Raw genomic sequence first — 288,358 nt, 5'->3', positions numbered from 1 at the left:
ATCATAAGAAGTATCCTGCTGATTACTGAAACCATGTGAAAGCATATCATATGCTTAAGGTAAAGGTTCTCCTTGTACATACGTGCTCATCATTCCCAACTCTAGGGGGTAGTGCTCATCTGCGTTTCAAAGCCGAAGAGCCAGCACTGTCTGAAGACATCTCTGGTCATGTGGCCAGCATGACTAAACGCCGAAGGTTCACGGAGCACTGTTGCCTTCCACCAGGGCACTCCCTATTTTTCTATTTGCATTTTTACATGATTTCGAACTGCTAGGTTAGCAGAAGCTGGGATAAGTAACGGGAGCTCACTCCATTACGTGGCACTAGGGATTCAAACCGCCGAACTGCTGACCTTTCTGAGCAACAAGCTCAACGTCTTAGCCACTGAACCAGCGCTTCCCTTCTCATATTCTTACTTGGTACCTAAATAAGACTGGAGTTAAATATAGGTAACTGTGGTTCGAAGATTCTAGGACCAATTTCAAACTCAAAAGTGGGATCATAATGGCCATATTAATAATCATAGTATACATTGAAGTGGGCTGTTCAAATGTATTGAAAACATGAATTCATGCCTACAGATTTGTGTTAAGAGAAAAATAATTCTATGCCAATTGTTCCTTTCAGATTTGTTTGATGTTCCAGTAATAAGAATAGTTCATTATTTATATTGCAATTGGAGGAATCGCATAAAAGGAATATAAGAGAAGGAATTGTAACATACATTCTGAACTTTAAATTTGTTGACGGCTTTACACATAATGGTATGCATTAATCTTAGGAAAAAATAGAGAACTGCACTGAATTGAATTCATTTACAATTGCAGAGTGGTTGCCAAAATTCATTGTAAAGGCATACTGAAATTAAAAGGAAAAAGAAATTGCAAACAACTACTAATGGGCAATTAAATAAATGTTTGTTTGAATAATAAACACGAATAGTGAACTAATGGTTTATTTTACCTAATGGAAAAATCTCTACTTAACTTATATTTGTAAATAAACTCATATAATAAAAATGTTATAATTCTCTATTGAACTATTTTGCCAAATAGAACCAAATGTAGAAAATCCTAATTCTCTGGGACACCTGTCACTGCCTGGAGAAACGAACAGGCAAAATTATTCAATTTACCCATTGTTATAATTAAAAGAGAAATTCCAACAGGCTTTATGAATCAATAGTTAGATGTTACAATGTATGTAACACACACACACACAAATACTACCCCGCCAGTGTTGTTGTGGACTATGTTTTTTTTCCTTGATACTTCTTTCATTATGGTATTGTTTTCTGCTTGATTGTTTGCCTAGTGTTAATCCCTGCTTATCTGAATGTTGCATGCTGGAGATGTTGTATTCTGGTCTTGTATGTTTCCCTTTTAGCTTTTTTAGTGTGTCTTTTGAATAGTGTGTAACTAAGGTTTATTACTATGCGTCTATTGATCGCTGATTTGTCTGAATGGGACAATAAAGAATAAAATAACACACTACCCTTCCTGAATATGGAATTCACTACCTGACACTGTGGTTTCTCCAAACCACCAAAACTTTAACCTTAGACTGTCTACCTCACCCCATTCCTAACAGGTCTTTAAGGGGCATGCATAAGCGCACCAGCATGCCCATTGTCCTTGTCCTAATATTCCCCTGTATTCGTATTCATTTCATGTATTCAGAATCATGTCTATACTTATATCTGTTATCTAATTTATTCTTGACAAAATAAAATAAATAAATAAAAAATAAATCAACTAAGGACTATGCGGCAAATTAGAAATGCAAGCCTGTTGAAAAACAAATTGCAATAACCAAGAGTTCCAATACCAAACCTCCCACAAAAGGTGTTGTTTAAAAGCAATGTTCAGATGAGCACTGCAGCAACTCAGGATACCAAAAGAAAAAAGAATAAAAACCGACTGTTTATACAACACTGTCTAACAAAATGGATAGCAACACAACTTTGTCAAAAAAATGCTTGACTCTCTCATCCTACTATAGCACAACCAATACAGCTATGAAAAGAATAACACTGCTCTTTATCAGAAACATCTCAGGAGCAACAAACAGCCTATTTCAACCACACAGCATCACATAACACACAAACCAACCAATGCACCTTCAAAACATTCTACGTAAACCAAAAGACACAGTAGCCTAAGAAGGAGTTATATACAACTTAAAGTGAGGAATGTAACCTCTACTATGTAGGGCAGAAAGGCAGAAAACTAGCAGAACACATCCAAGGACACCAACTAGCAGTCAGAAGACATGATAAAAGTGATTTAATCTCACCACACATAGCCAGAGTCAACTATAGATTCAACTATTGGGCAATCTAGAAGAAGCTGAACTCCAAAGTGCTAGGGAATTGGTAGAAGGTTGGTATTCTGCCACATCAGCCATTAATGGACACATAAAAATAAACCATATTTACAGACCATTCAGAACACATCCACTTCAACACCCAATAAGCAGAGATTAACACCAGGCAAACAAACAAGGAGAAAACAATACCCTATTCAATGAACTTCCCAAAAAAAATCACTGCATTACCAACACTGAGACACAAACAATGTAAATAGGCAGCAAACCATTCACTAGTACTGAGGATATTACCTAGTCCTAGTCAGATAATGAAACATCTACAAGAAAACAACCCAGCTTAGAGAGCACCAAGGACTCCACATGATGTAAATCCTATACAAACTGTCGAGAATAAGTGCTGCCAATGCTATGAGACTGTACACATGAGATTATATTGTTTGGTGTTTTTCTTCCCAATTCTTTGCAATTATTGATAGAAATTATCTAGCCACAAGATGGCATAGTTCTCCTTGCTCTGCTTCAGTGCCTGATTCCAAGTATCTTAATATAATAGCAGTTACATTATCTGATCTTCATTAAATATACACAATCCAGTTGCTTTCATGCTATACAGACTCTTTTTATTAATATGATTACATTTTGCTTAAAAACTACATAATATATCCAAGCATTGTGATGTAATTGTCCTAACTCAACAGAAAATTAGTTCTGCAGCACTTTAATTGATTATACATTTATCATGCATGCTGCACAAAATTTAGGCAAAAACTGCCAGAGGCTTAAGGAAAATAACCACTAATTAAAAACTTGAGTAGGGCAGAAGCAGAGTGTTTAGTACATTTATATCCATCAAGCATTTCTATGTGTAATTTTAAATAAGCGATATTATTTAAAGTGTACATGCTTTTAAAGATGTATAAAATATACTGTGTATTAATAAATATGCAATGACTATATAAGACCTAGCTCAAATATTGCTGACTGCAGTGAGCACACTCCTACACTACACTGCGCCACCATGCGTATTTCTTATTGTTCTTGTTTTACAGTAGATTCTGTGTATGTCTGGGACAGTAAAATTCCCCTACTTGTTCCCTGCTAATTATCATCATCATCACGATTATTATTATCCCCAGTAAATCAACTTCAGTGTGTTAAGTGTGGGACATGTACTGAAAAGCCTGCTTTCAACTCTACTTCTTTTCTAGAATCTTGTCCCATCCCCAAATTCTCCATCAGCTTCAGGCAGAGTTCTGTCTCCCATTAGTTTTACATATGTCCACCCCTTACCCAAACTACACCACACACACCCCTCAAAGCTAGTATTAACAGGCAATTTGGTATGAGAAATTGTGGGAAAGTTAAAATGCTTGTCTTAGAATAAGCAATTCAGTCCAACTATGGAGAGAGACTCCAATTCCTCAGAGACTTCATTGTACAGTAATTAACTCACTGAGGCTGAAACTCTTGCAGTTTTCAGAATTCTGCATTAACCCCACATTATTTATTAGCAGTAAAGATACCTAACCTAAATCCATATTGCCAGCTTCCCTAGTTTTGCCAGCTACATGGATATGTAAATTAAATTATTGAAGTGAGAAGTATGTACAGTATCTAATGATTCTTATGATTGCATGTGCCTGGCTAGCCCTTCTCATAAATCAAATATTCTAAGTTGCCTTTCCTGCATTGGTAGTCCAAAATAAGTTCCACTTCTGCACATTATCCTGCACAACAGAGGGGTGGATGCAGAGGTGGGTTGCTGCCAGTGTTACTGCCGGTTCGCAAACCACGCGCAACATGCAAGTGGCGCTCTTCAATGTAAATTGTTCTGCACAGTCACCAAAATCCAAAATGGTGGTGGCCAAGCAGCAGTGAGGGAACGGGTTCAGGGGTATAGAGGGCCTGGGTCACTGCTGGTTCTGCCACCCAGGCCTGAATTCCACTACCAGTTTGGCTGAACCGGGCCAAATCGGCAGCAATCCACCTCTGGGTGGGTGATATATGTATGATGAAAATGTGGGCTTAGAAGTGAATGCTTGTTGCAGTAAAAGGCCTTTATAACCTAATCTGGTAAAGATACATGCCTTCTGCATCCATTTCAGATCTTGGAGGAGTTTTTTTTATCTATGAGCCAACCTTTTCTGATACAATTCAAAATCTGCATATTGTACTTTTAAAGTAATATACTCTACTTTTTATCATGCACTTCCTTCAACTTTTCTTATATATCCTTCACATTTCTTTTATACTGTAAATGAGAAAAAATATAATTGCTTACCTGGCGGTAAAGCATTTCAGATGGGTTTTTTTTAATCAGCTGTATTTCAAATCTTGATTTTTCCTAATTCTATGGTTTCTGAGTTATTAATATTAGTTTTATATTCTGCATTTTTGAGGGAGGGAGAGAGGGAGAAAGGAAAGAAGAAAGAAGGAAAGAAGGAAGGAAAGACTCTGTTCTTCTGGAAATAAAACAAATTGTATAGAATGAAATGAGACAACGCATCCCAGCCAACGCACCACATATAGTCCTCCAGTCAAAGAAACTCAAAGCAGAAACAAAGAGGGGAGCGAAGAGGCCCTCCTTCCTTTAAATTGTTCCTCCTAAACTCTTAGCAGTCAATAAGACAAAGGGTGCAAAAAAAAAAATCAATGCTGCTGGAGTCCCATCTCCAAAACCTGCACATCAAGAAAATGGATGTAACTGTATTCTGTGTATAGAGTGTCACACAAATGTTGCTATATTTTTTTCCTCTTTCTGACCAAAAGCATCTAGCATAGATAAAACTTCTTTTATTTGGCTGTTGCAAAACCAGCTAACTGTGTTTGGACTTGATCATTTACCCTTCTTTATCATCTTTATAGTCCTTGTGGGATGATGACATACAGAACTGATTACAAATCTGCTGTAAATGAGAAACATGAAACATTTCTTAATCGTTGACATTCTTTACTTTTATGCTAAGGAAACAGGTTTATAGGAGAAAATGAAGCAAGAAAGTAATTCATGAATGTTAAATGATGTAGCATAAAGCCTCCAAAAGCTATAATTTAAAATGACAGAAACATTAGTTTTGAAATAAGTAACATTTATCAACCCAAGTATGTGGATGCCTACTTTTATAGGTTGTTTTCTTTGATAGAATTTACACTTTGATCTCCCGAGACACAACCAATCATTTTTGTCTACCTTGTGCCAGGATCCTGTCAGAATATGTAAAAATAAACAGCAGTGTGAAGGAAGATACATTTTACTGCAACACGAAAGATTGGGCTGCTTTAGTTTCTGTGTATACATTGATGGTATTTTATGGACAAATTTTAGGGATATTCCTTTGATATAAACAAAGTATATTTCTTTCAAAAGTTGTGTTTCTACTCCACTTTGCACATTACAGAATTTTTTAAAAACTACCAGGGAGAAGAGTTATAAATACATATCAGCTACTTTCTTGAGATTTCTACTATCCTAGTAGAAACTATCCTGGGTTTTTTACCAAATGTCAGGCTTCTGCCAAGCTCCATTGTCCATATTCCAAACCATAATGTGCTTGATTTAGTTTTGCTTTACGATGATATGTAAACCTGACCACATCTGCAAATCTTGGTTTATAATTAACTGTATTGTGCAAACACTGATAATTGGTTTACCCAATAGTGGTTGTGGTTTAGCAATGTTTTAACAAGTCAGGTTTGTCAGGTTGTAAACCTAGCCACAGTTATGTCTTGCCTCGTAACAACAGCCTCTTACACCTACCATTTTAATAAACACTGAGGTTGCAACCCTTATGGGAATAATTTCATTCTGAAGAAAGAGAATGAAAAATAGCTTTGGAGCAGTTATAGAAGTCTCTTATATTCTTATGCTTGAATAATTTCCTAATATGATTTGAATGCTTATTTGTACCCTATGACTCATTAAGTGTTGTACCTTATGATTCTTGATAAATTTATCTTTTCTTTTATGTACACTGAGAGCATATGGGCCAAGACAAATTCCTTGTGTGTCCAATCACACTTGGCCAATAAAGAATTCTATTCTATTCTACTCTACTCTATTCTATTCTATTCAATGGGTGGAGAGTGTGCAGCTGCCACTTCTAAAGACTTTTAAGAACTTACCATTGGCCCCTGACTTTGCATGTCTATAAATTATCTCTACAAGAAACTAAGAGAAATGCATGGTTAGCCTTTAATATAAGAGCTTGAAAAGGATTTCTTGATCTCAGAGTATGCAGATATATGTAGCATCTTTTAATCTATTGTTAGGCTATTGTTAATAAAAAGGATCAACACTGTTCTTGAATAACATCTTTTAGAGCTTACTAGAAAAAACTGCCAACCATTTCTGGATGAATTGGGATTCGCCTGTGCTTTAGATTGGATATAGCCACAATATCACTGTGGATGTCTAATCAAGAAAAAGAACATTTTAACACAAAGCTGCCTTACTTGCAGCATCTTTTTCATAGCCAAATAAAAGTACTATCCATTAGTCCTTGAGCTAGGAAGAACAGTTCCAGAATAAAATTTATTTTCCCCAGTGGTGACCTCTATTCAACCATAAGGTACAATGCCACAAAAAGCTGCTATCATGCACTTTAAGGGCAGCAATTATCTTCAATAGCCAGCAGGGAAACATCCACTAATAATTCTCAACAGGGACTGAGCCTGAGGCAGAAATTACGTTCTGAGTTCGGGAATGCCTCAGAGAAGTGATGGGTAGAGGAGAAGAGTTTTAAAGTTTCGGGGTTTTTTGCTGACCAAAGTGGAATGGTCATGGAAGTGTCATGGTGTGTCTTAAAATGGCCAGTAGAAACTGGGCTGATGTTATTCTACAGAGATCACCTAACAAATGAAACATGTCAGACTATACCACAGTGGCTTATTTACTTAAATGGCAAACATTGCTATAAAACCTTAAGATTAACTTAAGACTGGTTTGAGGATGAGATAAAGGTAATTTCATGAGGACGCAGCTCACGTTTGTGCCATGAGCAAGTAAGGAAAAGCTCTTTTTCCACTTCCACTGATATAGTTTATATACAGAAGCAGCAATTTGGTACGCTTTCAATTTCAGTCTTTCTCAATCTGGGAGAAGTGAATCATATAGTAACAATAGCACTAAGACTTATATACCGCTTCACAGTGCTTTTACAGCCCTCTCTAAGCGGTTTACAGAGTCAGCATGTTGCCCCCAACAATTTGAGTCTCTCGGGAATAGGGTGGCATACAAATTAAATAAACCTTAATAAACCATTTGGGTCCTCATTTCACCCAAATCAGAAGAATGGAAAGAATGGAAAGCTGAGCCAGCCTTGAGGCTGATGAGATTCGATCTGCCAAATTACAGGGAGCCGTCAGTCAGCAGAAGTAGCCTGAAGTACTGCAGTCTTACCTCTGCGCCACTGCGGCTCATAAAGCAAATACTTATTCAGTTAACTGCATTTCTCTTTAGTGCACTTTATTGTAAATACAAAGAAAAAATGAAGATTAATACACAACTTCATCCTGAAATTATATTATATTTCTACCAGTTCCTTTTCTAATGAGCCAAGGTGGCGCAATGGCTAGAGTGCAGTACTGCAGGCCACTTCAGCTGACTGCTATCTGCAGTTCAGCGGTTCAAATCTCACCGGCTCAGGGTTGACTCAGCCTTCCATCCTTCCGAGGTGGGTAAAATAAGGACCCAGATTGTGGGGGCGATATGCTAACTCTGTAAACCGCTTAGAGAGGGCTGAAAGCCCTATGAAGCGGTATATAAGTCTAACTGCTATTGCTATTGCTATTGCTAAAGCTTACCAACAGCACATTGGCTTTGCTACCTGTGTTTCAATGATAAATGTTTGATGGTCAAGGTTCTGTTTTTGGTAAGGACAATCTATAAATATTCTAACCAGTAAGATGTTATCAAGGTACATGGACTTTTCTATTTTTGCAAATACCTTTTTCCAAGTGTGAAGATTCCACTGTATTATATTAAATACCATTTTTCTTAATCCCATCAGTAGAATTTCACTTTGTAATGACACCATATTTCATTGCCATTTTCAACTACCCCATTCCAGTGGATCAATCAGATCTAGTTAAACTTTTCTAGGTTAAAGAGCAAAAGCAGTGAAGCAGAGTGCAGTTTGTCACTCAACTTAATCTTAATCTCTCTTTAATCACAGCAGATCTCCAGACTGTGAGTACATTGCAAGAATGGATGGAAATAAAGATTAGTGTTATCACGAAAACCAAACAGACTTACAATAGGAATGGTCAGAATGCAATGATGTTACAAAGTTCAATAAGACAAAATTGTAGGCTGACTGAATGAACCATAATCAAGGTCTTTTAGTTTTATATTAAAATTTTAACCTACTTTTCAAGGTAAAAATAGATCCCAAAGTCAGTTGCCAATATTCATGATCTTTAATATCCCTAAAAATAAGTGGATAGGATAAATACTATATTGATTATAGTATTTGTAATTAACTAATAGTATGCTAATAGATGATGATTGCAAAATTAATGCTAAGTAATGTTGGGAGAGAGTGAAATCGAAGCAATCAATTTCTACAGTGTTTGTTTTAAGAATGAAACTTTGTTTTAAGGGAGTTTGGTACAGTGGTGCATATGTTGTCATTAGTTTGTTTATTATATATAAACTTAGAAGATGAATTCAAGTAGTAGAAACTCTTATTTTTTGTTTCCCTTTCTTACTGATATGCCTTTAATGGAGTTGTATGTTGAAATATTTGTAGACTAAACATTGCATACAAAAACATGGCTATACGATAAATAGGATGAAATATACTAACACAAGCAAAGGGGGGAGGGAGGATTAGATCATACAACATATTCATACAGCCCCCTCCCCCCCTCCCCCACACACTATCAAGATAAAGGCATCATTAATCTTGGTCCTTGCTGCTGGTTGGAAGGCCTTTAAAGCTTTTCAGACTTTTCTAGGGAAGAATTTAACCAAAAGCTCACAATGTTTTTGGTCTGCAAAGTCAGGTATTAGCAGAGATCTACTGATATTAAGTTTGCCTTCTTCCAGGACAAGGCTGGTCATTACTGAAAGACTCACCTTTCTAGTTTTTCTCTAGATAATTCTATAGCCTCTATTCAGTTACATTGAGCATCTTCAATTGAAATATGTCAGATTCAGAAGTTGAGTGGGCATTTTGATTCATCTTCTGCGTTTGGTTGATTGGGGAAAAAAACCCAATATAATCAAACATTATACTTTTGATTCTTTTTAATCCAAAAGAATGTTGGAAGTAAATTAGGTAAAAAGCAGACCTGGGTATTTACGGGTCTGCGGTCCACATCCAGTCCACAGGCCTGTTTCTGTCTGGCCCATAGTGTTGATCTTGGCAGGGGGAGAGTGTTGAACAAACATATGTATTCTTGTATTTGTATGTTACCTTTGCTAGGAAATCTCAAAATAGTATATATAAGAAACTCCCCTAATTTTATCCCAGAGCTACAATCCTGTGACATATATTGACTGATACTGACTAGTCTGGAGTCATTCACTGAATTTTTGGATTGTGTATGAATGTGAACTTGGGTCTCTCCTGTCCCATTATATCTTAAGCATTATAGTACATTAGTTTTCATGGACCACTGAAAGACATTTCTTACCATAGACCAGTGGTTCCCAACGTGAGACCCATGCCCCACAGGGGGGGCAATTTGATTTTTAATGGGGGCAATTTGAACCTTGTTTAAACCACATTAATAACCTTTTAGGCTTCCTCCGTGTGAGTAGAGTTTACTTTTTGAGTAACGTAAGAATTATATGTCACAGGGTATGGGGCAAAAAAAGATTGGGAACCACTGCTATAGACACACCATTTTATTTAGATCCGATGGCTTTGCTGTTACCCTCCATGTTTCAGAAGTATCTCATTACTGCACTTTACAGAAGAGGAACGTGTTCATATTTTAACACTGTCTTCTCTTTCTCTTTAATGTCTGAAATCTGAAGAGTTATTAAATAATTCCTATTATTTGTATGAGGACAACTTACTATATTTGTTGGATTTTTAAAAAAATTAACCAATAATTGGGTATAAATTCTTATGAAACATAGAACCAAATTATAATTCTAAACTCAAATTCTAAATGGCTTTAGTTCAGGCTATCTAAAAGTTTTTGTGCAAGCTGTCAAATGTACACCCATGCTACAAATTACCCCATAAATTCAGTGCTGATACAACATTAATGACTCCACTGTAAAAACATACATTAAGAATCAAGTATTTGGAAATGCTAAATAAATGCATGATGTTTTACAGCATTCCCAGTAGGTATCCCTTCTATGTCTTCAAAAAGTGCCCCAAGATGAATGTAAGGACAGCAGGTATCAGCCAAAACAAAATGCAAGTTATTTACTGAATATAAATAGCCGCCACTCTATTTTTCATTTTCCAATTTTTATTCATGAGGCAGAACTACCAGAACAAATGTTTCAAGTTACATATATTATTCTAAATTACTTATTATATAACTGATATAAATTAATCTCTTTTAGAAAAATGTTCCATATTGATTAAAAATCTATTTTTCCATTACATTCATAAATACAAATTACCTGTTGTGCATATAAAGTAATACTTTCACAGAGTAGAAAATGTGCTGCATAAAAATGACTTGCTTTCCCTCTGAAGGGTTTCCAGTGTTGATGAATGCAAACAGGTTCCCAGCCTTTTTACCTTGCCATCATTTATATCTATTTGTTATGTAGAAAGCCTGAGGGCAATCAAGGAAATCTATTGCTACAAATTCATGTACTGCTTGCAGGAACCTCAGAATTATCTGTTTGGCCTCAGGTTTGAATTATCCTCAGAATTATCTGTTTGGCCTCAGCAAGAGGGAAGTTATGGATGACACTAAGAAAGATTATGTAGCTCCAGACTCCCCCCCCCCCCCAACACACTTCTCCCCACACATTTGCTATTGAATTTTAGTTTCATGTTGCTTTGAGACAGAAATAAAATGGAATCTGTATTGTGGTCCTAGCATATTTATACTTTTTAAAATACCATCTTCCCAAAAGATCGATAAATGAATGGAAAATAAAAAAGGAAAAAGATACAGAGAAAGAAATTCCTCAAATACTATCAGTCCCCAGAAAATACATCAAAATAGATCCGTTATGAAATTTTGATATTGTTTCTTTTTCTTTTTTGAGCACAGATAGGTGGGGAGAGGCCATTTTGGGAAGGATTTCTTTGTAGCATCTTTTTAACATAGAATATACTTTGCCACTTCAGTCAGCAACTTCAGTCAGTATTCCATATAATAGCCTGGGGGTGTATCCAAAGTGCATTTAATCCACTTAAAACAGTGTTTTTCAAACTTGGCAGCTTCAAAAATATGTGATCTTCAACTCCCAGAATTCTTCAAATAGCAGGGGAGTTGAAAGCCACACATCTTAAAGTTGTCAAGTTTGAAAAATTGATAAGAGTTGTGGTGGTGCAGTGGTTAGAATGCAGTACTGCAGGCTAACTCACTGCTCATTCCAGGAGTTTGAATCTAAACAGCTCAAGGTTGAGTCAGCCTTCCATCCTCCCTGGGTAAAATGAGGAACCAGATTGTTGGGGGCAATATGTTGACTCTCTAAACCACTTAGAGAGGGCTATAAAGCATTGTGAAGTGGTATATAAGTCTAAGTGCTATTGTTATTGCTATTTAGAGGTACCTGGGAACAATAATAGTCCTGTTAAATGTGCTAGGGTGCATCTTTGTATAAAAGTAAATATGATTGCATTAATACTTTTATAAGAATGCAAAATAAGGGTAAGAAAAATTTAAAAGTTAGGAGAATGTGGTACAGAAATTAATTTACAGAGTACAAACTCAACAGCTGCTCTTATCATTTATTTCCTAATTTGATTAGGGGCCATACTAAATTTTGAGTCTTAGCAGGTACTTAACCTCCCTTGCCTCAGTATGGGAGTACTATGCCAGCTGTTAGAAATTTTTGGCTGTGGTGCAAGTATGATCTGCCAAGTCAACATGGGCAGTAGATAAGGATGAAAAATGACAGTTATGTGAAAGACAAAATGACAACCATATGGTGCCAATATTATGTTAACATTTTGTGTCTGAAACATTATTTGGTTAGGTTTAATTTGACTGTTCCACATTTACAGACAATTTAATTATTGTGTAATTTTATACCCAATTAAGTTTGATCTTCCATATTGTAGCAATTGTGGACTATTTAGCAGGAATGACTATCTGAACAAAGCTGGATTGATATGCAAAGAAAAAAATACAGATGTAGGACTGATCTTTGCTACTAGAGACCTCTGTGTGTAATTTGTTTTACATTAACTATTTTTAATATGGGCATTTACTGTACTTTGGGGTTCATACAATAGTATTTTAAAAGTACTTTTTCAGACATTGGAGATGTCTATTCTCTACTTTGAATAGGGGTAATATGAACAATAGTTTTGGTTTCATGTTAAAAGTGTAAGAGGGAGAGTAAGCATTGATAACCAACACTGCATACAGAAGCACCAAGGAGAATAACTAGAACAAGAACAGCTTCCAATTTACAAGCCTAAGACATTTAACAACTCAGTCTTAAGAATGGACACCATTTGGATGCAAGCAAGCAATAGTAGATTGCTAGCAATAGTAGATAGTAGGAGGACTGAATGAATCAAGCAGTGAACAGCTCTAAAACTTTCTTCAGGTAACTGCATGAAACTGTGAGTTTTTTAATGTATGTTGCATGGTTCCTTCAGCAAATCCATGTAGAAGGCACTTTTAAAGATCTTTGCCCACTAAGCCTATTGTGCTGCAGAAGATTTATAAATATGACCAATATGCTTTTAATCATTGATAGAATTAGGAATCCTGGGAACATAGGGATATTAGGTGGGCATGTTTAGATGACTTACATCAAATGCTTTTTGGAATCTTTGTACAGGTAGTCCTCAACTTACAACAGTTCACTTAGTGACAGTTCAAAGTTACAACAGCACTGAAAAAATGAATTATGACCATTTTTCACACTTATGACCGTTGCAGCATCGCCATGGACATATGATCGAAATTCAGATGGTTGATTGTCATTTATGACAGTTTCAATGTCCCTGGGTCATGTCCCTTTTGCAACCTTTTGATAAGCAAAGTCAACGCGGAAACCAGATTCACTTTACAGCTGTGTTTCTAATTTAACAACTGAAATGATTCACTTAACAAATGTGGCAAGAAAATGGGGCAAAACTCATTTAACAAATTTCCACGTAGAAAAAATTATGTTGGGCTCAATTGTGGTCATAAGTTGAGGACTACCTGTACAGTCATTAATAACGGTGTTTAATGGCATAAATGCAGGTGTAGCTTTTATCAGACTCACAACATGGCTACAGAAATGACATTTCTGAGAATTTGGGGGTCTATACTATTTTCTGACTCATCACAAAGATTTGTCTTTAGTGTTACTTCGCATATTTCTCTTCCCAAAAATGCTATTAGGTTCTTATCTCTGAAGCGCTTAAGGATGAGATCATTTCCAGGAGCTTAACTGTCTCGCCAACCAATGCATACTTTCCTGCGATGTATCTGTAAATGTTCACCCTTCCTCACTGCCTCCTTAGTTACAGCACCTTCCACTATGATTGTAGCATTACATATCTTTCAGGGTGGATTTGATTTAAATCAAGTCAATTTAAATCATGATTTAAATTACTAGTAAAAAGGCTTGATTTAAATCAACTCGATTTAAATCATAATTTTTAAAGAGCAACTGTCATCTCTATCCTGAAGCGGCTCCTCCTCTGACCTACTGTCACCGACAGTCCCAATACTGCAGAATATACAGCCTCATGCTACATAACTAAGCTCCATTTCATGCTGAATAAACTAAATTATTAATGTATCTTAAATAGAAAACTTTTTAAAGATATATTTTTACTCCAAAAGCATTTTATTAAAATACATTTGATTAAAAAAAAAAATCCAATTTAAATTTAAAAAATTATTTTTGCAGTCATACATGACCCCCCCCGTGCTCCCCTGCCCCCTGCGCATGTGTGCAACCACCCCCACACTCCCCCTGTGCATGCATGTGACCCTGTGTGACCCATTTTGGGCCTAACAGGCCTCCCTGAAGCCGCCTGGGACCAAAAATGGAGCGCAGAGGGTGCAGGGGGGCGCCACCCCCCACTCATGCACGCATGACTCCCTGCTTCCGCATCTGCTCATACAACTGCCCCCCACGCATGTGCACACATCTCTAGCTTACAGAATTTACTTAACGTCTAAAACAGCTGTTCCTAGATTTGTATTTTAAAAAAATATAAACTACTATTTGCCTAGGAACACTTCTATGGACCATTACATCATAAGGCAGGGGTTAATAAAATAGAACTCAGCAGCACTGTGATTCATGTTTTGGGGAAATAGCTTTTTAATTTATTTTTACCTTTTTTTTAAAAAATTGCAATAACCAACAAATGTCATGAAATTTGGGGCAAGAACTTACATTTTTTGTGAATTAAAGAGATTCAGGCCATTTAATATTTCTTTTATTGATGTTTTATTTGATCTTACTTTACTTTTTTGTTGTCCACACCATGGATCACCTGCAGTATCTTTGTGAGTGTTAGTGTGTCAGGTTTCCTTCCTCTGAGGTTAGGCTAAAGTTGAATAATTCCAAAGGACACAATTTCTGGTAATTTACTATAGAAAAAAACCCAAATCATTATGAAAGAATGCAATAACAGATGTGTATCCAAATCATTGTATATACATAGTGAAATCAAAGTTCATCTTTTTATGGCTTTTTCTCCCCACTCCAATCCTCAGCTATGCAATGAGATGGATAGTCCTCTCTTTTGGGAATCCTATTTGTCCCAACCAAATAGGGCTTGCATTTCATATTTTAAGTTCCATTAAATGTTAAGTTCCATTAAACACACTGAATATCCTTAACTCTACTTCTCTTTATTGCCAAAATGAAAACAGCCATGCTAGGAACCAGCTCTGACAGAAGTTATAAAATTAGTCATCTTTTTCACTAGTTTTATCTGAATTTTCTTCCATGGTGTGATGTTCTAAGGATATTGCTATTACGATTTAATTTATATTTCTCTATAGTTTCCATTGTCATTTAACAAATTGATTCCCTACCCTTTTTTTCTAGCCCTTCCAGATTATTGTAGATCTAAATGATAATGCTTTGACCATTTTTTTCCAGGTCCATACTCTATCATCCACCTGATTTTCTGTTCTTTTGAAGAATTTGCTTTAAAAAAAAATCAATTGTTGATCGCATCCTAAAACTAATTCCAGAGAGAAGACAGATTTTATTTTGTTGAATGACAAAGCCATACACAGCAATTGTTTTTGTGAACATTTATAAACCGTAGTCATTTCAGAACTATTAGTTTTAATGACATAGGCAAAAACCAAATGTTTACAATAGAAAAAGGATTGATCCTGATTAGGAACCTGAATTTGCATTTTAAATTTAATTGTCTTGCCAATCTACTGCTGTGTGGTTGTTATACTCAAGGTAATTTTCATTAAATTTCAAAACAAAATTAGTAAAATCATGCTTTGATGTAGTCTGCATCAGCACGTTTTAACTCACTCATTCCCTGTAATTGCCAATCAGAACAAGTATTGTGAATGCTGCTGGGCTGAATGCTGAATGCAGTGTTATTTATGAACAGTTAAGTGCAGAAAAGTGCATGCAATCCAATACAAACTGATATGAACTATCAGAAATAATATGAAGTAGCTTTGTTACTTTTTCAGGCTTGGGTTAAACAAAGGAAATAAGGAAGTACCAAATTTAGGAGCAAGGACATTGTTCCATTCCTATGTACAAAGATTTGTGTTTCACACATGCTCAAATAGTACACATTATGTAGTTTAAAATTTGCCAAAACAAACAAGTTCCACAGTTCTGGATTAATACCCAGGGAAAAGCCAGGTTTTTAAGGCCTTGCATAAATCCAACAAGGTCAGTGTCAGGCCTGCAGCCATGTTCCTTTTGGATCTTTGGCCTGTCACACTTCTATTATTCTACTATACTGTTTCTATAGTGGGGAATTGGGAGTGGGGATAGTATAGAATAGAATGTTATGTAGCCAAAATAAAATTCCTTTCTAGATTGCCAAGGTCATCCTTTGTTTTGGCACCTTGGCACCTGATTGGAACTGGATGGGTGGAAATGCCAGCATGGCAGTGGAAGATTGGACCATGTAATGGAATTGTGGGTGCGGGGCAGTGGTGGAACGGGCCCGGTGTCGCCCACATGGATGTGCGTGGTGCATGGGCACTCGCACGGCATGTGCGTTGTAACTGCCAGTGATACTTCTGCAAGCCTCCCCAACACTCCAGCTGCTTGTCAGAGCGTTGCACAGATGTTGTACATGCCATGCGCATGCACAAAAGCGCCAAAGGCTTTAAAGGACAGATAAGGAGTTCAGGCGGGTGGTTGGGCCCTCTGGAGCACCCTACCGGAACGGTACCCAGTGCTCTGGGCAGGCTCCAGTATGCCCATACAGGGGCGTACCACCTGCAACCCACCACTGATGTGGGGGCAAGATCTTGAACTTTAACATGGGTGGGGAAAACTGAGAAGCTTCAGATTCATGCTTTCCCAGATATGCCAGCATGGCTCTCTTAATAAATTATAACTTTGAGCTTATCCTTATCTCAGGATAAGCTATTCCAGAGGGCAAGCACCATTTTACAATTCTAAAGTGTAAATATAATATAAAGTGTAATATAAAGAAGATATTAATTTTCTTCAAGAATTTGATTACTGCTAAATTTACTAGATCACATCACATGAACAAAAATGTTCTTACCATTTAAATGTTAAAAGATTATTTATGCTTTTGTTCTGTATTCTTTAGCTGTGGTAAGCCTATTTCTATTTTGTTGCTCATTATGTTTTTGAAATAATTGACTTTATTCCTGACTTGTAATTATCCTGACAATTTCTTATGTAGGTCAGTCTAAAATTAATACTAATAAATAGACATGATCTATATTACCTTCAGTGAGCATGAAAAAGACAGTTGCATTCATCTCAAAAGCCTTTTCACTTATGCTATGTCGATATCTAACACGTTATATGTTTGAAATAAAGCACTTTATTAATTTCCCAAGCCTGACATTTTCAGGAAGAATATTTAAGAAATCATCTTAATGTTCAGAGAACACAAACCATATTGTAAATATCACTAGCAGAAGCATCAATATTTAATACAATCTGAGCTGCATATAATGAATATTTTTTTTCTCAGGACATGTTAGGCTAAGAACAAGAGCTTTGCAGCTAGAAACTGATCCAAAACATGAAATATATTATCTTACTGTTTGTGTAAGTCTTATTTTGTTTTCTAGACAGAAAGGGATGTGGTGGCTCAGTGGCTAAGACGCTTAGCTTGTTGATTAGAAAGGTCGGCAGTTTGGAGGTTCGAATCCCTAGCACCGCGTAACGGAGTGAGCTCCCATTACCTGTCCCAGCTTCTGCCAACCTAGCAGTTTGGAAGCATGTAAAAATGCAAGTAGAAAAATAGAAACCACTTTGGTGGGAAGGTAACAGCACATTTAGTGATGCCGGCCACATGACCATGGAGATGACTTCAGACAGCGCTGGTTCTTCAGCTTTAAAACAGGGATGAGCACCATCCCTAGAGTCGGGAATGAGTAGCACATATGTGTGAGGGTAATCTTTACCTTTACCATTTGGACAGAAATTATAATCTGAACCTATAAGAATTGACTAGGGGAATATAAGTGATATATATAGTTTGGTTGTAGCCTTGACATGAGGTCTATGATGACCGAGGTGGCGCAGTGGTTAGGGTGCAGTACTGCAGGCCACTTCAGCTGACTGTTATCTGCAGTTCAGCAGTTCTAATCTCACCGGCTCAAGGTTGACTCAGCCTTCCATCCTTCCGAGGTGGGTGAAATGAGGACCCAGACTGTGGGGGCAATATGCTGACTCTGTAAACCGTTTAGAGAGGGCTGAAAGCCCTATGAAGCAGTATATAAGTCTAACTGCTATTGCTATTGCTAACTCACTGCTGCCACCTGGATGTGGGACACCTCACACTGGGCAATTTGCTAGGGGGACAACTCACCACCAGACAGACATACACATCATTCTGAGCTTGGGGAATTTTATCTGCATCCGTGCTGGCACAGCTGCCAATCGCAGCCGGGCTTGGGGAGAAGGACGTGTGTCTTGTGTCGAGGTGGCAGCATCCAGGTGGCTACAGCGAATTGTCCATATTTCATCAACACGTGTTTAATGTGTGGATGAAGACAAGAGACAAGACTAAATTTACCATATGATCACTATGAACAGAATGGAGAATGAAATAGTCTGCATGTACATACTATGTCTTTATGGCCCTTAGGTATATTTGCAGTGTGTATAACTATGCTGTTTCCCTGATAATAAGACCTCCCCAGATAATAAGCCCAATTGGGCTTTTGAGCGCATGTGCTAAAATAAGCCCTCCCCCCAAAATAAATCTTCCCTGAAAATATTGCCACACAGCAGCAGCCATGAGTTGACCACACTCACTTCCTCCTGCACCTCAAAAATAATAAGACCTCCCCGAAAATAAGGCCAGCTGCTTATTTTGGGGGTCAAAAGAAAATAAGACTTTCCCCCCCAAAATAAGACTCTTTTGGGGAAAACACAATATACAGATTGTTTTTTTAAAAATTCCAATATCTTCCAAAGAATACATCAGGTCTGGTTCTGCCAATCTGTTTTTATCACCATCACCGCCACCCAATTCAGTAAACATGTTTAAAAGATAAAAAGAAGTCTATATAGTCCAGCTATAGTGTCCCTGGTGGATAACTGATTTTATAACCCAGAAATTCCAGCTCTTTGTTATAACATAATTCTAATATTAATTTAGAGGTCAATGATAAATTGATGGGCCATACAGAGAAGATATATATTATATATATAGAAATTAAGGAAAATATAATATTTGACAGGTATTAGAAGTTGTTGAGCCTTTAGTACTTGCTTAGCTCCTAAGCAAGTACCGTATATACTCAAGTATAGGCCGACCCGAATACAAGCCGAGGCACCTAATTTTACCACAAAAAACTGGAAAAGTTATTGACTCGAGTATAAGCCTAGGGTGGGAAATGCAGCAGCTACCGGTAAATTTCAAAAATAAAAATAGATACCAATAATGTTTTTGAATATTTATTTCAAAGAAAAACAGTAAACTAGCGGTGTATTCAATGAAATACTTCACTCAGCTCATGATGCTGATGTCCCGCTGTGATGATGATGTCCCGTGCAGCCGCGGGAGCGATGTCCCGCCTCCTATGACACACAGCACAGTGATTCCTATCATTGGATCACTGTACCAGAGGAGGTGGGACATCGCTATGTGGCTGCTTGCCATAACAAGGAGGAGGTGGGACATCATTGCAGAGCGGCAGGAGGGGGAGGAAGGGGAATCGTAAGACAGCCCTGCATTACATTAGAACGTGAGGAGGGGGGATGGTGCGGTGCGCGCTGCGCGGCAAACTGACACAGAGGGAGGGGAAACTCACAGGGGCACCGGGCCATTCACGAGTGTCACCCAGCGGCATGGCCCCGCCCCTTTTTCTCCTCCATTTCGGGCAAATTTTTCACTGACTCGAGTATAAGCCGAGGCGGCTTTTTTCAGCCCAAAAAGTGGGCTGAAAAACTAGGCTTATACTTGAGTATATACAGTACTAAATGTACACCTTTGTATAGGCACAAAAGAAGCTATGTGCCTATCCAGGAGAATAGGCTGAATATGTATTCATATCAAATTGAGAAACCTGGCTTTGCTGTTGATTTAAGAGAATGGAACTGTATCTAAATTCTTATCACTTGTCAGGATGGGAAATTAACATGAAAGTAATCATTCTCAAATTTCAAAGAAAAATATTACTAAAACTGCTGAATGTCCCATCAGTGCTGGAGTAACTTCTGGCAGTTCTATAGTTCTGATGAATTGTTATATCCTTTCTGCAAATACAGCAGACAGAGAAACTGTATCAACAGGATGAAAGGACAATTCTCATCTTTAATATTTATAATACCTTAAAATATTCCACTCAAACTAAACATGTTTTAGGGTGAACCTTTGGAATAAGCAAGTATTCTACCAAATAGTCCTTTACTGATATTACAAAATATATTTAATGCAAGTCCATTTCATTCTGAGCAGGTCTGCGTCATCCAGAACAGTTTCTTTAATAAGGACTGAAATGCTGAAGTATCTTATAAAAAGGACTCATTTCTTGTACATAACAATGTACAGGGACCAATCAAGTTATGTTCAAAATGAACCAATCTGCAATCTAGACAAAGGGAAAACTTTGAGAAAAATACAAACAAACGTAAGAAAGAAAAACAAACCTGAACAGCCTAGTATTTAACTTGGCAAGATTTTAAGAGTATCCAAAGCTAGGAAATAAATAGAAGCCTAGAGGATGCAAAAGTATTGCTCTGCATAGAATTTACTTACAGCCTTGCATTATATTCCTTGCCTTCAGTGTCAAAGTAGCTCATAGATCTGTGTATGATAGAAAAGGAACCATGCCAGCAATAGCAATAGCACTTAAGACATGTACTGCTTCACAGCCCTCTTTAAGCGTTTTACAGTATCAGCATATTGCCTCCAACAATCTGGGTCTTCATTTTATTGATATTGAAAGGATGGAAGGCTGAGTCAACCTTGAGCTGGTGATAATCGAACTGATGAACTGCTGGCAATCAGCAGACAGCAGAAGAAACCTGCAGTACTGTATTCTAACCACTGCACCACTATGGTTCTCTTACCCCACATACCTCACACAATCATTTAGGACCATTATTTATTGCAGCAGAATGTTCAAATGTGCACACTTATTGAAAATACCTTCATAGTAGTATAACAAGTTAAGAATAAATTATCAATGAAAAAGAATCTAGTTCCTGCACCAGTTTCATTGGGTAAAGGGAAGGCTGGGTCACTGGCTGCGCTGTAAATTTGTGAACAGCTTTCTGAGAAGATAAGACAACTGTTCTTCTATATATTCTTGTCTCTGCAGATTTGGAAAGGGCAAGGGACAATGAACAAGATTATTGTAGGTCTTGGCTGGTGCCCAGGAAAGCCGCCTCTGACAAGAATCAGTTTAGCATCAGTTGAATGAAAATTGAGAAAAATCTTCACAGGGAATAATAAATCGTTTTTCTGTACCTCTTGAATGGCATTATAATGATTCAACAATTTTATCCATATTTTACTTGCTCGGTGCTTAATGTTATATGTGTATAATTTGAAGGTGCTTCTGACACGAATAAAGAGAGAACATATTTTATTTAAAAAGCAAACCAGAATTTTAAGGTATTTCCTGAGCTTTTATGGCATAAAAGGATTTTTTAAGAAACTGTGTAAGTAGTAGGGAAGAAATGTAGTAGCACATTGCAATGTCAGAAGCAAAATGGAAAACCACACAAGACAATTTTTGTGGTTAAAAAAACCCCAAACCATTCCATTCCTTCTAAAATCAATGAATAAAGCCTATAAATGACACAGTATATACTAAACTTTCACTAGCAAGTCTTTTGAATTAAATATATGTGGTACAGAATTATTGGATGTACGTCCTACTTCTTCTGCAAGAGCTTACACACTAACACTCCTTTCAATTTTACCCGTAACAAACTCCTTGTGGGGTAGATTTAACTGAGAGCTAATGCCTGGCCTAACATATCCTAGTGTACCTCAGTTTGTATTTAAATGTTTTGAGTTACCACTCTGTCTAAAGATATATATATATATATATATATATATATATATATATATATATATATATATATATATATATATATATATATATATATATATATATATATATATATATATATATATATATTGCAATGTACACTTCAATGTCCCTTCCTAATTGTAAGCCCATGCAGCAGAATGTGCATAAGCAATTCTCTAAGGGAGTTTTTCCATTACCTAGACAGAAATACCAAGACCATATTGAAACAGATGCTACGTAACTCTTATTTTATGTCTTCTGATACGATTTATAAAACTTGCTAAATTGTAAAGAAAGTTTGAACATGACTTTTCATTCAGTCTACTCATATTTGACTTCAGAATTAAACAGAGAGGATATAAGAGCCTCGTGTGGTATGAAGTGTTATATTTTAGAAGCCATTCTTCCTCTGAAGCATACTGTATATACTCGAGTATAAGCCTAGTTTTTCAGCCCACTTTTTGGGCTGAAAAAAGCCGCCTCGGCTTATACTCGAGTCAGTGAAAAATTTGCCCGAAATGGAGGAGAAAAAGGGGCGGGGCCATGCCGCTGGGTGACACTCGTGAATGGCCCAGTGCCCCTGTGAGTTTCCCCTCCCTCTGTGTCAGTTTGCCGCGCAGCGCGCACCGCACCATCCCCCCTCCTCACGTTCTAATGTAATGCAGGGCTGTCTTACGATTCCCCTTCCTCCCCCTCCTGCCGCTCTGCAACGATGTCCCACCTCCTCCTTGTTATGGCAAGCAGCCACATAGCGATGTCCCACCTCCTCTGGTACAGTGATCCAATGATAGGAATCACTGTGCCGTGTGTCATAGGAGGCGGGACATCGCTCCCGCGGCTGCACGGGACATCATCATCACAGCGGGACATCAGCATCATGAGGTGAGTGAAGTATTTCATTGAATACACCGCTAGTTTACTGTTTTTCTTTGAAATAAATATTCAAAAACATTATTGGTATCTATTTTTATTTTTGAAATTTACCGGTAGCTGCTGCATTTCCCGCCCTAGGCTTATACTCGAGTCAATAACTTTTCCAGTTTTTTGTGGTAAAATTAGGTGCCTCGGCTTATATTCGGGTCGGCCTATACTCGAGTATATACGGTATTTGTTCCTTTCCTTCTGCCTTTTTTCTGATAATAATTTGGCCAGTACTTGCAGAAGGCTGTTCTAGCCTGAGGGATTCTCACACACTCTTCTGTTGACAGAGTTCCTGTGGAACAAGCATGAACCTTTGTTAAAGATCTACTCATCTCCCATTCTGTTCTGCCCCAGCATTACGAAGATATTCTACTGGCTGAGTTCCTGCTATTATATTCATGGAAAAATTGCAGAACAGAGCAGGTAAAACTATGCACAATAAATACATTTCTATATTCTTCTTATTTTTTCTATATATTTTATTTGGTTTACAATAACATGTTGTAAGTCATTATACTATTAAAGTAACTAGAAAATGTGAATGAAAACATAATCATGACCTTTTTATTAAAAACAGTATAGTGATTCTTCTGTATATTGTTTTTAAGGTTTTTCAGTTCAAACATGATTAATAAATTTAACAATGACTTCAAATTAAAATAATGTTCTATCATTAAAACATTTTTAAAATACAGTAAATACTGTATATTTACAACATCATTTACAAAAATAGGAGGGTGGGAATAAAACTAATTGGCCGGTCTTTGGAAAAAGTAGAAAAATAAACATTACTAGTTTTTTGAAATATACTCTTATGAAATATTCTAGTGTCTTCAGGTATCATGCAGCATTTTATAGTCTATAGTTGAAATTTGGAAAATGTAACAAGCTAGGATTGGACATTAATGTAATAAGTACCCATGATTAGGCGGTCCTGCAGCTGTCTGTGTCTATTTTGTAAATTGTGCAAATATAACTTATAACTGTGTCTTTTATATCTACATTTGTAATACTCTACTTTCTATGCAGTATCCAACTCACAATTAAATAATTCACTAACATAGTAAGATAATTGTTTTATTTTTATTTTGAACTATTTTTATATAGTTAGTATAAACCAGTGCATTTTTTTATCTTTATTGAGGTGCACTGCAAACTTTTCTGGGATCCTTTAAACTATTTCAATTGCTTTAGAAGCATTCACATTTCAAAACTCAGGACAAAGTTTTAGTTAATTAAACATCAGACTTCCTGTATTTTTCCATAGGATAATCAGACAATTGAACACACATTACCAATATGTATGTTTTCTGTAGCATATAGTAAATAATTGCCTGAACATTGGGAAGTCAGTCTATTTTACAGTTCCCATATGTCACTATGGTGATTCCAGAAAATGAAGTTCAAAATACCCAGAAGGTAACATGCTTCCTACTCCTGCAGGCACCCACACAATTTACATATTGCATGAAAATGTGGTTTGATTTTAAATAAACCACCACAGTGATGTTAAAAACTAAACACATAGTTCAAATAGTATGAACCTAGTCACTCTGAAAAACAGCCGTAGAACTTTTTCAGAAATGCTTGAGGAAGCCAAATGTGTATTACAAATTGTATTCTGTTCTCAGGAAAGGTTTAAAGCATCTACTGTGTTTCCCCAAAAATAAGACAGGGTCTTATTCCCCCCCCCTTAATAAAAACTTGGACTTATTTTAGGGGGTCTTATTTTTGAGGTGCAGGAGGGGGCAAGCGTGGTCAACTCATGGCTGCTGCTGTGTTGCAATATTTTTGGGGAGGGCTTATTTTCAGGGAAGGACTTATTTTAGCACATGCGCTCAAAAGCCTGGTTGGGCTTATTATAAACCTCCGGGGAGGTTTATTTTCAGGGACAGAGTATGTAATTTAATCTTTTTGGTAAAAAATAGATTCCAAGATCTAGCTTGACTTTCCAACTTATTAACTAAAATAGAAATTTTCACTAAAAAGTATAAACACAAGTTTTTTTACACTATTTTTACACTGTTTTTTTAATTTCAGGAATAACAAGTGTTGGATACTTCTCATAATTCCAAATATATAAAAGGAGATTCTACTACATAAGAAATTATTATTCCCATGACATTTAAAGAAGTAAAATGTAAAATGGATTAGTCTTATAAGAATGGAAGCTCAACAATTTAATCAGATAGAAAGACTGTCATTTATTTATTTTTCTTGCTGAAACTGACAAACTCCTTGAATCTTTTGATAAGATAAAGGACAAACAACTGTGGAAATTCAGGTCATTTTTTAAAAATGTGTTCAAGTCGTTCACGTATATTTCATTTCACACATGGTGAGATGGCCTTGGCATTTGCTAGAGTTACTGACCAATTGTATGATGAACAGCCTGAAGCAAAACGACAAGATGGTGGATTATTATTTTTTGCAGATTATAAGAACACAGAAAACACAGCACCCAGTATTTCTCATATTCATCCTAATCCAAGATCAGATGAGCAAAAAGATAGAATGTGTGAAATTACTACATTAAAAGGGGCTACCGTTTCTTCAGATTTAAGAGCTAGGATTAACTCTGAATTTCAAATTGATAAGATGACAAGGCCAGAAATTTCTTCATCAGAAGATCATGAGGACAAGGCATATGAAGATGTTTTCACAGAATTACCAAGGAGTGAGGTAGTTTTAGAAACTCAGCATAAAATGTACATTTCTCAAAGAAAGCAGGTTAATTATGGCTGCAACATTAGTATAGATAACTTCTCAATCTTTTGTAACGAAGATTCCAGTAAGAAGAAACTGAAAGAAAAGCATCTTCAGGTAAGATGAAATGAGCCATAATGTCATGTCATTTTAATTACTGTGCATGTTTTAGATTTTTTAATCTATACAATCACTGATAAAGCAATAAGATGCAATTGCAGTGTTAAATTTTATTTCTGCTAGAAATATTAAAATTATATAAATATTATATTGTGCACAGTCCGCCAACCCTCTTGCTCAATTGTGAAGACCATCTGCATTATAAAATATGGGCCAAACATAAAGAATATTGAAAGCATACTTGCACATTGTACACATTAGATATAGGTAGTTTTTGACTTATGACCACAATTGAGATCAAATTTTCTGTTGCTAAGGGGGACATTTGTTAAGTGAGTTTTGCTCCATTTTACCACCTTTCTTGCCACAATTGTTAAGTGAATCACTGCAGTTAAGTTAGTAATAAGGTTGTTAAGGTTGTTAAGTGAATCTGACTTCCATATTGACTTTGCCTGTCAGAAGGTCACAAAAGGTGATCACATGATCTTGGGATACTGCAATTGTCATACATGTGAAACAGTTGCCAAGCACCCAAATTTTAATCATATGACCATGGAGATGCTGCAAACAGTTGTGTGATAATGGTCAGAAGTCACTTTTTTTGATGCTGTTGTAATTTCGAATGCTCATTAAATGAATGATTGTAAGTCGAGAACTACCTATATATCAGTAAAGCAGATGTATCATTCTTTTCCTTCTAGGACTAACCGGATAGTCCTAGATAGCAAGAGTTAGATTCTATTATAGGCAGAGATGGATTGCTACTCAGTAGTATGAGCTATCTACTTCAAACAACTGATCCAGAAGAGAAGCAAATCATTCATTTCCCACTGCCTCCAGCCATCTATAATACTGCTTGTTCACCTCTGACCCCGCGCACTTTCAACTTGGAATTGCCACTGATAGCTACAGTTATAAGAAATATATAAACAATGACTCTTCCTGAAAGGAAGGTGAGATGGTCCAAAGGAATGCCTGTTTAAAATTCAAAAATGTATCCTGTTAAATGTTTCAATAGTATCTGTCATCCACAGCATAGGTCTGTGGAACCAGTTTGTCTAACTGTTGTAAACTAAGACCCCAGATTTTTCAGAATGACATCAAATGAAGATAAATGATTCAGGTGCCAAGCAGCGTCTTCAATGTTCCAGTTAACATAATTACAAAAACCTAATCCTGTTTATAAAGATTCCTTTAAGATGAAGAAACATCTGGGGAGAACTGTAGGTCATTGTTAGAGGTCACACCTGGCATATTAAAAAAAAACCCCTCAGATGTCAACCCTTGGTGCTGTATCATTTAATAACAGTAGATGATCACTCATTTCCCAAATGACTGGCTAATAAGGGTTAAAAGGTAAAACCTCTGAAAAAGCAAAAAAATAATGATAATGAAATAATGAAACATAATACTATAAACCAAATCTTGCCAAGATACAGATCCATGACTTGTATCATTTGACTTTCATGCACAGCTCCTTGCAGAGGTAGAAAGTCTCATTTCTCCAGGGCCTGTTTAAACGCCAACAGGGATGAGCCAAGCAAATTTGGGAGGGGGCAGATTTTTCCACTGGCCAGGCATTGGAACAGAGAAAGTGACACTTGGTCCCATAAGGTGGCATTGTTTAATTGATGGAACTGGATGGAGCATACCAACCCTGTCAAATTGTACATAGAGGAGCAATAATCAGAGATAAATTGTCCTCCAATAGTCAAGTTTTTGTTACCTGTTAAAATGATTTCAAAAAACCAAGAACTAAAACTATTTCAGTGTTATTACCATGGGGTAGATAGCTATGTGATGTAACCACAATAAGGAAGATATATATATATATATATATATATATATATATAGATAGATAGATAGATAGATAGATAGATAGATAGATAGATAGATAGATTAGAGATAGAGATAGATAGAGATAGATATAGATAGATAGATATAGATATAGAGAGATATAGATATATAGATATAGATATAGATATATAGATATATAGATATATAGATATATAGATATATAGATATATAGATAGATAGATAGATAGATAGATAGATAGATAGATAGATAGATAGATAGATAGATAGATAGATAGATAGATAGATAGATAGAGTCAGTCAGTCAGTCAGTCAGTCAGTCAGTCAGTCAGTCAGTCACAACCCCTGGTAAGCCCCAATTATGGGAGGAAGCTAACTGCTTCCATCATCTGTCAATCGGCTCGTCACAAGAGTCCATCACGACAGAAACCCAATATTTTTACTGTTGCCTTTGTTATATTTGTGTTTAAAACACAAATATAACAAATATATATACATATAATACAAATACACAAACACATACAAATATATATATACATATACGCACATACAATATATATCACAAGTCAAATAGTTTATGATATCCACACTAAATATGAAGCCTAGTGGGCAAGTTCATGGCATCTGGAATCATACTGAAGAAGACATCCAAATATAGAGAAAAAACATTATGTATGTATTTCTGTCCATCCATCCATCCATCCATCCATCTCACAAAATAGCCATGCAGTGCCAGGAAAATGTTTAGTTTTTCACTTAAGGAAGCATTAATGATCAGTGATTTCTTTGTGTACTTCAAGTTAACTTTATATTTTCCTGGGCTTGTGTGGTTTCTTTAAGGTGCTAGCAAAAGGTAGATAGGAAAAGTACTACAACTTCCAATGCACATTTTCCACAGATCTGAATAACCACACATTATCCATGGTTATCACAACTCTTATCCAAACATGTTCATGCTTGTAATCCAAAAGCTGTTTTCGTTATTGAATAATCTACCATTTTTAGAAGAACAAAATTGATCAAATTTTGTTATTTAGAAATAAGAAAGCTTGTTTTCTCGCAATGAGAATATGAAATCAAATTAAACTATACTAAGGAATCATATTACATTTAAATGAGATTTTGTGTTAAAATCCATATCTTGTTACTTTTAAAAAATTCTGAGTATTAAAATGAAAAAAATACCTTCTGAATATTAAAGTGAAAAAATACCTTGATACTACTGTACTTTACCTTTCTAATCACAAAATAGTAAAAAGATAGGTTTACCAAACTTCTTGTGATTTCTATAGTCTAGGATGGTTACTGTCTTTTAACTATTTTTATTTTCTAACTAAAAAAAAAAACCACTTCAAAGGGCCAATAAAACCCTAGCCAAACTTTTGCATTACTTGATTACAGGTAGGGATATTTTAATCCACCCCAGCTTTGTTTAAATGTCAGCAATATAACATTATGGTTACTTTTAATTCAAAAGTAGAAAACATTTAAAACTAGAAAACGAGACTGAGCATATTAAACATGTAATGTGAATACAGGCTGTATCTTACAAAGGGAAAAATATCCCCAGGATTAAAATTACATAGGCTGTGTATGTATGGGAATAAAGGAAATATGACCTGAAGGGCAGAGGTAACTTTAGGTACTGGAATGTAAAGTATTGTTCAATTTAAATTCAATTATGTATTAGTGACAGTGAACTTAACCTAACAAAATCCAGGAATGAAAATTCATATTATACACATACTGATTTTCTAGTTAAAATCAGACAACTGAACACTGAATTACTTCCTGTTAATTTGTGAGAATTCCCTCAACATCTGCCCAGATTTTCAGATGTGTCAATTAGCAAAAAAGCTTGCTTAACCTTGTTTGACACCATAAACTCAAACAAATAGGAAACACGGCTTCAATCCTTTTTCTCCCAACATATTTAAAAAATAAATATAAAATACTTTGACTGTTATACAATGTACCAGATGACTAAACTGTTCCCCTAGTTAGTTATCAAAGTTAAAAGCTTCTCTAAAATGAAGAACCTTTGACACTATTTTTCCTACGTATAAATCAAGGTGCTATTTGTATTGTTTATCTTTCCCCTCATTTAGCATGAAGCGAGGCCAATCTCACTTTTTTTTATTTAACTCAGGTTCAGTCTTCTTGTTCAGAGTAAATTATGATTTTTCCCCTTTATACACATACAGATCCTTATTACATTTGCTGCTGCACTACATTCTCTTCCTCATAAGTAAACTAAAATCCATACAAGAAGTGTCAATGTCAATTAATTTTAAGTTGCTGTATTTTGTAAAGAAATATATAATGGTATTTAGAATATAATTTAATGTTCCCTCATCAATAATTTTATTTATTAAATCTATACGCCGCCCATTCCCCTGATGTGACTGGTGTGCTGCAGTAACCAACTGAAATACTGAAGATATTTCTTAGTTTCAAATATCAAAGAAGATATTTGCTATCTCTTTTTCCTCTGATGGGAGGAAAGATAGCTAAAAGCTGCATAACTGCTTTGAAGAATAAACTGCTTATTTACGAGAACATATTTGCTCAGTTATCAGTGACATACCAATCATAAATGAATTTAGGGGAAACAGGATGTCCCATGATTCAAGATGAATAAATAAGCAGGGTTCAACATTAATAGCAATTGCCTGAGCTTTCATATTTGCACTCCAAAACCAGTGAGAAAGGATATCTAATAATAGTTAATAATAATAGTTTTTCCAGTAACTAATAATAGTTTTTCCAGTAACTAAACTGCATTAGAGTTCAAGGAATTTTTCCTATTATTTTTCAAGCATGCAAAAGCATGTAAGAGAAGTTTGTGGTGAACAGTTGTTAAGTACTCATCTTCATAATGAAATTTGAAAGAAAGTACACTTTCTGAAGGAGTTGTGAATAGCTATATATATTACAATTAGCTGTATTTCTTATGGCATAACTGTTCTTTTACAATGTATACACACTTTTGGAATGACTGATTCTGTAGAAATACTTTATGATAAGCTTTTAGTTCTACATTGAAGTTATTCACTCAGTTCTGTAAATTATATTAATATTTCATTATTATACATCAGACATGGGCCTCTGCCCCACTTTCAGCTTTTTAGCAGAGCCTCTCCAGCCTGCATGAGGGATAGGTAGGTAGGTAGGTTGACAGACAGACAATATATCTATGAACAGCAACCAGTTTAGGAGAATCAATTTAATCCAGCAAGATTTAAATGGGGTGTTCTGGCATTCTTTCATTATCAGGATTTAATATCTTTTTCACCATTTACATGTGGGGAATAGATTTCAAGAGAATAGATTTCAGGGGTGCCACCTACTGGATAGGAAATTCATGATTTCAGTAAGTTTCAAATTCCCTGGAAATCAATTCCTTCTCAGACTCTTAATCATACTGGAAAGTTCTGGTCCAAAGTGATTAGAATTTAATCATAATAAAATTTATTTTGAGAATATTTCAAAAGACATCTGAAGTATTATCCATACTTCATATAACATTAAAAAACTCTTTCTATGACCCTGTAGTTCATATTCGGGGTAGAATTTAGGTAACTAGATGGAGCTGAGCATTTACTGGCCAATTGCCCATCCTGATATCAATGTGGAGTTTGCAGATATATTTTTTTTGAGCCCAAGGACAGAAACATCTGCTGTTACCTAGGAATGAACTCTTAACCTTATGAGTATGCAAGCATCTTCACCACTAGGGCATCATGCTGCCCTGTTATCCCTAACAGTAGAGGGATGAAATGTTTTTATTTAGGAAACTGCATTTTTCTTTATGCTTCTAATGTTACCTAATAGCTAGCATGGTATTTGTATTGTTTATTATACCTAACATAAACAACACAAAATACAGTACCAGCTGTTAGGCAACATTAAAAGCACAAAGAAAAATGCAGTTTTCTAAGTAAAGATATTTCATCTGTTGAAATGACCTAACAATAAAAATCACAAAAATCTGATACCATTTTATCATACATTTTAATTTCACATAAACACTTTTCCCTGTTTACTATTACCATTACCACTATTAAAGTTCTGATTTCCAGGATTTTTACCCTACATCCATTCACGAATAATCAAAGTATCTTCAGATTCAGGGCAGAAAGAGAAATTGGATTTTAAATAAGTCACTTCACATAACTCTATGGATGTCTATGGAATAGATTATGACCATAAGTCTAAAGGTTACAATATACACAGAGAATAGCTCTATTAATGACTATAAGACATATTAGGACCTTTATATTTCAAGGCACAATACCACTGAGTACCACCTGCAGGGCAACAGTTGAACCATTTGTCTTATATTTTGCAGTATTGTTCATTGCACTCCCACAATAATCACATCTTTATATCTTTATGATTACTGATTTACTTTAAGAGAAGTGTTAGCATTTTTATGATCACTGATTTACTTTAAGAGAAGTGTTAGCATTTTATACTAATTCATACTAAGTATTATTCAGAAAAGTATAAATATCTTGACTGTGAATGTTGGCACCAACAATTCCAGTGCATCTGAGCAGCAGTTATTTGGAAAAGGCAAAATATGGGATCGCAGCCCAAAATCCAGTTGTGTTACCTTCCGTTTTCCTACCAAGGAGTACTCTAACTCCCCTACGTAAACGTGACGTGAGCTTACGTAGGGCTCCACAGGAGGCGCGCGTCCCCCATCCGCAGGAAGTACGCATGCGCTGGAATTCGTAACAGAGAAGCCGGTCGCCAGATGGCACTGTAGCCTCAATAAGCCACAAACGGGGCGCCGCGTGCTCCCTCGCATCAATTGATATCGGCGCATGCGTACGAGCACGCTTGAATCCGTTCTTGCGGAGGGAGGGGACGGAAAAGGAGGCGCGGCACTCGGCGAAAAAGAAGTAGGAGGTGTGCGCATGCGTAGTCAGGCGACTCTCTGTTCTTGGTTTATAGGGCGGTTCCCTCGGAGCGAACGCGAGGTGGGTTGGAAGCGGCATTTGGCACGCGCTATTATTGATTTTATTGTTGCCTTAGCAGAAAATGCGAAGGACACACATACACATATACACATACACAGAAGGAGAGAGAGACTGGAATGGGTTAGTGGATTCCTAATGTACTGATTCATGTAAAATGTTATATATTACCTACTTCCATAGATAAGTACATTAGAACAAAACAATATGCAAAATAAGAGTATAACAGCATAATTTTTAAAAAATCAACACAGCTCAAAATATCTGTTTCCACCCAGTGATGGGTGGAAACAATAAACTATTGCGGTTTGTATGTTTCATCAGGATATATACGTTTTTGTTGGTTGCCGTTGGGAAAAAAAGAATATATTTGTGCTCTAGATGTAAACAATGTGTTTAGGGGAAATGGAAGCTATGGCTTAAACGATTTAGGGAGTTTTAAACATTTTTTTCACTGTTCATTTTTGCAGTATTTTTGTTCCAAAACTGCATATTTACATGTAAAGTGTGAAAAATGTGTGATAGATGCATTACATTTGGAACATATTAATGCTCAAAAAGACATAACATAACTAAACAGGCAAAGCAACATTCAAGACTTACCCAATGTTTTACTTTAATTTTAAGTTTCTAGCTTTTGGCAACTTCAACAATGTGCAACAGACATAACATCGATATCCTCCCAAGATTACTTGTGCTTCATTTTCTTGCTTGATACATGAATACGCTCATTTCATGCAGTTGGAGACATAAGAGTGTCTTGCAGTTGTTTACTCAAACCACAGATCCAGCCCAAAGCCAAAAATGACAACCAATTATTATTATGAAAATATAAATTCATTCATTATATCTACACACAATTAAATCCAAGGCAAGGGAGGTGGGAAAGCTGCAAAGTTTTGTTTAAACATTTTAATTTTAAAAACTTTTAATTTTTTTAAAAAAAAATCATTTGCAAAACGCAAAATTATATTGGATTTGTTTCCCGAAGAGCTATCTTCATGCCAACAGGAACATCCTTCTCTACTGTTGGAAGAAATGTCCATCTGGGTTCAGTTCCAACTGGGGAAAAAGACACTGGATTCATGGAAGTTGCTTGGAAAGAAGGTTTATTGATGGTGGACAGGACCATATAGTTTGAGGTTCTGGGGAAAAAAAGGGAAGAGATGCTAAGAGTGCCCTGGTTTTATGCCCTCTCTGTATTTTGAATTTGAGCTTGTATTCTGATTGGTGGTCAGACTTCCATGGGTCCATGCAGGGGCAACTTTAGGCTGTCCTGAGTCCCAGGTTTGAGCCTTGCTGGATGATGTAATCTTTCCAGGTGCCATGTGGTGAGATGGGTAGAGGGCTAATCCTATCATGTCCTGAGGGCCATGTCTTAATCCCATCACTCTGGACCTGAAAAGTGGGGGGGGGCTGCTTTGTCTTTAAAAACAGGTTTCTCCTTTTCTCAACCAGGAAAATATAATATTCTGCCTTTTTAATATTTCCCAGAATATTTCATTTTTCTAGGAGAGGGGTGGTGCTAACTTCCTACATTACTTTTGTTTCTTCTGTAGCTAAATTGAATCAGGGCGATTGTTTTGTATAAAGTAGTCTAAATAATTCATACTATAGATAATTGAAGTTTTTTTCATACATAGTGATAATAAAACAAGCTAATTTTAATGTTGTATTTGATACATATATACAATTTTTGCAACTGAGGAGCTTATTACAGTATATCTTCAGTAGATTCTCGATCAGCCTATTTAGAAACCTGAAGATTTACTCGTACATTCAACTTTATCAATAAAGTAACAGGCCCTCTTCAATTTTCAATCTATTGTATTATGGACAGAATCTTGAGTTTGTAAATATTTCTCAGTGTTATCAAATCTTAAAAAACCCAAAAATCAAATCTCTAGCCGTTCCGTATTAATTCAGCAGGGACATATCAATAAATGAGAGATAATGTGGTTGCAGTAGAGCATTATGGACTGTTTCTAAAGAGAAATTGTCTGCATTGATTCATTTTTAGAGAAGGCTATTTTTCCTAGAAGATTTTGTATAATTATGAAGTTGGTCTTCTCAAATACTTGGAATTCAAACATAATCATGATATTTTCTCCTAAAGAAAAGTGAAGGCAAGCGTAGAAGGGAGTACATGACTATTTAGTGTTCATGTGTGCAGGGGAATCAAAGTAGCCTATATTTCATATTGGAAATCTACCAAAGAGGCAGAAACTTTGAAAAATGTAGCAAATACTATAACAATTTTTTAAGGGATCCACGTTTTTCTCAGGTACTCCATAGCAAAATTAGTCAAACCAAGTGCAAGTGTAAATTTGGGATGCCCACAGTAACAAAGACATTGAAGGTGAATATAACTAAATTCAGCATGATTTCTTCCAAATAAATTTGCATTGGATTGTGTTAGAATGGAATATAGTAATAAAATGTTGACTACCCTAAATATAGTTGCACCTTTTTTTTTATAATAACAGTTATTTTTATTCCTCTTGTTATCTCTGAGTTATATCTCTCGGTAGGATAAGTTCAGATATTTTAATCATTTCAGTTTTGCTGATGGCAGGTCAATTGAAGTCTATAGGGACATGATTTGATTAGATTCAAAATGAAATGCATTAACAATAGAAAAGGTAAAAATGGGAAACCCTAAACAACTCATTCTCTGTCAAGTCAGGGCTTTTTTTTAATTGTTTGGTTGACATCTTTGTAACATCTGTCAACACTAGTGTCTTTGAAGACAACCTGATAATGAAATTCATTGTTGCCTGTCAAAATCTGTGTTAAAGAAATGGCACTTTGCTGCAGGCTGTGGAAACCGAAAGAAAAGAACTAAATGCATTAAAATTCAAACTTTGCAATATTTTATATAAGTAGAACTATTGAGCAATAGCTGTCAGATTTAGATGATGTTTGGATGTCACAATATTAAACTGACAATAATCCCATAGAAAATCAAGTTAGCCATGCCTATAGTGGATAACTACCTCCCTGCATATCATGGCCATGTATTGCAGCAACTTTGCATTTGCTGGCATGCTGTTTTACTACTATTCGTTTTAAGAAATGAGGAACATTTCTTTTTCAGCCTTGTAGAGTGAAAAACACAAAAAGAGCAACAAAGATACTATTAGAAGTGATGTTCCATATTGTGGTTGACCCATACACCATGTAATTTTTTTAGCGTAATAATGGTTGATTAATCATAAAAATTATTCCATAATTGGCTGATTTACCAGACCATAGTTAAAGTAATCTAATTTTCAGGCTCTAGTTAAATAAAATGGTTTAGTATGCTTGTCAATGCTTTATAATTCAGGGGTGTCAAACTGGCTGCCTGTGCAGGCCACACCCACCCCAGCTCTGCAAAGGGGGGAAAATGTGATACGTCATGTGACAGCAACACGATGCCGCGAGTTTAACACCCGTGCTTTATATGAAGGCAGTGTTTGGAGTGTTGCATTCATATAAAACTAAACCATTCAAGCTAACAGCAATTGTGATTTCATTGCTTTTCTGATATCTGTTTTATTTCTAATCGTTACTGCATCTTAACCGTTGCCCTCCTGCTCAAATGTGCTGTTGTTATGAAGCAGATGTGCAAGAGTAAGGTGCAGACTTCCTAACATTGTCAAAAATTTAAGAAAGTACTGGTATTTATCAGCAGCTCTATAGATAAAGACTGAAATAGAGAGGCAAGTTGCTGATGGTAATACTAGTTAAGTACTATAGTCATTTCACAGTTAACAGAAAACTGCATTTTCATCTTCTTAGTCTAATACTCTGCCCACTACACCTCATTGGCTCCAATTAACACTATTGCCAATTTGTGAGAGATGCTGTGTAAGTTATCACCATAATAACCCTATTCAAGGAGAGGGAATACTTACTGAAAACAAAGTCTTCATATAAGCAAATTGAGCCTCTTAATTTATCTTAAGGTAGAACTTGTTGTTACTTGTTGATCTTAAAGAGAGAAAACTGCAGCAGTTGCCCTTTCCAATTTACCACCAAGGATTGCATGTTTGTACTTGAAGTTGCCAATTTTGATTTCAGAATGGTGTTAAAGGAATGACAGTGCTCCCAGAAGGGACCAACATGTCTATGGACACTTCTTTTTGCCAATTCTCGGCTCCACTTGAGTATTCAATCAATGCCTGTCTGTCCCCCCAGAAAAGGTGATGCCTTCTGCCTTATCATATAGGAACAGCAATATTCCTGATAAGTACTAAATAGAAGGGGAAAAGATCCGGAAAAACTCTCTTTCCCCTTATATGTTTGAGGGAGCGCTGTTTTAATGATTGGGAAATCTGCATATTTTTTTCATGGCTTTTCACAGTCTCTGCTATCTTTTTCAAATCTCTAATCCAGACAGTTTCTTAAAGCAAAATTTTTAACCCATTCCTTCAGTCTCATTCACGTCATAGAACAAAGCAAAGAGTTAGGGCTTAGATTACCTGGCAAGCATAGAATTCTTCCTGCTTCAAAATAACATTGATCCCTTTAGCAATGGGCAAAGTAAAAATCTCATGACTGACTGGCTTATGCTTCAGCAATTGTAGTTAGCAGAGTCATTTGGCCCAAAAACAATGAGAACACTAATAAGAAGAGAGGATGCTATAGCTATTCTGCCTTCTGCTTCTGTATTTATAGCTGATAGCACAATGCTTTTTAATTACAAAAGATGATGTGGGTAGCCTCTAAAACCAATTATTCGACAAATGCTCACCCATTCTTGCCACATTCCTGCAATTCATGTTTAAATTTATGGCCAGCTTTCATACTTCCTGCAGCATGCTACACATTACAAACACAGGTTTTGTGCAGAATAAGGTCCATGCAGCAAAAATGATAAGGCTTCAGAATGATTTCTATTAAAAGGGGAATAATAGTTCATTTAATAAATTACTTTGGATTTGTACAACTTGCTAGCCCTATATACCAAGGTTTCCAAGGGCTTGGTTCAGAAACAGTTCGGGGAACTTCCATGTTTTGCAACTGTTGTCCACAGAAAAACCCTACCTGGAACAATTCCAGCTCTCTAACTAAACCAAAAAAGCTTTCTTTCAACCGTTTTCTTTGAACAGCTTGCTTCGAACACTGTTTTTCTTTGAATAACTATTTCTCTTCTAAATGAGCTTTCTTTGAACACTATTGCTCCACTGACCTTGAAATCTTTTCCAGAATTGAGCTGCAAAATATTCTCTCTCCTGCTGTAAACATATGAAATAACCATAGAGAATTATTTGTACACTTCGATTTGTTGGACTGTATGGAAAATAACTGTTTAGGGGCTTGAAAGACAGTACAAGCCTGTGGGGAGGAATAAAATTGCTATACAAGACACATTATTGCAAGGTAAACTGAAGTAACAATATTCCTATTTCTAATACTGAAAAATTTGTCTAGCTACCTGAATATGTTAATAAACTAATAAGAGCCTTGTTAGATTTCAGAAGTGACATAAACATATTTTGCAATGCATAATTGTGCATGGTGTCTAGAAGCAAGAGTAACAAAGTGTGCAAAGGTTAAATGTAAGCATGAAAATATTGGGATGAACTTAGCTGTTTGATTTGTAGTCTACCCTTAAATGTTTCTTTCTATTGTATACATTGCTGACAGAACAGATTCTTTCATTATAATCATTCTATAAATACATGGCCAGTAGTAACCCAAGACTACTTTTTATCAATTTTCTAGTACAAGGAAAAAAGAACAGTGAAGCCCATATTTTGGAATGGAGGGAGAGGGAAGGAAAAAAAGCATTAAACAAGTGGAACTATAGAGGAAATTCTCATTTATCAGCCAGAAGTGAGACCAGCAGTTCTGTCATTAGGAAATGTTTGCTGAGTGGGAAATCTTGTGACCATGGCTCTGCTTTCCTTTTCTCCATGTTTTGGAATACTCATCCTGGTGCTTGGATTATGAGCAATAACAGAATTATTATTTTTTTCCGTACCCCGGCTTTCATTTTATTAATTAGTGAGCACACACATATTCCTATGACTGAAAAATTGCACTAGAAATGAGGGGGGGGGGCTTCTGAGAGCGAGAAAAATCCTATGCACGAGTTCATTCCCCCCCAAAAGAAAGCAGCCGCGGCATCTGAAAAGGCATTCCAGGCATCACCTAAAACCCTGGAAAGCTGGGGACCCTTCCCCTCCATTTGTATTCCTGGGATGGGCTGACCTGAGAAGTGAGGAAGTGGGGGCCATGGGCTGGAAGGAAGGGCACAAGCCTCCATTTAAGGGGCACAGCTTTATATATATATAGCATCGGGGATATATATATATATATATATATATATATATATATATATATATATATATATATATATATATATATATATATATATATATATATATATATATATCCCCGATGCTATATATACGCACACCGTATTTTTCGGGAGTATAAGACGCTCCGGAGTATAAAACGCACCTTAGTTTTGGGGGAGGAAAACAGAAAAAAACAAAAATTCTGCCTCTGCCTACCAGCATCCATCGGTATTCATCTGGCTAGCATCCTTGCAGCAAATAGCAAACAGCCAGGTCAGCTTCAGCACATTGTTGCAGCAATAACAGAATTAATATTACAGGAATTACAAAAGAGTTTGCTGGCACACAATTTAATGAATATTTATAGAAAAAAATGTGGTGGTGCTAGCAACCCTGGGAGCACTCAGGGATGGAAGCGGCAACAACATTACAACAACATTACAAAATAAAATGGTGACCAATCTAGATTCAAGATATTAGTGTAAGTAAATCCTTAATTTGGGACTAAATTAAAGAATGTGCCCAGTTCCATCAGCATTCCAGGCCTTATAATCTCCAGGAAAGGTCCTGCTTTCTCTGCTGGAGTTTGTGAATTGTGACTTGGTAGTGATATGATGCTTTCTTCATTCTGTGCCTATGGAAAACTGGATTTCAGCCATCTTGTAAAATACTGCTTTTTTATGTTAGCCTTTCTCAGCTATTGATTCCTTCTAAAATTTTCAATTTGTCAAATACAGGTAGTCCTTAATGTACAACAGTTCATTTAGGGACAGTTCGAAGTTACAACAGAAAAAAGTGACTTATGATTGTTTATCACACAACTATTGGAGCATCCCCATGTTGAAGTGATCAAAAATTCAGACACTTGAAAACTCACATTCATAATGGTTGCAGTGTCCTGGGAACATGAGATTTTACAATCTTCTGACAAGCAAAGTCAATGTGAAAACCAGATTCACTTAACAACCGTGTTACCAATTTAATAACTGCCGTGATTCTTAACAACTGTGTCAAGAAAGGTCATCAAATGGGGCAAAATTCACTTAACAAATATGGCGCTTAGCAACAAAAATGCTGGGCTCAATTGCGCTTGTAAGTTCAGGACTGCTTGTTTTTATCCTGATTTATGTTTAAAATATTTTAAGGAGCTTTGTTTTATTTATAGTGAAAAGCAATATAAAAATAATTTAATAAAAAATAATTAATATTCTCTTTCCAAATACTATCTGGATTCTTTCAAGAAGCTTATAAACAGTTCTTTCTTGTATTTTGTTCCTAACATTTTAAATTCAAACTTGGACTCTCAGTACAGAATATCCATTATATTATCATAGCTCATCTTGACAAGTACAAATATATCATGCAAAAATTATTTAAAGACATGTTAAAAGAGTAACTAATGCTAAATATGTTAATTATAATTTTATCCCAATTTTAGAAAAATATTGTCTGCCAAAGAAGTTCAGATTAATAAAAAAAGTAGAGGTTTTTTCAATTTCTACAGTTAAAATTAGTTTTGGCAGCTGGAACAGAGTATTCTTTCTGACAGGGAAGAATATAGCAAGTTCCCTGCAGCTGTTTTGAGACAATTGATCCCTATCTTGTCATGTTGTTTTCTAGGAAGCAAAAAATGAAATCTCACAGCAGATTTTGGTTTTCTGACTGTACACAAAAAGAGATGTATCCAAATGTTATTTCAAATGTGTATTTGACATTGAATCAAATGCTTGATTTCATTTAATAGTTCTAACCTTTACCTTCTGAACATAGCCACAAGGGAGAGGAAGAGGCGTAAGGAGAAATTCAAATGTCTCTTGTCCTCATAGCAGCACAAGTTAAAATTGCAGTTCACATATTTACATATAATATGTAATTACCTCTGGGAAGTGTTTACTTTCAAAACAAGCTTCTGTTTAGGCCTCTGTCTTTCCTTTGCAAAATAAACATGAAATAACAGTGCAAAACATTTACATATGACATTGACACAGAGACGTGTTGCTTCTTCATAAGTAAAACTATGCCTTTATTATCTTGTTTATAATTGAGTAAAATCACCATAACCAAATCATGCTGCATTGAAATGAATCTTGGTCTATAACAGTGATTCCCAACCTTTTCTTCACCAGGAAGCCCCTTTAAATACCTTTTGTGGCCAAGATTTAACTCAGGATTTAAATCATAACATTTCAATCCTTCACAGACACACCCAGGAGTCCACAGACCAAAGGCTGGAAACCACTGATCTATAAACTACATGGCCTGGTTCAGGCTAAATTCAATATATCTTGAGATTAAAATGTAAAACTGATTTAGGTAGAAGAGATTGTTAAGGTCTATGGTTCATTACATTTCTAGCTATTATAAAATTATTCTGTGTTTTTTTACATCTGTAATCATCATCATCATCATGTAGGTAAGCATATCTTCTATATTAGATATGTTTATTATATAATATTTAAATTTTAAACATTTAAATATTAGAAATTTTTTAAATATTTTACAAAAATTAACCTTAAAGGAGAATATAACCACTGTATAAAATAGGTAATTCAAAAAGAAAATAAAGTATTTCATTCAGTCATTCATTCAGTCATCCATCATATGGGGTGGATAGATACCCTCAAGAAGAGGTTGTCTCACAAATAATCTTGTCCTGTGCCATTTAGAGCTGTAAAGAGGATAATAAGCATCTTGAATTGCATCTCATGCAGTTTGTGTAGCAACAGTGTAATATGGTCAAACTGTGGAGTACCCAGAAGAGTATATATTGCTACATTTTGCCCAGTTGTACTTTCTGGTTGGTCTTCAAGGACAACGCCATGTACAGCATAGTACAGTAGTGTCACTGGGAAGTAACCAGGGTATGAGTAACTGTGAGCAAGGCCTCCTGGTCCAGGAATGGCATAGTTGATACCCAAAGAAGATCTATGCAAAGGACCCTTAACCATGGCTGCTACCCTCTCCTTGAGCAGGAGCCACAAGTCCAGGAGGACCCTAAGTTGTGCATCAGCTATGTCTAATGACATAGACAAGAATCAAAGTTGATCTGACCAGGCTCATATGCCAAACAACCAGAGGAAATATAGGTAGCCATTATGCCTTCTTAAAATACAAAGCTCAGGTTTAAAAATCTAGTATCCTGACATCAAAGATTTTTCTGAACATAATGATTCAGAAGCAATCAATGATAACAGGGTAAAAGAAAACAGTTTTCTTCATGCTAGTGTCCTTCAGATAAGTTGAATCTATAGTAGGGGTCACCAACCTTTCAGACCTTGGACCACAAAATTCATAATTTTAAATCCCACGGACCACTAATATCTGCCTAATGATTGACTGGGTGGACGTAGTAAGGTGGTCATGTGACTGGATGGGCATGGCCAACTCGATGTCACTCAAGTCTAGGGGTGCCTTGCCAACCTCTACTCACCATTCCTTGTTTGCCTGCCTGGCCTCCTTAGGGCCCCAACAGGAAGCAGTTGCTGGAGCTAAGCAGTCACCATGAGAAAGAGTTGGCAAAACAGTTGGCTCAGTTCAAATTGGATCTGACCGAGAAGGAGGCTCAGCAGAAGCACCTCACTGAGGACTACGAGCATAGGCTTTCCAAGCAGAGGGAAGACCTGCAGGAGTGCAAGGCCAGGTGCCAGCGCCTGGAGGCTTAGCAGGCTGAGATGGTCAGCCAGTTCCAGACCACGATGCAGTCCCACTGGAACAAGGCCTCTGGCTCTTCACCACAAGCAACACTTCCCTCCAGCCTTCACCCAAAGCCCCGCACCAGGAGGCTGAAGCAGACCTCAAGTCAGAATTTCTGCCTCCCTCCAACCCACATAAAAAGACCCAGAAGGGGAAGACTGCAGTAACAAAAACATTCATTAGATGCATCCGGACCAGGGGCCATAGTTTGAGGATCCCTCATTTAGTGCAATGTAAAAAATGCAAAGAATTTTTTTCTGGACCACCAAAATTTTCTCATGGACCATCAGTGGTCCACAGACCACCAGTTGGTGACTGCTGATCTATAGCCTCCAAAACATGGAGGACAACATGTTGGGGAAAGCTTCCTTTACTCTTCATCAGGCTCAGGAATAGAACCTCTAGCATCTGCCAAACTCAATTAATTGACTACTTACATATATCAAAAAAAGGAGGCACGATGGCTTAGCAGTTAAAGACACCAAGCTTGTCAGCTGGAAAGCTGACAGCCTGGGTTCAAGACCCAAGTGACCCACGATGAGGTGAGTTCCCATTACTTGCCCCAGCTCCTGCCCACCTAGCAGTTCAAAAGCATGCAAATAGACAAATTGGTCCTATTATAATTATACAATTATAATCAGGATTAATAACTATGAAGAAAACTTCAGAAGTAGGAAGTTGACTGACAAAAAGAATCGAGGGATAAATAGATCTATTAAACAGATCTGCATTTTTCTTCCACTGGAATCACCAAAATGGAGTCTAATGTTAGCAATATCAACATTTCTTTTTACAAAAGTGTTGATAAGCCTATGAAAACTGATGGAGGGAGATAGCTGAGAAGTGCAGAAGCAGGGACAGCTTTAAAAAAAAAAAAACAGAACTTAAAAATAGAACTAAAATGAAGCCAAAAACTTAGGGATAGAGTAGAGAAAAGTATTTATTTTACTTATGAAGATACTTAGTAAATTTAGAGCGTTGAAGAATTGGTCAAAGGACAAGTATATGAGTGTATTATGGCGTTTCTTCCTTTCTTCTCTCATACTAGCAGCCATCCTCCCTGGTTGAGGAGGGATCAGCCCAGATGGAACCTCTAAGTTGTGTGTGTGTGTTTGTGTGTGTGTTTGTGTGTGTGTGTGTGTGTGTGTCAACATAGCCAAAGTGTTAGCTCATGTTTATCAGTGAACAAAGTGACCTTAGATCAGAACAGTTATTATTAAAACAGAAGTATGAATATTTCATGAATCTGGGAAGGAAAAATCCTCAAGTGCAAATCTTCATGTTTCTGCATATTTATTTTATTTTATTGCACACTTTTAGACCCAATCCATAAAGCAGTGTGAATGCTTCTGTGTCGATTAAAAGGCTGGAAGAACTGAATTTTGAAATTCAAGAGGCCCCTCTTCTCCTGGAATTCCTTTTAATAAAAGGCATAAACAGATGGCCAGGGAATGGTGCACGTCAGTGGTTGGGGGAGATACTTTGTCAAACAATGCTAATTTGATTAACTTGCTTTTAGCTTCTGCAAGAGCCCTCTTTATCCTGAGCTGCTCAAAAACGCGCCCCAGAGCTCACATTTTTGGAAAGCTACGGGAGTTACAGCCAAATCTCAAGTAAATTTATTATTTGAAATTTTATAAAAGAATAAGATAGCTACCCAGGGTGAATATTTAATTAATTGGCCACCAACAGCTAGCTTATTGTATAATTCCGTGTCTTGCATAACGCATTGTAGGTCTTTCATTACTGGTGGGAAACTCTTCTTATACCCAAGCAAATAGTAAGGTGTTTTTGTTGTTTCAGCAGTTGTCTACAGTATAATACACATTACAAACAGACTTCAGAAGAAGGCTCGGTGCCCTTATGCCATACTCACCACACCTTCTTTTTCTGGCTTCACTGCTTAAAGCAGACATACAAATAAAAATTTGATGAGATATCTACAGAGGGAGCTCAGTGGGTATTGTTTCCATTGGGATGGGACATTCCACAACTCATTTAATGCTCTCCACCCAAGTAGAAAACAAAGTTGGGTATACATTGCAAGTTCTTTTCTAAATTAGATAGCCTGCATATTGTAGTTATGAAATACATGTGATCCTGGACTGTGGGTATTTTTTTTTCTTGGCAAGATATTAAATAAAAACAAGAAATTCCAGGTTGCTGTAAAGGATCACCTGGGGCCAGGAACTTTTTAATTGACCTGGGATGAGAAGGATTTGTTGTTATTCTGTTTTGTTGCTTGCTAAAAATAATCTTTCCCCAGCTGATTTCTTTTTTGCATGAAAAAACCGGGATGGTTTTAGGAAACCTGTTAAAGAAAATGAATTATATATTTTTTCTTTCCAGTCCACCCAGTGTTCTAGTTCACATCCTAGATTGCAATTTTTAATATGTTTAATGGAGAAAAAGCAGTCGCAGAAACAGAAATGGAATTTGCTATAGTTGAAGCTGATTGGCTGTACTACTATGATCCAAAATTCTTTAGCCTTGGTTCATTTTGGCTAATCCACCCAGGATCAATACTAACCTGAATAAAACATTTTAGTACTGAGACACTGGTTGATTATGAATGTGGGAGTGGAACTAAGCCCTGAACTTCATGCTATATATGCTATATGACTTAATGACCTGCATTAGTCCTATTCTCCAAGCTCCTTTACTTATAGAACTATAACTGCATGCATTATTGTACTTGTTTGTATATGGATTTTTGCTTTTTAAATCATTTAGTCTGTTGACCACACTGAAATGTTTGCATTGGCATATCTCCTTCTCAACTCAGCATATCTTTGTAACACTGATATGCTTCCATGATTTGCATTATTTGTTCAACTCTTGACAATTTTATCCCAACCTTTCTTAGACTGCTCAGAGTAATTGCAAGTATTTGCAAAGAACAAAAATAGCCCTGTCTTTGTTTTATAGACAAATCAGCTATGCAATATGCCTATCTGGCCTATGCAAAACAAATTTAAGTGGCTGTTGTAAAGAGAGAACTGCAAAGGAGTCAAACCATATTTCCATTTTAAAGACCTTGAAAGAATATTACAGTAACTGAAGCCACCTATGAGCAAGTGAGAAAGCCAACCATTTACAAGCACAACTTCATAGTTACAAATAGAAAAATCTAATTTTCTCTCTCTCTCATATATATTATATAGAATGTATCTGGCTCAGTAATTCAGTATAGACAATTTTAAGGGTAAAAAAAGATCCAGGATTGATTTTAAAACTGTAACAAGATCCCATAAGGAAATCCGAGATTTTGGTCAGTTGTGCTGTCCTCAATTAGTGATTACATTTAGTCATGTAATTTATACAACAGAGTGACTAGAAATGGCAATAAAGGCCAATTTGCCGAAGCAAAGATATCAAACACTTATTAAATGAATTTATGAATACAATTCTAAATATTTTCAATGAAAGGTGCTTAAGTCCAGGTCATTGCAAGTTTAAAACAGAGATAGCTCTATTTGCACCAATCTATGAAAAAGTGATATCAGAACGGACAAAGATTTGAAAATATTACAAAATGGTTATCAAAAGCATTTGTTAATAGTAGCAATGATTATATGATAGTTCATTTAAAGTATTTTCTATAAACTACTAAAATTCTCATTGTGCGTCAAGCTCCCAGGTAAATCAGACAGAAACATGACATGGTGAACGAATTCTACTTTATTGCTACACTATACCAATTTTACAAGTTTGAAAATACAAACTTTGCACCATCACTTCGAACTGTTTAATTCATTAAGGTAGGTACTTCATAAGTTTCTTTCTCTGTCCATTAAGTCAATAGGGCCCCATGCATGTATTGTCTGACTGTTTCTTAAGCAGCATCTTTCTCCCCAAGATACACACATTCCATTATATTTATTTGTCTGTTGGCATCCTGAAGTTAGGCCAAATGATGCATTATACCACAGCAATTATTGTGTCTCCCACTATTACAGTGGAACTGAAATTTCCAGGATGATCAAGTGAGTTTTATTCGCAAAGTTGTGAATGTTGCAGCATCCTAGAGTTAGTTATGTGATCATTATTTCTGATCTCCCCAATTTAATGTTTATTCTGGTCACGCATTCAAAGGATGACCCAACACATCACAAGTTTGTTTAGTTGCAAATAGAAATGTATGGTCTCACACACACACAAGCAGTGACTAGGTTTACATATTGTAGCATCTTGTTAAGTCTTACTATAGCTTAGTCCCTTAATGAGTCAAGCTCTTGGGATTTGAAAAATATAGTTATTTTATACTGTGTGACCCTAACCAAGTTTTATTTTAGTCTCTTATGAGAATCTATTTGTTTATTACACTCTCTCAATTTCTGTCAATTTCTTGTCCATAACTTTGATTATATACCAAGTGGATAAAAAGTTAGAAAGTCTTTCCCAATCATTCAGTGCACATACTAGCTGAGATTACTGAAATAGTGAGCTCAACAGAAGATTATTAGATCCGGAAAGCCTAAGACAGAGATGCATATTCTATCCAAAATAATCTGAACTACATCAGAGGATAGAATAGAAATTTGGTTAGAAAAGCGGTACAGAGGTATAACTAAGTAGTATGATTCTATCACACAGTTTTTGTTAAAATTGGTCTTGAATAGAGAATGTCAATCATTTTATAAAAGTTGCTGTTAACAAACTGTTCTCTTTTATTTTTCCATCTTGTGCTTTTTATTTCTTCAGCTATTGTTGGTTATTTCATTCTCCATTCAGGATAATACTTCTTATCCCAAAAGGAAAAACATGCATGTCTCAGCTATAATAAGGCTACAAACATCTAAACCAAGGGTCCTCAAACTTTTTAAACAAGAGGCCAATTCATGGTCCCTCAAGCAGTTGGGGGGGAGAATGGCTGGGTGTGTGTGGCTAGGTGGTCATATGACTGGGTGGGTGTGGCTAGGTGGTCATGTGACTGGGTGAGCGTGGCCAATTTAATAGTCCATTAAACAATACAGACATTTTTGGCCTCCTCGGCCTCCAGAACCACTCTGCCACCCCAAAACACATCCATTTTTGGCCTCCTGAGGCCTTCACAGGTCCTATTTTTGGCTTGTTTCAAGCTATTACTATTTGCTTGTAGCCCCAAACATATTGATTCTGAGAGAATGCAGCATTGAGGGGAGGTTACTGACTTCTTTAACTGAGTTTAATGCAGTGTTGGAAAAGATCATGCTTTCTATTTCTCTCAGAAATGCTTTGGTAAAGACCTGGCAGGGTGATACAGATCTGTAAAGCCAGTTCCCACTGAAGTTAACATCCAGGTTTATAATTCCTTGAAATGTCCTTTGTTTAATACTTCGCTCTCTGAAGCAAGACATTGTACTGCCTATTTAGATGATTCATCAAAAATAATGTTTCTTTTTATATCCCATTTCCCTGATATCCTCTCAAGAAGGCAAGCATTCTAAAATAAATCACAACGGGTGCTTCTGGGACTTGGTTATACTGATTACCCATCTGTTGAGAATTCAGGACATTCCCCCTTCATTATATATTTACTGTGGGGATATGTCTTCTATCAATTACTATCTGGTTGTTTCCCCATGTGGTTTCAGTCATTTCATAAAAATGCTAAATCTATTGTCTTGGACATAGATATTTCCAAGGTTTGAACAGAAGCAATGTGTAAAATTAAATTTTGTTTCTCATGACCACATCAGCAGATGTGTAATGTCTAGGGAAGCAAGAAATCATTATCTATCTATGTAAGTTCCCAATAAGTGCAGTTCTTTCCAAAATCTAGAGATGTTGGGGGATTTTGCCTGTGTGCACATATTAGAGGCAAGGAGAAGAAAAGAGAAGTACAGTATATGCAGTGCTAACGAAGAAGACAAAGAGGGTTGAAAAGCACTGTGAAGCAGTATATAAGTTTAAGTGCTATTGCTATTTTGATAAGGAATAATTATTACCTCTAAAGAACAGAATTCTTAACCTTTGGTACATGGAAGATTGTAGTGCTACCCTACCAGTGTTAGGTGCCCATGATACTGGAAAGGACATGGTAGTAATTCAGCTCTAAATGTTGGTCAATAATGTTTTGTTCATCATGTAGTCTTTATGGCTCTCAAAAGTCTTGCTGATTTTCAGTTCCCAATATCTTCAAAACGATGGGTGGTTTGCTATGATTCAATTACATCTGAAAGGCTACACTTCCTTCCTAGGCTATTGGTAATCTGGACTTCCTTTACACTACAGAAGTTTTACCTTCGATGTGGGTGGCAACCCATACTGGGCTTGCCTAACATGGAATCACAGAAGCCTTGCTGCCAAAAAGAATGTTTATTTCTTTCCAAGTCATGGGATGAGAAATTGCAGATGTTATAACCAGAAGCTGAAAAATTCAGAGAAGGAATGGATGCAACTTGTGCAATCAATTCTTTCCCAACAGTTACAGTACAGATCATAGATTATACAGGCATGTTAAACCAAACTACAGGTTTAACCAGAAATGTATCTTTGTCAAGCACATGCCTGCTCAGACTAGACTAGATGCAGCAGTGAGAGATCATTTTAAAGAAGTTTGGATGAGAAAGGTTCATCAGTCTTTCCTACTTTCCTACCCTCAGTTATCTTCAGCAAATCTTTCCTTGAATAACGTTAGAAGAATATCGTGCGTTTAGGCATCTTCGTAAATATGCAATTTATGCCGCCATCTTTGTGTGGCAAATATGCTGAGTTTTAAAACTATAAATTGGGAATCATCATAATTAGGGGTTATACTTAGCTCCCAAAGTGCATGTTTAAGAATGTCAGAATGAACACAAAGCCAAGTCAGAACATTACAAGTCAATATCTGCCAGCAATTTACCTTTCTTATTGGTGTTATTTTTTGAAAGCTCAACCTACTAGCTACAATACAATGGTTCTATTCATCTTGGAATTGTCCTTTTATATTAAGGAGTATCTAGCAGATCCAGTTCCGGGTATGAAATATTAGGTCACACCTCACAATGTAAACTGGATATCCCAGCCAGGAATTTAGTATGCAGATTTTCTTGTATCATAGCTGTCTGGAGACCACCAAGGTGCAGAAGACAAAAACAAATTAAAAAATGGTGATATGTAAGTTACATAACCAATGGTCAGAGTGTATTATCTTTCCTATAAACAAAAAGGTTGCTGTGACTATTAATGTAGTGAAATTAAGTATAACATTTATACATTGTGTTAAGGCATATTAGGATTTATTTGTTTTTGGCTCAGTATCTTCTATGAATCCTGCCTTTGTAGTTTACAATGTAATGCTTTATATAAGCCCAGCCAAATATGTACAGTATTTGAAGGCACTGGCTTGTTCCAATTTGAAAATGAAAGCTTTACATTTCCAATCTTGATGTGGGAAAAAGAAGAAAACAGGAATGGGAAGCATATAAGGCTGAGGGTCACCATGACATATTCTGGAAGACCTCACATTAAAATCCCTATGTAGAATAACAGTCTTATGCTGATTACAGCATTCTACTGTTGATGTCAGATCAAATATATTTGCACTGTCTTTGAATGAAGACATCCCGAGCATTTGATGATGCTGAAATGTTTCATCTTTTTTTACTTTTCTTTGTCCTGAGCTCTTGCATTTCTGCACTGTGGTGAGATTTATAACCACCATAAAAGGCTCTGATGTAAGTCTCACTTATGTTGTCACAGGACATCAGAATGTTGCCAGAATTCTGCAGTCATCACTTGACTGTTCTACCCAGACCATCTGCTTTCATACAGCCTACTGATGAACAATGATAGCTGTCATGTTGCTCTATTGTCTCCCAGTTGCTCCCTTGTCTCCTTTGCCTTTGGAAGAATAGCCACCACCAACTCTGCTCATTTTCTGTCACCACTGCTGTCTGGAGTTTGATTCCACCAAATTCCATAGATGGACCTATGTCCAGTCCATTGCACCACTTTTCCACCATTGCTAGTCTCCCTCCTACCAGCATCTCTTCCCTAATTACCTATTCCTTTCATTTCATACCTCGTATAACACCCAATACCTTCTTAAACCTTATTCTTCTTAAAAGACAAACAGCTTCCTTCCTTCCTAACAAAACATCAGCTACAGATGCTTGGAGAAAACAAATATCTGGATATCTCTCATTAGGATTCTTGCCCCATTCTTGGGACAAAAACAGCAACGGTTGCACTGATGGATGACTTTTTCAAGAGCCAGAGGTAAGGACTTTTGATATTTAGCAAATACCCCAATCAAGAAACTGCCAAAGAGCCATAAGCAAACAGCCCAAATAATCTCTAAAACTATCCCCACCGACACAGAGAAGCAAGTCACCAAAATATAAACGGACAGCAAGCAGCACTTTTTATTAGCATTGATTACCTAGTTTGAGTTCTGCAAGAAAATAAGCAAGCTCAAAGAGCACCAAGGACCCCTCATTTCAACCCTGAGCTACAAATATTCTCCTTTATTGGTACTTTTGGTATTTACCTTATCAACTTTTTGCATGCCTGAAGAATTGAGAGTTGGGAGTATTGTTATGGAATAATTTCACTTCCACCTAAGTGATGGTCCTATCTGGTACTCATTGGGGAAAAGTGGCCCATCTTGCCTCAGTGTGGAGCAGTGTACCACAAGATTTAGTTTTCTTTCCCATGTTATATAAAATTGTGAGAAGTCATACATTGGTTTAGAATCCTCTTGTTCAGAACTCTTAAGTATACCATTCCCACCCCAGTCTGGGTCCATGATGTAGATATTTATTGCAGAAATTTACAGTAGATATCGTAAGGGACTGCATTGGAGAAATAAATTCAACTCAACCAAGGTAAAGATGTCATTCACCCATGAACATTGGTCTTGGTAGTTGCTTTAGGTGGATTCACATTCCAATGAAGGGGTCGGTTAGTGACTGGAGAAATTTTTCAAATTGAAACTCCTGTTTGACAGCAGATGGAGGCCATGGCTGGGGAGGCCTTTGCCAGCTTCTACTGCTGCACCAATTATAGCCTTCCTAGACAGGGTTTGGCAAAAATAAACCATGATGTGATCAGTACAAGATTGGTGATGGTGAGGGTATCTGAAGAGAAGGTGTAACTGGTGAAGAATGAACAGACAAATTCCTATCCCAGAAATTTGTTTTAGTAAAGTCATCCTTGTTTTATATTAGTAGTAGGCTTCTGGTGGTAGGATTCTGAGCTCAATTTAAGGTGCTGGTTAAAACCAAAATCAATGTGGTGCCAGGTTACTTAAAGGAGCACTTCACCAAAATTGACTCTGCTTATCTGGTCCAGCCATCAAGTAAAATCTTATTGAATTTCCACCTTCTCTACCATGAAATAAAAATGGTGTTGATCAGAAGAAAAATCAGACTTATTGTGGAATATGGTTTCCTCAGAAATGTATATGAACCGTATTTTTCCAACACTTTGGAAGTTACTTAAAACTAGTCTTTCAAAAGGATAAAACCTCTCTAAGTACCAGTTTGGTTTTCCTTCTGTTTATTTTTGTTTTTAACTGATTACTACTTTTAAAGTGTCTACGGTCTCTGAATTCGAGTGGTTTATAAATGCTGCCAAAAAAATAACAAAGCAATCACATGTTATCATTAAATGTTGTTGCTGCCTTAGAGGTTAGGCACCACAGTCTGTTCCATCAGCCAAAGATGCATGACATCACTACTAACTAAGCTAAACTCTGACCTAGGTTAGAGAGCCAAAGGAAGTATGGTCAGGAAGTGAAGCGTTTGTGAGTCATGTCATGGGAATATGTGTAGCGAGCCATTCCTGATAAAGTTCAGCCAAACCACATTGTTGATGTTGGACGATTTGCCATGGGAACTATAAGTACAATCCTGACCCTTAGCATTTTATTTTTATTTATACGTATGGTAATATATTTTTTCTTAGATGATCCTCTTTTTTTTTCATTTCCTCAGACTTTATTTAATGGCATATGTACCAGGATAATCAACATTTTCCAGAGATGATCTCCTGTTTTCTATTACTGTAAATATACCATATTTTTTGCCAGAAAGCCTAGTTTTGTGATAATTGCTTCTTGGTGAGCTCAAATCTTCATGTTGACCTTTGTCAACCTTTGCAATTAAATACACATGGCTCTGTTTTGAACTATTGGCATTGATTTTAAATATCCAAATTCAATTAGGATTTTTTTTTGTATTTGCTATTTTGGTTTACTATATTTCTCCAACTTCATTAACTCTACAAATTAATTAAACTTTCTACTGTCTTATCCAATACTGTTCAGATTGCAGCATTATCAAAAAGTAAATGTAATTAGTTTTTATTTATTTGACAAATTTGTATTTCATCTTTCCTCTACGAATTGAAAGTGGCATGCATATTATTCTCTCCTCAATTTTCCTTTCTCACAAGAACAGCCTGGAAACTAAGCTGGGCTGAGAGATAACAGTTACCGCAAAGTCTCCCCTTGTGAATTTCTATGGCTGAGAGTGGTTTTGAACCTAGATTTCCTCAGTCTTCGTTCCAAATGGGGCAGACATAAATGTTACTATCATTTCACATTGAATATTACTGTTTTATTACTAAAACACTGTATTCTTCAAAGATCATTGTTATTCAGTTACATCATACAGGACTGCATATTTATATAGGCTTTATTGGCATTTTTGGAAATAAAAATCACCCTAGAAAAGGTGGAAAGTATCAGCCTCATATAATAAGTGAATAATTTACCATGGATGTTTTGTGAATAGTCAATTCCATCAATATGCCAGCTATTTTGTAAGAATATCCATACCTGTTCTCACCATTTCAGCTGTGCTTCTTTGATGACTCTTCTACCTAAATTCCCAGTTGCCGTTCCATTTTCATTTCTCTGCATATATAGGCATTCATTTTTCCCCAATATGTGCTTTGATGGGGTCTTCATGAACTCAACTGAATACTTGCATGAAATATGAGGCTTTCATGAACTCTATTTGAGACAGTAATAGAGAGGGAAATGCCTTCCTCATTTAAAACTTATTGGGGCAGCCAGTTCAAGGAGGGGAGAGAAAACCAAGCCCTTTCTTGAAAAATTCTCCTCCATTCATCGAAGAAAGCCAATGAAAAAGAGTATAGTTCACAGCAGCTCAGATTGGAAGGCATTAACCTCGTCTAACCACAGAAAGGAGAAGAGGAAGGCCAATGCACCCACAAGACCAACAAGTGAAGAGTTCTCAAGAAAATGATGGCATTTCGTAGAAACTATTGAAAATCAGAAATAATGTCATGGGAATATAGGGACAAACTGTTCAATGGTCAACTTTTGCTGATTCACACGTCACACTGAAGAAACTATTGATTGAATTAATATATTGTCCTAAGGCTAAGCTAATATGTAGGTTGTTTTTGACTTTTCATTTTATGGAACGGTCATTAAGGTTTGAAAAGGACACATTTGTTTTTACATGTATATAAATACATCTAATATCTAGCAGATAAAGTCTGAAGTTTGATACCTCTGTACAGTCTAATAAGGTCAGATTAACTTCATCTATTAGGGGGTGGGGCACATACAGCCTTTTAGCTTTTTGCTCCAAACATCGTATATGCTTAAGAGTTCAAAAACTGTGCTGTTGAATTTTAATTTGATAGAGGGTGCATGTGGAATGAGTTTATATTAAAATGATTATACATGTGTTGCATAGGCAATAACATTATTCAATGATTGGGGTAAATGTTGTGAATGAATTTATTAAAACAAGTGTTAGAAAAATAACGTAAGTTCAGGGTCAAAGAATCAAAAATGTCAGGTTGGTAGCTCAACTATACAATTGTCATACAATTAAGACTACAAAATTTGGGGTCACCAAATCCAAATGACAATAACATGGCAGCCATTTTTGTATCTTGTGTGGTCATCTAAAGCAGTTCACATAAGGGTAGCTTTATCAAACATATTTATGCAGTGAATTTTTGGGGTGGAGAGTCAAATCAAAGTCTCTTTAATTCAGTGGGATTTACTTCCTGCCAAGCATTTGTAGTTGATAATCCTGATTACTTACAGCATAAAGTCAGACTCAGACTTTGAGTCTTATTATTTTGCTCAAAGCAATATGTTGTTAAAATTCTGATTTTAACAAGGATCACTTAATGAATCAGTTATTTTGATATCATCCCTCTTCATTTTTCAATTGGATGTATAATGCTAATTTATAACTGTTATGTTTGTTTCCAGTTTGACATGATGGGTGAACTCAAGCATGATTTATAGTAGTAGTAGTAGTAGTAGTAGTAGTAGTAGTAGTAGTAGTAGTAGTAGTATAGTAGTAATGTTTGAATTGTTTGTAGCATATTTCTCAAAAGGAATATGATCATGAATTTAAGATACTCCTCCTATAAAAAGAAGAATTTGTGTTGGTGGGGAGTGCACGCACTCATAAATATGTATGGTAACCACAATGAGGAAGGAGTGGCAAAATGTGTGTAATAATGACACCCTTCCATTCTTGTGTCCTGATACATGTATGTTGTTCCTTTAAGCTAATGATATTCAAAGATAGCTGCAGGTTGTGTATAACTTGTTGTTACTGTGCTACTCGTTACATCAGAGGCACAGTCATCTGATCAGGAGTGAATGGAATCAGAGAGGTGCTTACTGGCCATTTCAGGCAGATGCAGGCACAGCTCCCCTTTCACCATTCTTATTCAGCTGTTGTCCTCCTAATTAGCTGGCCATAATAGCACAATAAACCCAAAGAAAACTACATTCAAGGCTTGAAATAGCATAGTAGTGAAATGTTGGAGAAGTGAAAGAGCATTCAGGTGAAATGGTCTATGTGGCATGATGCAGCAATGAAGTCGGGTGGGATTCAACTGGTTTGGAGCAGTTTGGGTGAATTGGATGCTAATTTTACATCTGGTTCGCCAAACCGGTAGTTGCAAGGGCTGGCTGGCTCCCGCCCACCCCACCCCTCCTAGGAATCTCCACCCGGCCTGTTTTGGATGCCAGGTAAGTGCAGGGTCCATGCAGAGGCTCTGGGAGGGCGAAAAATGGGCCTTCTGGAGCCCAGGGGAGGCCATTTTCACCCTCCCAGAAGCTCAAGAAAAGCCTCCAGAGCCTGGGGAGGGTGAAAATGCCCTCCCCTCGCCGTGGTGCAGGAGGCCAAGTAGGCCACATCCACCATGGCCATGCCCACCCAGCAACCAAGCAGAGAATCGGTTGCTAAATTTTTGAATCCCACCCCTAAGTGGAATATTTGAAATAAATATTCTGCTTGTAGCTCTGTAGATCCTATTCCCATTGATGCTGTGGTAATAATGATACTGTACAGTGATGTGTGGTGGCCTTCATGGCCGGTGAGGCAAGCGTGAAAGCCCCGCCGAAGCATCCGCCATAGAGCGGGTCCCAGTCCCGCTCTATGGTGGACGTAGCACCAGGACTTTAAAGCTCTGCTGCCGGGGCCCTCTCCCGGCTGGGCTCTTCCTTCTCGCTCTTCATCTTGATGATGTTGACAAGCTGCCGGGCGCAGAAGGACAGAGGTAGCCAGAGCAGCGCCGAAGCGGTCTGGGTGGGCGAAACAGCGAGTGAGCAAGCGATGGGGGATCAGGCAGCCTGATCCCCACTCGCTTGCTCTCTGGGAGGCGCAGAGAAGAGGGCAAAGTCCAGCAAACGCAGGAATGCAAAAATGAATGCAAGGGGAGTGAAGGAAACCGCCTGGGTCTCCGCTCCCTGCCTCACCTGTCTGGAGCCGCCAAAAGCTTTAGATTCTGGTGGCAGTGCTGGTTTCCCACCACTTTGGTGTCCCTGAAAGGCAACTCCGCATTCTCCCTTTCCTTCGCCCCTCCTCTCTTCAAAAGCCCCCCCCTGCAGCAGCCATATTCATGGCCGGCCCGGAAGGCATGCCGGCACTTTAAAGTGCATGCCGCCTCGGCCCGCCATAGAGTGAAACATGTCCTGGTTTGTGGCCGGGCGGCATGCACTTTAAAGTGCCAGCATGCCTCCTGGCTACAAACCAGGACATGTTTCACTCTATGGCGGACTGAGGCGGCATGGCTTTAAAAAATAAAAAATGTGCCGGCCCACACGCCAGCAGAGGCGGGTAAAAACACACACACACACACAACACACACACACACACACACACACACAATAAAAGCAAATTACAATTACTTACATTACAAATAATTTTGAATCCCTCCCTACATCTGATCCACATACCTTTTCCAGCTGTGGATTTCAACTCTCCTCTTGTCCGCCTGCCATGATGAAAGTGTAAAAAATTAAATAAAAAAGCAACTTACTTAGGCAAGGCTGCCAAGGCATGATTTGCTGCTCCCAGATCAGGAGGCGGGAGAATCACGTGCCTCCTTTGCATACGGAATTTTTCGTCTTTTAACCCTTGCTTAACTCTTAAAAGGCAAAAAATTCCTTATGCAGAGGAGGCCCATAGTTCTCTCGCCTCCCCCTACAGTTAGCACTAAGCAGACTCAGAGTCACTGTGACTTGGAGTCTGGCAACAACTACCTTAGCCTTTTTAATTATTTTAAAAATTCTTTTCTTTTCCTCATAAGACTGGTGAGGCCTCGCCTCCCCTGCCTCCCCTGACTGCACGTCCCTGATACTGTAGCACTTGTTAGGATTAAATAAACTCATTCCTTATATTTAATCGTATAAATACTTCCATGATATGGTTATTTTATTCAATGACTGATTGATTGATTGATTTATATTAAATTAATATACCACCCATATTGTTTAGAGGTGACTCTAAGCAGCTAGATTTATTCCACAAAAAATGTAGATATGGTTGAAAAAGATGGATCATGTGGCTCCCTCACATCCTAGTCCAATATGTTACCAATTGCACTATATAGCTTCTCTTGATAACAGCATATAAATTGTTTGTCACTGCTTTTTTTCCAGGATGTTCTTAGATCTCCTGGTATAAACTGAGATGACCTAGTGGTCTTCCATCCAAATACCAATCAAATACCACCCACTTTATCTTTCTCAAAACCAGCCAAAGTTGTTTAACATACTCATACCTTGTGAGTTCTATATACCTATTTATCTGTCAGACCAGGCATCAAACAAATATGGCTAGTATTGATCTGATAATGTTAATTCGTATGAGCTGAGGATGAAAGAAGCTTATCCAAAAGCCAGTTGTTAAACCCACAAATATTCTGCATGCCTTCTGCAGTATATCCATTTTTTAAAAGTGCTTTAAATCTCTCATCTTGCCAAGTCTTGCTCTGCTAAATCTATCTAGGAAAAAAATGGATGGTTTGTTTAATTTGCATAAGATAGACTTCATTTTTTAAAGCCGAGGAGAAAATACAGTGTTTTCTTAGAAATGATTTTTAAATTGCCTCTGTCATTTTTCAGATACACATCTTTGTTAAAATGAACTAGCTCAGTACCTTTTGCTCCCTCAGGAAGCAGCTGAGTGACTGAATAATTTTATAGCACTCTGCAATGCAGATAACGGTCCTTTCTTTCCAACGATGTTTTTTTTAAGTGCAGCCAAACAACCTTGCTGAGAAGCATTCAAGAGCCCTTCTAGCAGTAGTGGGATTCAAAAAAATTTACTACCGGTTCTGTGGGCATGGCTTTGTGGGCGTGGCAGAGGAAGGATACTGCAAAATCTCCATTCCCTCCCCACTCCTGGGGGAAGATAATTGCAAAATCCCCATTCCTTTCCCATCCCACTAACCTGCTTTGTAGCTCTGTTCTCCTATTCAGGGCAACAAAAATTTCAGCCGGGAGACAGTGGGGGTGGGGCCAGCTTCTTTGCCAGTTCTTCGAAAATTTCTGCTACCGGTTCTCCAGAACCTTTCAGAACTGGCCTGAATACCACTTCTGCCTTCTAAGTATTCATCTGTGTTTCCATTCTAGATAGGCATATGACAACTCTGATTTGTTTTATGAGATTTCATGGATTAAGCAATTGATATTGTGGAAATGAAAATAGACTAGAAGTTTCCAGAATCTCTATGGATAGCCTTTTTGCAAGGCTACTGTTCTTATGCAGGTTGAATATTTTGAATGCAATAACATGAAAAGAATGCAATAAGGAACTTACATTTTGTATCTCCAGGACTTTAAGTCACTCATTGCTGTTTTAATCTAATTCATCTAAATATAAAACATTATTTATTGTTATGTTACATAGTCAGTTAGGTGTTTAGATTGGATTGGGCACTTCTGTCCACCTGTCAATTTCTTCCTAAGGACCTGGGATAGGGAAATTATTTCTGTATTAAAGATCAAGAAATCATTAAATGAAGAGGCACACCCTTGATGATATAAATGCATATTGACTGCATTTGTATATTACATTAAGGCAGGATTTTAACCATGATTATTAAATAAATCACACACAATGCTAAGTCACCCTGAGTGGATTGTTCGCATAAAGCAAATAAATTATGGCTTAGTATGATATTTGAACTTCGCTAATCTTATTTCTACCTGTGATCCAGTACTTGTAATCAGTTGCAGCTTTCATCATCTCATTTCGTCTATCACCATTAAGGCAATGGCATAGCATTATATCATCCTGCACTGTTTTTTTAAATACATTTCAAAACTTGTGGTTTTTCCCCCTATATTTTGTATTTACAATGTTGGAAGCCTTTGTCTCAAGAATAATATTAATAGAGAAATCACTTTATCATCCCAACACATACCTGCAAGTGACATTTAGCTCTTTTAATCCCATACTAATTCCCCCCAATTTAAATATTGTCTTCCTACTGGCTCTCAAGATTTTGGCAAAATTGACCATCCAAAACAAATGAATTCAAAGTGGAAGGCAGCTATTGTTGTTGCTCTTCTGTTATTTCAACAAATCAGGGGGTGGCAAATGGGCTCAGTATTTTAACGCATGGCCTTCTGCTGCTTATTTATCTGCAATTACAATTACAATCTACAATTAAGAATAGCATTAAATCCTATGCCTTATCTTTAAATAGAAGTTGAGGCTCTGAACTAGAAAATAAATATAGCTGCATAGTTGTATGTGTGTACTGCTCAAAACTGCAGGTGTCCTGTCATCATTTTCCCTTCTCATCTGACTAAGACCTGTATAGATATACCCAGCTGGATAGCAGAACCTAGCTGACCTCAGCCAGGGCTGAATCTGGTTAGTTCTTTAGAGGGAATTATTAATCACTTAAAAACTTTAATACATTATTATTCTAGACTAGAGACATCCCTAGTGTCACGTAATGGAGTGAACTCCCATTACTTGTCCCAGCTTCTGCCAACCTTGCAGTTCAAAAGTACGTAAAAAATGCAAGTAGAAAAATAGGGACCACTTTGGTGGAAACGTAACAGCGTTCGGTGCGCCTTCGGTGTTTAGTCATGCTAGCCACATGACCACAGAGATGTCTTTGGGCAATCCTGGCTCTTCAGCTTTGAAACAGAGATGAGCACAGCCCCCTAGAATTGGGAACGACTAGCACATATGTGTGAGGGAATCTTTAACTTTACCTAGAGACATTGAGAAGTTGACAGCAAAGGCAAACTATAATACATAATTGCCAAGAGAATTATGTGATATGTTAAGTTACCAAAGTCAACCTTAGTTTTTTTAAAAAGGTCTTTATTTTAGACATGTATATTTATTGTGGTTAGATTAAATACTTAAAGGCTAGATGAAATGGTAGCACTCCATGCATGTTTGTTATGATATTGTATACTTTAATAATACACATATTATTTCTATGTATAAAACAAGCATTCTGATAATCTTTTTAAAAAAATCAATCATTTTTAACCTCTAGGATTTGTGAACCTATCTAAGGTGCTTCTCTTTATATCTTTTGCACTAAAATCCAAACATTCTCAATTATTATTTCATTTATAGTATTTGTATGGCTGGCCAACAACTAGTGACCTTAAGCGCAAAATTAGAAACCAGCAAAAAAAAAAAAAACATATCCCACAACATACCCTCCAGTACCCAAGGATGAATTGTTAATTATTAACCTTCAATAGTAGCAAAACGTATCTTCCCCTGACCTAAATGCCTTGAAGAACAGCCAAGCCTTCAGTGCCTTATGAAATGTTAACAGGTTTGAATTCATCTGAACCTCCATGGGGAAGCTGTTTCACAGGGCAGGTGCTGCCACTGAGAAGGCATGACTCCAGGATCCAACAAGATGATGCTGTGTAATAGAAGGGGTCTGGAGCATACACTCTACTACCTTGATGGGCCAGGGAGAAAAAATAGGAAAAAGGCAATCCTGCGAGCAGTCTGTTTCTAAGCCATTGACGGCATTAAAGGCTGTTCAGACTCAAAATCTGCTATCATCTGGAATGAGAGCTATAAATTTTCTTAGAGTCAATCTGGCACAGTGAATTATGCTATGGAGTAGCCTCATATTGGCAACGCTGCAATACACTTTATGTGGGGCTGCCCGCTGCCATTTTGAGATCAGTAGTTTGACAGAGCAGGATATTCAAATTCTTTGGTCTTTCATTTTGAAGAGATGCTTTTTGATGCCATGATCTCTTCATATGAACTTGACAGTGATGTAAAGGAAGGCGCTGTTTTGTGTCCAGTATGTAGTTTGATATAGCCACTGGACGTTTAGCTTGAAATGTTTTCATTTACAGACTGTCTTCTTTTTTAGGCATTAGTTTAGGTAAATTTAGTTTACTTTAAGCAAAACTAAATGGTTTGTTAACTTAGAACTCTACTACTTCTTTTTTTAAACAGATGCTGCCTCAGGTGTTGGACAGGGGAAAAGCAGGTAAGAAGCACTGATGCAGTGAAGGTATCCTTTGTTGAGCAGTTCTTAGGAAAATTGACAGCTTATTTTAACAAACCGGAAAATCCTCTGAAAATTAACGTACAAGGGATATGAGAGGTAATTTGGAGCATTGGTTTTGAAATAACCGATGGAGTTTATCAAAGCAACTCTTGTTATTTTGATAATGAGAAATTTGACTATGTTTTGCCAGAGATTAATGAAGTAAAACACATTTTGAGTTACTGCTTTCATATTCCTTACAAGAAGACTTGGTTCAGTTCATCCAGGTACTGTAATTATTTATTTTTGAAATATATACACTAATCATGTGATTGGCTTGATTTTTGCACACTGGGTGAACCCAGCCAATTATAGTTTATTAAGTCAAATCACAAACTTTGGTAGCCAATTTTTAGAAAAAGTAAATATCTCTCCTTCCAAGGATTCACAGATATTTCTTCTTCCAGTTTCATCTATTAATCATGTCAAAAAAGTAGGGATAGTAAATATTTGACAGTAAAGAATAATTTGCCAATATCCTTGTGAGTTTCGGGGAAAAACCTATCCAGTATATCATGGTATAAAGTTCCAGGAATAAATAACCTTAAAACAAAATCCAGCCGTAGCAACAAAAAAAAAATGATGAATTTTTAGTTTCTAAAAAGCTACTTGTAATTCATGGGCTGTTGTTCAAAGACCATAGATTGATAGCATCTAAAAGTGACAAGAAACATATATCAGAAAATAAATGTGAGAGGCACTATGGACCTGAAAAATATGAAAACTTCTGTTTTTCCTGAATAGAATTAAATAGCAAACAATATATGTCAAAGTAACGTAGGGAACAGAAAGCACCCACTTGGTTAACTAGTCAAATAGTGATGGTACAACTAACAAAGATTTAAATGTTACCTGATTATTGCCACTAATCTGCAAAAGCCATGTTAAGAATTCATACTCAAATCATATCATATTTTTAAAAATTATTGTTTTTCAAGGTATGGCATGCTGCATATGTCAAAAAATGGCTTCAAATTCACTGAAAGCAAATTATAACTATCATTTTAATGACTGCATTTTCTCATAATGTTAAATCAAGATTTACATTTTTTTAAAAAGATATGCTAGAATGATTATTTCAGGCAAGCAAACTTTTATCTAGCAAATTCTAGAACTCATTTCCTTCCACTAGTGTTTCTGACAGTATTCGTTAGATATATATAATATTTCTAGTGGCAGTAAAATTGAATTTGTAGGAATGCCTTTTTTCCTTTATGCACAAAGTGAGCTTTTTTTCATTCTTTTTGTGTGTAGGACTGCAAGTTCCTATATTTATGGTGAGCCTTTTTGTGTTGTGCATTTCTGTAATTTTTTTTTTAGACCCTGTCAATATTTTGCTTTACTTTCATGAAGAGTGGTGTTTATGCACTGTTTTAGGAATGGGATTTTCTTAAGATTTCTTAGGGTGGTTTTCCCCTACATGATTGTGATGGTTTAGAAGTTGTTGTAAGCATATGTTTGGGTTTATGTGTTTAATTAAACATAGTTTGTGGAGTTTTGGTGAATTAGGAGAGATTTCTGTATTTTGCTTCAATACATTTTTCTTATCACTAGTTCCCTTTTGTTGGGCAGTGTGAGAGAAATGGCCATTTGGCATTTTGAGTTCAGATCCCATTCTCTGCCTTGTGCATGGAACCAGCTGCATATAGAAACAATATTGCCATCAGAGAAAAGCAATGTGGAATTCAGGAAATACAGACAAGTGGAATTTAACTTAAGTATTGATCCCCTTTTTGGCTTTTTCTGATCTATTGAGTTAAGGATCTGAAAGCTAATTTATCAGGCAACGTGAAACCATTCCAAGTTTTGTTTATTATTCAGGATAACTTTTATTGTGGAAAAGATATTGAAAAGGATTTGATTCATAGTACAGTATAGTAGAAATGTAAATCCTCTCAATCTAAAAATATGTCAGTTGCCTCAGAAATAGATTACCAATGCTAAAACAGCAACAATTGAAGGGTAAAAAGCATTTGTAGTTTAGCTAGTACAGATGCTGATTCCTGTTGATCCCATTTCAGAAAGATAGAATTTCTAATCCATCAGATCACAAAGGAATGATTTATTTGGATCAGGTTTCACCCATGCTTGGGCTAATTACCAGAGGACTTTAGTGCTTAAGTGAGTGGCTGAACTAATTCATATGATTAGGACAGCCTATGCTGAGCAAGATTAAATGAAAAGGTCTGACGTAACATGGAAACAAACTGGCTTTGGGGATAGAATATGTTGCCTTGCATCTCTGTGAACTGGTGAGGCACTTGATTGGGTTGAAAAATAGTACAAGACTCTTAAAGTACACTAAGAGTGGATTTTTAGACTACTTTGTAATGTCAACAAACTAGTTTAAACACAACATTAGACATAACAAACTAGTTTAAAAAATCAGATTTAAGGAACTAATCTCAAATCATAGCTTTAAATTTGTATTTTTTGCCCAAATTGAGCTTAGTTTGCTGTCGGAACCAGTTTCAGGTATTTACACCAATCAGAGCTGGCCTAATCATAGTTTAGTACTAATATGTCATATCAATGCCACATTAAATAGAAATAGCTTTGTAGTAAACTAAGGGTTAACCCTACCTACCATTTGTTGTTGTTGTTAGTTGCGTCGCAACTAACAACATGTCCGACCCATCACGATCCCATGGACAATATTCCTCCAGGTCTTCCTGTTCTCTACCATCCTCTGGAGTCCATTCAAACTCACACTTACTACTTTGGTGACTCCATACAGCCACCTCATTCTCTGGTCCCCTTCTTCTTTTGCCCTCAATCTTTCCCAGCATTAAGATTAGGATTTATTTCATTTATATGCTGCCCTTTTCCCCGAAGGGGACTCAGGGAGGCTCACAATTCGGTCAGGGAAGGGGGTACAAACAGGGGATAAAAAGACGAACATAACAATACACAATTTAAAACACACAACAACCATACCATTCGAGGAGGGGGGCAAAAGCTCTTTAGCCCCAGGCCTGTTGGAACAGCCAGGTTTTAAGGGCTTTGCGGAAGGCCTGGAGGGTGGTGAAGGTTCGAATCTCCACGGGGAGCTCGTTCCAGAGGGTCGGAGCAGCCACAGAGAAGGCTCTCCTCCGGGTAGTCGCCAGTCGGCATTGGCCGGCAGATGGAATTCGGAGGAGGCCTAATCTGTGAGATCTGATCGGTCTATTGGAGGCAATTGGCAGCAGGCGGTCTCTCAAGTACCCAGGTCCACTACCATGAAGGGCTTTATAAGTGATGACTAGCGCCTTGAAGCGTATCCGAAGACCAATAGGCAGCCAGTGCAGCTCGCGGAGGATAGGTGTTACGTGGGTGAACCGAGGCGCACCCACGATCGCTCGCGCGGCTGCATTCTGGACAAGCTGAAGTCTCTGAATGCTCTTCAAGGGCTGCCCCATGTAGGCTCTTCTGCAGTGAGTCCTTCCTTCTCATTAGGTGGCCAAATATTTGAGTTACATCTTCAGTATAAATCCAGAACTACATATAGTCCTCCAGTTCAAAACTGCTGAGAACTTTTATCTAATACCAATTTATCCAATTCATCTAATATGTGAGACAATTAATCAGGTAATACTTTATTTTAAAAGTTATTTAATTTTTAAAATTAGAAAATCTTAGAAAAGGTATTGTATTTTTATAGTTACAATATAGGGAAGGGATTACTACTTCTCAGAAAATGGCTATTACAATCTATATTGTAGAGCCATGGTGACGCAGTGACTAAAATGCAGTACTGCAGGCTACTTTTGCTGATTGCCAACTGCCTGAAATTTGGCAGTTCAATTCTCACCAGAATAAGGTTGACTCAGCCTTCCATCCTTCCGAGGTGGGTAAAATGAGGACACAGATTGTTGGGGGAAATACTGTATGTTGACTCTGTAAACCGCTTAGAGAGGGCTGTAAAAGTACTGTGAAGCGATATATAGTCTAAATGCTATTGCTATGCTACTGCTATATGCACTACAGTATTTGCACAAAGAAAGGTTTTTAAAACTATTACATGGCTATTGTTGTAGTCCTCTGCTAATTCATGCAGTTTAATCTGTTAATTAAAACAAATTGATTAAATGTGTTTAGTTAGGTATTACTTTTAAATTTATTATTAATAGATTTAATAATTGTGAAAGCATTCACTATTAACAGTGAAAGTCATATAGTGAAAGTAAAATATAGGGTTAAGAAGAAATGAAGGATCCTCATGGGATAAATATATTTTCTTGAGCTGCAGCAGCTAGTTTCAATTTGCAAACTATTTACATAGCTAAAGTCATGTCTCACCAGAGTGAGAAGTCTGAGGATTAAGACCAGAATCCCTTCTGTGTTTTCTATATAAAACCACTCCCATGTAGTTAGAACAAAAGGTTTGCTAAGTTAGTTCAGTATCTTCTTCTCATTTTGTCTAAAGGGAAATGTGCCTGTCTTCGTAGAGCATCCTGCCTTGTTTATATTTCATTAAGCTTTTAAAAATAAGCCAGCATGCTTAGTATGCCATTTATTGGACAGTCCAAAAGATCTTCCAATATATTTATCAGAATCCTTTGAACGATTTCTAAGAAAGCTGCAGCTGCACATACTATACAGCCATTTCCATTCCTCAGGGAAATCTTTTATAGTATACTTAGAATTAATGGAAAGGTGGCTTCACACTTGAAATTGATTTTATTTCAAAACAGAATTCCATTAATGCAATAATGGAACATCAAATCAATTAGTTAAAAGTGTGCATGTGTACTAAGTAATTATTTGACCTATGCTTCTTAACAATTGCATAAATTATGTCTATATTCTGCATTTCGTCCAAGAGCTCAAGGCAGTTTACAAGCAGACCTCTTATAATTTTGTTCTCATAGCATCTTTAAGGTAGGTTGGGCTGCAAGAAAGTGACTATTCCATGGCTAAAACTATACTTCAAGCTGGGTTTCCCTGGTCTGGTCAAAAGTTTAAGTTACCTAACCCTAATTAATTAAGTGTGTTAGTCATAGTGCTTCTCAAAGTTTGACAAATATATGGATATAATAGATTATATCAGACTTCCGTTTTCAATCATGAATGCTAATGGGTGATATATTGCTTCCACTGATATAGCTTGTATTCTAAAAACGTTGTAGGACAATATATGACTGACTACATTTGAACATCCTAGTGACTCAATGTATTATGTGCAACAGAATATCCACATTTACTTGAAAAAGAATCCTTCAATTTCTTAATATTTGCTCATTGCATTTACATCCAACATATTCTCTGAGAACTCAGCATATGGTACACAATGGCCTATTTAATCTTATTCCCACAATAACATCCTTGTTGGTTTCTGCTTTTTTATTGAAATAATAAATTGTCCAGTTATACATTGGAGATTAGTGTAGTGTGTTTATTTTTTCATTTTTTAATTTAAACTAACAGATTTTTAGAACGTTAAAGACACAACTACAGAATTAAAAACACAACTAAGAAAAAAAATTATAGAAATTCTTTTTAGTAATACTTTTTCCCTTTCCTTTCCATTTGTTTCCCAATTGCTCATCCAAATATTTGTTTTATGTTGAACATTGAAGGTTATTACTAATAACTGTTGTGCTCATTTCATAATTAGTGATCGTATAACTCCTTTCTTAGAAACCATATTCCAAATGTATAATTGCGCCTGATGTGATGTGTAGTATATAAAGGAGCCATTCCTGTTTACATTTGATAAGGCTCCTATTACAGAGATATATATTCTGGGAGTTGAAATCCACACATCTTAAATTTGCTGAGGTTAGAAGCACTGACATAGACTGTTCTGTTCCCAAGGAGAGACAAATAGTGAAAAGATCCAGCATGCATACATCTTAGAATACATACAATGTGTCTCGGGAATGTTATTAAAAATAAAACACAAAAGGCCATTCAGTAAAATGTATTGCTGTTTTAGTTTCTAATACGGCATTCAAACATTTTCTGTAGATTGACTTCCTCTCTAAGGTATTCCTTCAGCAGCAAAGGAAATATGCTCAACCCTAAGGCATTTACTTGAAAGGCTTTGGATTTTATTTATATATTTCACACATTTTGATCTTAAAATTGCAGGGAGAATAATGTTTTCTTTTACATCTACCTGAAGGTTTATTTTCCTTGCTCTCCATAGAACTAACACTAAAATTCACCCTGATTTGCAAGAGGTACAATCTGTCTATTCTACTACCCAGATTTCTACCGCATGGGTGTTCCAAGAACTCAAAACCCATTGAAATTACTTGGTTTGTATAAAATGAATATGATGTTGCTGAAAAACAGCTCCTGTCTTTTTGGCAGAAAAATAAGCATCTACTCGTAGATACCGTACCTCTCTCACACTTTTCCTGAAAAATAATACTCCCATTAAAATAAAATAAAAATACTTGAGAAGAAACATGTTTGGATCAGGAACTGAAGTTAAATACCATGCTATCTATTTTCATTGCTGCTTTGGAAATGTGGGAGGAGAGGAAGGAGAGAGAAGGAACAGCTACTGTTAAGATTTCCAGATCTGTTTTTCCATTATGGGCTACTTGAACGCTAGTGTGAGTTTTGCTTCTCTGTTTTTCCCACAGTCAGTAAGACTTATCTGACAATGGAGTTAGTGTCAGCTGTCCAAAACGGACTGGGAGATACATTCCTTTCACCACTGCTATTGCTTATCATCAACACTCTCATTTTTTAAACTCCAGTTAATTTACAGGCATAGAAGGTCTGACTTTTTTTTTTTTTTTTTGCTATTCCTGTGGCTGGTTTTTGCCTTTATTATAACTCCACAAAGTTTTATGGAATTGCAGAGCACTTGGATTAGGTTCAAGAAGTCTACTGTAAGAAGTGAACAGTAATATACTACAAATGTAGTAATACACATTTAGGATCTGAAATATACTACATAAACAATACATAAACAATACATAAACAAAACAATTGAGCCCAAAATTTCCCATTGCTAAACAAGACTGCAGTGAAGTGAGTTGTGACTCATTTTAAAACTTTTTTGCCATAGTTGTTAAGCAAATCATTGTGGTTCTTAAATGAATTGTGTGGTTGTTAAGCGAATCGGGCTTCCCCCATTGACTTTGCTTGTTGGAAGCCAGCTGGGAAAGTTGCAAATGGCAATCACATGACCCCAGGATTCTGCAACCATCGTAAATTCATCCCAGTTGCCAAGTGGCCAAATTTTGATCAGATGACCATGGGGATGCTCATAAGTCACTGTTTCACTGCAGTTATAACTTCAGACGTCACCTAGTGAATAGTTGGTAGTATAGGTAGTCCTCTACCTATAATACATTTATTAAATGTATTATAGGTAGAGGACTACCTATAATACATTTAATAAACAAATGTTTATGAGTCTCTATGGTTGTTCAAACTGTATGACAACAGAACGTTAAGAGGTTCTGCTGGATTTATATGTCAGACATTTGCATGAAGCTACAGTACATTGTCAAAAGGAAGATAGAACTTTCTTTTGTTTAGGATCCTTAGCATGACCCACAATCTTGTGGTACCGATACACTGTCTTATCAGAATAGCGATACAGTGTTCTGACTCTCACTGCTGTTTTAATGGAGAGCAGTCCTTATTGGTGGATGGGGGTATTATTTTGAAACTAAATTGCATGGCTTGTTATTCCTAAGGTACAGGCAATTTCCTCATGATTGTACAAGTGACTGATCAAAATTGGGGTGATCTTAGCAATACATATTTTGGAAGGTTGAGAGGACTGTTTTGCTGTTGGAAATTCTGGAAGGAAGTCACTGCAACACATCTGAAGGGCAGCATGTTGGAAAAAATGGAATGGAATTTCTTCTGTTTGCCACTTCTGTTTTATTTCTAATAAATTATTAATTGATTAGCCCCATTCCAGAACTAAGAAAGAACAGTACATTCAGTGATAAAAGGAAAGAGTCCCAGTTGAAGAAACATGGAAACATGTCAACCTGCAAAGAAGAATTATTCATTGGTAAGGTGGGAGGTCAATAAATTTGATAAGCAAGCAAACTACTGCCAGGAGAAACTTCCTTCACTGGATTTTTAAGATGTATCACTCACATTTTATTTGTAGACCTGGTATATCTGTTCAAGAAATAGCTTTCCTTCGATCTTTCCAGAATTCTCTTTCCGTCATTTGTAGCAAGGCAACTAACGTGCTCAAGTCTTAATTGGAACAGGCCATTAAGCATGTAACTGAAGCACAATACAGAGTTCTCAGCTAAGCCTTAAAACACTGAGATTACATTTCTTTTTGCCGACGTGTAAATATAAGAGATGCATTGATAGTTCCTGCTGACTATAAACAATGAAATGCTTTTAAAGCTAATGGAATACATATGTTGGAGTCTACTAAAAGTGTTAGCGGAAAAGACTTTTAGAGAGAGAAAAAAAACGTTTTGATCCTTCCATGGTGCATTTTGAGTAATTTGACTTGGTTTTCTTTTTAGGAAGACCTAGATTTCTTGTTTATTTCTGTGTGTGTGTGTGTGTGCGTGCGTGTGTGCGTGCATTTATATATAAACATAGAGTTCAAATTGCATGGATAATTTTTCTTCAGTCCTAATTCCAAATTAAATTTATAGGGTGTGTGTGTTTCCCTCCAACATACAGTATTTGGATTGCGCCAAATTACAATAAAGCACTAGGTTTAAATTTTTCACAGTAGGTATACATGTGGATATTTGCCAGTATGGTGTCATCTGTTGCACTTCAGATTCACCTGCCACATTCTCCCGCTTGTTGTCCTAGATTAGAACGTCCAATATCAGTCACTGGGTATATTGTGACATCACCTGTGTGCTCCAGGCAACAATGGAGCTTGCCAGGCAACAATGCTTTTGTCATTCTGATAAATGGATCAAGATTTTGAGGATACTGCTGAACCCAGCATCTCTTTTTATACTAGGTTTGGAAGGCAAGTGAGTTTCTATGTGCTTCCAATAATGTGAGTTTCAAAAATTCTGTTTAATGTCATAATGGGATTAATTAGAAGGCTCCATCAAGAGGCAGACAGGTAGGTATGGGAAATTGATTTGTCAGCTTGCATGAATTTCGGAAAAGAGAAAAGTTTCAGGTCATTGAAAGCTGGGGTATCCTATACGGACAACAAAGTTTCAATTCCTATGCAGTTTTTTCAGAGATGTAGCTTACCTGGAATTTTGAGATATTTGAATCGCCCTACCCTTTCTTGGAAGCTGGGCTGCATAGAAGTCTTAGGCTGCCCTGCTGAAATACAGGTAGTCTTCAACTTACAACCACAATTGGGACAAGAATTACCCTTGCTAAACAAGGCAGTTGTTAAGTAAGTCACATCCAAGTTGTGACCTTTTCTATCACAGTGGTTAAGTGAATCATGCAGTCTCTAAAGCTTCCTCCACTGACATTGCTTCTTGGAAGTTGACTGGGAAGGTCAAAATGGTGATCACATGATCCTGGGACACTGCAACTATTGTGAATATATGTCTGTTGTCAAGTGCCCATATTTAGAACACATGATTTTGGGGATGCTGCAAAGGTCACAAGTTGTTGTTGGGGGCAATATGCTGACTCTGTAAAACTGCTTAGAGAGGGCTGAAAGCCCTATGAAGCGGTATATAAGTCTAACTGCTATTGCTATTGCTATTGCGAATATTTTTTTAAAAAGTGCAATTATAATTTTGAAGAGTCACTAAACAAATGGTTGCAAGTGAAGGACCATCTGCATCAAAGGACAAAATATCAGCAACAATGTTTGTTCTACTGTTTCACCAGGCAGGAGGTGCTGGTGAACCCAGCATTAGATTGTTCTTTGGGGACTGGAATGGGGTGAAGAGGTCATCTTAGCAGCTCTGCTAAAATGCCTTGCTTTCAGTCCGTTTCCTGCAAGGACTGGTTGGCAATAAAACATGAGTCTTTTTTTCTTTTGTTTTTGTAAACTGACAAATAAATGTGTATCAAATGTTCAGGAAAGAAGAACATTTTGCCCATGTTTGCAGACAGAAAATTGGACTATAAAATAAGTAACTTTTACAGCAAACATCCTGCAGTAGCAATCATGTTGTCACCAAAATATATGAGCATCTATCACCTCCTACTTGCCCTTTTATAAACTCTGTGTTTCAGGTTCATAAAGTGATATTGTGTTCTACTGTTTGTCATATATCAGGGATGCTGTTCCTTTTGCAAAATTATAGTTGTGTGCCCTTAGACACTAAAGAGATCCCAGTGTAGAGACTGACTTGCGATGCATTCCTGATTTATTGTTCAGGGCCAGTATTTTAGCTAATGATCCATAATAACTTTGATAGTATTTATGACGCAATGGCTCAGTGGCTAAGATGCTGAGCTTGTCGATCAGAAAGGTCGGCAGTTCGGCAGTTCAAATCCCTAGTGCTGCATAATGGAGTGAGCTCCCGTTACTTGTCCCAGCTTCTGCCAACCTATCAGTTCGAAAGCATGTAAAAATGCAAGTAGAGAAATAGGGACCACTTTGGTGGGAAGGTAATAGTGTTCTGTGCACCATCGGCATTTAGTCATGCCGGCCACATGACCACGGAGATGTCTTTGGACAGCGCTGGCTCTTCGGCTTTGAAATGGAGATGAGCACCACTAAGAAAGTGAGTCCATCTGATGATGTATTTTTTCTATTTTGCTAAAGACTGCCCAAAGAAATGTTTCTTTAAAGCCAAATTAGATCGTTAAACAAAAGAACTGAGCAGTGAAAATAATCCTAATGGGATCGCTGTGGAAAGTTTTTTTCCTTTGTCATTGTAACTATTTTTTGTGGATTGAAATGCTCATAACGTTCTTCATCTCTCCTCTTCAAGTGAACGGATAGATTTTTTTTCTTCTGCTTCTTGTTGCTTTATTTTTTGGCTTCTGGATTAAAACTTCCTTTTTATTTTAACAATTCTTCCTACTACTTGTTATTAAATCACACTAAAAGCAATCTAAAGAACTTTGTTTCCTATAGAAGGTGAACATTAATTGCCAGTCTGAGTTTTTTTGAAACAACATATCTATTTCTTTATTTGACTTCACTAACTTTGCACCTGAAGGGTTTGCAACTTGTTTACAGAAACTGATAAAAAAACCAAGGGCACGAACTGTTTTCACAGGTGCCTCTGAGAATTATTTTGGCAGGGAAAGGGAAGGAAGGAAGGAAGGAAGGAAGGAAGGAAGGGGTGGAACAGAACTCTTCCCCTTTGAAAAGCATAAAAGAACTTATGTTTAAGTCAATTTAAAATAAAAGTAAGAGAGGCCTGGAAGACTAGACTGGCAGTCATTATTAGTTTTTTTCTTTTTCTTTATCTCTTCTGTTTTGGAAACATGGGTCAATACTTAGATGAGAAAACCTTGAAATCCCAAAATATCTTGGCTGGAATTCAAAATCTATTGGAACGATATGGAAGAATTGAGAAGAAGCTGGGAAGACTAGTCTTCCTCACAGCAAAAGATGATGGGGTTGGAGCACCCAAAATTAAAGGGGAGAATGAAGATATAAAAGATAAAGATAAGACAATAGATGAATTTATTAATGGAGTAAATGTGGGTGAAAATGGAAAGGGAATGTGGAAAAGGGAATTCGACGAATTGGAGCTCTACCCCAAATTCCAGGACACAGAAGAGAAAAAAATACTAATGATGATAGACATAAGAAGATAATTTTTTTCAGAAGCAAGATTGACAAAGACAAGTTAACTTTAGTAGCAACTGGTGGGCAAGGAGATTATCTGAGAGACTCTTCAAGCAACAAAGTGCGGAGAGAAGCCTATAAAAACCTTATAAAGGAGATAAAAATAAGACTGACTCCATAATTGGCAACAGAGATAAGACTGTTTTGTTACTGGAAAGATACAGGTTGACAATGAAAGTTGGTAATAAAAAAATAGTTTTTTAAATTGGTGATTAATAAGTAGGAATTCTGTAATTCCTAGATTGTTTTAGATTGTTATTAAATGTTTACTTGCTAACAATTAATTAACCATAAAAATAATAATGAAATGATAATGGATACAGCGTAATGATATATACATGTATTGGCAATTTAGTAAAAGAAATTTGGATATAAATTGTAAATTGTGACTTGGGAAAAAGACCTATAAATTTTATTAACAAATTTTCATTTAGATTTTGTTATAAAAGTGTAAGGTTTTTTGGGGGGAGTGGAGGCCCTGATGAGAGGAGATGGGGCATAAATAGTAAATGATTTTTAGCCAATTATAATAACAACAAGGAAATGTTAATGGACATTGTTTAACAATATATATACATGCTATGGTATTGGCTAAAGTAACTTGGATATAAATTTTAGTCAGTGAGTTGGAAAAAAAGGGGGAAAGGCTAAGAAACTTTATTAATTGACTTTTACTTAAAAGATGCTACAAAGGTGTAATGTTATTGGAGGATTTTTTGAAATAGCTAATGAATGCCATTATGTGGTTGTGTCTTTAAGTATGAATGATTTGAGGTAAAAGCATGTTCAAATATTTGTAGTCAAATGAGAATTGTGGTACATTGATAGTAAGATATACAAAGATTTTTGACTTAAAGTATATAATCTAATATGAACTATAAGTGGAAGAAATGCATGAAAGTTATCTGTAACCAATCATGCTTTCTACAAGATGTAATGAAGGATGATTCTTTTTTGTGTTTTTGTTCAATTTAAAAAAAAAAGAATCTTAGTTTCCCAGGAAGACATATATACTAAATTGTGGTCTCTAAAACTTGTGTGGTCCTAATGTTTCTAATGTAGTGGTTTAAAAGTAGTTTTCTGATCTATGCCTGGACAAAGGCCTAGCAAATTCCATAATAAAACATGACATTTTTTCCTACCATTCAGTTAGCAGTTTCAGGGGTAGCCTCATGTAGAACAAATCATGGTGGTCATGCTTCTGGATTATATAGATTACAAACAGATCAGTAACATTTAGTCTGCTACATTAATTGATTAAAGATGTTGACCAATTACAAAGTTTCTCCTTTTACATCATCACCATCACTGAAACTTTTAAGGAAACTATAGCTGTGAAAAGAAAATTTATGTATTTGCAAATAAATTAAGGGCACAAAAATATAACAAGAATTTGTTTATCATGAGTCCCATCATATATACATAAATGCAAGTAGTCCTAATTTAATAACAGTAATTGCGACTGGAATTTCTAATTTCTTAGAGATATTGCTGCTAAAGAACCTAGTCAGAAAGCACAAGATCACATGACTGCATTGCTTAGGAATGGCAATCCCAGAAGTTCCTGTCGTTAAGTGAAAATTGTGAGTTGTTAAGTGAAGACATGGCAATTTCCTGCCAGCCTCCCTCAAGCAAAGTCGAGTCAGAGGGCACTATGAGTTTTCCACTTTCTGGCACTCTAGAAAAGATGACTAAAAAGGTTTTGAGAATTGCATGACTTTACCACTGTTTTAGAATTCAATCCTCCACTATCAAGGCTTGGGCAGAGCACTAAATTAGGCTCAAAACAAGGCTTCTGAACACATGCTTGGAAGTTGGCAAGGAGACTCTTCCCCCCCCCCATTCCATGCTTAATAAACCAGGATATTCCCCCTATACAAGTTTAACATCTCATTCCTGTATCACTGTCCTGATAAGTAGATGTTTTCCTGCATATTAAAAATGTCAGGGAGGAAGGGAAATTCTGAAGATTTAACCAATCGTTTTCCTTAACATGCCTTTTACACCCCAAATCAGGATATTTGATCGAGAGCGAGTTTGATTTAGTGATTTAAGACACCAGGCTAGAAAGCAGGAAACCATGAGTTCTAGTCCTGTTTTAGCCATGAAAACCACCTGGGTGACTTGGGCCTGTCATTCTCCCATGTTATTGTTTGGGAGAAAATAGGAGGAGGATGTGTGGGATATGTTTGCTGCCTTGAATTATTTGTAACAAATAATAATGGCTGGAAACAAAAAAAAGAATCACCATCTGATAGCAAGCCAAAAGTGAAACAACAGATGCAGGGAATGGATCATCAATGTGGGCAACTAATTCTATGCTGGCATGGTTATCTATATACTCAAGGATAGCGGATAATACTGTTGGAAGAAATGTCCATCTGGATTCAGTTCCAAGTGGGGAAAAAGACATTGAAAACATGAAAGCTGCTTGGACAGATGATTTTAATGGTGAACAGGACCACTTGGCTTGAGGTCCTGGGGGAAAAGGTGACCACATGCTTCAAGATGTTGGGTGAAGAACAAAAAGAAGGTGATGCTGAAAGTTCCTGGCTTTATACTTTCTGTTTGGCCCCACCTCTCTGTTTTCTGTTTCCTGTTCCTGTGTAAGAAATGTATTCTGATTGGTTGTCAGACTCCCATGGGGCCATGCAGGGGCAACTCTCTAAGCTGTGTTTTGAGTCCAAGTTTGGTTGAGCATTGCTTCTTCCCAGATGAGGTGGTGAGTTTCTGTGGAAGGCTAATCCTATCCTTGTTATATAGAGCAGACTAGCTCAGGGCCCCTAATAGCCCATTGTGAAAAGTGGAGGCTATTAAGAGCAAGTCTGTTTCCTGCCCAAAAACATGTTTCCCCATCTCTTATCCAGGGAAACATAATATTCTGCCTTTTCAATATTTCCTAGGTCCTAGGATATTTCATTCTTATAGGAGAAGGGTGGGTGCTAACTTCCTACAATACTTTAACATGCCAATAAGATAAGGGCCATAGTATAATTTCTTGACTGGTATCCTAAGATTGAATTTTAAGAATTAACTTGACTTTTAAAAAAGAATGGACCAAATCACCAGAAATTAATTTCACGGGATCTTTCTGCTTTCACATGACATTTCCTGAATTTCTAGTTATTTTTGGTTGGTTGTTGCTTCCAGAATATTTATAATTGGGCCCTTGAACGTATGGCGAGAAAGGGCTGTTGACCCCTCACTAAATATAGGCCCAGACCTGCCCTCTCTGATCTCTGGGCGATTTGTATTGTGAATCTTGAGTTTGGGGAACCGAAGAAGCTTCTTGGATGAGAAGCTAAACAGTCTTCAAGGAAAACAACAACAACAAAGTCCAGTTGCCTTTTGAAAAAGCACCTTTGGGAGTTTGGGGACATTTCTAACCAAGAAAGAAGGCTAACAATTCTAAGATTGGGTCCCACGCTCCAGCGCAGCTTTCTGCCCGGTAGGAGGAGAGAATTTCGGACAGGGACTGGCGCGAGGCCCTTGCTTAAAGGAAAGGACGACGGCCACTATGGCAGCGACCCCTTCGGGGGCGGTTTCCTCAAGAGGCGCTGGAAGGAGGCGACCGGAGAGCGCAGCCGAGAGAGGAGAAGCGGAGAGGTACTGAGGAACCCAGCCGCGCCGAACAACTACCCGGCGCCGTGGCGGGACTCCAGAGCCCGGGCCAGCCGCCAACCAGCCGCGAAGGAAGCTTGCCGCGAAATCTGGGCGGCCGCCGTTGGCTGGAGTGAGGCGTCGGGGATCTGCTTGAGCGGCTGAGCGTCTCCGGGACTCGACAGCGGAACCGGCGCGTCGGACATGCGAGGCGGAGGCTGCTAGGATGAGCTGGAGGAGGCGAGCTGCTAAAGCTCAGCTCAGGAGGACTTTCAGCGAGCAGCTCCGGGACTCCACGTCCAAAGCTTGGGATTTACTTTGGAAAAGCCTGGGCGAGAGGCGGCTGACAGGTCAGTCGGGGTCAGTCCGCTGCTCCTTACCTGCGCAACGGGGCAGCAGCCCAGGTGCCTGCTAAGCCTCAGGCGGAGCCGCGGTGCGCCGCGAGGTCGCGTTACCTGTTTCCTTCCAGCCTCCGCTGTGTTGGGCGGCGGGAGAGTTGCGGGGCAAGGACCCCCGCGGGGTTTGGCTTTTGCCTTACCTGCCGTGGCGATTTCCTTGAGGAAATCTTGCTTGCTATCTTGAAAACGTTCAGAAACCCGGGGAGCGAGCCAACCCTGGCCAGTCGAATAGTAGTAGCACTTCGACTTAGATACCGCTTTTTACACAGCCCTCTCTAAGCGGTTTACACTGAGTCGGCACATCGCAGCCTTTTCACCTAGGTGCGGGGAGGGAGGGGAGTCAGGTCGAATTTGTAAGTCTCGGCCGAGGCGTTGTAGAGGGCTACCCGCTACGCTGTCGCTGCGTGGTTTACAAAGCGGAGATGACTCTGCGCTGCTCTGGCATGGAGGAGTAGAAATCTAGCAGCGGGTTTTAGGACACCCTGGATCTTTGGGCAGGAATAGTAAGGTAAATCTTTGGTTAGTCGGCTTATTATTACAACATTTTCCTCAATTCAAAGGGTATATTTACTACCTGCGAACACTAAAATGTATGTTATATATGTGTGTGAGGAATCTGCTACTTTCCTCTGGTCTTGTCTTGAACATTCAGAGTCTGGCAGCACTCCCCCCCCCCCCATTAGAAATGTTCATTAAAAGGCATAAAGCTGCAGCTCACAAAAAGGGTGCAACCAGACTCCCGGTTTTTGTTGTTGTTACCATAGTTTTTCTCCAATAATCTAGGCTGGGCTCTGTATGACTCTGGCTACCCATCTCCTTTTGGGGGAAATTCAGAGAAAACCTGAATTAAATCACCTGTCCCAGAATTTGAGTATTGAGGAGGTGCAGTCCCTACATAAGGATGGTCACATTCTGAAATTATTTGTTGAGGAGTAATTTCTGTGTGGCCAGGACAGTTAAGAATGAAGTTGGATAAGTCTCTATATATCCATAAATGGATGGTAGAGGACAGGAAGGCCTGGAGGAAAGTTGTCCATGGGGTCGCAATGGGTCGGACACGACTTCGCAACTAACAACACTATCCATGAAACATGAAGTTGGACTTTTGATACATTTGCCTGTTATTTTGAAATTATTTGCTTCAGTTGACAATCTTGAATTCCTGTCCTTCTGTCACCCCACATGTGGGTTATGCACTTGTGTAATGCCCTGTTCTAAACCTTCTATAGCTTTGGATTGTTTGGTGGGAACCCCACCCGTGTATATCACTGACTAGGAAGAGCTGCTGAACCAACTTCAATTTGTTTTTGAAACCTCACAGATCAACACATTTATCTTTGAGCTTCTTGTTCTATAACATTCTTGTCCTTTTTTCTCTTAGCTACACTAGTTATTCCTCTTGCCTGATCCAATTTTATTTGCCTTTTTTAAAAATTCAATTTTCTGCTTCCAAATCAAAGTTTGTCTTTCTTTTCAGCCTGTAGTGTTTAGATAGTTGCAGACACACACGTGACAAAATAATCTGTTTCTTGTTTTGCAAGTTTGCATAAACTAGAAGCAGGCAAAATATCATAATGTAAAATATAAAAAGATGCGTTGATAAATCAAAATATATTAAATAGCTTCCTATTAAAGGAAATTTTCCACTCAAGACAACAAAAAGAATCTTGTCAATGTTTTAAAAATAGTCCCTACTCTGGATCATGATGAGATGAATGGGAACAAAGAAGGAAGGGGCCTAGAATAGAGTAGTTCACATTGGTCACACACACACACACACACCCCACACCCCACACACATACGCAAACACCACACAAACTCATTTGGGTCATTTTCAAACGAGCTTTCTTTTGCTGGCTTTGGCTCCATTTTGTTCAGTTTCAGCACAAACAGGGGTGGTGGAAGGGGGATTGGTCAGAGAGACAGACCAGCACAATCCTGACCCTTTTTATATCAAGTTTCTATTGGATTAAAACACATAAGATTCGCCTGATAAGACTTGGTCAGAGTACCACTGACCAATAGTAATTACCAAAATTGTTGTTTATACTGTAAGTATTTTTATCCTACTCCAGCTCAAACAACTCTTGCAGTTTACAATACAATAAAAGCATAATGAACACTTCCTTAAAAAAAAAACCTTAAAGATAAACATGGATGCCTAGTTATTACAGCAACCCACCTCCAAATGACCATTCAAATAAAATAGAACTGCCTTAGAGAAAAGGAATGGAGGCAAGTTATGTCCCCAACATACAAGGACTCTGCCCTTAGATCCATTTTCTCTTGACTTCTCATAGGGACTGGACCTTCAGCATTCCTTCATTGCAAGTGTGTACATGCTGGACAGATTCTTCTGGAGAAGACAGTCCCCAAGGTATCCTGGAGCCAAGCCTGATATGTTCAAATCTGTGTTTATCTTCGTATTTTTCCAATGTTAATACATGTGCTACTTAGGTTTACAAATAAACCTCTGTATGATCTGCTTTAGATTATTTCCCAAGATCATCTTCAGACTGATTGATCAAGTAGTTTTTTGTATTCTCCTTTTATCCTCTTTTGCTGTCCAGCCATTTGGTACTTCACCACTTTTGTATATATGTGTGTGTGTGTGTGTGTAGTGTGTGTGTATATGCGCGTGCGCAGTATGTATATGTACTGCATTTTTCTATCTATCAGACACCCCCATGTATAGGAACACCCCCACTTTTCTTACCCCAAATTCAGAAATCAGTATTTTAAGCAATTGGAAGTTTAGCTAGTGTTGCTAGTTTGCAGAGATAAGGTATCGGCAATTTCACAACTGCGGTTCTCCTCTTGGACCCCCGTGTATAAGACGCCTCTCCATTTTTAGGTAAAGTTTTAAAGAAAAAGTATACTCTTATACACAGAAAAATACAGTACGTATCTTCACAACACTTTTTATTGAGATGAACTGGTTTCTTTTGATACCTTCTTTTAGTTGTTTTTTTCCCCTTCATTAGAACTATATGTAGCTATCTCTTTTTTAGAAAGTCCTGACCAATTTCCTTTCAAAATTGCTTCTCCTTCTCCCTGAGTGGAATGCATACTACTTTCAAGCTAAATTTATTCTGCAAAGAGGACGTTCTTTTCCTTGGTTTCACACATTACACTTTCATTGTAGTACTGAATTTTAATTTCATAGTTCATCACTCCAGTCATGTTATATTTAAACATGAATCAACTATTGTTAAATGTAATTTGAGCCCTTAACCTAATTGTCAGAAACTCTACATATACACAAATAGATATTTAGGATATATTGAAATAATTCCTGTGAAAATATCCTTAGGACATACGTACATTTCATGGTAAGTTAACAAAATACTCTTTTATTTAACTTAAAAAGATTTAAAAAATAAAAAACCTTAACTTTTATATGAAAATTATCTATTATGGTATTACATGCATTGAGATGATATCAGAATCACAATGTGAAGGAAGAATATCAAAAGAATCCTTCCCACAAGAAATACTTAATGCCACTCATGTTTCAGATATTCTGCACATTGTGAATGAGTGTGCATGTGCATATTTTGTGCCTAATGTGGGACTAGAACTCATGGTCTTTTAGCCAGTTTTTAGTTTGATGTCTTACTTTCTACACTAAAATTGTTTTTTACATGATTTTTTTTGATGTGCAAAGTATAATAGTGAGCCACATAATGCACTAAGACTCCTTTGGAAGGAGTTACAAGTCCCAATAGATTTTCATTTGCATTTCTAGCCATATCAGTAGACATGGATGACTCATAATTTTTAAAAAGATTTAATAAGAGTACAGAATATATGTAAATTACAAAGGAATTAATAAATGTGCAATCCATTCATATTTGTCTCTAATGTTACTTATTTACTAATCAAATTTACTCATCACACAAAAAGCTATTCTGGGCAGCATACAACAATCCAGTAAAACAACAAATATATAAAACAACCATATAAAATACAAAAATCCATATTAAAAGGTAAATATCAAAAAATGTATACTTTTAATACCTCCTTGATTAACTGCCTGTATCTTATTGACATTGATTTGTTTTCTTTCTGTTCATATTTTATATGTTCTTTGACTTTTTAATAAATGCAAACAGAACAGGTAAAACCATTCTTTTCAGCCATTTAGCTGCTCACATAAAAAATGAAAAACTATTTCATAGTGGACACCATTTTCAACAGGGAACGTGGGAGCTGTGTACTTAAAACATGTTATTCATCATCGTGAACTCTGTGTACATACCCTCCTACATACCATACTCAATTATATCCATATGTTTTCAGGAAGCCAACCATGAATATTTTGTTCTGTTTTCTGCTTGATACACTGGGGACTTGGAAAGCTACTAACTCTGGTTAACTTCAATTGGAATTTAGTGTGTGAATTCCTTGTCACATCAGTGGGAAAAATAGACGCCCTTTGTCCAAGAGAGATCTTCTGAAAGAGTCTCATTATATAATCTTGGGTGCTTCTGGGAAGAAAAAGATTACTTATGATTAAGTGCTTTCATGCAAACAGCTAGAGAATGTATGTGGGAGGTTCAATCCTATCAGAATTGTCCTGATCACCAAAAGGTCAGTGATTAATAACATGCCACAGATATTCACAGATATGACATAATAATAACTTTTTAAACAATTCAACAAAAGAAAAAGCTCCACTTTCTATAATCATATTTCAAGAAAGTTACTGAGTAATGAAGAAGTGTTTAGGGGATAGCAAAGAAGAGCTTAAAGGACTGAAAGGAGGAACGGTGGTGCTAGGAGAACTGGAAAATGAACAGGACAGGTAAGACATACAAACAATACTATTCTAATGCCTATGTAGTAGTTCATCTTTTCTGGCTCAGATATAACCTGGGTCACTGATGTCTCGTTAGTTTAACTTATTTATTTAAGGCTGCAAACACTGGGATGCGGAGACCCCCAAAATTCAGGACGCAACAAAACATCATTAGTAATTCATGCTAAATGAAAGCCAAACTGTGCTCTCCCCACGTAGGGGAAGCCACTGTTTATACCTGTGATAGATTAAAGTTAAATAATGAATTGTTTGTGTATACTACCTAAAAGCAGATTTAGTATAACAGAAATGAAAGACTTTTTGAACAAGGGTTAAATCAATTACATGTTCAGTATTTCATGGTTTTGTTTTGGATGCAAAATAAAATGGACAGAACACTCATCAGACAAACGGTGTTCTAATCCCCTTTTACTACCTACTAAAAAGCATTAATGGGGTATCTGGAATGGCTTAGGAAGTGATGCAAAAGACCGGGCTGGAAGGGGAAATCAGCAAATGTATGTGAGCATCAATTTAGCCTTAGCAAATTATCTTTTTGTCCTCTTTTCTAAAAAAAGGAAAGCTTATGATTTAGCAGAGTAATGACGCTGAGCCTTTCCAAATGTTGCCACTAAGTTATCATTTGTAATGTGATGAAGGGGAAATTATTAGATTGCATTAATTACATTTAATTTTAGTCCTGGCCCTGCCCAGTTCTGTCTTGGCTGTACTTGTATCAAGGAGGAGTGCAATCCCTGGCATGCCTCCCAAGCTGATGCCCTCAAGCTAAAAATGCCGTGTGCCCCTGCTAGAATACTTAACACTTATTGCAGCATGCATCAGCCTGGAGATAATATACAGTATTACATTCAGGTTAGTTAAAATATGTAAATATATCTGACCTCACAGAATAGAAGGAAGAATAATGACTGAGCCCAAACCTTTATCACTAAAGCCCAAACCTTAATCAATAAAATATACATATGTGTGGCTAATTAAGAGCCAGTTTGGGCTAAATGGTAAGGCACCAAGCATCAGGAGACTGTGAGTTCTGGTCCTGCCTTAGGCATGTAAGCCAGCTGGGTGACTTTAGCCAATCACTGTCTCTTAGCACATGATATAAGGTTCAGGTGACAAGCTAGTCAGTCAATTCCTGACACATCAATAGATCAACACTCAATTGCTCTGAAAGAAGCAGACTGTACTGGTGGGGAAATGCCAAGAAGGGGAGAAAATGTATGTGCAGTTAATATACAAAAATGTACTTGGCAAGGAATCTAAATGGAACAAGTGGAGGAATTTTGTGTTTTCAATTTATGGTAAAATTATTATATTGAAGCACAAAAAGCACAATTTCCTTCGTCTGAAGTGCAATACAGTAAACAATGCGACATTTTCATCCGCTTGTGTTCTGCCTGCAGAAAACATAATATTTTGAGTGTATCACTATTTGTACTACTTGGAAGATATAGGTTGGAAGAAAGGGTCATATGTCATCATTAGACATCTGAGGACTGAAGAGAAAATATGAGCTGATGTTACTGATGACCTGATGTTACCAAAGGAGGAAAAAGTAGAGTTTTTCATGTTGATTTTGCTTTTTTGAAAAAGTACTGGAAAGTGAGATTAAACATAATGTAGGTGAATTCAGCCTAACAGAAGCTTAATTAGGACTGTCAGGTGGCAGATGCTAGATGACAAGAAAGGGTTAAAGATCTCTCAGTCTCTTTTCTGCTAGTCTTGCTATTCGGAACTGATAGTTCATTTAAGGCTCTCATTTTCCTGCAGTGGAATTGGCTATTCAGATACGAATACTTTTGACCTATTCAGTGCCGTGGTAGAACTAGAATGGATTCTGATATCAGTTTGTTCTTTGTTTGTCAAATTTGGAGATTGCTCATTTTACAGGGTGACTCAGTTCAATCTCATGTTTAGGGCTATTTCAACCACAGTGTATTGCTTTTGCTTTTCCTTCAACTTTTTTTTAAAATTTACTTTTCCACTTCCTTTCATTTTAAAAATCTCTGTGCCATCAACTGATAGCTAAAGTATAGAAAGGTACTTTAGAATAATTTTCTGATGGCTAAAATGAGTGAGTGATTTGACAGAATAAAAGAGCCTGGGTTGCCTATCAGATGTGAGCCACACAGTTGTACACTGCATCCTGATGGTAAAAGCATTGGGATATTTACTGAAAAAGGTCCCCCTTGGGTATATGGGAATTATTGAATTTTTATGATTGAGAGCATGATATCAGGTAATAGCTCTATCTATCTAGGTTGGAAGTTCAAAATGAGGAAAGTATATACCACTTACAGATAATCCATATTCATATTGCTCCTGCTACAAGCATTTTGCTAAGCTTATAGAGATGGGTGCATTGTATAATGCAGTGTTTTTCAACCTTTTTTGTGCAAAGGCACATTTTTTCATGAAAAAAATCACGAGGCACACCACCATTAGAAAATGTTAAAAAAATTTAACTCTGTGCCTATATTGACTATATATAAGGTGTTTTTCCCACTGCACACCTTACACTATGTTACGGCACACTAGTGTGCCGCGGCACAGTGGTTGAAAAACACTGGTATAATGTACAAATGCCCAAAGTTTAGTTCCTGGTAGATGGCAGGTTGAATCACATAAGATCAAATACTGAATTCCAATAAGGATGCACCTGTTATACTTCCCAATGATCAATAATGTGTTGACCTCATATGTTGTTTGGGGCTAATGAAGAAGAAGAAGGGAAAAATGTTTTGACAGCAAATTTCTATGTGTGATTTTGGGAAGTTTAGGGCTATTAAAATAGGAGATTGGTTGTGGGGGAGATCTGCTTCTATTTTAAACCAAATCTAAGATATGTGGATGGATGGATGGATGGATGGATGGATGGATGGATGGATGGAGAGATAGAGATAGTATATGCCTTCTATTAAATATAGCTTTAGATAAAAGGGGATATAGATTCTTCCATTTCCTCTTTCAATGTTTTAAGTTGCCTTGCCCCTATTTTCCATTGAGGCACTTAAGCACTGCATAGTGAATTGGTGGTTTATACATGCTGCACTTATCCTGGAAAAGGTCTATCTGTGTGGTTGTTCAGAATCAAAGCTGACTGATGGCACATAATCAATCCATCAGTATATTGCATTGTATACCTAAACCTTTTCACTTGAAAGCTTCATTGATTCTAATAGTAATTATTTCCAAGCAATTATTCTTGAGCGAAACAAGGAGTCATGGAGATAGTGAAAGGAATTAAAAATAAATACATTAGAATGATTTAGAATGAAATGGAAATGAGGGAATGATGGGAAAAATATTTTAGATATTTGCAGAGGATTGGTGGTGACACTTCAGAGTGGTATTGAAACAAACATTACATACACATTAATTCATTGGATTTATTACCCACTGCAAGGTTCAGCAGATCATTGAAAAATGTTTATATTGTATTGATATAGAGAAAACATATGATAAAATGAATAGATTGAATTATGGAAAGTTTTACACAAATATGGCATTGATGATTGGTTGCTAAATGTGACAAGAGAAGTATAGATTGCTGACATGACAAAGAAAATTGAATAAGCAATTGAAAATGTACATAAATAGCAAAAAAAGTAAAGCAAGTAAATGCATATGGGTACCATAGTAGAATATTTACTAATAGGCAGATAAATTGGAAGAAGATAAGTGCTCGTAGACAGCAAGTGGTAAATATGATTAGTTATGAAGAATAAATGTTTGTTGAAATAAGTGAAAATAGCTGTGTATGAGAGTGTCCTTTTGCCTGCTTTATTATATGAAAATGAGAGTCAGGTATATCAGCTGAAACATAAAAGTTGAGTGCACTAGAGATGAACAACCTAAAAAGTAGGTGTGTTAAGACAAGAGGATATTGTATGAAGAATAGAAGAGCACTAAATGAGTGTGAATGTGTGTTCAAAAGTAAGTAGCTACTGTGAAAGAATATAAATAGTCCTCAAATTAGGACCACAATTGAGCCCAAAATTTAGGTTGCTAAGTGAGAAATTTGTTAAATGAGTTTTGTCCCATTTTATGACTTCTCTGCCACATTTGTTAAGTGAATCACTGCTGTTGTTAGTAACATGGTTGTTAAGTGAATCTGATTTCCCCATTAACTTTGCTTGTCAGAAGTTGCAAAGGTGACCCCAGGACCCTGCAACCGTCATAAATGTGACTCAATTGTCAAAGCATCTGAATATAAATCACATGATCATAAGGATGCTGCAACAGTCATAAGTGGGGAAAATGGTTATAAGTCACTTTTTTCAGTGTTGTTGTGCTTTCAAATGGTCACTGTAAACTGTCATAAGTCGTAACTGTACAGGTAGTCCTCTTTTAACAAATGCCTCATTTAGTGAATTTTCATGATTATGACCATAATGAAAAAGTAACTTTACTTGTATTCCTGAAATATAAAGGAGTTGTGCATTGCCACTTGTTCAAGAGTCATTTATGTATTGTATTCCAATTTAAGGCACTCATAAGGTAAAGCTAAAGGTATGTGCTAGTTGTTCCCAACTCTAGGGGGCGGTGCTCATCTCTGTTTCAAAGCTGAAGAGCCAACGCTGTCTGAAGATGTCTCTGTGGTCATGTGGCTGGCATGACTAAACACCAAAGGTGGACAGAATGCTGTTACCTTCCCACCAAAGTGGTTCCTATTTTTCTACTTGCATTTTTTATGTGCTTTCGAACTGCTAGGTTGGCAGAAGCTGGGACAAGTAACAGGGGCTCACTTTCTTATGCGACGCTAGGAATTCAAACCACTGAACTGCCTACTTTTCTGATTGACAAGCTCAGCATCTTAGCCACTGAGCCACTGCATCCCTCTAAGGCACTCATACTCCATTCTAAAACAGGCACTATTTCTCTAATCAGATATAGGCTTGAATGGCTTCCCTGACTGGCCGGCAGGTCTGCAGGGATTCATGCTGGAATAATTCTCATTGTCTGGGTCTATAAAACATAAAAACTGAAGACTGTAAATGATAAAAAAAATTCTTGTCCTATATATTCTGTCCAGAACTTTTCCCAAAACTGGATTTCTATTAGCATCTCAAGATAATTGATTATACCTCATTTTTATTTAGCCTCATTTTGAGAGCCATTTTAAAGCAGATTTTTATCTTTCCCTATAAGAAAATCAATTGCAGATTCGTAACTAACAGTCACTCTTTCCAACAAAAAACAAGGGGTAACTCTGAAGTTAGTCTAGTGTATTCAATCAAATGGACTCTAGCATGGCTTTGAATTTACCTCCACCTCTATTAACAAATAACTCTACCGTCTAGCTGACCATGCTTCCTCAAGATAGACATTTGGCATAGCCTACATCCAAAGGAAAGATTAGAGAATGTAAATTTAAGCAAGCATGTCTTGAAATGATAGAGGTGTTCATTCAGGCAAAAGAAGGAAATGCCCCAAATGCCTGGTAATTAGTTTTACTTTGTACAACCAACATTCTTTGATCAGAACAAAACAGCAGCAGAGAAAATTGGATGGAATGAAATGAGTTTTCTTCAGCAGCTGTTTTCTCTCCTTTCTCCCTTTGGCGTCTAAAATAACCTCCATGTAGAAAACATTATCCAAATGACAAAGAGACAACATGCCCTCAAAATAACTTCCTTTGTCTATGCATGGCTGTTGGAATAAAACAAATAGAAGGTGTTAAGAGAGTTTCTGAGAATGGCATTAACAAGCAGTGACAAGAAGATGCCTTTCTCACGGGCAAATTCATGTGTTCAATCATCTTATTTTTTTTATTTTCTCTTCTTACAGGAAAAAACAGCACAAAAATTTCATTCTCTTCCAGTATATTTATATGTTTCCTATACTAGCATTTAGCAATTTATTTTTATTCTTTGTTCTTCTACTTACATTTCCATATGGCTACTTTTATAACACAGCATTTACTTGCCTTTTTTCATGAGGTACTACATATTTTATAAAGAAGCTGAGATACAGAAGACTAAGGCAGTAGCAGTTGTAGTTCTCTTACTCGGTGTAATCAGGGGTGGGATTCAGCCTGTTCGGACCGGTTTGGGAGAATCAGATGGTAATTTTCCATCTGGTTCGCCGAACTGGTAGTTGGAAGAACTCGGTAGCCCCGCCCACCCCATGCCTTTCCTCCCAGGAGTCTTCACACAGCCCATTCCTAATGCCAGGTAAGAGCTGGTCCCACACACAGGCTCTGGGAGCGCAAAAAATGAGCCTCCCAGAAGTTCCTGAAGTCCAGAAATGGGCCTGTTTCCAGCCTCCGGAGGGCCTTTGGAGCACTGGGGAGGCCATTTTCACCCTTCTGGACGCTCGAGGAAAGCCTCTGGAGCCTGGGGAGGGTGAAAACACCCCCATACCTTGGTGCAAGATGCTTAGTAGGACACCCCCCCCCATGAACACCCCCTCCCAGCAACTGGACAGAGAACCGGTTGCTAAAACTTTTCAAACCCATCCCTGATGTGTAATGTATAAATTTACAGTATGAGATAGAATACATATGGATTGCATTGCTAAATTAGACTATATACAGTAGTTGTATTTCTTTAGTCAACAAGGGCCAGCCCTAAATGGCTTAGGAAAACTTCGGAGACGAAATGCATTTGCGAACCCAAGCAGAAATATAGGCTTGACAAAATTTTCACAGCAAAAAAGGACCTTTCCCCCTCATTTTCTTCCTTCTAAAACTTTCCTCCCCTTTATATTAAGAGTCCTCCCTATTTTGAAGATATATTAGAAAATTTTAAAAGATTTAGAAGCTTAGAAGGTTTTGACCACAGCAATTAGTTGGAATAGAGAGAGATTAATATATTCAAGCGGAAAATGGATAGTTATCTGTTGGGTCTGGATAAAATTTAAGTTTGTGATATAGTACTTGAACTAAATGGGCTAGATTTCCAGTTTCTGCACAGAATACCTTAATGAGAATGGAAGTAGAAAAGTTTGACTCTCTCATAAAATATCTCTGCTGAGTACTCAAAAAATGTACAGCAAGTATAATGCTCCTCTTGATTCCCATTTCTAATATTTAAACTCCCAATCCATCTTGGATTCTGCCTTTTATCCAAAGATACTTTTTTGTATCTTTCTTAACTGAAAAAAAAAAAAAACATTCTTCATCTAATCTCAGAGAATGAATGCACTGTAACTCTCCAAAGATGGAGAATGTGACTGCTCCTGTCTGTTACAGTGGGCCGTTCTATGCCAAGGGACACAATTTAATGCAATTCTTTATGCATAGAGAAATACAGTGTGATTTTACAATGGAAGAAGATATCACTCTACATGGGGCTAGCTTTGAAAAGTACCCAGAAGCTTCATTTGGTGCAGAATGCAGCCACATGAGCAATTCTGGATGCCCAAAGAAGATGCAAATTGGCATTTAATGCAATTTGCTTTCAGGTTCAATTCAAGGTATTGGTTATGACCTGTAAATAGAGGTAGGTTGCTCCTGGTTTGGCCCAGATTAGCCAAAATGGTAGTAGCGGCAGCAGGAGGCTTCGCCCGCCAACCCAGATGCTTCTGCGCATGTGCAGAAGCATTGGGGGCATGCACGATCACACTCAAATCTGTAGTAAAAAAAATTGGCAACCCACCTCTGCCTATAAAGCTGTATCTAGCATGGCACCTGACTATCTCTAGAACAGTCTTCATCCCATTACCTTGGCCCATCCCACCTAGTCAGGGAGGGAATGTATTTTACAGACCCTGTCGGTTAAACAATTTCAATTTGCAGGGTCTAAGTTGTCATCCCCCCCCCCCCCGGAGTCTGAATCTGCAGGGGAAGATGAGCTGGAACTGACATCGATTGAGAGGGCAGCTCTGTTGGCCATGGAGGAAACTGCGGAAGGGTAAAGTCCATCCAGGCAAGACTTTTTGGAATTAGTAAGACTGCAGGCAGGGAGGAACAGGGGCAGGATAAACACAAGAGACAGAGCTCAGACAAGGAGCAAGGACCACCCCCTCCTGATCCAAGGGTTGGAGAGTGCAGAAAAGGCGTAGTCAGCCCTGACTGAGCAGGCTACTCAGGAGGAGAGTTCCCTGGCTGTTTTCACCAGACACACCTGGGGAATGAGACTTGAAACACTGTGGGGAGGGTCATTTGTTGGAAACAAACACTGTTTTCCTGAAGTGTGACGTGCCAACGTTTGAACTTGTCAAGAGTCTTTGCATTCCTTTTGATGTTCTCGATTAATTACTTGGATCTTTTGCTCCCTGAACCCCTTGGTTTGCCAAATACATTTGGATTTATTGCTGTGCAGCCTTGGTACAGACAGCGCTGGGCTGGACTAATTGCAGTAGAGGCTGCTTGAGGTTTGGGTGGGGTTTTGTTATCACTCTGCTTTGGGACTTGGGAGCATTTGGAGAGATTTGGCGCAATAAAGGGGAGGTTTGAACTGCCAGCTCTCTCCTGGGGGCCTTTTGAAAAGGAATTAAAACATGGCTCCATGGGTTCATGTGATGAGCCCAGAGCAACATGTAACCATGGGGTCAGATCAGAGGTGTGTTGCTCCCCGCTTAGCTGAACTGGTAGTGGAATTAAGGCCTGGGTCACAAAACTGGCCGCGACCCAGGCCTGCCATGCCTCCGAATCGGTTCCCTCACCGCCGCTGCGCAGTTCACCGTAAATCGTTCTGCGTCTGGCACACATGGGGTTTGCGAATTGGTAGTAAGACCAGCAGCAACCCACCCCTGGGCTGGTTAGTGCCCTGATAGCCCTCTCTTTGCCTTTTTAACTAATTTTTAATAGGGTTTAATTGTCCTTGCCTCCTTTTAAATTCTAAATTTTTGATTTTTACGTGCTATTTCTATATTTTAACATTTTATTCTACACTGCCCAGAGTCGGTCTCTGAGGAAAAGGGATAGTTCAAAAATATGAAAATAAATAAACATTCAGTGGCCAGAACTTTGACTCTAGGAGATGATTTTGGGGAGAAGATTAGCTGTTTCCTGTGTAATATGTGCAGTACCTAATCTGGCCCTTGGGTTGATGACACACTCTCATGCTATTTTTAATTATGTTAGTGGTTAGCATTATATGTCCATCCATATAATCTTAATTTTCACTAGAAAAGAAAATTTTACTTGTATCAATCTCTGTTGACTGTGTGCAATATTGTCTGTTTCAAATGAATATTTATTATATACTGTAATTGTATAACTGTATTAAAGCTAGCCAGCCTACTAAATAGACTATTTTTTTCTTTATTTCATTTTCATTTGCCCTCCGCTTACTACCTTCACATTTTATAGCTCCATTGCATTGTCATTCATGTTGGCTCAGTTCTGAAAATTCATCGCTTCTTATTTGACCTATGGTTTCTGTAATAGAAAAAGAAATAGTTTAATTGAAAAAAATGTACTTTTTAATCTAAAAGGTTTCAAAATATTGTGTGATTTTACTTTCAAACTGATCACTCCTACTTGATATTTATTATATGGACTTATTATCAGTAGATTGACAGAACAGTAATTCAAACATGTTTAAAAATGATAAGATATTATTGTTTGTCCTCAAAATAAAGCTCTAAAGTGTAAATGTCTCTATTGGTACATTATGTGTTACCCAACCTTTAACCTTACTATTTGCATTCCTCCTTTCTCTTATGTATATTTGTATTAACAGTCAATAAAGAACACATTTCATGGTGACAGGGGCTATGTGCACAAAATCCGATACCAAAGTTTTGGTATTTGTTTTGATATAGTTATGGAGACAGATTGTTGTATTATCTGTATTAGGATCATAATTCTATGTTTACTTCCAAGAAAAGTTGGCAGGGGTTTGCTCTGTATGTCTGTTTTTCTTTGCTGCAACCATGTCATATAGTTATTTCCAGTGGTAGGATTCCAAATATTTTCCTACCAGTTCTATGAGAGAGCGCTTTGCGCGCAAACGCAACACTCAACGACTACCCTCGGTGTCAGCGCTGGTGAGCTGAGCTGTTTTTTAGCTCAGCTGAGGAACGACAAATCTGCTTTGTTGTGCAAATATAGGACAGTGAACAACAGGGGTGGGAGGGCGGGGCTAACCAGAGGTGGTATTAGCCAGTTCTCCAAACTACTCAAAATTTCCGCTACCAGTTCGCCCAATCTGGTCCGAACCAGCTGAATACCATCTCTGGTTACCTCAGTGAAATAAATATATTCACAGCACCTCATCTCAATGACATTATGTGGAGCAGGCTTGTTTCTTTTTTTAGGCAAGTGGTCTATTAGCTGTAGTCTGTGAATTTGTCCAATTTTGTGGCCATCACTACATATTGTAATTATTTTCACAGTTTATGCAGCTTTCATGCTCCACAACATTAGGAACATGAATCTAAAATGCGGCACAGTATTTTCAGAATGGTCACTTCATAGATTTGTGATTAGCATCAGCATTTTTCCTAACGATCTCTGAATAGAATTCAGTTTGGGTTTTTTTTACACACAGATTGTGCTGGGAATTACATATCACAACTCTAAAATTGCTTTTCGGATCTGTCAATGCCCCATGGTGTTTATCTAAACGTAGTTTTTTTTTTTTAATTTCACTGTTTATCACTTTGTACTTCAGCAGTCACCATGCTTTAAAATTTTACTGTTTGGAGCCACTATTTATGAAACGCTGGATGTTATCAGATTAAATTTCCCATTTTATTGGGCCTTTGGGACTAAAATTGGAAGGCATCCTGTTAGGTGACCTATGCGGATTTGAATTTCTTTATTTAAATAGTCATGTATTTTCTTACTGCTGTTTTGTTTTTTAACTCCCATTGAATTTGGAAAATGCACTTGGGGGATGTATGTCAATAGAAAGCAAATTAAATACAGGATCTGTAGTTGGTTAATACTTAAATCTTTGTGTTATACAGGTACATAAAACCAATTACTCAAGAGCTCTAGAATATTATAGTAGCTGATAGAATAAATGTTATAAAGTTGGGAAAATATACAGTAATCTCACAATTGGTCATTTCATAATAGTCAAAACATTCAGAAGGGTTCTTAAATTTTACATGATGGATTTTAAATGTACATTTAGATTCCAAGCTCTCCTTCAAATGCAATTCATGTTTCTGTCTACTTAGCAGATGCTTTTAAAGATACAGAGTGTCCTTCCAGCTCCCATAATTCTGAGCCAACATGGCCAATATATCTGGAGAGATATATTTTCTGTACAGAAAGCTGTCAAAGTACTGCTTTCTTTTGGCAGAAAAAAATATTTTAAGAGAGCAGTGTCTTAAGTGCTCTAACAGCATTGACCTAAGTCGATATGTCAGCATGTTTTTTATTTAAACTTTAAAAAATAGTTCCTGTATATGCCTATCATATGTTCACATAATTTCCATATCAATTCGCTTTACATAAATTATATAGCATGCTTATTGAATCATACAGTGTAGTACTTTGATCTATTTTTATTACACATTTTTAATGTAAGGATGAAAGCTGTATAGGAATAGACCACTGGTGTTATGGAATATCTGGGACTGTGGGGGGACTTTGCCTCTTATATACTATGTGCATCTGCAACATGATCATGACAGTAGCCATTGGTAGCCTTGTAACGAAGAGAAATTACATCTACTGTAATTTCTTTGGAAGCTGCCCAAATGGGTAGATTATTGCATCTTGTGCAAACAGATGTCAGATTTTCCTGAAACTTTGTTTGAAGAATGACTTTCTTTGGTTATTTTGAATCTTCAACTATTTAACTTCACTGCAGGTTTTGTGGTTTGCAGAGAAGGATAAAAAATATTTTGTATGTAAGGTAGAGTTATATACATTTTTATCATACCATATTTATTTTGGGTAAATGTTCTATATAAATTCTGAAAATAATCCTACATATTGAAATCAAAATCCATTTCCATATTGAGCTTACTTTTCTAATAGTAACAATCTCCCAGAAAAGTAGAACATAATTCTGAATAAAAATGCTTACCATATTATCTTGTAAATTAATCTTGCCCTCATTTTAAGGTAACTTTCTTCTAAAAACTTTGAAAATTTCCCATAGCAATATAGAGGTGTATTACAGGAATCTTTGTTCTGATGTGTTATTGAATCTTTGGCTGTGTTATAGGAAGCCATCGCTGTTCTTCCGGAACCCAATTGCCAAACTCAAATGTTAGAATAAATCCTAAAGAGACAACTGCACTACATTTTATTATACAGGCAATCCTCAACTTATGACCACAATTGAACCCAAGATTTCTGTTGTTAAGTGAGACATTTGTTAAATGAGTCTTGCCCATTTTACAATCTTTTTTGCCACAGTTGTTAAATGAATCACTGCAGTTGATAAATTAGTAACCTGGTTGTTGTTAAGTGAATCTGGCCTTCCCATTGACTTTACTTGTCAGAAGGTTGCAAAAGGTTATCATATGACCCTGGGACACAGCAATGGTCATAAATATGAACCAGTGGCCAAGCATCTGAATTTTGGTCACATGATCATGGGAATACTGCAAAGGTCATAAGTATTAAAAATGGTCATAAGTCACATTTTTTCAGTGCCATTCTAACTAAATGGTCGCTAAATGAACTGTTATAAGTTGAGGACTACCTGTGTCATTATTTATTAAATTTTGATCAGATCATCATGTTTTCAATATAAATAGAAATATGTTGCCTACTCAGATAATGTAAGGATGTTTAAAGAAGAAAGAAATCCGGGCATTTCATTTGAAGGCTGCTGTACTAAATTATACTAAGGATCTGGGATTGGCGATTTCAGAATTTATGAGTAAAAATTTCCTTGAATAGATGCATTATTTTTATAACATCTTTGTCAAGACAGTTTACATAGAGCAGCTGCATTTCATCTGCAGCTCCCTGGCTTTCAAAGTTCTGTTGTATTTTAAGAACTTTATTCTGCCATTTATTTCCATGTCACCATTGTTTTGAAGTCCATTGCAATGCTTCTTATTCATTATAAAAACAGAGTCTAAAAATAGCAAAGAAAGAAAGAAGGGTAAGTTTAAAAAAAAAACACATTCAGATTTAAGTTGCTTTTTTCTATAAGTCATCCTGCTACTGTTTTACTGTAAGCCAGACAATGCATACTATGGTAGTACAGTACCTGTCATCCATGTAGAGTTGAGTACCAACAATAATAAGCTACAGTATTTAGTATTTAGTTTTTACTGGAACCAGTATCTAGTGGTTAAGATACTAATCTAAAAAGGAGGATACTGTGATTTTGCGTCCCACCTTAGGCATGAAAGCAAACTGGGTGATTTTCGTCTAATCATTCTGTCCCAGCCCAACTCGCCTTGCAGAGTTCTTGTAGGGGGGGAAATAGGAAGAGAAAAATGAGTTGAATATGATTGCTGCCTTGAATTATTTGTAAAGATAATAAAATCAGGATACAAATAAAATAAAGTAAATATGCTAAAATTATATTATATTAGATCTAGATTCAATGGCTCAGTGGCTAAGACGCTGAGCTTGTTGATCAGAAAAGTTGGCAGTTCAGCAGTTCAAATCCCTAGTGTCGCATAACAGAGTGAGCTCTCCCAGCTTCTGCCAACAGAGCAGTTCAAAAGCATGTAAAAATGCAAGTAGAAAAATAGGAACTACCTTTGGTGGGAAGGTAACAGCGTTCCATGCGCCTTCAGCGTTTAGTCATGCCAGTCACATGACCACAGAGACACCTTCGAACAGCGCTGGCTTTTCAGCTTTGAAATGGAGGTGAGCATCGTCCCCTTGAGTCAGCAACACCTAGCACATATGTGCTAGGGGAACCTTTACCTTCGATCTAGATCTCTAAGTGTAATTGGTTAGAATAGCTGCTTTTCCAAGTAGGTCTTTGTTCTTCAGAGTAAAGAAGCTATTTGGATGAGCAGGAAAAGAACCAACTGGAGAAGAAGTCTAGTTGGCATGACTCAACTTCCAGACTTGATTTGCAGTGCATTTACCCACTAATTTATGATAAAACCAGGAAATGTGGATGGTCCTCCTGGCTAAACCAACTTTTTTTTGGCTTCGTTTTTCATTTTATAAAAGGTTAAACTCTATTGACTTTGGCGTAGAATAATTATTCTCATAAGAAATAAAGGTAAAGTGATTGTTAATGAAGCTTCAGTTACAAATGCTTTTAATTTAATGTGTTAAATTAGGATTTCTGTAAGCTACGTTGCTCTCATATAACATTTATTTGTACACATAGTCAAATATATAACTGTATAGTAAAAAGATATAAGAATAAAAAAATATGGATCTCAGTAAACCTTCTGATTTATGTCATCCAGTTTATTGTTAGTGTTCTTGACCTCTTCAGTATTAATTGCTTTGTAATTTAATGTTATTCCCTTTAGGGGTATTGTTAACTAAGAACAGACTATTAGTTCTGTTATTTCTCTCTGCATAATTGTTGTTATATGATAAAAGTCATCAGATTTAACTGATTTTTACATTTAGATTTATCTGTGCACTTTATGTGGGCGTAAGGTATATAGAACAGAGGTTGAATTTATCTTCAAGCAGATTTGTATGGAACTGAATCTTTAAACATCTTTCTGTGCCATTGCAATCTTGCATAATGGATGAACAGCATATGCCTCTAGAGATGTGAAGGTCTGGAGATTCTGGGGGATAGGAGGAGTGTGGAAGGGGAGAGAAGCTTTTCTTTTTCTGGGCCTTCTGATTATAACTATCCCCTCACCACATGCATAAGGGTAATCTGTCATGCAGGAGCTTGGCCACTGATATCTATCACTATATCACTATAACTGTCACTGTTCTCAAAAATGGCAGTAAAAGAGAAGGTTAATTCACTGATGCATGTTTCTACAGTGCTTATCAGGGGTGGGTTGCTGCCGGCATTAAGCCGGTTCGGCGCGCAGAAAAATTTGCTCCCCGCATGTGCGCTTTTGCATCTAAAAAGGTCTGTCCATGCGCAAAACATTAAAAAAGGGGGAAAATACATTTCTGCAATGAAAATTATTCTGCGCATGTGCAGAATTGAAAATCAAGATGGCACCACCGTTGGGGAACCGGTTGGGGTGTGTGGCAGGCCTGGATCCCTGCCAGTTCCCGTGACGCAGACCGCCAAATTACTACCGCTTCGGCCAAAGTGGTCTGAGCCGGTAGGAACCCACCTCTGGTGCTTATATACCCAACATGAAACCATAAGTAATAATATGCCCAGCATCATTTTGTACTGCTTGTCAGGATTAATGATGGCTTACTGTAGTCTAAGTACAGTATATCTTATGTATCAAAGAAAAGGTTAAAGAGCAGAAGGTGGCATAAAACAATTCCTTCTATTTAACTGTTGTTTTGTCACTGGCTATGTCCTCTGTGGCAAGAGTAGTCTTTAAGGAGACTCACTCATGGATTATTCTCAAATGTCTAAATACGCCCACCGGGAATCACTGCTGGGCTAATATGTATTATTAGGATAATTCATTCTGCCATACTTCTGATGAGACAACTCACCATATGCAACCATGTCATCGTCCAGAGAACAAGGACAGAGAATAACAAAGATCTGGTGATACACTTAAATTCAAGGACATAAAAGGAAGTAAACAGTAAACATAACCTTCGCTCAGCTTTGGTTCTGAGTAAATCCACATCGTACCAGTGTCACTTCAAACCAACCAATGTGTCAACTAGCAGGCTTGTTTCCCAGTCCTAAATATGTGATGTATCTATTAAAAACAACTTAGTGAGAACTCAGCAGGTTGCAACAGTCATAACTACTGTAAAATGCAAACTGGGAAAAGCCTTGTGTAAATGTTTGGGGTGCTTGTATGTTAATGATTATTTCTGAAGATATGTATAAAGAAGCTTTAAAAGGAACTCCTGAATAAGGGGAATTTTTACTGCCATCTGACAAAATAATGCTACATGTAAACTTCTGGACAAAGTTCTCTTAAGATTGTGCCAGAATGAATACCCCTCCTTTGTTCCCTCAAATTCTCCTATTAAAACTCCCCAGTGCCAAAGCATGCCATTTGTGTTTGCTTTTCAGTGTGATATGTGGCTACAAGTGCCTGCACAGCCTTCACTTTCCTCTGCAAGGCACGCTGTGTACTTTCACATTCTTGACTTTGACTGATTGGCCCTTTCCGATCATGTGATGGAGTTGGAATCCTGAATTGTAGCTTTTTGGCACTCCTCTTTTTCTCTCTTTTAAATTGCTTGCTCTTTTCAGCTCCTTGGGCTTCCTTCTTCTTTCCTCTCAGTACTTCAGTTAGATTGAGGAATTCTCACCCAGGGAAACTGCAGCAGCATTTTGTTTTTGTGTTTTAAACGGGGGCACAGATGTTTAGGCAGATGGCCAGTACGTCAGGCTCAGGCTGCCTCTGTGTGAATGCTATGTCAACAGAAGGCCAAGAGATGTACTTGCTATTTGATCAAACTGCAAGACGTTCTCCATACAGGAAAAGTAGGATTCTAGCACGCCAACAGCTTCTGACTAAAATTCAACAGGGTGAGTCACTTGCCTTGAGTTTTTAACTGAAACAAATGTTTGGGTTATTCTTTTTTTAAACTCATCTGGTCATATTGTGCTATTTATCTAGTTTAGTTATTTTGGTTCTTAGAAGCAGTCAGAATGAGATATTTCAATTTCAACCTAAAATATACATGTGCATGTGCTATGTATGAATAAGTGGATTGTATTTCTGCGGTATTGTCCTTCTGCCTAAATCTGCACATTCTCTCCCCCGCCCCAATCAATTGTCTGTTTTTAATTGCTCTTAGTGACCCTTGTGCAATAAATATGTGGAGTGGCAAAACCATACATGACAGATTGTCTCCCATACAGATGTGAAAGAACTGCTGAGATCTTTTTTTAAAAAAAATCCATTTATTGATTACTATTGCTCTGTGTACTTATTTCAATCATTTAGAAAAGGTAAGAAGAATAGTCTTCTCGTATCTTCAGAGGACTTGCAAGGCATGTTCTAAAGCACATAACATTTTGTGGAAATCTTAAGACCACTCAAGCACCCTCATTAGGCATATCAACTTTCTTCTTCCAATCTATATAATTGTGATGCTAACGGAATGGGCCATTTGCCAAACTGCATATAATCAAAGTGAACTTTGGAACCTTGGCGCAAAAAGCTGATGAAGTACACACACACACACACAATCTGAACAAATGTTTCAGAAGTTAAATGAAATATCTAAAGAGAGGATCTCAAGTACCCCGAATTCCCATTTATATGTAAGAAACGGGAAGCCAAGGGACCTGTAATACTGCCTAGAATAAATCAACTAAATACCAGTAGCACATATTAAATCATGAAAAGCAGCCAGAGTAAAAAAGTTCTGTGTGATTTCTTATTTACCTAGTTGGGTGCATGATGTATGTTTACTCAGTTGTAAATCTCATTGAATTTAATAGGGAGTTGAAGTGAGAGCTGTGACCTTTGGAATGCAGATCTAAATTGTTATTACTGATCAGTTGAGGTGAAGGAAAATCCTATTACATTTATTAAGGAACCATGCATATTTCAGCAATAAGCTGCTGATGAAGGAGATTATTCCCTTGGCAATGGAACAAACCGTTGTTTTCAGTACAGTGTCAGGAACTGGAGATTTTTGGAGGATGCTGCTCCTTGCTGTGGCTCTGCTTTCAGGAAGGATATTATGTCATGCATAATTGTGACTGAAAACAATTTTTCCTTTTGGGCTTATGTGAATATTCCAAGCTGTGCAAATTTAGTTTGCGTTTACAAGTGACGTTTCCAGGAAAAAAAGAAGAAAGACTTCAAAACCTTCAAGATCATATCTGTAATGTAGTGCAGCCATATGATGATAGGTATTTTTAGTATTATTCTATGCCTCCGATTGTATTTTTCCCATTAAAACTTTAAAAAAAGGCTTAATTCATCAAGAATATGTAAACTTTTAAAATAAGGATATAAGTCCTATCATTTTAGAAAAATTCATTGTGATCCTTGAATAGAGTATTGTTTTCTGCTTGAATGTTTGTCTGGTGTTAGTCCATGCTGAGATGAGTGTTGGCTGCTGGAAAGGACGTATTCTGGTCTTTTTATTTTTCTTACCTTTTTATTCTCTCTTTTGAATGGCATGTAAATGTGGTTTATTTCTATGTGTCTATTGATGACTGGTTTATCTGAATGCCAAGCTTCCAAGAATCTGCTATCATTTAGCTTGGTCTAAGATTCTCACAGTTTCCCTATTGAAACTATTGTTGAATCTGTCCCTGGGTGCAGTGAGATTAAGAAATTTTCATCATGTCTTCTGATTGCTACTTGCTGTTGGGATGTGCTGTACTAATCTTCTGACTATTTGTCCTAACAGTGGCTCTTACAGTCATTGTATGTTATTGATGATTCCTGATTTTTCTTCTTGGACTACTCATTCTTTTGGGATAATTACGAGATTTTGGGGAGATTTAGTAAGTTTATGTAAAACAGTGATGCTGTGGGTTCTAATGGTCTGTTGGTTGCTCCTGAAATGCTTTAATACATGATAGTGTTAGTTTTCATAGCTTGTGTTGGTTGTACAGTAGTAGATTGAATGATCAGGAGCTTTTTGATAAAGTCATGTAATTATCGATTTTGTTGGAAGATATTGGAATACTTCCTTTTTCTGGTGTTCATTTAATTCATTTAAATTATGTTTTAACCCAACTTCTTGTGAGAGGTTGGGTTGTTACCTTGATAATGAAGTACTTGCTTAGTGGAGTTGCTTTTCTTCAGACTTGTATTTCTAATTTGATGTTGTTTCATCTGTTGACAAAAATATCCAGGAAATGGAGTGTGCTGTTGTTTTCTTCTTTCCTTGTGAATGTAATTCCTTTGAAGATGTTGTTAATTGTTTCATGTGTTTTCTCTAGTTGTTCCCCTTTTATTATGATAAATGTGTCATCTTCTTACTGGAGCTATAGTTTTGGTTGTATGTGTGGAAGTGCTATGTATGTGTGTTCGTGTGGAAGACATTTTTAATGTTATATTCATGAAAGAAATTCAACTATTTTGCCTAATTTCATCTATCAGAAATTCTGCTTGCCCATCTTCTATCAGGGAGTGCAAGTCAAGCCAACCACATGTGATGGTGCTGAAAGTTTTTGTTTTATGATTGAAAGAATTAGAAATAGGAGAGTGGACATTATGAAACGTTTTATTAAAATTTATGTACCAAGGAGTTATTTCCAAATAGAGGCTTCATATTTTTTAGGTCCCTAGAAAATATGCTTTTTGTGGAAATCCACCTAAGTAGGAACGGAAATCCATCTAAGTAGGAATGGAAAAGTGAATGGAAGCTGCTATGTTGTGCTTCTTCCTTAATAAGATCGTTCAGAACAGATCAATGGCAGAATCAGAAAGTAAAATGAAGAGAAAGCCCACAGGGCTCCAGAAATCAACAGAGGATATTCAACAATTCTTTGTGTTGGTCTTTGCTAAACTTTCTCTTAAAAACATGCAAAAATTATATCACTTTTTGTAGTCTTACACCTTTGTAATTAATAATTATAGAATGTTTCATTCTAAAGTTTCAAGGCTGAAGATTTAGCAAGTGAATCAAGTAGTTAGCCATCAGTATACCAGAAGAGCCATCTGACTACAAAGTCACATATCCAAGTTGATACTTCTGTCCATAGGTCCATCTTCAGGCTATTATTTAAACAAGTTTGAGGGATGAAACTGTAACTGCTCATATCAGTTGCCTTTTTAAAATTTCTGATGTCAGGATTCATAGAAGCTGTTGTAAATTGAGTCTGTGCATATATAGCTGAAAAATTGAAGAAGAAAAAGAAACAAGCTAGTTATATATAACTCTGAAATAATATGCATATTGGGTAACATGCATGTCAGCATATGAACTTGTCATGAGTTGGCTGCAAAGGCTTGCTTTGTTTATTAAATTTCAAAAGATAATAACCATTTCTACAACAAAATTGTGCCCTTTCTCAAATACTTTTCCAAGAACTCTCCCAATCAGTAAAAAAAACCTCTTGTTGTGATGCTCTTTATTTAAATGAATTTTAAAGCTGAAATTATTTCAGCTCATATGAATTGCCATTTGTTAATTTATGATGGTGGGGATATAGAAGCTGGTTGTAAGTAATGGAGTATGTGTATATGTAAGTGAGAAATTGAAGAAGAAGAAAAAGACAAAGGTGCTAGTTATGTGATTTCTCTGAAATAATATACATAGCCACATATCACCAAGAGGTTCAGTCCAAGATTTTTAAAAAATGGCATAGTTGAATAAAGGATGTAATATTCAGAGTCCATTGGAGAAGCAAGGAACTTTCCTTGTATGAACTTTATTTTAAGTTACAGCCCTGATTCTGTGCAATTCTCTTGTCTTCTGCCAATCCATCAAATCCCATTCCACAGTGTTTAGGAATGTTTTGACTCCTTAGAAAGAAATCTGAAAGGGGCACAGCATGCTTCAGTAAAAAAGAATGGCTGTAAAAGTTCTCTCTGTGAACTTCCTAAAATTCCTCTTAGGACTCAGGCTAGCATTAAGAGTGCTCTGAGTTAACAGTTTCAGCAGAGGTGGTATTCAGCAGGTTCTGACCAATTCTGGAGAACCGATAGCGGAAATTTTGACTAGTTCGGAGAACTGGTAAATACTACCTCTGACTGGCCCCATCCTCATCTATTCTCTGCCTCCCGAGTCCCAGCTGGTTGGGAGAGAATGGGGATTTTGCAATAACTTTCTCTTGGAGTGGGGAGGGAATGGAGATTTTACAGTATCCTTCCCCTGCCAGGCCCACCAAGAAATACCCATCAAGCCATGCCATGCCCACCAAGCCACGCCCACAGAACTGGTAGTAAAAATATTTGAATCCCACCACTGAGTTTCAGTAATAAATAATATCAACACGTAAACACTAAAAGCCATTATTCTTGGTTCCAAGTGCAAGATGGATGGCATATACATTACATAAATAATATGGGCTCTTTCAATTTTCTATTTTAATATTAGCATGCTTTTATAGTACTGGCTTTATAAAGACCACAGGAGTTTTCATTTAAAAAAAAAGACTTTTAAATTGCAAGAAAGCAACTGTCCATTTACAAAACTCAAAACCCTTTTCATAGCTTACCAAGAAAGTTACAAGCCTTATATAACTATGTGCTAATCTCAAATGTCAAAGATTATGGAGAAAGTTCAGCTTTGAAGCTCTTCCAGAATGTCACTAGAAAGAAACCCACATTTGGAGGACAGCATTTGCAGCCTCAGTTCAGTTGTATTTCATACAAGATTTGTAAACATGCATATTTTGTCATGAACTTCTTACTATAAGAAGGACATGAAAAGTTTGATGCGGCATTAGCTCAACAAAGCACTGATGCATGTTTTTCAGTTCAAGGGTTCTCACATTATGCAGTTATTCGTCTCCCAAATGAAGCCAGTAGTTTTTCAAGACTTCCTGACATTGCAAAGGTATAAAAAAGATGGACAGCAGCTAGGTTAATTTTGGTTTTGCATTTAATTGATCAAAGAGAAACATATTGCAAGCTATACAAACTTCTGATTCATTTATTCATTCATGTTATTTATTGTAGCTTGCCACTATACAAATGTTACGTGATAGCAAGCTCATGGCACGCATGCCAGAAGTGGCACACAGAGCCCTCTCTCTGGGCATGCGCAGCGTTGCCAGCTGCTCTTCTGGGTTCTATCGTGCACATGCTTGCCGGACAGCTGGTCTTTGTGCAAAGACCAGTGCATCAGAACATGGAAGAGCAGCTCCATGTGCATGCTCACTGCCCAGCTGCTCTCTTTCCGGTTCTGGTGCTCTGGTGCATGCAGGTGCACATGCACATGTATGCGCACTCCAGATTCGGCATTCAGTGCTGAAAAGGTTAAGCTTCACTTATATAGTAACAATTTAAAACACACAAAAATAAAAAGTGACACTGACAACAAAACATTCAAGGTCACATTGTGGGTGTCAGTTCTGATTATGAGAGGTTTAAATCAGGTCTTTATTTGGCTCTCCAAAACTGATAAATCTTGACTTCCTGAACAAGCACAGAAGGACATCTCTTGTGTTTCCACAAAACCTGTCTCTCCTATTAATGTGACTCTGAGATTTTCAGGTAGGTGCAGACTAGGAAACTAGCTTTAGCAAACATCAGAGTTCTACTTCATTAAATGTTTTACATGTCATTCAGTGGTAGGATTCAAAAACGTTTACTACTGGTTGTGTGGGCGTGGCTTGGTGGGCATGGTGTGGCTTGGTGGGCATGGCTTGGTGGATGTGACGGTAGACGTGGCAGGGGAAGGTTACTGCAAAATCCCCATTCCCTCCCCACTCCAGGGGAAAGTTATGCAAGATTCCATTCCCTCCTGATCAGCTGGGACTCGGGAGGGAGAGAATAGATGGGGACAGAGCCAGTCAGAAGTGATTATTTACTGGTTCTCTGAACTACACAAAATTTCTGCTACCAGTTCTCCAGAACTGGTCAGAACCTCAGACACCTCTGATGTCATTACTAAAAACATGAATTAATTTACAGAATGTTATCCCATTGATAAATTAATAACACTGTTTGGACCAAAATCAAATTGCCTTATTGTTTAGCATGATATGTGCCATTGTTGAAATCACAGTAAACAAAAAATAGCATTCCTGTGTCAAATTCATGCCTTCTTGTCCATGTTAAGTTCTTTAGGATCTTAATATTTAAACTTCAGATTTCCTCTTTGTATAACAATGATAGGTTTTGTGAAGCAGAGAACACAGAGAATAATGTGATGATGATATTGTGTTATTAGGGTTAACTTGGGTGAGAAGAGATACCCAGTTCCCTGAAAATAAGTCATTCCTGGATAATAAGCCCAATCAGGCTTTTGAACGCATGTGCTAAAATAAGCCCTTCCCCGAAAATAAGCCCTCCCAAAAAATATTGCAACACAGCAGCAGCCATGAGGTGATCATGCTCACCGCCTCCTGCATCTCAAAAATAATAAGACCTCCCTTAAAATAAGGCCAAGTGCTTATTTCGGGGGTCAAAAGAAAATAAGACCCTGTCTTATTTTCGGGAAAACATGGTAGAGAATTTATTGCAAGAGGACTGTACTATGTGATTGTGGTACATTTATTAATTGTAAAATGTACACATGGGTATAAGTATATATGAGACTGGTGCATACTTCTTGTCTTTTTCTAAGTCGGATAGAACCATGCTATGAGTAATTGCATAGAATAAAATAGAATACAATACAATACAATACAATACAATATTTGGCTAAGTATGATTAGTCACATAAGGAATTTGTCTCTGTTGCAGAAATTGACTTCTTTCTTGATGCTTCCTTAGAATCTTATTTCTTATTTACTTAATAACCATCATTATGACCTAAAAAAGCAAAAAAAAATGTGATAAAAGAAGTCCAGAAGAAGTTAGAAACTGATCGTTCATAATACATTTAAAAAAAATAAAACAGTGACAAAAACATCAAAACTCAACAATCCCTATCCTGATTTAAAAGAAAAGAGGAAGAAAAATAGGTTTTTCTGTCCTGCACATTTAGGGCACAACTAAATGTAACCAACAATAAGTTTCTGACTAATTCTAAAAAGATATCAACAGTGTACTAAACTGGAACTGTTGAAGGAATCCTATGGATAGCTAGTTGGAAACAATACATTTTTTTCAAAATACCTTGCTGCATTTCAACATGAGGGGCAATTAGAGTCTTATTATCTGATCTGTGGGTATAAGAAAATGTCAAAGTATCTACCCATCCAGACAACGGCAAGAATATTCCTCCATGGCTATGGTCATAGCAACTCATGTATGCAAAGATGTGATAGTCTTCTTCAGCCTGACTTTCATAAGTTATGATGGAACCACACCTTCTAGAATTTTCAGTCAGCAAAACCAAAAACTACCTATACAGTTGTTAAAATACAGAATGATTTCCATTATTGCAGTATTGCCACTTTAGCATTTTCAATTTAAAGGCACCTTTGAGCATGTGGAACATTCACATAGCATTTAGTTGAAATTCCTTTAACCATACATACCGTATTTTTCGGACTATAAGAGGCAGTGGTGTATAAGACACACCAAGATTTCGAAGAAGTAAATAAGAAAAAAAAGTTTTTGCCTTCCCTCATCCCCCAGCAGCACTGCAGGCTTCAGTAGGGCTGTGGTAAGGCAAAAAAGCCTGTATTTTTGCAAAAAATGTGCCGTTTTTGCCTTACCCCAGCCCTACTGAAGCTTCCAGAGTGCTGCTAGGGGCTGAGGGAAGGCAAAAACAGGATGTGGGGGACAAGCTTCAGGAGACCAAAAATGGCTGTATTCAGTGTATAAGACACACCAACATATCCATGCTCTTTTAGGGGGGGAAGATGCGTCTTATACTCCAAAAAATATGGTATATATTCCAAAGACCACACATGTGATCAAGGAAAGGATAACTTTCATTTAAAAAGCTGCAACAAGGTTATATATAAAATTACAGTTACAAGCCTGCTTGTTTTGTTTTATTATATATTTATAATATTCTATTAGTAGATCTACTAATACTAATGCTTTTAGTAGTGTGAATTTGTTAAATGTAATATTATTTAAGTGGTTAATTTAATTTTTATCACAGATAACACATCTTGATGTTTAACAAAATAAAATCTTAAATGAAAATGTATATTTTTATACATTATAATATTTATACTGAAAGATTTATACTAATATTATTTAAGCAAGTAACAGGTTGGATAAACCTTTCCTTACTTCAAGTGAAGTTGAACCTACTGAAATCAGTGAAAGTACATTAGCCCTTATTAAAAAGTGCCATTAACTTTCTGTATCTGGAATCAACCCTCTTTTTGTAGAAGTTGGAAAATATTTATCTAGTATGAAATGCCACTTTTATTTTTAAAATTTTCCCTGACTGGAGTGCTGCCATTTCTCCATGTGGTTCTCCTACCTTCATTCTTGTTTGTGGTTTTCACATCCTGAACAAGATGTAAATATGCGTGATGTGGAGTATTTATTGACATTGCTTGTGGAAGAACGATGGGGACTCAGTGATGATTACTCATATGTTCTTGAAAGTAAATAAGGTGGAGGCTTTCAAGAATTCATTTTAGATGAGTCAGAAAATTATCATGCTTCTTGGAGTTTATAGAAATAGACTTGACTGTGTCATTCTGTACTTTGCCTCTGAGCCATGAATAGTTCCATTGACACTGTGCACCCATGTTGCTGAACAATTCTACTTATTATGAACCAGAATTAGCATTCTTTTTTTTTTACTTTTTCAGACTTTATAGAATTAGCGCAAAATAGTTCCAAGATTCTTTGTTCCAGGGGCAAATCTATCACAGCAGGTCCTTCAGTGTGACCCCAGAAGACGTGCATCCCTCCTTTTCATTTAGCACTTAGGACATGACACCATCTCTCTTGTGAAATAAATTCTAGTATGTAAAAATGTATGCATAAGATAACTTGATCAGATTTAGACATTTTGGATTAACCTGCAGTGAGTCAAGAACACGGTAAATGTTTTCACAGAGATTTTATAATACTCTATTGTAGCTTCCTACTACTAACGAAAAGGACTCTAGGAATAAGCATGATTATAACGTGGAAGGAATGTGCATGACTCAAAAGAAATGGGTGTTCTAGTTTTTTTTGGCTAGTTACAGAAATTATTAAGTTCAAAAGTTTGAACCAAAAAATTGAATGGTACCTATAATGTAGTGGTAGTTTAAACCTAAGACTGGCTACTTACTCCTTTCTCTTAACTGATTCAACTATATTAAGAAAATATACTTCTATTGATCATCGAAAAAAATATTTGAAGATATTGGATATATGTAGCAAGACCAAAGAGCATAAAAATAAGTTCAAAGTGATAAGTTCTGTAGAACTGTTCATGATACAGAATATTACAGAAATGTTAGGTTTTTAGAGTTAAGGAGCAATTTTTTTCTTTGTCCTGGAATGTTAGATATAATATGGATTATGACTGAATAATCTGAATTTTTTCTTTGCTTTTTTATCCATCCCCTATTGGGCAACATAAAACCTACAGTATATACTCGAGTATAGGCCGACCCGAATATAAGCCGAGGCACCTAATTTTACCACAAAAAACTGGAAAAGTTATTGACTCGAGTATAAGCCTAGGGTGGGAAATGCAGCAGCTACCGGTAAATTTCAAAAATAAAAATAGATACCAATAATGTTTTTGAATATTTATTTCAAAGAAAAACAGTAAACTAGTGGTGTATTCAATGAAATACTTCACTCACCTCATGATGCTGATGTCCCGCTGTGATGATGATGTCCCGTGCAGCCGCGGGAGCGATGTCCCGCCTCCTATGACACACGGCACAGTGATTCCTATCATTGGATCACTGTACCAGAGGAGGTGGGACATCGCTATGTGGCTGCTTGCCATAACAAGGAGGAGGTGGGACATCGTTGCAGAGCGGCAGGAGGGGGAGGAAGGGTAATCGTAAGACAGCCCTGCATTACATTAGAACGTGAGGAGGGGGGATGGTGCGGTGCGCGCTGCGCGGCAAACTGACACAGAGGGAGGGGAAACTCACAGGGGCACTGGGCCATTCACGAGTGTCACCCAGCGGCATGGCCCCGCCCCTTTTTCTCCTCCATTTCGGGCAAATTTTTCACTGACTCGAGTATAAGCCGAGGCGGCTTTTTTCAGCCCAAAAAGTGGGCTGAAAAACTAGGCTTATACTCGAGTATATACAGTAACACTTTTTTGTACTGCCTGCAGTGCTTATCCTAGTCTACAGAGGAAAAAGTCTTTAAAAGCTCTATATTGATATACCAGGAAATAAACATAGAACTTTTTTCCATTAAAAAAGATCTGCCACTGAGCCACAGATTTTCCTTGAAACAATCTTGGATCTCCCTGGCCTGGCTTCAATAGTAGCAAATTCCAGAGCATCAATCAGATGGAGAAAGAACTAAGCCCCCTTTGCTCTTGTACATTCAGTTCATGGAATATACAGTGTTGCATCTGTTTAAGAAAGAAAGACGTATTCATAAGATTTCTTTAAAGAAATTTCCTGTGACATTTTAAGGCACTTTGTTTGTAACCGTTTTTAGACATTTCTGCTTTCAGTCATCTTGCCTGCCATGCAGGTTGGGAGTTTTAGCTGAATTGGGTATTATGAACTCAGCTCACAGGCGAGTAATGGCAAAGTTATTTCCTGAAAGTCTTTGGTTTTGTTTTTTTTTAAAATTCAGATTGCTAAAAATTTCACGTTCAGGTCATCAGTGCCTGGGGTGAGAGCAAAACTATTCTTGACACTGACATATAAAGTTAGAGTGGTTATAAAATGAAAAGAATAGCCTGCAGTATTTTTGGGTGAGATTATACTTCTTCTCTAATCATAACAAAGCAAATTCTCTTTTTAAAATTCTAGTACTCAAATAGAAGAATGAATTCTTTAATATTAACATTTAATCGATGGCATCAATGAGAGAGTTGATCAAGTTGCAATGACAGAAAGGTGGGAGGGTTGACTAATAGGAATAGCAATAACAATAGAATTATATACCATACCATAGTATCTTACAGCATTCTCTGAGCGGGTTACAGATATCAGCATATTGCCTCCAACAATCTGGCTCCCCATTTTATCAATCTTGGAAGCATGAAAGGATGAGTCATCCCTGAGCATCATCAGAATTGAACTCCAGGTTATGGGCAGCCTTTGCCTGCAATACTGCATTCTAACACTGCACCACCACAGCTCTCTAATATTTTCAGGTGAGAAAGATTATTCAAAAAGTTCTTGAATGTCTTAAGACATGGACTGAAATGACTATATGAGATGAAAGTGGTAAAAGATGGAACAGGAAGATGAAGGCAAAACATATAAACTCCACAGTGAGACAAACCATATTGTTACAAGTCATTAGGTTCTGCTGAAATCTCCCTGACAATGTTTAAAGTAGTCACATTTGAAATCATTGATCTCATAGCAAAATATATTAAAATTGTTGATGTTATAATTCATATTAATTAAAGACTCTTTATTAGAATATATTTGCTGGTTTAAAATCATCTGCCATGCTATAATTTTGTCTCTATATTTCCTGTGCCCCCAAACCTCGATTATCCATGTTTTTGCAAATATTTGCAGATGAGCCATATGAAAACAGGAAGCTATACAATGTAAATGGATCAGAGATTTGGTTATGAATAGGAATACTAGATCTAATGAGCTACCCTGTAGAAGAATTGGTCACAGATTCTAATCTAGTTTCAAAGGAGACAGATTGAATAATGCTTTATCAAATGATCTAATCAGTCATTTAGCCAATTCTGACAAATTAGAGCCCTTTATACAGGGGTAGGATTCTACTGGTTTGGGCAAACCAGTAGCTCTGACCATCAGCTGGGAGCGAACCAGTTTGTTTTGATGATGAAATGGGTCTGCCCACCCGCCCCTGCGCTTAACTCACCTATATATTCTCAGCTGAGTCGCACGGCAGAGCAGTAATGCGGAAGGTACTTTTTCTCAAAAGTGAAGTGTGTGATCAATCTCACTACTGCCTTTATACAGTCTACAGTCTAACTCAGTGGTTCCCAAACTTTTTCAGTCCACCATCCCCTTGGTGCTACAAACTGATCCTCAGTGCCCCCACCCAGTGGTGGAATTCATTTTTTTTTACTACCGGTTCTATGGGCGTGGCTTGGTGGGCGTGGCTGGGAGAGTCATGTGACTGGACAGTTTGCACAACGAAAGGAAGATAGTAACAGTAAAATTCAAAACTGTAACAATTAATTGCACATTTATTCAAAATCCAATTTAAAAACCTTTTTAGTTAATGTTAATTCAACAAAATTGTTGAACATGATCCAGTGATATCAGGTTTTCAAAGTCTGATAGTCATTTATCAAGAACCTTAGTAACTAGGCATACAATATAATCTTATCTCCTTCAGATTGCCAATTATTTTACACGACACAGACATTCTGCCTTTAAATGCTTATGTGGTTTAAATGGCTAAACTTCTGCTCACCGAACCAACTATTGAAAACCAGTAATTCCGCAAGGAGAGAGGATAGGGATGGGGATATTTCAAAAACTAAACACATATCCTAAAAGAAAATCCACCCGCGACCAGCATTGAGTGGAACTTTTATAAGCTTTAGAATAAATGAGCTGGAAGGAACCTTGGAGGTCTTCTGGTCCAGTCCCCTGTTCAAGCAGGAGAACCTATGCCAGAGGTCTTCAAACTTGGCAACTTTAAGACTTGTGGACTTCAACTCCCAGAATTCTCCAGACAGCTATGGACTTCAACTCCCAGCTACGCTGGCTGGAGAATTGTGGGAGTTGAAGTCCACAAGTCTTAAAGTTGCCAAGTTTGGGGACTCCTGACCTATACTATAGTAGTATATACATATAGTATACTATACCTATATCAAAGCAAGCTCCTGTGAGTTTAACAACACCCGTATTTCCAAGGCTAGAAACGGAAGATTGCAATGTGAGCTCCCTCCTGCTGGTAATCCAAACCTGCCTAACCAAAATCCACACCACCAAAAGGGAGCGACCACACTTCCGCTCATCACACTCTCCCCCCAGTTACTTTTACCCAGCAGTGTCTCCATGCAAAGGAAAAGGATGGCACGAAATATGTGACCGTTTTTTAAACCAGTGGCAAAAAGCTCTCTCGCAAGCTCAACTAGAATTCGATTGGTGGGGTTTCCCCCCCCCCCTAACAACACTGTGCACGATCTCCCCGCCCACCGACCGTTTTTAAAAAAACCTTTTCACAAGCCAAGCCGGTCGGTTAAGACACCGGTGGTGTTAGGGAGCGGGCGATTGAAGCGACGCGCGCCCCTCTCCTGGGAGGAAGGCAGTAATTGGAGGAGAGGGTGGTGACATTGCTTAAAGGGAAACCCGCAGTTATTTCCAGGTTTGTTTGAGTAATTTCAGCCTTCTGCCCGTGCCAATGAGCTTTAATCAGTCCATCTTCTGCTCAGCAAGTTTCTCCTTTCCATCTGAGAATTAGCTAAGGGGAAGCTACCAACCTAGGGGCGATGCCCTCTGCAGCCAACACAATACACTATTTTTTTTCCTCACCCTCTTAGCGCTCCCTACCACCCCCTTGCCTCTTAGCGCCCCCCTGCCAGCCCCCTTGTCTCTTAGCGCTCCCCTAAGTCATCCCACCACTCCCCAGGGGGTGGTACAGCCCACTTTGGGATCCACTGGTCTAACTGATGTTTCTATTTGTGGGCTTGGCATTTTCTAATGGTTTTATCTTAAATAAAATAGAGGAGTCTAGCTTTTTACACTTCCACATGCAGATAGAAAGCCATCAGATGTTGAATAGTTCATTATTCATGTTAAAAGACAAATGAAATGCAAATCATAACTTTCACTATCTTCTTCAGTTGTAATACTTTTCTTTCTGATTTTCTAAGCAGCTGGAGAGATTAGGGTAACTTTGCATCCAAACCAATTATGAAAAAATAACTGGAAAAACACACTAGCATATTAGTGTCTTACCTAACTCAATCTGAACCATAGCTTGAGGCTACAGTAGAACTCATTAAAATCTATTGCAAGAAAGCTGTGGACACAGCATGCATGTAGTCAGTATAGCAGAAAGGGCAAATTTTAAATAATAAAATAGTTATAGGGTTCAATACTTTTCAAGCAAATGGAGACAATTTTATGCTTAATAATAATAATAATAAAAGCAATAATCTCTTTATGCTTAATCTGTATCACTTTTCACTACTGACATGCTACTGTACTTAAAACTGAAGTTGTTCTTCCCTCACATCTATTTCAAACTGTCCTTCAGATCAGAGCAAACTTGCAGACTAATTCTATAATTTTGATTGATGCTGTCATCTGGTTGGTGATGACTTCTAGCCACCATACAGATAAGTATGAACTTATAATGTTCATGCACTCCATGAACATTATAATATGTAAAGCCCATTTCTACATTCTCTCTATCAAATCAGATATATCTGATCTCTTTAATGTGGGATTTAAATAAGGACTAAATGTAGCATTGGACAATTTTCTCAATAAATTTCTTCAAAAATCAAAAGCAGCCCTAAGAGATTGCGAGCTTATTGTACTAAGCTACATATTATGTTAGATCTGTATGTATAGACTGAAACTAATGATTCTCTTTCTCCTGAAAAAAAAGCAGGATTATCATCCTGATCCAGATGGAGGCTATAATGCATGAGGCAAGGAGTGTAGCCATTTTGGTTTGCCATGATACACCAGAAATAGTCCATCAAAGTTTCCAAGCAGGTCAAACTAAGAGTTTTAGTGAATATGGGAGGAACAGTTAAAATCTCCTGCACTGTAGGGTTGTATAGCGATTCAGGTCTGAAGGCAAAATGTAAATTGGAACATGCACAGGTGTGCATGCATCTGTCAGCACCTTAAACAAAATCTTTTCCCTACCCCTTGTGGATTACAGCTGTGTCCCTCATGAAGAAGAAGCTGCTTAAGATGCCACACCAGTGGTGGGTTTCTAATTTTTTTTACTACTGGTTTACTTGTGCATGTGCACTCGCATGTGCTTGCAACACTTTGCGCATGCGCAGAAGCCTCCCGCTGCCATTACTAAGGGTTCACCCAATCCAGGCCGAACCGGGAGCAAATCACCTCTGTGCCATACACATACACATGGCCATGCACAAACCAAATCTTGATGTCTGAATGCCATACTTCTTGATGGGTTTAAACAATACTTAGCCGCTATATGTTTTGTTTGGTTTTAATTTTCTGTGTGGTATAAATTATGGCATAGTATTTCAGTATGTTGCAGCGATTGTCCAGTGGGAGAGCGAAGAGGAAATGGAAGGCTATCGCAAGCTACCCTCCCTATTATATTACCAAAGGACCATGGAAGCACAAATACATTTGGGAACTTATGCAAGTCATACCATCTCTAATGGTAGCCCAAAGATATCTGAGTTTTGTTATGTTTAGCTTCCTGTGTTATTACTTGTAAGATGTAACAAGTAACATACAAGCCAAGGTAATAAATGAATAAATTTCCAGAAGCTGCTTTGCATTACCTTATTTGAGCCACAGTGGCACTGTGGTTAGAGTGCAGTACTACAGGCTACTTCTGTGACTGCTGGCTGACTGCAATTTGGCAGTTCAAATCTCACCAGGCTCAAGGTTGACTCAGCCTTCTATCCTTAAGAGGTGGGTAAAAAGGACTCAGATTGTTGGGTGCAATGCACTGACTTTTTAAACCACTTAGAGAAGGCTGTAAAAGCACTGTAAAGCGCTATATAAGTCTAAGTGCTATTGCTATCTACCTTCTCATCCCTCTCTTAATACTACGTACACCAATGAAACTTCCTGGTTGTATATTAGGACAAGTGAAAGGAAATGCTTGTTCACATGTTATTAAACTATAGTATTTTCTTCCACAATTATGTAATGGCTGGCAATTTAGACTTCATTAGAATCAACTCACCAATGGCTGCTAGTAATGATGGGAGTGGAAGCAGTTTGTTTTTCAGTAGCCTTGTTTAGAGAACACATGTAGTGCTGCTATGATCATGTTCTACTTGTTAACCTTAAGCCAGAATTTCCAAGAATTTTGAGGGTCACCAAACTGAGATAAAGTGCTCTAGGCATGTATACTAATATCTGTAATTAGGACTTATTGACAGTTAATCATGGAATCTGTTGTTTTCGTGAATAAATTCTAGATGAAATAATGTAACAAAACCCCATGCAGTTAAAAATCATTGCATAATTTTCTGGTAAAATCTAAATTTTGCTTTCTTGGTTGGATTTTTAAATCAATCATTTGTACCGCAATACTGCCCTCTCTCATAAGCAGAAAGCACACTGCATATTTCTAATCAAATTGGCTTTTTAAAAAATGTGTAGCTTGAGGATATTGGTTTATTACTGATTTCCAGTTCTATTTTCATTTACCAAATGACATTTGGAGAGCTTCTGTTTTGAACATAATCACCTAAGGGCATATGCTGCATGATTCAATTATTGTAGAATGTCACTCCCTTCCCAGAACACATGGCTGAAAACATTAGCAAGTTTAATCGTTCCCAGTGGTTGTTGCTTTTCACACATCAGGGTTTTTTTCCAGAAAGGTTTAAACAATAAAAAATCAGTTCTGTAGATGAAATGTTCTGCCTATTGTCTTTGGTCCTAGAAGCTTTTCTTTCCCATGTCTGCATCTAAAACTGTTTCACCCATTTTTATTGTGGTTTTTTAGTGTATTTAGATGCATCAATTAAAAAACCTCAAAATCTACGTTTAAAAAAAAAGTATGAGATTTGAAAGATCGTTTCAAGTTTATTTGAGGGGGAGTGGAGGTGGTTAATGTTAAGATTCAAGCCCCAGCTCTTTTTTATGTGTATCACACATCACACACAAGGGGGGGGGGGGATTGAGCTTAAATCATGCCTGGATTTCTATTTTTGCTTTCAAACCTAACCCATGAGTTCCTCCATGCTGCCTTTGTCAATGGCTTTGTTTGTTTTGCCACCAGCCTTCAAAAGGCATTGGTAGTTTTTAGTACTGCAATAGCACCATCTTTTGTCAGCTGCTTTTACTGGCAAAGAGATGGCTTCAAAACACTCTTATATATGGAAAGCAGGGGTGGCTTCCTGCCAGTTCTAACCTATAGAAGAGGTTCCACAAATCTACAGTGCTGTTTAGAACCGGTTCCAACTCCCTCCCCCGCCCGTCCGCACATCATTAAGATGAAGAGCGAGAATAGGAATTCTGGGAGTTGAAGTCCACAAGTCTTAAAGCTGTCAAGTTTGAACACCCTTGGGCGTTTTTTTCTAAAGGGTTAGGGGTGCAAGGGTCTTGTAACTTGACAGCTTTAAGACTTGCGTGCTTCAAATGCCAGAATTTCTGAGCCAACATTTTGGTTGCTAAGCAAGAGCGCTGTTAAGTGAGTTTCACCACATTTTACAAGTTGGCCACGCTCAACCAGTCACATGGCTGGCAAGCCACTCCTACCCAGTCACATGGCTGGCAAGCCACTCTCACCTAGTCACATGGCCAGCAAACCACTCCCACAAAGTAGGCCACACCTACAGAAGAGGTTCTAAAAAAAATTGAAACTCACCACTGATGGAAAGATAATTTCTCACCTAAGATCACAAGATCTTCTAGGACCCATCTGGAGCTCCATCATGGCTTTTCTGCCATGGCACCTGTCATTTGAAACAACAACCCCACTTTTAATGGTCCTCTGGAAAGCCCTCAAAATGTGCTTTTTTCAACAAGCTTGGAGATGCCTTGGTAATTGGGAGCCTATGTGCTGGTTGTAGTATATGTCATATCTTTCCTCTCACAGTCTTGCTGTATCTATTGTTATTGTCTTAACAGATGCGTAAAATGTTTTAATTTGTTGTTTTATTGTATGCTGCTCAGATTCATTTCATGTCAGATGGGTGGCCGTGTTAATTCAGCCAAATAAACAAACAAATCAAACATGTATAGATAATTAGCACCAAAGCTTTGGCAGAAGTCCATATCAAGATTTAAGACAGATTGTTGTTGATTATTTTGATTCACCTTTTTCCATTTTATCTCCATTTTATTTCTACAGCGATATGCCTGTCAATCCTGTGAGGTAGACCAGATAAAGAAACCAATGTCATATAGGTCTAATAATACTTTTATTGAAATAGCTATAGTAACAGAGCCTTGCATGTCTGAGTGTGCTTCACTTTATCTTTGTGTGTATTAGGGAGGATACTTGTGTGAGACATTTTCTCAAATTAAGTTTTTTTTTGGGGGGGGGGAATTGATTGTTGCCTTGGTAGTGGCTATTTCTCCTCTTTTACATGGCCTTTTCTTATGACATCTACATCATCTGCCTGACTGGCCACTTCCTCACTTCAGAGACTATAAAATCACCTGATTCAGAAAGGAAGATGAACCTTAAGAGTTTGCCATTGTCTTCTTCCAAGGGCTGAGAGAAAGTGATTTTCCCTTCCCAATCACCCAGCTGGCTTTGTACCTAAAGTGAGACTAGAACTCATGGACTTCCAGTTCCTAGTCTGATGTCTTGACCACTAGACAAGACTGCCTCTCAATAACAGTAGTTAAAAATAAATAACTATGGCAGAAAAAAATGAACAGATATTCAGGTTCAAGTACAATGTGCCATAGTCTTTAAACTTGACCTAAGTTAGTCTCATCAGCATTTTCTGGTTCAATACATGTATTGGTATGAACATGAAAGGGTGGGGTATATAAATCCTTTTTCATCAATAGTATTGGAACTGGGAACTGTGTCACTTAGTGTTGAGGTCATAAGCCACAACATTGTGGGGCTCTGTCAATTTAGGATGGCTATTGCAACCCTTCTAGTTGTTATTAGGCAATTCCCACACAGTTACAGTGTGGGAAAAGATTGTAGCCTCAAATAACCTTTGCATTTCAATTTCCTTCCTAGTTGTTGTTATCATGGGAAAGCCCTAGCATCAATTTTGGCAATTGCAATTAGTGATGGTATAAGTCTCAAAAGGAAGGGTTATGATATGTAGATTGCTTAATTTTAAAGAAATAAATTTATTGGAGAAAATAAATCTTCATGGCATTCTTCAATGTTAAGTTCCATAGTTTAGTTTGCATTTCAAATGTCAAGCCAGGGAAGTCAGGAGATTCAAGCAGTTCAAATGAATATAAAGACGGATTGCAAGCTTAAGCTTTCTACAAGAATCTGAACTACTAATGATTAAGGGAATTTAGTGGAGTTAAGAAGGGATTCAAGGAGGGGTGGACTTAAATCTCTTGTGATCACACAGGGACTCGTGATTGATGATATGTTTGACCCCTCCCTTGGGCTCAGCCTGGTCATCTCCTCCATAAATATATGTTAGACAATAGGGCTAAAAAAATTGTTTTTTGATAGATTTCATATTTCAAATAACTTACACTCTCATCAGTTATTATTGGTTTATGAAACAATTATAAGCATCGGTGAAATGATACCTGGGGCTAACCATACTGTGAAGAATGTTCCAATTCATCTGGCTTAGCCATTGTTTGTTCCTTGTCTACTATCCTATAATAATTTCTGATTACCATAATGTTCCTCCTATCCAGCAGTGGGATTCACTTACCTTACCTACTGGTTTGCAAATGTGAGCATGAGCGCGCATGCACAGAAGGCCGTGCATTATGTTGGGGAAGGTGGGCAGAGCCTCCTGCAGCCACCGCTACCGGTTCACACGAACTGGGGAGAATTGGCTGAATACCACCTCTGCTCCTATCCCTCCAAATATTTGGTGGCTGTTAACCAAGTAAAATAATGGAACAGTGTAGAAATAACAAGATACATTGAAAGAAATTATAATCTCTTTTTGTAGCTCTTCCTACAGTTCCATTAATACAAATTCATTACTTAAACACCATGACCTCATGTAAATAAGTGAACAATTGTGCCTGAGTGGAAGCATCCGTAAGAGGTCAAATGGAAGACTAGTGATAAAAGCACAGTTGCAATGAAAGTGCCATCGTATGTTGTAACATCACATGCTTGAATGAAAGGGATGGAGTTTACAGCATGATACCATTTTTGTTATTTTTCTAAAAGCAATGGAGCCTGCTGATGTCCCTACACTTCAGTTGAATAAGGAAATTACAGAGCCCAGAGTCTATTTCATTGTGAGCTTTTTTTTCTCCCACTTTGGTTTCAGCAGCTGGTGGTTGCACATTTATAGCCCAGTATGATATTCTCAAAGCCTGTAATCTATTAAAATCAGGACTCAGAACATGAATTAGGTCCCCCACCCCCTCTCTTTCCCTATCTGCTAATTGGTAGGATTCTGGCTATCTAATCAAGATTGAGTGTGTATAGATGATGATCAGGCCTATAGAGTGTCAATGGGCCTTTCCTCATTTTATATTTTCCATAGTCTTCAATTATTTTAATTTAAGACTCATACAGCATGTGAAAATTAACCATCTGTTTCTAATAACCCAAAATGTATATCCAATACTAATGAACACTTTTGTATACTCACATGCCTCCAAAACACTGGAGGCAAGTTTTTCCTCTCAAATGGAAAAGTCGTAGCAGCTGCATGACACACAAGGACCACAGTGCTTCCCTCTGGTTAGATTTCTGGCAGCAAATTTCTAAGGGCAAAGCAACTTTCCAAGCTGCTTAATTGCTATAAGCCTGTTAAGTGTAACTTCTTTGCTGGCTGAAAAAATACACTTCCCTTTAAAGATGTTTTAATTGGATTGCATAGTTTCTGAACACCTGTGCTCGTTCTCAGTCCTCCTAACTCAATACAGTTAGATGTGTTCTAAAATTAAGGGGGAAATTTTGAACAATGAGGTGACATTCCTTCTAACCAACAGCCCCCAGAGTAACCCAGAAGCATTCATTCACACTGACTGACTCCCATGTAAGGATTTGTAGGATTGTAGCTTTAGACCAAGAAAGGATTCCAATATTTAAAATGCAACTTTGCATAGAATAATGCATTCATTATTTTTAATTGGGAATGTTTAGATTATTTCCAGTAAATGTGAAACTGTCTTTACTACTACTGCTACTGTCTTTACTACTTATATTCATTGTATTCTTTTAAAAAGAGGGCATTTTTCAAGAACTCTGAATGCATTTTTAATTTTGCCTTACATAGCATTAGTGACAAGTATGTGTTGTCCCCAAAACTAGGCTCTTGCTTGGTGTCGAAGCCGATAAATCCGGACACAAGGTGTAATATAGAATCATACTTTTATTTTGGTACCAAGATATAAGGACCCCGGTTTGAAAAGTAACCAAGGGCCAAGACTAGAATCTTACAGTAGTTTTTATAATCAAGGGATGGTCGCGTTCAACCTTTTGCCCTTCCTCTAATAATGTAACAGATAATTTTGATTGGTTATTTGGATTTCAGCCCCCCTAAACCCTTATACCTGTTATGTTAAATGGCTAAATGTCACGTCACCTGTTTTTCACCCCAGGTCACGGGTATCTTGCAAAGTGTGCCACCTCTGTGTGGGTTTTGGGGGTTTTCTCATAAGCAACCTATTCTTGTTCCTAACATCCTGGCTATAGGTTTCAAGGTGTAACTTCTGTCTCGCTGTTAATGTGCAGCCCCCCCTCTTCCTACCTATTGCAGAGCAGAATAAAAAAGCAGTTTTTTCTGAGGCCACTTCTCTGCGACCCCCCTCCCTCTTCAGTGAGAGAGACAGGAAAGGAGCAAAGCTCTTAATTGTCAAGGCAAAGAAATGAAGACAAGAGAAAATGTTTTATCAGAATTCATATTCCTCACTCTCATGTCCATTCCATCCACACCTGGTCCTATCTCCTCTGATCCCCAGGGCCTCATCTGTGCATACTTCCACAATCTGATCCTTCATATGTTGCCAACCTTTTGTGATGTCTTCCAAGTATCAAACCTTTGCGTTATTCTATTTTCTTGGCACAATAGGAAGTGAGATAACTGTCTTCACAGCACTGATGTACTCCCATCTGGGATGATCAAAAGTCTCCCAAAAGGCTCATAAACTAAGACTTTTTAGCAACACAAGGCACATTTACAAAATTATGAATATTGCAAGTTTACTTAAGCATAAATATCTAATTTCAGATATGTTTTGTTTGTGACATTTTTTTTCTGCAATCATGAAAATGTTTATTTTAAATGTTTGCACATTTATATTCCATCCTTGCTTCTAAGATGAATATCTGGGGACAAAAACATGCTGGAATGCTTACTGAGAAAATGAGTTTCTCTTTTAATAATTCAAATGTGCAGGGTTTTTTGTAACACGCTGGAGATAGACAGGATAGTTTTATGAATCATCACATGCAAAACTGGCACAGATGAAAGGTAAATCCTAGGTGTGTTGGGATTACAGTTGTTCAAATTTCTTAAAATTGTAGTCTGAATAAGGCTGGAGGGCTCCAACTTGGCAAAGATCATATTTGAACTTGTTATCACTCTCCGAGAGATGAAGGAGTGCTACTTCCAGGTTTTGAGGAGGGAGGCTTGGGGAAAATGTTCTCAATTGGCTTTTTGAATGAGTAGGTTCACCTTATTTGCCTGCTCTTGCTACTTGGCTTCTTCTCCTCCTCCCCTGCCATACAGGCATTTTGTTTGAGAGGGCAAGATACACTATTGAGGGAATGCTGTTCCTCCTCCTCCTCCAAGGAGGGGGAAAAATAGAACCAGCATTCAGCCCTTCTCTGCAGTATATTATGCTGCAGTATATAGATAACAACTATCCAGGGGTGAGATTGAAAAATGTTAGCAACCAGTTCTCTGCCCAGTTGCTAGGTGAGCGTGGCCATGTGGGCATGGCCTACTCGACCCCCTGCACCACAGCAGTGGGAGGGGGCGGTTTTGCCCTCCCCAGGCTCCGGAGGCTCTTTGGAGGCCGGAAATAGGGCCATTTCGGGAGTTCCAAAACTTCCAGGAGACCCATTTTTCACCCTTCCCCAGCTCCAGAGGCTCTCCTCGAGCCTCCAAGAGGGTGAAAAAGAACCAGAAATAAGCCCACTTCTGGAATTTCCGGAAGATCCATTTTTTGCCCTCCCAGGGCCTCCGGACGAGCCCTCCACTTACCTGGCATGATGAACGGGGCACGTGGAGATTCCAGGGAGGGCAGGAGTGGGTGGGGCCAGCTAATCCTTCCAACTACTGGTTCGGTGAATCACATGCAAAATTAGCATCCGGTTTGCCCAAACCGGTCTGAACTGGTTGAATTCCACCCCTTCAACTATCCTACTTATGCCTATCTTCCAAAAATTTTAAGTTCTTCCAGCTTTATTTGTTATGGGCATTTGTTGGCCTATTTAATATGGAATACGTTTTCAGTATAGTAAATAAAACACTTGTGGATAATTACATCACTATCTGTCAAAGACCTAGCCCAAATGATAATTGGTGTTCTCTTCATGTCACTACAACTCAACTTATGTAAGTAAGTTATTTACCAAGATTTTTAAGTAGACAATTCTTTTTGGAGTTCTTGCATGTCCATATTTCTTCTTCACAAGTAGTCATTTTCTTTTTATAACCGATGAGATTACAGTTCATCTTTCTATAAAGAAAATGCTTTACCAGTATACTGTGGATTCAAGAGCTAAATCAGGAAGTTTGTGGTTTGAGGCTAAATTATTGAAACTAATGAGAAGGTCACCCAAAATAATCAAAAATACTTTAAAAATAAATAAAACACATTCATTTGAGATCTAAAATTCCTTGAAAAGCAGAAGTGTTTCTACCCACACCAATATATAAGCAATTGTATGGATGCCAGGGAAATTTCCTTGAGGAATAATTCCAAGAACAACACAAATAAGCATACTTCTGGGTAGGAGATGCTTCTGGACAGAGGTGGTATTCAGCCGGTTCTCTCCGGTTTGGGGAACTGATAGCGGCGGCTGCAGGAGGCTCCGCCCACCCCGATGTAATGCGTGAGCACTGCACATGCACAGAAGGCAGTGCATGCATAGATGCGGTTTATTCGAGCAAATCTAGAGTGCGCGCATATATGCGTGCTCACATTTGTGAACCAGTAGGGAAGGTAAGTGAATCCCGCTGCTATTCAGGACCCACATTGTTTAAGTTATAAAGGTTAATAAATCCCAGTTAGCAACTTGGAAGTTTATGGAGTTGCATAATTTTGTAATTGATATCAGGATGACTGTATATGAATGATGTTCCACAGAAATTAGTGTGTTTTTAAATAATGTGTTGCCCTATAGCACATTAAAGCAGTGGCAATTTCTTATAGGAAATTAGGAAATAAAAAAGATTGTGAAATAATAAAATAATGCTTTAGTTTTTCAACTGAACCTATTACATAATACTTCTGAAAATCATGGTTGAACTCTAGATGGCCTCTAGTGGGCAAGATGTAGAACTGCACAGATCTTTGACCTGCTGTCGTTTTTCAGACTGCCTGTATTCAAGCATGGTTTTGCCCATAATTAATCTTGACTTTAACCATTCTATTTTTCTTTAAACTCTTCCATTGCTTTTCACTTCTGCTGATTAAATAAAATTATGCATTTTTAATCTTAGTCTTGCTCTGCAGAGAAAAAGAACTGATAATAATCTTATTTAGGCCCATTTAAAAAAAATACATTTTCAAATTAAGAGGGCATCTGGAAAAAATGTTTTTCTGTCTATAACTGGAACTTTTAAAATTGTTCTCATTTTCTAATGGTTGAATAAAACAGCATCAGTTAATTTGTACCTCATGGTGCAGCACCTAGGATTGTTTGGGGTATGTCTGTATAGGATGTCTGCAGGATAAAAAAATCTAATCGTCTGCAATATTATCAGGGCAGAATGAGTACCTCTAAACACAAAAGGACATGAGGTCATGGGGACAACAAACCCATCCATCATCATATAGGTCACCTTGGACTTGAAAGTGGTAGTGATCTTGCTCACTTCTGTCTGTTTCTTTATATAAATTGGGTACAGTTACAAGTGCTTGGTTTGTTAACATTTTTACACTGAAATTATATTTTCCTTTTCTACAAATGTTTTCCCCAAGTGATAAGCAAAATTGCACTTTTCCTACAGTCATGATTTAAATGGTTTTAAAATGCAGAGTGGCTACATGATTCTGTAACTTAGATAAGCCCAGAAATGATGGTGTAATCATCGACCATAGGCATAATTGCATTAGCCTATAAAGCACCATTTACAGGCTCAGAGGATTTTGTACTCCGTTACGTATAATAATGCAAAATATTTTAAAGATTAATATATTCTTGAAACCAGAGACTTTTGGGGGGGAGCTGATAGATAAACCACTGTGGGGAAAAAACTTATGGAACTTTGTTTTTGTATATGACAATGGCAGCAAGATTATTATATGCACCAAGGTAGAAAGATTCAACCTTACCCGTAATAGAGGAATGGATAATGATGATGATATAACTTGTTGAGATGGTCAGGTCAGCTTTAACCAGGAATGTGTGTAGTTCTAAGTAAATAGAGACAAGTTTAATGCTAACTGGAAACCTAACTTTTTTCTTATCCCACATTTATTACTTTTATTTTATTTATTAAATATATATGCAACCCCTCTCACCATTGAAAGTGCTTCTGGGTGGCTTCAAGTAACTCAAGGCAGCTAACATATTTAATACTGTTTCCTCCTCCTATTTTCCCCACAGCAACCCTGTGAAATGTGCTGGACTGAGAGAGAGTGACTGGCTCAAAGTCGCCCAGACGGCTTAAGCAGGACTAGAGTTCACCGTCTCCTGGTTTCTAGGCTAGCATCTTAACCATTACATCAAGCTGATTTTGTGTGTGTGTGTGTCTATCCATGTATGTATATGTATGAGGGACAAAAAAAAGGAATTAGAATATGATTTGGTTGATTAAAAATAGACTATAGAAAAAAGATCAATGAGGTTGTAACCAGAGGTTACTTTACATTTATAATGAAAAGTTGTATTTCTCTCTTTCTCTCTCTCTCTGTGTCTATTTCTCTCCCTCTGTCCCTTTCAACTTTTGGCTTTGTTCTTTCTTATTTCTTATTTCTTTATTTTTTTCTTCTCTTTTTACTCTAAATATTCGTTCTTGATTATTTTTATTTTTCTTCTTAAAATTTCAGTAAAGTTATACAAGATTCACAAAACATCTCATTATTTAACATAATCTTTTCTTGCAGGATCCAATCTGGATCAGCCACCAGGACCAGGGATTTAGTCTTCTGGGTTTTCAGACACATGCTGGAGCGCCTCCTCAGGGAATTCCTCTCTCTCCTGAATGGGTACCCATTCCGAAGAAAGAGAGAGAAGTTCCCTGAGGAGGAGCTCCAGCATGAGTCCAAAAGCTTGGAAGAATAAACCTCCGGTCCGAGTGACCGACTCAAATTGGATCCTGCAACCTTATCCTGGGACACATATATTTGCCTTCATTCATCTTTTCTTCTCCAGCAAGACTAGGTTGCCAACATATTTATTTCAGAGAATATTAATTGAAAAATGACTTTTACCCCTGGAAAACAAAAAGCAAAAAAATTGCTTATTACTTTAACAAATAACATAAACAAAGCAACTAAAAGAAACAAAATATAATATATAATTAAAACATGCATAAGTATATTTAAATTTTCATGGCAAGCGGAGCGGTGTAGCTCCCATTTGCCGTGTTCTAATTCTTTATTCTGTATTGGCCAAGTATGATTCAACACACAAGGAATTTGTCTCCAGTGCATAAGCTCTTGGTGTACATATAAACAACAAAGTGATATAATCATAAGATACCAATAGAAGAAGGTAATGGGAAAGATGAGAAGGATAATATTAATGCAGCCCTACTACATGGGTAAATATCCTTAAGCATAAGATATAAGGCTTTACTTACAAGAGTTACAAATCCGTTTTTGATAAGAAATGTGGGCAATTTGAGGAAGGCAATAGCACTTTATATGCTAAAAACAATTGAGATATCAGTGATCTAGGGATACTTAGTGAAATATCTAGGATTGTCTGTAAGCTTTGTTTTTTCACTTTGATCTTGCCTGATTGAGGTTTGGTTCATCACTTTTATCATACAGGCACACATAGCTCTAAAAACAGTTGCATCTGTCAATATAGATAAATGCTAATCTCTTTTGGACTTCTTTTAGTCCTTGTTTTATTGCTTCATAGGTTCAAGATCATTTCCAAATGGCTACTATCAGCTTGCTCCAATTATGCTTTGGGCTGTTTTCCATGTTATATTTCTGTACCCCATACTATATAAACATTCTTACAAGGTTTATAAAGCATCCAGAAAATGGTTAGAGGCGGAGAGAATAATCAAATTCACCCCTAATAAGGTACAAACTTAATTTGTTTTGCATTTTTAGAATGGCCTAATTTGCACACAAATTAAAATATAGTAATGGTTTGATTACTATAATATGTTTATACACATTCTTTTTGTAAGGAGGCCTCCTTGGTTCTCCTAGCCATATTACTCAAATCCCAAACCTAAATATTCCAGGCATGGATTTTGAATTGAATTAAAAGGTACAAAGAATATGTACTTCACTATTCAGTATTCTAATTCGTAGCCTACCTTTTCTGCCTACCAAATATCACATTGGTTTACAAACTTTTTTTAAAAAGACAATCAGAATAAAAAGAACAACAATGCCAGAGAGCAATCGAAAAATATTAAATAGTTTTACAGCATCCAAAGTTTTAAATTAGTTGGTCAAAAAATAAAGGTAGGAAATAGGGCTGTGCAAAGCATTTCAAAACAGCACTTAAAAAGGATTTTTGCACTGAGTGGAATAATGCCCCCTCCCCCGAAAAAAAACCTGTTAAAGGACTGCATTCTCTGGAAGACTCCTATGTCTGCTTTAAAGGGTCTCTAAACTTATACAGACAGCCCTCAACATACCACCACAATTGAGCTCAACATTTCCATGGCTAAGCAAGATGGTCGTTAAGCAAATTACTGCAATTGTCAAATGAATTGTATGATTAAGCATATCTGGCTTCCGTTGATTTTGCTTTTTGGAAGCTGAGAATGTCACAAATGGTGATCATTAGACCCTGAAACAGTGCAACTATCATAATGTACATGCCAGTTGCCAAGTAGCCAAATGTTGTTCATGTGATCATAGGGAATGCTACAACAGTCGTAAGTGTGAAAACGGTCATAAGTCAGGTTTTTGCCATTGCCATTGTAACTTTGAACAATCATTAAATGAATACTTGTAGACTGAGAACAACCTGTAGGTCAGCGGTGGGATTCACTTACCTTCCCTACTGGTTTGCAAATGTAAGCACTCGCTTGCACGGGCCACGTCTGCGCATGCCCACCATCTGCGCATGTGCAGTGCTCATGCATTACATCGTGGCAGGTGGGCAGAGCCTCCTGCAGCTGCCGCTACTGGTTCGCCCAAACCGGAGAGAATCGGCTGAATACCATCTCTGCTATAGGTGCACACACAGATACCTTGTTTCACTGGCAGTTCTGATGGAAGAAGGGTCTGTACCAATGGTGGGTTCCTAATGGTTCGGACCAGTTCGGCCAATCCGGTAGTAGCTTGGCAGCCTGGGTCGCTGGAACCAGCAGTGACCCAGGCCTGCCATGCCCCTGAACTGGTTCTCCCATCTTGTTTTTTTGCTTCTGCACATACGCAGAGCAACATCCCTGAGCAAACCGGAAGTAGTCTCTGCCGGAACCCACCCCTGGTCCGTATAGATAATCAGATCAGATAATATGAGGCAGCCTTAGAAACAACTGTGCAAATATCTCTACTTGATGGTTTCTGAGGATATGCTTCGCTATGGTAATGTGCCTCTAAGTTGCCCCCTTCAAATGCTTTACATGTATCTCTTGCTGAACCCAAGCTCACAGTCTCCAGTCAGGACTGCCAATAGTAAGGAATCCTGGGAATTGTAGTTCAGAAAAAAATGAGAAACACACGTTCCTATTCCTTCCATAAAAGCCGACTGGAATAACACAGTCTTTTATGCCTATCTTTTAAAAAAGCAATGGAGATAAGTAGGCATATTTAAGAGCAATTTCCAATGTTTTCATTATGACCGACTGTATCTCAAGTACCTATTCTCTATATTTCTGATAGTGGGAAAATTCAGAGTGAAAAACCGAAGCAGACACCAACTTTTTTGTGCAGAATCATGTGGAAGAAGTGTCTCTTGAGATATTCTGGTCCATGATAGTTTTAAACATTCATGGTTAAAGTCAGTACATTGAATTGAATCCAAAAATAAATTGGCTACCAAAAAGGCTGATATGTGAAAATACTTAACTGTTCAGCTGGGTTTAATTATAATATTGATAAACACATTTCAGCCAATATAATTTTTCAAAGTCAGGTCTGTCATACATAGAGCAACTAATTTAATTACGACTAATTAATCCATGGATGCCTGAGATGTCTGATTTCTTCCCAGGTGAGATCCACTAACATATAAAAAGTGAAGTTTTAATTAAAAATCATTTCTACCAACTATTGCCATTTGAGCATTCAAATATAAGATTGATACTAAATTCATCCAATAGGAATACATCTTGCGCTGTAAAAGTTCTATACCAGTGATGGCTAACCTTTTTGTCATCGCATGCCAATGCAATGCGCATGTGACCCCCCCTGTGTACCAACCCCTGCGCATGCACCATGACCCCCTGCCCCTGTGCATACGCACGGCCCCCACCCCACCCGTTTTTCACTGCCAGGTTGGTGCAGGAGGCTTTCCAGGCCCAAAATGGGGTGCCGGGGGGGGGGGGGGTTCTTGCAAAGCCAAAGTGGCGCACGGACGCCCTGCACTAGGTCCCAAAATGCAATGCGAGTGCTTCCCCCCCGCACATGCACAGCGGAGACCTGAAAACCAGCTGGCTGGTGGGAGGCATGCACGCATGTGCGGTGGAGCTGGGCTGGGGCAACGGCTGGCATGCCCGCAGAGAATGCTCTGCGTGCCACCTGTGGCATGCGTGCCATAGGTTTGCCATCATGGTTCTATGCCTATTCTGCGCTCATAAAGTAATGCAATTTCCATATTGACTGAATCAAACTTCAGTTTGTTCCTCCTTATCTAATACAGCAATGGTTCCAGAAACAGATTCATGACTTCTATAGGAGTGGAACATGAAAACGAGGTTGCTTTTATTATATCTGCACATGTACATTTATTTTAAATCAACTTAATATAAAAATACATTATTTGGTTTGCCAGGTAATTGTATAAGGTTAAGTAGGTCTTGGATAATCTTGATAGGTGCTTCAGGCTTCGTGGAAAACTACCAGCTGGGGAAGGCTGGAGTTGAACCTTGAATTGTTGCATAGCCACAAGAGACCCAGGACTGACACACTCATTCTATGGAACTTTATCTGTTTGTTCTCAAGAGAAGGCAAGCAGTTTGGGGAGGTTCTTGTATTATAGGTAGAATATAATAAAGTCGTCAACTTGGACCCATCACTGTGTTGCTCTGGTTGGTTGTGCCTGACAGGCCTGAAGGTCATAGCCAGGGACACACCAGTCATTAGATATCAGTATTCATGATTGGTTGGCTTTTATATGTATCTCATTAAGATGAGTGATTGTTTTTCCAGCGGGTTGCTTCATGGCCTGATTGCACGATTTACCCAGCGGAGCTGATGGTAAGAGAAATGGTTTACAGACAATCCAGCTGTGAGTTTTCATTTATAGAAGAACAGGAGGCGGGATTAGAAACCAGCCAAAGTGAAGAGAGGCATTGATTTAGTTCAGAAAAGATGTAAAGCACACAGTCCTGCAAACAGCCTTGTGGAAATAATAGCTGGCAGAGATAAGCAAGAGAAAATGCTCAGTGGCAAAGTGAAACCATCTGTCAGATTATGAACACTTCTCAGTAAGCAGTAGAAGAAATAATATTTCTAGTCGAGCCTTAAGATATTTTTACGCAAAGTAAGTCTGCTTCCTCCAATATGTATGTGGTTATTACTATGCTAACTATCTCCATTTGCTCTTCCGATTAGAGAGTTTTAACAGTTTTAGTTGAATGTGAGATATGCAATCAAGCTTTTCATGCAGTTGCTTATTTGAAAAAAATCGCAAACGAGCTTTCAAACTGCTCCTTTTTTCCCGTAGTTTTGCTGTTTTATTTAAGTGCTATTTTCTCTTCTAGATTTTAGAAGTTGTCAAACTACCATTAAAGATTAGTCCACTATATATGTAAATGGTTTACTGACAACTGCTATGGATGTAAACAAATGGAAGGAACTATATGTTTGTATTGCTAAGAGAAAATGTATTCTACCTAGCCAGAATAAGTTAAAAGCAGGAATTATTCCCCTGACTCCTTTATTTATATCAGAATAATGGAAAGAAATTACTGATTCCAAAATGCATTTGATTGTTCTTTTTTATTTTCTGTATATTCATTGAAAATTAGAACTTTGGTACATATAAGAAAAGTTAAATATGTTTTTTTCTTCAGTCCTAGAATAATTCTTGTCATCTGCGTTCAACTTTAGGAAGAGTCACTACCTTTTGACTTGGAAGTTTGGGGAGGGTGAGGGAAAGGATCCGTATCTTCAATGAAGTTTGAAGTTGATGGATGTTTTTATTTTAATAGAAGGTGTGAGATGGAAATGGCATGAACGGAGTTCTAATTTATTCAGGAACTTTGGAAGTGATCCGTTTTCTCATTTGTACAAATATTAATAGGAAGCAGGAGATGAGCAGTTTTGTTGTTGTTACTCTGTACAAGATCCTAGAAATCCTAGCTTGGCATCAATCAGTTCTACCACTCTTTGTACAGCAATTGAACTTTTACTATTATACTTTTAAAACACTGTTTGCTCTTAGCCAGAAGCGGAAGCTTTAGCTGTTAACTCTTTGAATTATACTCAATCTCTCTCTCTCTCTTTCTCTCTCTCTCTCTCTCTTTCTCTCTCTCTCTCTTTCTCCTTCTCTCTCTCTCTTTCTCTCTCTTTCTCTGTATCTCTCTTTCTCTCTCACACACACACACACACACACACACACACGACATTATAACCCAATATGGATAACAAAACATTGTAGCATGTGTGGGAAAATGGCTTTAGTCCAACATCTGGAATCATTTATCTTCTGGTAGAGTTTGGAAAATGACTGGTTTATGCATTTTACAAAACTCCCTGCTGATTGATGTCATTAATTCAGGGGGATGGGAGTCTGTTCTTACCAATGGGGGAGGATGTAAATTAGGAAAGAGGCAACATCATCATGCCCGGTACTATTCAGTTATCAATAGTAGAGGCAGAGTAAGTTGGATTCTGCCCAAGATTCTTGATGCCCTCTCCTTTTAAAGTTTTGGCAGATGTATGTATTATTCTTGACAGTTATAGTTCTGCCCAGTGGCTTCCTAACTATAAAATACTAGTTTTTCAGCTGAGGTAATTGTTGATTCAGAGGACCTATTTTTGTTACCATCATTTTTATTTAATAGGTTTCCTTACAATTAGGGAAGATCTTGCTGCCAAGAATAGTGGGAAAAGGGGATTACTAAATTGATGGAGTGTTTATGTAATATGTGTCCTTGCCATGTAAATAAAGTCTCTCGTTTTCAGAGTATTTATTTATTTGTATCCTACATCTCCTCCATTAGCTCAAGGCAGTTTATGTAGGAATCTTCACAGGACATCAATAACTGCAATAGTGTAAGGGAACATCTGCTGAGGAAGACATTCACTGCCAGCAAAGAGGTCTCTGGTGATATTTTCTTTAAATTGTGGTCCTCTTGTGTTCTTCTCGCTCTTATTCTATGCCCTTTCCTCCCCAGGGAATTTATTCAAGAGGAAAAGATATAATGGTTCTAGTAGTAGTGCTGGGAGTCCATCATTTAGAACCTTTTAGAATTTTTATGTTCCTTATGACAATGTGATGGATAAGTTGTATCATAATAATGACCACCCCACTAATAACTCTATTGGGGAGGCTATGGATTTATTGCTAGTAGTATCTGCATGGTATATTTAGCAAAAACCATATATTGGTATAATAGCAAGATCTTGGCAATCATTAAGGCACACTGGTTATACTTCATTGGAAGGACCATTGTAATGACTTTTCCTCTGTTGTACTGTCAGTCTGCCCTTGTGATCATAGTTGCTTTGAGGTCTTTTGTTCCCTTCTCGTGGCCTCTTTGTTTGCTTATTTGTCATCCACTGAGGCTGATGTTTGCTGTGCACTGGCTATTTCCACCCTGCCTGACTTTGATGTTACCGGAATCAATTTGAAGCATTTTTCAGCGATAAATCAGCAGGCACTGTGTGATATGTGTATATATGTACACTTGCTAATTGAATAAGATGCCTGTGTATTCAAAGGCAGAGAGATTAGGTTTTTCATTTTAATTTTTAAATTAACGCTCGGTTTCATAGCAACTATATAAATCTGAAGGAGACTCTGAGGCACTTTGCATGCGTTTGAAAGGGAATAAGGAAATAATGGAACAATTGCAAAGATAAGAACACCCTTCTTCCCCCATCCCAACCCTGGTTATTCTTTCAAAAATATTCTTTTTAATTATAATGAATGTTTAATCCTCCTAGCTATATTAGAATGCACCGAAGTAACCCAAGTGTCAAGCACGTAAGGGGCTGTTGCTAGAAGGGTTGAAACTGGCATAAAGCAGCCAAAGCTGTGAAACCACTATCCTGTTTTCCTGAAAATAAGACCCAACTGGAAAATAAGCCCTAGCATGATTTTTCAGGATGCTTGTAATATAAGCCCAACCCCAAAAATAAGCCCCAGTTAAGATTGTCAGCGGACAGAGGCATTTAGTATTGTATTTCCCCCAAAATAAGACCAAACTAGAAAATAAGCCATAATATATCTTTTGGAGGAAAAATTAATATAAGTCCCGGTCTTATTTTGAGGGAAACCCAGTAGCTATCCACAGCCTCAAACCTACGATCAAGCAGAAGCCATTAATCCAGGAGAATCCCAGGATGGAGGGTGATCCAATCCAGATAGGATCTAGTGGCCCGAGCCAAACCTTGCAGTTTCTGGACAAACAGCAGTTTAATCTTAATTTCTTGAATGCGTATTTAGGGTTTTTAAAAATAAGTACAATGGTTGAACTCAAATACATTTGTGGGTAAGCTTAACCGTAGCTCTCTGTCTTTAATTATCAACAGTTGTATCTTTTCTGCCATCAAAAATTGCTCTTTTGGTCAGGGGGTGTCCATATATTCTACCATAAATGTACTTTGTTGCTGTTTTGATTTTTCTGTTATTTTCTCAGCTTGCTACGGTATGATGAATGTCATTCTGTGAAACCTGTGAATCTCAATACACATAGGAACCTCCTTCCTATCCCTTTTCCATTTAAGGATGCACTGAAGGAAGAGATGTAGACTATTTGGCAGTGTGAATCACTGCTAGATTTTGGACAGCATCTAAATTTCTGCTTTTTCGACTCTAATACCCTCTTTCTTTCTTTCTTTCTTTCTTTCTTTCTTTCTTTCTTTCTTTCTCTTCCCTAGTGTCTAATCTTTCTATAAATAGATAATAGATTATCCCCTTTTTGTTTTAAGTGAGAAACACGCCGTCTTTTGGATTGATAATCCTCTAACTTGCTTTTAATCCTGACATCCAGTAGCCTTTGTTCTTTTCAGTTCCACCTTCAACTAGCTTTGTGAACAATGCTGTTAGCAATTAAGATGATCCCAAACTGATTACTGTAGTGTAGCAAAATTATTTGCTTGAACTACAAAGAGAAACACTGTATTCATAAGATCAAAGCAAACTATTTTGCTACACTCTCCAAGGCCGGTACAGCCAAGAAGGACTTCATAATTTACTTAAGCATATTAAAATTCAGGGTATTTTAACATGTAAATAGCACCTTAGTTAATATATGAGCCTCAAATTCTGTTTCACTTCTCTTTTAAAAAGAAATCCCAAGCATGGAATATGTAGAGTCCATTTCACATGTTTCAGGGACTTTCAAAATAATTTTCCATATATGAAAATCTTTCTAATACTGTATTTAAAAATTACCTAATTGCAATGACTTACATGTTTTTCATCAGTTTATCTTGAAGGCAAGTTTTCAACACTAACCATGACTGTTTGCAATTCTTCCTGTCTCTTCTCATTTTCCTGGAACGGCACTGTTAAATAAGGAAGAAGGAACAGATACCATTTTTAATTATCTGAATTATATTCCAGGCCTGGTAATGGAAAGATATGTTTTTTTTAACAGCTACACAAAACCACTGAGAAAAATCAGCCATAGATTGATGGTAGGTTTTAAACAGTGGTGGCATTCAGCCGGTTCAGACTGGTTTGGGCGAACCAGTAGTGACAACCTGAGAGTGGGCCAGCCCACCCACCCCAGCTCTATGCCGTCCTATTTAGCCACATTTTCTAAGCTGTGTGCATGCATGCAAGCCACGCACTTGAGCAAAACCCATGCATGGCAGGCTGTGCGCAAAAGGCATGAGTGCTCACAGTTTCAGTGCGTGGCGAACCATATGGTATATTCTTTCCATCAGGTTTTAGGCAAGTCAGGTGGTGTTGATCAGTGTTTAGAATCTGTGTTAATTGGATTGTGGTGAAGAAGTGCTAAGACATAATGATGTCTGAGCAAAGTTCCATTAAAAATAGGTCTTCTTTTTTTCCTTCCCGCTAAACCAGTGGTTCCCAACCTTTTTTTGGCTATGCTCCACCTAAGCATCTTTACAATCTTGATGTCCCCCACCCCCTGACATATAATTCTTACTTCACTCAAAAAGTGAACTCTACTCACGTGGAAGAAGGCTAAAAGCCTATTAACCTGGTTTAAAGATTCAAATTGCCCCCATTAAAAATCAAATTTTCCCCCTGTGGGGCATGAACCCCACTTTGGGAACCACTGTGCTAAATTATCTCAACAGATTTTATGTGCTTGGAGGCAGGAGTGGAGATAAGGACTTTGTTCAACTGTCCTTTGATATCATCATACAGCATTCAGACAGATAAAATCTAGACAAAGTAGAAGTACTTTTATTTTAAGATTCAGGGATAGAGTATCAGACAGTTTGAGATGGAAGGCTACCTTTTTTTTAAAAAAATCAAATTCTTCTGATTTTTTTTAAAAAGAATTGTTTCTGCTTTGTCTGCAAACTGTATTTTTAGTGTAGTATTTCAGTTGCTATGGCAACAACTGCCCTTAAAACCCAACTAGAAACTTCAATTATTGCAGAGTGTTGCTATTCAAATTTTGATTGAAACCAATGATGCCTCTATTGTAGTTTTTGGACTGACAGTTTGTTTCTAGGCGAGGGTCGTGTAGTTGATTATTACCTTTGAAGCTTGAAACTATGATTCTTAAGGGAGCATCTCTTCATATGTTATATGCCTTCCCTTTAAGGAATATACAAACTTTCTCTAGCAAAATGCTGCACTTTGCTTTTTGAGTGATGCTCAGGGACTTCAGTGCGGATGTGAGTATGGCCAGAACTAATAAATGGATAGATCCAATATAAAGCTATTTTTGATTAATCATTAAATTTGTTCAAGGCATTAAATGGGTAACATTAAATGGGTAACAAGAAAAGACCTGAATACAACAAGACCAGCATGTATGTATGTATGTATGTATGTATGTATGTATGTATGTATGTACGTACATATATATATAATTTTGTAAGCTACTTTAAGAGGAAGAAAGTGTTCCTTAGTATAAAAAAATAGGTGTGAGATGAAGAGGATTATCAACCCAATAAAAATATGAGAGTGAAGCAACAGTTTTATAGATAGCATAACTGTGTGTGCATGTCCATTTGTATGTATGTGTCAGAACACATACCTGGAATTAAATGTAACAGCGTTGTATTTTCAACGTTTTGCTGAACTGCAAAAACAGTAGTACAACATGCAGATTCATTTCATTTTATGCCTTTGGTGTGGAATTATGGACTGCCTGTGAGAAGCATCTGGAGTTTGCTTTTATGGATGCCATTAAGAAAAAAAATTGCATGCAGCAACTGACAGGACAAATATGTCATTATAGAGACTGTGGTTCTATCAAGCTGTTTCTCATGCCCAACAAGCACTATAATTTGAAATTGCTTGGATAAAAAGAGATTAACAACTGGTTCCCCTAGTGAGAAAACTATATAAAAACTATCCCTTCACATTTAGACAAGTCTTTATGGACATTATTGAGCAAGTGTGATGAAATGGCACCTTCTTAGTCTTTAAAAGGATCTTCTTTTGTATCGTCTGTCCTTAAGATAGGCAGTTACAGTCTTGATAACCATCCGCTGTGTAATTTTTTTCCCCATTATGTTTCAACTTTTGGGTCTGCACAACCCTTCTCCTTTTCAGATCCCCAGATAGCAAACAACTATAATTCTTAATATGTGCTATTTAATCTGACCTATTTTCCTTCTGCTTCTTTTCCAACTCATGCATAGTTAATGAAATCCATAAGTGGTGTTTTTTGGTTGAATATCTCTTAAAATCCTACCCTTCATCAACTGAACGTTTCTATAATATTTATTGATATAATTTAGGAATAAAAACTTACACATAAGAGAAGGAAACAAAATCTCAATTTTTGTACAAGAAAGTTGTACTTTATTTTTTTCTAGGGTTCCAGAATCTTTTTTGTATCATAGTGACCAGAACTGGATTCCCTATTCCCGTGACGGCGAATCTATGGCACGCGTGCCACAGGTGGCAAACGGAGCCATTTGTTACAGGGCGAGGCGTGCCCTGTAAGCTTGAGCATGCATGCGTGTGCTGGCCAGCTGACTTTGGCCTTCTTTTGAGGCTGTTTTTGAGGCATGAAAAACCGGCCCTATCCGCAAACCAAAAGTTCGGGAATGGTGACTTCCGGTTTGCTCGTAAGACCGTTTTTCGTCCTCCTGAGCCTTCAGGAGGCTTCCCTGAAGGGTCCGGAAAGCAAAAACTAGCCCTACGAGTAAGCCGGAAGTGAATTCCAGTTTGTCCATAGGTCCATTTTTCGCACTCCGGAGCCTTCAGGGAAGCCTCCTGAAGACTCTGGAGGTCAAAAATCAGCCCTACAGACAAACCGGAAGTCACTATTCCTGAAATTCTGGGTTCCCCATAGGTCCGTTTTTCGCCCTCCTGAGGGAAGCTCCTGAAACTTCCAGGTTGCGGGGGAGCTGTTTTCCCCCTCCCCTGGCTCCTAGAAAGCCTCTGGAGCCTGAGGAGGGCGAAAAAACCGTGCAAAATAGGGAAGGGCTGCTGGTCATGCATGTGCAGTGGGTGTATCGCGCACATAGCATTATGGGTGTGGCATGCCTGTGCACGACCCCCCCCTGCGCTCCCCCTGCTTTTGGCACAGGAGTCAAAAAAAGGTTAGCCATCACTGCACTATTCCAAATGTGGGCTCATTAGTTCAGTATAGAGCGGTACTATCACTTCCTGTGATCTAAATGCTGAATTTTGAGTCATATTTATGACGGTTGTAGTGTCCTGGGATCATGTGATTCCCTTTTGTGACCTTCTGGCAAGCAAAGTCAATAGGAAAGCCAGATTAATTTAAAAATCACGTTGCTAATTTTAACAACCACAGTGATTCACTTAACATTGTGGCAAGAAAGGCAAGAATGGGGCACAACTCACCTAACAACTGTCTTGCTTAGCAACAGAAAGTTTTAATTCAATTGTGGTCATAAGTTGAGGACTACCTGTACTTGTATGTAAATATATAAATATAGTGATGGAAAAACTAAACCTCATGGTTCTCCACAAAAGAACATCCATTCCATTCCACAAGGGTAATCATCCCTCCCTCACCAGCACCATTTATTTATTTGTTTATTTGTTTATTTGTTTATTTATTTGTAAAAATATAAATTATTCAATATAATACTGTTCCAATACTGATTAGCTTTTTCTCTAATCAAACTGAACAACATTTTCTCTAATCGTATGGTGTTAAAATACCTAAATTTAAAATCCCTGGTAAGCATGGCTAGAATTTTTGAGAGACTGTTCCTAATTTGGTGCTTAATAAAGGCTTTGGGGGCCTAAATTCGTGTTAGGAATTTCAGAGTTGCAGTCTTAACATATTTGGAAGGTATCGTGGACTTGAACAGGCAGTGCCATCTCGACAATTTTAATTCACTTTAATTTATTTTATGAAGCTGAGTGCTATAATGACACATTCAAAAAGAATAATTTACTGTACTTGGTCTTCATCCCAAATCCCTAATTTAGCTACTGTTTATAAGAAATTTAAGCATCTTGCTTAAGTAATCATTTCAGGAATCCAACTGAAAATCCAACTGGAGAGCATTTTTCTAGAAAGGAAATTTTGGCGTCTCATAGATGAAGATGTCCTATCTATAGTCTGTACAGTTTTCCATGGCCTTTTCCTCAACTTCCATTACAACTACTTTAATAACCTTGCCACATATTACTTTCCCGGAATTAACAGCCATTTGAAGGTTATTGGTCTGAGGCTGTACCTCAGGTTGTCATCTCCTCCAGGTTGCTCATTAATCCTTAGATACACAAAGGGCTGCAAACAGAATTTCTTAGTTAATCAGCTTGTTCCAATATCTTTTCCATTTCATAGCATCTGGACAAAGTTACTGGGGTCATCTTGCTCCTTTCCCACTAGAGCTGTTTAAAAAACCCACATGTTTGGGATTTTTCATTTTTCTTCTTTCCTACCGGGAATAAATTTTGAACAGAAAAGTTATTAAGTGCTTGTTTAAACCAAGGATATACAGCATAACTTGCATGACTCATCAGACTTAATGCAAACTACTAGCTGGCAGCCAGGACATCATATTCCGGTAGGTGAAATAGAAATCAAGACTTTGGGAATCTGATTTACGCTAATCTCAATTTTTTTTTTATAGCTAAACCAGTTTAATACCCATTTGTTTATTCTCAATATTATATGGTACTTCATGATACTATGCATTTAATTCTAGTTTACGGCCAGGTTGCAAATCTGTACTTTGTTATGACTAAAATTTTATATGTGTTTGTGTTTATGTGAGTTTGTTACATGTAGCATATTAAAGAAGGCTATTAAGGCAAATAATTGTGTGACTTTCATAGATTTTGTACATAATATTTCAAAATTAAATTTCTGTAGAGGCAAAGAAGCATATGTGGTTTTATTATAACCTTATTGCATCCAAGTAAGATTGGTGCCTAGTGGACTTTTTGGTTCATTTAGACATCAGGAATATTGCTGTCTGAACAGATTCTTTGTTCTTCTGACTTTAAAGAGGATCAAAACATTAGTTGCAGAAGAAAATGAAATTTAACTTAACCTTAAATTGCTCAACCATTTTCTCCACATATGTAACTGTTAGGTCTAAAAAGAGATTTTACATGAGTTGTATACGCTTAGGTACCATGGTGAGAAAGTAATACATATTTTATGTTAACGTTATTTGTAGTTCATGTTACCCAATCTTTCTCCGTATCATCATGCATTAATGCAATTACTTGTCTAGTTGAAATCCTTTTTAATAGTATATGACATTTGGGATGCCCAAGCTGTCCTTTCAGTACATAACTGCCTTCTTTAATCTAAAACATTTCCCACTTCTATTAAAAGTATCATATTTTGTCCATCTTGTAGAGGTATTTCTAAGTATCTGAATACTAATATTATTTTGGTAATAATTTATTTTTATTTGTAAAATCCTTCTCAGCCAACAATGGTTACATTTATTCATGATTTTTTTTTTAAAAAAATTAAAGTTTGGAGTTTACTTTCAGTAATTTATTACACTTTGAATGAATTAGAACTTTTAAATATTCCCACTTTTATGGGATGTAATAAATTATCTCTGTTTCTTTTGAGACCTTTAATTCAATTTAAAGTTCTGATTTCTTAATTTGCAAACTAAGCAAATTACAGTTTAATCTTATTAAGTCTTTATTTCAATAAACTATCCATATTAAACTATCCATATTTACTTCTGCTTTCCATGGTTTTCTAGAAATTAATTAGGAGATTCTGACATATACATTATAAGATATACAGGTCTATCTCACACATGTTTGCACACACAAACATACACTTCAATGCGGAAATGTGGATGTTTTAAGATTTGCAATACTTGTCTACAGTTTGGTTTCTCAGAAAACAGTTCCTGGAAGTTGAACGGTATTTCAGCAATAAAAAGCTTATCTACAAAGTAAACTTCATAGAACTGAACTCCCTAGAAATCACATGGGAAATAGGAATCTGTAGTAATAGGAATTACTACAGAGGATGACTATTTCCCATGTGATTTCTAGGGAGCGCAGCTTGGGATGATTATAACAATCTCTGCCTCCTTTTCAGATCTAGTTGCTGCCCAGACTAATTTCCCATTATGTTCTAAGGTCTTCTCTTTATTGAAAAATAAATTCATAAAAATTGGACCATCCTTGTATATCTTCTATTTTTTTCCAGATTGGTCCCTTCACAAATGTATTAAGACTGTAGTTCCCAGCCAAAGCTTGGTTGGAATTTTTAGAGTTTATCCAAAGAAGAAGAAAGGGTACCAGGTTGAGCCTCTTCAGGCTTTCTCGCGCAATGCTAGTGGCTGTCAGGTTTTAAGAATTAAGACATAGCTCAAACTGTAAAATCATTCAAGAATCTTCTTAGTCAACCTCTTTAAGATATAATAATACTATTCTCGTTCAGAGGCATTACAAATATAGATCAAAATCATACAACAGTATATTTCAAATACTCAATTAAAATTATTTAAGCTTAAGGAAATTTTTAAAAGGAATAATTAAACTGAAGTTCATTTCAGATGAGAGAGCAGTGGTGAAATTCAAAATTTTTTACTACTGGTTCTGAGGGCATGGTTTGGTGGGCGTGGCAGGGGAAGGATACTGCAAAATCTCCATTCCTACCCTACTCTGGGGCCAGCCAGAGGTGGTATTTGCCGGTTCTCCAAACTACTCAAAAAGTCCACTGCCGGTTCTCCAGAACTTGTCAGAACCTGCTTAATTTCATTCCTGGTTGAGAGGCCATCTTTTGATTCACTGTTACCGGAAATGCTACAGTCCATTCTTTCTAAAGGGAATACAGGGGAATTATTATGCTATATTTCTCCCCACCTGATATATGTGCTATGACTGTCCTCTGGAATAAGCCCTCCTCTGAGCTACAGACATCTCCCACTCTAATCATGTTCCAGAAGGCCTTATATCTGGCTTTGCCCCTTGGGGTAGGGTGGATAAAATTCCTCTATACTTAATCAGAGGTATCTGATATTTGTTGCCTATATATTGATGTTACTGTCTAGATTGCCATTCTATTATTTCCTTATTATATTTCCTATTTATTATAACTATGTGACCGTTAGGAGCCAACAACAACTTAATGGCATGTAATCAATTAATCAATCAATTGGGTTTTTTTGTTGTTGTGAGCCACCCAGAGACAAGTTGGGAGGTACTAAAATCTAAATTCAGGCAGTCCTTGAGTTACAACCATAATGGAGCCTGCCCATCGCACTTGTAAGTTGGTGACAGCTGTAAATCTGATCATCCACATGACTGACCTGATTTTAAAACCCTTTTTGAAGCATTTGTTAAGCAAATATTATGGTTGTTAAAAGAAGCTGTGGTTTGCTATAGGCTGGCTTTGCCAAACCCCAGAAGTAAATACTGTCTTTCAGCAAAACCGTCATAAAACCTGGTCATGTGACCATGGGACACTGCAATGGTCATCAATGTGGCCTGGCTGAGTGTCCTAAGTGGTCCTGACCATCATAGCTTTAAATCTGGCTGCTAAATTCCTCTGGGAGCTCTAGGATTACCCATAAATAACTACGGATTTTTTTTGAATTTCAGAAAATATAACTAAAGAAAGAACAATCTTATACAAGTACTTACCAGAATTCTATAACAATATTTGATGATACTTTGATGTCAGAGAGGATTGCCTCATGAAGAAAGGTTTCCTTTTTTTGTTATACTCTTGTTGTACTCTTATTTGCTTCCAAAAACATATAGGAATATGGTTTTGGAAGTTTCATGCCCCCTGATTCTCACATTATATTCAATACTTAGCTATCATTATATGAAAGATATGAGTTGTTTTAATACATTATGTGAAATGTATTTTACATTTTGTATAAAAAACTTGGTAATGTGAACAACTAACATGGTTCAATACTTCAATATAATAGAGCATACTAAACTTGTGTAACATTTTATTTTGTGTATTTATTTACTAGAATTTGTCAAACAAAAACGAGAACAAGAATAAAAGAAAAAAAATACAATAACAGGGACAATAGGCACACTAGTGCACTTATGCACGCCTCCTCTACTGACCATTTAAGTATGAAGTAAGATCCACAGAAGTCAATTTGTGATTGAAACTGTGAAAATTTGTAGCTGAGACAACTGGATCAGGTAGAGCCAGGATGGTGAACCTATGGCACCTGTGCCACAGGTGGCATGAGTACCCATTTGTCAGGGCACACGAGGCATTGCCCTGTCAGCTGGCCAGCGTGCATGCGCATGCTGGCCAGCTGACTTCAGCCTTTTTTAAAGCCATTTTTGCCCTTCCCAGGCTCCAGAGGCTTTATAGGAGCCTGGGAAGGGCGAAAAGAGCCTCCCCTGCTCCCCGGAGGCCCTCCGGAAGCTCCGGAGGGGGGAGGGAAGGCTGTTTTCGCCTCATGCGTGCATGCACACTGGGGGGGTCACATGTTGTATTATGGATGCAGCATGCCCACGCACAAACCCCCCCTGGGCTTCCCCCCCTGTGCTTCCCCCCTTATGGAATGCGAGCCAAAAAAAGTTTGCCATTTTTCACCCTTCCCAGGTTCCAGCGGCTTTATAGGAGCCTGGGGAGGGCGAAAAGAGTGCCCCCCGGAGGCCCTCCAGAGGCTTCAGGAACTTCCCTGAAGCCTCCGGAATGCAAAAAAACAGCCCGAACAACCGGAAGTTCACGAATGGAAGTCCGGTTTGCTTGCAGGGTTGGTTTAAGGCCTCCGGAGGCTTCAGGGACCTTCAGGAGGCTTCCCTGAAGCCTCCAGAGGACTAAAAAATGACCCTACGAGCAAATCGGACTTCCAGTTTGCTCGTAGGGTTGGTTTTTTGCTCTTTGAAGGCTTCAGGGAAGCCTCCTGAAGGTCCCTGAAGCCTCTGGAGGGCCTCCAGGGGGGCAGGGAGGCTGTTTTCGCCCTCTCCAGGCTCCTATAAAGCCTCTGGAGCCTGGAGAGGGCGAAAGAAGCATGCAGAAATGGGGGGAGCGCCTTTCATGTGTGCATGCACACTGGTGGGGTCACGTTACATTATGGATGTAGCATGCCCACGCACGACCCCCCTGCGATCCCCCCCCTTATGGAATGCGAAGCAAAATAAGTTCACCATCGCTGAGCTAGAGCATTACAGACTTTGACATTTACATTCACTCAGATAATTTATACAGTCTCTAACTAGTCAACTATCCTCCATTACATACTGATTATCATCTTATAGCATTGCTGAAATGTTCATGGAGAAAGTCTAATGAAGTGAGCCGGAGTCGTCTATGGAATCTAAACTATTGTATTCTTCCATGTTGAATCCGTCTTAGAAAAAAAACCAAAGGTTTCTTCACATAACTTTAGAGCTGCTCAATGGGCAGAACCTCCCTTTTCAGCCACATTTAGTGTGCTGAAAAGCTTTTGACCTCTTTTGAAAGAGTAACATTGCATCGGCTCTAAAAAGATGGTATTGACTATACAGCCTTTAAGATTCAGTGCACAGAACTGTGATAAAACTACCCTTTCTTCTTTCTTTGTTAGAAAAGCTATTTAAACATTAGATTGATGGCACTGTGGGCATTCTTTATCACACTGTCTATTCTTCAGCAGTGCAGAAATGGGATGTAGTCACAATTATTGATTTTTATTTGCGCACATGGATATAGCCTCACATTCGTGTGTATGCCATACTATAACTCTTTTATTGCTCAGTTTGGAATTAGGCAGGACAGTATATTTTTGCAATAAAACATTAATGCAGAGAAATTTATACACATTTTCCCCTGCTCTAGAAATCTTATCATCACACAAGTTGCTCATGTGGGAAAAATTTATATAACTAAGTCTACTTGTGAGGCATGCATGAGTAAGTTGAAGAACATGCATATACCTGAGCTTGTTTCATCAAAAGCAGAGCAAATAAAACAAATTTCCATATCTGAAGTATATTTTCATGTCAAACAAGAATCATAAAAGGAAGTCTTTTATGAATATACTTGCTGGGAGCTTTTTAAAGTATTAACAATTCATTTCCTAAATATTCACATAACATGCATAAAGCACTATTTAACTTTTTGACAAATAGCGACATATTTGATGGCAGGTGACAATACCTGATCACAGATATTGACAGGCGAAATGCTTTTGGCAAATGAATAATGAATGCCATGTTACTACCCACAGCTAATTGAATTTATGACTGGTAACTAATAGAGATGAATATATCTTTCCATTTTAATTTTACCAATTTCCCATTTTTCTTGTCCTTAGCTATTGTTTTTTTGCCTCTTTTAAAAGACAATACAATAATTACCATGCGCAGTTTTTATTTCCCATAATGTTTGTAGTGCATGCATATTTTGCTAAAATAAAATTCTTTAGAATATGCTCTTTAGCAATACTATGTGCATATTTCCAGTAATATATACACTTTTCCTAATGTATAACTAGCAGCATGCTTTGTATTTGATCTTCCAATCCCCACTCCCAAGATTATTAAATACCTTAGCAAACCTTTGGTAATAGGTATATTTGCACCTCCCCCATCTCCCTTATTGCATGTGTGTTTAAAAATTGGCCTCTTAATACACAATCTGTTTCTGTTTGAGCATCGTTTATATGTCATCATTTGATTGGGTTCTTTTAGAACAAGATACGTCTTTTGGTTGACCAGGATGACAAACCACATTTCTCCCTCTGTTCTAACTCTCTCTGATCCAGATGGCTACCTTCTTTCTTTGTCAGCTACGCAAGGTCTTGAAAATTCTCACCTAACTTTTTAATTTTTCTCCCCATTTCCTTTGCTTCTGCTCAAACTCCTCACAAGAATCGTTTAGGATAGTCTCCCATTGTTATTTGTCATCCCTTTGACATTCTACAATTTCAAAATCAGCCACCTGCAAGAACTGGAAGCATTAGACATTGCTATTCTTAATCACATGGTATTAAATAATATAGGCATGTTACCGTCCATGGAAATGCTGATTACAATCAAAATACTGTCACACTGATTTGGGGTGCACTCCAGGCAAGTTGTATGATTTCATGTAGCTTTTTCACTGCTCCTTTGGGTTGCTGAAATTGTGCACAACACCTGGTCTGATATAAATGAGGTATGAATTTCAAATGAAAATACTCAAATGTGCAGATCCTAAGTACAAAAAAAATTGAATATATCCCACAGAAGTTGCTTACTTTGTTGGAATAGTTTTCTGAACAATTGGCTAAAAAACTAAAGTTATACAATTGTGTATTAATACATTGTTTGGTGTGTATTTTTTCTTTATTCCTTAGAGCGTGAAGCAAAAGAGTCCTGTGCTTGGTTACGGGCTGCTGGATTTCCCCAGTATGCTCAACTTTATGAAGGTATGTTTTAGAAATCCTTGTTTAATCTATAACCTTAGTTACAGCAAAGACTATTGTGTTTGTTTTGATGCTATAATGTTGAAGGGGAAACACCTGCACCTTCCAAAACTCTAGAACTAAATCTGGTAGATTTCATCAACAGGAACACTAATCTTGAGTTAACTAGAAAATCACATAGAATAGATTCTTGACGAATGTATCTTGTCTTTTTATGTACACTGAGCATATACACCAAAGACAAATTCCTTGTGTGTCCAGTCACACTTGACCAATAAAGAATTATATTCTATTCTATTCTAGCAAATCACATTGAATTAAAGAATTGAATCTGCATGTTGAGATATTCTTGGGCTCAGTATTGTGTAGATGTACGTAAGCTAAGGTACAATATTTTTTTGCAGTGTATTCTAAACTTGAAAATAGGAAAATCTGAACCGAGTGTAACAGTTTGGTGGCACTGTCAAAAATTTTAGGTTGTGCCTGGGGTCCACCCACAATTTTTTGAGAGTGACCACCAGAGGCCAAATGGAATGCTTAGTGTTATATGCACACGTTATTTTATTGGCAGGTAGTTTGTATGATGTCACTATGCAATTTACATGTGCTTTTCATTAAAGGCAATGCTAAAAAAGGTGATGTGGTGAATGCAGAAGAGTAAAAGAGCTTTCTACTGGAATAATGTAGCCTACCCTAACTCCTTGACTTTCAAATACGTTGAACTTTTATTTTCTATATTTATTAGCCAAAAGGATGGAAAGTAGAAAAATCAGGCGGGGAAGGAACAATAACCTTTTTTTCTGTATTAGTGATCAGAACATTACTATTTACTGAATGTTACTGTTCTAATTTTGTATTGGATTCTGAACAGGATATATTAACATCATTTTAATGAATAATTTTTATTTATTTTGTATATGTTGTTTGAGAATGTATCCAATATATCTCAAAGTCAAGTGTTTGTTGCTGTGGAAATAAGTAGTTCTTCTCTTGTAGATTACCAGTTTCCTATTGATATTGCTGCTGTGAAGAAAGATCATGATTTTCTTGACAAAGACCTTGTAGAAACTCTTTGTAGGTAATGTGCTTTTTGTTTCACACTATTCTTTTAGTATACTTTGTAAAAGCTATAGCATTTTACACAGTGCAGAGAAGTCTGCAAATTTTAGGCAGATATTGATTGTTACCAGCCTCCCTTCTCTGCTGGAAATCATGAGTTTTATTCATCCTCAGTTTGAGCACCTCAGCTGGTTCCAAAGCTGGGCCTCAAGTAAACTTGACCTTCCTGAATAGATCAGAATTGAAAAATGCAACCTTAAAAATGGCCTTAAAAAAACGTGCTAGGTTTTCAAAGAGTGTGAGTTATGAATGAGTTCACTAGACACATATATGAATTGTTGCTTCTGTGGGCAAACTGCAAGGAAACAATTTCACAACACCTTTTCTGTAGAGGATTGTTGATGTTCTACCATTTTAATTTTATTTAGCTTCTCACACTCAAGGTGTAACAAGATAAAAGCAGCTTGTCCTGAGATGAGATGGACCAAAATATTATTGACTAGTGTTTCTTGAAGTGGTCTTGCTTAGGATCTGACAGATATCGCAGATAGAGAATCATGTCTTCTGCCACTTCAAGTGGGTGTAAAGAATCCAAGTGGACTGGATTTAATCGGAGAACTAAAGACTTAAACTTTTTCATATCTTTGGCAATCTGTTTCAAAGTTTTGGAAAGGCCTCAGAAGATAGGACATCATTTTTGCTTAAAACCAATCAACTTAAATTGGCATTGCCTTAATTAAAATATAGGCGTTCACTTTGGAGAGGAAATACCATTCTTTTTTTTTTTTAAGGATTCTGTCATTGCTTAAATATTTAATCTTGAGCAGATCAACTGTTGGATAAAAAATGACACCAAGATAGAGTTTATAGAAAGCAGGCATTATGGAATAATAATTCCAGGCCAATCAAACAGACTTTACTTGTTTATGTAACAAGTAAAGAGAAAAGTTTATTCAGCAATGAATTTTGATCCTGTCTTCAGGAACAGATACCAACATTAGAATGGTTATACTACTCATAACAGGCATGTCTCTTTTTCTCAGTGGTTTAATGTATGTTTTTGCTTTATGTGGCCTTTATTTCATGCACATACAAATGTACTTTGCCTCCTACATGTCTTTTAAAATATTCTAAATGGTAAACTATTCTGACATGAGTACTACTGTACTACCTTGCTTCCCCTGTACATACATACACACCAAGATTTTGAAGAGGCAAATTAAAAAAAGATTTTGCACTCTGCAGACCTCCCAAAAACGTGGTTTTTTTTAATGGCATAAATAGCCTTTAGAAGGCTTTTAGAGTGCTCCTGGGGGATGCCCCCCAAAACTAGCAAAAAACAGCCCGTCTTTTGCAAAAATGGGCCTATTTTTTGCCAAAAAAAAAAGGACATGCATAGCCTTTAGGAGGCGTATAGACTGCTGCGGGGCTGGAGAGGGCAGAAATGAGCAAAAAACAGTCCATTTTTTGCTCATTTCTGGCTTCCCCAGCCCCCAGGAGCACTCCATACGCCTCCTAAAGGCTATGCAGGGCCATTTTGGTGAAGGGGGTGGGGTTTCGGGAGGCAAAAAATGCTGTATTCAGTGTATAAGACGCACCCAGATTTTCAGACTCTTTTTTTGAGGGAAAAAGTTGTACTTATACTCCAAAAAATACAGTAACCTGTTCGCTTGGTATTCTTTTATTCTTTTAATCACTTACAAAATTTAGATTTTACTGCAATCAGAATAGTAAAGCATAAATATTCAGTCTTCTTATTTTTTCGGAACAGTTTAGACATTTTTGTGATATATTTTGATACATCATTCAAGTAGTCATATGGGGGCCTAGTGTCCAAGGATTGGGAGTCCAGCAGCAAGCCGCCTCAGCAGTAGCCCCCTCATCTGGAACAGACTGCCTTCAAAGACAGCCACTTTCCTTTGGGCATCCAGGAAGACTGTTAACACAGTGCTTTTACAGAAATTCTGAAGCAAGAGGTGTTGGTTAACCAGAGACAGATGCTTGCAGGGTTGGAGAGCCCTGGTTTAGATGGTGGTGGTCTTTTTTTCTTTTTTGCTTAAACAGTATATAAGCTGCCTAAAATCACGGGTGAAATGGAATATACATTTAGGCAAATAAATAATTTTATTTCTAATGGAGGTCTTTAGGTGGAGGGCTTGATAGAGAGGATGCATGTGTACTTAAACTTTGCTTAAATAAAAATCAATTTCTAGTTATGATAATAAATACCCATTTTTTCAGACTAATTGCTAGATTATATGGGCTAATTTCCTATTCCCGTCTCATTCATAGGAATTAACCATTCATCTTGCATGCAAATCAAAGAAGGAATTAATTTGATATTATAAAGAAGATATAAAGCCAATCGATAAGTTCAGTATGATTCTTGTTTTATTTTTAGACGATTGAACACACTGAATAAATGTGCCTCAATGAAACTTGATTTGAACTTCCAAAGAAAAAAGGCAAGTACATGCACGTTTTATTTAGGTGAAAATACTTAAAATCTCCCGAAATCAAAGCCCCAGATGATGTTGTATCTAATTGTTGAACCTCAAATACAATAGATTTCCCTGTAATTTTTGTATCATTTATAAAGTCCAACAACAGCCTCTATTGAAAATGAAGAAGAAAGAATGTTTCCAGAGGCAGTGTGTAGAAGAAATGTCATTATCATCAATCATCACTGTGTTTTTGAAGATTGACTATAATGAAGCAAGGTTCATGACTTATCAATATGCTTTTCCTAATGCATCCTAGAAAATTAGTTTCTGTTCTGTTTATACCTTCCTTTTCCTAGAGAAATTTTGCATGGAAAGTCAACACGCAGATTGTGACAGTGCCCCACGCCCCCCACTCTCTTGGAAAATGGTTTTCTCCAACTCTTTTTTAACTGCTCATGAAGAATGTGGGGATTTGAACATATCTGCATAGTAGCAAGTGAAAGAGACTGTATTGTAAGAGAAAACAATTCCCAAGGGTCTTTTCAAAATACAAGGAAAGCCTGTTTGGTTAACTAGGTAGTCTGAGTATGACCCTACACTATGATTCCTTGCCAGATAAAAAGCAACAGACTTTTCTTTTCTTTTTTCTTTATTTTCTTTCATTTGTGCTGACTTATTAAAATAAAGTTTGCCATGTTTACAGCTCATTGTATAACACAGGCGTTATCTAAGGCTTAAGGGGTTTTAAGAAGGAATGTAGAAAATGTTGTTTGATATGAAAACTTTTGTAAAGGAGCCAATAACATTTTATTTACAAGGCACTCCTCTCCCTGGGGCACTTTTTAATCAGGAGCTTGCATAGTACAGATCATTGCTCCAAGAAACATTGTACAGATTGGATTCTCTCTCAAAATGCTTGACAAATTCTTTTCATTGGTGCTGGAGAAGTCATTGCCAGCAGTGCTTGAAGCAAAATAAGAAGGGATAGGATGCCAATGCTGTTTCATTTCATTCCTTTTCAAGTAAACTTAAAGCAGGCATTCATGCCATTTGTCAGGCTGAGGGCTGCACTCAAAAAAGTGTGATCTGTATTCTGGAAGTGCTCAAGCGCAAAATGCCTAAAGATAGCATTCCCTCAAATCTTGGAACCTCAGGAAGGTTTCTCTACTAAATCTCATCAGAAGGGCAGATTCTATTTGGAGAAGACAGAAAAATCTAGACCCTAGGCCCGTGATGGCGAACCTATGGCACGTGTGCCATAGGTGGCACGTGAAGCCATATCTGACGGCATGTGAGGATTGCCCTATGTCAGCTCCAGCGCATATGTGCGGGCCGGCCAGCTGATTCTCGGCTTTCCAGAGAGTGGGGGGAGGCTGTTTTCGCCCTTCCCAGGCTTCAGGAAAGCCTCTGGAGCCTGTAGATGGCGAAAAATGGCCCCAACAGGCCTACTGGAAGTTCGTTTCCAAACTTTCGGTAACCACATTGGGCCATTTTTTGTCCTCCCCAGGCTTCAGGAAGCTTTCCTGAAGCCTGGGGAGGGGGAAAAAACGGCCCAACGGGCCTACCGGAAGTCTGGAGGCTTCAATGAGGCCTGGGCACATGCGCAGGGGTGAGCGCGGGAGGGGGGGTTCTGCATGTATGCATGGGGAGACGGCATTGCATTATGGGTGTGGGCAATAATGTGTGCGCTATCGCATGCGAGTGACTTTTTGGCACCTGAGCAGAAAAACGTTTGCCATCACTGCCCTAGGCCATATTGGGCTTCAAAAATGAGTACTTAGTGGCTTGAATCTCACTGACAAGCAGACTGACAGCATGCAATTGCAGTAATAATGATGTTACATGGGTGGATCTAGGTAATCCTTCAGCCAGTGCATGGTGAACTGGCTGAATGGTTTTTGAAGGCCATTTTACATAACATTTGAAGGTCCCATGTAAAAGCTAATTACAATAGTCTGATCATATGATGACAAGGGTTCAAATAACCAAGAGCAAATCTTTTTGTTGTTATATATTTTTCTGTGAATTTACAATCGCCCAATGACTCGCATCTCAGAAAACACACCTCAGTGTTTTCACTTTTCCTTTGTTGTCTCATCAACATTTAGAGTGAAAATTCCTTAGGACAAAGAAGCAATTTTCTGCTTTGGGCGTAATTACTTGGGTGATCTTGCTAAACAGGGATCAGGTATAATTAGGATGATGTCATGATATGCTTTTCAATCCAACAGACCATTAATCTGAAGTCCCATTCTGTTCAGAAATAATTGCTCATAGAAAAATATACATAATATTTCAGCTTTGACAACATATGAAGGCAAATACGGACAACTCAAACCGAGAACTAAAAATAATTAAGAAATGAAATCATTTTTTTTCAATACAAAAGGATTTTTTCAGAAAATCTAAGCACTTACAATTTTATTTTAAGTAAAGTTATATTTTTACTTCCTGTGTATATAAAATTATTCAGATAATTTTATTTCTCTACTTCATATGATCTCTAATTTTTGTGTACATCATAACAGAAAGACCTTCAGTAACTTTTCTTCTTGTGAATAATGTAATTGTACTCTATTTTCAGATGCCTCTGGGGAAGGAGACAGATGTTCAAAGCACATTAAGACTTTTTAATATTCTGTCATTCAGTAAATCATTATTTTACTGCATTTGCCTTTACCCCTTCCCTTATGCAGCCAGGACCCATGCTACTATTTTAACATACTGTTTAGCAATTCAATATGAGCCAAATCTTATCTTTTTTGTCATTGTACCAGAAATATTGAAAACATACCACTGTAACACATCCTTTCCTAATGTAGTGCTTCTAAAAATGTCAAACTCTACTTAGCTAGTACAATACTTTGCCATCCAAGCTTTGGCACTTCAAGATCCTATATTCTTGTTTTCAGTTCTGAACTGAAGAAGCTTCTTAAATGAGAAGCAAAACATTTTCAAAGAAAAAAACACCAAGAAAGCCCAGTTGCCTTTTGGAAAAAGCACCTTTGTTAGCCCCTATACTCTTGTATTTAGGGAGGCAAGTTAACAGCTGAAAAAGTCAGACCCCTATCAAATTAGTAATACAGAAAGCCAATAATTCACAGAAGAATCGGAGTCCATTGTGTAAAAAGTGGAAATAGAAAATAAGGCTTGGCACAAAGTCAGGAGAACTAAACTAGAGTCTGAATGTCAAGAGCCAAAAGTTCAGCAAAAACAGAAAGTTAGGAACAGAGCTCAGACAGTATTCAGTACTACATAGTATGAGGTCTTAGGAAACCAAAGTTCTAGGGTATTATCTGGGCTTCCATTGTCATTTTCCAGAAACTTATAATTCCAATCAAACTAGTCGCTAATCAAAAAATCCTTAGATTTTTCTTTAGACACTGATACATTTTTGAGTTTGAATAAGTAAAACTTACAGATTCCTTAGGATTTGATGAAATTTTATTGTGATCCATGGCTGAATCTGCACCCTCTATTTCTACAACAAGCAGAGCTTTTGATATGTCCTTTGTTTGATATTTATTTCTTATCTGTCTCTCCGTAAATGACAGGACAAATAGATTTTGTCGGTATAGGATGAGAAAGTATTTTGACCATCCAATGTCCTGATGACCATTGGGAACTGGTAGTTACAAACTTTTCTCCATCCCCCTCTGTGTTTAGTCAGCTGACACTCCTCAATATCTGCTGATGGCTTCACCACAGCAAACATAACATTAGTTGCCATTTCTAACAGCAACAAAACATCCTTGATCTGCAGATTACTGATGGAGAGGGGGTTAAAGAATGGGAGGAAGAGCAAGATTATGTATATAATGTATGTATGTATGTATGACATGAGTTGGGCAAGTATAGATAAAAGGGTATACAAATGCATATCAAAACTTGCATATCATTATTAGCCACTAGGCTGCAAATCAAAAGGGATGAAATGAAAGATGAAAAATGATCTGTTAGGATTGTTATCAGTGGATGGAGGGACAGATGGACAGACATTCAAATGTTATGTATTGTTTTTCAGAGTGAAGACTCAGATGAAGAAGACCTTTGTGCCATCAGTAATAAATGGACTTTCCAAAGAGCAAGCCAGCGATGGTCTCGAGTAGAAGACTCTGATGCCTTGATTAATCAGTCAGGCAAACATGACTTTCAAGGGGACATTAAAATGAAAATCACAACCAGCAATGAAAGTGTGCTTACTGATTTGAGTGAGCCTGAGGTGTCATCTATTCATACTGAGAGCAGTGAAGGAAGTGACCACAGGAGTCAGTCTGGAATCACAAGCCTCCTCAGGGAAACTAATTGTTCACAACAATACTGTGTCAAAAACACTTCTGTGCAGGACCCCTCTTCAATTGGAGGTCCTTCTTCCCAGATTTCAGAAGTCTCTCCCAACTTCAGGAATGAGAAAGCATCCCGAACCAGAGCAAAAACCTTTCTGAAGTGTATGGAGACATTAAAACCCAAAGGACAACACGGAAAATTAAAAGGGTCTGGATTGACTAGTCTTTCAGTCATTGGTACACCTGTTCTGCAGTATGAGCCCAGAATCTTGAAGGAAATGCAATGTATGGAAGTAGAGAATGGAGATTTCCAAAATAAAACAGTTGCACTCCAAGATCCAGTCAGACAAGGGTTTCCATTTTCTGCCAATTGCAGCAGTGAAAACAGCCAACTGGAGATTAGCAACAGCACCATAAGCACTCCTTCCTTAAAAGAACGCAAACACCATGAAGCAAATAAACGGGGTGGCATGTATCTAGAAGATGTAGATGTTCTTGCAGGAGCAACACTGAGACAAATGATAGATCAAAACTGCAAAAATGAATTTCACTCCCAAGAAAACCTAATATTTCATATTCCCAAAGACCACAAACCAGGAACATTTCCTAAGGCACTTTCTATTGAAAGTCTCTCGCCTACAGACAATGCCCTGAACTGGAAAAGAGACAGCGTTTCATTAACCAACAAGATATCTAAAGAACACAAACCCCTTGTTTCCTGTTCAAAGGAAAGTAGAGTTAGCATTTATGACAATGTTCCAAGTTCTCATTTATGTGCCAGCACAGGAGATCTTTTAGACCTGGAAAGGGAAAATCTTTTTCCTCATTTGGATGATATCTTGCAACATGTCAATGGACTTCAGGAATATATTGATGACTGGTCAAAAAATGTACTACCAGAACAAAAAAAGAATGCCTTATCCATTGGTGAACTTGAGTCATTGTCATGTCAGTCACCAAGTAAAATTTCTTTAGAGTTTGAACAAAACTCAATGTCTGATGGCCACACAACACCAAGTGATATTGACCGAGATGGGGCATCTCTCAATGAATCAGAAACTCCTGGTGTCAGAGAAAGAAGAGACTCTGGTGTTGGAGCATCCCTTACCAGACCAAACAGGTTTGTACCAAATCACACTTCCCTCTAAGAATGGGAAATCGGGAAATTGAAATACTTCAATTATAGAGGACAGTGATGGTGAACCTTTTTAGAACCTAAGTGCCCAAACCAGAACTGGAGGGGGGGGGGAGTGTTGGAAAGCCGCTCAGCTGGTCTTTGAATTTCCAACACACTGGCGCATGCGAAGACCAACTGGTGTACTGGAAACCAGAAGAGCAGCTGGCGGTGGTGCACGTGCCCACAGGGAGGGCTCTGCATGCCACCTGTGGCACGCGTGACATAGGCTCCCCATCACTGATGTAGAAAATTAAAATTTTTCAATTGTGTAGTTGTTCCTATATCAAAATCATAGCAATAAATTGCAATCCATGATGCAATATATCATTAACAGTTTAAATTTTAAATCAGAGTAAGCCCATAAAATCTTCCATTCAATTCTCTTGCCAACTTAAATGGTCAAAAATAACGACAATTACAGCATCCTATAAAAATAGAGTCTCAAAAGAACAGTTGTTTGAAATTTTCCAGCTACTTGAAACATTGTTTTAAGAGGTTTAGATAAAGGATGGAGAATCTTGTTTACTTCAAAGATGGAGAGTAAGGTTTAACTATACGATGAGCTGTGGTGGAGCAAACACCGGATAATCCCCAAAGCAAAAGTGATAGGGAGGATTTGATTGATCTGAGCAAAGTCAGAAAAGGCAATGCTGAAATTATATTGTTTTGATACGGAAAAAGCCTTTGATAAAAAGCATAGATTGTATTAGTAAATTACATAGCCAAATATGAAATACCAAATAAGTCCAGATTCTAGATGGTCATTTTTTCCCCTTCCATTTCTCCATGTCCAATTCTCAGAAACTGCCTGGACAGGTACCTACAGTTTTCAGAAATGGTTTCTCATTGCCTCCTTTCTAAGGCTGAGAGAAAGTGATTAGACCAAGGTGACCCAGCTGACTTTTGCCTAAGGCAGGACTAGAACTCATGGTTTTCCAGTTTCTAGTTTGATGCTTTAATTGCTACACCAAGCTGGCTCTACTATCTGTAAAAAATACTGGACAAATATATCTAATTTTCACTTTGATATTTGTTTAGATCAGTGGTTCCCAATCTTTTTTTTGGCCATGCCGCCCCCTAAGCATCTCTAAAATCCTGATACTCCCCTCCTCCCCGTGACATATAATTCTTATTTTACTCAAAAAGTGAATTCTACTCATGTGGAGGAAGCCTAAAAGGCCATTAACTTGATTTAAACAAAGTTCAAATTGCCCCCATTAAAAATCAAATTGCCCCCCTGTGGTATGTGGGCCCCACGTTAGGAACCACTGGTTTAGCACTGGTTTCTGTTACTATACTAGATCAGTGGTCCTCCTTTCAGCAGGCCTGCAAAGTCAAATAAATATATTACAATTTCTGTTTTTAATTCCAATGCAATAAATATTGATAGATATAACCCACATAAACCAAACATCTTTGGGTTTTCAATCAGTTTTAAGAATCTAAAATGGTCCTGGGACTAAAATATTTGAGAACCAATGTACTAGATCACAATATCCATGGTATTTTGCACTATTCACCAGAATAAATTTGGTGTTATTTGCTGATGGCATTTTATTGTCTATTTTGGAATTTCATACTCTGATGCGCTTTATTAATATGTTTGGACAAATTGTGGGATATTCTTTAGCTCATTTATTTTAGAGTTGATGCTAATAGCAAACTTAATTACCATTTCATATATGCACTGAATGTATTAATTACTATTATTATTCCACCTTAAATCATTACAATTCTTTGGATATTGATAGTCTTACTGGGAGGTGGGGGTGGGAAAAATAATCTTTAAAAATTAATATAATTTCTAGGATATCTTACATTTTCCATAGAATTCTTATATACTTATCCAGATATTTCCAAAAACTTGTTCTGTGCATTTCTATGGGGGTTTTCAATTCCCAAGATTACCTAGAAAAAGGTGCAGTTAAAAATAGAGGCTTTGATATCTTGAATCTGACATGCATATGCATAAGTTTTTAACAGGCATTGGACTTTACATAACCACAATTAGATGGATTGTTTGGAGCTCAAAATATAATGAATTAGCAATATTTTCTATCATTTACACAACAGTACAAAACTATTTCTGAAATAGTATAAACATGTTATTACTGAAAATTTGTATTTTTATTCTTTTTCCCACGCCAAATTAATACTTTGTAGTAATCTAGATGCTAAAATGGATTTTTTTAAAAATTATATGGAAGATCTTGATAGACGGTCGGATTTTATTTTAGAACAATTATTAGATGATAATTGATGATAATGATGATCATTTTTTATGTTAAAAGATGAATACAACTTGGCTGTTGCCACCCACTGGTAATATTAATAACTACAACATTTATTGATAACTCAATTTGGATAAGTGGATTTGTAGCTTGGGAGATACTTAATTTATGAGAGGTAATCACTAAAACTCTCTGAGATAAGAATCCCCTTTTTATGTATAAATGTGTTATTGATAAATCAATGTGATATGCAGGCTGAATGGAATAAGGAATTGGAGATCCCCTTTTTTGTCTAAGCAGTATAAAATTGTATTTTAACAATGTGAAAAAATTTCACTTCATCTTAGATTATGCTTTATCAGAATAATATTTTGTACTCATTGAATCCTTTGTACCTGCATAAAAACTTGATGCCCAAGAACATTAAGTTATTGAAGGTTTCATATCAGTTTATTCATCTATAAATGTCCCAGAAACAGAATGGCATCTAGTGAAGCAAATGGAATTTACTAGAGATGGCATTTTTAAACTTTTATCATTGCTATAACATGTCTAAAACAAATAGATTTCTTAAACAGAATCTTGCAAGTGGAAAGCAATTTTTAGATTCATGCTGAAATTATATTCTTCTGACTGTAGGAAAAGTCTTCTAATCCTTCACATATTTCATAAAAAATAAATCTATCATGACAATCAGACATTTTATTCCATTTTTTTTAATGTATATAAAGGCGATTACGTTGGCACAGTTTCCAGATCTCTCACCAACTAAGCCATACCCTAGGATCACTCCAGCTCAGCAATCAGTCAGCTGCTCAGCTAAATCTGCTACAAAAATTTTCCTTGCTCCGTCTTACAGCAATTATGGAAAAATACTCCATGTCAAACAAGCATGGTTGGACATGGTAAGTATGCTTTATAATTTAAATGTTCTTTAGTTATAAAGCCTGAAAATACTCATTTAAAAAAAAAATCATTTGTATAACTTTTGGCATAGAAAATCAGCTTAACCAAAGGAGGTTTGTAATGATTGGGTCAAAGTTCAGGAAGAAAATGTTAAAAGAATGGTTATTTTGCAACTTACTTCTTTTGAATTGAAGGTCATGTTGGAAAGCATGCTTTGCGCGCGCGCACACACACACACACACACACACACACACACATTATTTAGGAGTGTTCTAGATTCCAAAAGAAAAAGTAATTTTCAAGCATGCGTGGTGGCTCACATCACAGCAGTCAACATCTCCTTAAATCAGCTAGTCTTTTCCTGCATCACCCAACTGATACATCAGGACCAAAAATGTATTAATACTAGCAGATAATAATTTAACTCATTACTGGCTGCTCTGTCACCTCTTTTCTTTCCATTGGAATGTACTTGGTTTATCTCCAATGCCAGACAGAGATGCTAGGAGTTGATTGATTATTAGATTTTTATCATATCAAACCGATTTATCTTTAGGATAAACATATATTCAAGTGTCCTTGAATTACAATTGTTCATTTAATGATGGTCTGAAGTTATGACAGCTTTGAAAAAAATGACTTACAATCATTCTTGAAGTTACAACCACCATGGTTATGTGATTGCAATTTGGCAACTGGTTCACACTTACAACAATTGTAGTAATTTTTGATCACATGAGTCTTTCTAGTCAGCTTCTGACATCCAAACTCAGTTTGGGAAGCTGGATTTGCTAATGACCAAGGGATTCACTTAGTGACCATGTGAATCATTTAATAACTATGATAAGTCACTTAATGATTGCAATAAAAATTGTTGTAAAATTGGATCTGGTCACATGATGGCCTGCTTAATAACTGCCTCATTTAGTGACCAAAATGCCAATCCCAGTTGTGATCGTCAATCCAGATACTTTGTTTTGGTAAACTGAAGCTGCAAACCTACTTAATACTCCTGCTTTCTGTTTTTCCCATAACAACCCTGTGAGCTGGATTGTATTGAATGATCGGCCCAAAGTCACTCAGCTACTATTCATGCCTAAGAACTAGAACTCACAATTCCCCAGATTTCAAGACCAGCATCTTAACTCCTCTAAGAAACAAGCTCTTTACAGCAAACTGCTACAGCATTCAGAAATGGCCAGTATCTAAAGATTTTTTTTCCTCTATCAGTCTTCAATAAAATAATCACTTATATAAATAAAAACATTTCCATGAATTGATTCTTTCTCCTATAAAAAAGGGGAATGATTTTTGTCTCCAAGCATTGCCTACATGTGAATTTTAAACTGGTGCTATCAGGGGAAATTCTGCTGAATTATTTTAGTGTCAATTCTCATTTGGTTTAATTTTAAAAAGTCTGCTGCATGTTTCTAATATCATAACATTTTAATTATGCATTTAATTCAGTGCACTGCAAGAATAATTAGCAAGTATAAGGCGGACCTATCAGTCAATCAGTTCCATTTCCATCTTTCCTTCCTCTCCTCATTGTAGTTGCTCTATAGAGAAACAAAAGGTAAAAGCAGCATTCTTTTCAGCTATGGTGTCTGTCTTTCTACGGCACTCATAGACTTCCAATCGCACATGAAGATCTTTGACCTGATTCGGTGTCCTAATTCAGTTTGAGTTCCTTAATATGGACTCCTTTCTGCTCTGGGAAGTGAGAGAATCAGTTCAAAGCAACCAAATCCAGCTCATGCCTTAAATGAAATCTCATGTCTCACACCAATCTCCTTATCTCATGTCTTCAAGAGGCAAAGGCATTTGGTCCCAGAAAATTAATTGGGCATAGACCACATTATACAATTTGGCAATGGGGATTATACAGCGTAGACTCCCTTGGTAACACATCTTCAGATTTGACGTACAAAATTCAGTATTTGCCCTACTGTAGCATATTTCCGCTAAATAACTTCACCGCATTAACTGGCATTTAAGTAGGCCATGTGAAATGCTAAGGATTATTGCCCTCATTTTACAGCCAAAATGCAGGCAAAAGCAATAAAAGATATTTATCTCACAGTGTGAAAAGTAATTCTAAAAATCTAGCTGGATTCCTTTGTGTAAAGCTCTATCAACAAAAAAAAGCCATCCATAAATGTATGTAATGTTTAATCAACACTACCTGAACTAATATTATGGGATTTTAATTAGTGACTTCTATCTCCATAATTCCATTGAAAATGAATATCACAAGATATTATGCTAGGCGATTGCTGTACGATATAGAGCTATTCAGAGTAAGGTCCATAAAGAGAAGCATTCATCCATTTAAATCTAGAGGAAGGAAATGGAAAACACTGAATTCATTACTGTTTTCAATTTGGCATATATGACTAGAACTGATGGTGTGCCATTTTGTAGATTTTTTTGCAGAAATGAGTGGTTTAAATCTGTTAAACTAGAGGCAGAGAATTGTCTGGAATGGTAGGGGCATTTAGAATGGTAAGGACAAATCTTGACAACCATGATTGGTGCGGCTACATTTATTTCTGTAAAGGTAAATTAAAATATGCTGCTACTACGTCTAACTTTCCAGGATGCTGTAGTCCAAAGGTCTCCAAACTTGTCTGCTTTAGTCTGCATCATCCTACATGATGTACATTTAGCCTTTTCCTTTATTTCTGGCTTTGTCTCCCACTGTTTTTATTTATAATGGAAATATAGGACTATATGGGATGCATTATTGATGTATTATGGGCAGTCCCCAACATACGATCACTAATTTCCATTGCTAAGCAAGACAGTTCTTAAATGAATTTTCTCCCATTTTATGAGCTTTCTTGCCACAGTTGTTAAGTGAATCACTACAGTTGCTAAGGTAGTAACACGGTTGTTAAGCGAATCTGGCTTCCCCATTGATTCTGCTTGTCAGAAGCTTGGAAAAGGGGTTCATATGACTCCATGACAACTGAATCATTGAAAATACATGCCAAGTGCCCGAATTTTGATCACATGACCATGAGGATGCTGCAAGGGTTGTAATTGTGAAAAACATAAGTCACTTTTTTTCACTGCTGTTGTAACTTTGAAGTGTAGCTAAATGAATGATTGTAAGTCAAGGACTATCTGGAGGTTGGTATTTTATTTTATAACCAATTTCCAGTTTTAAAATTAAATGTTCAAAAAAAAATTAAAAAAATAAAATTAAAATTACATCATTTAAGTGGACACATTCTCTGGCATTAGTAGGAATTGCATTAGAGCAAATGATTTTTTTATTATTATTTGCTTAGACATATTTACTAGTTGTATGTAGATGGTAATTTTGACCAGTAACATCCCAAAACAAGATCTTTGTCATCACCTGTTTCTTTTTAAACTGGAGATGCTAGTACTAAATTTGAGATATTCTAGATGCAAAATGTGGTATCTCTTATCAAATATACTTGTTTCACTAAAATAAAGGTGGATTTCTCTGCGTATCACCAGTTTAAAATTCATGTATAGGCAAAGCTTGAAGACAAATGAGAAATTGCTCTCTTAAATTCTTTTTCTGGCATGGCAGGAATAGATATTGATAACTCATCATCTCCATTTGAGCCCTTCCACACACTTCTCTTGTTGTCTGTAGGTATTCTTAGCCTGTTAACCATCTCCACAACTCCTATGGCAACTACATTGAGTTTTGATAGCTCACAACTGCCCTTTTTCTCACAAAGTTTAGATTATATTTCTCATGAGGGCATGAGTGTTTGTCCACCTTTGTTATTAGAATAAGTGAATCAGAGCACAAAATAACTCTGAAACTTGACTCAAAACCCATACTTTTAAGCTTCATCCAGGATTTACTACATTTTTACAAATGATAGCTAACTCATGATAAATCATGCAATTTGAGATTAAGGACATAGTGAGACACTTTCAGATAATTAATTATACATCCTTTCAAGTTTAATCTTCTGCCATTGCTTCCTGAATTTTAAGTTGACGTACATGTGCTGAAGAAGTGAATTGAACTAAATGGTGAATATGTTTCATTGCTACAAGAAATTATTAATGAAAAAATAAAATGTGTAAAATGTAAAACCTGCATATATTTTAGGGATAAAATATTATTTTCCTGGAATTGCGTAAAATAAGACAGAATAATAAATATCCAAAGATTCATAACTAGCAGTTTATAACAAATACAAGCATCACATATATCAATGTTCCCAATATATCCATGTACTTCAAATGCATTCTAAATGTTCCACAATATCCAACCAGCATAAAAGGCATAGAGAAGAATTAAATTTATGAGCCAGAGCTATCTGATATTTCATACATGTAAAGCATTATAATCATGCTTAATAAAAGCTAAATTAGATGATAAATAGGTCGATACCTTTCACATACTTCTTTTATGGAAAAAAGTCTGCTACAAAGTTGATGAAAAGAGGGAATTTAGCCATTTCTTCCAAGTCCACTGTGCCTTCCATGAACGTAGTTGTGGTTTCAAACTGAAGAGAATTTTAAAAAGTTCTTCAATTGGCACTCCAATGGTTCAGGGACTCTTTATCCTTATCTCTCGGCCCTAACTACTCCCTTATCTATGGAGATTCCCAGTCAGCCAGGTTATGGTTGTCCCAAAGACGCTTTTTCAAAAGGCAACCAGATCTTGTTTTTCCTTGAAGACATTTAGTTTCTAATCCAAGAAGCTTCTTCCGTTCTGAACCAAAGACGCTTCTTTGATGAGAAGCGAATCATCGTCAAGGAAAAACAAGGTCCAGTTGCCTTTTGAAAAAGCACTTTTGGGATATTTACTTCATTTTGTATTGTCTGAATTTTAGCATATTTCTCCCTCATGTAAGTCCTACTGATCTAGGGAAGGATTGCAAGTGAACAGACAGTCCCAAAGTTTAGCGCTTGTTTCATTTATTTCATAAACATCCAGTAGGCAGCATGCCAGTGTGAAAGAGTAATCACCCATGTACTTTCAGTCAGATCAATTAAAGGAATAACTAGGGCCAGGTGTGTCTGAGTACAACATTAATCAATCATAATTTATTTTGTGCAAGCCTTGCAATATATAAATATCATGAACTTTGGACGGCCTCGTCACACAAACGTTCTAACCATATGGACTCAGAGGCAAGTCATGCCCCATTCAGTATAATTGAGAAGGATTTGTGTGTGTGCAAAAAAAGTCATTGAAAGTTATTAGCCAAGAAGAAATTATATTTTTTCTAAAGGTTTGAGTCTCTTTTAATCCATACTCTTGGAATGGCCACTGAGAATCTTCCAAGAATGGCTACCCTGTCAAAAAAATCATTCTAAAACTGCAGGATAAAATTGTCTTGGGGTTGCAAATGGATCATGCAAGAAAATGACCCCAAATTTATAAGCAAGTCTACAAGAGAATTGATAAAGAATAATTTCAACCGGTTGGGGTTTTCCATCTCTAATTCTGCTTTGGGGTGCATTTCTCCAGAGAGAATTTGGGGTGGGGCTTTCTTTTGGACTCATAGCTTGTGCTCAAAGAGCAGGTGATAGTCATGAGTAGGGAGCCTTTCCAAAGGTACATTTTGTGTACCAATTGCACTCATTCCATACCCCAGACTCCAGATACTCGACTTCATCTTTGCCCCTTTGAAGCAGTGAGCCAACTACCCTCCCATCAACTCCCCCCAAAAGAGAAGGTTGAGACTGGACAAAAGTTATCTAACAGAGTTGGGTCCAAAGATGGCTCTTGAGAAGAGAGCACACCACTGCCTCCTTCAAGGGAGGCAGTACTCACCCTTCCCTCAAAGAGGCATTAATCACCCTTTGGACCCAGACACATGCCCCTTCCCAAGAAGCTAACCAGGAGGGACATGAATCCAGAAGACAGGTGGCTGAGTTTCCTCAAGCTTAACTGGCTCAAATTTGTCTGAGATATCGGGATTCAGACAATAATCATATAAATAATTTGCATAAATAATTATTGTTTTTAAGGTCTGTACCGAAGTTCATGAAGTGGATGAAGGTTCCAGATTACAGGGATAAGAACATATTTGGTGTTCCTTTAATAGTCCATGTGCAAAGAACAGGGCAACCCCTTCCACAGAGTATACAACAGGCATTGCGATATTTGCGTAATAATTGCCTGGATCAGGTAAGTTCTTCATTTTGATAAATGCATATGTGAGTACACAAAAGTTTTATCTGCAACTAATCTTGTGCTGTAGGTTTTTAAAATAACTTGGACTTTTATTATTTTGATCTTATTTCTGTTGGGGATATTTAGCATACCTGCAGTACTAAATATACACAAAATATAATATATGCGATAGAAAGTATCCTATTTTGCCAACCCACTGTGCTATAGATAAATATTATAATGAAATGATACTGTACAAAGTCAGGAATGTGATCACTATCAGAATGACCAATTTTAAGATGATTAAATGTATTATTTACTGATTCTGTTGCTACCATACTCAAAATGGAGCTTCTTTGTATCTAGAGGCGGGAAAGGATTTTATAGACTAAAAAGAGCAGTTCAGTAGGACATGCAAGCAGAATCAGGATCAGTCTTGGGGAAGAAAATCACTATCTCCCCCACTCCCCAGCAAAATAACAGTTCCCAACCTCCACTTCTATTATTTTCCCATCCCTCCCTGTTTCCATCATACGGGAAGGAATCCATAGCTAACATATCCAACCATTTCTGTCTGATTATTTTGTTTCGGTCTATTATACAGAAAATATGCTTAGAGCAGAAATGAGTTTTAAACCTTTGGAGAGCTAGAACACCTGGAGCATTAATTTTAAAAACTCAAAAATACTAAACGCTTTTACAGGATTTAATTACGTTCAGATGGCTGAAGAGTAGCCAGTAAGATTTTTTTTGCTCTCATTTCACCTATCTAATCCTTTTCTTCTTTTCCTTTTACATCTACTAATTGTGGTTATCTAACTTCTTTTCCAAAGAAAATGTAACAGTTGTCTTGAATATGTAGAGTGGGGCCCATCCTCTTTCTTCACTTATAATTAATGGAGCTCAAGATCAGAAACAAATGCTACAGTAGATTTTTCTTTCTAATTAATTCTTGTATGCCTTTCTTTGATACAGTTACAAGTTCTCTGCTCTAAGATGTAATGGCAAATTAGTACTCTATATCCATTTCCCCATATGCAGCATGTAGAAACAGACTGCTCTGTCAACCCATACTTTTTTATTACATCTGTGCATTGAAATTCCCTGTGAGCTTCAGTATGTCCAGGAAAGAGCAGACATTCTCTATGTTTTTTGAAAATCCTGAAAAGGAGTGAAGTCCATCTCAATTGCTCATAATTGGAGACTTGTATAACCTTAAATAGAAAAAGAGTTAACACGAATAAGGTATCACCGGATATTTCTAGATGTGACCTGTCCAAAACACTTAATGTAATCATTGCAACTAGAGAATTGTGTTATTAAATAGAACGAACTACATTTAATAACTGCTTGATATTAGTGGCATTTCTGGATTGTAGTTCTCAAAGAAGATTTTTAAAAAGGAATGGTACTAATTAAAAATGTAATACACCAAGAAAAATGTTTATTTTTTCCTAAAATTTGACTCATTGCTTCTGATTATTAAAAGCTGTATATACCATATTTTTGGAATATAAGACTCACCGGAGTATAAGATGCACCAAGATTTTGAAGAGATAATTTTTTTTAAAAAGTGTTTGCACTCTGAAGACCTCCCAAACCCTCTGCATACCTCATTATTTGTGAAAAACAGGCCATGCAGAGAGTTTGAGAGGCCTGCAAAGTGCTCCTGGGGGCTGGGGGGGGGCAAAAACAAGCAAAAAACGGGCCATTTTTCACAAAAATGGGCCTGTTTTTTGCCCCCAAAAGGGCATTGCATAGCCTTTAGGAGGCTTGTAGAGTGCTCCTGGAGGGGGCAAAAAATAAGTAAAAAGTGCCTGTTTTCCCCTCCTCCGCCCCCAGGAGCACTTTGCAGGCTTCCCAATCCTCTGCACGTCCATGTTTGTTAAGGAGCGGGGTTTTGGGAGGCCCAAAATGCTGTATTCAGTCTATAAGATGCATCCAGATTTTCACCCTCTTTTGGGGGGGGAAGGTGCATCTTATAGTCCGAAAAATACAGTAGTATGAGAAACATATTTTTAAAAGCATCAACTGCCATATTATATTCTGAGCCTTTTTTTTTAAGATCTTAAAAAATGTTGAATAAAAATTCTGGTCCTATGCATGGTAGGCTTCTTTCTCTTATTGTCAGTGTTTCACATCAAATTTAATCCTAAATATAATGTCTGCCAAGCTGGATTTTGTGACCAAAGGCTGCTGTGACAGTTTTATCAGTAGAGGGTTTTTTTAACTCCTTGAATTGGATGTGGTTCTGCGGTGATTTAATAATAATTGACCCTTCAATTTATTTTTTGTCATGAAAACCTGCATTGCTAGATCCTCTTTTAAATGTAACATCCAGAAGCTATTTTATTCAAGTCTTCTTATATTCTTGACCATCATTTTATGCATTTTAGACTCAAAATCAAAATTATTATTTCCCAAATTTCCATTTTTCATATTTCTAAATTTATTAGAAATAGTGTGCTTGTTCACATATTAGAAACAGATTTTTTTCACGCTGCTGTATTGCCTATGGACATGCATGTATTTAAAATAAAATTACTTTTACAAAAGTTCTCAGCTTTTTATCCAGCATCCTAGACCATTAACAGAGCATGGAGCTAATGTTCCCCTTCTAATGATAAGGAAAGAGCCGGTTTATATTTCAGTACTGGCGGTATTCCAGAAGAACACTGCTTCCTATGAATGTCAAACTGCAGCATCACCGCTCTCATGCCTGTTGTGCAAGATAGATAGATAGACAGACAGACAGACAGACACAGGTACAGGTACAGATACAGATCTCAGAGGTGAGCTCGAGCAAACAGGTAGTAAAAAATTTGGAAACCCACCACTGATATATATGAGGAACACAGTGGCTCAGTGGCTAAGACGCTGAACTTGTCGATCAGAAAGATTGGCAGTTCAGCAGTTCGAATCCCTAGTGCTGCGTAACAGAGTGAGCTCCTGTTATTTGTCCTAGCTTCTGCCAACCTAGCAGTTCGAAAGCATGTAAAAATGCAAGTAGAAAAATAGGAACCACCTTTGGTGGGAAGGTAACAGCATTACGTGCTGTTTAGTCATTCCGGCCACATGACCATGGAGACCTCTTCTGACAGTGCTGGCTCTTCAACTTTGAAACGGATATGAGCACCTCCCCCTAGAGTCAAGAACGACTAGCACATATGTGCGAGGGGAACCTTTACCTCATATATATGTGTGTGTGTGTGTGTGTGTGTGTGTGTGTGTATTCTGTTAGCTTTTTGGTAGCTTAGTCATGTATTTGCTAAAAGTGGCTTCAGTGATGCACTAAAGAAGAGAAATACAATTGTGATTGATCTTATGCCACCTACTGGTTCTTCACCCTGGTGCAATATATTAATTATTCTCCATAAACTTTGTGACACCCTCATATAAATTCTGTGCCTGCCCAATAACTTATTTTGAACAATTGTGTCATTGATTCCCTTTTTGAGAGGGAGGCTTGAGGTACCATATCTTCTTGAGTTTTAGTTGAGGTTTTAGTCCTATATGTAATATCTATTAAGCCTACATCAGCCTTTCAACAATTCTTTCATCATTTCTTTCTTCTCAAGTGCCACATTATACACACTATGAATTTTCGGAGTCTTGGTATACTCAATCACCTAATTGCTACCATTAGCACTATGATTGGTTTTGTTCTCTATTGCAGTTTACTCATCTAAAATATGGCCTTTTCATCCGTAACAGCTGCAAAATATTCAGTGCTCTTGTTCTATGAAGTTTTCTCTTTTCATGTTTAATAAACCATCATGCTTCCATATCATGAAGGAATACAGTAGTTCACAATTGTTATCAGCCTTTGGAAACTATATCTTAGCTAGTCGTATTAGCATCTGTTCTTATGACATCTGTTTTTGCATCTCCTTTTTAAAAAATTTATTGTTGTTTTGCTGAGTCAGTTATGTTTTGCTATGACATTGTAATTACATATTGGATATTTCGGAAACCATTTAGAGTCTTTTTGGAATCTTATGGCTTTATCAAATCTAAACAATAATAATAATAATAATAATAATAATAATAATAATAATAATAAATAACAACTGAGATGATCAAAAATCGAGTTAAAAAGGTAAAGAATTGGACATCACCTGGAAAGGACCAATTACATGGTTTCTGGCTCAAATATCTGACCAGTTTACATGCAATATTAGCCAGGCAACTGAATGAAATTTTACAAAAGGGCCAAATTGATGAATGGTTGACAACTGGAAAAACATACTTGATTCAGAAAGATCCAACTAAAGGAACAACACCTGAAAACTATAGACCAATAACATGCTTACCAACAACCTTCAAATTACTCACAGGCATTATTGCAGATAACATGATGGATTATTTGGAAACAAACAACATCTTGCCAGTAGAGCAAAAAGGCAACAAAAGAAGGAGCAGGGGCACAAAAGATCAGCTTCTAATTGATAAAATGATATTAGAAAATTGTAAGAACAGAAAAACGAACTTGAATATGGTCTGGATTGATTACAAAAAGGCATTTGACTCACTGCCACATAGTTGGATCATAAAATGCTTAGAAACAACTGGCATTAGCAAAAATATTACATCCTTTACTGAAAAGGCAATGAAACAATGGAGAACTGAGTTGGCAGTAGGGAACGAGAGCTACGGAATGGTTAACATCAAGCGAGGAATTTTCCAGGGTGATTCACTTTCACCTCTTCTCTTCATCATCGCAATGATCCCACTATCAGTAATCTTAAAAAAAATGAAATTAGGCTACCAAACAGCCAAAAAAGCTGAAAAAATTTCGCATTTACTATATATGGATGATTTGAAACTCTATGGCAAGTCAGAAATAGAAATCCAATCATTGACAAATACAGTCCGAGTATTCAGCACCGATATTTCAATGCAGTTTGGCATGGAAAAATGCGCCACTGTATCCATAAAAAGGGGCAAAATCACTGCATCTGAGGGAATTGAAATGCCCAATGGCCAACTAATTAAATGCAAAGAAAATGAAGCCTACAAATACTTAGGCATTCTGCAGTTGGATAACATCAAGCATGGAGAAGTAAAAACTATTGTCAGGCGAGAGTACACCAACAGAGTTAGGAAAATTTTGAAATCTAAATTGAATGGTGGAAATACAATCAAGGCCATAAATACCTGGGCAATACCAGTTATAAGATACACAGCTGGCATAGTTAACTGGACACAAGCTGATTTGGACCTTTTGGACCGAAAAACCAGGAAACTAATGACAATGCACTACAGTTTACATCCACGTGGTGATACTGATAGACTATATCTGCCCCGAAAATCAGGTGGCAGAGGATTATTACAAGTGAAGCAAACAGTTGAAGAAGAAAAACATGCACTGGCTGATTATTTAAAAGAAAGTCAAGAACATCTATTAATCGAAGTAAAGAACAAAAATCTACTGAAGGCCCAACAGACGAAACAAGAATACAGAAAAGATGTGATAAAATCAAGAATGGAGAGTTGGCAGAACAAAGCACTGCATGGCCAATTTCTGGAAAAAATAAAAGATAAAGTGGACAGTGAACAAACTTGGTTATGGTTAACAACAGGTACATTAAAGAAAGAAACAGAGTCACTAATCCTGGCTGCGCAAGAACAAGCTATCCGCACAAATGCCATTAAGGCCAAAATCGAAAAATCCTCTGATGATGCCAAATGCAGACTTTGCAAAGAAGCTGATGAAACTGTTGATCACATACTCAGCTGCTGTAAAAAAATCGCGCAGACTGATTATAAATTGCGGCACAATTCAGTAGCACAAATGATCCATTGGAATTTGTGCAAAAATTATAATATTAAAACAGCAACAAACTGGTGGGAACATCAGCCTGAAAAAGTCACCGAAAATCAGATGGTCAAGATCTTGTGGGATTTCCGTATACAAACCGACAAAATACTGGCGCATAATACACCAGACATCACACTGGTTGAGAAAAATAAGGTCACAATCATAGACATCGCAATACCAGGTGATAGCAGGGTCGCCGAGAAGGAACATGAGAAAATCGCAAGATACCAGGACTTAAAAATCGAAATTCAACGACTATGGCACAAACCAGCAGTGGTAATTCCAGTGGTAATTGGCACACTGGGTGCTATTCCAAAAGCACTGGAATTACATTTAAAACAGTTAAAAATTGACAAAATCACCATCAGTCAAATGCAAAAAGCCGCACTGCTTGGATCTGCACGCATATTAAGAAAATACGTTACGACGTCCTAGGCCCCTGGGTGGGGCCCGACTAGTAACCAATGCCAAATCCGGTGAAACAACTGGCCACTGTGATACAATTGTATAATAATAATAATAATAATACAGTGCGCCACTGTATCCATAAAAAGGGGCAAAATCACTGCATGTGAGGGAATTGAAATGCCCAATGGCCAATTAATTAAATGCAAAGAAAATGAAGCCTACAAATACTTAGGCATTCTGCAGTTGGATAACATCAAGCATGGAGAAGTAAAAACTATTGTCAGGCGAGAGTACACCAACAGAGTTAGGAAAATTTTGAAATCTAAATTGAATGGTGGAAATACAATCAAGGCCATAAATACCTGGGCAATACCAGTTATAAGATACACAGCTGGTATAGTTAACTGGACACAAGCTGATTTGGACCTTTTGGACCGAAAAACCAGGAAACTAATGACAATGCACTACAGTTTACATCCACGTGGTGATACTGATAGACTGTACCTGCCCCGAAAATCAGGTGGCAGAGGATTATTACAAGTGAAGCAAACAGTTGAAGAAGAAAAACATGCACTGGCTGATTATTTAAAAGAAAGTCAAGAACATCTATTAATCGAAGTAAAGAACAAAAATCTACTGAAGGCCCAACAGACGAAACAAGAATACAGAAAAGATGTGATAAAATCAAGAATGGAGAGTTGGCAGAACAAAGCACTGCATGGCCAATTTCTGGAAAAAATAAAAGATAAAGTGGACAGTGAACAAACTTGGTTATGGCTAACAACAGGTACATTAAAGAAAGAAACAGAGTCACTAATCCTGGCTGCGCAAGAACAAGCTATCCGCACAAATGCCATTAAGGCCAAAATCGAAAAATCCTCTGATGATGCCAAATGCAGACTTTGCAAAGAAGCTGATGAAACAGTTGATCACATACTCAGCTGCTGCAATAAAATCGCGCAGACTGATTATAAATTGCGGCACAATTCAGTAGCACAAATGATCCATTGGAATTTGTGCAAAAATTATAATATTAAAACAGCAACAAACTGGTGGGAACATCAGCCTGAAAAAGTCACCGAAAATCAGATGGTCAAGATCTTGTGGGATTTCCGTATACAAACCGACAAAATACTGGCGCATAATACACCAGACATCACACTGGTTGAGAAAAATAAGGTCACAATCATAGACATCGCAATACCAGGTGATAGCAGGGTCGCCGAGAAGGAACATGAAAAAATCGCAAGATACCAGGACTTAAAAATCGAAATTCAACGACTATGGCACAAACCAGCCTTGGTAATTCCAGTGGTAATTGGCACACTGGGTGCTATTCCAAAAGCACTGGAATTACATTTAAAACAGTTAAAAATTGACAAAATCACCATCAGTCAAATGCAAAAAGCTGCACTGCTTGGATCTGCACGCATATTACGAAAATACGTTACGACGTCCTAGGCCCCTGGGTGGGGCCCGACTAGTAACCAATGCCAAATCCGGCGAAACAACTGGCCGCTGTGATACAATTGTACAATAATAATAATAATAATAATAATAATAATAATAATAATAATAATAATAATAATAATAAAGCAGATAACAACAAGACCTGGCAATAGTTAAAAGCAGGAACATTGAAGAAAGAGACAAAAGATTGCTAATTCTGACTGCACAAGACACAACAGTAAATGCATACAAAGCCAGAATTGAGAAGATAACAACAGACAGCAAATGTTGCCTCTGCAAAGAACCTGAAAAAACAATGGGACCACCTAGCTACTATAATGCTGCAAGAAGATTGCCAATAATGCAAACAATGATTTGACAAAGTACAACAATGGTACATTGAAATTGCAAGAAATACTGTTTGCCTATATGCAAGAACTGATGGGACCACAAAATAGAAAAAGTACTTTAGAAAAAGAAGAAACTAAAGTGCTCTGGGACTTTAAAATTCAAACAGACAAGTACCTGCCACATAACACCCCAAACTTAACAATTGTCAATAAGAAAGATTTTTAAAAAATCTGGATTGTGGACATGGAAGAGAAGTGGAGCAAGTGCAAGAGAAAAAACTGGAGAAAATCACAAAATACAAAGATCTGTAAATAGAAGTTAAACAACTGTGGCAAAAGAAGGCAAAGAGAATACCAATAGTAATAGATGCCTTGGGTGCAATCCCAAAATATCTGGAACATCTCTTTAACATCATCGGCATTGACAAAATCACCTTCCATCAATTGCAAAAGGCAGCTGTTCTTGGAACAGTTTCCATCCTGCAACAATACCTTTAACACCATCAAACAACAACTGCTTAACACAGGTCATTGGGAAGGATTCTTTAGCTAGATGACAATGCCAAATCCAGTCTAACTATCTGACTCTGCAACCAATATAATAATAGTATTTCTTTGGAAAGGTTTGATTACCTGGTTCTTTAAGTGACACTTCTCCATAGTGTTGCTGCAATGATTAAAAATCCAGAATTGTCAATATTCATTAAAAATTTGCAATAATGAAGATTAGTATGCATTTTGCTATTTAGTTGAAGTAATTGCAGTAACATGTATAGATATTAGTAATGTTTGTAATTTGAAGTTGTAAAGTTTTTAATGTACTTATCATGATTAACATTTGACTATTGGACCTATGATTGTTAAACGCTACATAAGTATGTATGTCTTTATTTAATTTCTACACTAATTTTCTGTATGAAAGTATCTTAAATGATTTACAAGAACATAACCAAATAAAATGACTATAATTCAAAAATATTCAGTATAATATATGTCTGGGCACGTACTCTCACAAAGACACAATCTGGATGCAGATATAGCTGCATCCTGAATTATCAGGGGAGACATTATTCCAGGGAATGAACCCATTCTAGAAAAAAAATCCACTTTCAAATTTATAGGAGGAGGAAGTAGTAGATATGTTTGTCACCTTGAGTTATTTATAAAAATATTTTTATTTATTTTTAGAAGGTGAGATAAAAATAAATAAAAATAATGTTGATAATTTTATTATTAGCCAATGCCCTGTTTCCCTGAAAAAAAAGCCCTCCCCAGATAATAAGCCCAATTGGGCTTTTGAGCACATGCGCTAAAATAATCCCTCCCCCCAAAATAATCCCTCCCCGAAAACACAGCATCAGTCATGAGGTGACCATGCTCACCCCCTCCGTGTACCTCAAAAATAATAAGACATCCCCAAAAATAAGATGAAAAGAAAATAAGACCCTGTCTTATTTTGGGGGGAACATGGTATAACTGAAGAGAAAATTATCCAGGCAAGGCCGATTTTGACAAACCTGATTTTAGATTATCAGCCTGAAATCTTGAATTTGTTTACTCCCCAACCATCTTTATTCCTGCCTGAAACCACAAACTGATCAGCGAACTGAGACTTCATAGAAATTCGAACAATATATTAGAATAGTTGTAATTTCATTCCAACAGCCAATTTCCTTCTGTTTCTTCCTCTCATTACTCAGTCAAGATTCTGTATCCACAGAAGATGCTCAGTCATCATTAGGCTGTAGGAATGTTTTGGGGTTTTTCTCTCCCCTAAAGGCAGTTTGTACTTCTGCAAACTCACACACGGCAGATGTGTGATATATTTAATGAGATAGCAAACAGAGGAAGCAAAGAAAGACTAAGTATTGTAATTTGGGAAAGGAAATGTGCCTGCTTTTTTCATACTCCCCCCCCCTCACTGTGCCATCTCTTCCACTATGAAATTAAGAGAAAAAACCTTAATACATCTCATGTGTTATAACTCTGCTTCACTTTAGAATAAAATTGTGATTTGTGCAAAGGAATTAGCTTGGAGGGAAATTCCTTTAAGAGAAGTGTTATAAAAGAACAAAAGTGGTGTAAAGCTGTGAGCCCACACATTTGAAGAAATATTTGTTGTAGAAGAAAACACATATTAAATATATATTCCGTAATCCTAATCCCTTCACCATAAAAGACCAGGAAGCCATCATTAAAGAGGAGAAACTTTTTATGTCCAGATAGGCCTGTTCCCATATCCTACAATTATATTTTTTGCAGCTGATACTCTGTTATTAAAGGACACATAGGAGGAGATAAAATAATGCACACTCAAACAACACCTTGAATCCTCTTTCATGGAGTTGGGGCAAATAGTATAATTTAAATAAATAGGCAGCCTTTTGATGGCTGGGAACCAGTGGTGGGTTTCAATTTATTTTACTACCAGTTTGCTTGTGCGCACAACACTTCTGCGCATGTGCAGAAGTGGTGGATGAGTGGGCGGAGCCTCCCATCTCCCGCTACTGCCACTACCAGTTCGCCTGATCTGGGGCAAACCGGCAGAAACCCACCTCTGCTGGGAACCACGTGTAGCATTTAATGGGGTAACAGACTACAGTGAGCAAGGCCAAAAGAAAGTGAGCAAGGCTGTAATTATGTCCACCTGTAAGATTGGGACTGTATAGGTTTTGGTACTGTTCAGCCAGTTTTAGGGCTTAATGGTAGCATTTTCTTTTTCTGTTTTCAAGTATAAAAGAATGAAAGCAGATCTCTGGTTTCCAACAATACTCAAGGGGGCTTCTATCAGACAATATCAGAGTTTGCATGTTATCCATTCTGGTTTAAGCTTAAAAAAAACTGGCAAACTCGGGCTTCATGCTCTTTTTCTCTGTAGTGTAAAGTGAAGAAGTTGTCGCAGACAAATCAGACTAAGCAGAGTCCTGTAACCTAAAAGAGACGGTTGGTATAGTTATTATACCTCCACAACCACGAAGCTCACGGGGTACCTTTGGATCTGGAACTTTCTGCCTAACCCCATAGGGTTATAATACTATAATACTTGGGTACAATGTCCATTGGTTATATTATGGTTCAAAAAGGTGGTTATGATAGCAAAGACATGATAGCAAAGACGTGAATATGACCTGATCGTGCAACATTCATTAACTGATCGTGTTAATTCCAGGCCAATTTAAAATGGGGGAACAAGTTTCAATGATCTTCAACACAATATACATTTTCAGAGGGATCATGAGAAAGTTGTGAATGTCATTGATACGGAACCAGAAAAACTGTGAAATGCGGTCAGAGGAATTGTTGAGGATGGATGTGATAACAGACTATCAAAGCTGTGAAGAAACAGACAAACGAATTGGATAGTGGAAATTGCCAACAGGGGACGAGAAGTCAAAACCAGAAAAAAAATAAAGATCTCTGAAAGGAACCTAAAAAAGAACCATGACAGAAGAGACGTGAAGCAGTATTATGACATCTATAAGGACACTGAATAGAGACTCATACACAACAAAACAAGTTTTCCGAAAAAAATATTTGAACTGAAAAGGTTCCAACCACAAATTGTTATATTAAAGGATGACAGTGGGCAGTTTAAAGAACATTGAATAGAAATGGAAAGAGAATAGTGAAATAGACATGTCAACATCCAAGAGACCCAAGAAGATATTTCCTGCTTAAAAGAACAAGATGGACTTACTGTGAGGGTGAAGGCCGGGCTTCTTGCTGGCTTCTGCTGGCTAGCAAGACATCCTTTGTGAAAGGAATTGTGGCTGAATGCTAGACCAGCCTTGTTCAAGTAATTATCTTCTGAATTGAAACTTCTCGGCCATACCAAGCCTGTTGCTAGGTGTATCACTGAAAAAAGCATATTTAACTATCAAAAGGTAAAGGTTCCCCTCGCACATAGGGGACGGTGTTCATCTCCATTTCAAAGCTGCAGAGCCAGCACTGTCCAAAGATGTCTTTGTGGTCATGTGGCTGGCATGATTAAAGACGGAAGGCCCATGGAACACTTATTACCTTCTCACCAAAGTGGTCCCTATTTTTCTACTTGCATTTTTACATGCTTTCGAACTGCTAGCTTGGCAGAAGCTGGGACAATAACGGGAATCACTCCATTACACGGTGCTAGGGATTCGAACCACCAAACTGCCAACCTTTCTGATAGACAAGCTCAGCGTCTTAGCCACTGAACCATCGCATCAAAAAATATCTTATCAAAAGATAAGATTTTTTTTTAAAAAGCTTGAATTAAATACGTATTTTGATCTAGCATGACGATGACATTATATAACCTATTCTGATATATATTGTAGGTGGGGCTTTTCCGTAAGTCAGGCGTGAAATCACGAATACAAGCACTACGTCAGATGAATGAAAGCTCTCCTGAAAATGTCAGCTATGAAGACCAGTCTGCATACGATGTAGCAGATATGGTGAAGCAGTTTTTCAGAGATCTGCCTGAACCTCTTCTCACAAGCAAGCTGGGAGAAACATTTCTCCACATCTATCAGTGTATGTATTGAATTTGTTTCATCTGGCTCGGGAATAGTTATGAAATATTAAAGCCTTTCAATCTTTTAAAGAGGAGTATCATCTTTTGCAGTTCCTAGAGCTCCCCAGGTTTCTAATGAAATGCATGTTTGTGTTCTCTGGATAATGCGGTTTAATTGCACTATTGCATGTAGAGTATCTTCATACAAAGCAATAAACGGTTTCTATATATAAGAGCCTTAAGATATAATTAAATTCAATATGATTCTGAAATAACACATAATGGACATTTTCCCAGAGAAAATATATATATATGTGTGTGTGTGTGTGTGTGTGTGTGTGTGTGTATGTATGTATATATATATATATACACATACATACATACATACATACATACATACATACACACACGTACATATGCTGGCCTTGTTGTATTCGGGTCTTTTCCCGTGTAAGATTGAGATTGTCTTGGCAACGTTTCGGCCAGGTCTCACTCACCAAGTGAGACCTTGTCAAAACATTGCCAAGACAATCTCAAACTTATATGGGAAAAAACCCGAATACAACAAGACCAGCATACCTACACCCGTGAAAATCTACAAAAACATATATACATATATGCATACATACACACACACACATACATACATATATACATACATACATACCAGTGGTGGATTTCTATTATTTTTACTACCAGTTCATGCATGCACAATGCTTCTGCGTATGCGCAGAAGCATCCAGGTGGGTGGGTAGAGCCTCCCGCCACTGCTACTACCAGTTTCCCTGATCCAGGCCGAACTGGCAGCAACCCACCTCTGATACATACATGGAAACTGAAAAGAAATCTTCTAGTTCATACAAAAGTAACCAGGCATATATTTTCTAAGCTATATGGACCGGTTCAACCATTGCACTATTCCGTAACATGTTTTAATTTTGTCTTAGTTTTGATTTTGCTTGTAAATCAGAAACAATGGTTTAGCATTATAGATTAACCAGGCTACTGGGTCTTGCTCAAATAATGATGTAAAATAATGTCTGAAGCAAGAAGCCAAATAATAAGTAACATGCAGAGTTTTCTTTTCTGTGTGAATAAGAAAAGTTTCCCTGTCTGTATCTGAGAATGTAGTTCTCCTTTCAGAAATAATCTTGAACTGGGAGATTAAATTCCACATGATTTTCTAGTGATCCTGTTTGTACTGAGAATGAAGTTTCATTAAATGACACCTTTTTTTTTTACAGATGTTCCAAAAGAACAACAGCTTCGGGCAGTTCAGGCTGCCATAATGCTGATGTCAGATGAAAATCGTGAGGTTTTGCAGACTTTGCTGTGCTTCTTGAATGATGTCACCTCTGTGGAAGAGAATCAAATGACTTCCATGAATATAGCAGTGTGTCTGGCCCCTTCTCTTTTTCATCTCAACATCATCAAGAAAGAAAGCTCGCCACGGTGGGGATTGTTATCTCTAATTCTTCCATTCTGGGCTTAAAAGTAATTCCATTATTGTCCAATATTCAATCATGTTTGAAGTGGTGTTTATATTCACTAGAGTATCCCCTTGGCAAATTGACTGTTATTACCGCTCAAGAATATAAGCATATATATTGTGAATTAGGAATAAAGGAGTGTGGTTTCAATACACGACCTTATCCTGAGTTGCTATGGAGCAAATCCCTAGCGACAATTCTGACAAATATAGAGCACTTTATCTGCCACAATAATAGTAATAATCATAGGCTTAAGATACTGTTGGATTACTTACTGCATTTCATCTCCCTCCCTCCCTCCCCCCCCTCTCTTTACCTGTTCAAGGCTAAATGTACTCATCTTCAGGAGAAAACCCAGTATTTTTCAAAACAGGCTGTGCTTTTCTATTATTGTTGCTTAATTAATATAGTAATAGCAATCATTCATAGATAAAGCAAAACCGTTCTTTGATTTGCCCCATTAAATGGTCCCAAACATTTTTTCCCCCAGTAGAATGAACATGGAGGTCAGATTCACACTTCATACTACGCCTTAATTCCCTTTGTTTTCCCCATGGGTGCCATAATGCTGACCTTCCTTGTGTAATACACAAAGGAGTCTATTTTAAGTGCTTTTTTATTACTTTGTACTTTGAAAATAGTTAAGGCATATCTTTTTCCCCAACAATAAACCGGGTGTTTCTTCTCTTGTATAATGTGATAAAAGAAGAATATTGTCTTGAACTGTGTGTAGCTTGATTAAAAATAACGGTATATGCATTTCAGCTTTTACTGTCAACTCAAGAACAGCCTTTGCTTTTATCTTATTTAAAACATTGGATTTACTTGCAGAGTAATGCAAAAGAAGTGCACAACGGGGAAGCCAGATCAGAAAGATCTCAGTGAAAATCTGGCAGCTACTCAAGGACTGGCACACATGATCACTGAATGTGATAGACTTTTTGAGGTAAGTGAAGGTCTTAGGTAGCATTATTCCTAAGGAAAAATGTCATGAAGCACTTACATGCTAGAATAATATTTTGGTGTATTTCTTTGGATATTTTTGTGGCACATCTGCATAAATTGATTTCAGATGCATTATAGCACCGGTTGATATTCAGCTTGTGATCAGTTACTATTCCAAGTTCATTTTTGACAAGTATTTGTATCATGCCAGGTATTCCCACTATATATTTGCATACTCAATTTCTATAGGTAAGGAAAGTGTATTGCACATGACTTGATTTAGAAAAAACATACAATAAAGCGAATTGGCTTGAATTAAGGAAGGTTTTGTGAAAATGTGGAGTTGAAGTTTGGTTGCTGAATGCAGTAATTATGCGTAAATCGTTAAAGACACGGCAAGCATGAAAATATATGATTTTTTTTTGTTTGTAAATTGATCAACACTGAGCAGAGAATTAGACATGGATGTCCAGTCTATGGACAAAGATTATGTATTGCTGCAAATGTGAAATAGATTATATGATGCAAAATTAATGTATTACAGAGCAAGATTTAACAGGGAAATCAAGCGAATACTTGAAAATTAGAGCAAGTAGATGAATTTGTGTACTTTGTAAAATGTTAACTAATCATGGAGGAATAGATGGATCTTTCAATATGTACATTGTTAATACAAAGAAAATGGTAGCGTGCAGTCAATTATAATCAAGTATTATTCATTGAAAGAACAAAAAATGTCTACAAATAAGAACCATTGCTATATGGAAGTAAGAGTAGGATCTGTCAGGAGAAATATGAAATCAAGGTGATTGATGGGGGGGTACTTACTTACTTATGGTAGAACAAAAGAAGTAATGGGTGCTAAATGAATGTAGTCAAAAGCACATACAGTCGTTCTTGATCTACAGCCATTCAGTCAGGGATTGTCCCAAGTATGACAGTGCTGAACAAATGGTGGTTATGTCCAGTTCTTATGCCAGCATCCTCACATCCACGTGATTTCAATCTGGTTGCTTGGCAATCAGTTCATACTTATGACCAGTTGCCAAAAGCCTCCAGATCACTTGATCTCCATTTGCAACCTTCTCTACTGGCTTCCCCAAAAAGTCAGTGGGGAAGCATGCAGAGAAAGTTATTGAAGTAAGTCTTCCCCAACTGTGCACCTTCTTCATGTTGAGCACTTCCACACACTTCCCTCGCATCCCCATGCACCCTCCTGACCCACGCTGCACTTTCCTTGAGCCAGACTATGCATCTCTACAACCTTGTGCACTCTTCATAATTTGCAATGTGTCTTATCACATCCCCCTTGTACCCTTGTGCACTCTTCCTGCATCACACTATGACTCTTGCACACCCTCCTCCAGTACCCATAGTCATTACGGAAGAAATGTATCGAGGTAGTTTGAACATATAAAGAGACTGAATAAAATCACAAAACAAACTTATGAAAAAAGTGAGTTCAGGATGAAGGGAAAAACTGAAAAATATAATTAGCTGGAGTTCATGTAATCTGCATAGGAAGAATGGAAAGTTTTAAAATGTAAATTAAATATATACAGATAATTCCTGAAAACTTGCTGAGAAAACTTAAGGTTCCCAGATTTGATACCATTTACCCTCTGTTTAAGCATCTGTTTAAGCATTTTTAGTAATGTGAATTTAGTAAATATCCATGGCCCATGTCTGAAGGATTGTTACATATTGGAGTTACCTTGTGGATGTATTTCATTTTTTTTTCATGTTATTACTTGTAAGATGCTGAGAGGTTTTGGAAATGGTGCAACATAGAAGTCAAAATAAGTAAATCAATAGTAACATTATATTTTCCTGCGTCCTCTTTTTCTTTGGAGTAGATTCCACATGAGATGTTTTGCCAGTCTCGGAACTCTTACATTGAGGCTGAAGTACGTTCTCCAACTTTGGAGGATCTGGGCAAGCAAATGGATGAAGAAAATGGAAATTACCAGACCTACATAGAAAATCTAATACAGAATCTTTGTAAAGATGCTAAGGACAAATTCAAAGGATGGGTCACTTGTTCCAGCATGGAAAATACTGACCTCTGCTACAAAAAAGTAATTCTGAAACCAAAGTAATCTGTTTACTTCTGCACAGTAACTTTGATAAACAAGTTTCCATCTTTACTGAAAAACATTATCTAACATGCCAACATACTGTACACTGAAATGGGCTTTTTAAAATATGCCATTAAAAAAAAAACATTTTATCTTCCCCCCCCCCCCCCCCCCAAAATAAGCTTTTAGGTGCTTTCAGACATAGGAATTCTGTATTATTAATCCAAACTTTTCATGCAGCCTTTTCATGTTTTTTTTAATGGAAGACACATGTACTTTGTTAGTGAGGTATGATGTCTTTCAGCTCCTATGTACAATTACATAAACAAGGCTGGAAAATGGCACAATATTAAACCTTGTTTGGAAATGCCCCTTGAAGTTGCCATTGTGGATTGGAAAATGTAGAGTTGAGGCACAATAAGCAAAGTGATCCTGACTTAGCTGATATACAAATATAGTGTATTTGGAATGTGTCTATATTCACTATAGATAGTCTCAATTACAAGCACAATTGGGACTAGAAGTTCAGTCATAAGTCATTGCAGTTGTAAGTTAAGGTACCATGTGTCTGTTTATGTAGCAGTCATTAAGTGAATCACAGTCATAAGACTTCATTCTTCCAAAGAGTTTTTGTTGTTGGCAAGTGGCAAAAAAAGTCACAAATCAGTCATGTGACTGCAGGACACTGTCATTGGTTGCAAATGCGAGCTGGTTGCCTGCAGTCAAAATGCAGTCAAGTGACCCACTAATATGATGTTTTGTGACAGCCAGAAGTGCTTTACAGGCATAAAGCATCCTCCCTAAGCCCATCATAACTTTGATTAAATGGCCAGGTTTGTTCTGCTTATCTTGGTTTTCAGTTGCAGATCCATTTCATATCTTGGCCTGACATAAGCTGTCATGGAATTGATTTGCTCCCTGAAATTAAATGGAATTAAATTCTCACATTTCAATTAGCTCCTTAATTCAGGGATTCCGAACTTAATTGGTACTAGAAAAATGTCATAGCTTTAGATGGAGAGAGAAATTAGTGGATCTTCTGTGTCACAATAGTGTTTTAGTGCCATCTAACCTGTTATCTCAACTGTATTCTTAACTTGCAGTCTTTTCTTTTCCATTTCATTGAGGTTGGCGATGGAAATCCATTAAGACTATGGAAGGCATCTGTAGAAGTCGAAGCTCCTCCATCAGTTGTCTTGAACCGTGTGCTAAGAGAAAGGCACCTTTGGGATGAGGATTTCTTACAATGGAAAATAGTAGAAACCTTGGATAAGCAGACGGAGATCTATCAGCATGTTTTGAATAGTATGGCTCCCCATCCGACTAGAGATTTTTTAGTTCTCAGGTAATTTAGAGAAGGAAGCAACTAGTTATAATATGATACCTAACTTACACTCCAACATAGCCTGTCTGAAGCTGTTATCCTCCAGATGGACCCAAACTCCAACAATTCTCAGTATAAAAAATAGCAATCTCAGGAATGCATCCAGTTAGAGAAGGCTGATATCAGCAGATGTCTGTATATGAGCTTCCTCTGTTATGTATGGTCATCTCTATTGGGTCTTCATTGATTATTTTTTCTTCCAATTTATTTTAAAATCAAGACATTGTATAATCTATTGTGGAGGGTTCCCATAAAATCCTATTAGCTACTCAAACCAGGCGTCTGACAAGACATATTGTTTAATCTATATTGTCATAAATAACACCAATGTAGCTGTCTCAAGTTTTTGGATTTGCTCTGCTCCCATGGGAATAGCTGTTGCTTTCCTGGAAAATAATTTATTTTGATAGAAAGCAAATGGCTGTGTAAAAATAAATTCACATAATGGATCACTAAAGAAATAAGAAGGGTATCTATTATAATTCTTAGTGTGGTGATAGAAGTGTGAGACAAATAAAGGAAACAACCTGAAAAGGACATTATGCAATACAATACATATTTTTTCATAATAAATATTAAATGAATTTATATCATATTAAAATATGGTAACAATATTTTCTTGGGGGAAAAATCAAGGACATACATGAAAAAGGGACAAATCTGAAAGCGATTCATAAAGTAGCAATTTTAAATTATGTTTATAACTTTGCTTTACAAAGGAACATTTGAAGAGAAAAACCAAGAAAAACTTTACAAAAATACATATTCCCATAAAAATATCTAATATCAAACTGTATATGTAAATTAATTTTAAAAAGACAGTTTGGTTACCATACTTTTCACATGAATCGGTACCATTTGTGCAATAAAAGCCAAAATAAAATAAAGGACAAATGTGAGTTTTTGAAAAATAGATAAATCCAAAGGACAGCTTATTGAAATAAGATAAAAGACTGTCCTTTATAATATATGGTCACAGTATATTTAAGGACACTTGAAAGAATTCAGCAACTTTCCATAACTTTGTGCCCTCCACTTTCCAGACCTGATGAGACTCTTAAGAGGCAGAGGACCCCATCAGCTTTGAGCTTGACTGATTACAAATCTTGAGAAATGAGTCCAGGGATGGGCTTCAAAAATTTTAGCAAGGGGTTCTCTGCCTGGTTGCTGGGTGGGCGTGGCCATGGTGGGTGTGGCCTAGCTGGCCTCCTGCACCACGGGGGGCATTTTTTCCCTCCTCGGGCTCCGGAGGCTTTCCTCAGGCCCTCTGAAGGCCAGAAACACGCCCATTTCCGACCTACCCAAACTTCTGATAAGCCCGTTTTTCGCCCTCCCCGAGCCTCCATGCATGCTCTGCACTTACCTGCATCCAAAATGGGTCGCATGGCGACTCCTGGGAGGGGAGGGGCGAGCAGGGCTAGGCAGCAGTGGGCACATTTGAACAGCCCTAGTTTGGGAAAGGCTGGAAAACATACTCGCTATTATTTTTATTGCAGTGCTACCCCGCCAATTATCGTTTTCTTCTTAAAAACCTATCTGAACAGGGCCTGGAGAACAGATTTACCTAAGGGGATGTGTGTGCTAGTGGCTATCTCTGTAGAACACGATGAAACGCCTTTGATGGGGGATGTGCGAGCAGTTGTCCTGGATTCCCAATATTTGATAGAACCTTGTGGCTCTGGAAAATCTCGACTGACACACATCTGCAGGGTTGACCTCAAGTAAGTTTCACAAAGATCATTGCCAACATTTTTTGTCAGCAATCTTTTTGCACAACTTGCATTCCTGAGCATTGTTTGGCAATATATATAGGACAGTACAATGACTAAAAGAACTTTCAGTCTTTAGCTGGAAATAAAAATATACACATTGATCTCATGGTTATTTACTCAAGAATAAATTTATTAAATGCGATAGAATTTACTCTACAGTAATACTATGCACATTACAAGAACTGTTGTATGTATCTGACTAGCCTTGGGTCATGCAAGCGTTCCAGAGTTATTATGTCATTTCATGATTGATTCTAGTACTTGGGTGTTCCTCCCAAATTATTTTATGAATTCAGTTTTAAACAGAATTATGATTGAAGAGCTCAGTACTTAGATTTAAGCAATTGCTATGTCAGATTTATAATTGAAAAAGTGTATTTGAAAAATGTGTAACCTCAAGCAAGTTAGAAATTACAAGTGTTCCCCCCTCTCCAATATATGCACACCTGCACTGGTTTGGGTAATCGATACATGTCTTACTGCAAATCTGCAGGCACAAAACGAAATCTGATGGTGAATCTTTGGCCCATTTCCAATGTCTGGAAATTTGGGAAGTTCTGCACAGGATCTATGAGTGTATCTATTGTCAGAAATCTTTCTCTTTGTTTTCCTTCAGAGGTCATTCATTAGACTGGTACAATAAAGGCTTTGGACATCGGTGTTTAGCTGAAGTGGCCAATATCCGAAATTCATTTCAGCCTCTGATCGCTGAGGGACCAGAAACAAAAATCTGAAAAATGGAGAACCTGCACAAGTACATAATGCCATGCATACCTGACAATCACTGGATTTACATCTTTTTTGCATGCCAGTTAAAGAAGAGCCGCTTGGAAAATTCTGCCATTATTTGGATTTGTTACGTAACAAAGTGGCCCACATTTATAATTGCCTTCACTGAAGAACCATTTCCACTGCTACTTCTTTCTGACTTTAAAAGTAAACTTATGTCCTGTATAGTTTTGATATTTAAAAGCTTCTGGGAAGCTTATTTTAAAATGTTTATATGTAATTATTATTATTCAATATAAATATTGTATATCTTTTATTATGTATAATATGTGTATATATTTACATCTATCTCTTTATAGATAGATACTGCTATACAAAAAGAAGTTTGGTATAGAAACTAAAGTGTTCTGGAAAAAAATTCACCTGTTTGGGATTCATTTTCACTCCGTTAGACCCCAATATACCCTAGCTTCAATTAACTGCATTTACTATCTTTATAAGAGAGCAATTTCTAATTTCTTATGTGCCTCACGTTAAGAACTCTGCCAGTTTCAGTGTTCACACTATTTCTAAAACAGACACGTGTAAAAGAATAGAGGATACTTCCCTTAATTTAACTTGGTACTTCCAGATGTGTTGAATTTTCCATTGGAGAGAAACGTCCACTTTAAATTCATCATGACCAAAAGGCAACAAGCTGGAGAAATCTAGTTTATAGTATTTATAGGACTATTAAAGGGTACATAGTCACAAGAGAATAGCAGTGAGGCAACAAGAATATTAACTCAAGTAATTACAATCTGGCAATCATTTACAGTGGCCTGCAGAGTCAGCCAAAACAATAGTTTCCAGTAAAGATTGTAGCTCCTTTATTAATGGAACAAAAATTTACAATTTATTATTTTGATGAAATGTACTGAAATCAGTACCTATAGCTGTCGGTTTAGAAGACTTTCAAACTTTTCACTTTAGAATAATCCCCTCCAAATCCATAGGACAATATTTGAGATCCAGTACTAAAATCTCTGGTACATGCAAACTTTCAACCAAGTTCAGAAGAGACTGATCATTTATTCAGATAATTTTTGAAGAGTTGAATGTCTATGAAGATTCTCAATCATCCAGGTCAAGGTTGTCCCAAAGGTGCTTTTTTTCCAAAAAGCAATTGGACTATTTTTCCTTTTCCTTGGAAAATGTTTCACCTCTCATCCAAAAAGTTACTTCGGTTCTATTATATTCCATTTCAGTTTTGGATAGGCTATGATAAGCTGATTTGGAATGAGTAAATAAAAAATTGAGGCTGAAATTTACTGGCTTAAAATACAAAACTCAGAACTTGCAATGTTTACTTCTTATCCAAGAAAAGTGCAACACTTCTTTAATATACAACTCTATCACATACATTTTAACTCATATAAATGAGAATTCCTACCTTTTGTCTTCTCCTTCAAAACAACAATAGCAAAGAGCAAAAAGAAGCTTGCCAATTTTTTTCTCAAAAGTATTTGGAAAATGGCTAGGACTGATTCTATAAACCCTGAAGAGTAGTTATTTTCCTAACATCTCAAGTGTTACAGGATGAAATGTGATGGCACTTAAAAGAGATGTTGAAATAACCAGATTTTACAGCTTTATAGGGTTGGCCAAGCTCAGAATAACACTAGTTGGTTAGAATGTTGATTGTCATATCTACTTTGTGCTATTGTTTTCTATTTATTTAACCAGAAACCTAACCACAATTTGTGGCTTCACCTTAAGAATATAACTGCCTGAATTAGATGAACTGGAGGATATGGATTGGGCAGCTAGTCTAATAAAAACTTTATAAAGCTATTGGCAAACATTTCTCCCAGCAATATTATGTACATTTCAGCAGCTATATAATTCTAGATAATACTAATAAATCTGGAATATTTCATTTAGAATTCCACCCTATACAACGAAAAACTAACAGCCCCTTCTGTAACAAAAACTATATGCTACATTGTGTTCCAACCACATAATCCAATTTTGATTTTTGCTAAGGGCTATATCTGAAACAACCTCAGTTGAAAAGAAGTTAACAAAGGTCTTTGGAACGAGACAGCCACAATATGTAGAGTTTTCCTATTGCCTTAATTGAGGCCTTCCCTCTTGATCCTGAATGCCAGACTTGGAAGCAAGTCCCTTTTTTATCCAAGGGCTGAATTTCCAAGAATGGGCAGAATCCTTGATCAGGACATCACTGCATTTCTCAGAACATAACAAAAAAGAAAAGAAAACTGGTAGGATTTTTGGCAGCCATATGAAACTCCACTGGTTAATATATATTCAGGAATGATTGATTGTTTTCTGAAGAGGTGCATGCTTTAAAAGAGTAATAGCGAACCTTTTCAGCATTGAGTGCCAAAAAGGGAGCATTCGGTGCATGCACGTGCTTTGCGCATGCGCGCACACTTGTATGGGTAGCAACAAGGAAGAGGAGCTGGCCAGGGGAGAGGCATGGGCTGGAAAATGAACTTCAGTTTCCGGCACAGGCATGTGCACCGGCCAGCAAGTCTTCCGGTAACTGCTGTGCATGCCCATGAGCTGATCAGCTGGCTGGCGTGCATGTTCATGCTGGAAACCAGAGGACCAGCTCTTCCAGTTTCCAGCACTGCCACATGCACAAAGGTTAGCTGATCATCACATGCGCATGCACGCTGGAAACCCAGCGTGGAACCCAGAAGAGGAATGGGTAACGCTGCACATGTCAGGCAACATGGCTCCAAGTGCCACTTTGGTCACGCATGCCATATGCTCGCCATCATGGCTCTAAAAGCATGATGTTTGAAATAATATGGTGGGGACCAGGGCTTTTTGAAAGTAAAACTAGCACAAAACAAAACAACCTGTGGTATTCCTAACATGTATAATCATTTGCAAATTGTTTAAATCCCAGTTCCACCTGGCTTTGTTGGTTTCTTGAATTTATTTATTTATTTAGTCCTTTTGTTGATTTGAGAGTATCAATATAACTCCTATCTTTCCTCCTGCATAGACGCCAATATACTTCACAAATCTGATTTTATGGGTTTGGAAGGGGTTCCATTGGCAGGAGATATCCAATTATCATTTTAAGCAATCATTTAAGTCAAACTAGATATGCAATGTTTTATTCAACAGAACACAGGACTATAAAACAGGATGGTCTATAATTTCTTTTTCTTGACAGATCTCATATCTTTAGTGCCAGAGTGGCAAAGAGAAACTCGGCAGATAAAGCTGGTCCCAGTGTGCTGCTAGAGAAATGCTTCTCATGTGTTTGCTAAAGACTCTGGAAGCTACATGCTGTGTCTGCAAATACACGGATCATTTCTCTATCAGCTGCACATTGGTCAAACAAAAACAATTACACAAAAAAAAGATGTTGATAAAGCATAACAGGTTACAGAGATTCCTCTGCAGTTTTTTATACAGTATTTAATGCCTGTGCATTCCACAACCAAGACACTCAAGTCAGTGATTAGAAACCTGAATGTGTTGCTTTGTTATCACATGCTCAAAATTACTTTTTCCTTAATTTATTTTATATATTCTCAAGTCGTATCCTGACCTCATAGTAGAGCCATAACTCTTGATAGATTATTTGTGGCTCTCTGTGTTACATACATGCATAAGGAAGTAAGCATTTGCTCGATTCTTCATATATACATGTCTTAGCAAACTGGATTAAGTGAATCCATGCTCACAATGCCAGTTGCATAACAGGACATTTTCAGAGATTTTGCCAATTTTATTCTTCTTTTTACATTTAATTTTATTCTCCATGTTAATCTCCAAGTTGCATCATCTAAATCAGGGGTGTCAAACTCTATTTCACTGAGGGCCGCATCAGGGTTGTGTTTGACCTTGGAGGGCTGGGTGGGCGTGGTCAAGCTGGGCATGGCCAGCATGACATCACTTGGGTTGGGAAGCACCTATGGTGGCCTGAGTGCTCTGCCAGCAAAAACAGGCTCCTGAGCTCTGCCTGAGCTCCATTTTCTCTGACAAGCACTGCAGGCCAGTCCTTCACTGTTTCCATGGCAGCCCTGCGGGCCAGATCTAGATGTTTATTATACTTGTATGCCGCCCTATTCCCGAGGGACTCAGATCTAAGCACCCCATGGGCTGGATCCGGCCAATGGGCCTTGACTTTGACACCCCTGATCTAAATGTTTAGGTTCTTTCTACAGCCATTATTTAAACACACAGAGATCTGAGCTGTAGATCTACCAGAAGACAAATGAGCATGGTGACTTTTTTTCAAAATGTATACAGATACCACAGCAAAACAAGATACTTACCAAATTACTTTGAAAATATTTTGCTCAAAGTCAAGAAATTAAAAAAAAAACAACCTGTCTTCAGTCCATTCTATTTGAGATTCCACACGGTTCTCTGCTTTGTCCTCACCATGGGGTAAGATAGCATCGCTATACTAATGTACCCAATTATATGTCTCCACATTAAACGATGAACTCCCCCCCCCCCGGGGTGTCTGCAGAATGTGAATATTTGGATGGGGAACAACAGGCTTCAGCTGAATCCTAGCAAGACTAAGTGGCTTTGGATGTGGGAACCTATTGGTTCCAGCACAATACCATCTTTGGTACTGGAGGGTTTGCATTGTCCCAAACAGATCCAGTCCACAATAGGGGTCCTTGTAGCTTAATGACTCCTGCTTAATGAGAAGGTAATAGCTGTGATTAGGAGGGCCTTTCTTCTTGTGTACCAGCTGTGCCTGTTTCTCAGGCAGCAGGCCTGTTCTAGTTGCCGTCATATTGGACTACTGCAATGCACTTTATATGGGGCTATCCCTAAAGAGTATCCAGAAGGTCCATATGGTACCAGCTCTGTGAACTGCATGTGCTCCCTGCATGCCTAAGAGAAGTACCAAAATATTGGTATGAATGATTATTTCTTTGCCATCTATTACCTGGATTGACTTGTTTAATCCAGAAGGATTGCCTATTTATACCATCATTGCAGAAAGCACCACAAATGTGCATCGGATTCTTTCCAGTGAATCCAGCACTAATGTAAAAACCATGTTTTTAAAGTTAAATGAAAATGAAAAACTCTGCAGACATTTTAAAAAGTAAGCGCCCCCTCCTAGTCTATCCACAGGAAGATTTAAAAACTATGTAGATCACGTCCGGCCAATTTGTAGAAGTCACATTGATAAATTAAAAATTATTGTGGGTCACAAGGGAATAACTGGAGCACCAGTCAGCTGTTTGACAGTTGCAGCTGGTGGCGTCAGTGAGGCCTGAAGGCGTTGAAGATGCACAGCAGGTTTTTCAGGACAGGGGAAACAGATTCTTACTTGCAGCAGCAACATTAAACAGTGAATTTACCAAATGTTTAGAAAATGCCTCCAGGCTACACACCGCAGCCTGCAGCCATATACTCTATAAGTTTGATCTAGATTTTGCTTTCCCCATTATGTTTTCCAGTGGAGGTGCCAAATATATTCCAAGATTTACTGCAAAATTCTTTTGCTCCTTAAGATACGATAAAATAACAATGGGAGGCAAACCTCTACAATGGTATAGTGTGAGGTGCACTGTAAGCTCTACCAAGCGAGCAAAAGAAAAACAGATGTAGGGAGGAAAAAAAATCAAACATGAAAACCAAAGCCCCTGAATTGACCGTTGTCTTACCTGAACGGTCCTTCTATGGGTGCTGCGAAGGGAATCCAATCATGGGTTAACTTAGCCTTCTAGCCTTGAGACTGAGTATGCAAATTTCAAAGTCACGCCTCCTCTGACTGGACTTCCGTTTCCTTTCAGTTCTTTACGAAGTCCACCGAAGGAGCATTATGTCAATCCTCAAACAAGCCGCAAGTCATCCGGCACTACAGAGTCAAGTCCAGTCAGTAACAAGTCACAGAGTCACAATCAAAACGGAGCCCTGACCAGCCGAAGCTGCGGGCGGGTTTGGATTCCCTTCGCAGCACCCATAGAAGGACCGTTCAGGTAAGACAACGGTCATTCTCCTGTGTGCTGCTTCGGGAATCCAATCATGGGATATATCAAAGCAATGAACTCCCAGGGCGGGAGCTAGGCTGGTCAGGCTCCTCCGCAGACGGAAGGACCCTTTGCAACACTCTCCGCCCAAAGGACGCCTCAGCCGAGGCGAAGACATCAATCTTGTAGTGGCGAATAAAAGGCGAGGGGGATGCCCAAGTGGCCGCCCTGCAAATCTCTTCTACAGACGCTTGCGTCGCCCAGGCCGCTGTGGTGGCCGCACTCCTGGTGGAATGAGGAGTGATTCGCCTTGGAACCGGTCTGGAGTGGGTGTCATACGCCAACGCAATGCAAGCTTTCAACCATCGGCCGATGGTGTGGGAGGACACCCTCTGTCCCATTGAAGATGGCTGGAAGGAGACGAACAGAGCCTCCGATCTTCGGAATGACGCCGTGCGCTTCACATAGCGACGAAGAGCTCTGCGAACATCCAGATGGTGCCACTGACGTTCCTGCGGATGAGACGGGTGAGGACAAAAGTCCGGCAGGACAAGTTCTTGAGTTCTGTGAAACAATGAGTTTATCTTTGGAAGAAAGGTCGGATCCAAACGAAGCACTACCTTGTTCGGGTGGAAGATGCAAAGATCCGCACGAACAGAAAGGGCTGCTAGCTCCGACACCCTCCTGGCCGATGTTATGGCCACCAGGAAGGCCGTCTTGAGTGTCAACAAGCGGAGGCTGATGGAATGTAGAGGCTCAAAGGGGGCAGCTGTTAGGGCCCTGAGAACCAAGGTCAAATCCCACGTGGGATAACGATGTACCGTCGGCGGTCGTAAGTTGGAAGCACCCTTAAGGAAGGTTCGAACTCGCGAGTGCTGAGATAAGGAGCGGCCTTGGCCACCCCAGACCACTGTCGACAAGGCGAAGCGTGTTTGGTGCCAACCCCTTGTTGAGGCCGGACTGCAAGAAATCCAGAACTTGGGGCACCGAGGCCTTGATGGGATCGACCCCGGTGCGCCGGCACCACCGGCAGAAGGCCTGCCAGGTAGCCTCGTAAATACGGGTAGTCGACGGGCGACGGGCCGCTTGAATTGTAGAAATGACTTCGTCCGAATAGTGGAGGGCCGCTAGCATCTCCCGCTCACGTGCCACACGGCTAACTGCAACAGCTGAGGGCCCGGGTGCCGGAGAGCCCCTTGGTGGAGCTGAATCTTGTCGTCCGGAATCCTCCAAGGACGCGAAACGGACAGATGGACGAGGTCTGCGTACCAGGGACGTCTGGGCCACATTGGAGCGACCAGCAGCACTTCCGCCTGTTCTGCCAAGATCTTCTGAATGACCGACGGAAGGATCGGGAGAGGAGGAAAGGCATAAAGAAGGCCGGCCGGCCAACGGCTGCGTAGAGCGTCTACTCCCTCCGCCCCCGGAGTCTGGTATCGGGAGTAAAACCGGGGAAGTTGTGCGTTGTGCGGATGAGCGAACAGATCCACCTCGGGCAGGCCGAAGCGGCGAGAGAGTTCCTGGAAGAGAATGGGGTGGAGCTGCCACTCCCCCTGATCCACAGTCGCTCTGCTCAGCCAGTCCGCCTGAATGTTGGCTTCGCCCGAGATGTGCTCCGCCCGAATCGATGAGAGTCTGGGCTCCGCCCAATGGAACAACCTTTCCGCTTCCAGCATCAGAGCTCTGGACTGCGTTCCCCCTTGGCGGTTGATGTGAGCCTTGGAGGCCACATTGTCGGTCAAGATTAACACATGGCGATGAGATACAATGTCCCGAAACTCCAGGAGAGCCAGACGGATGGCCCACAACTCCAGCCAGTTTATGCTGTTCGCCAGCTCCTGATCCGACCATCGACCTTGGGCCACCCTGTCCAGGGCATGGGCCCCCCATCCGAATAAGCTGGCGTCCGTTGTAACTTGAACGCGGTCCGGCTCCTTGAATGGACATCCCCGGAGGAGCCTGGACGACATCCACCAATGCAGGGACCGCCTGGCCTTGCCCGGGAGCTGCACCTTGATGTGGGAGTGACTGGTATGCGCTCTTTGGAAGGGCAGCAGGAACCACTGGAGAGGACGCGCATGGAACCTGGCCCAGGGCACCGCGCCGATGCAGGAGATCATCTTCCCTAGCAGTTTGGACAGCGACAGAAGCGGTACTCAGCGATGAGATAGCACATGATGCACCAGGTGGTATATGCTCTGCCTCCTTTCCGGGGACAGGAAAACCTCGCACGACATCGAGTTGATGGTGGTTCCCAGATGAAGGAGGGACGTGGTTGGGCGCAGATGGCTCTTGGGCAGATTGAGGACAAATCCATGGTTTCGCAATGCGTCCATCGTGACCTGTAGGTCTCGGAGGGCCTGATCTCGAGAGGACGACAGCACCAACACGTCGTCCAAATAACAATTGATGCGTATTGGAATTGAACGAAGAGAGGCTGCCAATACTGCCAGAAGTTTGGTGAACGTGCGCGGGGCCGAGGAGAGGCCGAATGGCAAGGCCCGGTATTGATAATGACGGCCGTTGAAGTGAAACCGCAGGAACTTCCGAAGTGCCGGATGAATGGGCACATGGAGGTACGCTTCTTTGATGTCTATGGAAGTCATCATGTCGCCTTGGCGGATGGAAGCCAATATGCTCTTTAGAGAGTGCATTTTGAATTTTTGGTATTTGATATACTGATTGAGCTGTTTCAAATCTAGGATTGCCCTCCATCCCCCGGAGTTCTTTGGTACTAGGAACAAGATGGAATAAAACCCTAGGCCTCCCTGCCCTTTGGGAACTTGTTCTATGGCCCTGATGGTGAGAAGATGAAATATCTCGGTGTCCATAAGGCGCCGCTTTGACGGGCACCTGGGCACAGGGCACCTGATGAACCTTCTCGGGGGGATGGATAGAAATTCTAGCGTGAGACCCAAACTCACTACTTGAAGGGCCCAGGCGTCTGACGTGAGCTCCGCCCATTGGTGGGCGAAGGCCAAGAGACGTCCTCCTATGGGCCCTACCTCCTGCGAGTCAGCGGTATCTGCGAAAGGATCGGTTGCCCGCTCCTCGGAATGACCGTCTACTCTGCGCCTGACTCTGCTGGCGCCCCCTGTCTCTGGCCCCAGCTCGGTCCTGGCCACGATCCTGTGCCTGGGAGAACCCCCTGGTATAGCTGGGGACATAGGGGGCGGAAGTAAACCCCGAGTCCCCAGACCGAAAGGGCTGCCGTCTACTATAAGGCTGTGGTCTTCTGGTCACACGGGCACTTGTGGAGGGAAGCACCTTACGTTTGTCCCGAGTCTCAATGAGAATGGGATCCAGCACTGAACCAAACAAGGCCCCGCCCTTAAAGGGCGTGGATGCTAGACGCCACTTAGATTTGATATCAGCTTGCCAGTGGCGGAGCCAGAGCAAACGGCGAGAAGCCACATTGGAAACCACAGCTCGGGATGCAAATTTTGCCGCGCTAAGGGTGGCATCAGCAGAAAACTCTAGGGCCGCTATCAGCTTGGTGACATCCTGATGGAGGCGCAGTTCCTCCGGGTCCAGCCTTTCCTGTAGTTGTCTCAGCCAAACTAAGGAAGTCCTATTAAAGAAAGAAGCTGCAGTAGCTGAGCGCAAGGCCCACGCTGCTGCCTGATGAGTTTTGCGAATGACCGATTCGGCCTTGCGGTCCTCGGCCTTCAATCCTTCCGAAATTTCAGAAGGAATTAACGCCGGTGAAGCAAGAGCAGCGATGGGAGCATCCACTGTGGGAAACTGGAGGAGAGTCTCCAACTCTGGAGAAGATGTGAAAAGCTTCCTATCACCAGACCCAGGGGGCTTAACTGCGGTCGGCTCATCCCACTGCTTTTGGATTAAATCAAGAAAAAGCTTAGGGGATGGAATAAAATCTTGCAGAGCCACCTGCTCAGCAAAGAGCCGCTCGGTGGCATCCAGGCCCACAGCAGCACTTTCTGCAGAAATTGCCTCCCCCATGTGGGCGGTAGTCTTGGCCTTGTACAGCAGGGATTTGAAAAGAGTGTGCCTGAAGAGCCCAGGGGCCGGAGGCTGGTCCACAGGAAAGCCCTCGTCACCAGAGAGTTCCCTATCCTGGATTTCACCTTCCTCCACTAAGGGAGATTGTGCGCTAAACACAGAGTGTAAAGGGGAAGGAGGATCAGTTTGCAGAATGGAAGAATCCCCTTGTACTGCTTGGGGAGCCAGGCCTGAGTGGGCCAGAGTAGGCCTGGAGACCTGGGATCTACGCGCTAATTCCGCATCCACCCCTCTGGAAATAGCCTCTGAGATCATGCTGTAAAAATCAGCAGGAAGGCCCAAATCCTGGCCCTCCAGAGGCCTGAGGCCTGCAGCTGTGGGGGTGAACGTGGCAGAAGGCCCAGCACGTGGAGGTGAACGAAGAGAAGCCCCACTAGCCTCCGAAATAATTGGGGAGGATCGAGGCCCGAAAACCCCTACCTCAGGAATAGGGCCCTGGGGAAGCTGAATATCAGGGGACCAACCCTGCTCAACGACCCTCACCGGAGACACAGGTTGCTGAACCAGAACCGGAGGGGAACAAATGGGAGCCCCAGATGCCTTGGGGGGAACCTTGGCTTTGTCTTTGCGCTTGTGCGACTTATCCCGAACAGTAGATGAGGCTCGAGGCCTGCTAGTAGAGGCCCTGGTTGCGGCCCTACTAGGCCCAGGGCTGGCCCCCCCCTCGCCAGGGGAGCGGGGCTCAGAAACTGGCCCGACAGTACCTTGCACTACCGATTGATCAGCCATGATATGAATCTGAAAGAGCTCAATCAGCGAAACAAAGGAATGCAATTGAAAGCACTCGCCAAGAACGCCACGTGGAAGCAGAGACCAAGAGAAGCGACCTCCTTCCTGAGTCAGCAAACTCGAGTGAGGGAAAAGGGAGGGGCGGAAAGCAGTGCGCAAACTCAAGCGCGCGGAGAAATTCTGCCTTCTCATCCCAGGCATTACTGCGCATGCGTGAAAAACGCTTCCAAATAAGGCAACCGGCATCAAAGGCGCGAAATTCAAAGCAACCGCAGGGGAAATTCCCAAACAGCCGATCCATGTAATCCTCCGGCAGCCGCTCCAGCGAGGGCACAAAGGAGGGAGGCGGGGAGGAGGGGAAGACCCGCTCCGACAAGCCACAGGCTCGGATCTGACCGCGCTCGCAGGCGGGTGCTATCCGGCGTGGAGGGCAGCGCTGGGAGACTCAGCTTCCTTGCGCGCTGAAGTTAAGGGAGGGCAGGCGGAGAACGCCCCACTCCAGCTGTAGCAATCCGATATCCCTTCAAGGGAAATAGCGAGGGAGGAATCGGCTGGCAGAAATCTGCCGCCTTACCTCCAATCCAGCAAGAAATCCACAGTGGAAACCAAGTAAATCCAGCATTAACCTTGAAAAATTAGCAATTAATCAAGAGAGAGTTGAAAATAAGTCTCGTAGGCTTTGGACTGAGTAATAGAACTGGAAGGAAACGGAAGTCCAGTCAGAGGAGGCGTGACTTTGAAATTTGCATACTCAGTCTCAAGGCTAGAAGGCTAAGTTAACCCATGATTGGATTCCCGAAGCAGCACACAGGAGAATTGGTATAACATCAAAATCAAATCAACATGGAATCTTTTGTAGTTCAACATGCCATAAGCTTATCAAGCTTCCCTGGTAAGAATCCCCTTATGGCAAAACAGGTGAGGAAATGCATAAAACAGCGCAGAATCAAATGTTTAACAAATTGGTGGGTTGTTTTTTTTTTAAAAAAAAGAGGTCAAACCAAACTTACCACTATGACTTGTGTTAATAATTCAAGTGGAACTGAACTTTCTTAACTGTAGCTGCCTACATTGTACAAATAATAGCATTATTCTATGTGCTTTGTGTAACACATGAGAAGTTTCTGCATTTTTTCCTTCTTTTACTTTCCCCCTGATCTAGCAGAAACGGTCACTCAAATTATGCCAAGACCTTTTCCAACAGCAGAGAATATACGTAACTCGAGATTCAGCTACACCAGTCACTGAGAACCAAAGAGAGAATTTCCCTACAAGTCTAACCAAACAAGACATGCAGATAATGGATAGGCATGGTGTTGTTGTTGTTTTTTAAAAAAAGAATGTGAACATTTGAAACTCTGCAGAAGCTTCTGCGGAAAAAAAACCAAGAATCCCTCACCTTTCCCTCCATCTTTTTTAATCATTAGCTTATACTGTATTCTCAAAAGGAAAGGTATTTGTATTTTCTATTCGTATCACAATTTCCCAACAATAAGAGGCCCACTTGTAAATTGTTCTGCTCTGTTCATAGCAACTGATCAAGCAAATGATAAACTTCTGAAGTCTAGGATGCAGCCAAAAACTGTACATGCCATAAACAGCACACACATTGCAATACTCTACATGCCAAACACACAGGGCTTTGATCACACACTTGCGGCCGTTTTGACTTTTTTGACTCCTTCCTCGTGGATACCACAGCAACATTATGCAGCTTTTTTTCTGGGAAACAACGCAAGGTAATCATAAGAAGTTAATGACAGAATGTCCTAACTAACAAACTAATGTTTGAGCAAATGTCTATGGAGATTCTGAGTCATCCAGGTCAGGATTGTCCCAAAGGTGCTTGTTTCAAGAGGCAACTGGACTTTTCTTTGAAGGAGAACCAGTCATTGCTGAAGAAGCTTCTTGGATGTGAAGTGAAACATCTTCAAAGAAAAACCAGAAAGTCTAGTTGCCTCTTGAAAAATGCTGGGATAATGAATTTGGGATAATGAATAACCAAATATCTTCTGAATGTACAGGTAGTCCTTAATTTATGATCACAATTGACACCAAAATGTTTGTTGCTAATTGAGACAGTTGTTAAGTGAACCTTGCCCCATTTTCTGACATTTTGTGCCATAGTTGTTAAGTGAGCCACCACAGTTATGTTAATAACAAAGTTCTTAAGTGAATCTGGCTTCCACATTGACTTTGCTTCTCAGAAGATCGCAAAATAGCAATAGCAATAACACTTTTATCACTTAACAGTGCTTTACAGCCCTCTCTAAGTGATTTACAGAGTCAGCATATTGCCCCCAATAGTCCTCATATTACTGACCTCGGAAGGATGGAGTCAACCTTGAGCTGGTGAGGATCGAACTGCCGAACTGTTAGCAGTTGGCAATCAACAGAAACAGCCTTCAGTACTGCATTATTATGCCACCATGGCTTAGTGATTACATGACTCCAGGACACTGCAACCATCATAAATATGAATCTGCTGCCAAGTGTCTGAATTAAATTGATGAGGATGCAGGATCAAACTGATTAGGACTTTGAAGCATTAAAATTTCAGATCAGGACACACTTCACCTAGCCTTTGAAGTTCTTCATGTAAGACGATCAATTCCTAAATATTTTAAATTAAACAAATGAAAAAAAATAAAAACTATCTGAATAAAAAATAGTAAATAAACAAACTGTTTCTAAAAAATACAGAACTACTGCAAAAAAGTACTGTAATTCAATTTATTAGATAATAAATAAGACAAATACTTGGTTCACTTTGCAAATATATTTTCTGCTACCATTCATTCTGTAAAATACAGTAAGACAAACATAATTGGAATTTTCTAATATGACTGCACATCATATCACATTTATAGGTTGCAGGAGGGTGGAAATAATGTTTAGGTTATTTGTAGGAGATGACCAGGCTAAGCCCAAGGGAGGGGTCAAACTCGTCATCAGTCATGAGTCCCTGCGCACCCACAAGAGATCTAAGTCCAGTCCACCTTGAATTCTTTCTATACTTAATTCTCGCAAATGTTAGTAGTTCAGATTCTTGTAGAGAGCTTAAACTTGCAATAAATCTTTATACTCACTTGAACTGTCTGAATTTCTTAATTTTCCTCAACACTTGACATTATTAGAAAAATTAAAAAGCACATGAATGAAGTAGAATTTTCCAAGCAGAGTCAGCAACAATGGATGGTGATTGCAAAACTATTCAGATTATGACTTCACACTTTTTATACATATTTTATAATAGACTCTATTTGTACAAGATACATTCACAGTGGCGTGCGCAGTTCACTGTAAATTGTTCTGCACATGCACGTGCAGCGCACTTCTGGTGTGCGGGTTGCGAACTGGAAGTAACGCCAGCAGCAACCCACCCATGCAACAAACATATTGTTATACCCAAACTCTTCTGTATTGCACACCGAATACTGAAAGGTGTTATTTTAAGATTCTGTTTTATTCTATTTTAGCACTGAATTTGTGCTTTGTTAAAATTACTGTATACAATTATTACTTTTGGAAGTTATAATGAGGTTTTACATTATATGTGTAATGCTTCTGTTTTATTATTGTTTTGTATTTGTATTGTGAGCTATTGCATGCTGTTTTGGTCAAGAATGAAAAGAACAGAAATATTGCATGTTATATAAGTAAAATAGTTTCTCCATAGTTATCCCTGTTACACAATTTAGATTAAATACTGGATGATGGGGCCCAAGTATTATTTACCTTCTTTATAAATAGCAAAATATATTGTATTAAGAAAACATGCTTTATGCAATCTGCTCGCAGACTATAATAGCCACATTTTAAATTCCCCAAATGCAATGCAATATGGGAAATGTATTATGCCATGCAAGAGACAAAAAATGGTCTTATCACTGCTTCTGTTAAATCCTTCATCACATAGAATTTTTGTTACATATAAAGATAAAATGCATTTAACAGGATTATTTGAAGTATCTGGTACTGATAATGTTCAAAACTGAAAAAACCTATTTTTTAATATAGTTGTTAAGGCATCAGGTTAGAAACTGAGAAACTGTGAATTCTAGTCCTGCCTTAGGCACAAAATCAGCTCAGCCAGTCATTTTCTCCACCCTAGAAAAGAGGCAATGGCAAACCACTTCTGAAAAACCTTGCCAAGAAAACTCCCTGGTACTTTCTGAAAATTGAACAGATTGAACAGAAGGGAGAAAGAAGTCAACAGCAGCAAAAATTGGGCAGGAGGGTGAAGAGGAGGGGAGCAGAAAACACCTAAAATGCGCTTTGACAAAAATGTTATGGGCACTTGTAACAATCATATATCAGGGACACAGTGGCTCAGTGTGACTCTTTGGTGGGAAGATAACGACATTCCATGTGCCTTCGGCATTTAGTCATGCTGGCCACATGACCACAGAGACGTCTTCAGACAGCGCTGGCTCTTCGGCTTTGAAACAGAGATGAGCACCACCTGTAGAGTCGGGAACGACTAGCACATATGTGCGAGGGAAACCTTTACCTTTAACAATCATATGCATGTTTATTTGGCCAATGTTCTCTGGGATTTAAATTATTGTAAAATTGTTTATTAGTGCAGTCTATAATTAGAGTACAGCGATTTCACCAACCAAGTTGAGAATTTTGAAAGCCAACAGTAAATTAGCAGGGGTTAATTGGGCAAAGGTTGGATGAGCACATGCTGTCTATCATCTTTATCTATCACGTATTTACCTATATCTGTCTGTCTGTCTCCACAGAGTGAGTGCAAATGAGAGTAAAGATTGCACCAAATGCTAATAGGAAAAAATAAACATAAAAGCTAGAAGTGATTTAAACCTGTTAGTTGTTAGTTCCACTTTCTTCCTTTCAAGGCTCAATTCAAGGGCATGATCAGAGCAGGACTTCCACTTACCTGAAAATATCCAATCTTGCAGTTACTGTCTAACTAATATTGCTTTCACAGCTTAACAGTTGTCTTATTTACTCGGGCCCTATATACAGATTTCCTACGTAAGATCCAATAAAACAGATTCTTTCACTAGCGTCTGCAACATCAACAAATAAAAAGAAGACAAGCTGCAGAATTACCCTGGCTGCCCCTTTTTACACAAATAAATTAACTGAAAACACTACAGAAATCCGATACTTCAGACATTTGTATTTGACTATATAATTTTCTTTTTATAGGAAAATTTAGTTCAGCACCTTCACATTTTCATAGAGGATGAAAATGTAGTTTTAAGATGATGGTTTTCTTGTTTTGAGAATTCTTATGTGCTAGATTTTTTTAGGTTGAGTGTTCATTTTAAGAATCAGCAAGAACACAGTTATTGACTTAACATTTATCCATCTAGTGCAGTATTATTTGTACCTACTGATAATTGAGCCTTTTGGACCAAACACTATATACATGGACTGAATATGCTGCCTTCTGCCTAAAAATCAGAGGCACTATCCCTGAGCTCTTACAGTCTAAGACTTTATAAGGTGTTAATTTTATCCTGAGAACTCAATAGCCAGGGGTTTATTATTAATAGCTTCATCAGTCTAATTTTAAATCTCCAGCAAAAAAAAGGCTCTCATAGTGACTAAATAGGTACATAATCAGGAAACAATAGGAGAGCTACAACAATCATGGAAATAAAATCCTAGTTCCTAGAACAGGAACTAAAATTAGCTCATTAAAAAACTAGGCATGTTCATGCACAAAGAAGGTGAATCAAGTTTTGGAGTATAAAACCGGAAATAGAAAGAGAGGAGAAGAAGGGAGCGTACTGAAAGAAGGCATCACGGACAGCATACTGAACAAGCAGTCCTCCTCTCAGCATTTCTACAAGTTATTCATTTCAAATCCCGTCTTCACCAAGAGACAATCTGCTCAAATTGTTCACCTGCATCGGCATGGTGCAGGTGAAGAATGACATGAGGATCTTTCTAATTATGCAAGGGAGGGAAATGTTCTCCTCCTCCCTTGATGAATCAAAGCAACTATTGGAGAAGAGAGATGGAATTAATATTAAGGAACTAACGGTCAAAATGCCAACACCAATCCCATACAAATTCCATGGACATGATTCACCTGTGGGTTTAGAAAACCACAACATTAGATGGCCTACACACTGCAACAGTAATCATAGCCTACTGCATAATTATTTCCAAATTTTTCCAAGTAACACAGGTGACAGGCGGCAAAGAACTGGATATGGGTATTTGGATCGTCTCTCAGTCTTCTTAGAGTAGTAAGCCATCAGAAATATAATAACAATGAAAGCAAAGAGTATGAATGATATAAACACCAATAAAAATCTTCTGCGTTGCAAAGATTCACATTCTAGGCAACGAAGAAGCTCTTTGGGGCAGAGCTGGTTTTGGCTTTCTGAGCCAGGAGAGATGTTATTGTCAATTATCTGCCTATAGTACATCAGTGAAGGTTTTGCCTCATACTTGTTCATCCTGTAACGATAGAGGCCATATGATCTGGAATTCCTTCTGTCACTGAAAGAATAGACAAAATAGCCACGGAGATTAACATCATCCAAGGTGTAGGCTAAAAAAAACAACACACACACACACACACACAGACACACACAGAAAAGAACAGAAGAACAAAAAATTAGTGGTGTATTTATTTTAACAGCAATCTTATTTGTAGATTAGTATACATCCCTTGACTACTGAGTTTGTAACCCAACAAATGTCATGACCAATGCAGAAGAAGTGATAAAAACAATATACCGTATTTTTCAGACTATAAGATGCACCAGTATAACACACCAAGATTTCGAAGAGGTAAGTAAGAAAAAAAGTTTTTGTCCTCCCCAGCCCCCAGGAGCACTCTGCAAGTTTCAGCAGGGCTGGGAAGAGGCAAAAATCCCCCCATTTTTGCAAAAAACGAGCATAAAATGGGTCATTTTTTGCAAAAACAGGGACATTTTTGCCTTCCCCCAGCCCTGCTGAAGCCTGCAGAGTGCTTTTAGGGGCTGGGGGAAGGCAAAAAAAATCTCTGTTTTTGCAAAAAGTAGGTCATTCCCTCTGACCCAGAGGCAAAAATGCCTCTGTTTTTTGCCAAAATGGGATGTGGGGCAGGGCTTCAAGAGGCCAAAAACGGCTGTATTTGGTATTTAAGATGCATTAACATTTCCACACTCTTTTTTGGGGGGGGGAGATGCCTCTTATACTCCAAAAAATACGGTAATCTTTGTTTAAATTCATTACACTTTTCAGATGTGAAGTTTCCTATGCCTACTTTTACATTAAAAATAAAAATATCAAAATGTAATCACATTACAATTTTTTAAGTGTCACTGTGGTATAACTTTGGAAGAAGAAAAGATGATAGGATGACAGACAACCAAAACAAGACCCCTAAAAGCTAACTGCATGGATAAAATATATACTTTAGGGTCAATGGTTTCATACTAAAAAAAAGTTTTTTTTTTTCTCTGACACAAAATTTCACCCTGCTTTGCATTTGTGAAACCAAATTTTTAGTAGACCTTGCTACTCCTTGGTTCTGAAGATCCAAATGTTATTCCAAGAATGTGATCCTAGAAAACATGTTTGGTTTAAAGACTTGCAATGCAGACAGATGCTATTTGCGCCGGTGTGCCCTGGAATTCCTTGCCTTGCCTTCTTCAAGCCATTACACACTCTTAGTTTTTATTTACTTTATAATCTGAAACCACAGTGCTAGTATATTTTCCTCTGCCTTTCCCACACACATTGTTCCAATACAGCAAAACACATGATTATTAAAGCATTAATGTTTTTTCACAAGATCCTTACCTTTTAAGGCTTCGTTAATATAATTCTCCAGGTAATGTATCCTTAACTTGTCATAATCCTGATCCAGGTCATCATCGATTCCACTGGCTAAGATATAAATAGGGATATTGCCATATTTATGTTTAACCCAATTGAGAAGCTTCCGTAGTCCCCAAGGCACCACTGGAGTTTGGCTGGGTGATTCCAGCCAAGTTAAATCTTTTACCGTTTGGATATCAAGAAGGGGATCATACTTTTTGGGAATGTCCTTTTCGGAACCGACAAGAGTTGTGGTATAGTGACTCAGAGCAAAAAAATCAAAGGAGCCATGTATTAGGTTTCTTTCCTCTGCTGAGAAATAAGGTAATTGAGAACTGTGAAAACCTAGATCATTTTTTTGGCGAAGCAACTGTCGCATCACTTCTGGATAATTACCAGACCCAAAAATTGGCTCTGCCAGCCAGCCAATGTCAAATTCCAAAGCTCGCCTCGCTGCTTCCTTACCCTTTTTTGAAAAGGGACTGGCAGGCTCAACCCAGTCAGCATGTAAGGAAATTGATATTTTACCGTTTTGAATCTTTCTGAATTTTTTATCATACAAGTGCCATGCTTTGGCATGAGCTTTCAAGAGATTATGTGCAGCTTTGTATGTCAGGTTCTCTACATTGGGTTCATTCATGGTGATCCAAAATTTGACCTGATGTCCAAAGTTTTTAAAACAGAACTGAGCATACTCAACAAAAGCTTCCACAGTATGTTGACTCTCCCATCCTCCATTGTTGGCCAGTGAAAAAGGAAGCCCTTGATTCGTGGCTTCAGGTTGCCACAAAGCGACTACGGGAGTAATATTAACTTTTATCAGTTCATTGAAAATACACTGATAATAAAATAGAAGTGTTTGGTTTACATTTGTCTCATTGCCAAGAGGAAGGATCAAAGACCACGCTAGTGAAAAATGAAAGTGTGTGATGTGCATTTTTTGAAGTAAAGAAATCTGGGGTCTGACATGAGAAAAATCAACACAGTGAGGCTTGAGTTTCAGAACACCACTTCCATCAATTTTGAGGAGATTCTTAGTTTGGTGAAGTCCCCATATATAAATATTAGGGTTAGTAAACTGAGATCGTTTTGCATCTATCTGGAAACAAAGAGGGAGAAAGGAATTAAATCTGTCACAAATAGAAAAAAGCAAACAACAAACTAATATCACAAAGCCAACTGAAAACGGTATCCCTTTTTTTGCAAACATAGAGTCATCTCTAAGTTTATTCCGTATTTCTGCCAACATATCTATTATAAGGAAATGTTATACTGTCCATTGGTTTATTTATTTATCATTTATCACATTTCTATACCACTTTTCACACTTAATGTGAATTGGGCGGTTTATAAATACAAACATGTAGGTTCCTTAGGAGAAACAAAATGTCCCTATACAGTAGAGAAATAACAAAAGCTGAAAGATAATAAATTTTGTAGTTGATCTCTAGATATGTATAGATAGTTTCCATATGAAACAGAGAGAGAAATGTGTTATTTATGAAGAGCTTTATCAGAGAATTCCATCAAATTGGTACAATTATAAAATACTTGTATTGAATCAGACAAAATCATCCTCTATTAGCACTAAAGAAAGACTAAAAAATCTCATTTGGTTTCTCAATTGTCTTACCTGAAGAAAGTTTTCTGTGACCCCCCATGCAAAATTACAGGGGAATGTTCCTTTAAAAGGTTGGGTTTCTGGTGTTGGGAGGAAACCATTGTCTTGAATCAGCTTTTGGTAAAACAAACCTGAAGATTTCATTATCATTTTTTTATCCTGGCTTTGAAAGTCAACATAAAATAAGCCCCGTCGAACGTAGCCTCTGAACCATTCAAAGCCATCCATGAGGGACCAAACTGTATACCCCATCACAGCAACTCCATCGTATCTGATAGCTGAAGAATAAACAATAAATACAGAACTAATTTCTCTGTTCCTTAAACACTTCTGAACAGTTACATCTGTTTTGCAGAAAAGACTTTGGCTTAATAAAACCTTCCAGAAGATTTTAGAGTTGCAGTTCAAAAAGAGCTGAAGGGTTAAACAGGCTAGAATAAAAAAGAAAGAAAGAAAACAGAAGCAAATTTGATGGGCTGGCAGAAACCAATAAAAGAAATACTGAATTCAAAATACGGGTAGGCTTTATTACAATAACATCACTTCAACAATGGCTGGGTGATACTAAGATACTTATATATATATATATATATAAGATTTTTACAACCCCCCGGTGTGCCCAAATATGGGAGGAAGATCACTACTTCCATTCTCTGTCCTTCGGCTCGTCACAAGAGACCATCCAGGCAGAAACCCAATATTTTTACTGTTGCCTTTTTTTTGTTACATTTGTTGTATTTATTTATACAACCCAAATACAACATACATACATACATACATACATACATACATACATATGATTTACAGCTGCATATTGAGTGTTACTGAGTCTCCATTGACATATTGCAATACAATTTTGAAAGAAACTCCAGAAGTTGGTGTGACAAGAGTTGTCTTTCTGCCTATTTATTTTTTTCAACTGATGAAATTGGTTGGATGTGCAACAAAGCACCTGAGATTAACAAAAATTGGTCCAGTTGCCATAATATCAGTTCTTGTTCAGAAAATGTTTTTGCAATGATAAACAGTAAATCTTTCCTTTTTGGAACAAGACTGTAGTCTTGTTCAATCAAGATTTCTCACATTCAAACATTTCCCCTCATGTATGGAACTTTCCAAGAAATTCAGCTTATATGGCCTTTCAGTTGTAATCTTCCCATATTTTTTCAATATCTTCTTTCATACTGTATTTTCTTTCCTAAGAAAATGACATATTAAGAAAGAAAAAAGGAAAAAACTACATACTGCTTAAACCCTCTGTATGGAAATACCTGTTCATTAATGTTCAAATACCATGTTTCCTTGAAAATAAGACAGGGTCTTATTTTCTTTTGACCCCCTAAATAAGTGCTTGGCCTTATTTTGGGGGAGTTATTTTTGAGGTGCAGGAGTTGGCTAGCGTGGTCACCTCATGGCTACTGCTGTGTTGCAATATTTTTGAGGGCTTATTTTAGCGCATGAGCTCAAAAGTCCGATTGGGCTTATTATCTGGGGAGGTCTTATTTTCAGGGAAACATGGTAGAACTTACTTAATTGACATGATAAAAATGCTTCACTTAAACATTATAAATTAATATATCCTGACCAGAATGCTAAAGGCAACTTACCTTTTAATGTGTCCAGTATGAAATTTTTAAGGTAATACATATAATTGGCGTCATCTGTCGTTGTAGTTCCAGAAACATACCAACCGTTTTCTACAATGAATATCTGTGATGGATTATATTCCCTGCTTATCCAGTAAAGTAGCTGCCTCAGGTTCAGTGTTTGCTGCTGCTGGAATAGCATGTCTGGATCCACACGACTAAAACTTAATGTGGCTCCAAAAGAAAGAGCAAAGAAATCCGCTGTTCCTCTGATTAAGTTCTTTTCTGCATCAGTGAATTCTGGTAATGTCAAGGAAAGGTAATGTTTCATGCTCTGAGGGTAGTCTCCATCAGTAAATATAGGCTTAGCAAACCAGCCCAGCACAAAGTCAAGAGATTTCTGACAATTCTTTATATTCTTTTTGGTCATGTTTTGAGGTTTTATCCAGTGAGAACTTAAAGCAATTGATACTTGACCTTTTTGAGTAGGACGAAAATTGTCATTATAAAGATGCCACACTTTGGCATGGGCCTATAGAAAAGGAAGAAATGCAATAGTGAACCAATGTTTCTATAGCTGTTAATATTCTTATATTTTATTTATATGGTCAAACATAATTACGTTAGTCACTAATCAACAATTGAGTCTATGGCAATGTTTAAGTAACCACAGCAAAATGAATGGCTTCTATGGCTTTAAAAGCTGGGTGTGAATTGGGGGGGGAAATACCAGTCCTATTCTGCTAACATGAAAAGAAAAGTTCATCATGACTTTGAATGTTGGCCTGAAATATTTCATTCATCTCGGCTAAATTGTAACAGGGTCAAAGCATGCCCTCACCCCTCAGCACATATTTGAAATGATGTAATGGCAATCAACAAAATTAAAAATAACAAATCACTTGGCAGCAAACTGTCTACACACAGGAGTAAACAAAAAAAGAGCCATGTAGACAAAAGCTGTAAATGACAACTAAAAACAAACACATCATAACCAAACAATGGCCCCTGCAATTAAATCTCAATATCAGAATCAATTACTATGCCAAATAGCTCTTACTCCAATTCATATTCTTATTTATATTCATGCTCATACTCTTTTTCTTCTAACATTTTTATGTTATTTACTCAAATAGCAATAGCAATAGCAATAACAATAGCAGTTAGACTTATATACCGCTTCATAGGGCTTTCAGCCCTCTCTAAGCAGTTTACAGAGTCAGCATATTGCCCCCACAGTCTGGGTCCTCATTTCACCCACCTTGGAAGGATGGAAGGCTGAGTCAACCTTGAGCCGGTGAGATTTGAACCGCCGGAGTGCAGATAGCAGTCAGCTGAAGTGGCCTACAGTACTGCACTCTAACCACTGCGCCACCTCGGGGTAGCGGGGTAAACTGAAGGTTACCATAACTGAACTACAAACATCTGGTCAACTACTGAAAGAAATGACTATCCATCCATCCATCCATCCCTGTCTTTCTGTCTGTCTATCTATAAAATTAGTGGCTATACATCTTACACAAAGTAACTCTGGGTAGCTTACAATCATAGAAATCTATCTATCGATATACATTTAAAATATAAATATGTTAAAACCAATAACTATAATTACACATGGGGAGGTTGGGGGCAGAGTGGGGGGAAGTGGGATCTGTTGTTATTCAATCAACCATTTCCATTGTGCTGTTCCCGCGTTGATGGGCCAAGTCAACTAGCAAAGCCAGGTCTTTAGGCCCTTACAAAAAGATAGGAGGGTTGGGGTCACCCTTACATCGGAGGACAACATGTTCCAAAGGGCAGAAACAACAGCAGAGGCGGCTCGTCTCCTGGACTCCACCAGTTAGAATAATCAGACTGACAGGATCCTCAGCATGCCCCTTCTGCCAGTAGTTTCCCTACCATCTCCTGCCCATCCAGATTCTTGCAATAAAGATGCTGAAGCCCTACTATACACAAAAACTTCTAGTAAAAAGGCTGACCAAAATTAATGTCCTAGATACATTTCCAGGTTTTTCAGACATTAGTCCAAGTGAAAAGACAAAAATAATATACAGTTCAACTTATTGAAGAAGAACTTACTTCGGAAAGGCGAAATGGGGAACCAGGTATCACATATCAGTCGCACAAGAAGAGCAAGGTATGCAAAAAGAGAAGTCACCTTCTGGTTGGTGATTCAATCATAAGGGATGTAAATTTAGGAAAGGATATGGAAGTTTTAAAAGAGGTCAGATGTCTGCCAGGTACTACTGCCAGTAGAGACAAGAGGCGTATTCTTAAGATAGTCAAGAATGCAAGTAAGGACTGTGATGTTGATGCTACTATACATCTTGGCACAAATGATCTGTCCCAAAATGATGTACTTTCTGTGAAGAATGATTTCCAGAGCTTGGGGTATGAACTTAGTAGTATAGGTTTTAGGCTTATCTTTTTAGAGGTTTTACCAGTATATAAGGATCAAAAAGGGAAGGGTAGTAGAGTTTAATGTGTGGCTAAAGGAGTGGTGTATAAGGGAAGGCTTTGGTTTTATTAGTCATGATGTCTGCAGTTGGTCCAATGAAAAACTGTACAAAAGAGATGGTTTGCACCCATCCAAGAAAGGGACTGAGTTACTTGGCATTAAATTCACAGATTTTCTGGATAAACACTTAAACTGAACAGCGGGGACAGAGAATTAATTGATACAGAATATTTCTGTAATCTAAAATTCATAGGGTTATCAGTGCATATAACATAGATGTTTGTGCGGGTAAGATTATCACTCCCGCTGTCAAGCAAAACCAAGCATTTAACAGTGAGTGCCATACTAAGTGCATGAATCATACAAGTGGCAAGAAAATAGGGGCAGTCAGGCATAACACAGGTTATGTAGACAGTAAACACAGGGTCAATCAAAATGGACTCAAATGTCTATACACCAATGCACAGAGTATGAGGAATAAACAGGGTGAATTAGAAATTCAAGTAAAAGAGGGCAGATACGATATTGTTGCCATTACCGAAACTTGGTGGGATGAAACCGACAAATGGAACACGCAGCTAGAAGGATTTAAATTATTTAAGAGAAATAGACCAAATAAAAGAGGAGGTGGAGTTGCACTAGATATAAGAAATAATTACCTCTCTATAGAAATAGAGCACAACAATGATGAGCACTATCCTGAATGCCTTTGGGTCAATATTAAAGGTTGGGGGAGGGAATGACATTGCCATAGGTCTATACTACAGGCCACCCAACCAAGCAGAGGAAGTAAATGAACTTTTTGCTAGTCAGCAAATAAGAGTAAAACTTCTTAGCCTTTTAACAAAACTGGCTCCCATATTTAAATAGGGCCTTGGATAAAAGTTCTTCTCCTATTCCAAGGGGCATATAGATGGCGGTAAATAGCCATTTCAATATTCCTACTATGCCCTGGGATCAGTATCAGTAAATTTCCTTTTTTGCTATTATTTTGGTATAATTTTTATTTAAGAAATTTAAAAGATACATTTTAAAGGTAAAAACAATAGAAATATTAGAAAAGAAAGAAAGTGAGTAAGAAATAGAAAGGAAAAAGAGGCAGGGAGGCAGGCTGGCTGGCTGGCTGGCTGGCAGGCAAGAATTATAGAGAAGCAGTTCTAATTTTTTTGACAGCAGATGTAAATGCATTCTTTAAGAGTTACGTCATAATTTTACTCTTTTCATAAGCCACTTTTTTCAATCCTCAAACCCATAAATCACAAGTTCATTGTTCTCTTTTTTCAGCAAAGAGAAAATAAAGTTTCCAGTCATCAATAAATATAATTACTGAATAAAAAGTATCAGCAATTTTTTATCATGTGGGAAATTTATAACAGCTAATATAGAAGGTTAAGAAAAAATGGCACAATTTACTGAAAACAAAGTAGAAAATATTATGAACATGCAAAATAACTGTGAGAGGAGGGGTAGGAAAAAAGTTACCAGAGAGGCAAGTTGAAAAGCTGAAAATGTCAAAGTGACATTCAGGATGTATACGAGAAGACCAGGCTGAGCTGAAAGGTGGGTTAAACATGTTGAATGTTGATTTTGAATGTTGATTTTATTTATATGCCGCCCTTTTCCCCCGAAGGGGACTCAGTTGGAGTTGTTATGTTACCACAAGAGACCCAGCCCAGTCTTCTGTGAATTCGGTTAACCTTTATCTAGAGCAAATTTAGCTTTGACCCTTAGTTGACTAAATTCTTGTGTACAGGTAACAAACTCTTCTGTGCTTTGAACTCAGCAAATGCTCTTTGTTATTTATATCTGACAGGATGTGACAAACAACAAATAAGAAGCATGAGGAGAAACTGTTGTGGCAAGAACGTCATATTTGAGAAATCAAAAAAGACAATTCCCTTATTCTTAACAACTCTTGGCTTAATGGCAGTGGGGATCAAAGATACAGTCCCATTGAACTTAAAAGGGAAGGGACATAAACAGAAAAATGATGCCAGAATAATCAAAGCTAGATTGGGAAGTCAAAAATGAACCCTGGATGAAGGCAATGTTAAAATAGCCCTGCTATTTGGGAGGGCTAGTCTACTATTTGGGAGGTGAAGTCTACTCAAAGAGACTTTATTGTGGAACTTCCCTGTCTCTTCCTGAAGCACTCTACTGAATGCCTCTTAAGAGAATCCTCATAATCCTTCCAGATTTAAGGAATATGCAAAAGGAAAGTGGAATTTGTTGCACTGAATTCTGTTCTACTGGCATGAGAACCCAACTAAATATACAAGTAGTCTTCACTTAATGACCGGACTCTTAGCATTCCAAATTAGGACAGACCTACCAAAAGTTATGTACAACCAGTTCCAGAGTTTCAACAGCTATACAAACAACTTGTAGTCACCTAATTGCATTTTGGGCACTTGGCAATTGATCTACCTTTATGGTTGATTGTAGTGTTCCACAGTCACATTACCTCAATGTCCTACTTTTTTTTGTTGGGTTTCCGGTAAAATACACCCATAGGAATACATGGATTTGTTTAATGACTGAGGCATGACATTCACTTAACAACTGCCACAAAAACATCATAATATTGGGTCCAGTCATGTGGGGGCTTTGACTTACAATCATCATGACTTATGACGGAAGTTCCCAGTTCCATTATAGTCATAAATCAAGCAGGCAAAACATAACTAGTATGTTAGGAATTGTTCCCCGTATGAAAACTGCATCTTTTTATTTCTCTTCTTGAACTGAGCACATTTTATTGATGCCTGCCTCATTTTTGCTATTTTTATTTTTTGCTTGATGATTTTGAGCAACTGCCCAGGAATTTGCATACATTAATCTTCCTTTGTACCTACATTCATGAGTGTAATCAGTCCTTATTGGTAGGCATTTTTATCAGAATTTTAAGCAAAGGTTTTTCACCTGCTATCCATTTTTTTTTTGACTAAAGATGTTATGTTGATTGGAAAAACTTTTGTGCGAAATCTATACTTGGAACTCTTCCTTATGTTCATTCTTTAAACCTGAACAACTTTGCACAAGATTGTGCCACAAATCATTTTTTCCAGGGGGTTCATCTTTTCTTGACATTGATCTTTGTTAATTAAAGATTCTAATCTCAAAACTTTCTCACATATTTGACAAATATTGTTATAATATATGTATGTGAAGAACTTGTCACTGTTCAGTACACAAGACAAGATGCGGCAGTTGTTTAACTCAGTTTCATTTCACTGATTAAGGCACATTAATCAAGCCTCATGGCTGAAAAGCTTCAGGAAACAGAAGATGAGTAATTAGTCTAATCTCTAATGCAATAAACAAATTGTAACTCCAGTGTACATATAGGATAGTTCACAAGAATTATATGGCCCCAAATTATATACAGTGCCAAGGCCTTGCAAATAAAATTGATGAAGTGATAACAAAAAAGAAGATGTTAGATTTATTGACATAATTCTTTTTTTTTTAGAAAGTGCCTCTAAATAAGTTATTATCTTTGTGCCTGATCATTTTTAATATTATTGTGAACATTGCATGCAATCATCTTTGTTACATCTTCATTTGTAAACTCTCCAAACCATTTTAGGTATTTTTAATTAATTAATTTATTGCCTTAATTACTGCAGTGACTTTTAATAATGTTAAATATATTAGTTCCACATTCTTTTTCAGAAAAAATATATTTTGCTTCACTTTTAACTGCCACATGCAACATTTTGGAGAAATCATTGTTTACAGTTTTAAATGATGAAATAGCCTTCACAACTGTTTCTGATTTTATATTCTTCTTAATATAAACGTCTGCTGAAAATTGTGATACTGTGCTGGTTTCGATAGAGACACTAATACAAATTACTCATATCTACTTGAGATGCTGGAGTTAATAGAGATTCTACACTGTAAGTGTCATTAATATTCCACTGTCACAATTGCACAATTATTTTAACAATTGATGCCAATAACATGTTTGGCTGGGAAGTACTCTTGATTCTTACTGTTGGTGACTTGTAAAGAACTATAAAACTGTACATGCATAAAAACCTTAATCTTATCAAAGCCTTCAAATCATGAAATAAATTAAGACCCACATTATACACCAGGTTTGTCAAACTCAAGGCTGATGCTGATGCGGGATGCTTAGGCCCACAGGGCCTCCCTGAAAACAGTGAAGGACTGGTCCGCGATGCCTCTGCCAGAAAAAATGGATCTCAGGAGGCTGCACATGGCCCTCCTGAGCTCCATTTTCACTGGCAGAGGGCTGGAGGAGGATCCCCCCAACCCCATCCAGGCCTCCACCACTTATGCCTCCATGAGTGATGTTGAACTGGCCACACCCAGCCTAACCACACACACACACACTCCGAGGTCAAACACAATCCTGATGCGGCCCTCAATGAACTTGAGTTTGACACACCTGTTATACACCTTGTAGAGTGATATGTCCTCCTGGCTGGAAAAGATTTGACTGACTGCCATCAAGTCAGTGTCAGTGTATGGTTATACAGATTAATTTTTCCCAGGAAGGATTTACTTCCAAGTAATTAAGCATATAGAAGGATTATATAGTTGTGTACAGTAGTCCTCAACTTGCAACCATTAGTTTAGCGACTAGGTTTAGGTTTATTCGATTTATATGCCGCCCTTCTCCCAAGGACTCAGGGCGGCGTACAACATTAAAAGAAACACATAATACAAAAGTTAAAAAGAGATTAAATAGGATATCCCAAACCCAATTAAAATTGACAATGACATTTTTTTAAAAGAATTAAAATTAAAATTAACAGTAATCAATAATTTGTTTTGTTTTGTTCAGGCCAGGCTGGCTTGCTGGAAAAGCCAACTTTTTAGGGCGTGTCGGAAGGACCGGAGGTCGGGGATTATACAAAGCTCCGGGGGCAGCTCATTCCAGAGGGAAGGCACTCCCACAGAGAAGGCTCTCCCCCTGGGGGTCACTAGCCGACACTGTCTGGCCGACGGCACCCTGAAGAGGCAACTTTGTGGGATCGCACTGGACGATGGGAGGCTACCGGTGGCAATAGGTGGTCTCGCAGGTACCCTGGGCCTAAGCCATGGAGCGCTTTAAAGGTCATAATTAGTACCTTGAATCGCACCCAGAAGACAAGCGGCAACCAGTGCAGGCTGCCTAAAAGGGGTGTAACATGGGAGTACCTGGGTGCCCCATGACAACCCGTGCAGCCGCATTCTGGACCAATTGAAGCTTCCGGGTAATCTTCAAGGGCAGCCCCATGTAGAGAGCGTTACAGTAGTCCAGGCAAGAAAGGACGAGGGCATGAATGACTGTGCATAGAGCATCCCGATCCAGAAAGGGGCGCAACTGATGTACCAGGCGAACCTGGTAAAAGGCCCCCCTGGTTACAGCCGTCAGGTGTTCTTCTAAACTAAGCCGCGTATCCAGGAGGATGCCCAGATTGCGGGCCCTCTCTGAGGGGGCTAAAATTTCTCCCCCTATCATCAGAGATGGAACAAGATGCACAAATCGGGATGACGGAAACCACAGCTACTCCGTCTTGGAGGGATTGAGCTTGAGCCTGTTCCTCCCCATCCAGATCCGCACAGCCTCCAGGCATCGGGACATCACGTTGAGGGCATCGTTTGGGTGGTTTGGGGTAGAGATGAAAAGTTGGGTATCATCAGCATATCCCAAAACCATGGATGATCTCACCCAGTGGTTTCATATATATGTTGAACAGGAGGGGTGAGAGAACCGACCCCTGGGGCACCCCACAAGTGACGCCCCTTGGAGGCAATCCCTCCCTCCAGTCAGCACAAACTGCAACCGATCCGACAGGTAGGAGGAGAACCACTGTAAAACGATGCCTCCCACTCCCAATCCCTCGAGTTGTCGCAGTAGGATACCATGGTCGATGGTATCGAAAGCCGCTGAGAGGTCTAATAGGACCAGGACAGAGGAACAGCCCCTGTCCCGGGCCCACCAGAGATCATCGACCAACACGACCAATGCCGTCTCCGTGCTGCATCCGGGCCTGAAACCCGACTGAAACGGATCCAGGTAGACAGCTTCATCCAGGGATTGGGGAAGCTGACGTGCTACCTCATTCTCAACAACCTTCGCTACAAAACAAAGGTTGGAGACCAGATGATAGTTGGGTAAAGAAGCTGGGTCCAGGGTAGGCTTCTTAAGGAGGGACCTCACCACCACCTCCTTCAAGGCGGTGGGAAAGAACCCCTCTCTCAACGAAGCATTGGTAATTACCTGGAGCCAGCCTCATGTCACCTCCCGGGAAGCTGAGACTAACCAAGAGGGACACGGGTCCAGCACACAAGTGGCAGCACTGAGTCTCCCCATAATCCTGTCCATGCCCTTGGGGGTCACAGGATCAAACTCATCCCAGATGGTCTCCACAAGATTCATCCCCGTCGACTCACCCGAATCTACCCAGTCAGAGTCCAAGCCTGTCCGGATCTGAGCAATTTTATCCTGCAGATACTGAACAAATTCTTCAGCTCTACCCTGCAAGGGGTCTTCCCCAGCTCCTTGGTTAAGTAAGGAGTGGGTCACCCTAAACAGGGCAGCTGGACAGTTATCTGCAGACGCGATAAGAGCAGAAAAATGTTGCCATTTTGCCGCTTTTATCGCCACTAAGTAGGATTTAATATGAATTCTTACTAGTGTTCAATCAGATTCGGACCGGCTGGCCCTCCAACCACTCTCTAGGTGTCTTTTCTGGCGTTTCATCTCCCGGAGCTCCTCGGTAAACCAGGGAGCTACCCGGGATCGACACCGGGTCAGAGGCCGCAAAGGTACAACACGATCCAAAGCCCCAGTGGCCGCCCTATCCCAGGCTTCTACTAGGGTTCGGTCGAGTTGTGAGCAAGGGATTCAGGAAAACTCCCAAGCTCCATCAGGAACCTTTCAGGGTCCATCAGGCACCTGGGGCGGAACCATCTAGTCGGTTCTGCCTCCCTGCAGTGAGGGGTAGCAGTATGGAAGTCAAACCTGATGAGGAAATGATCCGACCATGACAAGGGTTGGATAGAAATATCCCCTAAATCTAGATCATTCATCCACTGCCCAGAGACAAAAATCAGGTCGAGTGTGTGTCCCCCATTATGAGTGGGGTCTTGAATTAACTGAGTTAGGTCCATAGCCGTCATGGAAGCCATGAACTCCCGAGCTGACTCAGATGTCTCGCCAATGGAAGGCTATTTGAAGTTACAATGGCACTGAAAAAGTGACTTCTGATGGGTCTTCACATTTATAAGTACTACAGTATTCCCATGGTAACATGACCAAAATTTGGTTGCTTGGCAACTGACATGTATTTATTAGTGTCCCAGAATCACACAATCACCATTTTAACCCTATTAAATTCAGGGACTAGATAACAGACCTAAATTAGTTCCTTTTAATAGTCTCTGCATTTCACATTTCTATTGGACTGAAAAAAACAGTGAATCCTCTATATTTTGATTTTTTTTTTAATTTAATACCGGTAGGAATAATTTATTGCACTAGTTTCAGTAGCTATAATATGTTATCACTATTATGACTTCTTTTGTTGAAATAGTTTAATCAGCCATTTCACATGTAATCTATTTGTTCTGGCACTTCGTTTCATAGTCCACACAGTGCTAATCTCTGCTATTTTAATGTGTTTATCTAATATCCTTACATTGTAATATACTTTTAGCCACAAGTAGAATGTATCTTATTAAAAGTTCTGTTAACTTTTTACATTTGACAGGTCATTGTAATTTCAGACATCTTTAAAATATTTAAAGGTCTTTAAAAGATTTTTTTAAAAAATCCATGTCAAAAGGGCAGTTATTAGGTTAAGTAGCGTTTATATAATAGTTTCCAACAACTATTTATCCTCTGAGTACTGCCATTACAAAAAAGTGGGTATGTTCAAGCCATGTTTTATGTAAAGCAATTCCTCAAACCTTTCTAAGAATGACCAAAAAAATGATTGTTTTTCCATTATGTTCTTTCTTAGAAAAATATAGATTTGGGGGAAAAAACTGTATCTACTGGATCTTTATATATACACATAGATTGGTAGGTGGAAAACAGAAGTGATTAATAATATTAAAATGTTAAATTAAGATGTTGCACTAAGATAAAAAGCATCAAAGAAAAATCAGATAATTACTGAATGGTCGGAGATTGAGAACATTATTGCTAATGGGGTAAATTTCATTCAACACAGTGAAATCTATTTGCCCTCTATTTTTTTTACAATGAAACATATCTCTCAAGCAAGCCAACTAGGCTGTCACAAACTCAAGCATTTTTCCCTAATGAGTTATGTCCAAGTTTAGTGTTGAAAACTTCTCTTCTTGCCTGATATTTTTTAAAGATTCAGCTTTCTGATCTTTGTTTCAGAGATCCAGGAATGTCAGAGAAGTTCATGGGAACACAAAGGTACAGGGAACTGTTTCTCAACCTCTGCAGGTTTAAGAAGTTGGGAGTTGAAGTCCTTGCATCTTAAACCTGCCAAGATTGAGAAAACACTAGTGTAGAGAATGCGACCAGTAACACTTTTTGTAACTGTGACATACCTTCATGTTGATAAGTGAGTGAAGAATAGCAATAAAATCCTATTAAATTACTGCAGGATGTCTTGTGATTTGTTTTCATTACCAAGTGGGTTAAATGTCAGGAAAGTGTCTCATTTCTATTCATACTAACCAGACAAACCCATGCGAAGCAAAGTTTTCCGTATCTGTGTCTATTCCTATTATGTTATTTATCTGCTCATTCCCATTTGAAATTTTCTGTCAAATAGCAATTTACTCAAATGTTCATTTGCTGCAAATCTTAGCATTTGTGTTTAAATCTATAGCTGGGGCAACTCTTGACATGTTGCCATAATCTAGTAACATTAAACTGTAATAATTTAATGTTTAATCTGCCTCAAGACTGTTTACTTGCTGCCAAGGTCTAACAGTTTAACTCTATATTAGCTGGGAGTAAAACCCCACCAAAGCGCTGGAAATTGCTTCCGAGTACAAATGTGGTGGCTCAGTGGCTAAGACGCTGAGCTTGTTGATCAGAAAGGTTGGCAGTTCAGCATTTCAAATCCCTAGTGCCGTATAATTGAGTGAGCTCCCGTTACTTGTCCCAGTTTATGCCAATCTACTAGTTCGAAAGCACATAAAAAATGCAACTAGAAAAATAGGGACCACTTTGGTGGGAAGGTAGCAGTGTTCTGTGCGTCTTTGGCGTTTAGTCATGCTGGCAGCATGACTATGGAAACGTCTTCGGACAAGCGCTGACTCTTTGGCTTTGAAACGGAGACGAGCATCATCCCCTAGAGTCAGGAACGACTAGTACATATGTGTTACCTTTCACTTACAGGGATGGAATATTAACTGGAACAGGCCTGCTCTAAGATAAAGAGCAATCTCAAACCAACTTGCTGACCTCCATAACTATTAGACTTCAACTCCTCAGAACTCTCAGCCAGTCTGAGTAACAAGGCGTACTGGATGGAAATACAAGAATGCAGGTAAATGTCTTTGGAGATTCTCACTCATCCAGGTATTGATTGTCCCAAAGGTGCTTTTTCAAGAGGCAATTGGACTTTCTGGTTTTTCATTGAAGATGTTTGGCTCCTCATCCAAGAAACAGAAGAAGCTTCTTGGATGAGAAACGAAACATCTTCACCCCAAAACCAGAAATTGCCTCTTGAAAAAAGCACCTTTAGGACAGGAATCCGGGTACTTCCCAAGGAGATAATTCATTATCCTGGATAAAAGTCAGCGCCTGGCCAGCTACTTGGAGCAAGAGCTCAATGAAACAGTGCTTTGCAAGGAACAGCATCTAGGCCCACAGAAGCCGAGGATCCTTTCTGTACTCCATCCTTACCTTCAGGAGGTTGTGCGCCACTTTGTAGCCCATCTTCCGCCCGCCTCGCACCCCCGGGGCCAGCCTGCCCGTGGCGTAGCCGTGCCATGCCACGAGGTAAGGGTTGTCTATGGTGAGCCAGAAGCGCACTTGGCGGCCAAAGTGCTGGAAACAGAACTGGGCGTAATCCAAGAAAAGCTCGACGACAATCGGGTTCTCCCAGCCACCATAGAGGTCCTGCAGGGTCCGGGGCAGGTCCCAATGATAGAGGGTGACTACAGGTTCGATGCCACGCTGCCGCAGGCCGGAGAGCAGGCGCGCATAGTAGCGCAAGCCGGCGAGGTTGGCGGGCGCCGTGCCGTTCGGTAGGAGGCGCGCCCAGGAGAGCGAGAAGCGGTAGTGGGAGACCGCCAAGGCGCTCAGGCCGTCCAGGTCGCGCTCGACGTGATCGTAGCTGCCGCTGGCCGAGTCCCAGGAGGGCAGCTCGGCCGGGTTTCTAAAAAGCGCCGCGGCTGAGCGGTGCGTGAAGGCGTCCAGCACCGAAGGCCCTTTGCCGTCCCGGTTCCAGGCGCCTTCCACCTGATACGCCGCGCTCCCGGCCCCCCAAAGGAAGCCCCGAGGGAACGTGTCGTAGAGAAAGAGCGCGTCGTCCGGGAAAGGCAGGCGGGCGAAGCGAGACCAAGTGGCCTCGCCCTGACCTGGCTTTCCAGCGAGCGGGCGGCAAAGGAACATTCCCAGGACGAGGAACGGCAGCCCCGACGTCGCGGCGGGAATCATTCCGCTGGCGGGGAGACGTCCAGGAACAGATGCGGGTGAGAAGAGACGGTGCCTGCCGGCTGCCTTCTCTCCCGCTGCCCCCCCCCCCACGTCAACCCAGTTTATTCCTTGTTTTGCCCTGCCCGCGGAGCTATTAATAATTACCTGGGACCGCGCCGGGAGGGGGGGGGTTCCTCCTCCTCCATGGAAAAAAGGAGTGGGGAGGATAAGCAAGTTGCTCCAAATCAGCAGAAGGGAGAGGTAACGGAGGAGGAGAGGGAGGATATAGGGAAGCCACGATCCTTGCCTCCGCACCAGGGGTGAGGACTGCTCGGACGGCGCCTAGGGGGTAGGGGGAAGAGAAAGAAAGTCCTGAGGCGCCCCGCCGTCCCTCATCCTTTTGGCGGTACATTGACGGCCATCCACGCTCCAACACCAGCCAACTCCCACAACGCGGAGTCAAAAGCGGGAGGGAGGTGAATAGTTTGCTTTCCTCTGAAACTTATTTTTCCTCCCAGTTGGATGTCAGATTCTGCCCACGATTCCCTGGAATAGCAATAGCAATAGCAGTTAGACTTATATACCGCTTCATAGGGCTTTCAGCCCTCTCTAATAGCAATAGCAATAGCAGTAGACTTATATACCGCTTCATAGGGCTTTCAGCCCTCTCTAAGCGGTTTACCGAGAGTCAGCATATTGCCCCCAACAATCCGGGTCCTCATTTTACCCACTTCGGAAGGATGGAAGGCTGAGTCAACCCTGAGCCGGTGAGATTTGAACCGCTGAACTGCTGATCTAGCAGTAGCCTGCAGTGCTGCATTTAACCACTGGCCACCTCGGCTCCAACAGGAACAGTTTACCTACTGCTGCTTGGTTTGCTTAATGGAGAAAAAAAAATAACACCCGGAGGAACGTTATTGTTCAATTTCTAGGATCCTTTTTCAGACATGAGTTCAAACTTGGAGGAACATTACTCTGCCTTTATATTTAATATGAATTTTTCCATTGCCCTTTAAAGCCACAGCTTTGTTGATCACTTTGTCCAATTCACAACTTGTTTCAAAGTAGTAGAACAACTGATCTTAAGTACAGAGAGGAAGATCACTCACCACAACCCAAGCAGACTCTGAGAGGTTATTCAAAGTCAAGATAAAAGAAGGTTCTACAGAAGTGATTCATAAAATCTAACACCATTTAATTTCATTGAACTAACCCACTGGTTTGTGTTAAACTAACCTAAAGGTCAAATGTCTTACAATTGTATAACAGAAGCAAAACCGGGCATTTTATTATATTTTGGTCCTGTGTGGGGCTTTTTTGTCTCTCTCAAAGCAGATATTTAATACTGAGTATTTTATTCATGCACTGTTCGAGGAGTCTATTATGACGATATTGTATTTGCATATTTTGTATGCTTCCTAAGCATACAAAATATGCAAATACAATATCGTCATAATAATAATAAATAATAAATAAAAAGCAATGCCTGAGGGAAGGCTGCAGTGCAGCCCACATGCCATTGCATAGTTAAAGGAAGTCATAGAAAAATAATTTATTTCCAGTCTTTCCCCCAAATTAGTATTTTGAACTGCACTTCCGAGATGTATCGTTGACTGGCAAAGAATAGCCTCACTGAATTAAGCATTAAGTCATTCTCTTGAATGCAGTCAGTAATTGACATCAGTCATAATAGTTGAACTAGAACGGCTTCCTTGGATTCTACTCCTTGAATATTTTATTTAATATATATGGTTTTAGTCCAAGGTTATATGGCGGATTAGTTCTTTAAGGCTAGGCCGGTCTGTCTTGATAGAATTGCTGTTAAGATGCTTAGTCATCGATGCTACTAGAAAAGATAGAGCTGCTCTCTGATGCCATCAGCACTTGTTTATTAAATAAGCAATCGGGCATAAAATACACAGTTCCAGGGACAAAAAGTCAGTTCCAAAACATTTGTGCAGTCTAACATTCAAGTAATGCATAAACTATATTATGTGAGCTGGGGGTAGAGGGGGTGGAAAGAGAATTAACAAGAAAGTGAAATGAAGTTCAAATCCAGGCCAATTATATCCACATCCCCTCTATAAAGATTCTTCTCAGACTCCATTGTTACTCTATGCAGAAGGGGGACAATCTGTGGGGTGTATATAGGGCATCCAGGTTCTGTGGAATTTAAGGATGGAAACTATTAGGAGGAGCCTTATTGAAGGTTAAGTGCTTAACCTTAACCCAGAAGCCTATTCCTGTTACTCCCATTCTCAAGCCTAGGAGCTCTATAAACAATGAAAAGCATTATGTGCCAGATTAATATTCTCATTACTTCATAAAATCAGGAAATTACAAGTAGCTGTTAGTCACAAACTAACATGTGTTTCCTAATAGCCATTTCAAAGTGGGAGTTTACCATCCTAAACAAGGCTGGTAGCATGCTAATATAATAAGGGAAAAGTAACAATGCTTCTCCTCCTGTCCTGCCAGAATTGTGACTGAGTGGTCATTCACATTCATTTTTGGATTTCCTGTAGTGGTGCTCCATGGTTGTTTCTGGCACTTCATCCAAACATCTCAAGGAAAGAGGGGGGGAGGGAGGAAGAGAGAGAGAGAGGAAGGAAAGAAGAAAGGAAAAGAAAAGAAAACCCTGCAGACAAGCCGTAGGATTAGTGAATAGAAAGAGTCCACTCACTGACAGTGTCATCAAAACCCTAGGTCAGTGGCTTCCAGTTTGGGCGTGGCCTGAGAGGGGTTGTTGTTTTTAACAGATCTGGATCCTTGGCTGTGTTAAGCTGTCTAAACAGTATCCATCAACTGTTTGACAGTTTGATTACCTCTTCTCCAGGCATAGGAGGAGGAGGCAAGTAAGCTATGTTTGGGCAGCGCTCCATTTAACCCCCCCAGAACATAAATCTGGGGGTGGAAAGAGGGAACCGCCCGGTAGCATAGTGGATTCTCCACATCAAGGACTTCTTCTGCCTTTTTTGCAGAACGAAGGCATACGTCCATCCTCAGCTCAAGGATTGATTTATTACTGATTCCAATATGGGCAGAGCTGATACTGGAGAACTTCTAATTGTATGTATAAAGACTTTAACTCCATTTTTTAAAGAATTCCTTCTGATAAATTACTTGCTAGAAATACACAGAAAATGGCACCGAACCACACGGTGCATGCACACACGGCTTTCTTGGAGCCTGGGGAGGATGAAAAACAGCCCAACATGCAAACCAGAAGTTCGGGAACGGACTTCCGGATTGCCCGTTGAACTGTTTTTCTCCCTCAGGAGGCTTTCCTGAAGCTTCCAGAGAGCAAAAAATGTCCGAAAATCAAGGCCGAAAATCAGCTGGAGCTGAGAGGGCAATTCCTTGTGTACCCTCAGAAATGACTCCATGTGCCACCTGTGGCACGTGTGCCATAGGTTTGCCATCATGACCCTAGGTCACCTCTGGCTATGAGACGTTAACCAGGCAATCAGCAGAACTACTTGTCAGATGGTTGAAAACTTCCTCAAGCTCCTTTCAGAAATTCCCCAAATCCACTAAGATGGACGCTCTTAATAGTCCCACAAAGCAGAGTTCCTGGATGGCAGTTAATCGTATTCGGATCAGTAAGTAATCTAATGTCAGTAAAGTCACAGAAGCACCACTCAACTACTTTGAGGTGAACTTAAGGTTGAATATATGATCACCTGCATGTATAGCAATAGCAGTTAGACTTATATACCGCTTCATAGGGCTTTCAGCCCTGTCTAAGCGGTTCACAGAGTCAGCATATTGCCCCCACAGTCTGGGTCCTCATTTTACCCACCTCGGAAGGATGGAAGGCTGAGTCAACCTTGAGCTGGTGAGATTAGAACCGCTGAACTGCAGATAACAGTCAGCTGAAGTAGCCTGCAGTACTGCACCCTAACCACTGCGCCACCTCAGCTCCTATGAAGCTAGGAGTTACTTGGGACAAGCTTATGTCCTTGAAGTCAACATGCTGAGAAGCTTTTCCTAACCCAGCTCCCGAAGCATGGAAATTGAAAGCCACCCAACAGTAAAAGGTGACCAGATTACCACACCAGCCCAGAGACATTTCATGGAGCCTAGAAAAGAAATAAATTGGTCAGCAAGATTGTCAGTATATTAGTAGGGCATTCAGCTTGTTCGGTCAACTTAACATGCAGATGTGATCCTTTTAGAAAGACCAGCCTTGGTCAACAATTTGTTGTATAAAATAAATATCACCATCCTGTCCCAGCCTTGAGCCTATAACTGGTGTAGAAATCTGGACAGATCTTCAAAAGAGCAATGTCGCTGTTCGTTCCTAGCCAAAACTTGGTGATTCATTCTAGGTTCTCCTGCTCTTCTACAACTACAATGTAAAATAACACGGTATCATTATAAATGGACCTAGAATTTACCAGAAAAGTCTTGAGCCAGAAGTCAACAATAATCCAACCACGAAGACCCAGGACTGGAGTAGGTGAAGCAGAAGTGAAGATCCCCTTTCTCTGGAATCAAAGGTCTTTCTGAATCAATGAATTTTTTATATCATAAGATGCATGCTTAAAATATAACTACAGAGAAAAATAAAGATATAAATGCAACAGAAATATAAAGAGGCGATGTATCTAAAATAATGCGCATATTGCAGTGAGTCCAATTCTTATGCATTTGTAGCTGTTCCTAAGAGATAAAGTTAATATTTTGCTAAAGGTAAAAGCCATTATAATTTTCTTTTATTTTTAGACAACAAACATTTGCAGATGGAAAAAGCAAGCAGTTACTAAAAATAAAGAAGCTTTGCTTATTTATTTATTTATTTATTTTATTTCTTCCTAACCTCTCATGAGTCATTTTGATAGATGGGGTGCTGCTCTGTTCATAATTTCTGTAAATAGTCACAGATTTGCCTTGCTGCACTTTACAAGGTCATGTCTGGATTTCTTTCCCCTTGTGGAGAATGGAGAAAGTTTTATGTAGAACATTTGCCAACGGGCTAATAAATCTGTATACAAGTTGAGTTTAGTGAACAATTTTTTTCTGGGTGGAATAGCTGTCAAAGGTTTTAACATTCTGCTTTTGTCTAAAAGCAGCAATTCCTTATGATTTGATCCCAAGATTTAATAACTAGTTAATGTGTCAAGAGCAGAAGATTTTTCACTGAAAGGACAATTCATGTGCAAGACTGGTATTTGAGATATCTGGTTAGCAAATTGAGTAGGATAAACTTCAGCCTGGCAGTTTGAATCGAGGGAGGTTTAAAGGAAGTACTTTGAAACATAAAATGCCCTCCTCTCTCACTTGGGACAAGTTAGCAAATCTACTTCCTTTTAGCGCACTGCTGGAAGCCTTCGCCATTCAAACAAGGCTAAATACAGTCTCTCCTTCGTGGGGAAACAGCATTTGCATAATACTACTGCTGGAACCAACTTTTATTGAAAAGAACCAAGTAACAAAAATAAAACAGTCCTGAAAGAAACCAGCCAGCTCCAGCCAGCTAGAAATCAAAGAAGAGCCAGGAATTAGAGTTGTAAGATATGAGAACTTTGAAAAGCTGTTACAGAAGATCAGACCTTAGTTTAAGAACCAAGAATTGGATGAACCATTGACAGATTTAAATTAACGTACTGGAGGGTATAAGGCAGTTTTGTCTATCCAGGAACTTGTTACTACTGTGTTTCCTTGAAAATAAGACCCCATCTTATATATATATTTTACCACCAAAAAAGGCACCAGGTTTCAGGGGATGTCTTTCACTATCTCATCTCAGCTCCAACAGCCCCACCCAGCAGGAGCCCGCTGCTGGTCCATTTCTTCTGCGGCTGCTTGTTGCCACTTGCACACATCGCCCCTTCAGGAAAGGCCTCTGCAGCCGAGAAATGAGCTCTGACAGTGCCTCTGACAGCACAATGGAAGCCAGGGGGTGGAATGCATGTAAATCCAGAGTTCTTTTATCAGCTGCATAAGCCTTTCTTGAAGGCCTCTGATGGTGAAGTGGAGGCTAGGGCTGACACGCAAGCAGCCGCACAAGAAGTGGGCCAGCAAGGCAGGTGTCGGGGTGTGCAAGGCCTGGCATAAGCAGCTAAACCCCTATCCCCACTCTTGCTTGATTTTTACCCATGAGCCTCGCCCCACTGCATGCAACCAGGTGCAACGGAATGGGTGTGGTCTCAACTAGCTTATTTTGGAGGTAGGGCTTATATTGGGCGCATGCGTAAAAATCAAGCTAGGGCTTGAAGGTTGTATTTTGGGGGAAGCAGATAGTAAAGCAGGCAGGGAAGAAGAGAAATTAACTAGAAAAACCATAAAGACGGACAACAATAAAATCTATTTGACTACTGAAATTCTTGCAAAAATTGTAAGCAGGTCAGGATCAGAAATAGTTACACGTTTTTAGTTACTATTGCTGCTGTTTGAGTACCGTATTTTCACAACTATAAGCCGCACTGAAAATCCTAAAATTTGATAAAAAACCGGCAGTGCGGCTTATAACCCGGTGCGCTTTATATATGAAAAAAGTTTGAAAAATTAACGTTAACTGATACTGTGGCTTATAACCCGGTGCGGCTTATGGTCGTGAAAATACGGTATATTTGCTTGTTAGATCCGCGGAAAGAACCAGTCGGGAGGCGTCTGAGGTAACCGTAAGTGAACAACGTTTATTGCAGGCAAGAACGAAGAACAGAAGTAGACCGGCACCCTTCCTCCGTCTGACAGCTTTTTATATAGAGCTGTCAGACGGAAGGACCAATAGCCGCGCGTATGACAGCTCGGTAACTTGCAGGTCGCGCCTGATTGGTTAAGGCGCGCCTGGCTGTTGCCGAGCTGTCATTCGTAAGTCCGAGGACTTACTCGGGCTTCAACATTGCTAGTCTGAGTTTTTGAGTTCTAGATAACACCTCTTCCCGTTTGGGGCCTTTCAGTGAAACAGGCTCATTATGAAACAGCATTTGAGGCCATTTCAAATATTTAGGACTCTTCCAAGTGTATAAGACATGCTTGTCATCAAGTTGCAACATGTTTTAGGATCTTTTTGACTGGTGACAAAATAAAATGCTTTGTCTAAGAAGTTATTATTTTCGCTATCCCCCCCCCCCCATCCCCGAAAGGCTAATGCTAGATTGTACAAGAAAATCATAGCAGTTAAAGAAAACAGTCTTTGTCTTGCATTTTGCCTCTAAATGTGCTAAATATTTTGGAAAGCCAAAACTCTCTCACTGATTCTGTAGGACAGGGATGTCAAATTCAAGGCCCACGGGCCAGATCCAGCCTGTGGAGTACTTAGATCTGGCACATGGAGCCACCCTGGAAGCAGCAAAGGACCGGCCCCCGGTGCTTCGGCCAGCGAAAACAGGCTCCCAAGCTCCGTTTTTTGCTGCCATGGCCCCCTGCAATCCTTTGCCAGTGAAAACAGAGCTCGGGAGGGCTGTGCACAGTGCTCTCAAGCTCTATTTTCACTGGCAGGGGGTTGCAAGAGGCTATGGCAGCCGAAAACGGAGCTCGGGAGCCTGTTTTTACTAGTAGAGCGCTCAAGCCACTACAGGTGCCTCCAACAGGAGTGACGTCAAGATGGTCATGCCCCTTGCCCCCCTCCCCCAGGTCAAACACAACCCTGATGCAGCCCTTAATGAAATTGAATTTGACACCCCTGCCCTAGAAGCTTCAGAATGCAGTTGTGCTTGCCATTTAATGGAGTGACATTGCTTAACCCAAAGGGACATAATTCAGTAGAACAAGTCCTGGAATCAGAGAGAGACATATCCATTGGCTTTTCTGACATTTTCAGCACTTTCTATTAGTCTTCTCATCATTCCTATCACCCACCTCCTCCCATTTATGACTGCAGGACTGTAACTTTGTGCTTGTATCCTTACAATTTATATTGATATTGATTGTTTCCTGATTGCTTATTTGTACCCTATGACTATTATTAAGTGCTGTACCTTATGATTCTTGATGAATGTATCTTGTCTTTTTATGTATACCGAGAGCATATGCATCAAGACAGACGGAGGAGATGCCTAGAGCACCGTTGGAGGTCCGATAAGTCCGAATCGAGCCGAGCAATGGTAACCACCTGCACCAAGGAATACACCAGGGCAATTAGGGCAGCGAAAAGATCTTACATAGCCACCTTGGTTGCGTCCGCTGAGTCCCGCCCAGCCGCCCTGTTTAGGATAACCCGCTCCCTACTGAATAAAAGGGAAGCGGGGGAACCCTTGCAGGGCAGAGCTGAGGATTATGCCCAATTCTTAGCGGACAAAATTGCTCGGTTTCGGTCGGACTTGGACTCCACCCCCGCAGTTCCAGCCGAGGCACAGGAGGATCAAGTAGAACATCTCTGGGTTGAGTTTCAGGACGTTGCCCCCGGGGATGTGGACAAGGCCATGAGGGCTGTAAGTACCTCCACCTGTGTACTGGATCCGTGTCCCTCATGGCTGGTTACTACCAGCAGTGAGGTGACACGAGGCTGGATCCAGGCGGTTGTTACCGCCTCTCTTCGGGAGGGGAACTTCCCCGCCGCACTGAAAGCGGCGGTGGTGAGACCCCTCCTGAAGAAACCATCTCTGGATCCAGCTGTTCTTAATAACTATCGCCCAGTATCCAACCTTCCCTTCCTGGGGAAGGTTGTTGAGAAGGTGGTGGCCTTCCAGCTCCAACGGTCCTTGGAGGAAGCAAACTATCTAGACCCCTTCCAGTCAGGCTTCAGACCCGGTTACAGCACAGAAACCGCTTTGGTCGCATTGACCGATGATCTCTGGAGAGCCAGAGATGGAGGACATTCCTCCATCCTGGTCCTCCTTGACCTCTCAGCGGCTTTCGATACCATCGACCATGGTATCCTTCTGCGACGACTGCGGGAGGTGGGAGTGGGAGGCACCGTCTTGCGGTGGTTCTCCTCCTACCTCTCGGACAGGTCGCAGTCGGTGTTAGTGGGGGGGCAGAGATCGTCCCCTAGGCCCCTAACTTATGGGGTGCCTCAGGGCTCGGTCTTATCCCCCCTACTATTCAACATCTACATGAAACCGCTGGGAGAGATCATCCGCAGGCACGGGATCAGATACCATCAATATGCGGACGATACTCAATTGTATTTGTCCGCCCCGTGCCAACTCAATGAAGCGGCAGACGTGATGAACCGAGGCCTTGAAGCCGTTATGGACTGGATGAGGGTTAACAAGCTTGTGCTCAACCCAGAAAAGACCGAGTGGCTGTTGTGTTTCCCTCCCAAAGATTCGATCAATATTCCATCACTCAGGCTGGGGGGTCAAATTTTATACCCCTCAGAGAGGGTTCGCAACTTGGGAGTCCTCCTGGATCCACAGCTATCGTTTGACCACCACTTGACGGCTGTGACCAGGGGGGCTTTCGCCCAGGTTCGCCTGGTGCGCCAGTTGCGACCCTACCTGAATCGGGAGGCTCTCACAACAGTCACCCGGGCCCTTGTGACCTCTAGGCTGGAATACTGCAATGTGCTCTACATGGGGCTGCCCTTGAAGAGCATCCGGCGACTTCAGCTAGTACAGAACGCGGCCGCGCGAGTGATTGTGGGTGCACCTCGGTTCACCCACATAACACCTATCCTCCGCGAGCTGCGCTGGCTACCTGTCGATCTCCGGATGCGCTTCAAGGTGCTACTAGTCACCCATAAAGCCCTACATGGTAGTGGATCTGGATACTTGAGAGACCGCCTTCTGCCAATTACCTCCCTGCGACCAATAAGATCACATAGATTAGGCCTCCTCCGTATTCCATCGGCCAGCCAGTGTCGGCTGGCAACTACAAGGAGGAGGGCCTTCTCAGTAGTAGCCCCGACCCTTTGGAACGAGCTCCCCGTGGAGATTCGTACCCTCTCCACCGTCCAGGCCTTCCGCACAGCCCTTAAGAACTGGCTAGCCCGTCAGGCCTGGGGACAAGGATAGTTGCCCCTCCCGAATGATGAATGTATGTTGCTGACTATTTTACCATATGTTTCTTTGTCAATGTTTGTTTTCCCCTCCCCTGATTTTGTGTGAGCCGCCCTGAGTCCCCTCAGGGAAAAGGGCGGCATACAAATATTAATAAAATCTCAAAAAATCTCAAATCTCAAATTCCTTGTATGTCCAATCACACTTGGCCAATAAAGAATTCTATTCTATCCTTTCTTGGCTTGCTGTGAGCTAAAACTATACTGATCCAACACATAAAGAGTGCTTTGGAGGGTGAGTCACTGCACTAGTCAGTGGCACCTTTAAGAAATTGTATCTTTTCCTGGGCTCACACATTAGCTGTGTGATTCCCAGAAAATATAAGTTTGAGCTAAGGAGGTGGTGGAACAGTGTGATAAAAGCCTGGGGCTCAGTTGCTCTCTCATTTGGGCCTCCTTAACTCAAATGCTTATTTTCTGGATTAAAGCAGTGACTGTGCTTTAGGCCTAGGAAAAGGCACATCTTTAGGATAGGACACAGTGACTAGACTTACATCTTTTTGAATGCATTTTTGCTTCGGATCAGAATAGCTACCCCTTCCCCTTCCTATTGTGGACATATCTGAGTTGCAATCAATCCTTGTCAGTCTTCAGAGATTATAAATTTAGGAAGGACTTGGGATCCTCATAAAAGCTCACATTTCTAATCTATAAAAAGTATGTTTTAATCACCAGGACTTTGCCCTAACTGCTTTTAAATGTTGCCCATGTTTTTCTGCAGTGGTTGGAATTACTAAATTTTATATACCTGCATGCCTGCTTCTTCCCTATTTTTACTTCCCTATTAAACTGGGAGGTGGAATGTTTGAAAAGATTTCTCCTCCCAGTTTACTGAAACTCATTTACTCCTTGACTTACAACCATTGATTTAGTGATAGTTCACAATTACAACAGCACTGAAAAATGTGCCTTATGACCCGGTCCTTGCATTTAGGACCGCTGGCAGCATCCCCTTAGTCACATGATCAAAATTTGGATGCTTGGCAACTGGCATATATTGCAGCATACCGAGGTCATTAGATTGCTATTTGCAACATTCCTAGCCAGCTTCTGACAAGTTACTAGGCAGAGCCAGATTCACTTAATGAACATGCGATTTACTGAACAACTGCAGTGATTTGCTTAACAGCAATGGCAATAAATGTTGTAAAATTAGGTACAACTCACTTAACAACTGCCTTGCTTACCACTGGAAATTCCATTCCCATTTGTGGTTGTAAGTCAAGAACTACCTGTACTGCAAATGAAGATGCAGTAAACAATCCTGAATTTCTGATTGTTCCTGATTTGCCTGCCTGAGGACTGGTCACAGAGGAAGCAATGAAAATGTCTTAGAGACAAGGGAACACTGCAATGTTTGAATTGAGACAGCAGCAGTGGCAATGCTAACCATGCTCTTTCTCACTGCAAGGTTGCTATGCTGCTTCTGAGTTTAAACAGTAACTGGGGATTTTATTGAGCTGACCCACCAAAAATATAATATGCTAACCCAGTTGTGATAATAGGCTAGAATGTGCTTGGAGAATGTTTAACTAAACTCTTGTTGGCATGATGGATAATCATAACACATACTGTAGATTTCTTTATCCCATGCAAAAGGAAGAAGTCAGTCTAGAATCTGTTCAGGAAGGAAATCAGCTGCCAGCTGAGTCTCCCTTTCTAGCAAGGGCCAGGAATTCCACCTAGATCATAAGAAGATCTTGTCACAATAGTAAGCAGCATCTTAGAATTGATAGTCAAATCTAGAGTATTGGCAGCATGATGTGAGTGCTCTTATTATAAGTTTATGAAGGTGCAGAGATTGTTACTTCATAAACCTGGACTGAGATAATGATGTAATAAAAGGCAAGACCTTTTCTAGTCTGGCTAGAAAAAATTCATACAGCAAAAAAATACCTTAGGTATTTTTAGAGGTAGTTGGAAAACATTTTTGTAAATGTGTAAATAAATAGCTAACCATGAATTGCCCTGTGCCCTTTTAATTTTTAATCGTTCTTGTTAGCCTATTTCCAAGAAGAGCAGCAAGTTATTTGGGTACTATCTCCAGAGCAATGAGAAGGGCTAATGTTGTGAGTTTGCTCTTGGTTTTTTTATTCCAATGAAAGGGTCTTTTATTATGGTATTATGGGAAGCATGTCTGCCTAATGTTTCTTAATGGCTGTGGTCCTCATTGGGTAATTCATCTTCGTAGCTGACATCTGCAAAGTGTGTGAGAAACATGGTAGGACTGCACATTTGAACATGGGAGCCAAGAAACTTTACATTGATTAGAAAGCCAAGTAGCCCAGCTATGGAATAAAAGGCTGCTTTATTAATAGATTAGTAGATAGTACTGGCATCAGTACTATCACCGCTGTGATATGTGATAATGATGTACTATCAGTACATCACCGCAGATGGGGACTCCAGACAAGAAATCAAAAGATGATCCTGGGGAGGAAAGCTATGGCAAATCTGGACAGCATACTAAAAAGCAGAGACATCACCCTGCCAACAAAAGTGCGTATAGTCAAGGCTATGGTTTTCCCAGTTGCAATGTATGGCTGTAAAAGCTGGACCATAACAAAGGCTGAGCACCAAAGAATGGAGGCCTTTGAACTATGGTGGTGGAGAAGACTCCTGCGAGTCCCTTGGACTGCAAAGTGATCGAACCAGTCAGTCCTAGAGGAGATCAGCCCTGACTACTCTTTAGAAGGCCAGATCCTGAAGATGAAACTCAAATACTTTGGCCACCTAATGAGAAGGAAGGACTAACTGGAAAAGAACCTAATGCTGGGAAAGATTGAGGGCAAAAGAAGAATGGGATGACAGATAATGAAGTGGCTGGATAGAGTCACCGAAGCAGTAGACATGAGTTTAAATGGACTCCAGAGAATGGTAAAGGACAGGAAAGCCTAGAAGAACATTGTCCATGGGGTTGCGATGGATCGGACACGACATCGCAACTAACAACAACAACAACAATAACAACAACAACAACAACAAAGTACTGGCAGAGATCAGAAGAAGTTCTACAAAATATTTGCAGGCGGTTGAATTTTTGTGAAATCATCATTAACAAGAGGGTCAGAAATCAGGGAGTAAAGGGAAAGACACAGTGGCGGATCTTCTAGCTCTATTTTTGCCAAGTGAATTCTTAGAGGCGTAGAGAAATCCTCCAGTCACATAAATTGGCTCTCATCAAATTATGCTGATCTTGCTCCAATGAATTATCTCTGTTTCTTTCTAAATCTGGCATAGAATAAAACATCTGCTGCATTACAGCAGTGCATATTTGTTCTATTTGTTTATAGATAATGTTGAATTTCCAAGATTATTTATGTGCCTTGGTTTCATATTCAGGGAATAGGAGCATATGAACATTTAAAACCTCTTTATCTTGTTTGTTATCTATGCTTTGGTCATGGAAAAGTTTGCTCAATACAATCGTGGTTAACAAAAAGAAATTCTTGTACATATATGGGAGGATTACATGGTATTTCTGTCTGAAGTAACAAATACAGGCTTACAGTGCTAGAGATAACAAGACAGATAAGTGGCTTTGTATTAGAGGAAATTTGAGGAAATAAGTGTTGTTTGCCCAAACTTGACAATTTTTTGAGCTGCTTGCTGTCAATTTCCTCTTTGTTTCCTCAGGCGAAGAACCAATTTGGAAAACTTCAGATCAAACCTACTGAGCTTCAGATCATCAGGGCTCCATCACAGTATTTTTCTATCTTTTGTCCCATTATTAGTGAGTTCCGATGGGATAATTCGGATTAACCCCCGTCCTTGTCCTCCTCCTGCTTCTCCTATTTCTATTTTGGACAAATAAAGATATCAAGTTTTTATCTGCAGCATACTCAACTCAACAGATTGCAAGTCATAAAGGACAAATAGAAGAGAGACAGAAGATATACTTTCTCTCTTCCAACTCAGTCTAAGAGTTATTTCATGGCATGGATTAAGATAACTTCTAAATTGATAAATAATAATAAATTACCAGCAGAGGAATTATGGTGTACAAATAGGGGAAATGGCACACCCATAAATATGAGACTAGAAAAGGTCTTGCCTTTTATTACATCATTATCTCAGTCTGGATATATGAAGTAACAATTCCTACACATCCATAAATTTATAATAAGAGCACTTGCATCGTGCGGCCAATATTCTAGATATGAGTATCTTTTCAGTTACCATTTCTTCCACTTCTATGTCAGTCAGCAATCCAGGGGTCATTTACAGGTATCATAGTTTATACTGTGAAGCAAGTAAGGTTTGCTGCAATGTTAAAGAGCAAATAGATGATCAGGTAACTCACTCCTACACATCCCTGTTGTGGCCCAGCAGGAGCCATTGGAGCTGCCACCAGACTCCGACAGCGAGGGGCCCTATGAGTTGGCCCTGGAGAATGTGGAGGACCCTGAACAGGGTTCCGACTCCGAGCATGGTGCAGAGAGACTGGTTGGCCACCAGGTGGCGCCTGAGCCTTGGATCAGTGGGGAGGAGACAAGGGAGAGTGATCCAGAAACCAACTGTGAGTTGTTCCAGGATGCATGCCATTGAAGGGCTACCCGGGTCAAGAACAACTACGTAATTACAGGAGGTAATTACACTCAGCTGATGGTCATTAGGCTCCTCTCCAGACTATAAAAGAGACTGCTTGTGCCACGCCCTTCTTGCAGAAGTCAACGCTTTGACTAAAGAGAAACAAACTTGGCAGGCTGGATTGCTGCCAGAGTTTGTCTGAATTGCTGCCAAAGTTTGTTGGCCTTGCTGCCAAGGTCCTTATCTAGAGCCGAGGTGGCGCAGTGGTTAAATGCAGCACTGCAGGCTATTTCAGCTGACTGCAGTTCGGCTGTTCAAATCTCACCGGCTCAGGGTTGACTCAGCCTTCCATCCTTCCGAGGTGGGTAAAATGAGGACCCGGATTGTTGTTGGGGGCAATATGCTGACTCTGTAAACCGCTTAGAGAGGGCTGAAAGCCCTATGAAGCGGTATATAAGTCTAACTGCTATTGCTATTGCTATCTGTTTGTTTACTTGGCTTTCATCCACCGAGAGTCTGAACTTGTTATTAAAGGACATTCTCATTTAAGCTTGTCTCGGCATTCATTACTGGACGGAGGAGGGGATCAGAACACATTCCCAAACACAAAGTCTGTAACCCTCTATGTATATCAGGCCTTTGAGGTAGGTCGGGAAAGAGGCGGCACAAGTTTGACTGGAACTCTGTTGTAGTGAGGTTATTGCATATAAACTATAGCAACAAAATCTTGGAATCTGTTTCTCCGGTTGGAAGAAATGTCCTTCTGTTCCAAGTGGGAAAAAAGACACTGGAAACATTGAGACTGCTTGGAAACATGGTTTAATGGTGGACAGGACTACCTGGCTTGAGTTCCTGAAAACAAAAGGGGGATCACATGCTTCCAGATGTTAGGTGAAGAAGAAAAGAGAGAGAGATGCTGAAAGTCCCTGGTTTTATGCCCTCTCTGGCCTTTGATCTTGAGCTTGCATTCTGATTGGTTGTCGGATTCCCATGGGGCCATGCAGGGGCAACTCTATAGGCTGTGTTTTGAGTCCAAGTTTGGTTGAGCATTGCTTTTTCCCAGGTGGCCTGTGCTGAGATGGGTAAAGGGCTAATACTATCATGCCTTAATCCCATCACCCTGGAGTTGAAGGGGGATATCTTTGTTATGTAGAATGGACTGGTTCAGGCATTTTAATGGCCCATTGACAAAGGTAGGGGCTATTAAGAGTCAGTCTGTTTCCTACCTAAAAACATGCTTCTCCATTTCTTATCCAGGGAAATATAATATTCTGCCTTTTCAATATTTCCCAGGACACTTCATTTTTCTAGGAGAGGGGTGGGTTTTAACTTCCTACCCTCCCACCAGCCCAGTCCATTTGAGAGCACCTAGTCTGACCTTCTTCTGCTTTCTCTTTCTTCATACTTTCTCTGTCTCTTCGGCAAATATGGTTTTGTTTTTGTGACAGTTTCTGCAAGTCCCCTCTGAGGCTTTCTACATCTAGGCAACCTCCAGCAATATTTTTGAAGTCCTGGGAGCTTCCCAACATTATGCCACCAAAGCCTGATGACAAATGGAATATATTTTTTTCAATATTTAACAAATTAATTTCTATCCCCTCATGTGAAAGTTACCATATTGTTGCAATATATTGCATGCACCTAAAAGAGGAGGAGGAGAAGGAGATCTCTACCTCCTGCAAGGAAATAGTACACTGAACATAAACATTGATATCATCTTTTGTCATAATTCATTCCTATGGCCTAAAAGGTATTGCTGAAAGGGCACCAAATCAAGCATGCCTCCTCCATTTTACAGCTGTAGTAGAATATGATTGATGATGAATCTGTACATTGGTTCTCCCAAGATAAGACTTGCCTTATCAGGTATTGTCACATTGGGGTGACCATTTTGAAAATTCGCAAGACTGTTGGCCATTCTGGGAGCTAGCAGCCCAAGCAGGGTTGAGACAACTAAGGTTTTCCAGTGTAAGAATATTTAGGAAGCCAGAGTTTTGCTATTGCAAATTATTTTGAAATAATTATTGATATATTTTTACTTCAGTGGATGTACTTGTGATATATGGAATTCTCGGACAAAGAGGGGAAAAGAGAATTAGAATACATGATTTAAGTCACAATGCTGTATTCACCTAGGTGCTGTTAACAGGTTTATTATTAAAGTATATATTACACTGAGTAAGGACATTCTTTGTGACAGAATTACACTTATTTAATCCATGGGTAGCATTTGACAATATAAATGAAAAACAAAAATGAGAATAGTACAGTATGGAGATGGTAAATGTATAAATAAAATTCTATCAAGATTTTTTTTCCAGAATTGCTGCCATCAGCTTACATACAAATCATTTTCTGTAGACAAATTGATGAGATTATACCCCAGGAGAGACACTTGCAGGAAAAATCCATACAGTACTAAAGAATAAACAGCTATGAACAATAAAATTGTTCTTTTTTTCCCCTGCTGCTGCATATAATTGACAATAATAATGATGCTTCCTGCAAATGTAGGAAGACTCATTCACAAAGAACCACAGCTTCAATTACAGTCAACGACCTTATTTTCCTTATTTATTATCGGTTAAGAAGTCACTTTATGTTCACAGTAAAAAAAAAAACCCATCAAATATTAGTTATGCCATTTAACTTTATAGGGGATCTAGAAGATGGTATCCTCTAATATTGAAAGCATGCAATGTCCTTTTAGCAAATTCATAACTTTAATCATGATTTGTTGGCTGAACAATTAGATTTTTAGGGAAATGTCATGATGATTAAGCCATTTATCCATAACTGAATGAGAAGTAGTAGTAGTAGTAGTAGTAGTAGTAGTAGTAGTTGTTGTTGTTGTTGTTGTTTATTGGTCTTGTATGCCGCCCACTCCCGAAGGACTCCAGGCGGCTTACAATAAATAGGGGAAGGGGATAAATAGACAAAACAACAATTTAAAATACACAACATTCATAGTTACCGTGGGGCTGGATACTACAACAGCCCCCCGGCCTGCCGGAGCAGCCAGGACTTAGTGGCTTTGCGGAAGGCCGGGAGAGTAGTAAGGGTCCGGATCTCCATGGTGAGCTCTTTCCAAAGGGCCAGAGCTGCAACAGAGAAGGCTCTCCCCCGGGGAGTCACCAGCCGACATTGGCTGGCAGATGGGATCCGGAGAAGGCCTAGTCTGTGCGATCTGATCGGTCTATGGGAGGTAATTGGAAGGAGGCAGTCTCTCAGGTACCCAGGTCCGATGCCATGTAGGGCTTTATAAGTAACGACTAGCACCTTGAAACAAGTTCGGAGACTAATGGGTAGCCAGTGCAGCTCGCGGAGGATAGGTGTAACGTGGGTGTACCTGGGTGCACCCACAATCGCTCGCGCGGCTGAGTTCTGGACTAATGCATGAATATTCTAGCTATGCTACCATAAGTTCCATGAAGAAAAATAAGATACAAATATAAATACTTGTTCAAATATAGTTATTTTAACAACAACAAAATAACAAAATAAATGCCGTTAGATTAATTTACAGGCATTTGTAAGCATTTGCCCATGGAGTCTGGGTTTTATTTATAGATGCCATGCAGATCCATGTTTATACTTAATTCCTAAACTGTTCAGTTGGTATCTTGAACATCTTGTTTTCTATTTTTAATTGTATATTGCCCTTATTATTTTTACAAACGACTCAAATCCACAACAATATCCAATACAACTTTTCCTCTTATTTTCCCCACAACAACAACCCTATGAGGTGGGCTTGGCTGAGAAAGAGTGATTGGTTCAATGTCAGCCAACTGGCTTTCGTGGCTAAGGTGGGACTTGAACTCACAGCTTTCCACTTTCTGGCCTGGTGACTTAACCATAGCATTTGTGGTGCTATGTGCAAATGAGACATTAATTGGTGGACTGTGGATTGAGACATGCAAAGATGTTCATATCTATGGGTGCCATGCTAAATGTTATAGGAAACTAGGCCAGCTGTGGTATGCTGATAATATTCCATGTTGGTGGGGTTTTTTTTTAGAGAGAGGACAAGTGAAACATTCTGGAAAAATACTTTAACACATAACCACAGACCTGCAGTCATAGTGACTGCAACAGTTTTCCAAAATGTTCGGAACACTCCTATTTTTAGAAATGGACCGTTCCAGTGTGAATAGCTTTCGCTTTTCCACCAATAGAGCCGAGGTGGCGCAGTGGTTAGGGTGCAGTACTGAAGGCCACTTCAGCTGACTGTTATCTGCAGTTCAGCGGTTCTAATCTCACCGGCTCAAGGTTGACTCAGCCTTCCATCCTTCCGAGGTGGGTGAAATGAGGACCCAGACTGTGGGGGCGATATGCTGACTCTGTAAACCGCTTAGAGAGGGCTGAAAGCCCTATGAAGCGGTATATAAGTCTAACTGCTATTGCTATTGCTATAATAAGAGTGTATGCAGTATCATGCTTGCATGAGTTATTTGGTGATTTCTCTAGCAGTGTTTGAATTTGAGTTGTCTTCATTTTGACCGCAGATTTTAGTCAACGTCTCTTTTTATAATGTTGGGGCCAAGTTTTCCGCCAAAAAGAGTGTGATTTGGTGATCCAAACTTTGAAGAAACTGTTCTATCATGGTATGAAGAAGCAGAGAGTGATCTGAGTGAAGTGGAATCGGATTGGGATGAAAATTTTGCAATGGACAATGAGGAACCTGCTGCTGACGCCAATTCTGATATCAGTGATGATGATGCTCCTGATGAAATTGATGACCAGGTACAATTTATGTTGTGCAATAATTTATATGGCAAGAACAAATTCAAATGGTCTTCTGCATCTTCTGGAAGCAATAGATCCAGAACCTCTAGTCACAATATTGTAGTGCAATTACCTGGACTATGGCTAAGATTTAAGGTTTAAGGTTTATTGTATTTATATGCCGCCCTATTCCCGGAGGGACTCAGGGCGGCTAACAAACCCAAGGGGGGGGGGTGTAAACAAGAAGGGTGTACAACAAACAGGTATAAAGAGAATTTAAAAGACAGTCAACAGTCACACAATTCAAGGGGGGAAGGGAACTCATCAACCCCAGGTCTGCCGGCACAGCCAGGTTTTAACGGCTTTGCGGAAAGCCTGGAGAGAGGTGAGGGTCCGAATCTCTGCGGGGAGTTCGTTCCAAAGGGCCGGAGCAGCCACAGAGAAGGCCCTCCTCCGGGTAGTAGCCAGATGACATTGGCCAGTAGATGGAACCCGGAGGAGGCCTAATCTGTGGGATCTAATGGGCCTTTGGCAGCAGGCGGTCTCTCAAGTACACAGGTCCAATACCATGAAGTGATGACTAGCACCTTGAAGCGTATCTGGAGACCAATCGGTAGCCAGTGCAGCTCACGGAGGATAGGTGAAACGTGGGTGTACCGAGGTGCACCCACAATCGCTCGCGTGGCTGCATTCTGGACTAGCTGAAGTCTCCGAATGCTCTTCAAGGGCTGCCCCATGTAGAGCGCATTGCAGTTAGCAGGCTAGCAGTTAGAGCAGTCACTATGACATAATGTCTGTAATAGCATAGCCAAAAGAGTACGTCTGTGGCAGTGATGGGATTCAAATAATTTAACAAGCAGTTCTCTGCCCTAATGACCAGCTGGGTAGCTGTGGCTTGGTGGTGATGTGACTGGGTGGGCTTGGCCAACTCAACATCACTCTCGTCGATGGGTGCTTCACCTTAGCTGTTACAATGTAAGAAGGGTTAATGGGAGAGGCAGTTTCTGTAAACAGGGCAATAAAGATTATGCTAGAAACAACACCTTCCTGCCTTCCTTACAGGATTAGCCCTGTAAAGTGGGGAAAAAAGATTTCTTCCAATAACTGATTCTCCGAACTGCTTAGAAAGTTAACAACCAGTTCTCCCGAATAGGTGAGAACTGGTTGAATCCCACCACTGGTCTGTGGTTAAGGTTTAAACCTAAATGGGATAGAGCCATTGCACATTGATTGGGCAAGTCTAAAATTTCCTTCCTCCCTGCAGGGAAATGAAAAAAGACAGGAATGTTTTCCAGCTTAAGCAGTCTCATTTTGTGGATAGTTCTGTTGCCTATCTTTGCATCCAGGATCCAGAAAGGGAAATTAAATTCAGCTTAATGCCCATTTTCCCTCCAGGTTCAGATGACACTAAGAGCTATGGCTGAGATAAGTAAACACATGGAAAATTATGGGTAAAATATATGGTTAAATCTCTCCTGTTCATTGAAATTTAAAGCATAATGCATTTTCATATATAACTATGGTATAATCAGTTATTTATTTACCGGGAAGTAATAAAATACTACTTTAAATTTTAAAAAAAACTTTTTTCTAGAAATAACAGACTTTGAGAAACTATAAACAATTATTGATAGCAGCACTGAACCATTATGCAATGTATAAAGCTGGATGTTTAACTATAGAATAGTTTATAGCAACTGAATGATATATACCAAGTGAAGAGGCATGGCATGTTTATCACCTAATATGGTACGTTTGTGGAATAAATCCTAAAAGCAATGTTTCAGAAAGTCACAATATAATTTGAAGGCATGCAGTGTTCTGAAAAAGTCACTTATGCATTCATTTCTCCATTTCAACACACACGGATGAACAGTCTGCAGCAAAACATGGCCAAACAATACTATTAAATAATACTCAGTGCCAAATTAGATGATTCTTTAAGTTAAAAAGGAGGGAAGGAAGAAATTAGGATAAAATGCCATAGATGAAATAATTGTTGGGTAATCATAGTTCTTCAGTTTAGAAAATAAGTTTTAACTTTTCACTTGGTTGTTTTCAGACATGCTTGTAGGTAATTCAGAGGCTCATCATGTGTGTTGTGGCCAAACATATCCCTAATTATCTTACCTCATAAGAAGCTTCCAGGAAGGTCATAAGCACTGCATGAGAACAGTAAACCTACTGTGATTTTTTCTTCCCTGCAACTGCTATATAGTGGCAACTGCCAATAAATATGGGATTCTACTTTATCCTTTTTTTCTCCCTCTAATTTGATAGACCAAACTATTGCCTAAATTTAAAAAAATAGCTATTTGGCAGTAGTGAAAGGACAACGCAAAGGGAGCCAAGTGCATTTCTGAAGGAAAATATCTCAAAAGCATTCACAGCTGTTGAAATGCATCTCTCACCAGATGTGCTTCAGAAATTGGCACAAGAATTATCTTTCTGAAAGATCTATTTGGACCTGGTTTATCCAAGAAAACTATTTTGCTTCCAGACGACTTTCCTTCCAGAGAATGGGACGCTGATCTAAAAATCGCTACAATGATAAAACTGTTTTGTGATTCATCTAGTCTTCTCAGCTTTGAAGGGTGTAAGGTCACAGGGCACTGCCAGTTTTCACACTCAGAAGCAGTTAGAAGATGTTCTGTGAATGTCTTCCCCGTTGACAGGTTGAATGGTGAAAAGCTGCAGCAAAACTCAGTGGAATGCCTTGAGCTCCTGCAGATCTACCTACAACCAAAGTCCCTTCTCCTCCACTCCTTTCTGCCCTCCAAAGAAGTTAAAGAAACAGAACAGTAGTTCTGGTGATTTGAGTACCTTGTTTGCTGCAGAAAATAAGGAGGAATAAAGAATTTCCACAAGGGTGTTTTCACAATGGAGCATGATTGACCATTGGCTTCCAACCAGCATTCTTCCAACCAACTATTAAGGGACTCTTCCCATCCCAATTTTTAAAACAAATTAGCTTGCAGCAAAGGAAAGAAAAAACAACCCTTAATATCAATAGAGCTGGATCTTAGTGTAAGGACACCATGCCACTCCTGAAATACTACAGCCCAGGGAGAGGAGAGAAGCAGGAGACAGGCTTTGGAAGAAGCTTCCCCCACTGAGATGCTGCTTATCCAATGTGTCTAGAACTGAAGTTATCAAATGGCAAAATAGGCATTTTTCAATCTGACATCTTAAGCCACTGGGTTCAAAGAACATTGTCTTTACCACCCAAAGTTAATGCCAGAATGGGAATCAAAAGGAGTTCTGGAATTGCTCTAACTTAACAAATTGTGTAACATTTGTCAAACTCATTTTGGATTACTTCTCTGGGCTATAGTTCAAGGTTTGATTTTCTTCAGGATATTTGGCAGAAGGCTTTAACTCTACCGCACCCCAACTTCACAGTCTCACATCACAAATATTAGCTATTCATTTCCTCTATACAATAGCAAATGATCAATTTAAATTAAAGGAGACATTTTACAGCTAATCCAAATGGAATATTCCAAATATTAATCTAGGAGTTCAAATTGATTAAGTAAATATACTGCATTTAACTAGATTGATTTTAATAGGATTGTGATAGGGCAGACTGTGATTTTGTAATATTTTTAAGCTGGGCGTAAGAACAATATCATTTCATAAGCAATTTTATCAGAGAACGTCAGTGCATTATTTATTATTTAATGTTTCACTTATTCTCTTTATTCAAAAGTAAGTATAAGCAGTCTAAATAAGGGCCTCTGTGTAGAAACAAGCTCCGAACCTTATCTGAATGAAGCATCTTCTTTTTACATGAATGGCCAAAAAATGACTATTTTTAATTTCTTTGATGAGGTAAACATTCAAGGTACTCTATTCATTATTTCTTTCAGTCCACACACCAAGGCATCCATAATTCATAGACTGAGGAAAATTAATTTTAATACCTAACCTTTTTGCCACTAAATAGCTCTCAAAACAACTAACAAGATAAAAACCAATATAATTAAAACACAGTAAAAATCATAATTAAAAATCAAGCAAAACCATCAGCATATTTTTCCACCCAGTGCAGCAGTTGAAATCCACTTTCATACCTTGGGCCTATCCAGTGGTGAGGTTCAGCCAGTTCGCATCACTTTGGGAGAACCGGTTGTTAACTTTCTGAGCAGTTTGGTGAACTGGTTGTTGGAAAAAATCATTAGGACAGAGATAAATTATTTGAATCACAACACCGGGCCTATCTTAACCAAACATTTTGTTAGCTGGCATAATGATATTTGGGGTAGTGATTAGTGATGCTAGGCCAGAAGCTAGGAGACCCGGACTTCTAGTCCTTTTTAGGCACAAAGCCAACTGAGTGACTCTGGGCCAGCCTAAGAGAAAGACAATGACATGACACTTCAAAAAAAAAAAGCTGTCCAATCAAGACTGGCTTGAAAACACCAAAACACAATAAAAGGTAATATTAAAAAAGAGACCAGTGGGCTAACTTAAAGTGCCAAAAAATCAGTCACTGAGAAGCAGTCGTGGGTTCCTACCAGTTCGGACTGGTTCGGCCAAACTGGTAGTGGTTTGGCAGCCTGGGTTTCTGTGACCCAGGCCTGCCACTCCCCTGAACCGGTTCTCCAGGCGGCACCTACAGCACCATCTTTTTTTCGGTTCTGCGCATGCACAGAACAATTTTAATCGCACTGCGCATGAGCAAACCGGCAGTAGTGCCTGCTAGGACCCACCCCTGTTGAGGAGATCCTGTCTCATTCTCCATTAGATACAACTCAAATGGTGACAGGTTAGAGAAGGACTGTCAAAGTTGTGGCCCGCAGGCCAGATGCGTCACATGCTGGCCACTCCCATGCTCCCGGTTTAGCGAAGGGGGGGGGGAAGTCATGATACTTCATGTGACGAGGCCATGGCAACACGAGTTTGACATACTTGGGTTAGAAAAAAAAGCTTTCCATAAGAATATAAAGCCTGGGGAGGCATATAAAGGGGAAGTAGTTTTTCAGCTTGATTCTTGATCACATATTATTCTCACTCACTATTATCACTACTGTTCATATAAGATGCTATGCCCAGTAAACCATAGTTAACATATGATTAACATGTTAAAGCTAACATAATGGCACTGTTCACTCAACAGAATTCCAAGACTGCTGAGCCTCAAACTACATCTTCCATTTTATTCTGACCTAATGAACCCAGTCTTCAAGTCACTTTCAAATCTATCAACAACTGAGCTGAAAGCCATTGAGGTTCTTGTAACAAACATGCTACGTAATTCTCTAGATACGCTGTCAGTAATTCAACTAGAATCTGGGATAACTGAAAAAATCAAACATTTTTAGAGATATCAGCACTATATAAAATCCCTGGTGGCAGTCCAACCACATGTGGAAAAAGCATACTTGAATGGTGTCAAAACTGTCACTTGTATATCTAGAATACTAAAAATTTCAATTAACAAATTAAGAAATACTAATTAATATGTTGTCTGAATTCACATGCTATATTAAGAATAGATTTGTTTGTTTTAACAATAGCTTAATAAATATCACAGCAGGTTCTTACATGTTAAGCTATATGCAGCAATGGGCAATCTTTTAGGAAAGAACTCCATATTTAATATCTTTGGAAGGAGCCAGAGTCCCTCAGTGGATCAGTGGATCAAGAATGATATGAAGTAGATGGGTTAATGATGCAAAATAGGCAACACCACATTTTGTGTGCGATTTTCTGTTTTAAGAAATATTTGGTGGATTGTTTTGAAACCTTCCAACCAACTTCATTGTGCTTTTTCTCTTTTAAAAAACAGGAAATTGCATCTGTAAATTTCAAAAATTGTGACTCTAACAACTTACAGGGATGCAAAAATGAGGCTATCAATCAGAGGTGGGTTGCTCCTGGTTTGGCCCGGATCGGACGAACTGGTAGTAGTGGTGATGGGAGGCTCCGCCCACCCACCTGGACATTTCTGCACATGCACAGAAGTGCTATGTGTGCATGCGAGCACGCAAATGTTCACGAGTGAACCAGTAGTAAAAAAAATGGAAACCCACCACTGCTGTCGATGATTAAATAATTCAAAAAAACATGCTAAGCCAAAATCAAATAAATCACATTATGCCTTTATGTAATATGTAGAACCCAGCTTGTGCCCCAGAATGTGTTACGGTGTTTCTCTGTACTGCAGCTTGTAGTACAGAGTTACAAATCCAGTTTCAGGCATTTATCATGTAAACAAGTATATGTTTCACATTTCAAAGATCTGAAGCATTAACATTTATGAAATGTAAATTCTTGCAAAGCTGGGGAAAGCACTGCACGTACTTGGTTATTTGCACAGATCAGTGTTTGAACAAGGTGAGAAATGGAGCTGAGTTGTGCCTATTGAGCGAGCATACACAAAGTAAAATAAAATGGAAGCGCTTCTATATTTTACATCAGATGTAAATCCCATTAAGCAACAATTCCTACATAAACACATAAACTATTATCTGCAACTGGCAAACAGCTTAAAAATAATACATAGGCTTCATTGTTCACCCCGCCATCATTCTTCATTTGCACTTTGGCAACTGAGACATTTCACAAAGGCTGAGCCTTCCCCATTAAGCAATTATGCAATGCTAAGCCACAGATCTATAGCTATTCTAAGCAATATGTAAAATTAATATTGTGCCACCTCTGTTCTGGTGCATTTATTTATTTGACGATAAATGTACAGGGCTGTGCTTGAACTGCATCTAGCACAAATGGAGCAAGGGAGGCTTAATCAATCTTCTTCTCCAATCCCCTTTTTTATAAAAACAGAGACAGAAATGGGTTTGTTCTTCTAAAAATATGTAAAGGTTTGGTTTTTTTAAGTACTCCTCTGGCGTGATATTTATGCTACTGGCTGGGCTGTGCAAAGCATTTGAAAGAGGATTTTTTGCAGCTCATATTCACCCAAACTAGAAAACCTCTCTAATTGTTAAAGTGGACATCTTTGGGAAGGAGGCTCATGTGGCTGCTTTGAAATTTTCCTTGATCCCTGCACATGCATGCTTAGTCAGTATTTTCACTGGGGCTACTGGTGAACAAGTCAGGTAGAGAAACTGGGGAGAGCTTTGGAAATAGCTTGCAAGCTTTCCAAAAAGATGGGGCTGCTTTAAGAAATCAAAGTGCTTTGTTCCCACTAATCTGTGTTGCAAAACCTCTTTTCAAATGCTTACCCAGCTCTTGTTTCTGACCCAATTCAAAGAGGAGGCCTTGGGTTTTAAAATTCTGTAGAGAGTTTATATTGATGATCTCAGTGAATACTCTTCTTGCATGTAAAACCTACTCAACCAAATTAATTAGGAGCATCTTAAAAAATGCTGTTCCAGGTTTCTTCTTAATTAGACAATAGGTTTGCAAGAAGCAATCAGACCCACAGTTTAAAGCTTTAACATGACCATGGTGTCCCAAAGGTTTCCTAGAGCCACTGACTGCAAGCCTTTTGCCAGCTTCTTCAAGCAAGCATGCTTCTCCATTTCAGGAGCAATCCTGGTGGGAGTAATTTTCTGCATGCATGCACAAGTTCAGAAAATGGGGTGGGGGTGAGTTTAATTGACCATGATTAAAACAGCAAATATTTTTTTTTTCATTCTGGCCTTAGTTTCTCATCTCTCCTAAGAATTCATGGTCTTTAGGCAACAATGATGAATGAGACAATAATGCTATTTTGTTTTAACATTAAAGAGCCACACACAATTGATTTTAAAAGCTGATACTTTTTACAAGCCCCTCTCGACTCTCTCTCTTTGGCATCTCAATGGCTTGGGGAAAACTGCTGGAACCTTACATTTTCTGTTGCCCAACGTGATGGATTGGAGGCCTTGTTCCTTCAAGGTAGCTACATTCAGCTCCTCACGAGCTGAGCTGCTTTAAGCCCAGTGGCCTTCATTTTGGCGGACGGGAAAAACCAGCAAAGACCAATGACAATGTCAAGAGCGCTCCTGGAACATTTCATCCAGTGACCTCAGCCTGGTAATGGCACTGATCCCAGCCTGACCTGAATGCCATCAAAGAGGCTTGCGCTTAGGGCTGTAAGATAGTGCCCTCTAGGTGAGTAGAAATCCCTTATTTTGGAGGGAGTGCTGCCTTGTGTGTGTGTGTGTGAATGGCCGAGTGAGAGCTGAGATCCACTCTGCATATCTGATTATTTGTGAGAAGATCAGTTAGAGCAGATTGCTTTGAAAGGAGTGTGACTGTTGGAATAATTGCCGAGCCCCATACGAAAGAAACCGGGAGGCCCTCACAACAGTCACTCGTGCCCTTGTGACCTCTAGACTGGACTACTGCAACGTGCTCTACATGGGGCAGCCCTTGAAGAGCATTCGGAGACTTCAGCTTGTCCAGAATGCAGCCGCGTGACCGATCGTGGGTGCACCTCGGTTCACCCATGTAACACCTATCCTCCGCGAGCTGCACTGGCTGCCTATTGGTCTTCGGATACACTTCAAGGCGCTAGTCGTCACTTATAAAGCCCTTCATGGTATTGGACCTGGGTACTTGAGAGACCGCCTGCTACCAATTACCTCCAATAGACCGATTAGATCCCACAGATTAGGCCTCCTCCGAATTCCATCTGCCGGCCAATGCCGACTGGCGACTACCCGGAGGAGAGCCTTCTCTGTGGCTGCTCCGACCCTCTGGAATGAGCTCCCTGTGGAGATTCGAACCCTCACCACCCTCCAGGCCTTCCGCAAAGCCCTTAAAACCTGGCTGTTCTGACAGGCCTGGGGCTAAAGAGCTTTTGCCCCCCCCCCCCGAATGGTATGGTTGTTGTGTGCTTTTAAATTGTGTATTGTTCTGTTCATCTTTTTTATCCCTTATCTGTACCCCCTTCCCTGACTTGGATTGTGAGCCGCCCCTGAGTCACCTTCGGGGAAAAGGGCGGCATATAAATGCAATAAATTCAATTCAATTCAAAAGGTCCGAGAAAACCCTTGGCTAAGGTGGGTCTGCTCAGGCTCTGTACTGAAAAAGCCCAGTCTGAGAAATCCCTTAGAAATCATTGGCAACAAAGCTAGTAGTCTGTCTAGAACCGATGATCTAGCAAAAAGAATAGGGCCGTGTTCTCCACTGGGCTGCGTGCTAGCCCACAAGGATATGTTAAAAAGTTGTTGCAGCAGCAATAGTTGTCTTTAAAAAAAAAAGTAGAGCTCAAGAGTCCTGTCCGGATGCAAACAATGTGTGAACAAACATCTCTATACATCGTCTCTATATATTTTGATCTTTTAAAAAAAATGCCAGTGCCTGCTGGGAGATCCAAATTAGAAAGAGAAGATACAGAACACCCCAGGGCAGAGACAGATATTAACAATCTAGTGTTTAAGGAGATAGAACAATGGGTGTAACTTTGAGCAAAAGTAAGAGAATTTAGCAAGTAATAAAAAGGTAAAGCCTGTTTGAAAGGGAAGACCTAGATAATTGGACTTGATTAATTTGATGTGATTTCTGTTAAAATTCTTAGGTGTGCATCTATACTAATAGCATGTATAATTGAATGGATTTGAATTGATTGTGATATGTTTGACTAGCTGGAAAAATAAGTACGCTTCTCAGCTTGGGCTTGATGCTATGGGGAACTGCAGAGTGGGGCCCACAATCACATTTCTGATTTAACCTGATCTCTGAATTTTCCCACTGCTTCGAGAATGAGTCACTGGTTCCCCAAGGAAAGAAAAAAAAATGAAGATTTAAAGGGACAGAACCTCTCCCAGGTCTGAAAGTGTTGTTCCATTGTATGTGTGCATGTGTGTGATCATTTTCAAACCTGGAGGGAGGTTGAGATCCTTTAATAATAGAAAATGGAGCTCATTGGCTTATGAAAAGCTCCCTCAAAAATTGTAATGATTGTTTTGCATGAAGAAAGAATGAAATGGGATGTTTGTATGTGAAATTGGTTAATACAAGCAGTCTGATTGCAGTGCAAATGTGAATATGTTGATGGTAAAAGTTGGTGTGAATATACTTTGATTCCCTTTTGAATAAAGAAACAGTAAGTTACAAGTTTGTTTACTGGTATATGTGTATGAGTGTTATCATTTCCAAACCTGAAGGAAGGGTGAGATCCTTTAATAATGCAAAATTGGCTTGTAAAAAAGTTCCCGAAAATACTTCTAATGATTGGTTGGCACGAGCAAGCATGAAAGTCTGCTTGCAGTACGAATGTGAGTATGTGTGTCCGATGCCCCAGAAAGTGATAAGTGGAAGGATCTGGAGATCTGTGATTGCCTGTGTGTATCCCCTCCTTCCCCCTCTTCCTTCAGGGTCATTCTTTGGAGGAAGCAAGCAAGGGGGGGGAGTGTGGATGCCTGCTCATTTTAACCATGAGTGTGTGTGTGACATGCCCCAAGTGAGACCTGTGAATGCCTTTGTGTATTCCCCCTTCTTCCCCCCTCCTTCTGTGTCATTAAGGAGGCTGGCTGTGGTTTTTCTGCTCATTTTAACCATTTCTTTCTCTCTTCTGAAAAATTTGGGGCAAATGGGTGACCTGCTTGTGCACCTTTACCTTTCACTGTTTTGATCTTTTTGATCTGCATATAAAAACTATGCAGTTATATTTCCTTTTCTGCTCTGCATACAATTTTGATTTTTCTTCTGGAAATTTTTGAGGTTTAAAATGCTTAATTAAACCTATTAAAAGGAATGATTTTAAGATATTTTGCTTACATTTGTATATGTTTCAACATACCTCATTAAGTTTGTTTTATTTTGAAGCTGTTTTGTTTTATTTTTTTTAAGCTGTTCTTCTTACCTACCTCTTTGATGTTGGAGTCAAAGTGCTCTATCCTATGTCATTGTTTGTTTGCTTGTTTCAGATATCTGCCTTTGGAGAATTTGGTTCCATCTGAATGGAATCTGCTATTTTGGAGTGTTGACTCAAAGTGCTTTTTTATTGCTTGTTTTATTTTTTTGAAGCTGTTCGTCTTCCCTCCCTCTTTTACACCTGGGAGCATATTTAAACACTTATGAGTCAAGGTGCCCCACCCTATGATATTTTTTTTGCCTGTTTGTCTGTTTGTTTGTTTGCAACATAAGTTATTGTCCTTTTTAGAATTATTAGAGATGAGTTAGAAATTACAATATGTTCTGGGACGGCAGTTGTTGCATCCTCCATGCCTGCCACCCCTCATCATAAGCCTGCAAATATTATGATCCGCCACACTATCCCTGCTAAATATACACCCCTCATTCATCATTCATCATGATAGAAAGAATTCTATCGTTTGGAAAAAGAAGGAAAAGGAAAAAATGAAGGCTTGTGCCCTTGGCATTCTACTACAAAAATTGGGCCCAGAAAAAGTTCCTGTTGCCTACCTATCTAAAGTTCTGGACCCAGTTGCCAGGGCCTGGCCAGCCTGTCTTTGGTCTGTTGCTGCAACAGCCCTCCTAATTCAGGAAACACACAAGATAACTTTGGGAGCCCCCCTAGATGGCTACACACGTCATTCAGTCCAAACCTTACTGGAGCAAAAGCCGTGTCTCTAAATATGCTCGCCAGATCTTAGAAGCAATAGCAATAGCAATAGCAATAGCAGTAGACTTATATACCGCTTCATAGGCCTTTCAGGCCTCTCTAAGCGGTTTACAGAGAGTCAGCATATTGCCCCCAACAATCTGGGTCCTCATTTTACCCACCTCGGAAGGATGGAAGGCTGAGTCAACCCTGAGCCGGTGAGATTTGAACAGCTGACCTGCTGATCTAGCAGTAGCCTGCAGTGCTGCATTTAACCACTGCGCCACCTTGGCAGACTCTGTTCAAATTCACAGGTGTGAAAGACTGAAGCCAGCCTCACTTTTACTCTGCCCCCTTGGGGAAGGCCAGAAGCATGATTGTTTAACTGTCTTGGAGGCTGTGGTGGGCATTCGTGCTGATCTTAGAACTGAGCCTCTTGAGAACCCTGAATCCCAACTCTGGACGGATGGCTCATCTTTTGTCAAGAATGGGAAGAGGTACACTGGCCTAGCAGTAGTATCCGCAGATGGGCCCCTCCTTTTGCAACAGCTTCCAATGCACTGGTCTGCCCAAGTGGCTGAGCTCCTGGCCCTAATTGAGGCGTGCCGCCTATCAGTAGGACTGTGCACTAACATATATACTGACAGCCGCTATGCCTTTCTGGCTGCACACACTCATACTGCCTTGTGGAAGGGTGTGTCTCGCTTCTATTCTTGGCTTCAAAGCTAGGAACATTCTTGAAAACATAGAAGAAACTGTTACACAGGCTGCATAGATAAAGGAACCAAACTAGGGAGTTTTCCTGGCTCATAAATCCTTAAAGCATTCTGCCGAAAAACAACTTGTTGTTGTTGTTTATTATTAGTTTATTAGTTTATTAGTTTTGTATGCTGCCCACTCCCGAAGGACTCCGGGTGGCTCACAATAAACAGGGAAAGGGAAATAAATAAGACAATACAAAGAATTTAAAAATGCACAACATTCACAATTGAGGCGGGGCTGGATATTTCAACAGCCCCCAGCCTGTCGGAACAGCCAGGACTTGGTAGCTTTACGGAAGGCCGGTAATAAGGGTCTGGATCTCCACGGAGAGCTCATTCCAGAGGGCCGGTGCAGCAACAGAGAAGGCTCTCCCCCGGGGGGTTGCCAGCCGACATTGGCTAGCCGATGGAACCCGGAGAAGGCCAAGCCTGTGAGATCGAATCGGTCTTTGGGAGGTAATTGGCAGGAGGCGGTCTCTCAGGTACCCAGGTCCGATGCCATGCAGGGCTTTATAAGTAACAACTAGCACCTTGAAGCATATCTGGAGATCAATGGGTAGCCAGTGCAGCTCGCGGAGGATAGGTGTAACGTGGGTGTACCTGGGTGTACCCACAATCGCTTGCGCGGCTGCATTCTGGACTAGCTGAAGTTTTCGAACACTTTTCAAGGGCAGCCCCATGTAGAGCGTATTACAGTAAACTTGGTAAACTTGGTAAACCAAATATACTTGGCAAAGGGGAGCAGCCAGGCCCTACACAAGGCTATAGGAATACTCCACAGATAAGGTAGACAAAGACAGGAGCTTTAACAAAAGTACGCTTTAAAGATCACGTTGGTACCAAACCTTTGTCTCTGATTGGATAAACTTTGTTTCTATCTGCTTAAGATATATATAATACTCTGAGCGCCTCTTCCAGGGTGTGGCTATTTCTTACATGCATTTGTTTGTATGCTTTGGATATAGTTTTGTCAGCCAGCTTCTTCTATGGCCATATATAAAAGCTGATACTTTTTGCAAGCCTCGTCTCGAGTCTCTCTCTTTGGCATCTCAGTGGCTCGGGGAAAACTGCTGGAACCTCACAATTTCATTAGTAGCGATAGTAATAATATTGTAGTCTTACTGCCTTAAAACTCATTTCCTTTTTTTTTCTTTAACGATTTGCTGCATCTGATGAATGAATTGTCAGGTTGTTTTTATTGATTTATTGGTAAGTCTGCTTCTTTGTTTTTCCTTGTTAATCATAATACTGTTATATGAATAAATAAACATACTGTATGTGCCTAATGAAATTTGCTCTGCATACACAGTTATATATTTATAAATGAGAATATTGGTAGTTCAGGGTTGAAATGAGAGGTCCTTGGTGCTCTCTGAACTTGGTTGTTTTCATAACTAGCACTGATGATGTTACCTAGTTTGTAATGAAACATCTGCAAGAAAACAACTAAGCTCAGAGAGCACCAAGGACCCGTAAATTTAGTTTACGACTAAATTAATACCTGTAGGTGGTTACATTTTCCTAAACAATTGTAATACCTGTTTGCAGCAGAACACCATACTGATACACCTATGCATTTGCTTCTGACCTGGCTCTTTTATAATTAAAAAAAAAAAACTCACGATGAGCCCAAATGGGATCCAGTGAAATCTACTGGCAGTTTATTATTACCTTCACAAAATGAATTTTCCATTTGCTGTTTGCTGTTCCAAGGCACCACTGCAGAAAATCTCCCTTGAGTGGTCATAAGAGAAGGACACATTCTTGGATGGGCTGCTGCTGCCCCAAAGTAAATCATAAAATAAATGTTTTTGAGCTGAATCAGAAGGATCCAAAGGCCACTGGAGGAAAATAACTTCCATTCCAACTGCTTCAATCACAAGGCTGCTTACACAGGAAAAAAAAACCAAATTCATGTGAAAGTATACATACTAAGAAGGCCAGGCAAAAGTAGTTTAACATACTGGTGATATTTACAAAATATCTAAAAAATGTCAGTGAAATGTTCCAGAGGAAGGGCATAGCAGGTGATGCAGTAATTGGTGATGAAATAGACAAAAAGAAAGGATAATCTCCACCTCTGCATACATCGGTGGACATTGTTTACTACAGATTAGGGGTTGCAGACCAATGGACAACCAGTAGATGGCAGCACACAGATAAGGGTTTCTGCATCTCATCATCTTAGATTGTTCATGCTGTTCATAAACAGCTATCATTTTCTCCCAAAAATTTAGAACAAGTAAGAAATATTTTGAATTTCTAATTTAGCCCAAATTAACATTTCTGTCCCCTTTAACTTTCCTTCACACTTTTCTAAGACATGTATTTAACCAAAAAAAGTTAATTTGTATTGATCTGTTGGGGAAAAAAATGCCCATCGGGGTTCAGTTCCAAGTGGGGAAAAAGACACTGGGAACATGGAGGCTGCTTGGAAAGATGGTTTAATGATGAACAGGATCACGTGGCTTGAGTTCCTGAGCAGAAAAAATGCAGAGATGCAATGTCCCTGGTTTTATGCCCTCTCTGGGCTTTGAACTTGAGCTTGTATTCTGATTGGTTGTCAGACTCCCATGGAGCTATGCAGGGGCAACTCTGTAAGCTGCCTCCCAGGCTTGCTTGACTTGCTGGACGATGATGTAATCTTCCCAGCTGCCATGTGGTGAGATGGGTAAAGAGCTAACACTATCATGTCCTGAGGCCATGCCTTAATCCTATCATCCTGGAGCTGAGGGGGGAGATCTTTGTAATGTAGAATAGACTGGCTCAGGCCTTAATGGCTCATTCACAAAAGTGGGGGTAGCTGAGTTTCTGCTTCTCTTGAGTTTCTACTTCTCTTTTTAAGTGAAATATTCTGCCTTTTTAATATTTCCCAAAATGTTTCATTTCTCTAGGAGAGGGGTGGGTTTTGACTTCCAACCAGCTCAAACAATCATTGATAAATTATTTTTATCAATACCCTTCAAAGCATAAAGCAATTTATCTCATATTGAGTTGTAGTTAACCATATGGCATTAAAATGCTTACAAAAGTAGATTACATTCATGTCCCACATCTACTTATTCCTACTCCCTCCACAAGCATTCCTTATAGATTTATCCATTAATACATTAAACAACCAAGGTAACACCAAACAACTTTGTCTTACTCCTTTGATCAGTATCGAACCATTCACTTAGCCTTTATGCTGAAGCATCTTTTCTTTTCATCAAATACCCCTCTTACCACATTCGGCAACCAAGCTTCAATTCTATATTTACACAAATTATTCCATAATTCAAGCTATTTTCTTTATCATATGCTTTCTCCTAACTTTGTCACATTCATACATTTCTCAAAGATTTGCTGATGAGCAAAAATATGATCAGCACTCTCTGCCTATCATAAAACATTGCACTTCTCAAAGCTTGTTCGTTGCACCTTTTCAATCAAAATTCTGTAAGATCCCTGACACACTTAACAAACTAATCCCCGTGGTTTTTTTTTTCTTTTTTGCATTCACCTTTGCTATCTTTCCTTTGTAACAATAATAATATTGTTTAGACTGATTCAGATCCAGTCTTTCCACAATCTTAGAGATGTCTCACAGTTGCCGTATAAATAAGCCACACATTCCTTTTCATATTTTCCAGCCACCAAATGTAATTATTTTCTCTCTTTCCAGCCTTTAACCTTAAGATCATTTTCATTCATTTTGGGGAGATATTTAACTACCAATATATCATGCAGGACTGATATTTTCTCTTTTCTCTTCCTATAGGCATTTCTTATTTCTTTTTTCTCCATTTTCCTCCAAGATACAATACTACTCAAAATGGTTCGACACTCAAACTCCCTCATCAATAACACTTTCAATTTTTCATCATAAGCAGTCAAATTCAATATGCTTTCAGATCTATGTTCATTCGTTTTCTGATCTGTAGTTCTATTTCAATTATGCATTCAAAATAAACACTTGATTTTTTTTTTGTAAGAGAGTTGTCAATCACCATGCTTATAGGCTTTCACGTGGAGCAATTTCTGTACTCTTTTAACTTGTTTTCAATATCCACTCATCTCACTCATCTCAAACTTTTTCCCCTGATCACATTCATGTCCATTGTTGCAAAGGGTTTCCTCAAGTTTGCCTCTGTTTCTTTACTTATCACCATTCTCTTAAATGTCTCATGCAATTATCACAGCCTATAAATTGCTACTATCATGTGTAATGTAGAGGACATAAAGTCATACATTTCAATATACATTTTGGCTGTTCATTCATGATTAAATAAATATGATGCAAAAAGTTAGAAAAGCAATGAAATGTCTACAGTAGAAATGTGGATTATAACATTAACTGGATTTGCAGAAGTAGTAAAACTGACCAGTTTGGTCAGGAAAAAAAAATGACAAGGATTTGTTTGAAAGATTGGAAATCTTATAGAAGTAAGATTTATGATCACAACTGAGCCCAAAAACCTTGTCGGGGGATGTTTTGTCGAGAAAACCACAGGATGACAGTAAGAAGGGAGAAGTTGTTCACCCCATCATTTCTTCCTCCCATCAGAAGGCAACCCAAGTCACTAACCAAAGCCAAGATAAGCTGATGACAGCTATGAAATTGGTGCTCCCAACAGACCAGTGGCTCAACAATAACCAGGATATCCTAACGATGGAAAATGGATTAGCCTGGAAGGAGTCCAAACTGTACGTCCCCGCGGGGTTGAGGCTGGAAGTTCTACAGCAAAGCCATGAGGCGGAACTAGGAGGCCACTTTGGATTCCTAAAAACTCTCCACCTCGCCAGGCATCAATTTTGGTGGCCAAAGATGAAAGTAGAGGTGGAAGATTACGTAAAAAGCTGTGCTACTTGCACAAGGATGAAACCATTGCCAGAGAAGTCCCCTGGACTACTACAACGAGTGGCCAGCCCTAACCGACCATGGCAAGAGGTCAAAATGGACTTTATCGTGGAACTCCCAGACAGCAGCGGAAATAGAATAATCTGGACAGTTATTGATTTGTTTTCCAAGCAAGCGCATTTCATCGCTTGCTCAGGGCAGCCATCCGCCAAGAAATTAGCTAAAATGTTTGTGAAACACTTTTATCGCCTGCACGGAGTACCCAAGAGCATCATTTCAGACCGCAGAGTCCAGTTCACAGCCAAGTTCTGGACAGAGGTTCTGAAGTCCATTGGGTCCACACAAGAACTGAGCTCAGAGGTTCAGCCCAGCTTGAACCACGCAGCAGAAAGGGCCGATGCGGTGGTGGAACTATACATCCGGTGTTATGTGGACTATCAGCAAGACAATGGTTGGACTTGCTACCCTTCGCTGAAGTGGCGTACAATGACACGGTCCACAGCAGCACTGGATTAACTCCTTTCCAGATTCCCAGTGGCATGGAATTTGTTGCCATATCTGAGCTGCCTAGAGAACCTCCCTCCTCCATGTCTCTGAATGAATGGATGGACACACTAAAGAAAGGATGGGAGAATATGAAGAAAGCTCTAGCAGATGCGGCAGAAGCCTACAAGAAGCAAGCTGATAAACGTCGCTCGCTCCAAACCCCCTTTTGTGTGGGGGACAAAGTTTTTGTATCTACCAAATACATGAGATTAAGAATGCCTAGTAAGGAATTTGGTCCAAAATTTCTAGGTCCATTCCCAATAGTGAAGATAGTTAACCCAGTTACAGTTCAACTCAGTCTACCCAGAAGTCTAGGAAAAATTGACCCAGAATTTCATTGTAGCTTGTTGAAGCCAGTAATTGGGTCCAGCATAAGAACATCCACCCAAACTTTCCCTCCTGCTGTAGTGATAGAAGGAGAAACACAATCTGAGCTGATAAAAATCATAGATTCCAGGCTGAATAGGGATCGCTTACAGTATTTAGTGCATTGGGAGGGTTACCCTTTGTCTGAAGTTACTTGGGTGAAAAGCTGGAACCTAAAAGTGGAGAAGTTAGTAAAACAATTCCATGTGAAGTTTCCTGATAAGCCAAAGGGTCCCTCGGAGGGGGAGAGGTGGCTAATTTTGTTATGTTAACTTTTATGTTATTCTCTTTTCGGGAAACGTTTTTCTTCTGAGGAGAGGCCACCTGTCAGGCCTGCAGTCATATTCCTTTTCAGATCTTTGGCCTGCCACACGCTCTATTATTTTACTATGCTGTTTCATTAGTGTAGTAATTGGGAGGGGGAATAGTAAGGAATAGAATTGTGGAATGTGTTGTTGTCATTTCTTTCTAGAAATCAAGGTCATTCTTTGTCTCTGCACCTCTGCATCTGACCGGAACTAGAGTGTGGCAGAAGAAGATTGGACCATGTGATGAATTTATGGGTGTGGAGATAAAATCATGAACTTTCAACTGGGTGGAATCCCAGGAAGCTTTTAGATTTGGGATTCCACAGTTTGTGCCAACATGTCAGTCTTATTAAATTGGAACTTTAAGGATTGCTCTGCCTTGGACTCTGATTTAATTCTGCATGATATTTGGAATTTGCTTATTTAATTTATCTTCCACCATTTTTCTAGCTCAATACAATGTCTTCTCTTCCAAGTTCCCATAAGAGGAACAACCTCTTGAAGAGTATTCGGCAACTTCAGCTAGTCCAGAATGCGGCCGCGCGAGCGATTGTGGGTGCACCTCGCTTCACCCACATAACACCTATCCTCCGCGAGCTGCACTGGCTACCTGTCGATCTCCGGGTACGCTTCAAGGTGCTACTTGTCACCCATAAAGCCCTTCATGGTAGTGGATCTGGGTACTTGAGAGACCGCCTACTGCCAATTACCTCCACGCGACCTATTAGATCTCATCGATTAGGCCTCCTCCGAGTTCCATCTGCCGGTCAATGTCGACTGGCAACCACGCGGAGGAGAGCCTTCTCGGTGGCAGCTCCGACCCTATGGAACGATCTCCCCATGGAGATTCGTACCCTCACCACCCTCCAGACCTTCCGCACAGCCCTCAGAATCTGGCTATCCCGTCAGGCCTGGGGTTAAGACTGTAACCCGCCCGAATGGTATGAATGTTGTGTTTTTTAATTATGTATTGTCTTATATGTAAAAGTTTGTCTTCCTCCCCTCCCCCTTTTAAGTTGTGAGCCGCCCTGAGTCCCCCCAGGGAAAAGGGCGGCATATAAATAAACTTATCTATCTATCTATCTAACCCTATGGTTTTAAGTTAATCCAGAAGCCTTATCTGCAGAATCCAGCCATCCAAGTACCGAATGCATTCGAAACTAATATAATACTATCTCTGCTAATTGCTGATGCAATTCTCGATATTGTTGAAAATACTGTTTGAGCTAGAGTTATTTCAAGCCCTACTTTCACTTTTGTTAATGGCAGTGTCTTGAAGCTATCCGTAAAGACCTGTCCTATGCTCTCATCACCGAGTAGTCAGATTAATAAGGAAAGTCATTTGAGTGTAACTCCACATTTTCATATTCAACCCCAAATTTCCATCAGGGGTTTGCCAGGTAATCCTGTAGCAAACTTTGATGCACGCTCTACAGAAATACTGTTTATATTGGCTTTTCTTTCAGCTGCATTTTGGGCTTCTAGTTTAATTAAAATTGTTGGCAGTTACTGTTTAACCATTTCCTTGTATTCTTCCTTTATGATGATGCACAACATGGTGTCACTCTTGAAAGTGACCCAAAATAGTTATAAGTAAGCAGAGATGCAAATAAATCCAACCCAGAATCTGCTCAGAACAACAACTATTGGAATTTACAGGATTTGGTTAGGAATATACAGTTAGGAACATACACTATATAGGATAATGAGTTGTGATTTGAAGAAGGACACATGGCATGGGCATAATTGTTTAGAAAAAGAGAGAGGTGCTCAGAATGATTTTCAAGTATGTACCATCTAGTGATTGTCTACTCTTAGAAACCATGTAGATTTTCCCCATGACCTTGGTCCTTCATGTCTTCCAACAGTACACTCAATGTTACATTAAATGAGTCCATCCACTGCGCCCTATTCTTCTCTTTCCTTCCACTCCTCTTTCTCAACATTAAAGAATTCTCCAAAGAATGGAGTAGAATGATTTGAACCTGTCCGTTTATGCCTCAAGTGAAAATTCTGGTTTGATTTGTTCAACGATCCATGTGTTTGTTTTCTTATCTATCCATGGTATTCTGAGGAATCTTCTCCAACACCAAAGTTTAAAAACATCAATATTTTTTCCTATCTTTCTTCTTCAGGTTCCAATTTTCACTTGCCGAAAGTGTCTGTCAGCATCTGTTTCGCTACTTGCTTTCGGCTGCCATTGAAACGGGGAGAGGGAGGCCTGGTATTTGGAAAGGGAAGTTTTAATTACAGGAGAGATTGTGTAAAGGGAGTTTTGTTCTCACCATCTACTGCGCATGCTGGAGAAAGTGATGGGAGCCACCAAGGCCAACTGTCCTGCATACCAACCTGATGATGCTTTTTGAAGATTGAACTCACATGACACCTAAGGGATTTGCCGATTGGACTAGGGATGGGGTTACCAGGGGGAGGGGGTTGGGTCACATATTGATATCTATGATTTTGCGCGCTTTTGCCTCAGATCTTGCTTTGCTTAGCTGCTATCTTTTCATAACCAGTAGAAGTACTCTTAATTCTGCGAAATGGAGTTAAATGGTTTCTTTCTTGGTTGCTGAGGGAGGCTGGCTTGACAGTGTCACAGAGAATACCATGGTTGCACAATTCTGATCTTTGTAAGTACAGACACATCCCAGCATTTGAATATCTTTTCCAAGGCCTTCCAAGTGCTAGTCTGAGGGGTCTTTCTTGACTCCTTTTTCCTTTGCTGCTGAGGGATGATCATAAAAGACAGAAGCTATCCACATCTTTGATAGTTTCACTGCCATCTGTAAGGCTGATGGTTTTACCTGTTCTCCTTACTTTGGTTTTCTTTCTATTTAAATTTAGTCCTATTTTTTCATGGTGCTCATTTATTTTTATCACCAGGCTTGCAGTTCTTTGCATTTTCAGCTAAAAGTAAAGAAACCTGAGAAGTTAAGACCCTATGATAGAAATCTGAGCTACAAGGGAAAGTCAGATAAAATGAAGGTAAGAAGAAAAGAAAATGAGGGCAAGAGACAGATAAGGGTTAGAAATCCAGCATTCGTAGACAGAGTTTCTTCTTTGAGAAGAAAACTCTTTGAACTGAAACTTCTGATTAAACAGGCACTAAGAAGCGTTTGATTTGGTAATTCATTTTTTTCTTCCGTTATTGAATCAATTACCCATAATAGAAGAATTTTAATAATTATATTCTGAAATAGAAATATGCAGCTGGCTGAAGTTAAGAAAGTACAAAAAATGTACATGGAAAGAAGAAACAAAGGTAGCAAATGTGAAATATTTCTATAAAGGTGAGATTTGGCTGTTGTCAGTTTTGAATATTCTTGTCAATCCTGAAGATAGAACATCCAGAGAATATGAGGGATATAAAGTCCATTATTTGTGAAGGAGGAAACAAAAGAAGGTTATTTTAGCAGGGATTTTTTTATTGATTTTCATTAATAGAATAAAATGACACCTGCAGAAATTTGAATTAAAGCAATAAAAAGATGCAGTGGAAATTGGATGGACTGTAGTCTCTTAATGGGATACCTCTCATGTTGTTTCTTGAAGCAGAACATTTTTAGAAATTGAAAAGAAGGAGAATTGGGAAAGAGTACATTTTTGTGGGGAGATGGTTAATGCAAAAAGTTTCAGCAATGTATTAATCGTTTATTCAGTATAGCTGAATGTTTAGCTCTATTGTTGTTCTTGGTATCCCTTAGTGACACATGGCAACCCCTTGTACAGCATATAAATGTTGTTGTCAAGCCTCTAATAGCAGAGTATAACCCACAAGGATTGGTTTACAATGTCTCTCATTAAAGTTGAGAAATTTATGTTGGCTTTCTTATAGGTGGATCTCAACAACTTTATTCTTGTTATTTTTCTAAACCTTCTGCTTGCAATGCATGTGGGAAAGAGGCAGGTGCAATCTGACATTTTTGGACCCTCAGTCCTCTTTGGGTGCTGTGGCAAGAGGTTAAACCATGTCAGGAAACCTAGATGGATTAAAAAAAATAAGTGTTAACACTGGTCTGTGCTAGATCTTCCATGTTTCAAAACTTACAAACGATATTGTATTGATCTCTGTCCTTTTGATTTAAAAAATGTTACCTTTTATTACAGGACTCTAATGATAGAATTATATTTTTCATTCCTTGCTCCATTTTATCTATAATTTTCTTTGCCAATCTGTGCAAATCAGCAAGTAACACAAAGCTGCTTGTTACATTTTGGTATCAGAAGTATTTAACAATTGCTATAATCATGGCAGTTCCACCCAGTTACATGCTTCAGTTTCTGCAGTATATTTAAACTCTCTGCAATCAAATCATTTTACAACAATAGGAAACAGCAAACAGGAAGGATGATTGCATCAGGCAATTTAAAGTACATATTTCAAAAACCCATGATTTAGCAGCAAATATAATCATTCTCTTCCAAAAATGTTGCCATATTATAAAAAAAGAAAAAGCCTATACAAAATTAGCATCATCAAGCGTTAATAGTGTTGCTAGGCAACAACTCCCTGCATCATTTCCAGGCTGGCTTGCTCATATTAATTCTGTATGACTTTGATTTTCTCCCTGGATTGCCTGTTAAACATTAAAGCTTGTAATTGCTTGCCCCTGTCCCCTATTTTAAAAACTGCTTCATTTTGGCTGAACTTGCCTTGTAACTGGAGGGACAGGATAACAGACAATTTAGACCCATGTTAACGTGTTTCATTATAATTTTTTCACTTTGATACCATATAAGAGTGGTAAGTGGCTACAAAGAATTGTAGTTCTTTTTTAATAGCCATAAAAATTATATGTGTGTCAGAACTGCGACAGGACTTTGTCTATTTTACAGTAACTAATATATCTGGATAAAAGAAAACTTGCTTGACCTATATATGATAGGTTTTTTTCCATTGAAGAGAAGGCTTTCTCTTTAACTAAAACTACATATGTGTCAGCAAAATCCTAAAAATCAAGGTGTGCTGTTATGTTTTAGTTGATTTGTTTCTGTGAGGTTTATACCTGTTTTTGAACTAATAAATGTATTAAATGTACTGGTAGCATTTTCTTAATTATTCTTATTTTCAAGCAGCATTTAAAGATCATAAACAGGGAGCTCCAGACAGGGCTTTCCTACAATGATCCATGGCAGGCAGGGCAGAAAGTAAGTGGCTGGCACATAGCCTCCCAGTGAGTTTCTGTGCCTAAGATCTGATAACCCAGGTTGAACAAAATTCTGAACAAGAGATTTCTGAGAATAAGTTGAATCCACATTTTTTTTTAAATGATGTAAAGTCCTGGGAGAAAGCGATTTGGAAGATTTTTTTCTCTTTAATTTTTATTCCAATGATTGAGGAGTGTGTTTCATATTCCCCTAGGACAGTGATGGCGATCCTTTTTTGCCTTGGATACCAAAATCACACATGTGCGTGCTATCACGCACACTCACATGCCTACCTCCATAATTTAATGCCGCCCCATACCGTGTCCACTGCACATGCGCAGGATGGGGGAGGGGTGTCACATGCCTGTAGAGGGCGAAAAATGGCTGAAAATTTAAGCCAAAAACCAAGGCCAAAAATCAAAGTCGAAAATCAGATGGCCAGCATGCTGGAGCTGACAGGGCAACACCTCATGTGCCCTTAGAAATGGCTCTGCTTGCCACCTGTGGCACGCGTGCCATAGGTGTTGTGGAGTCAGAAAGTCCTCGACTTTACGACCTTGCGGCTAGCAACTAGGCCGCTAGGGGAGCGCTAATTGGCTTTCCCTGCTTGACAGCTCCATATAAATTGCTGTCAAGCAGGGAAGGTGCTGAATCGCCTGTAAATAGTTCTGACCTGTTAATAAACACTTCTGCATTTCTCCAGTCTAAAATAGGTTTGCTATCACAGCTCTAGGAGTTCCACACTTGACATATCTATTAACAACATTTTTGGTACGTTGGAACCCAGTGGTCTCCTCTACTTCTTTCTGAATAGCTGATTAAAGGTGAAGTAAAGGTAAAGGTTCCCCTAGCACTAATAACAGAGTAAGAGTTTCAGTTGAACCTGTTGCGAATATGCAGTTATATTTTATTTTGTTTACATGATTATATTCAGACTCTCTGTCTATAACAAGGGTGTCAAACTCGCATCACCATGGCATCGTCACGTGATGTATCGCAACTTTTCCCCCCTTTGCTAAACCGAGTGTGGGTGTGGCCAGTGCATGATGCGTCTGGCCTGTGGGCCATACCTTGGCCTAAAAAGCTCTGTTAAAAATCCCACAGACTTTCCCACAGCTACAGCCACCATTACAGTATTTAAGGCTTTTATCCAACATAGGCAAATTATCATAACCAAAGCATTGTTTAAAATGTTTGTTCAGTGGCTGCTTGGGATGAGCAGAGCTGCCTGTGGTCTGGCTTACATAGCATATTAAGCTCTAATATTGCTTGCCTGATTTTGGCTTAGAATGAACCTTGTCACTGCAAGTTGTAAACCACAGATGACCCACTTCCACAAGATCTCAAGGCAGTTTTCCGTCAGAGACCATTAAAAACAACAGCCCATTAGCCTTGGTTTGGTTAAACCAAGGTAACTCTTGTATCAACAGTACCAGAACAGCCCTTTTCAGGGTTGTTAAAGGGCAGGAGATTGGCGGTGCTTCTAATCTCGAGGCAAATGTTCCAAAAAGCAGGGCCATTGCTAAGAAGCCACGTCAAACCTTCCAATCCTGGTTTGATAAGAAGCCTTGGGATACCTTCCCTCAGAAACTATGTGATATATGCTGAATCTGAGTGGGAAAGACAGTCATAGAAATACCCAAGTACCATGTAAGACGTTAAAGTATTTTTAACTTCAAAAGTTAAATGCACTTTGAATTGGACTCTGTGACTATTGCACAGAGGGTTTACAGTTACAGAAGTGTGGTCACATTTTAAACCAAGGAAATCTTCCAAATCATCCGCAAAGGCAGCCCTGAACAGAAGGTTAAAATAGTTCTCAAACCAGAAAGATTGATTCACAACGTGTCTCATTAAGTTTAATGTTCTGAAAGTTGGGGTTAATATATATTATCTTAGAAGTTCAATGAGCAAAAGCTGTATTATTCATTAGTGCATTCACAAAGGCAGGTTTTGAGAGCCATTTGAACGTCTCTTTCTTAAAATGCAAGCTGAAAGGGCTACCGGTAACCATTCTCTTTGCAGGAAAGACTGACCTGTTCCTATCCCAACCCCAGTGTTCTCACAATACAGTTTCGTATGTTATGGAAATCCAATTGAGATTTTTTTTCAGTAAAGCATAGTTTAGTATAATGTGTGAACACAATGGTTAAGACAGCATTGGAGAGGCTTTGGCCTCCATTTTGTTGGAAGTATAATTCTAGACTGCTTCTCTCCTTGATTAGTTTCCATCCATTGTTTCTTCTCCTGCCTTCAGGTGCTTTGGAATATAGCTTGACTTCCTCTTCTTTGTGGCAGCCCCTGAGATATTGGAACACTGCTATCATGTCACCCCTAGTCCTTCTTTTCATTAAATAGACATACCCAATTCCTGCAATCATTCTTTATATGTTTTAGCCTCCAGTCCCCTAATCATCTTTATGATCCTTTTCCACTATTGAGTTTAGTTAGGGCTCTGATAATTATACTGCAGCAACATCTGGAGAAGTCCAGGTTTCTCATTTTGCAGAAGTCATAGCCCACCTGCTTTTCAATTTTAAAGCAGAAATATTGCAATATCCTATAATAATTCAGAACCATTATAATATCCTATAATAATTCAGAACCATTATAATATCCTATAATAATTCCAAAATCCAGTCATCCAGTTTAATACAAGATTGGTTTTATTACTCTTCTGTACTCCTGAACTCGAAAAAGAGAACAATTTCCAAAGCTGACTGACTCAATACAAATATTTCAGCTATCCTATGTTTCTACATTAGCTGAAGACATAATGCATCGTGCTGCAGAGTTAATGTTGCTTAGAAACAGTTCTTTTTTTCTGCAACAGCTAGGTAACACATTAATACATACTGAACAGCATTCTGAAGCAGAAAGCACATTAAAGAAATGTGAGGAAATATTTCTTGATTTTCAAATGTTCTTCAATCTTTAATTCGGAATAAAGTGGGAGGAGAATCAACCTGAAATATATAGAGGATTGATATAAAATATATTTCCTATAAGAGTGTTCATGCTTAGGTAGCAATAACAGGGATACTGACTAAAGAAAGAGAGTGTACCATATTCTTGATAATGTCAATATTAAATAAAGCAACATTTTTTTCAAAAATGTAATGGGACAAAATTGTTCAATGGCAGCTGAGCAGGATTAGTGATTATGGATACATTTCAGCTGGCAAAGAAGAACAAAAGATCAAAGGCAGGAAATGAAATAGAGCGTATTACAAGAGGATAGGGTTAATGGCTGACATTCTGAATTGGGGCACATCATGTCTTCATTTTCTTCCATATTCTTTCTGTGTACTTCTAATATTAGCTTTCAAAAAATACAGTTATGGAACTGTGATGATGTTATTTGAAAGTCTTGGTATACAACCCTGAAATTAAAGAATTCCAGTAATAGTTGAAGATAAACCAAGCTAGTGTATACAGTAACAATTGTACCTTCTTTCTTGTCCTAAGGTAGAATATCAGCAAATAGCTCAAACCTGCAAAGATGAAGTCAGGAAAACTAAGGCTCAAAATGAACTAACGAATAACAAAATAACAGCATTGGAAGGGACCTTGGAGTTCTTCTAGTCCAATTCTTGCTCAAGCAGGAAACTCTATACCATTTCAGACAAATGTCCAGTCTTCTTGAAAACTTCCAGTGATAGAGGACCCACAACTTCTGAAGATGAGCTGTTCCATTGTTTAATTGTTCTAATTGTCAGAAAACCTCTCCTTATTTCTAGGTTGATTCTCTGATTAGTTTCTTTGTCGCAGCCCCTTAGATATTGGAACACCACTATCATGTCACCCCTAGTCCTTCCTTTCATTAAATCATGCATACTTTAATAAGAGATTGGACAACCATTTGTTTGAAATGGTATAGAGCAGGCGTATAAAACTGGTGGCCTGCAGGTTGGATGCATCACACACAAGCCACCGCAGCTCTGCAAAGGAAAGAAACATTGTGGTACTTCACATGACGACAATGTGAGGTGGCAAGTTTGACACCTGTGGTATAGAGTTTCCTGTTTGAGTAGGGGGTTGAACTAGAAGATCTCTAAGATCCCTTCCAACTCTATTATTCTGTTGTCCTGGTTTGGTTCTCCTCCCTCTCGATATGTAGAGTTTTGAAATGATGTGGTCTTTGAGACAAACTGAAGAGAATTTTCTCATTTGTTTCCCTAGAAAATCCTTCAGATTTGCACTTTACTGATGTATTTTATCACATCCAAAAATTCCCTTCAAATAGCTGAAACCTAATGTGAAATAAATAAGTTAAAGAAGACATTTCTGCAACCATCTCATTCTGTTTTCTGTTCATTGCAAAATCTATTTTGTATTTTTATATTTACTTGTATACCAATTTTTAATAGTTGGTATATATATATTAACACCAGCATCCAAAAGTTCAGGCATTCCTGGAATTGTATGTTTTGGTGAATTCCAAAATAAATAGAAACTGACATAATCTTTACATGCTACAAATTTAAACATTACATATTTTAACAAATGTCAATAAATACTATTTAGATTCAATAAATACTATTTAAAATGTTGAATATGGTGAGCACTAAATTTGAGTAATCTTCCAATTCAGTGCTATATTTTACTGCAGAGTTGCTAATTCAAGTAAGTTCTCATTTAGTGACTGCCATGTACAGTGAGCATTTGCAATTAGGATGGTGATGGAAAAATAATTCACATTTACTTAAGGCATTGTGAGTCTTTGGAACTCATTTAAATGCCTAAATTGATTGGTCATGAGACCAAATATATTTCTGACTTAATTGTTCTATATAAACAGAACTTTAATGTTAAACAAACAGTGCAGGATAAGCAATGTGTCAATAGCCTAACTTGTATCAATACTCGGACAGCCGAACATTTCTGTTGTGGCTCGCCAGCGGAGCTGGCAGCATATTTGGACAGTGAGGAGGTTGGGCAGGAACATGGGCCAGTCCTGGAGTCTGGGGAAGGCTCCGATGAGGGCTCTTTATCGAAGGCAGTGATGGAGCCAACGCCATCAGACAGTTATCAGCTGCCTTTGGAGTCAGACATCAGTGAGGCAGATGAACAGCTGGAGCCTGTTCCCAAGGCTGCCCTTGAAGAGTGTTCGAAGACTTCAGTTAGTCCAGAACGCAGCCGCGTGAGCGATTGTGGGTGCACCCAGGTACACCCACGTCACACCTATCCTCCGCGAGCTGCACTGGCTACCCATTAGTCTCCGAATCCGCTTCAAGGTGCTGGTCGCTACCTATAAAGCCCTACATGGCATCGGACCTGGGTACCTGAGAGACTGCCTCCTGCCGATTACCTCCCTTAGACCGATCAGATCTCACAGGTTAGGTCTCCTCCGGATTCCATCTGCCAGCCAATGTCAGCTGGCGACCCCCCGGGGGAGAGCCTTCTCTGTTGCAGCTCCAGCCCTCTGGAATGATCTCCCTGTCGAGATCCGGACCCTTACTACCCTCCCGGCCTTCCACAAAGCCACCAAGTCCTGGCTGCTCCAGCAGGCCGGGGGGGCTGTGAAACATCCAGCCCCGCGGAAATTGTGAATGTTGTGGTTTTGTTTTTAAAGTGTTGTCTTTGTCTAGTTTTCCCCCTTCCCTTGTCTATTGTGAGCCGCCCGGAGTCCTTCGGGAGTGGGCGGCATACAAGACAAATAAATACAATACAATACAATACAATACAATACAATACAATACAGTTCGTGCATGTGCAGAGTTGCCAGATGAAGAGAACAGCTAAGGAACAAGGGTCAACTTGGGAGTAAGGCCACAGTTGGACAGTGAATGGCCCCTCCCATAGGGAATAAAAGAGGAGCAAAAGAGGAGGGATATTTGCAGGAGACAATTAGTTCATTCCTGCATTCTTGCCAAGTATTGCGGTGTCTGAAAGATATTGGTGCTCCACTGTAAGCCAGAGGGACAAAAAGAGGTGACGCAGGGCAGTAACCAGAATTCTTTATTAATCTTAAGCTAACACACAACTCAGGAACAATTTCAGCACCAATCCCTGTGTGACAGCTATTTATACCCGAGCTGTCAGACAGGACAACCAAGCGGATCTTCGCAATCTTCCGCTTGCCGGCTTGCGCGTCTTAGCCAGTGAGTGCCATCCTCCACCAGCTGGTGTTTGTCAGGTCATAAGCCAGTAGCAATCGGCCTGGACACTCTCCAAACCTGATAAAGGTTGATAATTGTGAACTATCTTGAAAGACTAGGGGAAAGATTTTGCTGGGGAGGAATTCACTGTAAATTAAATAAAAGGGATCCATTTCTCCTGTTTAAGTCTTTAAATGCAGCCCTAGATAAAAGCACATTACAATAATTAAGAACTGATGTCACTCACATAGCTAAGAGTAGCAAACGTATTTACTCAAGGAAGAATAACAATTGTTCCTAGGAACTGCAGTTGCGCCTTGGATTTCTGCAGTAGTGGTAAAGTAGTGGTAAACCAAAACACGGCTGAACAATTGGCCTTTTTTTAGATCGTGAGTTCCCCAGGCATCAAATATCAGCTCATTCACTTATTCACTGCACTGCATATCAATGTCAGTCTTTGGTAGACTGATTTCAGACATCAGCGAGCAATAAACACAGAAGAATCTGTTGTAAGATTTTAAAAAGCTGAAATAATACAAATAATTCTGGAGATAATATAGTTATAAAACTAGAATGAGAAACACTCCTCTGTCGGACCATTTTAAGTACCAATTTTTTTGTATGTGAAGTCTGGAGCAATTGCACCAGTCTAAAAAGCTGCAAGCATAGCTCAAGGCATGACCTCAGCCTTAGAAGAAAGCACATAAAACCAAGTTTTTCCATTTCATGGCTGAGGCTGACATTTTAATTTTTGACTGCATCCTGCAAAGAGTCCTGCTGGGAAAGGATCCCACTTAAGTCTCTCAAATATCCTAAAGTAAATAGATGGTTAGTAAATCAAAAATTTTAATTGAAAGAGGGTAGGACAGTGATGGCGAACCTTTTTTGCCTGGGTGCCAAAAGCAACAGGTTGCCCATTGAGCTGTTTTTCTCCCTCTGGAGGCTGAAGGGTGAAAAACAGCCCAACGTGCCAACCAGAATTTCGGGAACTGACTACCGGTTTGCGCGTTTGGTGGTTTTTCACTCTCTGGAGGCTTCAGGGAAGACTCCGGAGGGCAAAAAATCAAGGCTGAAAATCAGATGGCCAGCGTGCATGTGTGTGCTGGAGCTGACAGGGCAACACCTTGTGTGCCCTCAGAAATGGCTCTGCGTGCCACCTGCCATAGATTCGCCATCATGGGGCTAGGATTTTAGTGGACCACGTCAGGAAAAATTAAGGGTTAAACTAAAGATTGTTTGAAAGGACAAACATTAATTTGCTTTAATTTAATACAAAAAAAAAATCCCCCATACATTGTGTACTTGAAAGCTAGCAGAAATATAATGAAGGATTAAATACCTAAAACAAATACTAGCCGGATTAATAAACCACACAATAATCCCTTCTGTGATTTATCTATATTCATATTCCTTGCTTTCTTTCCCCCCCAGCTATTTCTCCTAAGGTGCTCATTTGCTAACTTCATGCAAAGCTTAGAGAAACTGTGCCAATAGTTGTCAAGGAGATACTGCAATTACACTTGATGCTAGCACTTCGGGTTATTTTAGCAATATCTTTCTGTAGACAGTAATAAAGGTTAATTATTTCTTTTTATTTTATTTTGTTCTCCTCTGCCCCCCAAAATACCAAAAAGAAATTACGTAAGGGGCTCAGGACACCATCTGCCAGCAGGATAATTCTGTGAAAATTAAACAGCATGGGGCTAATTTTGGTGTGGCTGGAGAAGTCGGGAGAAGAAAGATCAAGTCACAAAATGGGCTGGATCTAGACTAAGGACTCCAGAGGGAAAATCTAGAGGGAAAAATAATGATCCTCATAGGAGAAGCCATTGGCCAGTAGCTAGAAATGTTGACTGTTGTTCCATTTTAAGTCCACTCTTCTCTTGGTCATATGGACCAGAATATACATGCATGGGAACTGGGAAGTACACATAACACACACGAAAAACAGGCAAGGCAAGACAAACATGCATGGATGTACACAAAAGAATGCATGCATGCTGAATAATCTCTGAATAAGGTGAACACACACAGGCACACACAGACCTAACACATTACATCATTGTACAGGAGAAAACACAGGCAGTTCTTACTGTATGTCATCAATGCTAAAGGACTTGAGAAAAATTCCAGAATCTGTGCCATGTTTGATTTCCCTAGATTTTTTTTCAGGACTTTAACAATAGCAGGAGTATAATGATGCCATCAGTGAATGAAGCAGAGTAGATAGGCAGATAAACCTTTATTGCCATCTTTGACCAACATGAAGCAGAATAGAAATGTCAGGCTCTTTGTTAAATAAAGGTCTTCACTGGGTGCAATTTGTTTCAAATTCAAAGTTCGAGGTCTGAGTTCTGGGGTATTATGTGGCAGATGCTTCTCTGTTTGAATTCTAAAAGTCCATAGCACTGTAGCTTTTTCATTTTCTATTACTTAATGTATTTCCCCTCGCTCCCCTCTACCCCCAGTTCTTGCTTGTAGGCAAATGATATTTCTTACAGATATCCCAGTGCAGCATTGTTGCTACTTTGTCATGCTATTGTTTGCAGTTACGTTTATGCAATCTTGCAGCAGCTAACTAGGTGGCCCACTGTTTCTTCAGCTTCTTTGCAGAGATGACATCTGCTTTCTATTGCTGTTTTCTCAAGTCTGGCTTTGTGTGCAGTTATTCTTGTGCTACCATAATTAGCCCCTCTGACTCTTTGTTCAGTTTTGCTGCTCTTAGTCATTGTCAGAATTTGTTGCTATCTGCTTTGCCTGATTTTGTTTTTAATGTACTGGCCATGTAAAATTCCTTATCCCTTTTTTATTCTTCATTTGATCTTTCTTATAAGGTAGTTTGGTCTCTCAAGTACTCCAATATAGTAAGCCTTTGTGGTATACTTTGTGGTATACAGTTAGCCTTTATAGTAAAGTGTTGCTCTATCTTCTTCATTCTTCTTCAGATATTCTTCCAATGCCCTTTTTCTTCTTCAGCCATCTGAGGTACTTGCAACAGTCCATGCCCATCTATTTTCCTTGGTAATCATCTGTCAACATCAGTGTGAAGATGAAAGGCATGATTCATTGTCATAATTTTTCTGATCTTCCTATTCAGGGTTTTTAGTGCGTACGTCCAGACCACTATTTCAGCTGTGTAGTGGTGGGTTGCAAGCAGTACGGCCATACAGATACCTGCTGGAAGCACTGGGTACCATTGCGGTATGGTGCTCCAGAGGGCCCACCTGTCTGCCTGCCATCCTTACCTGTATTTGAGCTCTTCTGCGCATGGAACCTGCGCCATGCTCCGCCAAACAACTGGAGCATCACAGAGGCGGTGCAGGAGGTAAGGATGCATGCATGCACTGCACGTGTGTGCGCACTGCGTGCATTCATGTGGTGGATGCCAAGCCCCGTTACATCGTACCAGTTGCGACGGGATCCGGAACCCACCACTGCAGCTGTGTATCTAATGACTGGAATTGCCCAGTGTTAATTGCCTTGATGACATCTCCTCCACACAATTTTGACTTTAAACTCTTGTTCACTCTCATGAAATATTAACTTCCAATCTTCTTCTTGATTTCAGTGTGCTTGATGTCACCTAAAGGATGCTGAAGTAATTGACTGATTGACTTCATCCAGACTCTTGATGTTATTTCTGCAGGCTATTTTGATTCTTTCAGTTTTGTTTTTCCCTTTGATGGGAAGGGTGGCACATCTGTCAAGTCCATTGCAGTATCATGGCTGTATATACAGTGTTGAGCAGTAATGATATTTTATATGGCATTTTTTCTATACAGCTATACAGCTTCAGATGGCCCATGTAAAGGAAATGAGAAAGCTGGACATATTTTTTAAAATGTTTGATAGCCATGATCTGACTTGTTCAAAATTGTTGAGCTGAATCAGTGCAATGAGAAACAGCAGTGGTCATAGTGAGTGTCTTTGAAAGTTTCTCATCTTGAAATTAAATTATCCCAGTATTCCCACTGTTCATTGATGAACAATGGTTGATATTACCAATAAAGGATGGGAAAATTGAGGCTATTCAAAAATGTTGAACTATCTTTACCATGCCAGTTCAGGCAGAATGACTCATAGGGAGCAATACTGAAACAGCTAAAGCTTCTCTTATTCTGCTTTAATGAAGCAGCATGAATGCAAATATTTTAACAATTAATTTGTTAAACAATTGTTGTTAAACAATTTAATTTAATTAACATTAAAATGCAATTGAAACTTTGCATCTCCAGTGTTTGTTATTTCAAAACTTTTGATATTGCCTGGTTTTCTCTTGGCAGCATTTCATTAGGGTCAGGCAGCAGCATTTCTTCATTAATTGTTAATTTTAATCTAATTTTTAAAATTTTATTGTTAATATTAATTGGGCTTGTTCTTGGATACTTTATTTAATTTCCTTTTTAACTTTTGTAATATGTGTTTTTTTTAATGTTGTACACTGCCCTGAGTCCTTTGGGAGAAGGACGGCATATAAATCCAATAAACAAACAAACAAACAACAAACATTACCATTTACTTCAAATGTGGTATCTGTAGGGATGACCCAGCCTTGTGTTAGTTTACTACTACTTTTCTGGTTAGTATTTTTTTCTGGAACAGTCTACACTAGGGCCTTGTTTGTTTTGAAAAACAGAAGATTGATTACAATAGTGTCTCTAAAGATCTTTTAGCTCTCTTTGCTTAAGCTCCTTAATATAAACAGCTTTTTCATTTGTATTATATAGCCCAGTGCTGCTAGAGGGAGAGACTCAATCAAGGCAGGAGATAAGGATATTTTAAAAACCTTGTGCCCAATAGATAATTACTGATTCAAATTCCCGGATCACATGAAGTCAATAAGAACACATTATCCACAGCATTTCAAGAGCCATTGCTTGTTTTGCTACCATAAGTGTAGGGTTAGAATTCAATTATAAACACAGCAATTCTGATAATTAGTTGTTTGAAAACAAAAAGCTAGGGATCAACCACTTAAGAAGGCTATAGTCCATCTTCATGAAGTCTCTGAATGCATCTGGATGGCAATTGTGGGACCCAGAAGGCAGACAAGATGAGTTCTTGGTCCCATCCAGCAGGGCTCTCTTAAAACTATCTGAAGAAAAAATTAAAATTCTACAGTAAGTGGCGGCTGCTGTTGCTAAATATTTATTCAACAATAAACAGTCACTTTAAATTCAATAAGCATCTCGAGACTTCTTCTACAAACAATCTCTCTTTCACAAAAAAATTATATCATTTTCAGAACAAAACAGTCAGCCCTAGTATTTTCCTATGTAGCATTTCAGATTCCTGATACTTTTATTTTTTCATCCTATGTCTATCTTGATTACATTAAAGTTTTTGCTGGCTTTGATGAGATCACTTCTTTATTAAATGGCACAATGAGGACAATTGGCTTCTACTACCAGAACTGTAAAATGTACCAGTAGCCTTAATTCAATGTAAAATTCTAGACTCCACTCAGGGTCATCAAACTGAAAATCAGGAAAGCACATGTATCTCAATGTAGATCAATATTTGAATAATACAGAAGGAATTTATCTATAGTCTATGCAATTTTCAACCAGCTAGTTTATGCAATTTCTTGGTAGTCTCCCTTCAAGTACAGTATTACACAAGCTTTTTGGCCAACATCAAAAATTCCAACTAGATGTTGCCATCCTAAGTTTTTAGAAAATGCAATTTCATTCTTTTAAAGTTTTATTCTAGAACTAAAAACATAGACCCCATTTGAGAAGATTATGTAAACAGATCCCCCCCCTTTCCCCATTGTCAAGTCTGCAGCTTTTCTAAGTTGCTTTTGATTTACAAAAGCCAAAGCATGCCACATATCATTTCAATCTCTATTTCCATATTTCAAGTGCACGACAGTTTGTTTTTTCTGATTTAAAATAGCAAATAATGCAGCTGATTGATGTTCTCACTCTAAAAACCAATAACAGCTTTATCCCCATGTCCTTCACTTCATCACAGACCCAAACAGCATGCAGATACAATTTATCATCACTAATGCTGAAGAATTCACATCCATTGTTGACCTAGTTTCAATCACTCTTTTAAGACTGTGGGAAGCCAACATAATCAGCATGTTACTTGACAAGACATAAAGTAACAATTGCACAAAGTTGTTGTGACAAGAGAAGGACAGAGCTTAGACAGGGTTAGGATGTCAATGGGTGCCGGTGTGTTTGGAGATTTGATGCCTGTTAAAATTCTTTGCTCTTGATTTTTAAAAAATAGAAAGGGGCATGCTTCATATCAAAAATATTGATATCCCTTCAATCTTTATTACCAGAAAAGCTTTTGGAAGTATGAGATGCTAGAATTTCATCCTGAAGCATGGCTGAAAAACATGGGGTAAGTTGGAAGCAATGAGAAAGGAAAGCTTTATTTATTTTGTGCAATGTTGATGTAAGGGATGATTAGGATTAGGATTACTTTATTTATATGCCGCCCTTTTCCCTGGGGGGACTCAGGGCGGCTCACAATCCAAGGGGGAGGGGAGTACAAGACAAAAACACACACATAAAACAGTACATTGTTAAAAAAACGCAACAGTCATACTATTCAGGTGGGGTTGAAATCTTAGCCCCAGGCTTGTCGGGACAGCCAGGTTTTAAGGGCTATGCGGAAGGTTTGGAGGGTGGTGAGGGTACGAATCTCCACGGGGAGTTCGTTCCATAGGGTCGGAGCAGCCACCGAGAAGGCTCTCCTCCGGGTAGTTGCTAGTCGACATTGACCGGCTGATGGAATTCGGAGGAGGCCTAATCTATGGGATCTTATTGGCCTAGTGGAGGTAATTGGCAGTGATGCCATTGAAGAATATTTGGAGAAGCATAGATAGGTTTTGAACCAAAGAGAAGGAATTTCATACTTGGGTAAATCAGGTCTCATGCAAAGAGGCTGTCCAGATAGTGGTTGGAAAATTCCTGGTAAATCCAGCCAGCTATGCATACCAATAGAAAGGGAATTAGCTGAGTATGCATACAGCAGCTCCCTTAGTGGCAGTGGCAAAAAAATTGAATGCGGAGAGAAGTAAGCTCAGATTCAGACTCACTGAATGGCTGTGGACCAGTATTCTAATTACAGGTAATCCTCAACGTATGACCATAACTGAGCCCAAAATGTATGTTGTTAAGTAAGAAATTTGTTAAGTGAGCTTTGCCCCATTTTGTGACTTTTCTTGCCACATCTGTTAAGTAAATCACTGTAATTGTTAAATTAAAACATAGTTGTTAAATGAATCTGGTTTTCCCATTGACTTTGCTTGTCAGAAGGTTGCAAAAGGGGATCACATGACTTTGGGACACTGCAACCGTCATAAATGTGAGTCAGTTGTCAAGCGTCCGAATGTAAATCACGTAACTATGGGATTGCTGCAACAGTCATAATTGGGGAAAATGGTCAGTGCCGTTGTAACTTTGAATGATAACTAAACAAACTGTTGTAAGTCAAGGACTCTCTGTATTCTAAAATAACTCACTGCTTGGAAGTTCTTATGATGAGGATAAAATATGACATTCTCCCATCCATTTCTTCACAAATATCTTCACAAATAAAGAATACAACAATAATTAGCAGAGGGTTACAGCTAGGTGTCAGGTATATTGGATTTGTGCCTGTATGATTTCTACAATTTGTATTAGCTCCAGGGTTTGGGAAGGGGGAGAATTTAATGGAGAATCTAAATCTCCTGTATTATGATTTTCTAGTCTTTCTATGAACATATTACCGGTAATACAAGAGATCCAGTCTAAAGTAAAAGACTTTCACAGTCTTTTACTTTACACAGGGGGGAAAAAGCCACTGGGAATTCCTAGCCACAGAAGTCTAGCAAAGTAATTTTAACTGGACTTGGGCTCTCACATTTTAGAAAACGCAAAGGAGGTCAGTTTCAAAAATGTTTTGTGACAGTATTTCTCTGTAAAATATTTGAAACCCAGCTTCAGAAATTCCCCGTATTGTGTAATCTACTTTCTGCTTATAGAAGAACAACAAATTGAAAATTACACCACTAATAATTCCAAAGTGAGTAGCCATTTGTTCTTGTAGCAAAAACAAGGCAAAAAATTTATGTCATCTTAGAGTCTAACACATGTATTATCACATAAGCTTTTACTGTGTTCAGTCCATCTCATTTAATGCCCATAAGCCACAAAAGATTGGCTGATAATACAATCATTGGCATTTAATGTGCTAAAAGACCTTTTACATTTATAGCAAGCAAGTTTTTCCTGTTTGCTTTTAACAATGTTTTTGCATAAAATAATATTTTGCATTTTGTAGCTAGTATATAGTTGAATAGTATTTAAGGATGACTGTAGATGTCCAGGCCTCCAAAACCCATTTTGAAAGCTGAACTTTAACATCAAATTAATAAGGCTGACATCTCACAGAACTTTAGCTGTCAAGCAGTTTAAGTAAGGAGGAGAGAGAGGATGAAAAATAGAAAGAAAACTACTTTTAAAAGATTTATAATCAGAAAACTATTCTACACAATGAATGAGAGAGAGACCTAAAAACAAACAAAAATATTTTAATTATTTAGTCCAACTAGAACTTCCAAGATCCACTTTGGAGTAATGACACAATCTGAGAAGTGCTAAATTAACTCCTACATATATATTTGCCCTAGATTGATCATGGTAACATTAAAATAATTCACATTAGTGTGTTCTCTGCCATTGTGGGGTTGGATAAAAATTATTTTTAAAGCTTCATTTCTTTTCTCTGAGACCTGGACCTGGCATGAAGCTGGGTTGGGGGCGGGGAGATGGGCAGGACAAACAGCAATAATTCCATTGGTGTTGATGATAACATCAATGCCTTCCTTACTAATTTTCTAATCTTACTTAATGAAGGTTAGAAAATACAAGAGAGAGCTGATTAAAGGGAAAATAATTCATACTCAAGTTTGCAATTAAGATGATAATTGCCTTGTTAAAGAACACTGTGAAGGTATTTTGAACTTTTAACATGTTATGCAAGGGTGGTAATAACAAATTTAAACAGAAATATACTTACATCCCTTGTTAAATGAGAGTAATTACATTCACATTCTATCTTTAGTGGCAGAATATGAAATATATTGTTTCTGGAAAAATCAAGCCTCTGCTTGGAAGTAATGAAAATGATATGTATGTATGTATGTATGTATGTATGTATATGGTACACACACACACACATACACACACACACACACACTTTTTTGAGTATGATAGAAATTGTAAAATAATTTTCAAATAAAACAGCACAAAATATATACAGGTAAAACCATATAAGATTTTGTGCTTTAGGGTTCTAAAGTCCCCTTGTAAGGGAGATGAGAGGTATAAAAAGTTAAGAGGGAAGGGGGAGAGAAGTAAAATGGTAAGAATAGTCATTCTGCAACATAATTTTAAAGTGATGGCCTTTGAAGTCTCTCTGGCCTATAGGACCCTGGACATAGTTTCCACGTCTACACAGAGCAGCAACATTGAGCCAAAGTATTTTGAGGTTGAAAATTCTGGTCCTTGCATTAGATTTAAGCAAGACACAATGTACATAAAATTCTTCCATAAAGAATCAAGCTTAACTTGAAGAAACTTCACCTTTACTCCATGGACCAGTATCAGTTGTGCATTAACTTTGAAGTACAGAATTTACAACAGTGCATGAGTTAGTAATGCATTAATTGTACATATACATTAAACAGCATTGGCATACATTTAATAGAATCACAAATTGATCAAAAACCATGAGTTGGACATTCATTGAACGCAGCAGAAATATGTGCCTTGCTCAAACTGATATCATCACTTCTGCCTTCAGAAAAAGCTGAAATTGGCTTCTCATCATTACTTCAACACATCACCAATATAATTACAAAATGAATATTTTTAGAACTTTACCTGAAGAGTTGATTCTTAAAAATATGGACATTCCATCCAAGACAGAGCTTTAATTCACTTCAAAGTTTCTCTTCATTTTTTAATGAAACCATTTTGTTTCATACTCATTTCTACCATGAATAAGTTGGAACAGAAATACCATTTTTAGAAAAGGCAGCAAATGTCATTTGATAACTTGTTCCTTTTAAATATCTGGTTTAGAAAATTTACATGTTTCTCTATCTTTACCACTGTATTTCATACTTTCCTCCATTAAATAAATAAAAAACTAGAAAAATGCAGATGAGGGAGGGCAGAGCTGAAAGTCTGCTACCAAAATCATTCTGCTTAGGAATCCTTTATCCTGTGTTTGCTTAGTCTGTTAATTTAATTTTTGATTGCATGCTAGATAAGATCTGGCTTCTCTTTTCTCAGCAAAATATAAAAGGTCAGGGTCATCTTTGGAGAATAAAGAAATGAAACAAGATCTTGGTCAAATTATTTTCTCTCCAAAGATATTTACATTCTTTCCCCATTTCTGAAGGTTTCTTCCTGGACAACAGATTTATGTGAATTGATCATATGGTTTCCTCCCACGCAACACAACAGACACCGTATCACAGTTTTTCCAAATCTTTATGATACCTCAGTTTAGGCTTGTTCCTGCGGTCACTTTCTCTCAACCTTTATTACCCAGTGATATTGCTGAGCATGTGGAACAGGTTAATCTTCAGACATGTAACTTATAAACACTGTCTTTATATGGCCAGAAAAAGAAGATTGTGTGATTTATTTGCATATAGTCCAGATAGCTGCTTGTCATAAGTAAGCTGCAAGAACCGTTTTTGTAGTTGGTTCACAAATTGAGCAAGGGACTCCAAGTAAACTCCACAGCGGTAATGTATTTATCAAACTTCATTTCTTAATCACTTTCAGAAAACGCTTCTTAATTTCTTTTTAGCTATTAGAATCCTTCACAACAGCAAGTCTCAGAGCACTGGATGAGTTTCATTCAATCCTTCTTGCAAGAAGTTTTCAATAAGCTTTAAGGTTTTTTTAAAATTTATGTTGAAACAAACAGCAAAAATGTGATTAAAATGTTGATTTGGGAAAGTTACAAATGCACTGAGGGTCCAGATAGATTTGAAATAAAAATTTGATATTAAGAATTTTTGATATTAAAAATTTGATATTAAGATATTATGTGTTTAAAAGATGTTTTGGAACAGGAGCCAGTTTCATTGAACAAGATTAAAATTTATTTGAAAGTGGATTTAAAGTGACAGGCTACAGGAATGATACAGAAAAAGATGCTGTATTGGTTATACAAATGAAACTGGCTGATTTCTTAATAATTAAAAGGGATGTATAAATAATAAACCCAAAAAGTTATTAGGATAACTTTCCGATATTGGATTTAAAAAACAATCTTGTTAAAGTTTAGAAGGACTTTGTGAGAAGAGTCAAAGAAAAAATGAATAGAACTAGGACAGTATTTGAAGGGATTAAAAATAAGATAATTAAAAGGAGGAAATATAAAGTTGGTTTATAAGATCAAGTATATGTTTTATCTATGGTAACTCTTTATGAACTTTTGCTGACACTGATTGATTGACAAGACTTTAGTGTTTTATTATAGATAAGAATTAAGATATGGAAAGAGAGTATTTGCTTTATTTTAAGAGATGATAAATTACTAAAACTGTTTATACTTGTTATTAAGGGGGAAATCATTTTATATATTTCTATTCTTTTTCATTACTATATTCTTAATTTTTCTTTTCTATTTTTTATTTTCCCCACCCCTTTTTTTAGCTTTCTGGTTTTTCTATATTATTTCTTTTTAGTTCTTAAGTTATAATTGCAATTATTTAATTAATTTAATTAACTTATTAATTAAATTATTTAAAAAGTTATAAATTCTGCTGAACTGCTTGCTGCAAGACACTCATATACAGCACCTTAAAGCTACAGGACATGAAATTAATTTTGAAGGAACCAGGTTAATCTCCAAAACTGAACACTTCAACAAGAGAATAATTATGGAAGCTATCGAAATAGAGAAACACCCCCACAACATGAATAAACATGACGCTACCTCCCGCCTACCAAACATCTGGAAACCAGCCCTAGTCAACAAACAAGTCCCACCCACCACCCAGGCCGTTACAACACGAAACAACAATGGACACACAGCCAGCACCAATCAGCACCAATCTACCAATCATGATACAACCACATCAATCATTCCACTTACTGAAACAAAGCCAGCACTCCACACACACACACACACAAACCAAGAATTATAGAAAGACGGCAGCTCCAACCACGCTTTAAATCCAAAACCCAGTCTGAAGATGGCGAGTGAGACCTCGCCGAAATGATGCCAACACAATCTCAATCTTACATGGGAAAAGACCCGAATACAACAAGACCAGCATACCTACACCTGTGAAAATCCTCAAAAACATTTTATATATATGTGTGTATGTGTATATGTATATGTGTATGTATGTGTATATATATGTGTATGTATGTATGTATGTATGTATGTATGTATATATGTATATAACAAATTAATCAAATATTTGTTCATCTCTTTAAAAAATGATTCAAAGCTACATATTTTATCATTTGTCAGTTTCTGAATTTTCTACGCAGGAGTCCTGACAAATTTGGCACCACATTTATTTTTTCTCAAATTTGGTATTTCAATCATTATACAGCTGTATTGAAATTTATTTATATTTAACATGAAAGATCAATTGTCAATCCTGTAAGATCTTTATATACTCAAATATGGAATAACCGTAAACACATTCCTTCAAAATGTATCCGAATACAAACAACACTGAAACAATGGATGTACAATGTGAATCATACAAATCCACAGCAGAATGAAAAACAGGATTGTCGTTATTTGTCAAAATTACAATGAAAATATAAATATGGCAAAAAGTATAATCATGTTTAATTAAAATACTATATTTGCAACTACTCAGCTTTCTGACTGATCCACACTTCTTACTGTACCTTTCTATATAGTCAAAAAAGTAAGTATATCCCACTTATTTTTTAAAAAATTTTCAACATAGTTCAATATATAGAGATTTGATTTTAATTTTAATAACACTGCTAAATAAAGGGACTCTAACAAATATAACAGTTTGCACCCATGGAACCTGAGGAAGTGAACAAGGCCCCTTCAAATGCTAGGTCAGTTACTTGTATATTAGATCCATGCCCTTCCTTGCTTATTATTCAAACATGGGAATGGGTCTGAACAGTAGTTAGCTCCTCCTTGAAAGACTGTCCCACCAGCTCTTAAAGAGCCCTCCTTAAAGGATCTTCTCTCAACCCAAACAAGTTGGACAGTTTTTGCCCAGTTTCCGATCTTTCCTTCTTAAGCATTGATCGTATTCATGGATGACCTCTGGTGGAGCAGGATGGAGTAGTATACCCATCCTGGCTCTTCTGGACCTCTTAGTAGCATTTGATACCATTGGTCATGGTATCCTTTTGGGCTGGCTCCAGGAGTTGAGGCTGAGCAGCACTGTGTTGTGCTGGTTCTCCTCCTTCCTCCACATTTGATTTCAATTGTTATTGATAAACAAGAGAAATCTGGGCTGCGCTCCCAACTTTTTCAGGGCTCCATTGCCTCTCCTCTATTTAAAATCTACATGAGACCAGTGAGTTTAGTTCAGTTCAATTTAAGGTGAGATATCATCAATATGCGGATGGCACTCAGGTTTATCTCCACATGAGGTCCCTTGAATGATACTGTGGACACCCTATTCCAGTGTCTGGAATGGTGCAAAATGGGCTCCAATTCAGTCGCAGCAAGATAGAGTTGCTCTGGATATTTGGACCTTTCTTCCATCTCTAGTTCTGGATAGGATGACACTAGCCCAAAAAGATCCAGTGTGAAATCTGGGGGTTCGCAATGTGGTTAGGAGAGCCTTTGTATACCTTTGGGTACTGCACCAGTTAACACTCCTTCCTGGACTGGGAAAGCCTGCTATCACTCTATATGAGGCTGCCCTCGAAGAGCATTCAGCAACATTTTAACTGGTGCAAAATGCAGCTGCACAGGTAATAAATGATACCAGCTACATGGCACATGTAACACTATTACTGTGAGTTGCATTGGCTGCCAGTGTGTTTCTGGGTGCAATTAAAAGCTTTTCACCTTTAAAGCCCTACATAATTTGACACTGGGTTACCTGGGGTCATTTTCCAAGAGTTTCTACCTATCTAATCCAATCCAATGGATTGGACATGCTGCAGATCCAGTTAGCCAACTGGTAGGAACTGGAAGTTTGGCTTTTTCTGCTGTAGCCCCTGACTTATGGAATATTCTCCCCTCAGAAATTAGAATGGTCACAACCCTGATGGATTTAAATAGCTTTAAAATTTTGGCTTGGAAAACATGTGTTAAGGGCCACATTACTTGGGTTTACTATTAGTTAATTAATCATGGTTCACGTGGTTTGCATAATCATCAAGGTAGTCACATGACTGCAACTTCTGGCTTTCTGCTAATTTCCCCATTTACTTTGCTTATGGGAAGTCAGCAGATGGTTACAAATCATGATTATGTGGCTGCAGGTATGCTGGGATGACTTGGTAGCAACTATCACTCAGCTCTGTCTTAAGTTTGAATAGTTCACTGCTTACTTTCTACATCATCTTTCACTGTTGCCTTTTACTTGGATATGCAGAAAGCTGTGAATGTGACACTAACAGTGACTCCTCTGGGAGCTCAACTTTAACAATATTCAAGGAATCCAGATGATTCCAAGTAACTGATACCACAAAAATGTGGGTCCTTCGTGCTCTTTGAGCTTGGTTGCTTTCCTGCAGATGTTTCATTACCAAACTAGGTAATCTCATCAGTGGAACTAGGGAGTGGTGTTTATTCTCTTTATATACTAGTGGCTTGCCATCAGTATTGGTGGGAGTCATCTTGGTGTTCCTTGATCCACATTGATTGTCTAATGTTGATTTTGATGTTAATCTCTGTTCATCTGGGTGTTGATTATTGGTGAGGAGACATTTGGTCTTTTTCTTTCCTTTTTTGGCTTTTTGATTCTCTCTTATGAATAGTACGTAGATGTTGCTTATATCTATGTGCTTGTTGGTGGCCAATTTGTCTGAATGCCAGGCTTCCAAGAATTTTCTAGCATTTTTGGAATTGGCTTAATCTCGTATGCTCACCGTTTTCCAGTTGAAACTATGGTTGTCTGTCCACATGTTGTGAAATTGAGTAGTTTTTATCATGCAACAGTAACAGCCATTCGGCAGGACAAACAGGCAGGAGACTAGCAGAAAACATTTATGAACACCAAATAGCAGTCAGAAGACGTAATGAATATTTCACAATATGCGACTACTTTATTGTAAGTTACATTAACAGAAGCTTGCCAAACCTGAAAGTAAAAACTTACCTCCATTTTTAAGTACTTGATGCATTAGGGCAGGTCCTGTTTTCTCTGACCGTAATTGATGGTGGGGTCCTATCTCTCATCTAAACTTTTTTCCTAGACATCTCTTTTCCCTTTTCTTAAAGTCACCTCACACATTCCATCAGACCCTCTATGCACAGCACAAGTGTCTTTCTCTCCCCCCCCCCAACTGAATTCCTCCTCAAGCTATCAGGAATCTAACTTTGCAAGACTTTTGGCTGACACAACAGCCTTCAGACTAAACTTCCATTTTAAATAGTTCTTGAAAATGGCCATTGAGTCAAATCCAGTTGTGCCACGACTCTAGAGGTTATGTCTAAATTTGACTGTGATAACTTCCTAAGTCTGCTCCAATTAAATTTCCTCACTCAGGAGATATGCACTGAGGACTGCTCTCAAGCCTTAATAATGCCAGCAGGAAGAACTCAGCCTAAATCGAGTAATAATTGAGTTCCTGGCCTTAGATCACCTACAATGCCTTTAATCTGATCTGATCTAATCTTTAATTTGATGCAGTTGTCTTGGCAAGGTTTTTCAGAAGTGGTTTGCCATTCTCTGCTTCCTAGGGTTGAAAGACAGTAACTGCTGTCAAACCCAGCTAGGTTTGTGCCTTAGGTAGACTAGAATTCAATATCTTTCTAGCATGATGTTTTAATCATTGCGCCAATTGGCTTAGATTTTTTAGTCTTCCTTTTTTACATGTACATTTAGTTTTTAATTCACATATCTTTTGTATCCTGTAACTTTTCCGTTTTAAGATTTAAATTTTTATTTTTACTCTTGATGTATCCTTTCCTTAATGGGAGTATCTCATGTTTATTATGCTGGTCTACGACCATAATAAAATTTTGATTTAATGTAGCAAAAGCAGCCTGGGAGTAAAAACTACCTTGTTTCAGGATGGCTTATATTTCTGGATCTTCTGCAAAAGAGTTCTGCAACTTCTGAAAGCAAAGTTAGGCAGAATGAAATAAAACACTGTAAAGATGCAGTAATGATGGAATAGAAATACCTCCTGTAATTGTCTAACCTGCAACTTTCCTTTTCTACCAAAGTGCAAGAAAGTTTGGCAATTTGTTCTGCGAAACCTCCAAGAAAATGAGAGGAAAAGTATGCTTAAATAAGAAAGCATATTTGTTCTTCTGGGCAAGATATAAATGTTCAAACTTTCTAGTCATACAGGGGGTTCAAATAAAGATTATCTTTTCCTACAGAAAATATATGCAGATCAGAACTGAACTGTTGGGTTCTTCAAACTGAGCTTGTTTTCTCAAAGACTTTTCATTACCAGATTAGATCATCAGTGGGAACGAGAGTGGGGTTTGCTGGCTGTTGTTACATGGTGGCTTGCCTTGTCAATCTTAATGAGGGGAGAGGTTCCTCTTTGATGAGGCACAGACAACCCAAAAGGCACATCCAGATGTAGAAAACAAATGGCTGCAAGATCTTATATGAAACAATAATAATATAAACCTGGAATCCAACCAACTGGCAGGAGGCCCACAGCAGAAATACCATACTTTTTGGAGTATAAGACGCACCTTTTTCCCTCAAAAAAGAGGCTGTATCTGGGTGCGTCTTATACACTGAATACAGCATTTTTTGCCTCCTGAAACCCTGCCCCTTCACCAAAATGGCCGTGCATAGCTTGTAGGAGGCTTTCAGAGCTCCTGGAGGCTGGGGAGGGCAGAAATGAGCAAAAATTGGGCCATTTTATGCTCAATTGTGCCTCCCCCCCAGCCCCCAGGAACACTCTATAAGCTTCCTAATGCCCCTTTTTTGACGAAAAACGGACTGTTTTTTGCTCATCCCCCCCCCCAAAAAAAACACTCCACAAGCCTCCTAAGGGCTATTTATGCCCTTTTTTGGGGGGGGAACAGGCCCGTTTTCACAAAAAACTGACAGTTTTTGGGAGGTTTGCAGAGTGCAAAAACTTTTTTTTTAATTTGCCTCTTCAAACCCTTGGTGCATCTTATACTCCGGTGCGTCTTATAATCCAAAATATACAGTAAGCAGAACATGAAGTAGAGAAAGCTGAATTTGCACAAATGTGACTAACCCCTTCTGACAAGGAGCCAGTGAGAAATAGCAGAGCCATCAGAGCAACTAAGTGTTCTATATTTCAACGGGGACGATAGTGTTCCCATTTCCAATTCTTACATCTCTGAATCTTCAAGTCCTTAAATTCAATTTATTTCCTAATACTTTCTGCTGGAAAATTGCAGAAGAATCTTAGCATTTCTCAATAAACACACTAAATAACATAGAAGAACAAAACATTCTTTTTTTTTTTTTTAGCAGAAGTAAAAACTGACCATTCAACCTCAATGGTATGAAAATAAAACAAGAGAAATCCAGCCCACAGCTATGCCAAGAAAAATTTAAGGAATAAATTACCAAATAGGTAATAAACACATACCTGAATAAATCAGGATTGATTGTTCAATATGTGTTCAGAATCTCAAAGTCTGTAATGCTCTTACAGTATGAACTGCTCAGTGAAAACCTGTACAATAGGAAACAATAAAATCACACTAAGGAAATGAGAATTACTAATAGTTCTCAAGGTTGAGTATCATTGGATAATTATCACTAAATTGTGGCTGTGCATGATTTGTGGAATTTAATGGGACATGATTCCCAATCAATTGGCCCATACTAAATACAAGGTTCAAACTGATGTCACATACAGCGTGCACAATTATTAGGCAAGGGAGTATTTTGACCATATCATTTTTATGCATATTTTCCACCTGCAAGCTGTATAAACTTGAATGCTTAGTGGATGCAAGCATGTCAAATGATGTGTTTTTGTGTAATGGAGTGTGTGGCCTAAGGAGATCAAGGTGTGCATAATTATTAGGCAGCTTCTTTTGCTTAGGCAAAATAGGCCAAAAAAGATTTAATTGACTCTGAAAAGTCAAAAATTGTAAAAAAAAAAGTCTCAAACTTGAAATTGCTAAGATATTGGGGTGTGATCACAAAACCATCAAACGGTTTGTTGCAAATAGTGAATGGGTCGCAAGAAACGTGTTGAGAAAAAAAGACGCAAACTAACTGCCAAACATTTGAACATTACCAGGAACCCATTATCTTCCAGTGCTGTCATATTCCAACCTACCTGGAGTGCCCAGAAGTACAAGATATTCAGTGCTCAGACACACGGCCAAGATAAGGAAGGTTGAAACTTGACCATCACTGAACAAGACATGTAAGTTGAAACAGAAAAACTGGACCAAGAAATATCCGGAGACAGATTTTTCAAAGGTTTTATGGACTCAGGAGTGACTCAATGGATGGGCCTGTGGCTGGATCAGTAACTGGCACAGGGGCTCCACTTCAATTCAAGGCGCCAGCAAGGTGGATGTGGGGTATTGGTATGGGCTGGTATTATTAAATATGAGCTATTTGGGCTTTTTTGGGTTGAAGATGGACTCAAAATCAACTCCCAAATCTACTTCCAGTTTTTATAAGACACTTTCTTCAAGCAATGGCGTAGGAAAAAGTCTGCATCTTTCAAGACGACCATGATTTGGACAATGCTCATTCCATGCATCGAAGTACTCCACTGCATGGCTAGCCAGTAAAAGCCTTAAAAATGAAAGACCAATGTCATGGTCCCGTCCTCACCTGATCTACACTTGTGGGTTCTTCTTAAACAGGAGATTTACGGTGAAGAAAAAAAGTATGCTTCTCTGAACAGTGGGAGACTGTGTTTGCTGCTGCACAAAAAGCTGATTGTCAACAGATCAAAAAACTGACAGACTCCTTGAATTATGATTGTTACTGAAAAGGTAAGGGTGGCTATATTGGTCACAGATTTTTTAAAATGTCAGAAATGTTTATTTGCAAATTTTGAGTTGCTTGTTTATTATTCTCACTTTAACAGATGCAAATAAATGAGTGAGATAGGCAAATTTTAGTTTTTCATTTAGTTGCATAATAATTCTGCACACTAATAGCTGCCCAATAATTGTGCACACAAAGATATTCTCCTAAAAAAGCCAAAACCTCACTTTTACTTTCTTAAATGTTCAGGTTTGAGGTTTATTAATATTTTGGATTGACCAAAAACACTGTAGTTGTTCAATAATGGAAGTAATCCTCCAAAATACAACTTGCCTAATAATTTTGCACAGAGTGTAGGCTGTTCCACAGGTGTAACTGTAGGAAGATCTAATAGTAGAAAAATGTTTGCACTACCAAACATTGTAGTTAAACTACGATGGTTTTCTTCTGAGCATCATCCAATCTTCTGACTGAAGTAATTTTTTTATTTCGTTACAAGAAGAGCATTAGAATCTAAACACCTGTCAAACATACTTGTATCTGCTGAAACTAGTGCAAAGAAAAATATTAGAAAAATAAGACAACTCTAGAAATTAAGCCACTCAAAGAAAACAGCCAATTTAAAAATAAAGTAATTTATATGTACAAACATGAAGGCTGCAGTTTGCAGCAAGATACCTTACTGTAATATAAGAATTTCATGCTTGAATTTAACAGTGAGCTCAATTTTTTGTTTAATGTAATATAATACATACCAAAAAATGAACATAATGAAGAATAGTAACTGAATCTTAGCATCCAGTTTCTCTGAATTATTTTACTCCATTTACTGTATTCAAATCCCAAAGTGTTAGTACATAACATGTGTATTATTTTTGTATGAGAATAAAACCTAAAAGGTTTGACATATTATCCCATCTGCACCTATTTTCCCAAGTTCACACTATAATCCAAGAAATAAACATTTCAAATGTCAAATTATATATTTAATTTACATTAACATCTTATGATTAATTGATTTTCAGCAATATTAAGGAAATATGATCAAACTATGTTCATGCAAATAAATCTTCAAAAGCCTGTGAACAGTTTTAATGCTTCATACTTCATATAAAATGGTTTAAATATACTCTGCAAAATGACATCAGTGAAATGTTATCAGTGAAGATAATGTCATACATTATGTTTTTATTTTATGTAGATATAAAAACTCTAATTTGCACTGCTAAATTCTATGAACCACTGAGGTTACATTGTGTGGGCAATTTTCTAGTCTTCAGAGCCACCTCTAGCTAATGTTTTTTTGATTGTTGTTACCCAAAATTATGGGCATAAAAATACAATATAGCTCAAGAACAATAATTACTAGCTAAAAGAGCTACTAGAAAAAGCACTTAAGTAGAACAGTTTGATAAACACAAACTGTTTGCCTTTGTCTATTGCTGCTGCTTAAAAAAAATCAATACAAATTATAATAAAAAAGCTTAGAAAAGAGTTGGTTTTCCTCTAAAAAATATACTTGCAAACATGTTTTCAAATCACTGTATCTTTTCATCTTTTCCCAGGATATATATATTCCCTTGGAATTATAACATAGATGTCTTTGTTAATTTATGACAATGCTCCATTATTCCATGAGATACAATATTAATAAGTTAAAACTTGAATTCCTCACATATACTGCTATC

The 288,358-nt window shown here is 38.6% G+C and overlaps 2 protein-coding genes and 1 long non-coding RNA gene across 12 annotated transcripts; 1 reads left to right on the top strand and 2 right to left on the bottom strand.

The window, feature by feature from the left end:
- Positions 1 to 98,010: 98,010 nt before the first annotated feature.
- Positions 98,011 to 184,337, top strand: STARD13 (StAR related lipid transfer domain containing 13). Of its 9 annotated transcripts, none has more exons than XM_032219359.1 (14): positions 98,011 to 98,351; positions 144,807 to 144,878; positions 145,872 to 145,953; positions 148,336 to 148,399; positions 152,403 to 153,784; positions 156,804 to 156,977; positions 162,958 to 163,117; positions 175,447 to 175,645; positions 176,870 to 177,077; positions 177,947 to 178,061; positions 179,917 to 180,138; positions 181,266 to 181,483; positions 183,067 to 183,243; positions 183,911 to 184,337. In XM_032219359.1, exons 1-14 carry the CDS (start codon positions 98,183 to 98,185, stop codon positions 184,026 to 184,028), a joined length of 3,360 nt encoding a protein of 1,119 aa, XP_032075250.1. In that variant the 5' UTR covers positions 98,011 to 98,182; the 3' UTR covers positions 184,029 to 184,337. The 9 variants fall into 9 exon arrangements, with proteins under 9 accessions (XP_032075250.1, XP_032075257.1, XP_032075251.1 ...); XM_032219367.1 differs by lacking the exon at positions 98,011 to 98,351 and adding an exon at positions 138,066 to 138,086; XM_032219366.1 differs by lacking the exons at positions 145,872 to 145,953; positions 148,336 to 148,399 and having other exon boundaries at positions 98,269 to 98,351.
- On the bottom strand, positions 184,156 to 199,138 carry LOC116510026. The gene is made up of 2 exons (XR_004255598.1): positions 197,068 to 199,138; positions 184,156 to 185,291 (listed from the first exon to the last, which is right to left on the bottom strand). It is a non-coding gene; the product is annotated as an uncharacterized LOC116510026 (long non-coding RNA).
- A 144-nt stretch (positions 199,139 to 199,282) lies between these two features.
- KL (klotho) lies at positions 199,283 to 218,919 on the bottom strand. 2 transcript variants are annotated; one of them, XM_032219517.1, is made up of 5 exons: positions 218,063 to 218,919; positions 205,770 to 206,280; positions 204,175 to 204,440; positions 202,524 to 203,640; positions 199,283 to 201,285 (listed from the first exon to the last, which is right to left on the bottom strand). In XM_032219517.1, the coding sequence occupies exons 1-5, from the start codon at positions 218,816 to 218,818 to the stop codon at positions 200,888 to 200,890; spliced, it is 3,048 nt and encodes a 1,015-aa protein (XP_032075408.1). In that variant the 5' UTR covers positions 218,819 to 218,919; the 3' UTR covers positions 199,283 to 200,887. The 2 variants fall into 2 exon arrangements, with proteins under 2 accessions (XP_032075408.1, XP_032075409.1); XM_032219518.1 differs by having other exon boundaries at positions 201,099 to 201,233.
- Between the last annotated feature and the right edge of the window lie 69,439 nt (positions 218,920 to 288,358).

The sequence above is a fragment of the Thamnophis elegans genome, chromosome 6, assembly GCF_009769535.1.
Source record: "Thamnophis elegans isolate rThaEle1 chromosome 6, rThaEle1.pri, whole genome shotgun sequence".
In the NCBI taxonomy this organism is placed as follows: Eukaryota; Metazoa; Chordata; class Lepidosauria; order Squamata; family Colubridae; genus Thamnophis; species Thamnophis elegans.
Note: the sequence above shows the minus strand (reverse complement) of the source record. Positions and strands in the feature narration are given on the sequence as shown.

What these genes read in the sequence shown, in the direction of transcription:
- KL (XM_032219517.1), bottom strand. Translation starts at nt 218,818, where the DNA reads ATGATTCCCGCCGCGACGTCGGGGCTGCCGTTCCTCGTCCTGGGAATG. An exon ending in CATACTGGACACATTAAAAG is followed by an intron (nt 204,441 to 205,769) that starts GTAAGTTGCCTT and finishes TTTATTCTTCAG; the next exon opens with CTATCAGATACGATGGAGTT. An exon ending in TATTAACGAAGCCTTAAAAG is followed by an intron (nt 201,286 to 202,523) that starts GTAAGGATCTTG and finishes TGTTTTTTTTAG; the next exon opens with CCTACACCTTGGATGATGTT.
- STARD13 (XM_032219359.1), top strand. Translation starts at nt 98,183, where the DNA reads ATGTTTAGGCAGATGGCCAGTACGTCAGGCTCAGGCTGCCTCTGTGTG. An exon ending in ATTTCTCCACATCTATCAGT is followed by an intron (nt 175,646 to 176,869) that starts GTATGTATTGAA and finishes TTTTTTTTACAG; the next exon opens with ATGTTCCAAAAGAACAACAG. An exon ending in CTGACCTCTGCTACAAAAAA is followed by an intron (nt 180,139 to 181,265) that starts GTAATTCTGAAA and finishes CATTTCATTGAG; the next exon opens with GTTGGCGATGGAAATCCATT.